General features: G+C 52.6%; 2 protein-coding genes and 2 long non-coding RNA genes across 9 annotated transcripts; 1 reads left to right on the top strand and 3 right to left on the bottom strand.

Annotated features, from left to right (window-relative positions):
- Positions 1–6,691: 6,691 nt before the first annotated feature.
- On the bottom strand, positions 6,692–26,316 carry LOC128102061 (uncharacterized). 2 transcript variants are annotated; one of them, XR_008215309.1, is made up of 4 exons: positions 26,146–26,316; positions 18,399–18,564; positions 11,778–11,929; positions 6,692–8,035 (listed from the first exon to the last, which is right to left on the bottom strand). It is a non-coding gene; the product is annotated as an uncharacterized LOC128102061 (long non-coding RNA). The 2 variants fall into 2 exon arrangements; XR_008215310.1 differs by lacking the exon at positions 6,692–8,035 and having other exon boundaries at positions 10,805–11,929.
- Cd40 (CD40 molecule) lies at positions 20,134–34,408 on the top strand. The gene is made up of 9 exons (XM_052725564.1): positions 20,134–20,236; positions 25,842–25,920; positions 26,211–26,336; positions 26,793–26,939; positions 27,294–27,387; positions 29,509–29,570; positions 31,929–32,018; positions 32,129–32,160; positions 32,977–34,408. The coding sequence occupies exons 1-9, from the start codon at positions 20,186–20,188 to the stop codon at positions 33,142–33,144; spliced, it is 849 nt and encodes a 282-aa protein (XP_052581524.1). The 5' UTR covers positions 20,134–20,185; the 3' UTR covers positions 33,145–34,408.
- On the bottom strand, positions 31,336–32,944 carry LOC128102058 (uncharacterized). Its single transcript, XR_008215308.1, has 3 exons — positions 32,669–32,944; positions 31,810–32,010; positions 31,336–31,452 (listed from the first exon to the last, which is right to left on the bottom strand). It is a non-coding gene; the product is annotated as an uncharacterized LOC128102058 (long non-coding RNA).
- Positions 34,409–73,303: 38,895 nt separating the features above from the next.
- Positions 73,304–197,389, bottom strand: Cdh22 (cadherin 22). 5 transcript variants are annotated; one of them, XM_052723071.1, is made up of 13 exons: positions 197,030–197,387; positions 185,428–185,728; positions 142,125–142,667; positions 132,228–132,522; positions 118,521–118,640; positions 108,357–108,524; positions 105,259–105,452; positions 103,207–103,460; positions 97,393–97,529; positions 86,054–86,175; positions 85,846–85,963; positions 78,572–78,823; positions 73,304–74,485 (listed from the first exon to the last, which is right to left on the bottom strand). In XM_052723071.1, the coding sequence occupies exons 3-13, from the start codon at positions 142,482–142,484 to the stop codon at positions 73,950–73,952; spliced, it is 2,556 nt and encodes an 851-aa protein (XP_052579031.1). In that variant the 5' UTR covers positions 142,485–142,667; positions 185,428–185,728; positions 197,030–197,387; the 3' UTR covers positions 73,304–73,949. The 5 variants fall into 5 exon arrangements, with proteins under 5 accessions (XP_052579031.1, XP_052579033.1, XP_052579030.1 ...); XM_052723073.1 differs by lacking the exon at positions 185,428–185,728 and adding an exon at positions 195,276–195,380; XM_052723070.1 differs by lacking the exon at positions 185,428–185,728.
- Between the last annotated feature and the right edge of the window lie 37,109 nt (positions 197,390–234,498).

Genomic DNA, 234,498 nt, shown 5'->3' on the forward strand with positions numbered 1-234,498 from the left:
CCCCTGTTGTCAGAGCGCCCTGGAACATTGTGTGTATACAGGTACATTTTCTAGTCAAAGGGATTAATCTCTCTTATGTGCAGTTCTCCAAGGGCTAACAGGAGCTAATAGAAGTCAAAGCAGTCCACGGTTCTTAGCACTGGCCTTAGTGGGATTCCTCGACCATGGAGTTGTCTGTCAGAGGGGAGGAGAACCCGTGGGGACTGGGGCAGAAGGAGCAGTAGCCTCACTCAGCTGGCTGCACAGACTACAAGCCTGCCTGCCTGTGCTGCCCTTAGGGTGGCAATGGGGTGACTCCAGGAAGTAACAGATCTCCATCCTTTTGAGTTCCTTGACTCAGGTTTATAGGTAGAATTTACCATTTGTGAAGACAGAAGGTAAGAACACAAGCTATGGGAGCAGAATGGCCCACGTGCATCTCTGCTCTGCAGCTGGGCAAACTTGAGCTGCTTCTTCAACCGTTCCTGAACCTCATCTGTAGACAGGGAGTAAGAGTATCACATGTTACCTTCAGCTGAAATAAGTACAAAAATGCCATGGCACGTGTGCATCATATGTATAGCTCTCCGAATCAGGCCTGGCTCATAATGGATTTGTTAACTCACGGATATCACCTCATATCGCTTCCTGTTATGACACTGTAGTTTGTGGCTTCCCGTAGATCTGTTTGGGCTGTGTTTTTGGACCACTGCTAGAAAGCAAAGGTCCTTAGGTTTCCGTGGCTTACTCTGATCACAGGTGCATAACTCTCACCTGTGGCTGATTCCTTGAATCCTGTTCCCCCCAGAACATTGGAGAAGGGGTGGAGGGGACTTCACTGCAGTGATGTGAAGCTCCTGGTTAGCCCCAACAAAGTGAATAGCCCCTTGAAGCAAAGCTTTGCAAGCAAAGTGGCTGAGACTAGGCCCTGTCTACTTGGCAAACTCTGTTGTAGGTTGAAAGGGCTGGGGTAGGAGGACTGCTGGTTGGTCACCTTTAAGTGCCTCGCGACCAGTGAGGAAGAGTCTGGTGTCTGCTCATATCCCTGTTAGTATGGCTTTGTATGACTGTGGTAGTCAGGATAATGGCTGCCAAAGATGCCCGTGTCCTCATTTCTGGAATTTGTGAGTCTATCTCTCTACATGGTACCAAGGATGATGCCATTGCTTTTGATATGGGAGATATCCCTGGGTTGTCTGGTCATGTCATTGCACAGGTTTTTATAAAGGGAGGTGGCCAGCAGAGTTACAGAAGGAAGCATGCTACAGAAGTAGAGGAGAGACAGGGGCAGAAGAAAGAGATGGAAGGAGATGGAGAGGGGATAAAGGGAGGTGTGATGGTTTATATGTGAAATGTCTCTCCCAAGTCATGTGTGTGAACACTGGGTCCCCAGCTGGAGGTGCTGTATGGGAAAGTTATGGAGACTTTTGGGAGAAAGGGGCTGGATGGAGGTGGGGAGTTATCCCTGATCCTTCAAGTACTAATTGACCAAAATCTGAAAAGCAGAAGCCTCACACTCTGACTGCAGCCTTTATGAGGGAAGAACTCCCACTGAGGTGCGCCTGGTCTGGCTCCAGAGTGTTAGCACCTAGCCTTAACCCACCTTTTGTTTTTCTTGGTGCCCTCTCTCTATGTGAATCTTGCCTGAGAGTTTCCCAAGGGTACAAAGCCTATGCAAACTTGGTTGGGAAAATTCCAGCACACTGTGGTATTCATTAATCCGGACTTTGCATTTGGCATTGTCCCTTTTGAAGCTTAGTCAGGATGTTTTGGGGATATGGAAATCAGCTTGCTAAAAGTGTAAATTTGGAGAGCAATAAAAATGCCCCTGACTAAGGGGGGGTGTCTCGGTCCGTGAGAGGCTGAGTCCCCCTGCAGCTGGAAAGGCTAAGACATCCTTAAAGTGCACTCTGTCTTCTTCCCATGGACCTGCGTGACCCCACACCCATTCAACAACAATCATGCATTCTCTACTGTGACGGACTGAAATCCCCGGTAACTGTGACCCAAAATAAACCCCTCCTTCTGCCAGGTGCTTCTCTCAAGCATTTGCTGGGGGCAGGGGGAGGAAGAGAGAGGGGAGGGTTATTGGTTGGTCCTGGGAAGCAAGCAGCTTCTAGAAGCTAAAAGAGGCAAAGAGATAGATGTTCCCACAAACCTCACTGGAAGAAACACAGCCCTTCTGATTTTTTCCCTCTTTTTAAGATTTATTTTTATTTTATGTGCATTGGTGTCTTGCATGCATGTGTGTCTGAGTGAGGGTATCAAGCCTCCTGGAACCAGACTTACAGACAGTTGTGACCTGCCATGTGGGAGTTGGAAATTGAACCTGAGTCCTCTGGAAGAGCAGTTAGTGCTCTTAACTGCTGAGCAATCTCTCCAGCCCCTGATTTTTTTTTTTAACTTTAAACTATTATTTGCAGAAAACATGATATATTTTTTCCTGTATTAACATGACTTGCTTCTTCCCCTTTAATAATTAAATATTTAATTGAAATTGATTTTGATATGCCAGAGGTGAGTCTAATTATAATTAGATTTCCTCTCTTCTCTCCTTAAGCTATTTAACACCAAATAACACTTCAAATAATTTTTGTGTATGTTCATTTTTTATTTTTTTTGGTGGGGGTGTGGGTTTTGAGACAGGGTTTCTTTGTGTCGCCTTGGCAGTCCTGGAACTTGCTCTGTAGACCAGGTTAGCCTCGAACTCACAGATATCCACCTGCCTCTGCCTCCTGAGTGCTGGGATTAAAGGTGTGTGCACCATCATCACTCAGCGGTGTTTTTTTTTTTTTTTTTTTTTTGGTTTTTCGAGACAGGGTTTCTCTGTGTAGCTTTGCGCCTTTCTTGGATCTCACTCTGTAGACCAGGCTGGCCTCGAACTCACAGAGATCCGCCTGGCTCTGCCGTGTGTTTGTTTTTGAGACACCATTTTCTGTACTCTTGATTGGCCTTGAATTCACCATGATGTAGATGGACAAAGTTTTCCTGTGTCCCTCAGCTGCTTGGTCCCAAATAAACATATAGAGGTTTATATTAATTACAAACTGTTTGGTCTATGGCTCAGGCTTATTACTAACCAGCTCTTTTATTTTAAATTAACCCATTTCTATTCATTTATGTATTGCCATTTGTCTCATGGCTTTAGCTGTGTTCCACTACATCTTGTTCCTCTGGCTGCTCTCACTGTCTTCTTCGACTCCACCTTTCTTCTCCCTATATCTTTTCTTGGATTTCCCACCTGGCTATAACCTATCTTGTCACAGGCCAGAGCAGCTTCTTTATTAACCAATGGTAGCAACACATATTCACAGCATACAGACAGACCATCCCACAGCACCATGGAGCCAAGGATGGCTTTGAACTCCTGATCCTCCTGCCTCTACTTCCCAGGTGCCAGGATTATAGATGTACACCACCATGCCTTGCTCACCCTGAACCAATTTTATCTTTCTTCTTTATCATATATTTTATTCTATAAAGAAGATTAAGTTCAGGGCTATCCACTGTTAACACTAATATCTATGCTTTGATGGAATGTGTTTAGTCTGTCTGTAGAGCCATATGAAATGTACTTGTGAAACATTTAAAAAGAATTACCTTTAATAAGAATCTATGCTACTCAGATGACCAAGTTAATCCATTCAATTCCCTGCCATCAGAAATTCTCAAAAGATCCAGCTCCCCATCCCCATTTGTCTCTGTACTGGGACATGTAAAGAGAGTATTATCAGGCCAGGTGGTGGCGGCGGTGGTGTACACCTTTAATCCAAGCACTCGGGAGGCAGAGGCAGGCAGATCTCTTGAGTGTGAGGTCAGCCTGGACTACAGAGCAAGTTCCAAGACAAACAAGGCTACACAAAGAAATCCTATCTTGAAAACCTGAGAAGAGAGAGAGAGAGCAAGAGGGGGGGTAATAATCAGACAGAAAGGTAAAGAACAATGACAGAGAGCAAGAAGACAGGGTAGCTGGCCAGTGGCTCCCTATTTCTGAAAGATTCTGATTTGGGGAGCCTGAGGTAGAATCTGAGAATGCCTTCATGTGTATACGTGTTGGTGTGTGTGGTATATGTATGTGTGTGCATGTGTATACAAACCCATGCTTGTGTGTGTGTGGCCAAAAGTCAATGTTGAGTATCTATCATTGCCCACCTTATATATATATTTTTAATACAAGTCTCTCACTGGAATTGGAGCTTGCCAATTAGACTGGCTGGCCACCAAGTCCCAGGGACCCTCTTGTCTCTGCCTCCATGTGCTGGAATCACTGGTGTGCACTGTCATGGTAGGTTTTCATGTGAGGTTGGGGATCTGAACTCGATCCTCATGCTTGAACAGCAAACACTTTAACCACGGAGCTATCTCCTTGCCCCCAAACCCTTTCATTCTGAGACAGGGTCTCCCTGTGTAAACCAAGCCTTGGACCCGAGATCCTGCCTCAGCCTCTCAAGTGCTGGGATTACAGGCATGCATCATCCTTCTGCATTTTAATTTTAAAGAGCTCTCCCACGTTTGCAAGTCACTGGACTGGGTAATTAAAATTGCAAAGATAACACACCTAAAAGCCATTCACCACATGTCACCACCTCTCTGGGTCCTTTGCAGATAACCCAAACCAATTACGTTAAATGTCCCCTTGGAAGCCTTCCTCTGGATAACTGGCTAACTCAGTAGAGATGGAATCTGAAGATGGACATCTCAGGTTCAAAACCCAGTGGTGAAAGTACCATTTCCTTCTTATTCATAGTTCCTGGGACTCAGGAAAGGCTGGCCCAATGGTTCTAGCTCAGAATTAGTGGCTGCCTCAGTGACAGAGGCGAATAGAGCATCTGTGGGTTAGGTAGGTCTTTCTTCACATACCCCTGGAATGTCTCCATGTTCATTATCCATGTGCCCAGCCTGGGCTTCATGGCACCTTAGGGCAGTTTTGCTGTTTACACACAGTTCAGGACTCCAAGAGAGCAGTTGAAAGAAGCCAGGCAGGAGCTACATTGCTTTCTGGGACAAACATTGAGTAATCATACAGGCCTGGGCAGCTTCAAGCAAGAAAAACATAAATTCTACCTCAGAATGGGAGGAATGTCAAGACTCCATTCTGGGATGAGCACATGGCCTTGGGGAAGAGTTGTAACTATCTTTGAGAAACCCCATCTACACAGTTGAATCACCTCTCAGCCCCATAGCTAATGGACCTGCGTCTTTCCCTGAAATCTTTCTCAGATCTCTCCATGTCTCTGAATCCCAGTCATCACCTAGTCTATGCTGTTGGCATCCCTGGCTTGACCCACTCTACCTGTGTGTGCGTGTGTGTGCGTGTGTGTCTTCTATCTCTCTCTCTATATAATTTTATTCATTATTTTTGAGACAGGGTCTTACCTTGTACCTATGGCTGGCCTAGAACTTACTATTTAGTTTAGGGTGGCCTTGAAGTTACAGAGATCCCCCTGTCTCTGCATCCCAAGTGCTAGGATTAAAGGCACGCACTACCACACCAGCTGGGATATTTTTGCAAGATGAATCTGTCCCCAGTGTTCTAAGATAAACATAAAGCTGTCTTCAAGGTGCTCTGAGATGGGTCCCCTTTCTGCCTTCCTGCTTATTCGAGGCCACTGTCTTCTCTGCTTTCAATTTGCAACCACAGCGGCGGTCCTGTTGGGCCCAACACACAGCATGTTCTGTGTGCCTCAAGGTCTTTGTGTCTCATTCTGTTCCCTCAGCCCCAGTCCTACTAATTTCTCCATCTGTCCACTCGTTAACGAAGTCCAGCTAATTCTAAAGGTTTTAGTCTGACCTCACTTCTTGCGCTCTGTGTAGAGAGGCAGTGTAACAGCGTAGCTAGGAGAGCAGACTGTTGCTCAGTACCTGGGTTCAGACCTTGGCTCTCCCATTCACTACTGTGTGACCTTGGGTACAATACCTTAACCTCTTCATGTTTAAAACTGGCAAAACAGAGTGCCCGACACATAATACTCAATGGGTAATTTGCAGCCCGTTACCTGATGGTACCACTTCATCTGTGACTTTGGGCCCACCTCTGAGGACACAGGGCTGCTAAATAGAAAGCAAGGGCCCTTGGCATGGGGTTTGTGACCGTGAATGTCTTTATTGACTGGAAGTAAGCCTTCCTCTTGATTGTGAATGGCTGTTCTGTTTCCAACAGAAGTTAGACATGTTGTCTATTTCATTGTGAGACTAGGGACTGATGGACCCTACTCGGGTAGACATGCCAGGCAAGGGCTCTACTACTGAGCTACATCCTCAGTTCTCTTTGGACTTCTGACTTTGAGACAGGGTCTCACTAAATTGCCCAGGCTGTTTTTGAACTCACTTTGTAGCTCTGATTGACTTTGAACTTTTGATCCTCCTGCCTCAGCCTCGTAAGTGGCAGGGATGACAGCCTGTGCCACTAGGCCTGGCTGCTGTGGGTATCTTCTTTCTTGTATTACTGTTCACACTTGTCCATACTCCTTGATGATGGAGGACTTGCCACTAGATCTGTTATTTAATTAAGTAATGAACAAACACAGAGTACTGTGCCACATGCTTCTTGTCAATATTTTGATGATTGTATGTCTACATAATTGTTTTTCTTCATGACAGCATCATGTTATGATGCTCGAATCCACTGGGAGCAATCAGGGACTTAGACTCAATTCAAATTTAGATTAAATAAATTTATTCTTACTGCTAGCAGAGGGATGGCAGCCTTGGAGCCAAACAGCACGCTGTGCAGAGAAGGGTTAAGGTGAGGTCTTAAGGCAGACATCAGTAAGGTGTGCATTACAAATATCCACGGACTCCACAGCTGGGCAACTTCTGACTTCCCTTAGCTGTTTCTGACTTTCCCGATATACAGTAATAAAAAGACCATTCCATCCCTTTCCCATAGCGCTAAGCAGGTGTTACAGAAGCAAAGGCAGCTGTTGATACCTCACGGCCCACTATCCTATCCTTATCTCACCTGCAGGCCACTAGGATCTCCCAGGCATCCCAGAGCAAAAGGTCAAAGGCCCTTACGGCATGCCTGGCTCCATATTAAGTTTCTTTAGCCACCACAGGGGCCTGTGTAAATTCTTACTCAGGTCTGAGCACTCTAATGAGTGGGATAGAGCAGTTCATTTCTGGGCAGGCAATAACACAGTGCCATCAGGTTAGGACTGGCTGTCACGTCCCCACAATGTCTTATTCCTTGGAAAATATATTTCTGAGAAGAGTCCGTTGACTTCTGCAGACAGTCAGAGGAGGCCACAGCACACAAACACTTAGCAACTTGGATATAAAGAAAGCCATTGATGGTTGGAGAAAGGAATGCTCTTGGAGTATAGAAAGAGCGAGGGGGCTCTTTGAATCAGGAACTTTGCTGAACACTTTATATATACCCTTACTTGGTACTCTTTAACTACCTGAAACATAGATACTGCAATCCCACTTTATGGATGAGAAGGTTGAGTCTCAGAGAAGCAGATAATTACCCCAGGGCATAAGGTACTCTACTTGTGGTGGGGTCCTTGCTCTTAATACTTCCAGTATCAACAGTGACTCTTCCTTCCATTTTACAGATATGCAAACTGAGGATCAAAGATGTAAATTCATTCCATTTCCTCCCACACATATTGTTAAGTGTCACAGTCAGGATTCGAACCCATGTCTTTGAGTCTTCAAAGCCCCTTGTTCTATTGTACCTTGAGTTTATGAAAGTACTGTGGAAATGCAGTCTGGGTGAATTGATGGTTGGCCATGTGTATGGCTCCAGCAAGTGTGGCCACGCCACACGCCATCCCTCGGGCTTAGGTGATTTGGAAAGAAACTACTTTTTTTTTTTCCTGTGGAGTCACAGGCGGTGCAGGGAGCATCCTGGCTGACGGGAAATACACACTAGCATACGGAGAACTCCATTAGCCCCCATTGTTTAGACGAGAGAGTCAAAAGTAGGAAGTGGGGGATAAAAGAATTCACAAGTAGGAAGCTCTCTGTTGGGCTCCTGCTGAAACAGAAAGAAGCATTATTTCACAACCATTAGTGACGAACTCCGCCAGGATGAAAGTAGTCTTGTGACCTGTGAATGTAACGGATGAAAATGAGGTGATGTGATGTTTTATAACGATAGCGGATCTGAGAAGCCGGGAATTATCTCAGCATGAATACTACGAGGAAGAGGGAACAATGGGAGCCATCTGGAAGCAAATCTCTATTCAGCTGTATTTATAGCAGTATTCATCTTGTCTTTCAGTTCAGAGGTCACCAAGGCGCTTGTCTCACCTTGCTGCGTATGAAAATACAGCGCTTGTCACAGTCCCCACTGCTTCCTTCCGGGGAACCTGTCACATACAAAAGAGAGAGCGGCAGAGCCCTCCAAAGAAGGGAATGAATAGCTCCGGCTGAGACAGCAAAGAGGAGGCAAGAGAGCAGGGAAGAAAAGAGCTAAGACATTTTGTCCACCGCCGCCCAACCTCTTTCTCTAGCCTGGAGCTGTCACAGAAGGTGGTACATACTAGCTATACGCGGCTGCTTACCCTTTTGTTAAAAGCAAAATCTATCTGGGCTGGGGTGCTACCATTGGTAAAGCACTAGCCTTCCCCGTGCAGGAACTTCAGTTCAGTCCCCAGAACACACCTGAAAAAGCTGGCCGTGAGAGCACATGCTTGGAATCCCAGCGCCAGGGAGGCAGAGCCAGGCGGGTCCCTGGGGCTTGCTGGCCAGCCAGCCCCACCAATCAGGTGAGCCTCAGACCAATGAGAGACCCTGTCTCAAGGGAGCTAGATTGGTTTCCTAAGGATGACACCAAATGCTGTCTTCTGTCCTTTTCATATGGGCACACACACAGACACACACACACACATACACATAAACACACACAGACACATACACAGACAGACACATAGACACACACACACAGACATACAGACACAGACACATAGACACATACACAGACACACACAGATACACATACACATAGACACATACACAGACACACATACACAGACACACACAGACACACACACATACACACAGACACATACACATAAACACAGACACAGACACATAGACACATACACAGACACACAGACACAGACACACACACATACACACAGACACATACACATAAACACACACAGACACATAGACACAGACACATAGACACATACACAGATACACATACACATAGACACACACACACACACACACACACACACACACACACACACCAACACACAGAGACATCCACTTCCTCAATTGTAATGTCCACATTCAAGTGTTCACCAGGCACCCGTAGCCAGCAGCTACCATATTGGATGATGCAGATATGGGATGTGTCTGCTACCACAGATGGGCCAATCCACTAATACATCTAGGAATATTCAAACTCCAGGACTACAGAAACCCCATGGCTGGCTGCCATATCCCTGGTCCCTAGAGAGCTGGATGGAGTCTTCTGAAATGGATATAAGAGTACTAAGTGCCCAGTGATCATGGGGGGAACTATCTGAACCCCTGAAATGATTGTTTATTATCAATGGTTTATGTCATTTTTGCTAGATATTATGATGATAAAAGTACACACTCCAGTCTTTCCAGGAACCATGCAAGCACTCTCATTTCACAAGGGAGAAAACAGAGGTTAGGGCGAGACCACACAGACAGTAGCACTGTGGTTTTGGACCCACGATTCTGAGGTCAAAGGTCACAGTGATGACTCTCAGCTCCAGTCTCTCCTGTTCGTGTGTCTTCACCCGTCACTGAAGGATCTTAGCTGCTGTTTTCTTAAACATAGAAGTGAGGCAAAGTTCTGTTCACGCACTCATGTGGGAAGTTGTAGGCGACTTTCTAAACAGTCTTATTAAATAAGAAACACAGAGCCAAATACAGGCGTGAAAGCCGTAGAGATCAGAGTGATAGCCACCAACTAACCTTAGCTCACCACGTCACGTAGCTTCCCAAGAGAACCAGCCTCTTCCTGTCTAACCCGCGCCTTTATTGCCTTGCTGTTCTGCCTTCTCATTGGCTCTTAACCCAACCACCTCACTTCCTTGTCACTGCCTGTCTGTACAGACCTCCAGGTCTCTATGGTTGGTACTGGGATTAAAGGCGTGTGTTACCACCACCTGACTTCTGTTTATGGCTGGCTGTGACTTCTGATCTCCAGGCAAACTTTATTTATTAACCTACAAATAAAATATCACCACATTTCAGCACAAATAAAGTATCACTACAGAAGGTTGTCGCTTGATGGTTTTCTCTAAGATTGAAATGTTCCATCCTGCCAAGAAGCTCCTTAAGAACTCACAATAGCTGCAGGAAGTCCCTGAAACTGACCAGATTCATTAGACGCCCCCTCCCTGCCAGAGTCTGTGGTAAAAGCTGAGAGTGGTTCTCTGAGGAACTGAAGCTCGGCTGTAGAGAAGGCTCTCAGAGGAGAAAAGCCGCAAGACTGAGGCCCAAACAGCTGCCTGGAAGAAGCAGAGCCAGCCGAGCTTCCTGGAAGAGGTTTAGACCCTCTGAGGCACCTGGAAAGACACTCTCCCACCTGTGGAGCTGCCTGCAGGCTGTACAGTGTGCTCCAGGTTCCCAGCTTTGTGAGCTGTCATTCCTGCTGGGGTGGGCTTTGGTGACACAGCTGTCTTTGAGCCATTCATTCCTACTTCTGTAAGTAACCCGTCACCCATATTCCTGTAAGTAACCCCAATAAAACTCATGCATGGTTCACCAAGTTGGACTTTGATGGTATCTGTACTTTGGTCTGTTGGTCAGATAAGTAGACATGTGTATTGCATCTCCCTGGAAAAGGTTTTTTTTTTTTTTTTTTAATAAAGATTTATTTTTAAAAAAAGATTTATTTATTTATTCATTATATATACAGTGTTCTGCCTGTATGTATACCTGAATGCCAGAAGAGGACACCAGATCTTATTATAGATGGCTGTGAGCCACCATGTGGTTGCTGGGAATTGAACTCAGGACTTCTGGAAGAGCAGCCAGTGCTCTTAACCTCTTGAGCTATCTCTCCAGCCCCCTGGGAAAAGTTTTGTCTCACAATAGAGATGATGGCAGAAAGCAGATGGGAAGTTGGGCAAATGAAACATCCAGAGGAAGTGCTTTCAGGTGGGGGCTGATAAGCAGGTCACATCACAGGGAACTGGGGTTTCATCCTGACTGGGAAGATGATGCAGAACCTACTTCTTAGTCATTCTACCTGAGGGGGTGAGGAACTCGGACACTGGCCTATAACTCTGCCAGTGGTGAGAAGCTGTTTCCAGGGGGCACTGAATGATGCTCTTCTATTCTGCTCCCATCCAGAATGATCTGAAGATGCTCTTGAAGCCATTAATGGCCCTCAGAACAAGTGGTCACAGATACTCAAGATATGGCAGAGTGGTGACTGTGGATGGAGGCCCTGAGGGTGGGGGACCTACAAGATGCCACACAGTGGGCTGTTAGACATTCTTCTTTAACAAGTGATGGCTAGCAACCAATACTATTTTACATCCTATAACACGAAACTAAGATGGTTACTGTCTGCCAGAACATGCCTGTGGCAGAGCCCAGAGGCACAATTAGACATCTGAGCTGATTTTTGACACACATGACAGAGGAAAAGGTTAATATCCATTGCATGCAAAGAGCTCATTAGTGCTGGGACTTTGTGGTTCAATACTTTAACATGTGACCCACATTAGCTGCTTAATGAATTGTTGAATGAATTCATGATTGAAGCTGAATGACAGCTGTCTGAAAAAGGATGGTTAGTTCATAGATAAGGAAGATCAAGATAAACATTTGATAAAACAGGAGACACTCACCTTCTCTGGGCCTGGTGGTGCAGGCCTGTGACCCCAGCTCCTCAGGATGATGAGGTCAAGATATTCCTGGGCTCCAGAATGAGTTCCAGGCCAGCTTGAGTAACTGCTTCACTATGGAAAGGAGACTGAGGATACAGCATGAGGCCCAAACCCTACAACCACAAAAAGAAAAAAAATTATTAATAATGGGAAAATATAATTTTGAGAAATGTGAACTGAGGCAGCAATATCTGTTGTACATCAAGTTATCAAATATCAAATGAATGATAACATTTAGTAATGGAGAGAATCCAAGTTTTTTTTGTTTTGTTTTGTTTTTGTTTTTGTTTTGTGTGTCAGGGTTTTTCTGTGTAGCTTTGGAGCCTGTCCTGGAACTCGCTCTGTAGACCAGGCTGCCCTTGAACTCACAGAGATCTGCCTGCCTCCGCCTCTGGAATGCTGGGATTAAAGGTGTGCGCCACCACACCTGACAGTCCAAAGCTTTTTAAATATGAATTTTTCAATTTTTTTCCTTGCAAAGCATTTTGAAAATATTTGTTTGCACTTTATATACATAGAATATTCCTTCTAGAAATCTGTTCTATGGACACCAGAACACAGGTGTCCAAGCATGCATGAGCAAGGACCTGTGTTGCTCAGTGCCCACTGCAGAAGTGGAAACCTGGAGTCCACAGCAGAGCAGTTGAATCAGCTGAGACAAGTTCACCACACAGAGAATGACACAGTTATTTCAACCAGGAGCTGCAGATCTGTGTCTACTGACTTGGAACCATTTCTGTGACATGTTATTTAGTGGGAAGTGGTTTCAGAAAATGATAGCTTAATTTCTTAGGAAAAGAACAAACACATTCTTTAACATGTAGAGTGATAACTAGTGGGATGTCATGAAGAGGGGGAGATTAGAGATAGAGAAAAAACTGTGGGGCTGGAGAGATGGCTCAGTGGTTATAAGCACATACTGCTTGTACAAGACCCAAGTTTGGTTTCCAGCACCCAGCCACCAGGTCAAGGTGCTCACAACTCCAGCTCCAGAGGATCTGGTGCCCTCTTCTGGTCTCCACAGGCACTTGCGCATGAGCACATACCATATACAGACACACATAATCAAAAATAAATCATATAAAAATAAAAATATCATGGGAATAATGTTCACAGCATGACAATATAGGAAAATATAAAGCAGGAATGCATGCTTCCCCTAGGAGAGAGAACTCTAAAGACACCAACAGGCTAGGACTGAAATGTGAATACAAATGTACAAATGAAAATATTGATTTAATTTTGGGATAGGACAATAGATTATTTTTGGTCTGCAACATTTCATACACATGAGAAGTGTCTATTTAATATAATATCTTTAGTGAACGACTATGTTCTGCAGGGGCATTGGAGAATCAAAATACATGATTCTGGACTGGATACCCCACAGCCACATAAAAATCTAGATGAGGCAGTGCGTGTCTGTAAGTCTAGAACTGAGTGTTCACCTATAAAATATTACTGTATAAGAAGACTCAGAATCACGTATCTTGGGTGTCTTCCTGAATTGCTCTGGACACTCTGTTTTGTTATTACATTTATGTATTTATTTAGTATTTATGTGTTTATTTATTGCGTATGCTCAAGCAAGAGTACCGCTGCATGTGTGCCCTTTAGAAGCAACTTTCGGGAGTTGGTTCTCTCTTTCTTCCACTGTGTGGGTTGAACTCACGTCAGGAATGGCAGCAGGCACCTTTACCCACTGAACCATCTTGCCAGCCCTGTACCTTATTTTTTCTGAGACAGGCTTTCTCACTGAACCGAGATAGAGCTTGTTGATTTGGCTAGACTGGCCAGCAAGCCCCAGGAAGTTTCCTCCTCCAGTTCCCCAGCGCTGGGATTACAGCCACACACTGCCTCACTTGTACGGTTATTTGTTTTGTTTGTTTCTTTGATTATTTTGAGACAGGCTCTAGCTGTGTAGCCCTGGCTAGCCTGGAACCCACAGAGGTGTGCTTGCCTCTATCTCCCCAGTGATACGATTATAGATACATGCCACCATGCCTGGCTTTCACTTGGCTTTTCACATGTATGTTGGGGATCTGAACTCAAGTCCTCATGCTTTGGGGACAAGTATATCACTGACTGATCCATCTTTCCAGCCACACCTCAGGGTTTTATGTTCTGAACTCCTTGTGACATCCCATGAGTCACTAGTTTCTGTTGGTACACAGAGGAAGGGGACCAAGCGTGGGTATGAAGAGCAGGAGGTGGGATCATGGGACTGTCTTGGGGACTGGCTAGCATAGGGATGGCTGTAAGGACTTCTCCCTTCATATTCCACCTCCTAAGGTCATGGCCTGAGTCTGGTTCTTCCTGCCCAGCGTCCTTCCAATAACGTTATCTTCTAAGTTTATGAGTTCTGTCTTCTACATGAGGGCAGTGTGGGGAGGAGGGGGCTGCGCAGTGGAAGGAAGTCCCTTTTAGATGAGGGTCTCAAAATAAGCCTCCCTTGGAGGCCCATCCGTCTGTCTGTCTTAGATCTAACTAGGGAAGAGGAGGGGGCAGATAATGGGTAGGGGAGGGACACAGATAGAGATCCGAGGCCGGAGCAAGGACTGCTGATGACTGGAGGTTCCTAGTGAGTGGGCATCAGAGGGGGAGGCCAGCAGAAGCCAAGCCGTAGAAGACCTTGAGATCACAGCGGGAGATCCTGAGTCACCTCTTCTACCAACACATCCACCTCTCATTCCAGACACCACAGTCCATGGAGGCTGCTGCCATCAAGGGCTGAGTTCTCCATGTCAGGGAGTCAGAATCAGCCAGGCCAATAAGGCGTTTTACCTGGATCCTGACAACGCTTTGTCAAAGCAGCCTTTTGTTTGGTTCTGGGGTTTTCCAGATTTCTCATCGTGTTCTTTCCTAAGTGTCTTAGTTCCTTTTGACAAATCCCAGCTCAGCTCTTCTGAGTTATAAGGAAATATCTGGGGGACACAGTTAGGTCTGGGAATCCCAGCCAGAGAACCCGGTGGGGGTGGGCAGCCATGCAGCCAGTGTGGGGCCCAAGTGGGTAAGTCCTGATGGATTCCTTCAGACTTGTTACTTAACAGTCTTGAATTTACTCAATAAGTGCTTGATCAGCACTCGGCATGGGCCTGCGCTCTGGATGGGCATCTGGATGGGCAATAGAAGATGACTGTGTTGAATAGTTTTATGTCAACTTGACACAAGCTAAAGTCATTTGAGAGGAGGGAACCTCAAATGTGAAATGCCTCCTGTGATGTGGAGCCCATCCCCTATGGTGGGACACCTTGCTCAGCCTTGATGCAGGTGGGAGGAGCTTGGTCCTGCCTCAGCTTGATATGCCAGGCTTTGCTGACACCCCATGGGAGGTCTTACCCTCTCTGGATGGGGGGAGGGGTGGGCAGAGGTGGGTGAGGAACAGGAGGAAGGGAGGGAGGGGGAACTGAGTTTGATATGTAAAATAAAATCATATGATGGGGCTGTAGGCAGGCCTGCAGGGCATTTTCTTAGTGACTGATTGGGGAGGGCCCAGCTCATTGTGAGTGGTGCCATCCCTGGGCTGCTGGTCCTGGGTTCTGTAAGGAAGCAGGCTGAGCAGGCCATGATGAGCAAGCCAGTAAGCAGCACCCCTCCATGGCCTCTGCATCAGCTCCTGTCTCCAGGCTCCTTCCCTGTGTGAGTTCCTGTCCTGACTTCCTTCAGTGATGAACAGTGATGTGGAAGTGTGAGCCAAATAAACCCTTTCTTCCCCAAGTTGCTTTGGTCATGGTGTTTCATCACAGCAGCAGAAACCCTAATAAGACAATGACTAAGACACTGATTCCCCTTCTGTCTAGGAATCAAGTCAGATGTGAGGAATGGCCATTACAAAGTTTACGGAGTGAAGGTTCTGCTAGGAATCCGCAAGCAAGGCCAACAGGTTCTGGGTTGTGGGGAGCCAGACCTCCCCAGTGGTTTTACTAAAAGAGGCGGGCTGACACTACATCCACAACCCCAGTTGCCCACTTTACTAATCCCGGGCAGGGGGAAGGAAGGTCTTACGTTCTGTTGATGACTGCAGGATGTACAATAGAGAAGAGCGGGAGTGAAGGAGGCTCAAAGCACCTTGTGGAGATTGAAGACGACCATAGGAAGGGCATGTGGGATGCTGTCTCTCATGAGGTCTTCCTGGCAGTGGACAGTGCCTATCTGGGCAGAAAGCATTGGAAAGAGAGAGGACATGGCAGAGCACTGCCCCGATAAAATGTCCCTGTGGGCCAAGTGAACACCACAGTAGCCAGGCGGGAGCACCTTTCTGAGGACTCATTCTAGTAGACTGACTTCTGGGCACTGCAGTCTCCAGGTGGCATCAGGGTATGAGATGATTGCTAAAATCTGAGCTGGGTGTCCATCAGAGAACTGTCCATGGGGAAAATCATGAGAATTACTCCATGTCCCTCAGGAAGCCACCACTTGGCCACTGCAGACAGGGCGGGTCAAGCATCGTGGAGAGGCACTTTGCAGAGGCCAGACACTCCACCCGGGCTATCTGCCCTCTCCTGATCCCCGCTTCCCATTTCAACCCTGGGATGGTGCTGGGGTGCATCTCCCAGCCAGTCCTTTCTCCTTCCCTGTTTTTTATGTCTAGCTGACAAGATTCTTCCTGGCTCAAGTCAATCCTTGGATGAGCAGGGAGGATGAGATGAGATTTAAATTGAGTTTGCGAATAAAACATCAAAGGATGAGGGTTTTAACAACAGAAAGTGATCCGAAAGGAACGCAATCTGCCCAAAATGTCATTAAGGGACAGAAAAGGGAAAGTCAGCTGAGCATGGCTGGAGGCAGAGATTAGGGCGAGCGCTTCATTATCATGCCCCATGGAGTCGAGCCGCCTCCACACGCTGGTTCCACAAATAAACAGAATAATTGAAGAACAGCATGGTGGGGCTGAGTTTCACTTGGGCAAAGTAGGTTGTGGGGCTAGGAAAGAGAGCTTGGGGAGGTGGGTGTGCTCACCTCAGAGGCTTCGAGTTCCCAGAGGAGGTGCACTGAACTCCAGCATTGAAACGTGAGATGAAAGCAGGTAAGGGGGAGGTAGTGTCAGGTGGAGGTGACAGTGTGGGACAACCAGGGAAGTGGAAGCCAAGGGATGTGTATCCCTGTAAACTAAAAAGTGATGGTCCTTGGGAGCCTGCTGAGAACCTTGGGGAACATAATCAGATATGCATACTAGCTGGGATATTTTTAATTAATTAGTTTTTGAGACAGGGTTTCACTGTGTAGCTCTGGGTGTTCTAGAACTCACTATGTAGACCAGAGAATCCAGAAACCCACCTGCCTCTCCCTCCTGAGGACAGAGATTAAAGGCGTGCGCCACTATGGCTAATATTCTTTTCTGTTTAAAATAAAACTCTACTGTAATGAACTTGCCCATAAAAAACATCATGTAGTGAGATTAGCCAGGCCCAAAGTCTACACATCTCCACGAACATCTATACAGTTAGAAGAGCCATTCTGAAGCTCTGCAGCTTCACACTGGCTTCTATACTTTCACTATTAATTATATTTTTATGAACTTATCCACCACAAAATACCCTGACAAATGCATGAGGTAAAACTTGAAAAAACAATTAGCTTTATATCCCTTTTCATCACACACACACACACACACACATACACACACACACACACACACACACACGTACATGTAAGGACAGTATACTATGTAGGAAAAGGAAGAAGAAAGGGTACGTATTAGGTAATAAGGAGGGGCAGAATACAGGTAAAAGACACCATGAGTAGAGCTGGGTCTTTGGACAGCAGATGCTGCCAATTCTGACCTCCACGCATGCCCCTCGGTCATTCACCTGCCCCGCACCCCCTGCTCCTCACAAAGGCCATTTTCTCCCAAATCCTGGATCACTGTTCTTTCCAGCACCCTTTGCCCCACCTCTGCTGCTGGACTCTTCCCTCGGTGGGATGCTGGCAATCGCCACCTCCCCTGGAAGCATCTCACTAGCCCCCTCCTTCCTCGCTCTCCTCTCAGCCCAACACGGTTCTGTTCCTTCCCTAGGCCTCACCGCCAGCATCTCCTAGGGATGTGTGTAAAGTGAAATATCTTCCCTTTATCTTGTCTGGTCTGCGCCCCATGGGGCAACACAAAGGCTACTATTTATTCTTTCACACATTAATTTAAGATGCTTTAATTGCTGCTATGATATGTTTTATATAATATAATTAATGTTTTAATTCTGTGTACTGGCTTCCCTGAGGCAGTTTTGTGAAGGGCCCAATTTTGGAATCAAGCAAATAAGAAATAAGCAATAGCTGAAGTTATCTAGTAATGCCCCCACTCTCAGGAATGAAAACTAGGCTTGTTTTCCAAAGGGGATGAAAAAAGGAAAAGACAGTTTAATGCTCTCTTCCTACTGGGTGTCTTTGTGTGTCTTTAATGGAGACCTCTGGGTCCTGATTTGAGTGTCTCTGGCCTTTTTATGTATGACCACCATCTTTCTACCCAGGGGGCCACTGCGGTGTGAGGTCAGTATTGAGACCTCCAGAGGTGTGTCCCTCTTTGCCATCTTCCTTGTGATGGGGGCTGTTTCCGGGTGAGAAGTGACAACCTGTTCACATACTCACTATGAGCCCCTGAGTTAGAACAGTGGCGGAGGTGACCGAAGACAGGATGGATTCCAGAGGAAGAAGACGACAGAGCAGTGGAACCTGGCCTCCCAGCATGCGGCTTCTCGGTCATTCACCTGGCCTGTGCTCCTCACAAAGGCAACTTCTTCTGGGACTCCTAAGTCTGGGATGAAGAGAGATGAAGCTGTTACTTGTAGCAATGGCCCTGTGGTGGTCTGATTGAGAATGGCGCCCACAGCTCATATGTTTGAATGCTTGGTTCCCAGTTAGTGGAACTGTTTTGGAAGATTAGGAGGTGTGGCCTTGTTGGAGGGGGTGTGTCACTCGAGAGTAGGCCTTGAGGTTTCAAAAGCCCATGCCAGGCCCAGACTCCCACCCCTGGCACCTGCTGCCTGCGGATCAGGGTGTAAAGCTCTCAGTTACTGCTCCAATGCCATGCCTGTCTGCTTCCCACCATGATGATCACGGAATAACCCTCTAAAACTGTAGGCAAGCCCCCAATTAAAGGCTATCTTTTGTAGGAGTTGCCATGGTTATGATCTCTTCACAGCAATAGAACAGCAAGACAGGTCCCAAGGTTGGGGTTAATGTACCATACCTTCCTTCCCCATCCCATCCTTTTTCTTTTCAGCCTGACCTCTCAGCATGGCCTGGATGTTCAGAGTCTGGAGCATCAACATCCCAAGCACCACCTAGTTCAAGTTCCTGGGAAGGGAATGAACTCAGTGCATCAGGCCCAAAGCTTGGACCAGAACCCAGGACACCGTGGCTGCAGAGAAGAATGTTAACACTGGTTCAAAAATGGGGTCGGTAGTGGAGGGTGTGGGGTGAAGACACTACTTACGGAGCCTGGCGACCTAAGTTTGAGGTACGGATCTCACAGGAGACAACTAACTCCCCTAAGTTGTCCTCTGACCCCCCATATACTCCATGGGGTGGGGGAAACGAAGAGGAGGAGAGAATATGAAGAAGAGTGGGTAGTGTTGGGGAGAGGATCAGAGTTCAGAACCTTGCTCCCGACCATCCCCCCCCCCAAAGTTAATGGAGGAATAGAGAGAGCCTCTAGTCCGCTAACATTTCCCAAGGGATCCCGGGATCCCACGAAAGGCTGGTCCACCCAGTAAATACCTGTCTCCTGACTCCGGATGGAGCTGGGATGGGATAGAAGTCGCTGGTGGAGACACATGGGTGGCACGCATGGATGGGAGGGTAGGACTCTGCCCCTACACGTGGGAATTTCCTTCGCAAAAAATAGGAACTGAGTAGGGAAAACTCATTTTCTTGAATCACTTCCTGGCTCTCCAACTGTGGTCTTTCCCGTTTTTTGGCTTTGCGGTGATGCTGGGGACTTCCTTAGACCTCTCTGTCCCCACTGGGGACGCTTTCGGTTCTGCGGAGATTTCCCGGAGGTATTGGGGGAACCCTGGGTATCCAGTGGCGCCCCCCAACCCCCCAGTCCCTACAGGAATCCTTCTCCCCTCTACTTCTTGCAAGCAGGAGGGTCCCTAGCCCTGCTATAGGTGGCTCTTGGGGTCCCGGGATGTAGAGAACGGGCTCCCCTTGGGACCACGCCTCCTGCCGCCTAGGTGCCCGGCCCTTAAACTCCCGGGGGAATCAGACTCTTGGGAAGGTCCTGGGGAATTCCCTGCCCAGCTACTAGCCCGAAGTCCTCGCGATTGGTGCCTGAAGACCCCGCCCCTTTCCTGGGCGGGGCCCTTGGCAGGGACTTTGGAGCTACTAGAGGCACCACCCTAATCAGTGATCTGGCCGCTCGAACCCCCGCGATGGTGACTTTGCCTCGGCAGTGTGTGCTCTGGGGCTGCTTGTTGACAGCGGTGAGTGGCTTCTGTCCCTGTCCTAAAGGATTTGAGAGCGGGAGATGGAAAGAGGAGACAAGACGTCGGGGAGATCTTCCTAGCTGATTTGGAGGGGAAGGTGGGAAGCGGTGAATAGGGCGGGCAAGATCTCTCTGATCTTGACTATAAAATAAGGTGGGTGGGCTGTTCCTCTCCCCAGTCCACAGGGGGAGCTTAGGGAGGGTATGCTTACACAGCGGTGTTTGGACGACTTTATCTAATCCAAGCCTGGGCTCAGGAGCTGGCCACAGAGATTGGAAAGGGTTTTGGAGTGCACAGGAAGACAGCCTGGCTAGGCTTGGCCACAGAGATTGGAAAGGGTTTTGGAGTGCACAGGAAGACAGCCTGGCTAGGCTTGGAAGGAGCAAGTCTGGCCTGTTTCCTGTCACTTTCCCGTTGTGGAGAGACACCATCAGTGGTTATTTTCTCCCTGCTAGCTGGGGCCACTTTCTTCCAGGGCATCTTGTAGGAACAAGACCCTGGGTACTTTCTTGGAGAGGTAATTTAACACCCACCACACCCCTACCATAGCCAAGCTAATCTAGGAGGAACCCCCAAGTTGGTGCCTCTGCTTCTTGAACTTAAGACGGCATAAGAGATACCCAAAGAGAGGAATAGCCGTGGAACCCAAGAAAGAGTGAAGAGATCAGCCTCGGTTTCTCCAGGCACGAGAATGGCTCAGACCCAACCAAGCACATCTCCGGGATTTTCAAAGCTACCACTCGATTCACTTTTGGTTTAAATGTATTTCTGCAGTTCCTCATTCTGGAGGCTGGGAATCCCCTGACTACCTGAGTCTCATCCCCGCCCCTCTGGCTGGGCTCCCCATGTTTTCAAGTGCTGTAGAGTCTTGTTGGTTGGAGACAAGGATTTAGGTATTTAAGCTGACTTTGAATCACCCACGTGGGCAGGTGTCATGTTACAGGTGTGGCTTTCTGCAGCAGGGACAGTTAGTGTTGTGTAAGCACACACTATCAACCAGCTGGATTGAGAGAATCTCAGGTACCCCAGGTTGACCTCAAACTCCCTATGTAGTTGAGGATGACTTTTAATTCCTTTCTTTTTTCCCTTGCTTTTTTGTTTGTGTGGTTTGTATGTGTGTATACATTATTGTGGGTACATGTGTGTTCTTGCATGTGGTGGCCTGAAGCTGATATCGTGAGTCATTCTTGGACACTCTCTACCTTACTCATTCAGGCAGGGTCTCAATCAAACCCAGAGCTCCCCATATGGCAGGTCTCACTAGCCAGCTTGCTTTGGGGATCCCCCGTCTTTGCTTTGCAAGGCTGGAATTACAGAGAGGCCTCTACAAAGACCTGGCATTTACATGTGTTTCTGGAGATCGGAACTCTGATCCACACATTTATGTGGCGAGCACTTAGTGGCTGAGCCGTCTCTCCTGTCCTTGGATTTCTCTGTAATGCTGGGACTACAGGCGTGCATCACCATGACCAGTTTTTTTTTTTGGTTTTTCGAGACAGGGTTCATGACCAGTTTTATGTGGTACTTAGAATGGAACCTAGGGCTCCACGGATTCTGGGCAGTCATTGTACCAACTGAGCTACATCCCCAGCCAAGGGCTGTGGATCCTGACCTGTGGCCTGGGCAAGGATAACTGTGGGGGTCGGCAGCAGAAGAGAGAAAAATGAGGAAGCTGCTTTACAAGCTTTCATTTTCACTCTGTGGTTCTCAACCTCTGGGTCTCGACTCTTTGTGGGGGTGTCGAACAACCCTTTCACAGGGGTCGCCGAAGGCCACCCGAAAGCACAGATATTTACATTATGATTCATAATAGTATCAAAATTACAGTTATGAAGTAGCTAGGAAAATAATTTTATGTTTGGGGGTCACCAAACATGAGGAACTGTATTAAAGGGTCACTGGTCTAAGCAATGGCTTTTAGGGAGACAGGATGCAGGAGGAGGGTAGAGTGGGAGGGAAGTGGATGAGGGCCTTGTGGGAGGAATGGAGGAAGAAACAGAGGTGTGATGAAGGGTAGTCTGGACCACCCAAGGACAAAGTCTGCCCTTGTGAGCCCCATCTGGGCTCCAGGTAGGTGCTGGGCCCTGACAGAAACAGCAAGTGCTATTTAGCAAGGTCTTTCTGTGCATGGGACTGGGAGAGAGATTGCATACAGCCCCCGTTGGATCTCTCCCGCCTCTTCTGTTGCGCAGATGACCAAAATGAGGTTCAGAAAGGGGGAGAGTTTTGCCCAAAGTCTCTCAACATGGGTACGAATCTATATCTACCTGACTTCTGAACTTGCCACTCCCATGGTGAAGGGTCCTCAAGCTGGGGCCCTGAGAACTTTGTGGGGGAAGAACCGGTGCTTTGGGGAATGGAAACTGGGGCTGGCGAGCCATCAGAGGAAAGGTGTCCTTTTCACCTGCTCGAAGATGCCATCAAGGACTTTCACTGCTCTAGAAATAGGGTGGGAAGTCCGATGAGGTGTCCTGGGGACGCACTGTTGCGGGAGGAGCTTTCAGATGGATTTCATCAAGTGATTTGCTCAGATACCCAGGTTGAATTAGAGCTATCCGTTAGCCAAATCCTGGATAGTCAGTCAGTTGCCAGGGTACAGGGCACCCACGCAGACACTCATCTGCATGTACTGATGAGAACTGCCGTTTTGTGGGCACCTACCGTGGTAGACTACCAGGCCATGTACATGTGTTCTTTCACGTTCTCAACCCAACCTTCGGGGCAGGTGCTATTAATTCCATTTTAAAGACGATGAAACAGGGCTAGAGAGACAGTTTAGTGGGCACATGCTGCCAAGTTCAGTTCTTGGTGCCCACAGTGGACTGGCACACGAATACAATAATAAAAACAAATCTTTAAGGATGAGGAAATGCAGCCTCAGAAAAGCAAAGTAGTTTGTGTTGCAGAGTGATTTGTCTCATCCTCAAATGTGGGCTCCCCCCAATCCTAGCTATCCTGGTACTCACTTTGTAGACCAGGCTGGCCTCGAACTCACAGTGATCCTCCTGCCTCTACCTCCTGAGTGCTGGGATTAAAGGCATGTGCCACCACCGCCTGGCCCTTGGGTATTTCTAAAATGTAGCCTGACTTTAAGGAACACACGTGCAGGCTGGAGGGATGGCTCAGCAGTTCAGAGCATGTGCAGCCCTCGAGGAGGCCTGGGGTTAGGTTCCCAGCACCCACACTGGGCAGCTCGCAACCACCTGCAGCTCTAGCTCCAAGGAGCATCTGGCTCCCTCTTCTGACCTCTGAGGGCACCTGCCCTCACACACACACATATCCACATACAGACACACATATCTACCTATAATCAATAAAATAAATCTTATGGCTAGGAGAAGAGCACTTGTTGCTGTTGCAGAGGACCCAGGTTCAGTTTCCTGGCACCTACATGGTGGCTCACAACCATCCTTGGCACCAGTTCCAGAGAATCCTCTTAGGACCAGTGTCCTCTTCTGACCTTCAAGGGCACCAGGCACGCATCGGTGCAGGCAAAACACTCGTACAAACGAAATAAAATCAATAAACCTAAACATTTTTTTTAAAGTCTTAAAAAACAAAACAAACAAACAAAAAAGCCAGTTGGCAGTGGCACATGCCTTTAATCCCAGCACTCGGGAGGCAGAGCCAGGCGGATCTCTGTGAGTTCGAGGCCAGCCTGGTCTACAGAGCATGATCCAGGACAGGCTCCAAAACTACACAGAGAAGCCCTGTCTCGAAAAACGAAAAAAAAAAAAAAAAAAAAACCCAACCAACCAATCAACAAAAAAAAACCCTCACATAAATCCTCAAGTGTCACCTGGGGCGGCAGCTCGGTGACTGAAGCACCTGCCGTGCCAGCCTGAGCACCCGAGTTCACCCCGGAACCCGTGTGAGGCAGTGTGTGGTAGAAGTCTGCAATCCTAATGTTCCTAAGGTGAAAGGAGAGCCCCTGACGTTTTCAGGCCAGCTAGCTGGGCATGTACAGCTGAGAACAACCAAGAGACCCTGTTTGAAACAGATGGAAGGTGAGGATTGACATCAACGTTGTGCCCTGACCTTCACACACTTGAACGGTGGGCAGGTGTATGCTCCAAGTCTCAAACAGGGCAGTGCGTGTGCACACACACTAAAACACAGACTCCTGTTACAGTGCTTTTAAAAAAAACTTTCACACTTTAAAAATTAATTTTTATTACACTTATGAATGTTATGTATGTATGCATGTATGTGTGTATGAATGCCACAGGGCATGTGTGGAGGTCACAGGGTGATTTATGGAAACCAGTCTTTCCTACCAAGTGGTTCTTAGGGACTGAATCAGGTCATCAGCCTCGCAGTAAGTGCCTTGACCTGCTGAGCCATCTTGCTGTCCTGTCCTTATTTTTTCAAGGATCAAGACTTTGGCGTTAATGCCTTTCCTTCCTTCCTTCCTTTTTTGTTTGTTTGTTTGTTTGTTTTTGAGACAGGGTTTATTGGTGTCGCCCTGGCTGTCCTGGAACTTGCTTTATAGACCAGGTTGGCCTTGAACTCACAGAGATCTGCCTGCCTCTGCCTTCTAAGTGCTTAGTTTAAAGGCATGCGCCACCACACAAAGCTAGTTAATGCCTTTCAAAGACTACAGAGTGAGTTCCAGGACAGCCAGGGCTACACAGGAAAACCCTGTCTCGAAAAACTAAAACAAAACAAAACAAAACAAAAAAACAAAAACCAGGCCCAGGGCGGGGGTTCTCAGGGAGTTCAGCTCCGAGCTGAGGTTTACTAACCTTGTTAGGAGTCTGCTGAGTGTATTTTTAGGGTTTCTTTTAATTTATAGGAAGTGATACTGGCTATTCTCTCGAGGCAACAATAGATTTCCAGTTAAGAGAAGTGTGTCTGACTTAGCAAGACTCAACCACTAGCATGGGTGGCACCCAGATGTAGAAATGGACAGAGTGAAACCGTGAGTGGAGATAGAGGTGCTGAGAACTTTGGATTCTGTGCCTGTGGGACTCTAAGGTGTAGCCTGACTTTAAGGAACACACGTACAGGCTGGAGGGATGGCTCAGCAGTTCAGAGCATGTGCAGCCCTCGCAGAGGCCTGGGGTTAGGTTCCCAGCACCCACACTGGGCAGCTCGCAACCACCTGCAGCTCTAGCTCCAAGGAGCATCTGGCTCCCTCTTCTGACCTCTGAGGGCACCTGCCCTCACACAGTGTCTCAGCCTCGTGGCTGCACAGTGTGGCCCTCTGCAGAATGATTCTTACCCTTGCAGCATGGAGCTGGGGACAGAAACCATGGTGGCACTCAGAAGGGGCTGAGGCCAGCTGGAACCAGCAGCCTCCCACTCTAGAGGAAGTGCTTGAGTTCTCCCTTCCTGCTGGGTCTTCAGGAGCACTGAGGGAGGAGTCAAGTGGATCTATCTGGGTTAGAGAGTTCTGAGTCCTTGCTTTGTAAGATGGCCGGATGACTCTCTGGATGCTTTTTATAACCACACCACTTGGCAGTATAGTAAAAATCAAATATACCTCATACTGTGGGGGCTTTCTTTTCTGCTTCGGAGTTCCACATCTGCTATAGTATGTCTTGGCTAACTTTCAACCTGCCTATCAAAGATCCCTTCCAGTTACATACTTTGTTTTTAGGTCCATCTAGGACAATGCAACACATGCAGAGACAAACAGTACTTCTTCAATGGCCAGTGCTGCGATTTGTGCCAGCCGGGTGAGGTGACAGTCCCTCCAGCCCCATACCAAGACCCTTCCCTCTTAATTTGCTGGCAGATGCAGACCCCATGTATGAACTGTGAACTCAAGGCTAAAAAGGACTCACTCCACCCCCTTCCTTGATGCCAGGCTGCCCCAGGCTGCCCCGTGTCTTCCATCTTTCCCACTCACGTGGGTCTGAGATATCCATTCCCAAGCTCCACTCCCCCAGGCCCTGGCTCACCGGGTAGTGACAGGATTGGCGCGAGCTGCCTCATGTCTTCCTGTTTTGTTTTGTTTTTTTTTCAGGAATGAGACTGGTGAACCACTGCACGGCTCTCACCAAGACCCAATGCCTTCTGTGTAACTCAGGCGAATACATGAACACGTGGAACAGAGAGTCGCGGTGTTACCAGCATACACACTGTGAATCCAGTGCGTGGGGCTGCGTGGGGCTGCGTGGGGCTGCGTGGGGCTGCGTGGGGCTGCGTGGGGCTGCGTGGGGCTGCGTGGGGCTGCGTGGGGCTGCGTGGGGCTGCGTGGGGCTGCGTGGGGCTGCGTGGGGCTGCGTGGGGCTGCGTGGGGCTGCGTGGGGCTGCGTGGGGCTGCGTGGGGCTGCGTGGGGCTGCGTGGGGCTGCGTGGGGCGGTGCACTTGAGAACTGGGTTGATATTCCTTAACAATGACATCCCTCCGATTTCAGTAGCCAGGGTCTGTCCTGGTGGGTGGGAGTCTGGGTTGAGTTTGGGCTGTTGAATAAGTTAGTTAGGTGGTCGTCATCTATCCTAGGAAGTCAGCGTAAGAAAACTGGAGATGGTGTGGGAAGTGGGAAGGGCTCTTGGCGAGCGAGGCCGAGGGGGTTTTCCCATTCTTCCTTCTCATCTCTGCTCAGATGAAGGGCTTCAGGTTGAGAAGGAGGGCACCTCAGATACAGACACTGTTTGTGCCTGTAAGGAAGGTCTGCACTGCACTAGCAAGGAGTGTAGGAGATGTGTTCTGCACACGTCCTGTGGCCCTGGCTTTGGAGTTAAGCAGATGGGTAAGTGGCCCGCCCGCCCCGGGAAACAGCTGTGGGTGGGAGAGAAGAGCCGGGACTGAGCAGTCGGCCTTTGGTTCCCCAGAAGCTGAGGGGATAGAGACTCCCGCCTGGACTGGCATCTTCCCTCTGGTTAACAGGAAATGGGATCTTTTGCATTCTGGCTGTGGTTATGGGCAACTTCCTGGGGAAGGGGAAGGAGACTCCTGCGGGGTTGCAGTCTTAAGGGGCCTCCACTGCACTGAGACAGGGAGCAGGCAGGTGCTCTCTCCTGCCCTGCTTGTCTGCTGGTTCCCTTGGGAGTCAGACACCGTGACCCACTGAGATCGTTGATACATCCTCCCCACATGCTCCCAGCCACAGGGACTGCTGATACTGTGTGTGAACCCTGCCCAGCCGGCTTCTTCTCCAACGAGTCATCCACTTTTGAAAAGTGTCGTCCTTGGACAAGGTATAAATAAGGGTTGCCTCTCCTTAACCAAAAGTAGTGTGGGTCCTGTTGCAGTCTGTTCAGTCACCTGCCGTTCAGTCCCCTCCCCTGTGGCCATACTCACTCACTTGTGACTGTGACCTCGTGGCTGACCTAAGGGACATTTTTTTCTTGTCTACTCTTGCTTGGTTAATAGAATCTGTCGATCCCCCTATCTTCTCTAGGCACCATGACACCCCCTTTCTCCCCTTTTCTGTTCCTTGTCAGTTCTTCCACTTTCTCGGTGTGTGTGTGCGCGCACGTGTGTACGTGTATCCACTCCTGTGTGTGCATATGTATGTGTGCACACCTATATGTGCGTGTGTGTGCGATATCAACTTGGGGTGTTGTTCTCAGGCACTGTCCACCTTTTTCTTTTGTTTTGAGGCAGTCTCAACTGGAACTTGCCAAGCAGACTAGGCTGCCCGGCCAGAGTCCCAGGGACCCTTCTGTCTCCTCCCCAGCACTGGGATTACAACCACAGGCCACCAAGCCTGGCTTTGTTTATTTTCATGTGGGCTCTAGGGATCAGACTCACCTTGCCGCCGGGCAGTGCTCTCCCGACGACGGAGTTATCTAGCGTCCCGCCCTCCTTGACTCTTGATTGTTTTTCTGGGGCTTTGTCTCGGCTCTCTTCTCCCCAGTCACGTTCCCCACCTCTCCTGGGCTGTCTTATCTACATCTATGGCTCCGTCTTCCCCTGGATCTGTCATTTGGGCCCCTAGCCAAACCCTGAGCCCCAGGTGAAAGGCAGGTTCTGGCTCCAGGCAGTCACATAGTGAGCCGCCCACCCTTGCCTTCACCTCCACTTCAGTCAGGTCTGGTATGAGCCTCTTGGGAATCTACCTCATTACTCTCTAGTGTGGCCACTCGGGCCTCATCCCTGTGGTGTGGTGACGGCTTCGCCTCTTCACAGGCTCCCTGTCCCTGGTGCCTCCCTTGGCTGATTCTGCATCATATTGCCATTGTGAGCTTCCGTGGCCCCTTTGGGATCACGGTACTTAGTGATTTAAGGCACTCCAGGCTCTCTGCTGCCTTTGGGAGGAAGCCCCGATGCTTTGGTGTTTGGCTGGGGTCCACCTCATTTCCCTAACTCCTCCCTCATACCTTGCACCCTGCACTTGCACCCCTGAGCTTTGCTTCAAAGTCTCCTGCCTAGGAGAACCCTTAAATACATGCCCAATTAACAACTCAGGCTGTTTCCTCAGTACTCCTTCCCAGAGATCCTGCTGGTAAACAAGCAAACACATTGATACACACACACGATACACACACACACACACACACACACACACACACACACACACACACACGACATTTTTTTGTTTGTTTGTTTTTTTGAGACAAGGTTTTGTTTTTGTTTTTGTTTTGTGTGTCAGGGTTTTTCTGTGTAGCTTTGGTGCCTGTCCTGGATCTCGCTCTGTAGACCAGGCTGGCCTCGAACTCACAGAGATCCGCCTGGCTCTGACTCGCGAGTGCTGGGATTAAAGGTGTGTGCCACCGCGGCCCATCCTAAACTAGAGCTTCTTAACAGGGACCAGTTTTGCTCTCTGTGGGACACTGGCCATATCTAGTCATCTTTCAGATGCCATAATTGGTTAGGGGACTGTTTCTGGCATTTAGCTGGTGGAGACAGAGGGAAACTTAGGACACTTCCCAGCACAAAATACCTGCGGGTATCAAGATTGAGATGCTCCACCAGAGACCAAACTCATCACTTCCCATTCCTGCCTGACGGTCCTGCCTTTGAACAATGCCCTCTCTGTTTTAGTCCTCATCACAAAGCCTGGATCTCATCCACACTCCTAGTTATCCCTCCTTCAGCGTGGGTAGCACCCTTTTCTTTCCCTCGTGTGTTCCCCTCCTTCCCATAATGACCAGCTCAGGCTGCTGCGCTGTCAGAGTCTCATGCTTAGTGAATTTGGACTTGTCAGTTGCTGGGCGACTCCCCTGGGCTTGGAAGTCGTGTGGTTGGGGAGCCCTGTTCTCTCTCTCTCTCCATATATATATATATACATGTTCTCTCCCTCCTTCCCTCCCTCCCTCCCTCTCGGCACGTGTATGTGAATGCCCATACATGTGTACACATGTGTCTTTGTACAGCTGTGAGGCCAAAAAGATGGCGGTACTCCAGGAAGGGACGAATCAGACTGATGCTGTCTGTGGTAAGTTCAGGGGAGAATGAGTCAGGCCAGTTGTTTGGGAAGGGAGCTGAAAGGGGAGACCGAGTCACATAGGAACACTGGGGTAGGAGTGAGAGCAAGAGGCAGCTCCTGTCTTGAGAGCTGGATGAATCACATTCCCGGTGTGAGCCTCAGTTTCTTCAACTGTGAAATGGGTTGACAGCAGCGCACCCCCTTACTTGTGTGGTGTGAGTGTCTGGCATGGAATTTTACCATTTGGAAACTGCTGTTCTGCTGCCCCTCGACTGAGATACGGGTGCACTGTGACACTGTCACCTGTTAGCCTCGGGTTGGATGCTAGGATGGGAAGCTTGACCAGCTGCATGCATCACAACCGCAGATAACAACAGGGTCTGGGCTGTCACTGAATGTGAAGAAAGAGATGGGTAAAGTCTGGTGAGGGGGCCTTTTAGCACAGCCACTTAGGAAGCTGAGGAAAGAATTTTGCAAGTTCAAAGCTAGCCTGAGCAGCTTGGGAAGACAATGTCTCAACACAGAAAGTAGAAAGAGGGTTACTGAAATGGCTCAGGAAGGTAAACTCTTGTCCTGAAAGCCTGACGACTCAGGTTTCCACACTTGTTTAGCTATGTGAGGTCCTGGGTTAGACCCCCACACTAGTCTAGCATATGTGAGGTCCTGGGTTAGACCCCCACACTAGTCTAGCATGTGTGAGGTCCTGCGTTAGACCCCCACACTAGTCTAGCTGTGTGAGGTCCTGGGTTTGATCCCCAGTGCCAAAAAGGAAAATAAAAATAAAATTGCAGTCTCTTTGCTTTTTCTCAAAATTGACTTTGTTCTCTTGGAAAGATGTGACTGGAATGGAATGGGAAAAGCACTTGAGCTCACATGTAACATGTAAGCAAACTATTGTAAAAGGACAATAAGCAAGAGGAAAAAAACATTTTGAAATGATATTAGAAAAAATAAAAAACAAATGTTAAAGAAAAAAACCCTGCGATTAACAAAAGAGCAAATTTTAAAATCAAGTAGGAGATGGCCTTGCCTATTGGTTGTAGTGTTAAGGCAACTGCACGTAGTTAAAAGGGAGGCTGACTTTGTGGGGGTAACTTACAAGTGAAGGGAGAGGTTACAGGGTCTGGGAAAGGTGTAGTGCAGTCCAGCAGTGTTCTCTGGAAAACTCTGCTCAATCTACCTCCAGCGTCCAGGATCCAGGAACCAAGAGAGCCAGCCCATCCGGATCTCGGGTCTTAAGGGCTCCTGTCACCTTTTAGGTGTGACAGTTACCGAAGCCTCACTGGGGGTAGTCCTTCCAGGTCAAAGCTGGAACAGCTACCCACTACACTTGCCAGATGCGTGACCCTGCGTGTGTCATTCTAATTTTGGCTCTGGTTCCAATACAAGTTTAAAAGCCAGGTAGCCGCCTATGGGCCAGTGTTCTGTTGGTGTTTGCCTCCCTACCTCTCAGGTGGGTGTGGTGGTACAGACCTACAGTCTCAGCACTCGGGGGGCTGAGGCAATGAGAACCCCAAGTTCAAGGCCAGCCTGAGTCACTTAGTGAGACCCTGTCTCAAAGAGGACTTAACCTTGATGATTGGGTTTGTTTGCGTCTCCTTAATTTTTGTGGGGAAGTGGTTGCACCCCTTGCTTCTGAGGCCACCTGCCTGTTGGTCTTTTTTCTTTGTCACTTAGAATAGCGATTTAGACAAGAGATACTTTATTTCCCTCCTCCACACTTGCACAATGCAGACACTGGAGGTGAACAGCCGCAGCCTAGGGAAGAGAGCAGGGAGTGTGAGAAACAGGCGGGCGGGCGGGCGGGCTTTCCCTACACCACACAGCTGCTGAGTGCCAGGTGGGAAGTTGGCTCACTGGGGCTGATCCTCCCAACTGGAATCTCCCATGGCTAGAGAGATGGTTTAAAGGGTAAGCGTGTTTATTGTGCAAGCATGAACCACATGTGATTGTGACCCCAATGCTATGGGGGGGACTGAGAAGGAGAGAATTGCTGTAGCTTCTGGGCTGCCGGACTAGCTCCAGGCTCAGTGAGAGACTCTGTCTCAGTAGAAGGTGACATGTGACAGAGTAGGGTACCAGCATCCTTCTCTGGCCTCTGAATGTGTGCACAGATGCACAGACGTGCACATATACCAGACCCACATACACTATATCCCCCCCCCCCGCCCCAATATGGAATCTCTCAATTCATAAACATTGGCAAATATCACAAAGCATTTAAAAAGGTCCCCTAATGCAACATTACCCACAATGCTTCTGCTTGAAAGCTCTGACATCACAAGGTCCAGATGCTAGAGGATGCAGCTGCTTTGGACAAGGAGTGGGAGCATCTGCCAGTGGCCCCACTCAGGACTGTTTCTCCAGGTTTGCAGCCCCGGATGCGAGCCCTCCTGGTCATCCCCCTCATGGTGGTCATCCTCATCGCCGTCTTCGTGCCGGTGTATTTCTGTATCAGTGAGTGCCCAAGTGGGAGAGAAAGGGAGGAGGGCTCAGCTGTGCAGAACCAGCTGGTGGTTGATCCTGACCTGCCCTCCCAATGTCCCACCCCTCCTTTTTCTTTCTAGAAAAGGTGATCAAGGAACCAGAGGATAATAAGGTAAGCCATCCTTGAGGGAGAGACGCTGGGAAGAGTGGGCAGGTAGGGAAGCTCATGGTGCAGGGAGACAGACGACTACTCAGTGGGCAAAGTGCTTGCTCCATAAGCACAGGAACCCGAATCAGGATCCAATACCTATGAAAAAAGCCTGTAACACCAGTGCTGGCAGATGCACTACAGAGCTTGCTAGCCGGCCGATCATGAGGTTCCCAGAGAAACCCTGACTCAGTAAATAAGGTGGAGAGTGACATCGACCTCTGGCCTCCATTAGTGCATATATGGGCACGTGCACGTACACCCAGTGCCACACTCCATGTGTACATATGCGTGCTTGAGCGCACACACACACACACACACACACACACACACACACACACACACACACACACACACAGGAAAACAGGCTAAGGGTTTGTCCCTGGGACCAGTAAGGTGACAGTCGGCTACTCTTACCCCTACCCAGCCCTGAATCAGGGTCTTTATTCCATCCTCCAACCTAATCACTTACCCACTGGGAGGAGCTGGGCACCATGGGCAGAGTAACCCTGGCCGTGCTTCCCTCCGGCATTGAACTTAGGGAAGTCCCGCCTTTTTTAGGGGCCAGTAGGTGGAACCAGAGGGTCAGCTTCTTCCGCTAGCTGGTTCTGACTCTGGAAGTTCCTTGCCAAATTTCATGTTTCCAGCAGGGGGCAGAAGGTATCCAAGAAATCAGCTTTGATACCCCTCCCCCCCAACACAAAATAAGGGGAAGGGACTTGGAGGCAGAATAGCCCTGTGGCTAGGGGTGACCTTGGATCTCACACCCTGACTCCCCAGGCCCCACCCACGGATGAATGGAAAGGTCCTGTGGAGATAGACACTGCTCCAGTGCAGGAGACCCTGCATGGGTGTCAGCCTGTCGCACAGGAGGATGGCAAGGAGAGCCGCATCTCAGTGCAGGAGAGGCAGCTGACGGGCAGCATGGACGTGAAGCACCTGGTCTGAGATCCTGGAGCTGTTGCAGGGGCAACGGCAAGGGCCTGGCTCAGATGGCTGCTGATGTTTGAGGTTTGAGAGGAGCGAAGACGCAGCCCGCTGCAGTGAACTCTCGTGCCTGGCCCGCCGCTGCCGCCGCCGCCGCCGCCGCCGCCGCCGCCGTCGTATCCCTCGACTTGGCTTCTGAAGATGGAGGGAAAGCTCGGGCATCAAGGGTCCACAGTGATATCCACAGAGTGCAGCAGTTGCAGGACCCGGAGTGTATCGTGGCAGCTTTCACTACTGTAAGGAGGCATGGACTCCAGAGTCTGTGGCTTTGTGGCTTGTGCTGTTAGAAGGCACCTGATTGCCCATCCGCAGGGACTGGCTAAATAAATCTGTAATATATTTATATAACAGGATCTCAGAAATGCTAGTAGGTGGGACAAAAAAAAAAAAACAACAACAAAAAACCAAACAACAACAACAGAAACAGGCAGTGGAATGATGGGTGGAGAAATGGCTTTTAAAAACATGCCCAGGCAGGTAAGAGGGCTTTTGTAGATAAAGGCTCTTGCCACCAAAGTCTGATTACCTGATTTGAATCCCTGGGACTACATGGTAAAAGGAGATAATCAAATTCAGAGGGCTGACATTTGACCTCCACATGCACTCTGTGCTACATGTTCATGCATGCATGCATGTGTGTGTACGTGCATACCCTAAGATGGGTGTGGTGGTTCATGCCTGTAATCCCAGCACTCAGGAGGAAGAGGCAGGAAGACCAGGAGTTCAAGGCCAGTCTTGAATACATAGTGTATTCAAGGCTACATGATACTATCTCAAAAACAAACATGTGCTGGGTGGTGGTGACACACGCCTTTAATCCCATCAATAGAGACTCAGAGGCAGGTGGATGTCTGTGAGTTCAAGGCCAGCCTGGTCTACAGAGTGAGTTCCAGGACACCCAGGGCTATACATAGAAACCGTGTCTCGAAAAAATTAAAACCAAAACTAAACAAATAAACACTAAAGAACAACAACTCCTCCCAACAAGCAGAATGAAGCACACAAAGCCCTCACACGCCCTTAAGCAGTATCTACATACTATATGGTGGTATGTAAGTGGGCTGTACATTATACTTGAGTACAGTATGTATAGATAGGGAAGGAAAGCTATGATACTGTGAATGGGACACATTACACGTGTGGGCGAAACAAAGATTCCAGATGAAGCACTGAAAACCCCGACTGCAAGAGTGGGTCTGGAGAGGTGGCTCAGTGGTTAGGAGCAACAGCTCCTGCAGAGGGCCTTGCCTTGGTCTCCAGCACCCACATAGAGGCTCACAAGCCATCCAGTTTCAGGGCATCTGATGCCCTCTTCCGACATCTACGGACACTGAACATATGTGATACACATACATGCCACACAGGCAAAACACTTGTACACATAACATAAATGAACTAATTTTTTTTTTAAGAGTGATGAGTCTGGGGGCAGGTTTGTGTGTATGTGTGTTAGGTTTCCCATAATGTTTCTTTATTTTTCCAAGAGGACAGTAGATTCATTCAATGCTTACATAATTAAAAAAAAAACATCAAATGTGTACAACGGAGACTAATGGTAGACATGCCAGGCCATGAGATATTTGATTTGCTATTAGACTACAAGAACTAGGGTGTTTTCTGAGCTCAGGTAGGAGTGTCCCCAGATTGCCAGGTGGTGGTGGTGCAAGTCTTTAATCCCAGCACTTGGGAGGCAGAGGCAGGCGGATCTCTGTGAGTTTGAAGCCAGCCTAATCTACAGAGGGAGTTCCAGGACAGCCAGGGCTACACAGAGAAACCCAGCCTCAGGGGAAAAAAAAAAAAAAGTGTCCCCAGACTGCTGTGCCTCCAGGGAATTTGCCTGTGTGCTCACATTCAGCACATTCAGTGAATTTGCAAGGCTTCAGGTTCACAGAAGCAGCCTTCCAGGGCACGCAGGGTCTGTATCCTTCCCGTTTTACAGGGGCGGGAATGGGTTCAGAGAGGGGGAGCTATTTGCCAACGGTGCCACAGTGGTGTGCAGTGGTGTGCAGTGGCCCATGAGCCCTCACTCTCGATTCCAAGCTGCTCCGAGATCTGCCTCTCTGCCTACCAGAACCTAGCCACCCTGGACAACAGTTTCCAGGGAGACCCTTAGGTCCCCACTTCCTTCTGATCTTCCCAATGCTTCCTAGTCAGATGGCGCCCTCTCCTGCCCCACGACAGCATCTCAGGATAAAAATAGACCATCCTGTTCTCTTTTCCTGCTGTGCCAACTGAGGAGGAGCCTAGCCAGGAGGAGCAGCAGATGGAGTGGGAGCCGAGGAGGCTGGGGGACAAGGGGAGGGGGGGCGAGGAAGAGCCATGCCCAGGAAGCGCCTCAGAAAGACTCCTGCAGATTCTCATTGAGGTTTAACTCATGGGTCTCAGACAGTTGTGGATCCCCCTGGAGTTCCCACTACTTGGAGGGTGGGGATGGCAATGGCTGGTCCTGATGGAGGCTGGGGATGGGGGGTGCCGCTGAAAGCCAAGAGAAGGACACCTGGCTTTGGCAGTCTTCCCGGAAGAGCTTCCAGGACCATTTGGAGGCACCAGGTGGAAGCTCCAGTTTAGAAAGCAGATGGGGGAGGGGAACTCTGGGACCTAATCCTCTTTCCCTGCCTAGAGCTCAAATGTTAGTGGCACTGACCATGGTGGTGGTGTGGTGTGTGTGTGTGTGTGTGTGTGTGTGTGTGTGTGTGTGTGTGTGTGTGTGTGTGCACACACACGTGTGTTGGATAGAGGCAAAAGACCCATCTGCCACCTGTTATCCAAGTAACCTTGGGTGAGTCACTGCCACTCCTTCACTTTCCAGTTTCTTTTCCTGATGGAGGACAGCTGCCACATCCTTATGGCAGGTGATGGTTGCTCTCCTCTAGGTTAGAGGTTCTTGCATTTGAGGGGACACAGTGACCAACTGTGAGGTTTGCAGAGCGACAGATTGCTGGGCCCTACCTCCCATGTTTCTGGTTCAGATCTGGGACTAAGATTAAGAATTTGCATTTCTAGCAAGTTCCCCAGGTGGTCCTGATGCTACAGGATCAGAGAACATACTTGGAGAACAGCTGCCCTTGGCACTCACACTGCTGACTAGGCAGTGGGTTTCCTGTTGGCTTCGGGATCGATGCCTGGGGCTTCCCCTGTCCTGAATACTTGCCTGCTGTGGCTGTAGGCCAGGCTGGGGACAGCTGGGAGAGTTAGTGTCTGGGAGCACATACTCTCAGTCCAACCGAGTTGAGACAGGGTCTTATATGGCCCAGGCTGGCCTGAAACTCATCACATAGCAGAGGATGGATTTGGACTTCTGATCATCCGGTGCTGGGTTTATATGCATGTACCACCACGTCCAATTTAATGTACTTCTACGGTCTGAACCCTGGGCTTTATGTGTGTCAGGGAAGTACTACGTCAGCTGAGCTGCATCCCAGCCCCAAGGGGTGTCTCCGCTGCTTCCTGTGTGCTGCTTTCTAGGTTTGATTCCTCTCTACTGCTCCCTGGCTCCACGCTCTGACACCACTACCCGCCTCCATTCCTGTCTCTGGTCCGCTTCTGGAAGTTTCCTCTGAAAGTCTGCAGAACCAAGCATTGGAATGTAGCTTTTGTATCTCCTAGCATCCCTCCCAGAGGGAAGAGGTGAGCAAACTCTGGTTCTAACACAGCTTGGCCACGAGCTGTCTGCAATACCGGGGGTTCCTCTGCAGTGTGGACGTCTGTCACATATCCCTGATGAAAGACTGGTTCCCTAAGGGTCCTGCTCAGCCTGAATATTGTAGGGAGGACCAGCCTCTTCGCTTGTGTTAGGGTTGCTCCTCCTGTGGCTGATGGAGGGGTGGCTGTGAGGCTGGCAGTGGCCAGCAGGTGGCGGCAAGGTACCATCCTAAAGTCCTTGGTTGCTGCTTGGCAGTCCTGGGCGGACGCTGGCTCTGCTTTGAACTGGCTCTGCACCGGACCCATGCTTTGGAGACGAGGTCTGTCCCCTGCTGCATTCACTCGGCAGTTTCAGACTGACCTCTCAGTGGGAGGTGTGGTCTCTTACTGCACCCATTTCACAGACGGGGCTTAGAGGTCAAACAACTTGTTAGAGCTGAGATCTGGGTCTAAGTTCACTCCCATTCTGACAGTGCGTGCCTGGGGCAGATGGAGTCTGAGCTGGGCAACCAACCAGTAGGGAGGTGGAGCTGGAGACTAGAGAGGATGAGGCTACTTGGGTCAGGATCCCTCCTCTGGGGCAAACTCTATTGGCTCTTCCCAGAGCATCCCAGGAGGAGGAATGAGAGTTATGTGTGTTTCCCAACACGCAAATGCAGCTAATTCCATAATTAAAAAGATCTTGGTAATTGCCAAAGAAATCATGACACAGAGGGTGTGGGATGGAAAGACTGGGAATCTCACTGTGTACAGTCGTGTGTGTGTGTGTGTGTGTGTGTGTGTGTGTGTGTGTGTGAAGTCTAATAGGAACCTGAGCCAGGTCAGGTAGAATGTTCTGAGCATGTTGTCTCCATCCTCTGCTATCCAGGAGGTTGGATGGAACCCTGAGGGCTTAGTCTGTACTGGTGCATGGCGACCTGGGCCCAAGGCTTAGGTACCACTTTTGGGCGGGCTGACTAGGCACAATGGACCCCGAGGTGGGCAATCTGCAGGCGTGTGCATGCAGATACCCTCTTGCAGACTCAGGCCTTGCAGTGGTTCCTCGGGCAGCAGAAGTTATTAAAGGCTGTGCCCCGGAGGATTGCTCTCCCCTGGAGTCAGTCGGGCATAGAAAATTACAAACCCATCTTCAGGGGTGGGGAGATGCAGTTTTAATTTCAAACGAGGGGTGGGGAATCATGCTGCAGTTTGGGGTGGGGAGGCAGTTCCTGAAGGAGACTTCCCTGAGACTATGGGTGTGGTAAAATAGGGGTTCTAGAAAGATCAACCAGTAGATTCTGCCCCAGGGCCAGTGGGCTGGGGGCCATCCTTTCTCCCCATGCTCTCTTCTCTGTCACCAGGCCTCCTGCCTGCCTCCCTCCCCCCTCTGCATACTGGCCCTGCGGGGGGCTTTGGCACTCAGCCCACCCCCTGCCTCCTCCTCACCCCAGGCCTCCCTCCCACTCCCTCCTGGGACTGTCTGGTCCTCTGCTCCATCCTTCCCACTTCCTGCCCACCTCCTTCATCTCCAGCTCCTCTGCCTCACCCGGGTTCTCTTTCGAACAAGTGTTATTGTTTTGGCTAATTATAAAAGTCGTACTCCCGCATCACACCCCCATCCAAGCAATAAACAGGGCCAGGAAAACAGGGCCACCTGTAAGCCTCCCACCATCCTGCCAATCATAAGGTATGGGCCTTTCAGAATTGCTTTTTGTGCCAGAAATAGTTTTTAAACTCGAGATATTATTATATGCACTGTTTTGTAAGCAGCCTTCTTTGCTTGGTGGGATACACCAGCCGTCTCTCCATGCCCATAAACATATAGATCGACAGCATGTTTTAATTGCATGGCAGGGCTCCTGACTCCCCGGGGAACCCCCATGTTGCTGGGCACATGAAGGTTGCAAGACACACTTCTCTCCTCTCCTGGTCCCCCTCTGGAGCCTCCTGGGTGCGTTTTCATTCTCTCTCTCTCTCTCTCCTCCTGTCTTCCATTTCCATCCATCCCCTCTACTCCTCTCCTGCCTCCATCCCTGACATCTCTGGCCCTGGTTGTTTCCTTCAACAAGCCCTCTGCACCCCACCGAGGGCCGAGGGGGTCGGCTGTGTTTAACACCCGCTCCCCTGTGTCAGACGTGTGCTGTCTCATTAGCTAGCCTGTCCCCCCAAGTGAGGCAGGCAGGAGCCACTGTAGCAGCAAGAGGTCTAATTGAATGTAACTAATTATTCACTCCCTTAAATGGGCCTGGGAGGGACGGAATTACTCATTCTGAACTGGGGAGACAGGGAACTGGCCGGCCGGCAAACAAATCCTGGGGCCTGCCGAGAGGGCTCTCCTTGGAATACTAATTAGGGCAGGAGTGATGAAGGAAGGGCAGGCAGAGAAGCCCCTTCCCGGCTCTGTCTCCAGGAGGATTTCGGGGGTCTGGAGGGGAAGGGATTCCAGTATGGAGGACCCCAGGAAAGGGTTAATGTGTGTGTGGATAGCCTGGGCTGGGCGCAGGCAAAAGCTGCTGTTTGAAGTGTGTGGCACTGGGGGTGTTGCTGGTACCAGGGGACCCAGCTGACTCTGAGGAGGATGCCTCTCTAGTCCCCATCACTGCCAAGTGCAGGCTCTATGCTGAAGGTCCGAAGTCTGCCATACTGGAGAGCTCCGTCATCTAGAGGAAGACCCTGGTTCATTCCATTAGGACCGAGCTGGGGCTCAGTTCTGACTGGCTGCAGCTCCTGGCCCTAGAGTGATCTAGCCTCTCTGGGTGAAGACTTGATCACCCCATTGGGATCTCTGCTCCAACGTCATGGGACTCACGGAATCCATTCTCTCATCTAACACATTCCACATGACCTCAGGCTCTGGCCTGACTTGGGACTGTGAGGAGCAGAGAAGGAGCCTCATGCAGTCAGGGAGGTGGGGCCTCAAACCTGAGGGGCTCTGGACTGCACTGGAAGTCCCTGGGGACTGCATAGATATGGAAGAGAGATGAATCAGGCTTTTGGGGGAGGGTTACAGAATAGAGAGAGGGTGGGGGAGTGCTGGGTGTGATAGGATCAGTAACCATGATTCTAGAAACCAGTTCTGTTCCAGGAACATCTCTCACATTACCTCATTCAGTCTTACCAGCCATCCTTTGGCTATGTGTGGTCATTCTAGCAGGAGAGTAAGGTCAGTTCAGAGAGGTTGAGCAAGTGGCCCCAGGCCACACAGAAGAAGAGCGTGTCTGTATACCGTTTCTGAGCTTCAGTGGAGGCCTAGTTTCTCCGTTCTTCTTCTGATGGCGCTCCATGTCTGTGATTGGGCCTGACATCTCTTCCGTAGCAGGTGTTAACGTGAGCGTGCTACTGTTCTGTGTGTGCACGCTTGTCAGATGGCCGCCTGTGTGCCTGTGTGTGCGCGTGCATGTGGGTTTGTGTGCACGGGTTTCCTCCTGAGAGGAGCTGGCTGTCCACAGATCCCCTGTTCTAGTGCAATGGGATGCCTCCTGTTCACCATCTAGAGAAAGGAAGAGCTCCAGTGCCCACTCAGCTGGTGGCTCCCTCTCCTTGTAGCTAGGGGCGAGGGAGGGGCAGGAAGGTATGTCCTGCCAGCCAAGTGACAAAAACCCTGGGTTAGTTGGTAACAGAGGTGTCCACTGCCCTCCGAGCTTTAGGGCAGGGGAGCCTCTCTTTTCCTGGCTTTCCAGCTGCTCCCCCACCCCCACCCCGCCCCCGTGCAGGTGGCAGACAGAGATGGACTGTAGCCTCATCACTTCACCCCCGCCCCATCAAGTGTGGGGGGTGTCATGGGAGCTTCACACAGGGGCAGCAGATTTATGAGTCCGGTGTTGATTCTGTCACCTTGCTAGCCAATCCATCTTTCTGGAGCCAGGGATAAAATGAAATTATCATGAAATAAATCCATGCAGATGATGGAGAGACAGGCAGGTGGGGCAGCAGAGGGTTGGCAGCAGAGGATGCTGGGATCTAGGTGGGAAGTCACACCTGCCACTCCTCTGGAGTCCAGAGAAGGAGCTTGGCTGTAACCTTCCCTCAGAGGTCTGTGTCTGGGCCTTCAATTCTCCCTGGAGCCCTGGAGTCAATGGGGCTGTAATCTCAAGGGCTCAACATAGGACCCTTGCACTGTGATAGAGTCCCGAGTCACCTGTGTGTCCCGGCAGAGCTCTTGAACCAGGGGAAGGGAAGTTAGGGAGGGGACAGGGTCAGGACCAGGCTCCTGGGTGATGTTCATCTGTAACCATCTCCTAAAATCATGGCCATCAGCTAATCAGTGATCAATGGCCTCTGGGGGAGTGTGGGGGTGGGGCGGGGGGCGGAGTGTGGTCCTTGGAGAGCCCCAGCTGGGTTTAGTGTTAATTCTTCAATTTCTGGGAATGAGGAAGCGCCAGGGACAGAACCATCATGTGGTGCAGAGAGCACGGGCAGGTGTGTAACAACCAAGCACCAGTCTCAGGGCAGGATACAGGCTGTGTAAAGGTCGAAGCCCTGCACCTCCTCCTGTAGATCCCTGGAGACTGGCTTTTGGCTACTGAGTCAGAGATAAGTCCAGAGCCAAAGCCCTCATTTGCCAAGCCCAGAACACCAAGTCTGCCTGCCTGACCTTCTACCCACCAGTTTCTAGGGGGCCCCTTCTGCCGGGCACAAAGCTGAGAGCTGGTTGGGATGGATCATTCACCTTCCCAAGCAAGGCCAAGCCTAGCTGCAGAGAAGTGGCAAGGTATCCCAGGCTCTCAAGCTCTGCAGGATCACTGGGTGGGGACAGTCCTCCACCCCCCGAAGTTGCTGGCCTCAGGACCCTGACGTTCTCCCTCTCCAGGAAGTCTCTGTGGCTTTGGGGACTGTTAGGGACCAGGTCATCAGCACCCACCGCTGTTGAATGCTGAGTCGGGAGGTATCTGACTGCAGCCCCCGGCTCTCTTGGTTGGGGTGGGAGCCAGGCACGGAAGCTCTGGAAATGAGATTGTCTGTGTTATCTGCTCTCGTCCAGGCCCAGGGCCTTGGGCATCAACCAGCTCATCCAAGGAGAAGAGGGAGGGGCAGAGGCCAGAAGCCCTGGCTATGGTTTAGCAGGTGCTAGAGTGTGTGTGTGTGTGTGTGTGTGTGTGTGTGTGTGTGTGCGTGTGTGTGCTTGTATTTGAATGTTTGTGTGTATCTGTGTATGTATGTATATTTTTGTATGTCTGTGTATGTGTATATGGTTGTCTGTCTGTCTGTGTGCATGTATATATGTTTGTATATGTATGTATATGTGTGTGTGTGTATGTGTGCTTTTTCTGAGTATGTGTGTATGTTTGTGTGTGTCTATGCATTTATGTCTGTGTGCCTGTCTGTGTGTGCATGTCCCTGGGTAGTGCGTGAAATCTTGTCTTCAGGAGTGTGTGTGTCTCCTGGTGAGTGTGTGTGTCCTTTACTGGAGCATGCACAGAAGTTCCCAGCTTGCTGCTTCTGTGTGTTGATATGTCTCTTTAGTGAGTCTCTTACATTGCTGGAATTGCCTGAGTGTGTGTGTTTCTTGAGCAGGCATGTGTACATGTATGCCTCTACACACTCCTGATGGATTTGTATGCTTATGCGCTCCCACCTAGAGGCCCACGGCACAGACACACCTGGTGGGCGGGATGACCATGTTCCTAGTCCCAGGGGAGAACTGGGTGGGTCTGGGCATGTTCCAGAGGAACCAGCCCCGCAGGGAACAAAGGGGTAATCAGCAGAGAGGGCACAAGAGCTTCTGATTGAGGAAGGAATTAGCTAGAAGCCTCACGGGGCCCTGTGGGGAGCCGGGGTCGCCTGTGGGCCCTGGCATCCTGATTAGGAGGCATCAGGTGTGGAGGGGCTTACCTGCACCTCAGGGGTGCAGCAGCCCAGAGCTCAGGAGGCAGAGGGGAAGTCGAAGGAGGGGACTTGAGGGGAAGGACGTGGCAGGGTACAGAGTGAACATCTACCAATCCTAAGTGGGGGGGTTCTCCCACCTGTGGCACAATCCCCCCAGCACCTTGGAGACGCTGCTACTATCAGGGGCCAGACTCCCAGTGAGGGGCCAAAAGATGGGTGGCGGCTTTGTGAAGGCCACACATCTGTAGCCCCCAGCCTGCTGACCTCAGCCTTCCTCTGGACCCTGCCGCTCCCTAGGCCTCCTTCCCCACCACCAGTGGGCAGAAGTCAGAGGGTCTGGGTAGAGTAGAAGGAAAGGGAACAGACCCACCCAGCCAACACAGCAGATTGACAGGGGGTGAACCACCTGTCGGTGGAGATAAACAAGGAGTAGCTTACTGATCAAGGGCTTCCTTGCCGGGTAGAGGCTGGAGTCCATTCCCTCCATCCTTAGCAAGAGGGCTTGAGTCAGAGCTGCAGGTTTGAATCCCAGCTCTACCAATGACTGCTGTGTGACTTTTAGCCACTCACTAGGCTTCTCTGTGCTTGCATGGCGATGAACAGCTCTTGGTTAGGTCCAGCCTTGTCTGTTAAGGAAGCGGTCGGGAGGTGTCTTGGAGGGTCAGAGAAGAGACACCAGAGAGAAAGTGGTTGTTTGTCTCTCTGGCTGAGGCCGGAAGGGTGTAGTGGGACTTCAGGGGACCCTCCAGAGAGGACCAGACTCCCTCTTTCTTTTTAGATTTATTTGTTTTACTTTTATGCGGATGGGTGTTTTGCTTACATGTATGCACGTGTGTCATGTGCATGCATTGCCCTTGGAAGTCAGAAGAGGGTGTAGGATCCCCTGGAACTGGAGTTACAGATGGTTGTGAGGCATCACGTGGGTGCTGGGAACCCAACCCTGGTTCTCTGCAGGATCAGCCAGTGCTCTTAACCACGGAGCCACCTCTCCAGTCCCCATACCTCTGTCTCTTATCACATACCACACTGTCCTCTCCTTCCCCCTCTGCCCGCCCCTCCCCATCCTCTGCCCCTCTCTCTCCTGCAGCCTTTAGTTGGCCCCCATTGCCTGTGGCCAGAGAAGCCCCTGGAGGCCACAGAAACTTCAGGTGGCATATCTGAGCTCCCTGGGGGACTTGACTGTTTTCTCTCAGAGGACAGTGTGGTGCAGGGCTGGCCTGTCTTTCACACTTCAAGAAAAGTGGGTCAGGCCAAGCTCAGGGTCACTAGCAGAGTAACTGTGGACTCAACAACACAGATTCGTTTCAAAACTCAGTTTTTCTGGTTGCCTTCCTCTGCCCTCTGTCCCTCCACGCCACAGCTGGAGGCGCCTTCAGTCCCTCAGCCCCCCGCCCCCTTGCTTCTCACCTGGGATTCCAGCTGGCCCCAAGGCTTGAACACTACCTGCCCTTCCCAGAGCATCTCTGTGGACCCAGCCTTCCAGAGCCCTTTTCCTGTTTCAGCAGGGTCTGGCTGCCTCCAAATCCTGTTGCCTCTGGCTCCTGAGAGGTGGGTTTACTGGCCAGCACCCTCACACCTGACTCCAGCAGTGGCCTTCTCCTCCTCCTCATTATTTTTCTTTTTTGTTTTGTTTTGTTTTTGGAGACAGGGTTTCTCTGTGTAGCCCTAGCTGTCCTGGAACTCACTCTATAGACCAGGGTGGCCTCAAACTCACAGAGATCCGCCTGCCTCTGCCTTCTGAGTGCTGAGATTAAAGGTGTGTGTCACCATCGTCTGGTGGCCTTCTTCTTTTTAAAAATTTTATTTATTTATTTGTTATCATGTGTGTGCATGCACGCATACATGTGGAGGTCAGAGGGCAACCCTGTGAAGTCTGTTCACTTTCCACCCTTACGTACATTCAGGCACCTCTCCACTGGCCCCCTGGCCATCTTCTCGACCCCTTTGTGCAGGTATCCGACAGGTATCTTGGCACTAAATGTCCTAATGTGTGCCTTGTGCTCCCCTGCTTCTGCTCCGTCTTCGATGATGCCCACTTCTTCCTTCCTGGCTCCCCATCCAACCTTCCCGCTGTCTGTCCAGCTTTTCTCAAAGCCCCTTTGACACGAACTCTTATCATCATCACGTTGGTCTGAGCCGGCCTGTACCATGCAGGGTTCCTGCCTCCTCCTCGCTTGGCCTCACTGTGGCCAGAGGGGTTTTTAAAGGCCTTAATAAGATTATGTCACCCTACAGCTTAAAACCCTCAAAGGGCCTTCCCTGGGGCTTACAGCCAATCTGAGCCTCTTTGTTCCAGTATACAAGGCCCTAAGTGACTGGTGTTTTCTTTCATCCCATGGGACTGTTCCGGTGACCACTCTGCTCTTGCCACGGCCCCAGTGTCCCCTGAGCACAGAGAGCTCGGCTCCATCTTGTTCCTGAAAGCAGGACTCCTTGCTGGCGATCTGGGCACACACTGCCCTTCCCCTCCTCCAGCTGCATGATGGACAGTTCTCTCAAAGTCCTACCTGACCACCCAGGAGGTGTCGCCTCTCCCGGACGCCCTCCCAGCTCTGTATGGAGCATGGCATTGTCCTTCTTTGCTTTTTGATGTCTCTGTAATTAGAAATGCCGTGTAAGTGGGAATGTCAGTCTCTCATTCATCGCTGTGTCCTCTGTGCCAAGGACGGTGTCGGGGCCAGAGGACGTCTTGATGGAGTAGCTGTGTATAGAAGGGTGAGCTGTGTTTACTTTTCCACCCCTGTGTGTGTGTGGCAGGTGTTGGGAAAGAGCCCTGTTTTATTTAGTGATGCATTTGTTTCCATTGAGGAATAAAGCAAGCCAGGCTTTGCTGATAGACTTCTGTAGTGCCCGCACGTGGGAAGCGGAGATGAGAGAATCAAGAGTCCAAAACCAGCCTGGGCAGAAAATCAAGGCTTTTCTACTCCCCTCTCCAGAGAGAGAGAGAGAGAGAGAGAGAGAGAGAGAGAGAGAGAGAGAGAGAGAGAGAGAGAAAGAGAGAGAGAAAAAGAGAGAGAGAGAGAAAGAGGACTAGGGTTTGATTCCCAGCATCAACATGGTGGCTCACAACTGTCTGTAACTCCAGTTCCAAGCAATCTGACACCTTCTTCTGGCTTCTGCAGGCACTGTACACACGTAGTACAAAGACATACATGTAGGCAACATATTTATACACATAAAAATAAAGAAATCTTAGGAAAAAAAACTCATATCCAGGCTGGGCAGTGGTGGCGCACGCCTTTAATCCCAGCATTTAGGAGGCAGAGACAGGCGGATCTCTGTGAGTTCGAGGCCAGCCTGGGCTACAGAGAAAGTTCCGGGACAGTCAGGGCTACACAGAGAAACCCTGTCTCAAAAAAACCAAAAACAAACAAACAAAAAACAAAAGCAAACAAACAAAAAAACCAAACACCCTCACATCCAGAACATATAAAGAGTTTTTATAACTTGACAATCAAAAACTGGAAAAAAAAAAAAGAGAGAGAATTTGATGGCCACTTCTGTAACGAAGACACACAAACTTCCAATAAGAACATGAAAAGACCATGCAATCAGAGCCACAAGGCGCCTCTTCCAAGAGTAAGTGCAGACCACTTCACTAAAATGGTCAAAATTAAAAAGGCAGACAATAGCAAGTGTTGGTAGATTAGGGGAGAAATTGAAATGCATGTGTGTGGGTGGTAGGGTTATCAAATAGTTTAGCTATCTTGAGAAAGGTTTGGCAGTTTCTCAGAGAGTTAAACATGAGTGTTTAGCTTATGACCTGGCAATTCTCCCCTAACCAAAAATAAAAAATAAAAACCTATATCCATATAAGAATGTTATTTGGAAAAAGTGGAAGAATGGTGGCCATTTTATTTCTTTCTTTTAAAGAGACTTATTTAGTTTTATTTTACGTGAATAGGTGTGGGGAGCTGAGGAAGCCTTGAGTGAATGTGTAAAGAGTAGACGAAATCCTGAGTTAATGTGTGCTGTTTACACGGGCCTGACCATGTCAAGGACTAATGTGTCAGACCCATGGGAAATTGGCAAACCTCTTCGTGCCCCTCCCCGCCCCGCCCCCAGGTCACACTCGGAGGGATGGCAAAGCCTTCGTCTGGTCCTAGTGCAAATGTTGGCAGTGTGTGCAAAAACTAGCATGCACAGTTTCCTCCTGCTGCGTTTTTACGACTGAGGCTGCCCTGCTGCTGACTCCTCTTCCTGGAACTAGCCAATGCCTCCCCTCTGTGCTGTACACAATAAAGAAGCTGAGGTTCATCAGAGCAAGCACAGCTCACCAGATCCCACCTTCTCTGTATGTGTGTCTGTCCTTTCCTCATTCCCTGGCTGTCCCAGTCAGGTTTCGTGACTAAGCCATGCTGGATGAGGTAGATAGGTGTTTTGCTTGCATGCGTGTGCACCATGTGTGAGCAGTGCCTGTGGAGACCAGTAGAGGGCACCAGATCCCTTGCAACTGGAGATTGTTACGAATCAGCATGTGGGTGCTGGGAATTGAACCAGAGTCCCCTGGAAGAGCAGCCAGTGCTCCTAACCGCTGAGCCATCTCTCCAGCCATGGCTTTTTTTCTCTACCCCACAGCATGGGGACACAGATCTCTGGCAAGTGTCTGGGTTGGTGGCTTACAGGTACCTGGTTTTCTGTTTAACTACAGCTTCCTGGCTGACTCTGAACAGCCTCAGGATCTTCCAGCTGCCCCTGCCTGGAATGTTCCTCCTCCTTTCCCTCCCTGGTTTTATCCTGCTCAGTCAATGCGGGTGGGATCGGCTGGGGAGGTGCCCTGTGCCACACATGGGCTGACACGGGCACTTTGCAACAGAGGATGAGGCAGGGTAGATGTGATCTGAGCTCTTGCCTGGGGGACAACCTGAGGGTGGCCAGAGGAGAACCGAGCAAATGAGCCTGGAGAGGAGGCCTGGACTGTGAGAACATAGCAGGAGAGCCTGGAGAAACATGCCCAGAAAGAGACTCTCCTGCCGCTGGGTAGTTAGCTAGAGGAGGAGGGCCCAGTGAGGAGGAGTCAGAAGCGGGTGTGGCCTAGGATGTGGGCAGCTAGAGGAGAGAGACTCTGGTGGCGGGGACCCAAGGACTGCAGGTATTTCCTGCCCTGGGACATCTCTTACCGCAGTCACCCGTTTTCCAGCCACTGATCCCCCTTCCCTGATTGTCCAGTTCACCTGCTTCTTCACTTCCCTGTAGCAGAAGTGATATTGCCTTGGTGCCTTCACCGCTGCGTTCCCATCCGCCAGAGCAGCGCCTGGCTCATGTAGACGCTGGATAAACACTTATCGAATGCATGGATTTACCTGCCTGTCTCTTGTGCTTAACTGAGTTATTTAAAGTCAGGCCCGGCAGCTTCATCCCTGTGCCCCTGGGCCTAGTGCGCGCTCCGCTAGAACATGCTCTTTACACTTAAAGGATGAGCGTACAAAGGTTTACTGAAGTCAGCCGGAGAGAACACAGGACAGGGCACGGCATTTCAGGAGATCTACAGGGCAAGCCAAGGAGGCAAATCTACAAATTCCACACACGTTTTCAGACAGTAGGAAGAGGGGTGCCTGGCTGACAAAGGTCTTGGGGCCTTGGAGTCACAGGCCTGGGTGTGGGGACAAGACTGTCCAGGAAGAGAGACGGGCGGGGAGACCAGGAGGCCCCTAGAGGGTCAGGGACCCCACTCTGGTTTTCAGACCTTTCGATCCACCCGCTGGTGACGACTGTCGGGCTGCTCCACCAATGAGGTGGGGTTGCAGCTGGGGAAGGGGTGGGATGGGACAGATGGCGGGAGACAGGGAAACCCCCATGTTCTCCTCCATCTGCTGTATTTAATTGACTTCCCGTGGAAAGGGGGGGAAAACCAGTTGCAAGGATGAAATTGCTAATTAAAAGACCCTCTGATTAGATAGACAAATATTTACCAATTACGCCTGACCCTGTCTGTCCCTCTTATGTCTGAAAACCTCCCCATCAGCAACATGGCTGCATCACATCCAGCTGGCAGTCCTTCCACCAATTGCTCTCCAGGGACTCCGCGTGGCTGCCTGCGAGTGAGCAAGACGGTGGGAGAGAGGCCAAGGCGGATGGACAGACGGACGCTCAGCAAACACGCGTGACGTCAGGCTCATGCCAGCCCGGAAGGGTTTCCGTGGACAGTTGTTCAGGTTGTGTGTGGCACGAAGGGACATGAATTCCTTTGCAGACCTGGGGTCGCTGGACCCGAAAAGGGTTTTTTTTTTTTCTTTTCTTTGTCCAATAGGGCGGTAGCCGGGTGCGCCAAACGCACGGGGTTACCGCAGGTGCCCAGAGGGGGCTTCTGACTCACCTCGAATGGGCGCCAGTGGCTCCCATGTAATGAGAGAGGAAACATGACGACCCGGGGGGTTGGCAACATTCACCTAGCGCCAGAGTCAGGACGAGTCACACATGCCTCCTGCCCTTCACGGCCCCTGCCCAGCTGGAAGGGGCTCAGCCGGGTCAGCCCTGCCCTTCGTGCCTGCCTTTCTTCATCTAGATAATTTCTGGGGGAACATGGGAGAACACGGGAGACAAGAGACACACCAGCAATGTCTAAGTCCTACTTACCATGTCCTTCCTGTGTGACTTTGAGCAAGTCCCCTGCCTCCTTGCCTAGGCTTGCTCTCGGTAACCGCTCTCCAGGGCTATCACAACAATAAATGAGTTAGTGTGTGTGACTCAGGCCTGACACAGAGCAAGCATCAGTGTGCGTTAATGCCTGTGTGTGCATGCACGTATGTGCATCCATGTTTATACATGAACATGCATGAGTGTGAATGGGAGCCTGTGTGAATGTATGTGTATGCATATGTGCATTTGTGTGTATGAGCATGTGTGTATCAGTGTGTGTATTTGAACCTGTATGTGAGTGTGCATATGAGTGTGAGTAGGGCACATGGGTATGAGGGTGTGTACCCATGTGTATGACTGGAAATGTGCAGTTGTGTGCTTATGTGTGTATAGGAATGTAGGTGGGAGTACCTAGGTGTGTGTGTGTGTGTGTGTGTGTGCCTGTGTGTGTGCATGTGTGTGCATGGGGCATGTGCATGCATGTGTATACAAGTGCACAGGCATATGTGGTTGTATAAATGTGGATGTGAGTTCATGAGTATGTATGTTTGTGAGTATGTATATGTGCAATGTATGAACGCATGTGTATGCACACATGCATGTGTGTATTAGTGTATGAGTGTGAATCTGTTTTTGCATGTTTTTATGAGTGTGCATGCATCTATGTTTACATGTATATGCTTGTGAACTCTATTGCTCTGTTTGTATGTCTACACATGTGTGTTTGCCCATGCAAATAGCATCTCATTTAAATCTCCCAGAAGCAGGCACGATTGCTATGCCCACTTTACAGAGGAGGATATTGAGTGAGTGAAGCATGCGCTGCATTTTCAGCCAACATGGACGCAGTCCAGGCCTGGCTGTCTGACCTCTGGAACGCCGTCACCCTGCTGTTCTGCCAATCAGGCTTTGGGGTTCTCTGGGTTGCCCCCACCCCCTACCATGTGCCCAGGAACTTCTTGGCTGCCTGTCCCCTCCTGGGCTCATACTACGGAAGCCCCACGAAGCGCCTTCTACTCTAGAGGGATATATATTATCTAAATTTGATAAGACAACTTAATTTCACTCCGTGTCTGTTACCGGCGATAAAACCAGCAGACTTTTATGACCCAGCGTCCTCAGCAAGATTGTCAGGAACTTATTATACAAGGTCTAACTGGATTTCTCTCTGCAGATGGCGGGGAGCCGCGGGCTGGAACGCTGAGATGTGGCCGCACACTGGGGGGAGAGATGCAAAGTGCTTGCAGGGAGATAAGGGCCTCAGCTCCCTGGGATCCAGGATCAGAACCGCCTTTCCCTTTCCCGCCCTCAGGGTGGTTTGGGGAGGATTTGCCCGGTGAGGAGGTGGGGGTGGGGTGGGCTCAATGCTGGATCCTCTGAGCCCTGGGGAGGAATGCGGAGCTGTTGAAGCTTGGGGTTCAGTTGCTCCCCTGGAGTTAGCGAGGTAGCTGGGGTGGGGGTGGGGCAACCTGTGTGTAAGACCAATGGGTGCATTGGGAGAGGGAGAAAAGACAGGTAGAAGACAGCAGGCTGGTCTTCATGGATCCCCCTACACGGGGTCCTTGCTGCTCCAAAAGTCTGGTTGTGTTTCAGCACCCACCAAGGTCAGTCCCCAACCCTGGTCTCGGTGTTCACATCCAGACTGACATGACCGTGACATTTAGGCTCAAAGACACTGGGAATTCACTGCTCGGCACCCCACATTCCAGGCATCCTGCCATCTCTCAGCCTTGGACACACTGAGAGCTGATGACTGGCTTGGGACTTTTGTTGTTTTTGAGTCTGGGTCTCACTGTGCAGCCCAGCCTTGCCTGGAGCTCGCCATCCTCCTGCCTCAGCCTCCTGAATGCTGCGATTCTAGGCATGTGCTGTGGTGCTGACTCAGTAGTTTCAACAGTACTGAATACAGGTCTGAAGAATCCGGGACGTGGAGACCACACCAGCGCTTGCTTCAAGTTCAGAGTCCACGGGCAGATGTTTCTCAGGGCGGGCTTTGGCGTGAGCTTGGAACAGCTCTGGATGCAGACATCTCCTGAAACTAGACTCTAGCCCTCTGGACTGAACACCTCAGTTGTGGCTACCAGGAGGTCAGAGGACACACCCTCAGATACAGAAGGTCACCGTCAGATGTGTGGCCACCCTCAGATGGAGAAGCACACCCTGCTCCAAGGCTGGCTTCCACCCAGTCCAAGGACGACTTCCTCACCCCAGTCTGGGAGTCAGGTTGGTTAACCCTTGCCTGCCAGTCCTCGTCCATCAACCCGTGACTCTGGGCCCCTTCCCTAGACCAGGAAGGCAGTGAGATGCTGTTGAGAAACGTCTTGTGTCATTCCGAGCTGTGAAACCAGAGACGCAGCGACATGCACCGGGGCTTATGGTGACCGTCTCAGCCGCCTGCCCGTTCACTGCCCAAGACACTGTCAAACACCCACAGCTGTGTAGTCCGGTCACCGTCAACACCCACGGCTGTGTAGTCCGGTCACCGTCAACACCCACGGCTGTGTAGTCCGGTCACCGTCGACACCCACGGCTGTGTAGTCCGGTCACCGTCGACACCCACGGCTGTGTTGTCCGGTCACCATCTCCCTGAACCCCATTCACCCCACTGAGGCGGCTCCTTCCTTCATTAAGGAAGTCTCATCTTGTCTTCTCATTTGCTCTTGTCTCCGCCCATCTGTGTCCCTCCTTCTTGGGGTCTGAGGAAAGAGTGACACTGGCCATCCTCTGAGTGCCCCAGATGGCCTGCCAAGGTCCCAGTGAACCTTCTCTACCTCCTTTCAAGCTAAAACTTGTGGCGCGCGTGTATGTGTGTGTGTGTGTGTGTGTGTGTGTGTGTGTCTTTTTCGAGACAGTTTCTCTATGTTGCCCTGGCTGTCCTGGAACTCGCTTTATAGACCAGGCTGGCCTCGAACTCAGAGATCTGCCTGCCTCTGCCTCCCGAGTGCTGGATTAAAGGCCCGTGCTACCACACCCTGGCTCAAGCTAACTTTTTGTCTTGTGCACTCTGCAGACAGGAAGAGGGAGTACAGGAAGGTGAAGTCACTCATCCAAGGACACACAGCCCAGAAGGGCAGAAGATGTTCTCCGCCAGGATCTACAGGGAGGTCTGGGTTTGGGCTCCGAGAAGCCACTGCCTGTGTCGAAGACCGAGGCAGGCATTGCTGTGGACGTTCCATGCTGTCAGAATGAATTACTTCCAGTAGATTGGAAGGTGGAGGTGCGGGCGAGGAATGGAGGGCATGGTGGTGAGATCAAAGACGCTGGGTGCCAGGGCCAGTCACTGGGGGATGTGAACATCACCTGGCCTTTGCCAGGAGACAGTGATGAATGTGCTGGGCTCCAGCCTTGGTTGAAGGGCAAACCGAGACAGGGCCCCTGGAAGCATGTAGGTGGGCATTGGGGAGAGTCAGAAATCACTGCTAGGGTGGAGGAGGAGCCAGGCTGGGGATGACCCTGGCCTGGGTGAAGGCCAGGACATTTGCAGGGCCTCTGAATGCTCACACTCTAATGACCTGGCTCGGTTTGCAGGACATGGTGCAGGCTGGAACCAGCCTGTCACCTGGTCCCCAATTCTGTAGGTTCCCTGGGCCAGAGTTTGGAGCTGAATAAGAACCTGAGAGCAGTGGGGGTGGTGGTGGGGGTGGGGGTGGTGGTGACAGTTCTGAACGTTTGAGTCAGACTCCATTCTTCCTTAGCTGTGTGACCTCAGACAGATCGCTTGGTCTCTCTGAGCCTGAGGTTAGTGGAAACAGGAGCAGAGATGATGGTCCAAGGGACTGTGGAGTTCGTGGTAAGTTGTGACTCTGGAAATAATGGTGCCTGACACTAGAAAGGTGTAACCATGTCTGCACCCCAGTGTCCTGGGTGTCATGTCCAGAGGGGTGGATACTGAAAGCTTTCCAAGTCCCCAGTTGAGAGTGAGTAAGACCTTTTCTTTATTTACTTTGTGTGTGTGTGTGTGTGTGTGTGTGTGTGTGTGTGTGTGTGTGTGTGCATGTGGGAGCCAGAAAACATCTTCTAGGAATTAGTTTTCTCTTTCTACCAAGTGGGACCTGGGGCTTGAACTTGGGTCTTTAGGCTTAAGCAGCAAGCCCCTTTACTGCTGAGCCATATCACTCACCCTGATTTTATTTTTAATAGAGAAACAAGCCATACAACCCTCAAAGGATTTTCCTTCTTGGCTCTTAAAAAAATCTAACATCTTCATTTCCATGCCCCCTTTTAAGCTAATTTGTGGAAAATTAAATCGGGGAACTCACAGCGGCTGGCATTTTAATTGGCTCATGTCTGGCTTCTTTCTCGGATCCTCTGATTAGCTGAGCTGCCTCCATTAAACGCTCTGTGCTCCACTTAGCCTGGTTTCTGGTCCCTCCCCAGGCCTGGACAGCAGGGCCACCAACCCCTGCTGGCTCCCTCCCTGTCCCTGCAGCTTCCAGGGGCCCAAGCAGAATTTTTGACCCGTGCTGCCTGGGAACTGGATTCCCCTGGGTCTGAGTGTCTAGAGTGCTGTGCTTCCTGCGGCACCCATCTCCACGATGGGGTTCTCACAAGGTGGGAAGAAAGGTCTCCCCATTGTCTCTCAGCTATGAATTTCCTAATGCATCCACCAGCCACGGGCTCTGGTTTAGAACTTCTAATTAGAAGTTTCTTAATTAGTGACTGATGTGGGAGGGCCCAGCCCATTGAGGGTGGTGCCACCCTGGGCTGCTGGTCCTGGGTTCTATAAGAAAGCAGGCTGAGCAAACCATGGTGAGCAAGCCAGTAAGCAGCTCCCCTCATGGGCTCTTGCATCAGCTCCTGCCTCCAGATTCCTTTCCTGCTTGAGTTCCTGTCCTGACTTCCTTTGATGATGAATAGTGATGTGGAAGTGTAAGCCTTTCCTCCCCACCTAGCAAAAAAAAAAAAAAAAAAAGAAAGCCAGTGGGGTTCATGTGAGCATGAAGAGATCCCCAGAACCTAGTACAAAAGGAAAGCCTGCATGGTGTCAGGAACAGGAGGACCCCTGGGGCTCACTGGCTAGCCGGCCACAAGCTCCAGATCCCAGTGAGAGAACTTGTCTGAAAACACACAGGTTGGTGAGGCTTTGGAGATGGCTCAGTGGATAAAGGGCTGGCAGAGCAAGTGTAAGGGTCAAAGTTCAGCTCCTTAGATGTGAAGTAAAAGCCGGGCCTTCTTCCACTCATGACCCTCACTGCTGTGGACACAGCAGGCCTCTCCACCTGGGATTCACGAGGTGCCTGTAATCCCAGCACTTGAAAGACAAAGACAGGAGGGCCAGCGGATCCCCTGACTCTGGGCTCAGGTAAGAGACACAGCATCAATAAAGTGAAGGTTGATGGAGAAAGACATCCCAAATCAACTTTGGGCCTCCATATGTGTGTGCACTGCCACATATGTGCACCCACATACGTGAAAACATGCACACGTTTACTACACACACACACACACACACACACACACACTAAAAAACACGAAACTGTAAGTTGGATGACTTCTGAGAAGGGACACCCAAGGTTGGCCTCTGCCCCGCCCCCCCCATACACACACACACACACACACACACACACACACACACACACACACACATACACACACACACACAGAGTCAGGAACATTCTTCTTGCTCCAGGCTTTTCATAGCTGAGCAATGTTTCCAGTGTGCCCACTTCCTATGAGATGCTACCTGTAGGGTCTTGTTTTAACCTCACTGACAATCCAGGAGGAAGACACTGTCATCTTTCCATTTGTAGATGAAGAAACTGAGGCTCCAAGAGGCACAAGTAACTCTCCCAAGGCCACACAACTAGATAGAGCCTGAATTAGATTCCAGGTGATCTCTCCTGCAAAGCTTCCTCAACTCAGCCTGTTTCCTAGTCACAGACCCCCTTCCCCTCGCCCTGGAGTCTTCGTCCCCCGGGACTCAGGCAATAGGCACCCACTTCCTTCTACCCCGGTAGCCTGCCTTGCGTGTGAGGGCCCAGCAGGTGAAGACTGAGCAGGTGAGGGCCAGCAGCACCCCAGAGCTCCCTCCTCCGCCCTGTGGGGGGGCCTCAATCAGCGCTAATCAGGCATTGCTAATTATCCTGTCCGTGGGGAGGTGAGTGTGTGTGCGCGCGTGTGTGAGCCATGAGTGAACAGCGGCAGCAGGCGTGGGTGGGGACCAGGTCTTCCAGCCCTGGCTCAGCTCTGTAGGACCCAGGGCTGCTGCCTTGTCCATTTTGTGCCCCTCACTACGGTGGACTCAGCAGGCCTTTCCACCTGGGACGTGCAAGGGAAAAAGCCTCGCACTCTGGAAGTTAGGGTCACAGTTTCCGGGCTCAGCCAGTGGTCTGGTTTCTCGCGTGGTTGCCAGGTTACAATGTACTTGACTCCCTTTTTTTCTCACCTCTTAAATGCAGGAAGTCGGATTGAGAAGTACTTAGAACAGTCACGGTAAGGGTGGCATTTGGCAATGGAACAGGTCCTGGTATACAGTAAATGCTCAGTAAAGGCATCTTAGGAGGGCCCCTTGTGTTTATAGTATCTCATTTAATTCTCAGAACTGTAAAAATGAGGGAGGCATTGTGACAGATGGGGAAATTGAGGCTCATGTGTCCAGTGCACGCTCCTACCTCTTGGTTCTTCCTATCTCAGCTTGCTCCAAGTGTGTTACCAACATGCACACATCATCGCTGCCATTTAGGGATCTGAGCACTATTGATTGGATTCCCACTCTCAGGACTCCCTTCTGGAGAGTCTTCTCCACCTCCTGTGGTAGCTTGGGAGGATATAAAGGAGCCCCAACTAATGGCAATCCTTGGGGTCTGGGTGCCTAATGACCCCTTTCTCATAAATCTCGCATGTAAATATCTTTCATAATTACATTGAAAGCTATCAAACTATCTAATTTAATTTCTTTGCGAAAATAAATAGCTAACGTGGCCCTAGGTACCGCATAAATCCCCCAGGCGGAACTGGCCGAGATTACAGCAGGACAGGCCTGACTGGCCACAGCTCACACTTAATAAGCACATATTTATTGGGCTGGCCTCCCCCCTAGAAGAGACAGGAATCTGCTGACTCAGTGGTAAGGATGTAGAAGAAAGTGATGTGGCCACCGTGCTAATGTGGGGAGGAGGGGAGGGAGGGGAGGGAGACTGTGACAGGCAATTAATTATCCATCTGCGTACATCCATAACTTGATTTTATTAAGCAAATATGCAAATACACATTTTGATGGACTGCCTTTGCCTGGCCCACCTCCCCAGTGACTATTATCTGGGGGTCTAGCCCCTGGGGAGGCCGGTCTATGAAGCCCAGTCGGGCTGGGCCAGATTCGCTGTCTTCTTTGCTCGCTGTGGCTCTCGTACCCCCGCCCCCCTCAGATCCAGTGTCTTTACTGTGTTCTGCTTACTCAGGCAGGGCCAGTGCTTGGGACCTGCCTGACGCTACACCTCAGCACCCTTGACCTGCCAGGGCTCAGCGTCAGGCTCCCTTCTCTTGGGCTGGATTCTGGCTGCTCCTCCAGCTTGGTCTCCTGTCTCTCTTGCCCTTGGCTGGTATGCCTCAGCCACACTAGACCTCAGCCAGGCTCCCCGCATCTCAGGTCCTTGTTCCAACTGTTGAGACTTTTGTGTTCTCTTAGCCGGCTCTCTCCCTCACTTGCCTGCCTTCCTGTTCGTTTTTTTCCTCCCACCCTCTTATCCAGTTTCTCTCTTCTTTCCGGTCTCTTTCATCTTCTCCCTTTTCTCTCTCTTTCAAAACTGCATTTGTTTATTTATTTGTGTGCACTCACGCCACAGTGCACATAGAGGTCAGAGGACAACCTGTGGGCCATGGTTTTCTCCTTCTGTCGCGTGAGTCCTGGGAATCGAACTCAGGTTGACCATCTGTCAGCGAGTGACCTTGACCTTCTGAGCCATTTCAACAGTTCCCTTCGTTTTTGAGACACTGTAGCCCAGGCTGCCCTAGAACTCACGATGTAGCCCCAGGCTGACTTCAAACTCACGGCAATCCTCCTGTCTCAGTCTTCCAAGTGCTGAGGTTACAGGTGTGAGCACCCAGGTCTGGCTTGACCAGCACTTCCTTTCCTTCCAACTTTAAAATCAGTGTCGCCCACCCACCCACCCTCCGGTGAACACACCCCCTCTGCTTTGTGGTCATCCGGCTCCGCTGTTCATCACTCCAATGACTCTGACCACTTATTTTTACTTATGAGTCTTTCAGGCCTATTTTCTCTCCCTTTACAGCATAACTTTCCAGGATGAACAGCTTTGCGCCACTTACTGCGGCCTCTCCCAGCACCGGACACAACACCCACAGCAGGCAAATCCACGTCACGTGACTCCAGCCCCTGTCTTCTGTTCCATGCCCTACCCTACTCAAGCTAGTCCTCAAGACCCTAGATCTTACTGCACACAACCTCCCATGGCTCCCTAGTTCTTTAGGACAGTATTACTGTCTCCAGCTCCTTAGTTCTTTGGGATAACATCTACTTCTCTTCATGTGCACTTTTTTTTTTTTTTTTTTTTTTTGGTTTTTCGAGACAGGGTTTCTCTGTGTAGCTTTGCGCCTTTCCTGGATCTCGCTCTGTAGAACAGGCTGGCCTCGAACTCACAGAGATCCGCCTGGCTCTGCCTCCCGAGTGCTGGGATTAAAGGCGTGCGCCACCGCCGCCCGGCCTCATGTGCACTTTTACTGCCCAGTCTCTGTTCTCCTCTAAAGCCTCCCCCATTGTCCCAGCTCCTTTGTGCCCGGGCACTCTCAGCCTTCACAGAAAAGTGCTTGTGAGTCTTGCATAGACTGTTCTGCTCACCTCATTCCCTTTGCTTGGCTTGTCCTACCTTGTCTTCCGTGTCTCCAGTCAGGCCTCACCTCCTCCAGGGAGCCTGCCTGCCTAACCTGTGCCTTCCTTCACTGTGGGCTGTGGTGCTCTGGCTCGCAAGCCCCCGGAGGGTCCTGCTTTCCTTCCGGATGGGGAGCGGCAGGGCTGGCAGCCCTCCTGGCTGGGGTCGGGTCAGATTCTGGGTGGCGAACATCCCAGGGCTGCCCGCCTGCCCTTCTCTGCCACTTTGATTGAGGTGGTCCTAGTGGGGTAGCGGATTCTGGGACTCTCCTCTGGGCAGACCCCTTCTGGAGCATGAGCTGCTTGGCATCTTGGACCCAGTGAAGACAGTCCAGCGATCCAGAAGGAGCCCTGGGAAGCAGCCTGAGATTGGGTTATAGGAGGGCCGTGGCTTCCCCTGCCTGCTTGTTGTTCATTCACTATGAAGGCAGCTGCTGCCATGTCCTGAGCTCCCCTGTAGAGAGGCCCAAGTGGGGAGATCCAGGCTCACAACGCCTTCGTGGCTGTGCATCAGAACGGCTTCTATGTTCAGCGTCTCACTTCACCCCTCTTTGAGGTTGGTGTTGTTTAATAAGTGCAGACATCTGAATCCAGAGAGGTTAAGTTATTTGCCCAAAGTTGAACAGCTAGAAGTGGTTCAAGCTGCCAATTCAGGCATGCCAGGTTTTGGTCAGCTGAGAAGGCAATGGAGAAAGTCACCTGTCAAGAGGCTTGGGAGGGCATGGTTTAACCCGGAAGACTGAGCTGCCAGGGGTGTCCAGGAAAGCTGCCCACGACCCTCTCTCTCCTCCTGTCTTTAATGGAGAGGGCGGGAGTAGCAGCTGGAGCCAGCAGGGAGAGCTGCCCATTAGCCCTAATTAGCAGCCCGTCTGGAAAAGCGCTTGGGCTGAAATCAAGACGCTGTCAGTGGGTCCCAGCTGGGTTGTAGCTGAGTGGCAGCTGCAACATTTCCAGAGTCTGAGCCTGAAGCGCCAACCAGGGAGGCCTTGAGGCCTGCTTCACCTGGGCCTAGCAGCTAGGGAGGGTGACTGGTTCCTCCCCAGCCTGGCAGTAAGCACTGAGGTCCCAAGTCACCCAAACAAGCAGAGCTCACATGCCTTGGTTACCCCCAAGGGTCCTCCCGCAGCCTGGGGAGACTGTACCTCCTGACCCATTTTGTAGAAGATACAGGAACCAAAGAGCTTAAGGGGTGTTGTGTCCAAGACTCACAGGATGTGCCAGGACTGGGGGACCCTGTGAGACACTGAGCTGGGTTCAAGGCAGGGAGTAGGAAGGAGGAGGCCCGGTGAGATCCTGAATAAGGCTGATGAGTCTCACAAAGATGGGGGGTGGGGGTGGGTGGGTGGGGCGGGGGGGGGCAGAGCCCGGAGATACCAGCAGGACGTAGGCCTCCTGATACTTTCCCTGCACAGCCAGACAAGCTCTGTGGCAGAGGTGGGCTGGGCAGGAGGCCGACAGGGTGAGCAGGAACTCTAGGTGTCAGGAAGGACCCCCTTTACCTTTCCATCTCTCTTGCTTTCTTAAAGCACTCAGGGCAAATTGAGATTTACAATCAAACTAAAGAGAAAAACAGTCACCACCCCCTTAAAGCTGCTTTCTGAGAAATTGATGGTTGCGATCTGTGCAGCCCACTCTGTGGGTTGCTGAGGTCATGGATGGGATGAGGGTGAGAGGGTGGACCGTGACCATCGATGCCGTTGTCCATAATGATAACAGACGAGGCGCTGGGAGCTGAGATGCGCTAGGCCCTTGCTGGGCACTTTGCAGAGATTAGCTTGTTAACCCTTGCAATTAACCTTGCCAGGTGGGTGCAGAGCTGTCCTGTTCTCTATGTGCTGAAGCAGGACCAGCAGTGAAGAGTCTTTGCTGGGGGTTTCAGGGGTGGGGGTAGAATTTCAAGACTTAAAGTCAGAACCTGTGAGCCGATCACCAAGCAGTGAGGGATGTGGCCCGCTTGGAGTTCTCCACTTTCATCTCAGATAACGGCTCACATCTCTGCCTAGGAAGCTTCTAGAACACCTAGGAGAGAGAGAGCAGTGGCTAGGGAAGGGCAGCCACTTGGAAGGAGACTGGCCTTACAAGGAGGGAACCATCATTGCGACCTTGTTACCTGTGGCAGTCCCAGGGGCTTATGGGAAGTTCCACGATCTGAGGCCTTCTCATCTTCCTAGACCCAGACTAGTGGTGGGCAAAGTCTCTCCCAAGGGCCAGCCCTCACCCGTTCTATCCATAAAGTTTTGCTAGAACACAGTCACAGCCCCTCATGCCTTGCTGTTCTGTGGTTATGGCTGTGTTCACACACAGTGACATGGATGGATGGTGGATACCAGTTGCCTGGCCCTCAGAGCCCCAAATATTTACTTTGGGTCCTGTGTAGGAAAAACTTGTTGATCCTGTTCAAGATAAAGTGGTCCTTGCCATTCGGATGCCAGAATTCTCCAGCATCAGGGTTTGGCGCATCCTTTGAGATCGTCCGTCCAACTGAGTCACAGGGAAGAGAAGATGTTCACTCAAGGACACACAGCCACCAGACTGGCTCAGTGGGTAGAGGGTTTGCCATGCAATCATGAGGACGTGAGTTCAGTCCACACACCTGTGACCTCAGTGCTGCGGAAGCAGAGGCGGGAAGGACCCGGGGCTCACAGGCATGAGACCTGCAAGATGGCTCAGTGGGGAAAGGTAGCTGTCTCCAAACCTGATGACCTGAGTTTGATCCCTGGAACCCACGTGGTGGCAGGAGAGAACCAACCCCTGAAAGTTGTCCTTTGACCTCCACATGTATGGTGTGGCAATGCCCCACCCCCAACAAAATAAATAGGTAAATCATTTTAAAGTAAGCCGGAGAATGATGGAAGAAGATGGCCAACATCTCTTGCCTGTACAAGTACACACACACACACACACACACACACACACACACACACACACACACTCTCTCTCTCTCTCTCTCTCTCTCTCTCTCTCTCTCACACACACACACACACACACACACACACACACACACACACACACACACAGAATAAAGAAGGGGATGGAATCCAAAAACAATCCTCCGCTCTTGGGCAGCAGGGATGCACTGGCCAGGCGTGTTAGCCCTGGGGACACCTGACCATTGTCTCCCTGTGAGGGCCTCCGCAGATGTGTTTTGCACACCACAAGGGTTCAGGTGAAAGCCTATGGCAGGCTTCCCTGCCAGCCAAGCATTAATGACTGTGCTTTACCTGCGTGTGCTGACATCATCGTGGACGCCTCTTCGAACCAATTTCCACACTTACGGGCTGCTGTAAGCTTTGCTTTCAAAATAAAATTAGGATAAAAAGAAGTCTGCTGGAAGAAGAAAAACACGAGTAAGTAACAGCCCAAGTGCTGCTCGCAGATGACAGACGTCATAACTATGGTGTCTGAGTGGCTGAGCCCGGCACCATGGATCGATTCGATCACATTGCAGAGCTAAGGCTCCAGGCAGAACGTGGTCGTAGAGCTAGGGCTGCAATGATGGGGGTGTGGGCTGGCAAAGGCGAGGCTCAGGGCCTCACCTGCCTTAAGAGTCACTTTTTATTTTTGGGCAATGGGCCCAAAATAAAGGTTCCAAAGCCCCGCCTTTATTCCCGCCATTTTCACACTGAAGTCACATCCCTGAGGCGTGGGGCTTCTCTGAGGTGGCCAGCTGACTTGCAGAGGTCAGAGGTTATATATGTCCGATATGGGGCTTGCTCCCTGACACCAGGTGGTCACCCCCTCTGCAGGGCAGCTGCTCCTATTCTGAGCTGCCTGGGAGCAGTGCCATCCATGGCTGAGATGGATTCAGGGACCATGGACAGTGCCCACGGGAGCCAAACCTGGCGTGAGGCCACCCTGCTGTGAGGTTCAGGCCACTTCCCGTATGTCCCTTACTGTCCTCCCTCAGCTCTTTGTGACTGGGGTGACTCCCACAATGGACGTGGGTCAGAGGGTTCCACTGAGTGAGGGACACACAGTGGCTATTGGATGAATGTCAAAATAAATCCATGGCGAGGGGGACCTGCTGTGGGTGCTGGGTGGGAAGCTCAGCCAGGGGCCTTGGCTGGGCTGGTTCCCCTGACATCGGCAGACTACATTGATGGCAGCAATTGATTCCACAGTGACCATGCAGTGGCTGACTTGGTGGGGTGTGTGTGTGTGTATGTGTGTGTGTGTGTGTGTGTGTGTGTGTGTGTGTGTGTGTATGCGTGTGCAAATCAGTTAATAGCTTCCCCTCTAGGACCTGGAGACAGTTTAGAAAATTGTATTTGGGCTGGAGAGAAGGAGAAGAAGAAGAAGTGATTCTGCATCTGCTGCCTCCATTGTGCTCAACTGCAAAGGGCCAAGTGGCTGAAGCCGTCAAGCCCAGAACACCAGGGGAGGGTTAGCAGCGGGTGCCTCTTCCTTCTGAAGGGGGTGTAGTTCAGGGTCTGCAGCCTTGGGGTTGAATCCCTGGTGTCATAGACTGGTAGAACCACTGCCACCAGGTAATGTTTTCTTACTTGCAAACGTCATCTATGTGCGTCCCCCGCTCCCCCAGGTGCCCACACATGCGTGCACACACCCACTGTGTATCTACGAAGACTCTCTAGCCAGGCTCTGGGTCAGGCTCCGAGGACCAGGTGGTGGGTAGGACAGCAAAGAACTTCCTGCCTTTCAAAGACCATCACCCTCACTCCTTCCTCCTCTCCTTAGATGCTTCCAGAGCCCTGTGTGTGCAGCCACCATGGTAGTGCAGGGCTAGCCACAGACAGTGTCTCTGTGCGTGGAGCATCAGTGGGGATGCTGAGCCAGGCTTTGGGGCCAGACGCCATGGAGCACCTGTAAATACAGGGGAGCATTGTGAGGAGACTGTGGTGGTGGTCACTTACGTGTCCTCTAAACCATCCCTAGTGAGTTACAGCAGAGCAGTGGAGCTAAGCATGATGGGAACACAGAAATATGCTTCCGAGGTCCCATGTGTACATCATGTGATCGATCCCCAAGGCTACTGGTGCTGGGCATAAGTTGTGCTCTGCTGACATCGCTATGGACTTTGGGGGACTAGGGACCCTTAGTGGCTTCTGCAGTTTGGACCCTTTCAGGCAGATGGACCTTGGGTAACCCCTTGGCCCATCCTATGACTCAAGAGTGGTGGCCCCACAGCCTAGCCCAATGGCAAGGATGGCTCCCTGCCGGGGACCAATTGATCCCCTTCCCTGGGGATTTTGCTCTGAGGCCAGACTGTCATTTTTTCACCACAAAACCCTCTTTCTTGTAATTACCGAGAATTACTCATAAGGAGCGTGTGCACGTGCTCCTATTGATTGCCACCCTGAGAAGATCAGGAATCATTTCAAGTAGATTAAACGAACTTTCTTTTGCCTTTTGGGAAGTTGGACTCAGAGTTATTTAAGGAGATTAATCAACTCTTAAGAGCTCCAGACAGCCGCCCTACCTCTTGAGCAAGCCGGGGACATGTCATCGTCCTCTGCCTTCAAATCGCCCTTCCCTCACTCCCTCCCACCTCTTCTGAACTCCCACCCTATCAGCAGCCTCTAGGATGCCCTTCTGGAGAGCAGGCAGGCAACACCTCTGCCTGCCATCGGCTTCCTTGGGCAGCCCCGTCACCCAGTTCGCAGGCTGGGCACCACCTCAGAGAGGGCTGGGTCACTGCAAAGAGGCTTTCCATCCAAACCCTTCTCTCCACAGCTGTCACATAGGCGGACACTGTTTGCTCAGAGGCATCAGTGGGTTCTCAATGCATTTGGCCACATGGATTCCGTACATGCCACCCCCTGTCACCCACCATTCTCAACTCCAAGATTCAGAGCAACTCCTCAGCCTCCTGCCCAGGAAGCCTGTGCTCTGCATTTCCTGGGAGTGCTGGTCCCACCTAGGGAAAGGTGGGCAGGGGTGGGGTGGGGTGGGGGAGGGAGGACAAAAGGCTGAGCATGGTCCCATGAGGGCTCAGCATCTACCCCCTCCCCAACCCATCAGGGAATGTTCAGAGATTCTCAAGCCAGGTGGAGTTAGTCTCAAACCACTGAGCAACTTGCTTCATCTCTGAGATCCGAATCCATCAGTGGACAAAGGTGACTCGTGACAGGCCAGGGACTCCTTTAACTCCTCCTGAGGAAAAACCCCCTTTCCTGAGTCTGCATCTCCACCTTGGGTCTCCCTCATTCCTGCTCCTCTCAGGTGAATGTAGACAGGCTGGTTGGTCAGAGCTCCTGGGTCTCGAGAGTGGGGGGGTCTCTGGGGTTCTCAGGTCCTGTAGTCTGGGGACATGACAGACAGACGTTGGAGGCCCCGGTTGCCGCCCCCCACTTCCACTGCCTCTGTTCCCTTCCAGAGAAAAGCTAGAAGTCGAATGGGTCCCGAGGTGGAATAGTTTCCAAATGTCAGTGCAGTCTGTGGCACATTACAGCTAAATGCGATCATCTCGGCGCCTGCTCTGAATGTCAGTGCGCGGTGACGGTGACAAACAGCAGGACTGACAGGTGGGCCACAGCCCTCTCTCCTGGGAAATCAGCAGGCTGGCCGGGAGGCGGGGCTCCCTCCAGCTCTGCAGGAGGGAACATTGGTTCAGGTGGAGACCCACAGTGGGCCTCAGGGTTCTGTGTGCTAATGTGACCTGTGCTCTGGCGTCCTGCGGTCTTTTCCTCCTCTTTCTCACCACTGAGTTCTGGGGTCCATAAAGCTAAGACACCTCAGGATAGACACCTTGGGAAGGACCAGGCAGGTGCTGTGTGAGTGTACTGTCTGTCTCAGGATGTGACTGTGCACCTGGGATTTTACACGTGCTGGAGGTCCTGTGGGATGGTATGTACACATTCTCACTAGCCCTCTGTCCCTCCATAAGGCTGGGGGTGGGTGCGGTCTCTGCAGCTATACGTGATCTGACATGGGCATCCTTCCCTGTCTCTGTGTGCACGGCTTCCTGCCTTCTCTGTGTCATTGCCTGTGAGTGTGGTGCATGATTGTGTGTGTATACACTCTCAGGACACCTGTGTGTGTGCATGAATGAGTACACGTCTTAGGTTCAGACATGCATGCCATGTTTGGCTTATGGGTGCTGGGGATCAAGCCCAGGGCTTTATGTATGCTAGACAAGCACTCTTCTACTGAACTACATCCCCAGGCATTAAAAATTCTTTAAAAATACTTATTTTAGTAACGTATTTGCGGGTGTGCATGTACATGTGCATATGTGTGCACAGGTGCCTACAGAGTCAGGAAGGGGACATGTAACTCCTTGGAGCGGGAATGTGATATATGTGGTGTGTGCATGTGTGTGAGGTATGTGGTATGTGTGTGTGTGTTCACTAACAGCTATTAGTGAACTATCCACTATGAGTGTGTCTGTGTGATGTTTGTGTGCATGTGTGTGCATGTTGTGTGTATGTTGTGTATGTGTTTGTATAGTGTGTATATATGTGGTATGTGTGTGGTGTATATGTATATGATATATATATATATATATTATGTGGTGTGTGTGTGGTGCTATATGGTGTGTATGTGTATGGTGTGTGTATTATGTGGTATATGTGGTATGTGTGGTATATGTGCATGTGATATGTTTCTGTTTGTGTGTATGTGACCTATGTGTGTGTGGTATATGGAGTATGTGAATGTGGTATGTATGTGGTGTGTGATGTATATGTGTGTGGTTTGTGTGGTATATGTGTGTGATGTGGTGTGTGTATGTGTGATGTATATATGTGTGTTATATATATGTGGGGTATGTGTGTATGTGTGTGGTATAAGGTATATATGTGTGTAGTGTGTGTTGTATGATGTATATGTGTGTGGTTAGCGTATGTGTTTCAGGTGTGTCCAAGAATGTGAAGGAAGAGGCCCAGGAAGAGGCCCAGTCAGCAAGCTAGCCCTGAAGCCTGGGCCAGCTCCTCTCATAGTCCTGGATTCCAGGCCACTAAACCTCCACGACAGGGCCATGAGGACTTCCTTTTCTTCAGCCACTGGCTTTGTTAGGCCAGCCTAGTGAAAGTGTCCAGGGGCCAAGAAGCGTGCCTTGCCCTCAGCTCACTTCTCACCTGGAAGACCCATTCCACAGGGGTCTGTGCTACGGAGGCCGCCACACCTAGATGGCAGTTCCTAACTCCCTGACTGGAGGCTTTGGTGCCTCTGCTTCCTCCTGGAGACTTCAGATGGTGGGGTCATCCCTCTCTGGGCTCCACAGTAGCCAGGCTAACTTTCTCTCAGGGCGCCAGGCAAGCCCTGACTTGTCTTCCAAGGCAAGCATGTCTTCCTGCTCACTTTCCTCCTCCCCCAGAATGCTCTCCTGCAAGCAGCCAGTGCCTCTGAGAGTCTCACGTGGAATGCGGAGCCCCAGGGCTTCAGACTCTGAAAGAGGAAACCCGTGTCACCCACCCTTCCCCACACGCCACCCTTCCGCACACGCCACCCTTCCGCACACGCCACCCTTCCACACACGCCACCCTTCCCCACACGCCACCCTTCCCCCACATGCCACCCTTCCCCACACGCCACCCTTCCCCACACGCCACCCTTCCCCACACACCAAGCCTCCTCATCTGCGTCCTGATTGCTGCTATTGCTTTTCACTTACTATGCCAGCAAAGAGAAGCTGGTGTCCAAATATCTCTTCTCCCTCCACCTGACCCTGGAGTCCCTGAAAGCTGAGCTCCAGCACTCAACTTTCAAGTCCCGTGTTCTTGGCCAGCAGCCCCTCAAACTTAACTCAACCAAACTAAGCTGACTTTGTCTGACCCACGTGGGAGCTCGTCCTGGGTTCCCCGCCCTTGTCACTCAGCCTTTGACCTCCTCTTCTGGCGGTCCCCACATCCAATCAACTGCAAATTCCTCCGGGTCTTCCAAAGGTTTCTCAGACTCAACACGTGGCTCTGAGATCATTGTGTCAGCCTCCCGTGGCTGTTTGGGACAGACTACCAAAACAACAGCGACTTCAGCAAGTTGGAGGTTGATTTTTCTCTGGTGTTAACCACGTCTGGAGATGGGAAGGCTGGTCTGAGGTTCGGAAGAACCAAGTCTCCTTCCGTCTGGCTAATCACAGTGTGTGCTCTTTGTCCTCGTGAACCAAAGTGGCTGCTGGAGCTTTGGTCCTGCCAACTGTGCTCAGTCGGCAGAAAGGAGGGAGGAGCAGACAAAAAGAGGCCAAAAGCATGGGTCAGCAGTCTGTAGACAATGGTCAGAAGTCGCCACCTGCCAATTTTGCATAGATTGTATTGGTTGTGACTCTGCCTGTGGGAAATATGGCTGTGATGGAGGCTGGGGAGTAATGATCTTGGTTAATAGATATTCATGTGACTGGCTAAAAATTAAGGATTTTTTCTGATTAAGGAAGAGGGCAAGGCTGTTAGGTCCTCTCACCCTCCCTGCACACACCTCCTTCTAATTTTCCCTGGACACAGTAGCAGTGATCTTTCTAAAAGTGCACATTTGTGTACCATCAGTAGATTCCACAAAGGGGGACATGCGGCTCCGGTGTAATGTGAATCTCAGAGAAACGAGGAGCAAATGTTTCTGCCTGAGACTGTCCCAAGTACAATGTGTAGATACCAAGCCTAGACAAGCCATTTGTGTTTGCCAGGGCTCACTGGTGCCTGCCATTGTCAACACACAGGCATGCACGCATCCGTGCACACGCCTTTCAACGCCCCACCCCCACCCCATCCTTTGTAAAAGGCTCCTGACCAGACCTTGGCAGCCTGTGCAGGCATTTGCTTCCCAAACAAGCACTCACTAGCCCACAGACTTTGAACCTTTCCCCATCTGGGATGCATCTGGGAAGCCTGTGTTCCCAGAAGGCCCATGGCAACTGAACCTCTGTGTTCCTGGGGTCATGGTAGGGGTGAGGAGTTACTGAGGAGTGGATTGGTGTAGAGCCACACGGCAAATAAGGGCAAGGTGAGAGTTGCTTCTTGAGCCTCAGGACTCCTTCTACAGTGCTCTCTGTAATCCATGGGGATCCAGAGCTGGGATCTCGGTCTCTGTCGTCTATCCCATGTGAGACCCAGGCACCCCCAGCACACATCGGGTTAAGCCAGCCCTAGAGTGAGGAGCTGGTGAGCCTGTGGAGCCCTTCCTGACAATGAAGCTAATGAGCCCCTCCTTGCTGCTTTCTCTCACACAATAACATTTAATCATCATTTGCACAGCGGATGAGGCGGCCGCGGCAGATGCAGTTCTGCGTGAGTGGTGATTCTTGTGTGTGGGCGCCATTCCTGCTGTCCCAGGCACACCTGACAATCTGGGCCTGGGGCAGGCTACGCTCGGGGGTGGGGTGGGGTGGGGGGCTGGGAGCACCCATGTGCCAGGGATCTGCCTCTGTGGTGTATGGCACGTGGGCCACGGAGGCACGTGTCTGCCCGCGGCACACTCGCCTGGGAGCAGGAGCTGAGGGTCTTAGCTATGGATGAACTGTGGCCACCTCTGAAAGTGCACGTGGGCAGAGGAGCTTGCGTATGTGAGGATGAGGTGTCTGAAAGTGAGGGACATGCAACAGGGTGGCAGAGACTCATGGTATGTGGGACTGGGTGTGTAGGTGCCTAGTGTCCTGAGTACCCGGAGGACATGTATGTGATCAGGTGCATGTATGACACATGCATGATGCTCACTGCATACATCAATACAACAACTGACACTGTGAGGTGGCTTGTGCAGCCTGTGACTGACTTCCCAAACCTGCACATGCTTTCTTGTGCACACAGACAAGTGGACACAGGTATTCTGAGTGTCACATGGAGCTATCCATTCACGTGACAACATACACATGCCTTGGAGTGGGAGCTTATGGAGGTGACACATATGTGCATGGGTGTGGCCTGAACGGGAAAATATATTCACCCACTGAAGAGAACCGGTGACATATACATGCACACATGCATGAGAATGTTTGTGGATACATTGCATGCCTTGTACGCAAACATAGATGCACACATGAATGCTTGCCTTCATTGCATACATAACATGCTGGTCTGTGATTGCATTTGCAGACCGACAGGATATCCTCTGTGTGCTCAGCGGTGCACATGCATCTCTGCATGGCAGACACAGGCGGAAACATGTCTTAGGTTGTGCCGTGTGAGCGCATCCTGTGCCGGCATTCTCCTGCAACCACTGGAGCGTGAACTCCCACTTCAACCCAGGGCTGACAGGGCCACATTTGCAAAATGCTCAGAGGCTAGTGACAGAGCTGGCTGGAGCACGCTGGCTGGCAGGAGGTAAGTGGAGCTGCTGATTCGTGACCCGGGCGTGGGCGGTGATGACGGCTGGCTGACGGATGCGGGTGCCCAGCCGCCCCCTGTGACAGCAGCCGGCTCTTTGAGTTGCCTGAGTCAGGGAGGCAGGCATTGGATCTTGACCCGTGCCGCTCAGGCTGCCTTCCTCTCTCTCTCTGCTTTGTGTCCACGGCCACGTGAGGACACATTAGTATAGACCAGAGATTCAGACCAGTGGTGGATGGTGGTGGACCAGCCTACACCGCCTCCATCTTGTTCCCAGACCCGTCCTCTTCCTGGAGTGTCATCTTCTGTCCTTGGCTGCTTCTCTGTCCTCTCTGTGTCCCACCTCGTCTGGTTCCTGTGCAGAGCTATGGCTGGGTGGGCGTGGGTGGGTGTTTGTAACAGTCCCAGGCCCACACTGTCTCCTTCCTTCCTTCCTTCCTTCCTTCCTTCCTTCCTTCCTTCCTTCCTTCCTTTCCTTTTTTTTTTTTTTTTGTTCTTTTGAGACAAGTTCCCATATAGCGCAGTCTGGTCTTGAACTTATTGTGTAGCCAAGAATGACCTTGAACTTCTGATCCCCTGCCTCTACCTCCTGAGTGTGCCTGTGCCCCCACGTCTGGTTCATGCAGTGTTGGGGATAGAACTTAGAACTTGGTGCATGCCAGGTGAACACCCTATTGACTCAACTACATGTGCTGCCCGGGCTTTGTGCACTTGAGCAAAGGTCTCTGCATCTGTGAACTTGGGGTTCCTTGTATCAGCTTTGTAAAACAGGGGCTCAAAAGAGCCACACTTTTTTTTTTTTTGTATTTTTTTTTTTTTTTTTGGTTTTTCGAGACAGGGTTTCTCTGTGTAGCTTTGCGCCTTTCCTGGTACTCGCTTTGGAGACCAGGCTGGCCTCGAACTCACAGAGATCCACCTGGCTCTGCCTCCCAAGTGCTGGGGAGCCACACTTTTAAATGGAACAGGCCACAGGTATGTGAAGAGGTAGACACGGAACAGAATTAGTCTCATATGGTGCTGCTTAATTAGTCAGGCATGCAGCAAGTGCTACATAAGTGTGCTGCCGTCACCATGGCCAGTACATCACTGTCACTCAGCCTGATTTTTCACTGGAGACCTCCCGTCTTCTCTCACGGTGATGCTGGTGACAAGGTGGATGGTAACACGAGGGGATTTTTGTTTGTCTTTCGTTTTCCTAGTGGCCTTGTGCAGAGGGCAGACATTATGAACAGAAGGCCTTCATCTCTGAGCTCCCAGGCAGAACTGGCTGTGCCTTTTTGGTGCCTGGCGCTTGATTGGTGGCACTATTCTCTGCCTAAAACAGGCAGACAGTTTGGGACTCCTGGGGGCCTTGTGAGACCAACCATTGAAGGCTATGTACCCCATGAGATCTTTTACAGTCACCCCAGCTCATCAGAGACACTAAGAGGGTGTGAGTGGGCACTGTTTAGAACCTGGGAAGGGACCGAACACATGGATGCCTTAGTGTCTCGGGGAAGCAAGAACTAGGCAGCAGATGGGATAAAGGGAACTGGGGCAGGTGGGAGCCTTTCCTTGTAGCCCCACCCCAGAGCCAGCAGAAATTGCCAGAGGCTTGAGGACCACAGACTGGGTAGGTTGGCAGTGGTACGTGGGTGGTGACATTCAGAGAGGCCAGCACATGCTGAGGGTTGACAGTGTGCCTTGCCCCAGGGCTGCGGACTGGGTGGCATCACACCAGAGCACCCATCGTTAAGCATGACCATCTCCACTTCTTTTAACCTGTTCGACTTGGACCGAGGAGTCATCTTCTCTTTGCGTCTCGGTTTCCTTGTCTATAAACCGAGGTTACCCATTGGTTACGAGCTAACTCTGGGCAAGTGTTCAATGCTGGATATTAAGATGGCGTTCTGACCTCACCATCACCTCGTGGAGTCGCTGTTCGAACAACTTGTGCGCTTGCTCTGATGGGTAAGAGAATGGAGGTGCAGAGGGAATGAACAGGTTGTTCAAAGTCACACAGCAGACAAAGTAGCCTTTCCACTCTGTGACCTTCCCAGGTCATGGGGAGAGTTTGGGCCGTGACATTGTATCCTTCTGAATGGGTCATCTCCCTGCTTGGGGGGATCGGAATCAGTCAAGGCAACCGTGTGTGTGTGTGTGTGTGTGTGTGTGTGTGTGTGTGTGTGTGTGTGTGTGTGTGTGTATACAGAACAGGCTTGGGGTGAGCCCTGCCTTGCCCCAGCTCTTAATAGCTGGGTGACCTTGAAAGTCACCTTGTTCGCCCCAGCCTCAGTTTTCCTCTTGGCAAGGGACATGACAATGAGCAGCCTCAGAGCTGTCTCTGGGCTCTGTGAGAGCTGGGACCGCAAATGCTCATTTGCTGTATTAACTACAGGAGTTGGGGGCTGAGGGTCCCTTGTAGCAAGAATGTGACTCCCACATCCCCTACCTCACTCACCACCCATGTCCCTGCCATCAGTCACCACAGTGGTCCTCAGAACATGGATCGATGTCTATAGAGCTATGATTGTAAGACAATAGTGGCCTCCTGAACTCCCTCTCAGTCCCCTAGGTGAATCAATGGTTGCACGTGGGCCTGGTGTGAATCCCAGCTCTTGCAGGCTGGGCCTCCTTCACCAAGGTTCAAGGTGAGCAAAGCCACAGGTTCCTTAGTCCAGCCTTCAAGATCTTTCCACAGCCTTCCCCGACTCAGCCTCCTCCTCCTGGTGAGCCAGCTCAGGGAACCACCTGCTTTGCTGGAAGCAGCCTCGTGCTGCCACCTACCCAACCCAGCCTTTGCAGATGCTGTCGTGCCTCTTGGGAGGCCCCCCGCTTGCCTGGCCACCTCATCCATCTCACACTCATGCTTCAAGACCCAGCAGGCGCCAGGAATTATCTACTCTCTCTCCCGTACTCCTGGGGCTTCACTGTTCAGTCTCCTTCATCAAAGGTGTTATCGCAAGCGGCCTCTGTCTTTTCCTCTCGGGTCTTGAGCTACAGGAAGGCAGGAACTACTTACCAGGGCCAGCGAGATGGCTTACGGGGTGAAAGAACTTGGCCACCTGAACTGGGTCCTGGAACCCACCATGGAATGAGAGAACCAACTCCTGAAAATTGTCTTCTTTCCATGTGGGATGTGGTACACACACACACACACACACACACACACACACACACACACACACACTAATGTACCCCTAATAAAATAACAATAATGATAACGATGATGATAATAATAATAAAACTACCTATCTGTGTAACTTTGGGCATGTTGTTGTTGTGAGCCTGTTTCCTGGTCTCTGAATTAGGGTGGGGTGTGTGGTGGCATTCAGGGCACACCAGCTACCTCTAGATCACCGCTGTGGACCTTTTTGGCATGGAGAGAAGGAGCGGGAGTTCCCTGGGAGGGTGACAAGGTAAGCAAGAAACATTTACTGAGTACCCCTTACATGTCAGGGAGGCGCTGAGATCGGAGCTCGGCATCCACTACCTCCTTTTCAGCATCCACGACCCCCAGCAGACGGCCTGGATGAAGGGTTGCCAGATATCAGGAGCTGGAATCCATGCCAGGCCCATGGGTAATCACTGAGTTACCCCAGAGGGGCTGGGAAGGAGGACAGAAGACAGCCATTATCTTATAAACAGGGTCTCATGTAGCCCAGGCTGCCTCAAACTCATGAAGCAGCTGGGGGTGTCTTTGAACTTCTGATCCTCTCGCTTTTCCCTCCCAAGTGCTGCTGGGATTACGGGTCTGGGCCACTGCACCCAGGCCAGGAGAACCTTAAGTTGGAGGGAAAGACCCCAGCTCCCGCAACAAACAGATAACATCACCACTGTGCACAGCCTTTTCTCTCCGCCCAAGCTCATCTTGTTTTAGCATCCTTGCCAGGGGGCTCATGCTGATGTAGCCCAAGGAGCAGGACGATTCTGCAGTTGCTAGGCACATCTGTTTCCCCTCAGAGGAGGACCAGGGGCTGACAGCTGGGACCAATTCCTCTTCCCTTGGAGATGTTGGGAGGAGGCAGAGGGTGAGGGAGTGAGCTCAGACACACGGGCCTCCAGCAACCACACGGATAAGGATAGTAACAAAGGCGAGCATTTATTGAACACCTACTCTGTGCCAGGCACTGCCCAATGACTTGACACCTGAACCCTTTCCATCCTCTCAAATCTTCGAGGTAGGTGCTGTTATTAACCTCATTTGACAGATGAGGAAACTGGGGCCCAGAGAAATGAGGTGACTTGTCCAGGCAGCTGGCCAGTGCCAGAGGCTCCGCCACTCACTGTCTGCGAGTCCCCGGGCAGGTCACAACCACTTCTCTGGGGGGCTTTCCTATCTTGGCACCTTTGGAACGCCACCTCATAGTTTCTACAGCAATGCAGTCGGTCTCTGGGTAGCTCCCAGCACACAGTAGGTGCTTAGTAAATGACCAGCCCTTCCTTCATCTTTACTTGAATGCCAGAAAGCCTTGGGGTGGGCACGGCAGCAGCGCCCTCCTCCGCTTTCTCTTCCCAGGTCCTTTCCCAGCACGGGGGTTCTCCCTCCGCGGTCCCTTCCAACCCCAGGGCTGCGCAGGCCGGGTTCCCCTCCCTTCTCCTGACGTTGGTCACCATCCCGCACCCCTGAGTCCTCGCAAGCTTCACCCCTTGGGGGCGCGTCGCGGCGCGGGAGCCATGCAGGTCCCCTCCCGTCGGGCCGCGCTGCCGGACTGGCCCGGTTGGGGCTAGGAGGCCGGGGCCTCGTCGTCGCCACGGTGGCCGGCGTAGAGCGCGGCCAGCGGTCGGAAGCGCGGGCCCCAGGCGCGGAGAAAAGCGAAGTCCTGCTCGGAGCCGGTGGAGCCGCTGTGCAGCGAGCTGAGCGAGGCAGCGGGCGAGCCCGCGCCCTCGAACGCGTAGGTCTGGAAGGCGTCGTAGGGCGGCACCGACAGGTCCGCGTCCGCCAGCGCCACCTTGCGGCTGATGAAGTCCCTGAACACCGAGAAGTCCGGCTCCGGGCTCGACGGGCCCCGAGGCAGCGAGTGGCGCTCGGAGGAGGAAGCAGCCTGTGGGGGACTGGCCGCTCCCCCGCCCGCGTCGCCACCCTTGAGCTCCCCGAAATCGTAGAGGCTCCGCAGCGCTGACATGTCGTAGGCCTCGGTGTCCTGCTCGCCGCCGCCCTCGTCGTTGTATTTGATCACGTTGTCCCGCATGTCCTCATCCACGTCCGAGCTCAGGTGGCTCTTGTGGTGACGCCTGAGGGTGAGGATTAGCAGAGCCAGCACTACGGGGTGGGGTGGGGTGGGGGGAGGGAACAGGGAGACAGAGTGAGGGCTGAGCTCAGCACAGGACACTGCCTGGCCTCCCTCCATCCCCCAATCCGACAGCAGAGCTTCATCATCCCTAAAAGTTCCCTAGGTTTCCCCTTTCTTTCTTTCTTTCTTTTTCTTTCTTTCTTTCTTTCTTTCTTTCTTTCTTTCTTTCTTTCTTTCTTTCTTTCTTTCTTTCTTTCTTTCTTCTTTCTTTCTTTCTTCTTTCTTTCTTTTCTTTCCTTCCTTCCTTCCTTCCTTCCTTCCTTCCTTCCTTCCTTCTTTCTTTCTTTCTTTCTTTCTTTCTTTCTTTTTCTTTCTTCCTTTCTTTCTTTCTTTCTTTCTTTCTTTCTTTCTTTCTTTCTTTCTTTCTTTCTTTCCTTCCTTCCTTCCTTCCTTCCTTCCTTCCTTCCTTCCTTCCTTCTTTCTTTCTTTCTTTCTTTCTTTCTTTCTTTCTTTCTTTCTTTCTGTTTCCTGTTTCTTATATGGTGAGAACTGAGCTGCCCCTCCAGGTAGGTGGTGAGCTATTCATCTCAGGAGGTATGCAAATTTTTATTTATAGGACTAGAGGGACAGGGGTTGCCCAGCAGAGCTGTGGATTTACACCCGATTTGAGGGCCAGCCATCCTCGGCTCTAGACACTGTAAGGTTGAAGGCACCTGTCTTCTGTCCTTGCCCGCCTCTGTCCACCCCAGAATTCTCTGCTTCCCATTCAGTGTCTCCGTCAGGACCCCCAGGGTTCTCTCCCCAAGGGCTCTAGCCAGGTCCAGTGACCCAGCTCCAGGCCCTGTGGAAGGAAGGTCTCGTCCTTGTCTCCTAGTTCTCAGTGTGGCCGCCCCACCAGCAGCAGCTGCAGGGAATTCTTGTCAGCGGGGTCCTCAGTGGGTTCTAGATCTGCTTCTGAGGTCTTCCCTTTTTCTCATCTCAACTAAAGAAGGACGGCCTACCACAGCCCAGGTCCGCCAAGTTAACCCCAATAAATGTCCTCTGGGACCTGAAAATGTCCCCCTGGCTTAGTGCCTGGTATGGTACAAGAATTGGATGTGTGCTTGCTAAGTGAATGAATGAATGAACGAATGAACATGGAGTTGCCTGCAGACCTGACTGTGAGAGGGAGTGAATAACTGATTCTCTACGCTTCTTGTCTTCCTTCATCTGGCCTCCAAGACTTCACATTCCTCTTCTCTTTCTCCCACCGTGTTTGTCCTCCAAACAGCCCCCACCCCTGCTTCCCCAGCTCCCTAGCAGTCTTCCCAGGACCTGTTCCTCCATAACTCTCCCTCACTTGGCACTGTCCTGCAGGCCTGTGGCTTTAACTTCCCTCTAACAACTCCAGTATCTCTGGCCCCAGCCTGGACCTCTCCCCTGAAATCCAGATTCAATCAATTGCCAGTCCTCTTGGCTGACCAAGAGAATCTCAAACTCCGCACACCCAAAGTTGAAAGAAATAATCTCTTTCCCACTAACCCCTCTCCCTGCACCAGGGCTCAGGGAACGTGATCGTAAAGGGGGAGGAGAGCATGTAGGAGCTGGAGGGCAGGAGGTGTGCAGAGCTGTCTTCTGGACTTGGCTGTCACATTCACAACAGCTGTGCACAAGATCAAGCCAGTCCACATTCCAGCAAGGACAGGGGAGGGGCCAGCAAGGTCCCACCCTTAGCCTTAAAGCTGGCTGGAGCTGAGAGAGGAAGAGTCATTTTTCCTCAGGGGTCTGGTCCCTAGCAGGCTGCCCAGGCCCCAGTGGATGGCCACACATGCAGGCGGCACTCACGGGACTCAGTGGGCTCTTATAGAGGAGACACAAAGAGGACCTGAGGGCGGGAAGGGGACATGTAGGGGAGGTCTGGGGGGTTGTGGGTGGATACAACCCAGATACATTGTACATATGTATGAAATAAAGAAAAAAATTAATTTGGTTTATTTTGTGTGTATGGGTGCTTTGCTTGCCTGTATGTCTGTGCAGTATGTGTGTAGTGCTGGTCGATGCCAGAAGAGGGGTCAGATCCCCTGCACGTGCAGCTACAGACGGTTTGTGAGCTGCCATGTGGGTGCTGAGAATGGAACCCAGGGTCCTCTGGAAGAGCAGTCAGTGCTCTTAACTGCTGAGCCATCTCTTCAGCCCCAAGAATGAATTAAAAACAAAACAAAACAAATCTCTTAGCCAGGTGGTGGTGGCACATGCCTTTAATCCCAGCACTCGGGAGGCAGAGACAGGTGGATCTCTGTGAGTTTGAGGCCAGCCTAGGCTACAGAGTGAGATCCAGGACAGGCTCCAAAGATACACAGAGAAACCCTGTCTCAAAAAACAAAAACAAAACAAAACAAAAAACTCAAAAACAAACAAACAAAAAACCTCTTGCTCAGTAATGAACCCTATTGTGGAAACAGTCAGCACCTTAGAGGGATTCACTGGATGGATTTGTAAATAAATGATAATGGATAGATGGATGGAAACATGCATGGACAGACACATGCTAAGCACTGTGGCAGGGTTTAGAATTTTCTTGCAGCCCCAGACAGATGCAGCCAGGCCTGTGGCCAGAGCCAGCTGTGAGGGCCACAGCACAGGGTACGAGCTCACCACCTAACATGGTAGCTTACCACAGGGGAGGGAGCGGGGGCTGGAGACAGGCCTTGAGGGAGGGCTGGAGGGAAGGACGGTGTCAAGAGAGAAGTGGAGAAGATGGATGGACAACGTTTGGAGCTGGAGACCCGGAGCTGTGGAGGGGATGCCCACGAGAGCAGATGGCAGGGATTGTGGGCGGCGGCGACAGATGTGCCAGACCTGATCAGAGATTCCGCCCGTCACCTTTAGAGCACTGATGTGCACTTTCTTCGTTTGTGGGCAATTAGGCAGAAATTTGTTTGCACTGCTTCGGAAAATGAAACCGCTGTAAAGTGCACCCACTGGAAAAAGGATTTCTGAGCCGTGGGCTGTGGTGGGGAGGGAGGGGCTGCACTCCTGGCTAGGCAGGGTCTGTCCAGAGCCTCTGCAGGGATCTGAAGGGGCAGAGTAGGTCACTGGAGGGTGGGCAGCACAAGGGGGTTGTCATCTGGGGGACCGGGCAGGGCTGGAGAGCACGGTCCGCAGAGAACTCCCAGCTTGGGCTGTTCTGTCTACAGTCTGCACTTGGGTGGCTGTTCACATCTCTTCTTACCAGGAATACTGGGGTTCAAGTGGCTTCCAGTACCAGTGTCCCCAGTGTCTAAAGATGTTCCAAGTGCCCTAAGGTGCTGTTCCCAGTTTTATTCCATGGCAGGTGGCAGAGTTAGAGGTGGAGACACAGACTAAGGAGACCTAACCTGTGTCACCTTAGCCAAGGCACATAACCTCTGTGAACCTCAGTTTCTTCATCTGAGAAATGGGTTGATACACCTGGCCATGCAGCCATGCTTCTCTTTATGGAAAACTAAGAAGGGCACTAGACAAGAGAATTTTAGAAATATGCTTGGTTCCCGACCTCTTTGAAGCAAGGTTCCATGTCCAATAGGTTTGTCTCGAACTCCCTGTATAGTCAAAGATGACTAACTTCTGATACTCTTGTCTCTTGACTTCTGAGGTGTTGAGATCACAGCCCTGCATTATCATCCTCGATTTATGCAGTACCAGGGATTGAACCCAGGGCTTCATGTATGCTGGGCAAGCACTCTACCAATTAGACCACACCTCAGCTCCCTGTTTCTTTTTATTGATAAGGGGTGTCATTCTGTAGTCCAGGTTGGTCTGGAACTTACAACATAGCCCAGTCTGGCCTCTAACTTACAGCAATCCTCCTGCCTCAACTTTCCAAGTGCTGAGATTATAGGAATGAGCCACTGGCCTGGGCTGTACATGTGGTTTTAAACACTAGGGAGTCTTGAGCTGTGTGAGGGGCACTGCATAAACTCTGTCCCAAGTAGGCCACCATCTGCACTTCAGAGACTTCCCACAGGAGGTAGAGGTCAGAGATGGTTCTAGCCAGCCTATCTTTATGTAGGGGAGACCGAGGCTCCTTTCCCAGGCTGTGGTCTATCTGGGCAGGATACCCGGGTCCAACAATGGTGGGATGCTCTTGGACTCACCGACCAGAATGAGGACACAGACCAAGAGAGCGATTAGCGCGCCGGGGCTGAGGGAGGCAGCCACGACAAAGGCCGTGGTGTTGCAGGACTGGATGGTGCCGGAGCTGTCACAGCCGCAGATGCGGATGGTGAGGGTGCCCGTGCTGCTCAGTGTGGGTGGCCCGCTGTCCACAACAAGGATGGGAAGGAGGAACACATCCTGCTCTTGCCGGTTGAAGCCCACGTGCTGTGTGTGCACGGCAGCTGTGTTATCTGCTCGGAAGAAATGATCAGTGTGTGACTCAGGGCTGGGCCAGACCCCGGTGCAGCCACATCCTGATGCCACCTTGAGATCTGCCTCTTCACACCCCAAACTGCCACCTCTCCAAGGATCCTATCCCCTTAAATCTCCAATTCTGCCCCAGCTGCTGAAAATCCTCTAGCTCACAGAGCCCATGGGTGTCCTCAGCTGTCCCTGGATTCGGTTCCCAGCTGTCTTAAGTGTATTTTCATCAATTCTAAGATTTTTTTGCTCCCAACTGTGCCAAGGTACTATTCCCAGCTAATCCGAGATTCTGTCCCCAGCTGGACCAAGGTCCTGGCCTTGGCTATGCCAATTTTTTTCCCCATTGATCTCAACAGCTTGCCTTGTTTCAGATTCTACTCCCATTTCAAATACACTCTGCTTTCAGGAGTCCCCTGGTCTTTGGTTGTGGTTTGCTGGACCTTGACAAATCCAAGGTCATCAGAGGTGGCTGGCAACCCTGGCTGTCACGTGCCTGTGGCTGAGGGGTCTTTCTGCCCTCCATGTTACTCAGAAGTTCTGGAGCGTGGGGTCTCATTAAGAAGCCGAGCTTCCAGGGTTGGGGCACAGCCTTCATAACCAGATGAGGGGACCGTAGAGCCTCAGTCTCCCTACCCAAAGTTTTCCTTTTTACACAGGTGATCAGAGGGAGGGTTGAACTACACAGTGGTGCCTATTGCCCAGCCTCATCTTGCTGTAGACCAGGAAGAACTGGCCAAGGGCAGATGGTCTTGTAGCATAGGCTGAGTGGCAGGTGGCACCCACTTCCTCTCCTTTTCTTGCCTCCTCCACATCTGTCCCACATGTGCCAGGCAGTATTGACCCTTGCTTTCTGGGGGCACCTCTCAGTCCTGCACAGTGTGGGGGTCTGAAGGGCTCAGAGCCCCAGAATTGACACTCCATCTCTGTTGCTGACCTACCGCTTGCCTGCCAGGCCCAGCTCTCCTTAACCTTGTTGTCAGTGTGGGTTCTCACTGGAGACCTTGGGAGCCCAGTGTTGTGGGTCCCAGGTAGCTCTAGGAAACCTATGCTTGTGTGGAGAGGCAAATTAAGATCTTCCTGGGGCTAGTTTGGAAGGAAATCTGAGCCCAGGGCAGAGCCAGTTTCCCCCCTGCCGCTCTTTCTCGATAGTTCCTGCTTCCTAATAGTTTCCCAAGTCTGGTCTTCTTTACCATGGACACAATGATGAGGAAAGAGCCCTTGGAAAGACTGATTCATGACCTTGGACACACATAGGAGGTGGGCAGAGGTCCAGATGTGACAAGATGGACCATGAGGCTCAGTGTCTTATTCTACCCACTGTTATGCACGTTTGAACATTTTCGTGCAAACGTTAATAACACTGTATGCATCATGCGCTAGCTCGCTCGGTCCTCAATGCCCTCATCAGTAAACAGAACCAGAGTCTCACCTAGTGGTGAGGATGGAATAGAATCGTTCCCAGCACACAACAATTCCTCATAAATGCTGGTTAATAGTTCTCCCACGTGCCGCACCCCACACCTGCTCCCTGTCTGGATGTCCCTGCCTTGCTCTGCAAGTCTCCACTTCTGGGACATCCTCTCTGCCTTCTTGCTTGGGAAAATTCCTCATCCATCATGTTTCAGCTAGATATCACCTCTTCTCATGGCCTCCTTTCTCCACTTCCCTGGGAAGGAGGGATTTACGGCTCCAACGCCATGCTTTGATGACTCGGGCCCATGCACAGTTCTGTTTTGGCACTGGTCACCTTGTAAGAAGCAAATATGTGCCTGTTTCTCCACTCCTGGCCAGCCGGAGCCTGGCCCTATGCCAGTCTCAGGGAACAAAGTTTGAAGGGACCACACTCTTGGGCTAAGTGGCGGCCGTGGGTCTGCTCCTCAAGTTCTGGCTTGGCCTCAGGAGCCTCCTGTGAAAGGTTGAGGCAGGCTAAGAAAACACTGTGTCCTGCCAGGAAAGAAAGGAGGTTCAAGTGTAGAGGGCAGAGAAGAGGATGCGGATGGGGCTGCATCAGCACCAGCTGGATGCTTCTCAGATATCAGCCTGTGGGCATTTGAAACACACAGTCAGCTCTTCTAACCATGGCTGGAGCAGGGTCTCCCCTGGTGGATGTGGAAACTAAGGCTCAGCAAGAAGTGGCATGGTGGCTCAGGAGATAATGGAACTCACACCAAGCTTGATGACCTCGGTTCCACCCCTAGGACCCACATGATGGACGGAGAGAACCCACTCACACAAGTTATCCTGTGACCTCTTAAGGTCATGTGGCATGCCTCCCCCATCCCACTCAGGACACAAAATTGATAAATGTCATTAAAAAACTTTTAAAGAAGTGACTATGGGGTTGGAGCGATGGCTCAACTGCTGGGAGTACATATATTGCTCTTGTGGAGGGCAGGGGTTCCTGGCACCCATATTGGGTACCTCACAATGGCTGTAACTCCAGCTCCAGGGGATCTCATGCCTCTGACCTCCACCAGCACTTGCATTCATGTACACGCACACACACACACACACACACACACACACACACACACACACACACACACACACCACTTTAAAATGAGAGTAGTGGCTTGTTTCTTCATCATCCATCTGTCTATCCATCCATCCTTTATCTATTCATTCATCCACTCATCCATTCATCCATCACCCATCTATAGACCCACCCATCAATTCATCCACCCTCCATCATCCATCTATAGATCTATCTACCCATTCATTCTCTAGCTCTCATGTATATACATCTGCCTTCCACTTTCCATCATCCACCCATTGTCCATCCATCTACCCATCTATTCTCTAGACTTCATACATACATCCACTTCCCATCATCCATCACCCTCTACTATCCATCCACAGATCTATATACCCATCAATTTGCTAGTTTTCATACATTTGTCCAACTTCCAGCATCCATCCATTCATCCTCTATCTAGTCACCATCTTCCATCTACGATCTCTCTGCCCTCCAGCACTCACCCACCCACCATTCATTTATTCATCCACCCTCTGTGCTCCACCTTCCCATCCACTTTTCATCATTTACCTGTCCACTCATTCATGCAGCCTCCATCTACCCACGTATTCCTCCTTATCCATCCATCCTCCTTCCGCCATCAATTGCCTGTTCACCCATTCATGCATCCTCTATCTACCCATGTATTCCTCCCTATCCATCCATCCTCCTTCCGCCATCCATCAACTTCCACTTGTTCATTCATCTTCCCTCATTTTCCACCTACTAATCCATTTCCTTCCTTCTTTCCCTCCCTCCCTCCCTCCTTCCCTTTCCTCTTTCTCTTCCTCTCTCTTCCTTCTGCAGCTCTTCATTAAGGGCTGCCAGCCAGGCTGCCTGCTGGCTGCCGAGGGGAAACAATGGAGAGCTAAATCAGCTGTTGCCTGGATCCAGAGAGCTTAGCTGCTAATGTAAGAGACAAACACTAACTGAAAGAGCCCACAGCTCTGTCTAGGATTGCAAACCATGGGAGGACTGGGAAGGGCCAGTGGAGGAGGACATGTGAGAGGACCCGACCGTGCCTGGGAGCTCAGGGGGAAGTGATAGAATCCAAGTGCAAGTTCATCCCGGGTGGGCAGGTCCAGAAACGAGAAGAGCCCAGTGCTGGTGCTGAGGCTAGAGCATAGCCTGTGGCTGGAGGGAGGCAGAAGCCCATCCAGGGAAGTTTAGCAGGCCAGTTTTCGTAAGGAACTTGAGCTATTTTCTGAGAAGCAACAGGAGGCCATTGATTCGTGGGCTTTAAACTCAAGAAGTGACCCAGGGATATATCATCCATTCATTTCACAGCAAATCTGAACTGAGCACTCTCTATATGTCAGGATTATTCTAGCCCCTGGAGACATGGCTGTGAATAAGAACGACGTGGTTTCTGTCCTGGCTTGAACCTGCCCGGTAGCCAAGGACACTTATAATGGAAAATACAGGCATTGACATGGACTACAGGTCGGAAGCGTTGGTGTGTTTTGTGTGAGACAATAGCGGTAGTGGCAGCAGAGAGAAGTGGACAGATTTGAGAAATGAGCGGCTGGCCCTGGCCCAGCCTCCAATTGCCAAGCAAGACAGAGACGCAGTCTCAGGGTTGCTCTCTCCCACTATGCAGCCAGATGTTTTGAGCACTCAGAGCCTGGCCATACCTCCACCGGGTGGAAGGGGACTCCTGGGGGATTGTCCTGACCCCATCCGGCTGCCTTCCTCTGGGAAGCCACTGACCACCCCAGGCCCGCCCCACCCTTCTAGAAGGGACTCGTGCCCGGGAGTAGCATCCATCCATCTGGCCCGACATCCATCAGCGTCAATCCCTGGCTGCAAAAGCAATATTTATAAATCACATTTCCAAACTGGCTACACATTTGTACAAAGAAGCAGATGGGTCGGGGTAGCCGCTTGTCACCTAAGATATTTATATGTCGAGGAGGTGGGGGGGGGTTGGCATGGTGAGGGAAGGGGCTGAAGGACTGGAGGAAGAGACTTTTCACGGCTGCTCTGACCTCATCAGGCTAAGGTTACCCTGTCCCCAGAGCTTACACTACCTCTACACAACTCCAAAAGGGGGCTCGGAGGTCCCTAAACGAGGAGAAACAGCAGGGATGGAGGCTCAGGCCCCAGAGCTGGGAGGACCCTTGAACTTGGAGAGGCAGGTACAGGACTGACTGTGTCTGTGGGCACCAGCTCAGGGTACCAAGGGAGGGATGTGTGGGCTAAACTGTACTGGTTGTTGAACTACTTCCAAAAAGATTTAAATAGCCATGGCTCTGAGCTGCAGTTCCTCCTACAGCCTTAGCTTTTCTCACAGCCATGCCCCTGCCCTCGGTAGAGGGGCTAATGCCAGACACAGTCGGGGCTCCAGGGTCCAGGGTCATCATTGCCTGGGGTCAGTTGTTAGAGTGGAGGCACTGGATAGTAAAGATTCTTAACATGGCCCTAAGGCTTCTCCCTGTAGGGGTAGGGTCTGAAACACTTGGGAGTGAGCCCAGGCCTGTTCCAGGACCAGAAGGAACCAACATGGTCTGACCCCACCCCCACCCCATGCCTCTTGACTTATCCCTTTCTGGTCCTGTTTTCCACTTATTTGAAACTTGCTACTTCTGCCACCAGACAGTGTTCACTCCGGTTATCTGAGTGGCTCGCTCCCTGGTTGCTTTTAGTTTCTATTGATTTGTGTATGTGTAAGTGCATGTGTGTGTGGTGTATACTGCGTGAGCGTGTACCTGCGGTGTACCTGCCTGTGTGTGAGAGGCAGAGGTCAGTGTCATGTGTCTCCCTCGATCTTTTTTCACCTTAGTTTTTGAGGCGGGGTGTTGTTGGCCTGGAACTCACAGATTAGACTAGGCTAGCTGGGGGCAAGTTCCCAGGATCCTCCTGTCCTTGCCTCCCAATGACAGGGTTGTAGAAACATGTTACCGTGCCCAGCTTACATGGGTACTAGGGATTTGAACTGAGGTCGCCTACTGAGCGGTCTCCCCACCCATTTCATTTGCCCACGCATTATAGGTCCCTTCAGAGAGGCCTCCCAGACGATCTTTCGTTTTCAGCTTCATGCCACACATTTTATTGAACACCTACAAGGTACCAGCATTGCCCTGAGCACCCAAAGGCCTACGACGAACAGAGAAAGGCCCAGCCTCTTGAGAAACAAGGCTATGTGGTCCCTCCTTCCCTGGTCACTCATCATGTCTGACATATTATTGATTTGTTTAATTTCTGTCTTGCTTCAATAGAATATGAACTCCACGAGGGCGGAGATTCTCTTCCATCTGTCATTGTATTTCCAGGGCCCAGAGCAGAGCTTGCCAAGTAGGAACTATACCTCAGTGGTGCTTAAGAGACTGAAAGTAGCCGGGCGGTGGTGGCGCACGCCTTTAATCCCAGCACTCGGGAGGCAGAGCCAGGCGGATCTCTGTGAGTTCGAGGCCAGCCTGGTCTACAGAGCGAGATCCAGGAAAGGCGCAAAGCTACACAGAGAAACCCTGTCTCGAAAAAAACCAAAAAAAAAAAAAAAAAAAAAAAAAAAAAAAAAAAAAAAAAGAGACTGAAAGTAGAAAGTGAGAGTTCGGGGTCTGCAGTCTACCCTGGTAGCCCTCCTCCCTCGCGGGTACTCGACCACTTGAGGTGGTGTGTATTAGCCCCATTTTCAGGTAACGAAACTGAGGCTTAGAGAGGGCTAGATAGTTGCCAGGAAGTCATGGAGAGCCTTAGCTGAGCGTGGGCTGCCTCCTGGGGTTCTCACTCCTGTCCGTTGACATCTGCCTCCCTCAGCTTTGTTTATAAGATTTCAATGTCAATTTGATGAGGACCATGAGGGACGGAGTGGGGTATCATGAAAGACTCAGCTCAGGCAGGTGGGCAATTTGCTTCTGCAGGGGGAAAACGGAGTCAAGGAACATCTTTACTGTATAGAGACAGGTGTGTGTGTGTGTGTGTGTGTGTGTGTGTGTGTGTGTGTGTGTGTGTGTGTGTGTGTGTGTATCCCATGGGTGTGGATATGAAACCCTCAAGTATAAATGTGAACTGAACCAGAAAGGCTCAGTAAGCATGGACCCTGAAGGACTCTGCAGAACTCTGGGAAGGGACTTCTCCTTCTGAGACAACTGAAATGTGGAGGGATGGGAAAATCGCCCTCCACTGTGCCTGTGAGGATGCCACAGGGGACTTGAGTTGGGGACACTTTGAACCACATGTGTACAATGCTGCCTTCCTCTGTCACTTGGCTCAGGGACTGTCCTCCAATGCCTACCCTACTGCTCCTCTGGATGCTCTTTTAGGGTCGTTTCAACTGACATTCTCTGCTCTTGGGATGCATCTCTTCACTCTGCCAACCCACACCCTGGTTCCTCAGGGCTTGGCCAGTGGCTGGGTGTCAGCAGTGACCTGGCTCATACTCTGTGATCTTAGACCCAGCTCTGGCTCTCATGGAGTCTTAGTTTCTACAGAGGAGGAAGGTAATATGCCAGCCCCCTCTGTCACCCTGAGGGTGGTGGCTTACAGGTAGCTCACCTTGGATGTCCAGCAGAGAAAAATGAGGGTTGCTGGGTGCTTCTGGTACCAGGCGGAAATAGAAGCGGTGACCGCCCTGGGGCTCATCTCTGTCCACTACACTGATGGTCTGGATAAGCTGTAGGGTGGGGAGGGGCAAGTTACATAATGAAGTGGAGTAGGGGCCTCTGGCATGACAGTAACCCTGATCCCCAGTCCCTCTGGGTACCTGGCCTGGCTTGGCATCCTCACACACAGCTGCCTCGTAGGGTGTAGCCAGCTCTGGGGGATTGTCATTCACATCCAGGATTCGGATCCGTAGGGAGGCTCGTGATAGCTGAGCATGATTGTCTGGAAGAAGAGTGAAGAGGAGGGCAAGCTTGAGGGATGAGATTAGACAACTGCCTACTTCTGGAAGATTGGGCAGTGGGGTCACACTGACAGACACTGCGTGATCCAAATGGGGACGAGGACCAGCACAGGGACATCTGGGATTGAGCAATCATACCATGATCCCTATCCCAATCTCCTAAACATCTCCACCACCCTCTGCCACCACCATCTCCACCATTCCCATCCCCACCACCAGTCCATCACCATCCTCTCCATTATCCATCTCTCCACCATGCCCATCTCCACACCTATCCCATCTCCACCACCATCCCCTCCACCATCCATCTCTCCACCATGCCCATCTCCACCACACCCACCCCATCTCCACCACCATCCTCCACCAGGCCCATCTCCATCACACCCATCTCTACCATCACTATATCACCATGACCATTTCCACTATTGCCACTCCATCTCTGTCATTACCATCACCATAACCATCTTTACCATCCTCCTCTCCATCTCCACCATAGTCTTCACCATATCCACCATCCCCATCCCCATTATTAATATTAGCATCAACCCCACTGCCATTACCACCACAACCTCTGTGGCCATGAACAACAGCACTGCTCGTCACTATCACCATCACCACTAGGGGCACCACCACAATCTGGGTCATCACTACTGTTACTGCCACCACCACCATTACCGTATCACTAATGCTACTAAGCCACCACCACGACTACTGGCAACACTGTCTTCCCTGACTCTAGCAGGTAATGGATAGTAGCATCCTCACCACTGTCTCCATCATCCCAGTAGATCCCTATCACCACGTCCATTAGCTCCACCCTCATTATCCCCCCCCCCCCGTCACCCTAAGTACTGAGACCATCACCCTCATGGCCCTGTCCCTCTACCGTCACATCACCAATATTCTAACTTCTGTCATCAGCTGCGCTAGCACCATCTCCAGAGTAGCCACAACCATGACCAGCCCATTAATACCACTGTCACCTCCACCACAATCACCAGTGGCACCCTCAGACAAGCCTCTGCCTCCAACGCCATGTCCCCTCCACTACTCTCTCTGCCCTGTCACCTAGAGAGCACTGAATGCTCCCAGAGCACACATGCCCATCATCCCGCTGCCCTTGTAGATGCCTACTACCATTTGTGTCCCCGGACCATGAAGGAGAAACCGAAATACGTGGGCATGTTTAGACGATGGGTCAGCTGGTGACTGAACCCCCAAATGACTGCTCTCAGCACACCTGCAGGGCCAGATGAGTCCGAGGAGGCAAATTTGGCCAGCAAACAGGATGCCTATAAAGTCAAGCCCCTGTCTTACTTAGCTCTGGGTCTCCGTCTTAGGGCAAAGAGTAGCTTGCCCCTCACAGTCGAGCAAATGAATGGAATATGAAGGGATGGCAAAGAGGCCTGAGTTTCAGGCATGGTTGAACCTCTGACCCAGACCTTGAGCTTAGGCAAGACCCTGACATCAGTTTCTATACCTGCAGAGTGGGCAGGACGTGGTGGTTAAGACTGAGCCCACCTCTGCCGCTTAGGAGCTTTGTGATCTCAACCAAGTGACTTGATTTCTCTATGCTTGTTTTCTCGCTTGCTTGCAGAACAGATCTGCTAAGCGTTAACAGCTACAGAGTGCTTGGAACTGTGCACACAGCACAGAAGACTGGCACACAGGTATCTAGTAAGTAACCAGACATCTGAGAGCTGGCTGCCTCAGCCTGGCCTCTCTGAGCAGTTCCCTGAACACTTCCCGCTACCTGAGTGCTATTGTTAACCCATCCTCAGCTAGCCTGCTCACCACCAACCTTGCCTACCTGCTACTCACTGCAGGTGCACCCCCCAGGAGAGGAAATGGAACCCCAGTTCTAAGCAGATGCTTGGATGATGGGAGTCTCCAGCTGGGTTGGCAGGGAGCTATTTTGGGGGCAGTTTGGGAGATCCCAGGCAGCCAGGCACCCCATGAGTTTTGGAGGGAGTGGACCCATCTGCTCTGAACTCAGAGACCGCTGGATGCTGAGGCAGCTGCTGGAGAGGTGACGGAACTGGAGGTGGGAAGGCAGGTGGGCACCTCTGGGGAAGCCAGGGAGGGAGGAAGACTCCTACATTAGCACTGCTGACCCCCTTCTGGAGTTCCCCTCAGCCAGGCCATGTTATCTCCTCAGTTTATCCAGATCTGCCACCTCAGCAATTAGAGGGGTTCTTCCGGGACTGAGGGAGGGGAGTCGTGACTGGGGATGCCGAGTGAGCCGTTATTTTTAAGAACATGTTGCCAGAGAACCTCCACAGACAGATGGGGTGCTTCTGGAGGGTGGGTGGGGGAGGGGGAGGCAGGCGGGTGTCTGCTTCCCAGCTGACGGTGGAGCTAATGAGGGCCTGAGTATCCTCTCTGGTAGGCTGCCTCTGTAGTAGGGGTGTGGGGCCAGAGGAGAAGTGGGAAAGACCTGGGAGCATGGCAGCCCTCTCATGAAGGGCAGACACCTTTTACCCAGGTTCTACTACCGGGAGTCCCTTGTCACAGTGTGGCTGTGGGTTACACCTGGCCTTCTCTTTCAACATGTCACACATAGGTCACTAGGAGAGCCTTGCCTAAGTGAGGGTCTCAGATCTAAGAGGTGGGCAGCTACTTGAGAGGTGTGCCTCCAAGTTGCCCAGGTTGCTACCTGTAATGTTTGTTCCAGGGAATGGGGGCTGGTCTGGAATCACCATTGCTCCTGACTGGCCCCCATGCCCTCAACATTAGACAATGTTCTCAACCCGGGAAAGTCACTCGGGAAGCCTTAAAAAACACCAGTGCTGAAAGGTTGGCATGGCCCAAGGAGGTTCATTGTGTACCCAGCTCCAAACTCTGCCTTGGGGCGAGGTCTCTGGCCTGGTCAGTTCGCGTCACTCGTAACTAATGATAACCATAAGGCCTGCCTGTAGCACTTTCCAGGGGTCTGTGGCAAAGCAAAGCGCTCAGCAGTGTTTAACTTTGACCTCTTTCCAGTTTACAGCATCCTTTCCTGTCTATGACATCACGTGGGTTTCCATACAACCCATGAAAACGTGATATCAAACCTGTTTTGTAGATGGGGAAACTGAGGGGAGGGCCAGGAACATCCCTGGAGTTGTTCCCAAGCCTCCCAACTCTAAGTGTGTGGTCCAGATGCAATGTCTGGCTCTCCTGCTGCCTGGGTCTTTTCGATCCAATGGCAGCTGCTCAGACTCGGGCACAGCAGACCTCACCCAGTGCCCAGTGGCAGGTGCCCCCTCCAGGGGCCAGGTCCCCCACGGCCCTCCCCCCCATTGCCATCTCAGTTCAGCTGACTGACATGCAAATTAGTTTAATTATTTCTTCTTCTAAAATAAATTATATTTTGCAGTAGCTGCAATATGTTGTGTCAGGCAAAATTACATTCAATATTTTTAAACTAATTGATGCAGCCTTGAGGAAGGCTGATTGACAGCCCAGAGCTGAGCGGGCCTGCAGCCTTAACCGATTCCTAAATTAAAATTAAACGTGCTCTGGCCTGGTGCCTCCTTCTCGGTTGGCTCGGGCAAGCATCTGGGGAGGTGGCAGGTGGAGCCCCAGGGGTCGGAAGAGGCTGGGAAGGAAGGTTCCGGGAGAGTCGCTGCTGGGCAGTCTCTCACCATCCTGGTGCCCTGAGGTTCCCTAAGCACAGCAGCTGGGATGAGATTGGACATTTTGGAACGGAGGCTTGTGGTTTTTGCTGACAACTGTGGAACGGGAGTCTCCTTTGTACCAAGGACACAGGAACGAACAAGAACAACATGGTCCTTTGGTGTAGGGGTAGAGACAGACACCACTCCAGACTGTGACAAGAATTGAAAGGCTCAGGGACTGAGAATGCGCAGCAAGAAGTCCTGCCCCAGTGGGTGTGGGGACTTTTCCCATGGAGCAAGTGACATTTCTACCCAGATGCAACTGGGAAGTAACCAGGGGAAGGGGAAGGTGGGAGGGAGATTGCTCTGGGGAGACTGATGGGCATATGCAAAGGCCCTGGGGTCAGAGTGTGTGGGAGGCTTCAGATCTCTTACAAGGAAGAGAGTCACTCATGGGGCATTTAGACCCAACTGAGCAGGAAGCAGAGATGGATGGGGCCAGGGGGAAGGGAAGAGGACACAGGCGTGGCCTAGTGAGCAGAAGGATGTGTCACCTTCCCCCGAGAAAGGCAGAAGACACACATCAAGCCCCTGTCATGGGTCTGTGCCTCCCCGCTTTATCCTGTCAACTGTGGACTGAGGTAGGAACTTGAGTCAATGCTGTTTTGTGGATGAGAAAACAGGCTCAGAGAGGTGACGCCTCCTCCCTGGGGTCTCATGGCAGAACTGACAGAGCTGGTCTGGATGAGGGGACCTGGTTTCAGAGGGAGAGTTTCTAGCTAACAGAGTCTTTTAATTCCTCAGATGCCAGAACCCTTCTAAGCCCCAAAGGCCCTGCCTCCTCCAGGCAGCTCTCCTTGACTGCCCTCAGCCCAAGCCCCGTACTCTCTCCTACAAGGTCTCGTGGCATGAGTTAGACGGCCAGCCCCCCCTGGCCTTGACTCTCCTTCCATTTATCTTCCTCCCTCTGCCCTGGGTCTGCCCTTCAGTTCCTTCCTGATGGCTTGATGCTTGCCCTCACCACCTTGTGCACATACATGGCTTCCTGGGATGCTCGCTAGCATGGCTTTTACTGGGTACCGTGTGCGTGTGCGTGCGTGTGTGTCTGACTGTCTGTCTGAGTGCAGGTGCATGTGTGAACGTTTACTTGGAGGCCTGAGAGCAACATCAGGTGCCATTCTCAGGAATGAATGCCATCTACCTCTTTGGGGCCAGGGTCTCTCACTGGGGCTTGCTGATTAGTCTGTGCTGGCTAGCCAGTGAATCCCAGGGGTTCCCCTGTCTCTTCCACCTCAGCTCTGAGGTTACAAGAATTTCCCACCATGCCTAGCACTTTTATATGGGTTCTGGGGATTGGACTCAGGTCTGTGCTCTCAAAGCAAGTGCCTTACGGAGCCCACACCCCATTTTTGCCGCCCTCATTCATCTGTGTAAGTAGAAATTTTGTTTAATGCTGCATGCCGTAATAGATGATTAATAAAGTTGTATGCGGTGAGGCATCTCCCTGTCTGTGGCATCCACGCCTATGGACTGCTCAGAAAAGACTCTGAGAAGGCTGCACCCCTCCACGGACCCATGGAAGGAGCAGGAAAACCGATATCACATCAGCAAAATTAGTGGGTCGGATGCTGTGACTCTCCTTGGCACCACAGAGAAAGAGGAGTCCAGAGAGAGCAACAAGGCAAGGCTTTGAGAGCGGGAAGTGGAGAGGGACCCAGGGGAGAGATCATCCTTGCACTCACTTAGTGTGGTGGACAGGGGAGGGGAGCAGAGTGGAGGGACCCTCTCCCTGACAGCCCCCGGCCCAGCCCTACCCTCCTCCCCAGGGAATTAGATTGCATCCCTACCCTAGGCTCTGATTAGAGCCAGCCAGCTGGGCAGAAAGATTGATCTTCCCAATTACCCACAGCCCAGGCAGGCATGGGAGGAGGAGGAGGGTGGGGAGCAGAAGAGGATCCAGCAAAGGCTGTGGAGACAGCCTGGAGTGGCCTCCTGGCACTTCTTGCCCTGTTCCCATGTCCCTTTTGTGGGAACAGGAGGCTCAGGAACCCTTCTCTGCCTCTCTCAAGGACTTTGGTCATGTGCTTGGCTCCAATGTGCAGAGTATGGGCTGTGCCTTTGTTGTGGGACTGACTCCTCTGAGTGGAGGGATGCAGTGAAGCCGTGAAAACAGTATCTCTGGGATCTGGGCCCTGGGAGAAGCTTTCCTTCCCTTGGGGCAGAGTGGGCTATCTTATTGAGACTCTGTAGACATCACGGTCTCTGGCCCTGTATCTGCTAAGAGCTCAGGATCCCGGAGGCACCACTCAGCTCAGTAATGGTTTACATACCTCTGAGGACAGGAAGTTAGTGCCTCTCAAAGCAGACCCTACCATCCAGCCAGGTGGCCCACCTTGGCTCCACAGTCACTGGCCCTGTCTTGACACCCCACATGAAGTTAGCATGAGTTATCTTATTAGCTCCAGTGTAGCTGGAGAATTTCTCTCCAGCTCCCACCAAGTTCTGCCAGTCCCACAGCCGCTCAGACCCAACCAAGTAAACACAGAGACTTACATTGTTTAAACTATTTGGACTAATCTCTGCACTCCAAGCTGTTCTGTGCCCTTCTGCCTACCCTCCTCCAGGCCAAGGAAACCATGAACACCCTACATCTGATCATAGTACTCTTCTCCTCAGAGACCTGCTCTAGCTCCCTATTACCCCAGCATCTGGCCGCATAGGGGACATTCAAGAACCTTCCTACAGGGTCTTGCCTCTGCACTCCCGCCTCAGCTCCCTGCTCTAGCCATGAGCATCTCTGTTCTCAGAGGGGTTGCTAAACTGCTCAGCTGTAGCTCAGGGAGATAAAAATCTCAGCTCTTCAAAAGCCTTCCTCTACCAGAGACCCACCTTGGAGTCCCTTCTGTCCCTCAGTGGTGAGCCAGTCCCTCCCTGTCCCTCAGATCTCTCCAAAGGACCTAGTCTACACGCCAGCTTCTTGGTGCTCTCCCGCCCCCGACCGGCCCTCCCCTGCCCCCCCTTCCTGGGAACAGTCACCACCAAACCTGTTCAGCAAGGGATCCATCATGGGTAGCTGGGTGGACACAGGGGAGGACTCCCTGGAGGAAGCCTTGGAGGCCACTATGACCTCTCCTCCCTCCACAGTGCTCCAAGGAGCACAGGACAGAGAGTCAGGAAGTCAGCCGCTCCTTCCTGGGCTTCCATTTCCTTGTGTGAAATGGAGTATGGTGGAACTGGGCCATCATCTCTAACATCCCCATGCCTCAGATTCCTCCATGGCTACGAATGATACTTGCTAAGTGTCTGTCAGGCACCTTACCAGAACCGGACAAATATGATTCCCAAACCCCGGGGGTGGGGGTTGTTTTATATGTGATGCCGACCAATGCTTTTAAATAAACAGAGGCCACTACCTTCTGCAGCCTCTGTCCCTCTGCCCTCCAACAGGGCAGGAAGTCACCGCCAGCTTCAAGAAGGGAACACAGGGAGAGCAGAGGAGCAACCTGCCAGCTCACAGAGCCGAGGACCACACAAAGGGAACCTTTTCTCACCTCAACGTCCCATTCTCCCAATTGCGTGTATAGGCCTTCCTGCCCTCGTGTTGACCTACACCCGCCCAGTACCTGGCCACAGTGCAGACCAGAGCCTGCCCTTGAAGGGGCCTCAGTTTGCTGACAGTCATCAGTCTCCAGATCTGTACACAAACTCATCTGTGTGAAGGAAAACTCGGGGTGCTGTGAGATGTGACTTGGCCCAGGGTGACCCTTGTGGGAAAATTCCAACTGATTTGGGCAACTCCTTGTCATGGACAGTCAGCCACCTTCCTTACTGGCCAGGCATGGGCTGGTGACCCTGGTGGAGCCTGCTGCGTGCATCCTCACCTCCAGCCCCCTCTACCCCATCCTTGGCTCTCCAAGTCCCCCCCAAGACTATCCCTTTACAACTGCCCTTTCCACCGAAGGATCCAGACACAAATTGTACTTTAAATTCAATATTGGTCATTAATATTTCATGATTACAAAACGTTAAAGATAATGTCAGTGGAAGGCGCGTCTGCATGGGCAGGATGGATGACTCAGAGGTTCGGGAGAGAGGAGCCAGCATACTAAGTGGGCCCAAGCCTTTGAGGTAATCCAGCGTGACAGGCGGCTGCTCTGGCTGAGGGCGACATCCTCCGAGGGGCCCACAGAGCGCTGCAGCGTGTATAAATATTTCCCCTCTGATCCTCACCCCCTCTTGTTTGTTCCGCCTGGGAGCAGGTGGGGCTGTGGGACCCCTGGCTCATCCCCTTTGCTTCTGAGGGAGCCAGGCAGACACCTCAGCAGGAGGACACAGGGCCTGGGGGTGGAGCCAGTGGGGCCTAGGCAGACTTCTGGTGTGGAGGATTGGGTCACCCTGGGCTAGCATGGACTCGCTCTGTGGTTTGGGGCCTTAGTCTCCTCATTTGTGAAATAGATATGGTAACTATCTTCATTAGAGATGGCTCGAAGGTGGTGTGGTGTGGGTAGGGGTTATTTGCCACAGATTGTGCACGTGCATGTGTGTGTGTGTGTGTGCGCGCGCGCGTGCGCATGCCCGCGTGCTCGTGTGTCTTGTTGGAGGTTGACATCAATGTCTTCTCTACAACTCTCTGCTTATATGTCAAGGCAGGGTCCCTCACTTGAACCCAGAGTTGGCCATTTTGGCTAGTCTAGCTGACCAGCTCGCCCTGGAGATTCCTTGTCTCTTCCTCGTGAGCAACTGGGATTACGCATGGACTGCCATACCTGCCTGGCATTTATGTTGGCGCTGGAGATTTGAACTCTGGTCCTCGTGATTGCAAGGCAAGCACTCTTCCCATGGAGCCATCTCCCTAGCTTCCTACTTTACTTTTGATTACATATGTGTGTGTGTGTGTGTGTGTGTGTGTGCACATGCCACAGTGCACAAGTGTAGTCAGAGGACAATTTGCAGGAGTCGATTCTCACCTCCTACCATGTGGGTCTCAGGGATTGAACTCAGGTTGTCAAGCTTAAAGGCACGTGTCTTACCCACTGAGGCACCTTGCCGGCCCTTTGGTTTTGAAACAGGATCTGCTGTTGAACCTAGGGTTTGCCGTCTAGATTGGCTGGCCAGTAACTCCAGGAATTTGCCTGCCTCCACCCCCTGGTGCTGGGACTATGTCATCATGTTCGTCTCTATGTAGAAACTGGGGGTCTGAGCTCAGCAGGAGCTTTGTACACTGGACCAACTCCCCAGCCCCAGACCAAGGGAATATGACCAGGGCACAACACAGGGAGAGCTCAGCTCTGCACCAGGCCAGGCCAGACTGGGAATTTGCATAAAGGATTTCACCTGAGTCTGTTTCCTCATCTCCACACTGGGGCCAGCTGTAGAACCAGCACTCCTTAGACGTGGAGATCCGGTGACGTCATCACTGTAAAGGGCCCAGACTCCCCCAGTGGGAGAGAAGCCAAGTGCACAGTCCAGGCGGTTAGGGAAGCAGTGAATGCAGGGCTTGCTAACACTGACTGATTTCTCTGCACTAAGAAGTGAAGCGTTCCCTTTATTAGTTAGTATAGAGGTGAGGAGTGGGCAGGTGCTGTGGATTGAAGCTCAGAGGGGCATCTCAAGCCTGACTGGGAGCCGACTTCTCCCAGAGTCTCGCCCCCACCCCATGGTCAGCTGGGTGGGATGTAGTGAGGGCAGAGAGGGAAGTCGGACAGCTACAGGCGCCTGATGAGCACGTGCCAGGGAGACCCAAGGTGAGAGCGCTGGGCTGAACCCAAGGAGGGACTTGCTAGTGGCCGGATGTCAGACAGGTGACAATCCCTGGGCCAAGGAGGAGGCACCTCTGTCTGTCAGTCAGGCCTCTGCCTTCCCTGTGCACAGAGCCTCAGTGACAGCTGCCTTGGAGCAGGCGAGGGAGGCTCAGAAGGTGGAGGAACTCCCCCCACCCCCAGTCCAGCGCTAGGTCCTCTCCAGCCACCTTTGTTCTCTCTTCCAAGCGGAGGAGGAGTGGATTCAAAGGCTCCCAGACGCCGCCCGCCGCCGCACTGAGGGCTGAGCTCGCTTTGTGTTTGCCTTTAAACTGCAGTTGAAAGAGACGAAGAGGACTTCAGCCTAGGGACTTCCTCGGCCCTGCCACGGGCCAGCGGGGCCTCCGAAGTGGGAGGAGGAAGGGAAGGCGGGCACAGAGAGAGGGGAGGCCAGCAGGAGGGCTTCGGGATAGGGGTAGGTCGGCTTGAGCTGCCCTAAGGCTGAGACTCAGCGATCTCCTGCATCACTCAAGATGCTTTCTAGCGGTTTGCTGACGAGGCCTGCAGAGGTGACAGGCGACACTGGAGAGCGAAGCTGAGGAGACCTGGCAGGCACTGGCTGGCTCTGCCCACTCCTGGTGCTCCATGAGTTCCTTCCCTCTGCTTCCCACTTCCACAGCCTTACTTATGCAGACTCCTATATTTCAGGATCATCCTTTCCTTCCCCGGCTCAACCCCCACCCACCCAGTGGCTCCAAACTAGGCCCCTACTTCCAGAAACTTCTCCCCAGCAGAGCCAAATTCCTTTAGTGGTTTTTTTTTTTTTTTTTTTTTTTTTTTTTTTTTTTTGTGTGTGTGTGTGTGTGTGTGTGTGTGTGGTTTTTTGAGACAGGGTTTCTCTGTGTAGCTTTGTGCCTTTCCTGGAACTCACTCTGTAGCCCAGGCTGGCTTCGAACTCACAAATATCCACCTGCCTCTGCCTCCCCAGTGCTGGGATTAAAGGCGTGTGCCACCACCAACAGGCTCCTTTAGTGTTTTTGACATCTGTACCCATAAGCCTTTGACCTTGCTCTATCAGCACCCTGCCTCTGGGGCTGCAGCATTCCCGTGTGCTTCCTGGCCCAGGCTGGGCTATCACCCCTCCCCCCAACACCACTGCATCTGACCAAGCTCCCTACTTCCTCTCAACCCCTGTCTACTCCAGACAGCGTCCCTCTAATGCTCAAAGCCCTCTCCATTCCAACCTTAGGATGAGTAAGTAAAGTCCAGTCCCTCCCTGCCAGTGGTGGACCACTCTGCCTCGCTCCAACTACTTTGGCTTATCGCAATTCCTCTAACATTCCGGGCAGCTATCACCCACTTAGGAAGGAGCCTTTACCCAGTCTATTCCCCCGGCCTGAACTGTCTCCCCTCGATAAGGGCAAGGTGTCCTGATCGTCCTGAGGTCTTTGTGAACAGATCTTCCCAGAGTAGCCTTTGCCCCAGAGAAACACTGCCACCTCTCTTTATTCCCCTTGGCTTATGGCTCCTTTGTACCATGTCACCTTTTTCAGTTTGTGGCTGGCCTCCTATGAGGACAGGTAGTGTCCCTTCTTTCTGAGACCCTGGACTGGAGCTTGGCCTGTAGCAGAGGTTCAGTAAAGGAAGGAAGAAAGTTGCCTCTATACTAGCCCTTTCTTGTGGGGCTTAGAGGGCTCTACTAGACCTTCCTTCCTGGAGATCTGATTCTGCCCACATCTCTACTCAAGTAGCCTCAACCCCTGGCTCCTCCCCCATGAGTCTTGACTGACAGTTCAGCCTTTGCTCTGACCCGGCCACTGCCTATTCACGTTTGCTCCTCCACTCACAGGGCCCAACTCACCTGCTTCCATGGCCAGCACGGTAATGTTGTGCCAGCCGGCGGTTTCGCGGTCCAGCCCCTTGCCAGTCACTATGGCGCCAGTGTCTGCATCAATGTTGAAGATCTGCTCCAAATCCGAGTCACGGTCAATGGCATACCTGAGTGGGGGACAGGGTTGGGCTGATCAAATGTGCCCCAGTGTCAGGAGCCTGAGCCCATGATTTCCCTACTCCACCCTACTCCAAGAGAGGGACCACCCCCTAGAGACACAGAGCTTATCATCTCCCTGGAGCTGGTGATTGCTGGATCTCAGGGGTCAGTGGAGAGGGCTGAAGACCACATCCCCAGGACAGAGTCACAGATGTCTCTCTCTTTGCTTTCCTAAAAAGGAGGCCTCAGAAATGGGCTTCGCAGCGAGAGGGAGACAAGGGGGCTTTAGGGTTAGCAGAGGTGCCTGCGAACTGACTGTTCAGGGAAAATCAAAGGCTATAAAATGGCTGGGCTGGAGGTGGGGAGAGCGATTTAGGACCAGGAGTTGGGGTTCTGAGAATTTTGTGCAGGAGAGGGGGTAGAGGCAGGTTAGGATGCTTCTGGAGGCCAGGTGGTCCCCAGACCCAGGGCAGCTGAGCCTGGCCTGGGAGGGTGGGACTGTGGCTGCCCCTGCTCCTCCTGCCTGAACAGCACACTTGCTAATCTGCAGCTTTTCAGTTGCCGCGTGAAAAGGCCCTTTGTTCCGCCTTCTTCCCCGGCCTTTGTGCTTCGGCTCCAGGCCTGAAAGGCCCGTGTCCAACACATGTCTCAGGCGGCAGAGGCCCAGAGAGGCCCCGCCAGCGCCCGCCGCCACTTTCTGCACTGATAACACAGGCGGGGTGCCGTGGCTACGCACAGACAAAGGCCTGGCATGCAGGCAAAGGCGCATTGTGCAGCCAGGACAAAGCAGCCAGGCAGGGAGGAAAGCTCTGGCCTCTGCTCTTCCCTCAATCCTAGAGAGGGAAACTGAGGCCTGGGGGAAGCGATACCTGCAGGGTTCAAAGCCTTGAGAGACAGCCTTTGGAGAGGCCTGGGCTGCATGCAGGATCAAACCTCTTAGGACCTCAGTTTCCCCATCTCTCCCACAGGGATAATAGCAACGGTAAGGGTCTGAGCACACCATGCTGGCATTTCCTGTCACTCGTTCACCCTACGTGACCTTGAACCAGTCTTCCACCTCCTTAGGCTGTTTATATATCTAATTCAGAGCCACCTGGCACCCTGGTACGGATTGGGTGAAGTCGGGGGGAAGTGATTTCCTATTTGCTGTTGGGAGTGGGGTGAAGGTATGTGGCAGACTCGAGGGATTTGCCATGGGCAGAGTGGAATTTTTAAAGTGTGTGTGTGTGTGTGTCTCCATGTGTTCATGTATTCATTTGGGTGTGCCTGTGCTCATGAGGACCATGAGCAGTATCCTCTGTCACTCTTTACCTTTCTCCCTTATGACAAACTTTATACCTGGAGCTTGCTGCTTCGCCGTGCTGGTGTGCATGGTCACACATGTCTTTTTACATGGGTGTTGAGGATTTGAACTCAGGCCCTCAGGCTTTTTCAACAAGTGCTCTTACCCACTGAGCCATCTCCCCACCCCCCCAGGCATCATCTCTTCCTGCCTTGGATTGCTGAGTGTACCTCCTCTTGCCCCTGGCTAGCCAGGGGTGCTACTTGGAAGTTCAGACTCCAGCTGACCCCCTTTTCCTGGCATGCATCGGACAGCTCTGAGATTACACTTTCCAGCCGTCCCCAGCTTGGACCTTCATGACCTGAACATCAAGCAAATGCCTTCTCTGGGCTGTTCAGGGTTGTAAGAGAACAGGACCCTGCCAGACACCACGCTCTTTGCTCATCACCCCCAACTTACATCACCGAAGCTCCCAGGATAAACTCAGCTGAGTGTGGTTGTGTTGTGCACAGGACACTGTTCTACTAGCTAGGTCATGATTCCCAGCCTTGAGCACATCTTCTCAGGGGGCCTGTCTTTATTTACATTAAGATGCCATGTGGATCCTCTATGACCCTCCCAACTAGGGGTGCATAATTTCTCTGCTGTAGAGTTAGACTCTGCACCCAGAGGTGGGACTCCAGAGCCAGAGTTCTTTGGGGCTTGTTGAACTTACCAAAGAAAGTCTCAATGCCTGGAGCCTTGGGTCCCCTTGGCCCCCAGCCTGACCCTGCCAGGTATTTGCATGGGAAGGAGGTGGAACAAGACTCATCTAGGTGCTTGCTCAGTTGAAAGGAATCCTGGAGGGCCACGCTCATTTGCAGGTGGAGGGGTGGAGGTAAGGGTGCTGAGGGAGACAGGACTGAGGAGAGGTTATTTCATATTTGCTGTTGGGGGTGGGGTGGGGTGAAGACATGTGGCAAACTGCAGAGGGATGTGCAATGGGTAGAGTGGAGTTTTAAAAGTGTACATGCCAGGTGGTGGTGGCGCACGCCTTTAATCCCAGCACTTGGGAGGCAGAGCCAGGCAGATCTCTGTGAGTTCCAGGCCAGCCTGGTCTACAGAGTGAGATCCAGGATGGGCACCAAAACTACATGGAGAAACCCTGTCTCGAAAAACAAACAAACAAAAAAATGGGTTTTTCCAACAACCCATTTAGCTATGGACTCACCAATGGAGTAATCCTTTGATGAAGTCAGCGCCCCTAAGATCCAATGCCTCTCCTCCCTCTCCTGTTCTCCTCTTCCCCATTTCTCTTCCTCCTCTTCTTCCCCATTCTTTTCACCCTTCTCTCCGCCCCTCTAGTCTTTTTTTTTCCTTAGAGGGGATGGCAGAGGCTGGAGCCTAAGAATAGGCAGCTGTACCCAAGGCCACAGGTGGGGACACTGTAGGGACCATTAGCCAGTTAAGACCTAGGGGACTGGCCTCAACCCTGGCTGTCTGGCTTCTAGCCTTGGGAGCCAGTGAGTGAGTGGGAGAGAAGGGCTCCCTGTGGGGCAAGAACTGCCTGGCAGGCAAGGGAAGGGGGAAGCGGGCACACCTTATGTGCATGTGCACAGCCATGTGTCCTGTCTGAGCTGTGGGCAGGAATGCATGTCTGTGGTGTGACTGTGAGTGGGCATGTGTGTGGGACACTATGCTGAAGTTGGAACAGCAAAGACTTGAGCATCCTTGGCTCCACCCTGGTCTGTGACCAGGCCCTCTGTCCCCAGACAGGTCACTTCCCTCCTTGCAGCCACACTCAGCACACTGTGCCAGGCGCTCTCCCGGGAACTTATTTCATTTCTCCATTCTAGCGGCACATTGGCTCCCTGTTCGCCTGCCTCAGGACCCTTGCTCTTCCTGCTCCTTGGAATGCCCTCCCCACATGTCCACACTCTGGCTACGTCATCCTGCCTTCTGTTCACCTCCCCCCACCAGGAGTCTGACCACTCAGTGCAAAGTGACCCCCTGTGACCTCAAATCCCGCGGACCCTCTTAGTGCATCCTCTCCATAGCCTGTATCAACACTTAATAACTGCTGATATGGACGGGAGCCCGTCTTAGCGCATGCAACAGTGACTCTTAGGTGGCCTGCAGACCCTTCTCGGCTGCACACGGTCCAGCACTGGCCTTGCTTCTTCGGGTCTGTGCCCCACAGTCAGGGAGCTCTGCCTTGGAACTGCCCTTGGTTGAGTCCCGGCATGTCCCCAGGCCTGGCTCTGAGTTGTGCAAGGGAAGCCGAGCGAATGTTTGCGGTGCTAAATTGGAGCTGTCTCAAGCTCCCTGCAGGCTCTTCCACATCTGAGGAGCACCAGGGAAGGGGCCAGGCACAGGGAGATGAAGGAGGGTGAGTCGTTGGTTTCAAAGTCTGTCCCTTCAGCAGGGATGAAAGAAGAGGAGAGGGAGTGGAAACGGAGAGGAGGGAGCTGCAGACAGGAACATGACCCGACAGACGGCCCCTCATCCTGCCCCACCCCGTGATGCTTGCAGAAGCCAACCTGCTCGGGTCTCCAGTTTTCTGAGAAACCCGGGTGACACTGTCCTCTCGGAAGAAGGCTGGGGCCAGCCAGAGGCCAAACAGTATCTAAAGGCTGTGCCTGACGGCGGGAGACAAAGGGCTGTGGCCACATGCTAGGCTTCAGCCTGGAAGGTGAGCTCCTATCCCACCTGGGAGGCCCTGGTGCCTTACCCCTTTCTGTAAACTATTGCCTCAGGCTCCTGACATCTGCACAAACCTTCCTCTACCCGGAATGGAGCCCAGCTCAGGTCCATTCCTGCCAGTTCCAAGAATTCTTCCCATGTCCCCGAGGCTTTCTCTCAGTCTGACAGACTATGGCAGCTAAGTGAGATGGGATCTTTGTATCTTGTTGGCTAGGGCTGGTACAGGCTGGGCCCTGCACAATTCTAAGAGGCCTGTCAAGACAGATTATGGCAGAGTGTCTGGAACTGCACACCACAATCTTTAAACTCCCTTCTCCTCAGTCCCCGCAGAGCTCAGCTTGGCCCATTAACTGTGTAGCAGGGAGTTGGGGAAGAACCTCTTCCATGTCCATCTGACACCAGCTAATCCTCCCACCCGGCCCTTTCTCGGCGTCCACGTCTACCACAACTGCCGTCCCCTCTCTTCTGTCTGAGTTTTCCAACCAGGGCCTCTCTAAAGTCCGCAGTTCACAAGTCCCCGCAGCGTCCCCCATCACTGCCCTGCCTCTGCCTCAGACAGGTCTGAGCCTGGCTCTTGATCGACCCACCCTCTCTCTAGAGTCCCTCTTGTCCTCGCTGCCTGGCAGGTCCCTCAGCCTTCTCTTTCCAGGCTCTTCACCGGGTTCCTCTCTTTCAGGGCTGGTCTCCTCGTCTCTTTTCTCTGTCTTGTTTCGGGTCTACTTCATTCTCTACTGTTCAGGGAGTGTGCAGGGGTGCTGGGCCTGTGAGCTGGTAGAGGTTTCCATCCTCTGGGTACTGGTTCAGTGAGGGCAAACAAGGATTGGTAATCGCGGACATCAGGAAATCACAAGTTAGGAAGTGAGCTGTGTGGAGGAGGAATATGGAGGGGAGTGGGAGGGGCTGGGGCAGGGTGGCATGGGGTGGCATTGGGGGCAGGGGCCAAGGAAGGCTTTTAGAGAGGGATACTGTTGAGCAAAGGGAGAGAGAGGCTAGAGATCTGGTCCCAGGGGCAGCCACAGCATAGGCCCTGAGAAGGGGCTGAGAGGAGCTGGAACCCACAGAGTCAAGAGGAGGGGAGCATGTGGGGGGAAGGCCTGGAGGTTTCTGGGACGTTCAGGGTCAGGTTGAGGGTCAAGGTGAAGTCTGACTGAATTCAAGAGGAGGGTGAGGAGCAGAGGAGGCCAGGGTTAGCTCCACACTGGAGCAAGACCTGGCTGTCTCCTGTTGAGGACAGAGGCTGGGAGGGCTAGCCAGGCGACATGCCGGCTTGAGCCAGGCTGTGACCACAGCTGGGGAGTTCAGGGCGAGAACTCTGGCTACATTTTGAGGTCGAGACTTATAGATGGATGAGAGACAGACAGACGGAGAGAGGGGCGTGGTGGTGGAGGAGAGAACACATGTGGCCGAAAGGGCAGAGAAGCCTTGTAGAAGGGATGCCTTAAGAAAACAGGGGCCTGTTTTGCTTGGTTTTGCTCCTTCTGAACGTGGTGAGGGGTTGTCCACTGAGGCCTGGGGTGGGCTGGTGAGGGAGGAACCGGGACTCTGGCACGCTGGGCACTGGCTCCCCATTTTTGTCCCTGTCTTGCCCGGAACTGCCCTTTTTTTTTTTCTTCCTGGGCTCTCTGGCTCCTAGGATCCCCCCTCCCCTCTGCCTTCAGTCTGCTGGGGTTGTGCATGTCAGGACAGCAGGCAGCAGGCGTGGCCCCGGGCGGGGGTCTCACCGGACGGGCCGGTTGGCGGCGTCGGGGTCCCGCGCCGTCACCACGCCGACCAGGGAGCCCACCTGCGCGTCCTCCTGCACCTCCAGGAGGCCGGAGGGTGGCCGGAACTCGGGGGGCTCGTCCACGTCAGTCACGGCCACGCGCACGATTGCTTGGTCTCGGAATGTGCCCAGGTCCGCGAAGCGGGGGTCCACAAACTTGTTGAGGGCTTCCAGCACCACCGTGTGCACCTGCTGCGACTCGAAGTCCAGGCGCTGGGGGAGGCAGAGAAGGCCGGTCAGTGACGGGCCTGGGGGCTGATGGCATCGTCAAGAAGGGGCACACAAATGGTCACAGTTGGCTCAGCCCACCATAGAGTTGGCCGTCAGAGGCCCAGACCAGCCCTTTCCGGTGTAAAGGGGGCTCCTAGGGGACTGTTTTTGCCTGGAAACACACAGGCACCACTTTAAAAGGCCCCAATCCCCAGGTTGCTTGCATCCCCACTCAGTATGTTTTCATCAGTCACTCCATTTAATAGCCACCTGTAGGACCAATATGGCAGCGATCTCCTTTTACCCATGAGGAAATTGGGATCAGAAGGGCACAGCGACACCCTGAGCAGGTGGCCCCTGGAACAGCCAAGAATCAAAGCCAGGCTGTTGGGGCTCCCGAAGCCAGGAGAGAGAAACGGGCACAAAGATCTGCAGGCCTCAGCCCTGGGTTCCAGCCCTGGCTGTCTGCAGCCAGCCATGAGCTGACTGTGGACAATCAGATGGACCCTTTTGGCTTTGAGGGAGTGAATGAAGTTCCCTAAGGGGAGAGCACCTTGACTGAGCTTGGCTCTAGCCTTCCGAAACAGATGAAATCAAGGGCAAAGCTTTAGTTACTATGGTCACGTGATATGGGGGGCGGGGCTTTCTGGAGTCCCTAAGCCTATGTCTGCCTGGCATATGGGGTCCCTTACCTAACAGCACAGATTACCTTTTTTCCCTGTCCTGTTGCCCGAGCAATTGGGATGCAGCTGGGCGCTGCCCTAGGAATGAACGATGGCATCTACAGCCAGGCCATTCATCAGGCGGGGCTCTGCCAGGCTCTGGAGCCATGGCTGACTCCACAGACACCTCAGGCGCCTACTGGAGCCACCACACTGCAGATCATGGGGATGAGGCATCCCTGAGGAAGAGAGAAAACTAGCTTGCTGGGGTGAATTCTGACGCTTTGGACTGCTAGGAAACTATGGAGTGCTGTGGGCTGCTCTGGGCCTCTGATTTCCCATCTATGACACGGGACAGTCTCATAGCTGGGGCACATGGGGATCAAAAGACTGAAAATTGATTAGATTCTGCAGCTAGAGCCCTGAGCTTGTGTTCCTATAGGGCTGTCCCAGTTGAGTGACCTTGGCAGGGTACTGAACCCCTTGCTTGGGGCACACAGAGGCCTGCAACAATGTGTGGACTCAGGCAGGGGACTTGGGCAGGGGACTCGAGCCTTCCACCGGGGAGCACGACCGAGGGCGTAGTCCTCAAGGCCTGGCACCCTGAGTCGTCACAGTTATGGCCAAGTCCTGGAAGACAGGTCCCTGCTTTGTTCTGAGACCTCCTTCCCCATCCTCTCAGAAGCACTGGGTCTGCCAGGCTGAGCTTTCCAAGTCATCCACGGGAAAGCACAATGGCTGGATGCAGTGGGGGAAAGGCTTGGGTTCGAATCTCAACACTGTCTCTTCCAGATGTGGAAGCCCCTTTCTCTTTCTCGACCTTTCTCACTAGTCAATATGCGGATGACCTTCCTTTCAGACAGAAACATGGGGATTAAAGGAAATGACCTGGGAAGGGCCAGGGCTGTGCTGAAGTAGGCCATGACGATGTTTAGGAGCATGGGCTCAAATCTGAATCCACAAACAGCTGCGCAACCTTGGGTAGGATCACTTATCCTCTCTCAATGAGACATCGAGCCCTCAGCCCCGGAGGTGGGGGAAGTGAGAGCCCCTCGCTCGAGAGACCCTCGCTCCAGAGCCCCTCGCTGCCACGGCTGGCCCAGGCACACGCCTTCCCACCCTGCCCAAGGCAGCCTCACCTTCTGAACTACTATGATGGCCTCCTGAGTGTCGCTGTCCGTGGTGACCTTGAACGCATCTCCTCCACTGCCGCTTTCTTCTCTCAGGTGGTAAGTCATGTCTGTGTTCTCGCCCACATCTGAGTCCTCGGCCTTCACTCGGCCCACAGCCGTGCCGATGGGTGCTGACTCCTGTATGCTGAACTGGTACATCTCTGTGGGGGACATGCCAGGAGGTTGACCCTGGTTTCTGCCAGCGCTGGGGAGAGGAGGAGGGGCCTGGGTATGCCTGGGAGATTTGTATCTGCAGGGGTGCTGCCCTGGCCAGGTGGGGATTTCAGACTGCAATGGGCCTGTCTTCTGAAGGGCAGAGGCCATGTGATTGGAAGTCTTTCATTCCACCCCCAGGGTTCTTGGTTGACACTATGGGGACATCCCTGTCATCCTTGAGGCCTGTTTCTCCACCTGCCTGGCAAGGGGGACAGAAGAAGTTTATCATGAGGGTTGAGGCTCTGGAGCTGGTTTTGACCTGTACCTCTGAGCTTCAGTTCCCTCATCTGTGAAATGGGAAGAACACATTCCTCAAGCAGTGGTTACTATGACAATGCAGATGTCGCTACCTGTGAGATGTGAGGAACTGTGCCCTGGACCACATGGAAATGACTGGCTGTGGCATCTCACACAGACAGCATCATGTCACCTCCTAGAAGCGCCTCTGATGACCCAGACAGTGTATGGTAGAAGAGGACAGAGCCTCACTGATAAAGGGGTGAGGGGATGAGCCCAAAGCAGCAGACAGCTGGGAAAACACGTTCTAGAGGAGATGACAGGTGTGAACACCCTGAAGCGGGCACTCTCTGGCAAAGATGGCCTGGTGACTGAAGGGGGACAGATGACACACTAGTAGCATCCTCCTATCTGACCAGAACCAAGGTCAAGGTAAGAGTGGTTTGCTGAATGAGGGGTCAGCCCAGGTGACATTTGGGAGTTTGCCGTTGGTGCCTTGAATGCCCGGGAGACCTTGTGTGCAGTGGCTGCCTCTTTCTCATGCCCACACAGCAGCCTTGAGAGGATCCTTGCTCTGATAGCTCCCCGCTGCCCTTGGGGTAGACATGGGAAGTCCCTCAGCCCTGCAGCCAGCCCGTCACAAACCTGCTGTGGTTCCTCCCTTCTGGATGGCCCAGAAGGCACAACTCAGGGCTTGCCTGTACCGGCTCTCCCCTTCTCTCCTCACTTTGCCCTTTGGGGACCCTTCCTATATCTTCAGCTGCTTCTGCCCGCCCCTCCCGGGGTGCCCAAGAACATCCTAGCAGGTACTACTGCCCACCTCTCAAACTCTCTCTCCTCAAGGCCGAACGTGAGCTGTGGGAGACGAGGGTCGTGGTGCTCATTCACCAGGCGCAGGGGGCTGTCTCGTGGGTGGGCTGTGTTAAGGAGTGGTGAGCGACTAAATAAAAGCCAGCAGAAGTTACAAGTGGGCAGTCTCCAGGAGCTCCTAGATTAAAGAGTCTAACTACACTCAGTGTTGGTGGGGACGTGGTACAAAGGATAAGCACATTTCTTCATGAGGAAACACTTCTTAGCAATACTAGAGAAGTGTTTGCAGAAGGGCACTCGGAGACACAGGCAACTAGGTTCCAAGTTCACAACAGCTCCATCTAGAAACAAGCCAAGTATTCAGCAGGACAGATACGTGGGAATACTATACAGCAAAGAAAAGGAACAGTTAGAAGAAAGAGCCTGAGAATAGGAGTGTGATTTTGAAAGTCAAAGGCACACAGCAGTGTATATCACATGGTTTCACTTATTTGAGGTTCACAAAGGGGCGGGAGTAGACTATGGTGCTTGGTAGAGAGGAGGGCAGAGTCTCAGAAAAGCACAGAAATGATGGTGACAGGCAGAGTGGTGGCTGGTGCTGGTGGAGAAGGAAGATGCTGTGGCTGAGAAAGGCACACAGGGGATTCTGGGTCCTGCTGGTGGGGCCAAGTGCCAGCTTTGGGCTTTTCTATTTTTTGCCCTTCTGTCCTCTATAGTTACAGAAAAGAAATGAGGGAGGGAGAGAAGAGAAGAAGGAAGAAAGGGAGGGGAGGAGGGGGGAGGGAGATAGAAGAAAGAGGAGGGAGAGAGGAATGCGTCAAGCAGCCTTTCTGGCTGGGCCTCCTCTCTGCTCTGACCCTCATGTAGAGCCTGCTGCCCCGAGCCTAGTACTGTTTATTGGCTGGCCTGGAGCTTTCCCTTCTGGAACAGGAGTGCTGGGGCCTGTCTGCTTCTGGCCCCCTGTCTGTAGCCTGTGCTGGGGCCTGCCTGCCCCTGGCCCCCTGTCTGTAGCCTGTGCTGGGGCCTGCCTGCCCCTGCCCCCTGTCTGTAGCCTGTGCTGGGGCACACCCTGTGCTGAACGGCTGAGGTGGTAGGCTGCTTGAGCTCAGCTAAGGGATTGTGTTCGCTTATCTTATGGGGGTCAGTCCCCTGTGGCGGGGCCTAATATGAGAGCAGTGGACCTCGGGTAATGACTCGCCTGATAGGAATCAGCTGGCTCCCGGCGGCATTTAGTCTCTGCCAGCTGCAGCTGCAGCTTCCCTGTGGTGGCTGGGCCTGAGCCGGGACAGCCCTGCTAGTCAGGCTAATAGGCAGGTGGGGGCCAGATCCAGAGAAGCTGCCTATCCTGACTTGTGCCAGAAGAGGCAAGCCTCCCAATTCATCGGCACAGACTGCTAGCCTCCAGGCTCCAGGAGGAGGGAGACCTTGACCTCAGATCAGCTTTCCTGGGCTTAAGTATGGGTGTCCCTCTGCCTGGGTGCAGTGGTTGCCCCCTTCTATCTAGACCCCGGTGAGCCTTCAACACCTCTTTACAAGCTTGGGTCGGGGATCTAGCAGTAGCTAGGGGGCCCTGAAGGGCCAGCAAGAGGGCAAATGAATGGCCAGAGGGTGAGCAGGGCTTCTCAGGTGGGGAGGCTACAGCAGTTTTTCTGTCTGCAAAACCAGATTGGCAAGGGTTTCCCTCTGTGGGAAGCAGGCTTGGAGGAGCACCCAGGTGACGGTCCCCCTTCAGGCAGGAAGCTCTAAGGGAAGCTGGACCAGCAGGCTCTCAGGCAGACAGACATACACATAACCCCACTTACTCTGTGGGAAGCGGGGCGGGTTGTCATTGACGTCAGTAACCACGATGGTGACTGTAGTAGAGCCCGAGAGGCCACCCAGCTGGCCTGCCATGTCTGTGGCTTGGATAACCACCTCATAGCGTTCCTGGCTCTCACGGTCGAGGTCAGGTACAGCTGTCCGGATCACACCTGTGGGTGAGGGAGAATGGGGCCATGGTGGCAGACTCTGGCAGGGCTCAGCCATGCTGGGCTGTGTACCAAGGGTCAAGGGAGAGCCATGGGTGCAAAAGACACACGTGGCATGGTGGTTTGAACGAGAACGGCTCCCAAAGATTATATATTTTCATGTTCGGCCCACAGTTGGTGGAACTGTTGGGGAAGCATTGAGGGGTGTGGCCTTGTTGGAGGAGGCGTGGCCTTGTTGGAGGAGGCGTGGCCTTGTTGTTGGAGGAGGCGTGTTACTGGGGGTGGGCTTTGAGGTTAGTGCTGCCTCTGCTTGTCAATCAGGTAAGCTTCTCAGCTACTGCTTCAGTACCATGACTGCCTGCCTGCTGCCATGGTTCTTACCGTGATGGTCATGGATTTTTAACCATTTGGAGCTGTGAGCCCCCAGTTCAATGCTCGTGGTGGAGATTGTTTGACAGGGTCTCTCTGTGTAGACCTGGCTAGTCTGGAACTCACTGTGTAGACCAGGCTGGCCTCTGCCTCCTGAGTGCTGGGATTAAAGGTGTGCACCCACCATGCCCGGTTAAATGCTTTCTTTCATAGGCTGCCTTGGTCATGATGTTTTGTCACAGTAATAGAAAAGTAAATTAAGACGTTTGGCCATTGGGACCCACAGAGCTCATCAGCCAGAGCACACTTGCACACAGACACCTCACACATATTCCCACAGGGCACAATCACGGACAGACAGGTGAGTTCTCTGCACCCCCTCTCTCTCTCTCTCTCTCTCTCTCTCTCTCTCTCTCTCTCTCTCACACACACACACACACACACACACACACACACACACACACACACGCGCGCGCGCGCGCTATGCGCGCGCGCGTGCCTCTACACACCTACAGACTAACACTCTGCCACACATGTGCACAAACTTCCACATACAGAAGACCATTTGCTTTGCTGAGAGGAGACCTGTGGACCAGATCTGCCCCTGGGAATCTGCCCCGAGTAGCCAGTCCTACCATGGGTCTGTTTCCCCCAGGATCAGGTATCTGCCTGGCTTGTTGGTGACCTATAGAACTTGGTACCAAGCAACTTCTCAGGGTGTTTAACATATAGGCAACAATCACTGAGGGTCATGCTCCATTCATGCACAGGTGCATGCCTCACACATATGGACTGCAGTCACACACATCTGTTCACGTGCACCCCTGCCCATCCCCCAGCCCTCTCCAATACCCCAAGCCTGGGTTCTCTGTCCAGGCCACAGAGAAGGGCTGGGACCATCTTCCAAGCTGCCCATGGTAGCCGAAATGGTAATGCTGAAGGCTAACTCTGTAGAGAAGATGGCCAGGCCTCATTTCCTGTCAGTGTAAGAAACCTGGTCAGGAGGGGGAATTGATGAGGCATTCAGAGCCTCTCCTGACACCCCCTCCCACCTGCCAAGCACAGGTGGTGACAGGTGGCGCCTGGGCCTAAGCACCAGGTGGAGTCATGCACCAGCAGCCCCAGGATGCGCCCCATAAAACCTGTGCTCCAACTCCTGATGTCCCCAAGTCCCTGGATTCCAGTAAAGGTGATGGGACAGGAGGAGAGGCTGTGGGGTGGTGTGTGTGTTTGTGTGTGCATTGTGTGCGTGGTGTGTATTGTGTGCCCAGAGTAGGCAGTACTCGGGGTGGTCCACTTTTGTAATTGTGGGGGGGAGAGGAAGGAAAGAACATGAGGGAAAGAAGGAAGAGAGGAAGGGAGGGGGGAGAGAGAGAGAGACAGACAGACAGACAGAGAGACAGAGAGACACACAGAGAGAGACAGACAGAGAGACACAGAGAGAGACACACACAGAGAAACAGAGAGAGAGACACAGAAAGAGAGAGAGACAGAGAGAGACACACACACACAGACACACACACACACACACACACACACACACACACACAGAGAGAGAGAGAGAGAGAGAGAGAGAGAGAGAGAGAGAGAGAGAGAAGCCATGGACCCTGAGAAAGAGACAGAGACCTGGAGGAAGGGACAGCAGAAGAGACTAGGGAAGAGAGACATTTGGGGAGGGGAGACCTCTTGAGACAGAAAAGGAGAGAAGAGAAGCAGGGAAAGTGCCCTGTCCAGAGAGAAGAGAGGAGAGGGAAGAGATAAGGGCATCACTTGTCGGAGCCAAAGCAAGTGGCTAAGGCCAGCTCTGGGAGTAAGGACAAACGGCAGACAGGCATAGTGGCCTCCAAGCTTACAGGTGAGGTCCAAGGCAGGAAAGCAAGGAAGAAAGCTAACTCTGCTGTTGTTTTTTGAGAGAGGGTCTCATGTACCTCAGGTTGGCCTTGAACTCCTGATCCTCCTGCCTCCACCTCCCAAGTGTTGGACTACAGCTATGTGCCACCATGTCTGGCAGGGAGCTGAGAAGCCAGACACTTTACATCTAGGGATATACTGAATGACAGTCTGGTAGCAGGATTTAGGGCCACCATGTATCTCAAAGCTCTTCATCCCCAGCTCTGAGTGGAAACTGGAGCAGAAGTCTGGCTCTACCTGAGCAGGTGAGGTGGGAGGCCTCATGTAGCTAGCTTCTCTGTTGTCCCCACTCCAGAGAGACTGGGGACATAATATCTCATAGAGCATGTGGTTCAGGAGCCTCTGGGCTCCTGGAGTGGGAAACAGGGGCCATGTGGCCTCTGGACACTGTCTGGAGTCACACACCATGTGAAGTTGCTATGGAGATAGTCTCTGATAAAACACAACCCAGTTTCCACAACCTTGGATAATTCCTGCTCACTGAATATGGCCTTGGGCATGTGGTGTGCTCTGGCTTAGGGACAAGTCAGAGGAGTGTAAAGTCTTGAGTGCTGGGGTCTTTTCTCTGGGAATCCAAAGGCCCCTGCATGCTGAAGCAACCCAGAATGTAAGGGACTTGGTGAGAGGTCTAGGTCTGCCAGCTGAGTCAGCCCTCAGCTGCCCGACACTCAAGGGCTATTCCACGAATGACCCCCAAGAAAGAGCTGCTCAGCTAGCCCACACAACTGTGACAGAGAATAAACCATCGAGCCACAAAGCTTGGCTTATCTTGGTACAGCCTTAGGTAACTGATAGAGAAATCCGATTAGCTGAGCCGTTCCTGAGCTAATTCATGTAGCTGTGTCTAACTGAGGGTCAGTTTGGCTGAGAGGTCCAAGATGACCTCAGCCTCCCTCCTCCGTCTGCGGGGACACATGAGCTCCCTCTCCCTCCAGGAAGCTGGCATCCTTCTGTGAGCTCTCGGGGCTGTGTTCTAGAACAGAAGTTGAAGGCTGCGGGGTGGCTCAGGGGGTAAAGGAGCCCACCCGTGAGCCTGGTGACCTGGGTTCTGTTCCCACATGGTAGAAAGAGAACCAAGTATCACATACACACACACTACCCTCTACATGTGTGCTTACACACGTGTGCACATACACAATGAAGACACAAATAAATGTTAAAAAAAGGTAAAGACCTCTTAAGAACGGATCGTGGAATCTACATAACATATTTCTATCATTTTCTGTTGGGCCAAAGTAAACCGCCAGATTCAAGGGTGCAGAAGTGGACTCCACATCTCAATAGTTAGCAGGGATAGTGGGGAGAGAGGAGGCGTGAGGGGGCAAACAAGGCACACCACAGCGAGCCCTCTGTATCTGCATTAGCAGATTTTAAATTCGCAGGTTCATCCTCGGACACAGCCAACTATATATGGAAAACAGGAAGGAGATGACTGCGTCTGCGCCGCACGCATAGCGCTCTCCCCTCAATGCCATTCCCCGAACAAGAGAGTGAGACACCGATTTCCTACATCTGCTTCATGTGCAGTGCCATCAGCCCTCCAGGGATGACTTAGGGTACATGAAAGGATGCGTGAGGTGACATGCCAGCACCACGCCACCTTATGCTCCAACAGCCTTGCAGTCTTGGAGTCAAGCCCTGTCAGATGCCAAGAGATGGATGTCCTCAGTGGCAGTGCGCAGGGAGGAGGGCGTATGGAGGTACAAAGTTCCCAGATCGGGCCATGATCTTATCCATTCATTTATTCATTTATTCACTTACGCTCGCGGAGGATTGTGATATGCTGGGAACACTCAGCATTGGACATGAGGAGTGTAAAAAGGATCAACTTGGGCCAGATAGACACAGGTGTGGTTATTCTTTCCACTGTTTACACACCCTGACTTTGGGCAAGTTCTTGGGTCTGTCTGAGTCTGTTCCCCATTCCGTAAAATGAAGCTATCCACTGTGATAGCTTCTTGCCAGGATCCAGAATTACGTAGGAGGCAGGTCTCTGGGTACACCTGTGGAGGATTATCTTGATTATGTTAGTTGAGCTAGGAAAACCCATCTTAATGATGGGTGGGACCATTCCTGGACTGCAGAGGGAGAGGAGGAGCACAAGCTTGCTTTCATCCTTCTCCGGTTACAGACCGAGGATGCAATGTGACCAGCCACTTCAAGCTCCTGCTGCCTCAATTTCCTGTGGCGATGGACTGTGAATAGAAATGAACCCTTTCTGGCACTTTTCATCTCCTTTCCTTTCCTTTCCTTTCCTTTCCTTCCCTTTCCTTTCCTTTCCTTTCCTCTTCCTTCCTTCCTTCCTTCCTTCCTTCCTTCCTTCCTTCCTTCCTTCCTCCCTCCCTCCCTCCCTCCCTCTCTCTCTCTCCCTCTCTCTCTCTCTTCTCTCTCTCTCTTTCTTCTGTCTGTCTTTCTTTCTTTCTTTCTTTCTTTCTTTCTTTCTTTCTTTCTTTCTTTCTTTCTTTCTTTCTTTCTGGCATTTTATCATAGCAAGAGATGACGATACTTGCTCTGGGGGTTGCTGAGGCATAGATGAGACCATGTCTCACTTTTTAAAAATTATTTGTGTGTGTGTGTGTGTGTGTGTGTGTGTGTGTTTGAATGAGATGTTCTTCATAAGTCTCAGGCATTTGATTACTTGGTCCCCAGTTGGTGGCTGTTTGGGGAGGAATTAGGAGGTGTGTCACAAACGGTGGACTTCGAGATTGAGTGTGCTCTCTTTACTTTCTGACTGTGATATGAAATGTTAGTTCTCAGCTGTTCCTGCAGCCATGCCTCCTCTCGGCCATTGTGGAGCCTATCCGTCTGGAACCATTAGCCCAAATAAACCTTCGTGAGTTGCCTTGGTCATGGTGTTTTATCACAGTAACTAAGGAGTGTGCTTGAGGGGTGCGGGCATACACATGCCACAGTGCACCTGTTGAGGGCAGAGGACAACTGAGTGTCCATTCTTGCCTTCCATCTTGCTTAAGACAGGGTCGCTCATTCACTGCTTTGTACCCCAAGCTTCTGGGAGTTCTCCTGTCTCTGCCTCTTACCTCACTATGGGACTGCTGAGGTCACACACACACACACACACACACACACACACACACACACACACACACACACACACCTGGCTTTCCATGGTTCTAGGAATCTGAACTCAGGTCCTCAAGCTTGCATGGCGAACACTTTACCCATGGAGCCATCTCTTCAGCCCCAGGTCTCACGTTTTAGAGACTTCCCACACATCTTTTTCTTTGCATCCTGGGTTGGACACCCCCATGGACAAGCCCCAGGCAAAGGTGCAGCTGATCTTGTGTCAACGTAAGGATATCTACAGTCTTGGGATGAAGTGCTCAGTTAGCACTTGGACTGCCTGAGTGGCCTTCTCTGCCTCCTGCCTGTCCCCCTCACCCCGATGGCTGTTTCCAGTTTCTCTGTCAGAGCAGAAATCTATGAGGGTAGAAGAGGAGCCAGGTTCACCACCCTGACCCCAGGATCCAACGCACAACAGATGCGTAGCAAGTCCGAGTTTTGTCCCCTCTAGGCCCAGTGGCCGTCCCTGGCACAGGTGTGAATTTTCAGCCAAGATCATGACAGGGGCTGGCAATTATAACTGGCCACGGCTGCCCAGTGCCCCCAGTCCCAGCTGTTGTCTTCACCAACCCTCTATCTCCTCCAGATGCTGCAGAGGGGGCTCTGGAGCCTGTGTGACGCCTCATTAGCCTCCAAATGCCATCCCTGTCGCCCCTGTGGGGGGGCTGGCTGGCAGGCCTGGCCTTTAAAACACACAAGTTAATTCCTCCTCTGGCACTTGGCCCCGTGGCGCGGCCCCTCCTCCTCCCTTCCTCACACCTTCCCCTCAGGCCTCGTTGCGGCTCTGCTCCCTGCTAGCTGCGCAGTGAGAACAGACTGTACCTCGCAGCAGCAGCTAAATATAGCCCCGCATCGGCAGAATATTCCTGGCTGGGGAACGGGCTGGGGCTGGCAGTGGTGCCAGGGTGACTCTGGCGGTGACGCTGGGGTACAGAGGGAAGACCCAATGCATCCTGGGAAATGCCAGCGTGGACCCTTTCAGACCCAGAAGTTGAGATTCAAACAAGGATTCCACTGGGACTCTTCCACCCGGCTTGAAATGAGCCCCCTTCCTGGCTTCCAATAAACTGTTTCTGTTTTACTGGACCTTTGGATTCTCACCTGTCACACCCCTTCTGAGCTTGGGGGTTGCCCCTAAGAAAGAGGAAGCCTCTTCACTCTCATTATGCTCTAACCTGTCACCTACCTGTCCTTGCCACCTCCCAAGATTCAGTCCTGGCCCTCCTAAACCCCCAGCCTCCCCCCTGCAAACAAACATAATCTTACTCTTGCCTTTGACTACATAGCTTAGGCTGGCCTCAAACTCATAGAGATCCGTGCACCAAGGCCTGTGTTGAACACAATGGACACTCCTTGTCCTTATGACCTTACTGCTTATCCCTAGACATCCCCATGACCCTCGCCTCATCTGGTTCTGGGCTCCAATTCTGACATCTCCATCTTATCCTTTACACTCCTTGCTGGAAGTCATTGCTGCCCGACACGCAGCTTCGGTCAGTGCACTTATTTTCTGCATTTCTTTCTCTGCTAGAAACCCCAGAAATGCAATCTTGGATGACCCTGCTGCTGTCTCCCCAGTGCCTAGTGCACAGCCAGGCCTGTAGTGATCACTCCATCAGTATCGGAATGAACCAAAGAGGTCTCACCCCACATTCCCACAAGCTCATGAGTACGGGGTGAGGGGTGTGCACTAGAGCTGAAGACGCTGAAGAGAGAGAAAGGGGGTGCAGTGGGTTCCTACAAGGGGCAGACATCATGTAGGATGGAGCCCCTGATTCCTCCCTTACCCTACCTACTCTCCTATCGTCACAGGAGACTTCAGAAGCCTCGACCATTTTCAGAGCTTCATGTCCATAATTTAGATGAACAGCTGAAACTTCTAGAAGTTTTTTTTCTTCTCTTCCCTCATAACTTTGGCACAGTTAAAGCTGAATTATCATCTTAAAATACTTGTATATTTTTATATGTATGAATGCTTGCCCATGAGTATGTGCACCATGTGCATGCAGTCCCTGTGGAGGCCAGAAGAGGGCGTCAGATCCCCTGGAACTGGAGTTATAGATAGTTATAAGTGTCCATCTGGTGCTGGGAACTGAACTTGGATCCTCTGGAAGATAAGCCAGTGCTCTTAATTGCTGCATCGTCTCTCCAGTCCCTAAGGTTGGGTTCTTTAGTTCTGCTCCAGACCCTGGGACACATTGGTCAGTCCCTCTACTGAAGATGGCTCTTAACTCACTTCATCCTGTTTCCATGGGAGGCAGCCCTGACCTTCACGACTATGGGAGAGTAGGTTAAGGGAGGATTCGGGGCTCCAGGCTGCCTAGTGTCTGCCCCTTGTAGGAACTCACTGCACCCTTTCTCTTCAGTATCTTTTTTTTTTTTTTTTTTTTTTTAATAATTTATTTTATGTGCATTGGCCTGCATGTACATCTATGTGAGGGTGTCAGACACTGGAGTTATTATAGACAGTTGTGAGCTGCCATGTGGGTGCTGGGAATTGAACCCCGAGTCCTCTGGAAGAGCAGTCGGTGCTCTTAACCACTGAGCCACCTCTCCAGCCCTCTCTTCAGTATCTTAACACACACTCGCTCCCAATCCTTCATCAACTCCGGCCTTCCAACTAGCCAGGTGTTAAGGGGTCCGAGTAGGTGTTGGGCAAATACCAGCTTCTGACTTTTGTCTTTGGGGGCTCTGTGCTGGACACCTGGGCTCTGGCGCGTCTCTGCCTCTAATTCCTGTCTCCGAGCCAAGCTCACTTGCTGCCACCCAAGGGATCTTGTTAAAATGAAAACCTGTACATGTCACTTCTCTGCTCAGAAGTCATCAATGAACCCACAGTGTCGGTGAGAAGGAGGGGCCCCGGGCATGGCAATCTAGGGGAGGGGGAGTGTAATCTGGTACCTCTAGGCATTATCTGTTGAGATTCCAAATGCATGTGTCCTGTGACCCAGCATTTCTACTTCCTGAAAATTACCCTGCAGATACACTCACACCGGCAGAAAATGATGCATGTGTGAGGTTATTTGTGGAAGCACTGTTCATTGTAGCAAATGATTGGAAAGAGGGTACGTGTCCATCAGGAGGGGATGAGTGAAATAAATTTCAGTATATCCATAACAGACATTAAATAAAAGAATGAGGGCGCTCTTTGTGGACTGATACGGAACCATCTTCAAGATGTATTGTTAAGCAAAAGCAGGAAGCTATGTGTACGGCGTGTTTATAACTACCTTCCATGCAAAGCAAAGAAGATAAACACATGCCCTGTTTCCTTGCACATGCATAGCACAGCTCTGCAAATATCCACAAGAAAATTACATTGGTTGCCTTGGGGACACAGGCAAGGTGGCTTGGGGACCAGATGAGGTGAAGGATTGCTGCTAAATACTCATTTGAACTTTTTGAATTTTGAACCCTGAGATGTTCTATCTATTTTCAAAATGACTTAATGTTTTTCAAGTGGAGGAGTCTGAGATTGCCCAGGCTGCACACACCAGCCGCTCACTACCTGTGGAGCTGCAGCAGCTGGGGCCAGGGAGTGGGGCACTTTCTCCTTAGCGTTTCTTCAATGTTGGAATGTTTTCCTGAAATGTACTGCTTTTACAAGGAGGTAAGAATAATGAAGATGTTATGTGTAAGAGAACACAATTAAACTGAGCTCATAGACTAGATTCCTCCCTCTCCTCCCCAAGCCAAACAAAACAAACACGTGAACAAAAGCCAAAGCCAGATCCATCACACACACCCACACACGCTGCCCTTAGAATCAACTTGAGCTCCTGAGCCCTGCCAGCCTGGACACGTTGTCTGCCCACGTCCCCATCCCTAGCTTTTACCTGTACCATGCCCTCTCCCTGGGTGCCTTCCCTCACCTCTCCATCTGATGCTTTGTTGTTGGATACTTCGAATCCTAATTGTCCCAGTAAATGCCTATTCCACCCCTACAGTCCCACAGGCCACACATGGCATCTGGTAACTGCCCTGAGGCTGATCTGTCATCTTCCTCCTATCCCGGGACAGTGAAATGTCCTGTTGGAATCAATGTCAGCAGCTCTCCCTGGCTGTGTGACCTCAGCTTAGTCATCTGCCTCTCTGAGCCTCTGTCATCACTGGCATTCTCCCAGGGACCTCAGAGGCTCATCACCGTCTAAGCTCAGAGTGGACGGTGGGTGCCGCGCTGTCGTTTGGTGGTACATGCATGTGTGAGGGGTAAATAAGGAAGTGTCACTTCATCTTTCCGTCACATCATCAGCTGCCGTGGGAGCAGAGCTTAACACACACTTAAAGGAGCTCCTCCAAGAACTCACTTGTTACCCCATAACACACCTGGGTCGGTTTAATCCCAAGGACAAGGCGGCCAAGTTCAGACACGTGAGGTCCTTATAGGGTATAGACAGCTGCGCTTCCTGTCTTTCCTTTTCCCTCCTGTTCTTACAGGAGACCCCACCCACTTTCCCATTCTCTCTCCTCTTCTTGTGTGGCTGCCCATCCTCCCACATCCCCAGAGTCTCCTGGAACCCAAGATGCCTGCCTACACATGCTCTGTGCTTCCTCAGAGTTGCTGGGTCAGCAGGTGTGATGATCTGCCATGGGCTCCACCTCTCTGGCCAAGCCCCCTGCCCCAGCCCCATCCCTCACCTGTCTTGGGGTCCACTGTGAAGTGATGCTCGCCGTCTAGCACACTGTACACCAGCCGGGCGCTGCTGCCGTAAGTGGGGTCATCCGCATCGGAGGCCATCACCTGCATCACAGACGTGCCTGGGCCCGGGGGACCAAGCAAGACAATGGTCATACAGCGGTCACCTGGAACTTTGTGGCCCTGTCCCCTCCCCACCCTAGGGAAACCATGAGGGGCGACCCTTTGGGGATCTATTGGAGGTCATTGGCCAGCCACTTCACAGCCCTGTCCTCACACGAAGGCCCAACCTACTTCCTGACCCCATGGCCTTCCTAGGGACACAAGTGACCATGGAGTCATATCTGGATTTAAGTACCCCTTGGTTCCCAGATGTAGGACTAGCAAGGGAATCTCAGTTTCTCCTCCAAAATGGGCAGAATGCCAGTCCTTGGCCCGCAGGGCAAACGAGAGGGTGGATTTGTTATTCCCAGTACTGTGCAGCTAAGGGCAGTCCCTCAAAGGCAGAGGCAGGGGGGACAGTCATTATCTACATAGTTATGAGGCACAGTCAGAGCTGGGACTAGAAAGCAGGCCCCTGGGGGCTTTTAGTCACTCCAGCCCCTCTGGCTTCGTTTTGGACTCTGTCACCTGTCTTCCTTCTCTCTGCAGCCGCAGAGAGGGCAGAAGCACAGGCAGCTCGCTGGACCTCAGAGGCTGGCCCCCGGGCAGGAGGATGGCAGTGGCCAGCTTCCCTTTGGAAAGTGGTTAGCCGTAGGCCATGATGCCCCCTTGCCCCTCCCCCTGGTGCCCAGACAGCACCGCCCCCCTCAAGCCACACACACTTTTCCTCATGCTCTGCACGTAGGCTGCTGGGGAGAGCATAAATTGGATAAAAGTCCATCAAACAGCGGCAATTAAGTTATTGATTTTCGACGCTGCCTCATTAAACTGGGAGCTTCTCCCGGCCTGTCCCAGAGATGGCTCTAATTTGACATCATGTTCAATTTGACGAAAGCAGGGCTTGGGACGTGAGGCTGGACCAGTGGGGGAGGGGCATGGAAAGACCATGGGAACCTTTCCAGAAAAAAAAAGGGATGGGGGGAGGTGGAAGATCTAGAGAGAGTTTTGGGGGCTCAGGACATGAACCAACGAGGACATGATGGAAACCCTACATCTGGGTGATGTTCTCAGCTGGATGCCCTGCTAGGGGCCTGGTTGAGACCCTCCTGAGGCTGAGTTGGGCTCTCTGGGCCAGCAGGCAGCCTGCTGGGAGGTGAGGCCAGTTCACTGCTTGGCTAATGAAGGAGTCTGGAAGTGCTAGTACAGCAATTCTGCTGAGCCCAGCCCGTTGCCCGCCTCTCCCGCCTCCAGCCCGGGGCCCTCCATCATTCCAGACAGACACATGTATTTATTTTTCACTCCTTTGCATTTCTCATTTTCCTCTCTGGGTCCCCCTCCCAGCCAAAGCCTCCTGAGTGGGCCCTGCAATGCGCCTCTCTTTGTCGGCTACAGTTCCATGCCAACCACATCTGAGTTGCCCAAAGAGAGAGCACAAGCCCTTCCCTGTGTTGATAACGACCACGGGTTGCCAACTCAGGGCCAAGGGCACAGCCATGGTTACAGAGGAGGGAAGTAACGACTTCCTGTTGAGCACCTACCGCATACCTGGAGTCACAAGCCTCTTACACCATCTAAGTCCGTATGGCATCTCAGAGATGCACGGTGGACCTCCGATGTTACAGGTGAGGAAATGGGCCAGACAGGAAAGATTTGTCTGCATGTGCAGAGAGAGGACATGGTGGGATTTGAACACATGACTACACTATCAAAGCCCTTTTGGGTACTAGTGTCAGCACAGGCACAGTGACTTTGGGGAAAGTGGTCTGGTGTGCTGAGCCATAACCACTGATGGACCTTGATGTGAGACATGCCATGAACTCCTTTGTGCCTCAACACCCTCCCAAGCTCCTGAGATCATGTTGGGAATACAAATCATTTTGTTTCAGAACCAAGAACAGCACCCAGCAGAGGTAAGAACTGCAGGACTACAGGTGGCAGTCTCAGGAGGCCCCCCTCAGGTGTGTACAGTGGTGCAGCCAGGCCTCCCTCACCGAGGCACTGGAGTGGGGGGGGGTGCACCAAGTGTCAGGCTCGAGATGGGTGCTCGATAAATAGGGCTGTTGTAACTGTTACGAGGCAGAGTCTCCCTGTCTCTTCCCTGCCGGTTCCTTCCATCCCACAGACAAGTCACAATGCTGGGCTGAGTGACTCCCTGGGGATATGGCTGAGCTCACTCTCTCTCTCCCTGACTGCATCCCAGGGACTCCCTCGGGGATGCTGGAATCATTTCCCCAATCCGGGATTCTTTATGGTAGCCATTACAGTTAATGCCAACACATGAGGATGGTGAAGGGTCAGTGATTCACCACGGCTCCCCCAGGCCCTAAAGAAATGGCTTTCTTAGACCACACCTCCCTTTCCACCAGTCAGAAGCCCCCCCCCCCCAGAATTAGCAGAAAGAAGGGTGCCAGGCTGGAGGCAGCAGTAAGATCACCTTGGGGTTGTCCCCAAGGTCAGTTGGCCATAGCTTCTGCCAAGCAGCTTGCCATGACCATCACGCTTCCATTTTTTCAACCTCATGTTAACTCTGTGACACAGATGCAGGGGTGAGTGGGGAACAAATCTCGCTTCCTGGCCTTTGTGTAAGCGCTCACACCGCGGCCCAACATCAAGTCACCAACGTGGTGTCAAATGGCCCTCAGAATTTCTAAAAGTCAGTGTGTAGCTCTCATGAGTGGAAACGCATGGTCAGAATTATTACTCAACAGCAGTGATGGTGTTACACATACAGAATAATTGCTTCATACCACCTACTGTGCTGTGAGCCCTTTATGTACACCATCAAATGAAAACCACACAAAAGCCTTGTGGTTAGACCTGTGAAGATCTCCAGGGCCAGATCACTGACATCAGTGATCCTAGCATTCAAGGGGCCAAGACCGGAAGTTACCCTAAGCTTGAGACCAGGCTAGGCTACAAAATGAGGTCCTATCTCAAGAAACAAACACACAGACAGTCCACTTCTCGGATGAGGAAGCTGAGGCTGTTGGGTGGTAGACCTCTTTATCTCTTAGTATCTCCGTTTCCCCACTTGAGAGGCAGGAATCAAGAGCGCTTTCTGCCCTGTTGGGATCCTGTCAACACAGTCCCGTGTTCAGCACCAAGGACAGCGCAATCCACGTTCAAGGGGACTGCGTGTTGGTGAGGCAGGATTTAAATGAAGGGTGGATCTGACGTCAAAGCTCATGTATTCTGCCATCCAAATAGAAGGAAGGGATTGACAGAAGTTGAGATAAATAGGTAAATGAAAGAGGGAAGATTCTGGGAAAGTATAAGGAAGGGGAGAAGAGAGGAACACAGGAGAGGAAATCCTTAATCCAGGTTTTTCAAGTCAACCTGTCCTAGATGGGCCGGGCTGGAGAGAGAGAGAGAGAGAGAGAGAGAGAGAGAGAGAGAGAGAGAGAGAGAGAGAGAGAGAGAGAGAGAGAGAGAGAGAGAGATGGGAAGGCTGCTGTCCAAGGTGCCTTGGTCCTCCTGCTTGAGAGCTGCTTAAGAGCCTAAGTCAAGACAGCACTAGGAGAGGCCACCTGCCTGATTCTTGGATAAACGGGATCTCAGGGCTCACGTATCCATGCAGAATGTTAAATATGGGAAGTCTGGTCCCTAGAGAGCACAGATTCCGATGGTGCTCAGTCTGGCCGCACATTCGAATCCTCTGGGAGCTTTAAAATAAAACTGACGCTGAGCCTCGTCCCTGACCAATTAAATAGAACTCTGCGGGTGGAGCCCAGGCAAGGGCATTTTTTTTATTAGCTCCCTGCAAGGCTCAGAATGGATGCACTGTGGATCTGGCCCCTAACTGAACCAGTAAAGAAACTGAGTAACAGAAGGGCTCAATGACATCCTGAGGTACACAGTAGGGAGCGATTCCAACCTAGACCTTCCTGGCCAGGATGTCACCCTCCAGACACACTGCACCTGCACTGAAGGTGACATCAGAAAGGACAGCAAGCCTGCCTTGTGCCCCTACGTCCTTAAAGACCCTCCCAGCTGAGGTCAACCAGAGAAGTGGCACCTTCTAAGGGATGATGTCCCTCACACTTCCAGGGAATGTAGGTAGGCTCTGGCATCACAGTTCTGGGTTACATCCCAGTGTGTCTTCACCCTTACATGCCAAGCAAGTCCTCCCTCTGTTTGGCCTGTTTCCCTCTGTGTAATCTGAGACTCTGGGGTTTAGAGGTGATGGATTTAAGAGGCCAGTGGGCCGAATGTGTAGTGTGTGCTTCATTTTCTGTTCTCTGGATAGCCAGGAGGCACTTAGAGCTATGTTCTTGGCCCTGAGTAGGAGACTCCTGGATATCAACACCAGAGAGAGGGGACTCGCCTGTGATTCATCTCTGATTTATCCCGATAGCTCTGATGTTATCCATCCCATCTAGTCTCCTAATACAGGCTGTCCATGGGATACAGGAGGCCCCAGCAGGCTCCTGGAGAAGGTGATGCTATGTGGGGTGGAGCTGGAAGGCAGCAGAGATAAACTCTCACTCCAGTCCTTCCCTAGGTCCCACATGTGGCCGCAGGAACCCCACCCAGAGGTTCCCCATCTGTAAAGAGTCCATAATATTTTATCCCTCATGCATCCAAGGCTGTGGAGACCCCTTAATGAGATTAAAGAGATTAAGTGCTTTGGCAAAGCTCAGAGTCCTCCCCTGGCTGAGGCAACCAAGTGTCATTATTATGAAGATGTTTCTAATTGTCATCTCACAGCTTCTTTTTACCTCCTCTGCTACCCTGCTGGGCCTGGGGATACCCTGGGCTCACATTTAGCTTCTCCAACATTTATAAAAACAGAATCCCACCCCCTGCTGCTGCCAGCACCGTGTGGAACGCTTTCTATTAAAATTTAAAAACCACTTGTCGAGTCCCTGGGAACACTCAGGTTACGCAGGAAGCAAGCCCCCTTTCCAACTCCGGCCCCCCTGCCTCCTCTCAGCTCCCTCTCGGATCATCACTTATAATGTGGGCTGGCTGGGCTGGTCTTGACCTTGCTTCTAGCTGCCCAGCTGGGGCGCCCTAATGTAGATGAACGATCCACAGGGGACGCGGGGGATTTGGCTGCAAGGGAAGAGGAGGTTGCAGGACGGAGGAGGCCAGTTCAGAGACCAGCAACAGGGGAGGTGACACAGGAGAGGAGGGGCGGGAAAGTGGGTCAGGGTGGAGAGAAGAGGGACGGATACTTAGGGACAGAAAGTGGAGCACAGAAACGCTGGAGTCACAGAAAGAGAGGAACTGGAATAGAGGGGGCACTATGCAGGAAACGGGGGCAGCGTGGTGTGAAGTGAGGGACGGAAGGGTGAGGTCTAGCCTTGAGAGGTGAGAGACCCGTTTACAATTTTTGGACTTGTTTCCCTCACCCTAACTTCCCTTGTGGATCCCAGTCCCAGTCTTGTCCGTGTAGGCAAACCCTGTGTGTGTGTCTGATACGTTCCCCGCAAAGGACTTTCCTGATACCCCACATTAAAGCCCACAAGGTCTTCTGACCTCTCGGCACTCAGTGAGGCCATCGTCATGGAGTCCAGCGACCTTGTTTGTTTGGGATACTGATAATGTGATATCTACGACAACAGTCTGGCCAGTGGCAGGAGGCAAATGGGGTGGATGGGGGAAGGCAGGGGGTGACAGAGAATGTCTTCTTTTACCTCTACCCATTTTATGTTGTGAGACAAGAAATAAAGGTTCTCTCGGAACCTGGAGCTCACCAATTCGTCTAGACTAGCTGACTAGCAAGCCACAGGGACACGTCTGTCTCTACAGTCCCCAGGACTTGGGAGGTACAACACTGCTTCTGGGTTTTCCATGACTGGCGGGGATCCGAACTCAGGTCCCCATGCTTGCATTGTGAGCACTTTACCCACGGAGCCGTCTCCTCCTGTAACTCACCTACACTCATCCCCCTCACAACCTGCAAGACCCCTGTGCATTAGACCCCTGAGGGAAGAATGGCTTTATCAGCTTTGCACTGGGTGCCATGTTAGCCCAGGACCCAGCAAAGGAGCAGTGCGCATGCTTGAATGGGTTGTTTTCATTTTACTTATTTAGCTTTAGTTTTGAATTTTATTCATTTTATTATGTGTGTGTGGTGTGTGTTGGGGGGATCCATGTGTGCCATGGCATGTGTGCATGTGGAGACCGAAGGACAACCTTGTGGAGCTGGTCTTCTCCTTCTGCCTTTACATGGATCCCAGAGCTAAAGCTTGGGTCATCAGGCCTCCATAGCAAGCGCCTTACCTGCTGGGCTGTCTTGCCAGCCTTTGAGTAGCTTTTTGGTGGGATAGACAAGGTGTGCATGGGCACGCTCCTCTCTGTCCAGATTACCTGCGGTCCCTGGGAGTCGACTTCGAAGAGCTGGGGCCTCCTCTCTGCCACCTGTCCCCACCAGAAACCTCCCGCTCCATTGCCCTCCAGCGGGGGAGTAAGAGCTAGTGCTGTTGCTAGGCAAGAAGATGTGGTACATATAGATCTTCCTGGACTTTAATTAAAAACATCTTTAGAAGTCGTCTCTGCCGAGGCCAGCGATTGATTCCTGGTGTGGGCCCGAGGGTTGCTGAGCCACACTCTCTCTGGCTGCAGATGGGACAGTCGGAAACTACCTGCTTACTGCTTGCTGCCTCCTGCAAATGATACTCTTGGGATCCATCCTGTCTCTTCCCTTCCTCTTTTCCTCTCGGTTGCCACCCCCTCAGGCCCCAGATTTGGGAGATAGGCCGCATGGCCTTATGCTTTTATTTCTACTCTGCTCTTGGGCCTCGGGTTCCTTGGGTACAAAACGGGGGTGTCAGCACTCGGGGGAGAGCCCATGGAGGATGAAGTGAGATTGGGGATGTGAGAGAGATTTCAAGCTGTAAAGTACTGGGCAAGGAAGGGCCATGTCTGTTCCCCTGAAGAAAGCCATGGATGCTGAGCCCAGAAACAAAGAGTTCTGGTTCCAAGTTCTGTCTCCGGCCTGACTGTGGCGCCTCAGACAAGTTACTTTATCTCTCATTGCATTTACTTCCTCGTCAGCAGAATGAAGACAGTAACACCTGCCCTGCTTATTCCCGGGATTGGAGGATAAAGGCGAATCACTTTGTGAAAGCAGTGTTAGCCGATAGCTGTTATTTACTGAATATCCCAAGAAGTGCTGGTTGTACTGCAAAACAGCCTCCTTCCACCCATTAGAGATGCAGCTCACAGGGGACCTGGAGCCCAGGGAATGGGACTGTGGCAGAGGTCTGCAATGTCCACACTTGGTTGAACCCCAATCCTATGGTCCAGCCACACCAGTACTGTGTGATGTACACCATGGCTCCCGCCCTACCCTCACAGCAGACATCACTAATCTATTGTGGCATTCCTTTCTGCTGAGCCCAGATGAAACCTTCAGACTCTCCAGTCACTACCAATTGATCGAGGTAGTTGCAGGAGACGAAACTGACTCGTCCCTAGGCTGAGGTTGGGATGGTGTTGTTTATGTGTAGTGTGTGATATGGGTACCGGGATCCAAAGTGTCTGCTCGTTTTCTATCTGCGGGTCTCAATACAGAGTAATTCCAGCAAACATTAGCTACGTCCTTGTCCTTGGATGACTCATTGCAGGCTCTCAGAGTCAAGTACGCTGGACGCCATGCATGTAGTGGGTGCTAATAAACACCGGTGGGTTTCATTGTTCTTTGCATTTCCTGCAGGGCCGAGAATAAAGCAGTGGCTAATAAACACCGATTGGATCTAGGCGTTTTCTTTCTTTCTTTCTCTCCCCCTCCACCCCAGACAGGGTTTCTCTGTGTAGCCCTGGCTGTCCTGGAACTCTCTCTGTAGATCAAGCTGGCCTTGAACTCAGATCTGTTTGCCTCTGCCTCCGACTGCTAAGACTAAAGGTGTGTGCCACCACCACCTGGCTGAGGCTCTGTGTTTTCAATGGTGCCAAGTGTAGTATCTTGCATACAGTTGGTATCAATGACTGAAGAAGCGGAGCTGGGCCTGCAAGCCCAGGAAGAGGAAGATACATGAATCCTCTCACTGTATCTGAGCCAGGTTGTGACACCCCTACAACCTGGGCCTCCTACATTGAAAGATCACAGAGGTAAGCCTGATGCCTCAGAGGAAGACCCTGGGCCCCTCCATTGAAAGATCACAGAGGTAAGCCTAATGCCCCAGAGGAAGACCCTGGACCCCCTCCATTGAAAGATCACAGAGGTAAGCCTGATGCCCCAGAGGAAGACCCTGGACCCCCTCCATTGAAAGATCGCAGAGGTAAGTGCTTCCTGACTCACTGTTTGCCAACTTCCTGAAGTCCCAAGCTTTCATCCCTTCCTCTGCTGATGCGTCTTCAGGGGATTCTCCATTACAGACTCAGAGCCAGGTGTCCCTCATGCATCTCTACCTAGGTTTACGGTGGACACCCTAGTCCTAACCTGCCAGAGAGTGAGCGCTGTTCCAGCTTGTTCCCCCTTCCGAGGTAGCTCCAATCCTGAGCTGCTCCGAGCTCCTGCCTCTCTCCCCAGCATCCAGTCCTGCACTGACCCCCATGGGCTCTGCCTCTGAAACACCAGCATTCTTCTTCCTCACCATCCTTGCCATGACCTCTCACCTGCCCAGCCAGAGCCTTTGATAACCTCCCTCTCCATCCTTGCCTCTGTGGTCTATTAACAAATAGCCAGATCATTCTTTTAAAATATGCACTGGGTCGTGTCACATCTCTGTCCCCATCTCGCTCAGCTGCCACTGAAAACCTTCCAGCAGCCACAAAGTCCTATGTACTTCATCTTATGACCCTTTTTCTGAGGTACCCAAGCACTGTCCGCCGCCTCCCCATCTCTTCTTCCAGGAATCCTTGAACACAATGTGTCCCAGGGTCTTTGCACCCATAGCGCCCTGTGCCTACAATGTCCTTTGAATGTGGTGGCGGTTCAAGCGAGGTACTCAACCCAGCAGCAGTTCCTGGGAATTTGTTTTCATTTCTAACAGTCAGGCTTGCTGGATGGGAAACCCTGGGGTGTGGCTGGGGTGGAGCTCCGCAGCAGAGTGCTTACCTAGCGTGCATGAGCTGAGTTTGATCCCCAGCACTGCAAAGAGAGAAGAAAGAAAGGAGCCCTGGGGGGATAGATGTGGCAGCCTGTGTTAACTAGCTCTCTAGGTAATTAGGGTACACACCAGAGGTGAAAAACCCTGCTCCATCCATGCAGTTCCCTTCCTTCAGTGCATGATTCAACACTCTCATAAAAAGAGAGTTTCCGGGGCTGGGGAGCTGGCTCTGTGGCTGAGGCGCCTGCTGGGCAAATGTGAGGACCTGAGTTCTAATCCCCAGACCTATGTAAAGCTGGATGAGACAGTGCACACTTGTAATCCCTGTGCTCCCATAGTGAGATGGGGAATGGAGGCAGGAGACTCATCAGAAGCTCACAAACCAGTTAGCCTGGCCATACAGTGGCAAACAAAAGACAAGCTGGATGGCAAAGACCAGCACTGGAGGATGCCCTCTGACCTGCGCCCATGCTCTCTGTCACACACAGAGCACACTCACACCCTCGAACATGCACACACGTACATAGACACCCCAGCATACATCTGAAAAGGAGAAGAATTTCTACCAAATTCTAGCCAGTCCTGTTCCCGTCACTCCCTTACCCACTGTGTGACCTTCTGGCGATCCTCAGTGCAAGACACAGTGCCTGGCATGTGCCTGTGGTGTGAAGGACCCCTGGCCCCAATGCTCAGCAGGTAACTCTGACCTCAGGAGGAGGACAGGGGCTTGCTCAAGGTCACGGGGTATCAGGCCTGCCAACTGCTGAGGACTTGCTTCGCGGCACTGGCCCCAGCGTGGGCTGGCATGCCCCTCCTCAGAAGCGTGGTTCACTGGCCCCCGGCGCACTTCCCTTCTCTTTTAAGCTCTGAGTGGTTTAATTTGCGAGCACAGCTGCCTTTCATGTCACAAGCTGCGTCCCTGCTCCCTCTGATCTCAGAAGCTGCCCGATCCACTGCTGCCACTTGTCGGCCCCGCCCTGCTCAGCCCGGATCAGGAGGCTCAGTTAATTGTGACTGATTTTCAAAGCCGCCTGGAGTCTCCGTGAGCACCCAGTGCCCAGATCCACTTCTTCAAAAAGTTACTCAAATAAATCAACTAATTTAATTTCTGTCTTTCCCCGCCCCCTCCTCGGTTCCCCAGCTTGTCCAGGGTGAGTCACCCTTTCTTCTGAGTGCTATGTGAGTTCAGGCTGGGACTCAGGCCAGTGCCTCCTACACTCTGTGGGACCTGAGATGCACTCTTGTCCTTTTCCCGAGTTCAGTCTCCCCGTCTGTGAAGCAAGACCCTCCCCTCTCCGACAGCTTGGAAGCCCAAGGCAGGGATCAGTTGCAGTACTCACTGGCTACAGAACCCAACGTACCTTCTCTTCCCTCTGGGTCCTGGGGCTCCCGTCTGTTCAGCGGGATGCTGACACAGACCTGGCATGCTAATTAGTCAGGTGAGAGTGAGGTGGGGACGACAGAGCCAGCGTGGCAAATGTGGCCTGCTTCTTCTGCCTGCCTCAGGCCCAGACCTTCTCTGCAGTACGGCAGACAGGACTCTCCTAAGGCTCCCCTGAAAGTCACTTAGCTGTATAGCATCAGCTCTCTCCAGCTTTCTGGTCTTTTCTGTGCCTGAGCGTGCAAGTCAGAGAGATGGCTGAGCAGGTGTAAGTACAGGGCAGGCAAGCCTGGTGACCTGAATTTAAGTCCTGGACCAACATAAAAGCAGGATGTGATAGCAGACAGCTGGAACCCAAGCACTTCTACAGCAAGATGGGAGACGAGGACAGGAGAGCCGGCCGGCATCTCAGGGCCAGCTAGCCGGGAGTACACAGCACAGCAGTAGAAACAGGAGACGGCCTGCCTCAAGGCAAGGGGGAAGGCTGAGCCAGTAAAGGTGCGGTAGATGATAAAGATGCTTGTCATCGGGTCTGCCCACCTGAGCTCAATCCTTAGAACCACAGTGAAAGGAAAGAACAAACTCCCCAAATGATGACCTCCACACATACCCATGGCTTACATGCACCTGCACATGATATATATATATATATATATATATATATAGATAGATAGATAGATAGATAGATAGATAGATAGATAGATAGATAGATATACATAGATATATATAAAAGTTTTTAACAAAAAAACAAACCACAAGTCAGTTTTGGGAAAAGGTAGACAAGACCATGTCCTCTTGGGGCCTACAATTTAACAGGGAGGGCTGCTGGGCCTGGGGAGTCAGGGATTTGAGCTGCTGCCTCTGGCTTGCTGGTGACCTTGGACATGCCACCGCTCCCTGAGCCCCAGTTTCTCCATTTCCACAGTTCATGTCCAAGCTCTTGGCAACTCTGGAAGGTCCTGGATCTTTGCCACTGCCAGCCTCCTGGGTATTTTCCCAGCCCAGAGCTCCCCGGTGAATCGGTTTATTCGACTGGCAGTTTAAGCGTCTTTGCTGTGCTTCTGGACGAGTCCTTCCATCCGAGCACACCAGAAACCAAACTCCCACTTTCCTTTCATCTCCCAGAGCTGTTCTTCCAGCTCAGGAAATGGAAATTCCATCAAGTTCACCAGTCAGGTCAAAATCCCAAATGTAAGCCTCGAGTTCTCCCTCTTACATCCAATCCATTAGCAAACGCCTTCAGCCTAGCTTTCAAAACACATCCACCAGCGACCTCATTTCATCTCTTCTAATGCCACCTTGAGTGGAGCCACCGCCAGGCCTCATCTTGATAACTGCAGCATCCCCATTTAGAGCAACCGGCTCCTGGCTTTGCCCTCCCCACGCCTGTCACTTCTCCCTGGGACAGTCACGAGATCATGTTAAAAGTAAGCCAGACTCTGTCGTTCTTCAGAAGGGGACCCATCATGGCCTGCCTAGCATGTGCAGAATCAAAGGTCCAGCCGTAACTATTATGTAGATGGCTGCGTGATACTCAGGGAACATGACCCCAGGGCCTTTGCACATTCTGCTCTCTGTGCTCATCTCTCACAATGCCCATCTTCTCACTTCACTGCTTCAGCATCACCTCTGGGAGGCTTCACTGTACCAGTCATTCTTCTGCTTATTAGTGTCTGTCATCTCTAGCCAGAACATGCTATTTGTGAATATATGGACTCTTGTCTGTCTATACATAGCTATGTCTCCCATGCCATGGCAAGCACATAGTAGGTACTCAACAAATTTCTTTTAAATGAATACTATATGTCAACAAATACATGGACGGTCATAGGAATGCACGGGTTTTGATACGTCACTCAGTTAGCAAGCATGTACACATCACACACACACACACGTACCTGTGTATATACAGAGCTCACTCCTCTTCTGCTCTATTTTCCCACTATTTCTTGGTGCCCCCCCCCTCACATTTTCTCTGGTCCACATTCTCCTTTGAATACCAGTGATCTGCTTATTGAGCCAAATTTGGCCCAACCTGGATACACTGGGCTGATAAGGCCCTCCCGCAAATACCTAAGTGTTTCAGCTTCTGATGTGCAGCCAAAGGGTAGGAGAGCCAGAGAAAGGTCAAGCTAGCTTGCATCTCCAGGAGACGATAGCCTAGGACCTAGGATGCTGCTCTCTGCCTGCCTGCCTTGCAGACCTCTTTGGCTAATATGCTGAGGAAGGGGTGGCAGCTTGGGACCCACAACCCCTGACTCAGTCAGTGTCCACTAGAGACTTAGGAGCCTGGGCTAAGTGGAACCTTGGTGTTCAGAGGGCTGTCTGAGACCCCACCCATGAGCGGGTGGGGCAGAGGCATGCTGTGTTTAGTCTGGGCACACTGCTCCATTCAGATGTGTTCTGAACAGGGTTGTCTCACATCTACAGGCAGTAGTGTGTCTTCTTTTGTTATCCACACAGGTTGGGTGTGTGTAGTGCCCCTGGGTATTCGCAGCCACACTCAGCAAAGAATAATTGATTCTCTCGGTGCCTCATGTGGGCTTGAGTACCCAGGCAGCAGGGCCTCTAAGCTGGGGCATCCCAGTCAAATGAATGAAGCTGTCCCAAACTACACCCAGATGTGTCCCTAGCTACACCTAGATGATGCCCTAGCAAGGTGACACCTGCGGAGGTTACCCCTGTGTTCATGGTGGTGGCTGAGCTTGTCCAGTAGCTTGCTTTGCTTGAGGGCTGTTTCCTGTGCCTGTGTTGGGTGGCTATGTGCAGGTGTGAGACTGTGTTGAGATCTGTGCTGGCCTGGCTGTTGCCATTTTAGGCTGGAGAAAATGCAGCAGTTGTGCAGGGGCTGCGTCTGTGTGCAGCTGAACTCTGAGGGAGAGCTGCGACCATGTCAAACACGGCTGGCACATGGGGTTGTGTCTCTGAGCATACAGTGTGCACGTGCCTAGCTGAGCTTGCATGCACAACTGGGTTTGGGTGTGCAGCTGTATCTGAGCATTCAGCTGTCACTGAGTCCACAGACAGGCCGTGTCCACATGGGGGCCTGGGTGTACGGGTGCAGCTGAGGTCAAGTGTTGGCTTTTCCAGCTATGTCACTGGGAATGTGCCCTGCTCCTGTCTGTCCTCTGTGCCCTGGGGACAGCCACTCTGTCTCCCCTGTCCCTCCCAATCAGCTCATGCTTGGAGCATCCCCGCCCCAGGCCTCACCCATCCCCCCAGCCCACCTGTAGGGGACAGCTCAGCCACACTGCCAATGTAGGGGCCGTGTAGGAAGCGTGGCTCACTGTCGTTGATGTCCTGCACTTTGATGATGAACTCCGATTCGGGCTCCAGCAGGCGGTTGGTGGCGCGATCCCTGGCTTGAGCCCGGAGTGTGTAGAAGGTTTTCTGCTCCCGGTCCAGGCGCTCGGTGGCATGGATGTCACCTGTCAGCTCATCAATCAGGAAGATGGTCCCCGCACCCTCGCCAGAGATGGTGTACTTGATGGTGCCATCACCTTCATCAGAATCAGAGTGGATCTGAGGAGGTAGGAGGAAGGCAGGGTGGGTACTGGGGAAGGTGGAGGCTCTTCTCTGACACTGGCCCCCCCAGAGTCCCATGGGGGCCTGTTCCTAAGCACATCTCTCCTTCAACTGAACACAGAGGGGCACAGGCACAGCTTTACATCCTCCATGAACTCTTCACCTGGGATTCACCCTACCCTGACTGCACCCCACAATCTACCTTCCCTAGGCCCCCAAAACCATCAGCTTTAGATGATAACCACTACCCCACCCTACCCCTGCTCAAAACACTCCCATAGTTCCTGTTGCCTTTAAAATGAAGTCTGGGACAGCAGCTTGCTTAGCCCTGCAGCTCTAACTGTGTGCTCATGTATATGCCCGTGTGTGTGTGTGTGTGTGTGTGTGTGTGTGTGTGTGTGTGTGTGTGTGTGTGCGTGTGCATGTGCACATGTCAAGGCTTGTGGAAGAAGATGTCAGAAGACATCCTTAGGTGTCATCCACGGTGGTTTTACTTTATTTTTGAGACCATGGCTGACCAGCAAGCCCCAGGGATCTCTTTGTTCTAGCCCCCCAACTCTGGGATTACAAGCACAGGCCACCTTCATTGGCTCTTTTCTTTTTTTTTTGGTTTTTCGAGACAGGGTTTCTCTGTGTAGCTTTGCGCCTTTCCTGGAACTCACTTGGTAGCCCAGGCTGGCCTCGAGCTCACAGAGATCCGCCTGGCTCTGCCTCCCGAGTGCTGGGATTAAAGGCGTGCGCCACCACCGCCCGGCTATTGGCTCTTTTCAAATGTGGGTTCCGAGGAATCACATTCATGTCCTCATGCTTGCTCGCAAGACAAGCACTTTACCCTCTGAGCCACGCTCTAGTCCCGGAGCTCATGTCTTGAACACTCGTCCTTGCTTTTCTGCCTAGTGAAAATCCATCGGCCGGGCAAGGCTCTGCTCACTTGCCACCTGGCCTGGGAAGCTTTGCTGGGTCCCCCTCCAGGGTCTCTGAGTGCATCAAGCCATCATCATCATCATCATCATCATCATCATCATCATCATCACCATCATCGTCATCGCGTTCAGCCTTGCAGGATCACTGTTCGTGCGCTCTTCAGACCTCCAGGTGCACGTAAATGACACAGGCAGCTTTTACAGTGTGGCCCTGGCTCACCCGTTCTGGGGTGGGGCTTCCCAGTTCACAAACCCTGAGCTGCTCAGTGACCCACTTTGCACATTAGTCTCCCCTGGCTTCATTACGGGTCTCTGGAAATGGAAGGTGGGCCCGTGACTTGTCATTTTGTGGGGACCGGGAGTGGGAGCGGGGGGATGAGATTGCAGAGACACCTGTGCCCATCAGGCATTGTGCAGGGTAAGGAGCACATTTATCTAGATTAGAACCCTAGATAAGAACAAAAAAAAGATGAGAACAAACCCCATTCCAGCAAGTTTTGCTTTTCCCCCCCGTTTTCCTAGGGAGACCAGACCACTGGGAAGCCACCTGGCTTCCTGCGCTGTGCTCCCTGCGCTGTGCTCCCTCCCTGTGCTTCCCCACTCCATTCTAAAGCCTCTCAGAGGTCTCCAGAGGAAGGCAGAGACCGGCCTTGACTCCAGCATTATCTCCTGTGTGTCTTACATAAATCACTGTGCCTCTCTGAGCCTGCCACTGCATCTGTAGCATGGCTTGTCCTCCCAAAGGAGCTGGGTGGACAGTGCCCTAAGGCCCTCGCCAGCTGCCCAGCACCAGCAGCACAGGAGGCAGGATGCTGCCCGAGGACCAGGGCTGGAACCAGGTCCCACTGAGCGATGCATGTCCCCCATGACTACTGCGTCACCAAAAGGTCCAAAAGGCTGGGAGATGGGAGCAGAGAGGGACTATTTAGGGAAGGTATGGAGGCTTTTTGCTTTTTTAGCAACCACTGCAAATATACCTGTTGGTACTAGCTAAAACTTAGCCCTGCCTGAGACACATTAAGTATCTGACACACAGAAGCCATGATTACATTACACTAAGCATTCACTATTTATAACCGGGATTTTCCTCTGGTACTGCGAGGCACCAGACCCTGGGCTGTTTCCACTGCACTGGCATCTCTTGGGGTAGGAACCAGCAAGAGCCTGTTCTCTTGCAAACAGAAACACCTAAGGCTTCATCCTCCAATGCACAAATCTCCAAGCAGCCCTGAGCAGAAGAAAACCCATCTGGATTTTAGCTGCTGCTCCTCTCCAAGCCTCCGTGGAGATGGAGCATAAAGGAGACAGTCCCTACAGCACTTTTGAGGCCCAGCTGTGGCAGACTTCAGCCCCCTCATCCTCAGAACAGGTGCCAGAAAACTCATCAAGAGGAGGGCCCACCCAGCCACGCAGGAGGAGCCGGGGTGTAAATTCTGTGGTAGAACTTCGTGTCTGAAAGGTGGATCATAGAAGTGCCATTTGGAAGATTGAATGGCCCATAAACATTTTCATATTTCATTAGCCGATTAATGGGCATCTCTCTCTTTTTGGCGACTCTGCTGATTCTCAGCAGAAATTGTCGGGAGTAAATGGAGGCGTCTGGTGGAACCTTTCCGGGTCCCCGTCCTGTTATAGATTGCCCCAATTAATGCCCGTCCTGGGCTCCTTCTTCCTGTCCAGTTACTGTTAATAGATTTCTCATAAGTGGCTGGATTGTAAAAACCTCATAACTCAGTTTAATGCCCCCAATAAAATTATCTCAGATGTCGGCCCTGAATCATTGGCAGCTCCTGGGATGAGGGGGATCTGTTTCTGTTTGTATGTACTCTTTTATGACCTTTCCTTGGGGAGATACAGTGGGAAAAAGGGGGTATGACCTCTCTTAGGGTGCCTCTGTCCACTTCCCTTTTGACTCGGCATCTGCTTATTTGACCAGCAAACACTTGAGAGCAGCGTGATAGAAGAGATGAGACTGTGGGAGAATCATCTTCAATGGTGTCTGTCAGAGCCCCGTAAAAACGGCTATTGCATGTCTCGGATGAGGAGACAGTGCACACAGACAGATGTGATCTCGGTCACGTGGCCCAATGTGGAAGCTAAGCTTGGTGTTGGAGCTATGGTGGGTTCATTTTGCCCTTCTGAGTCCTGATTCCCCATCTGAGGCATTCAAGCCTCTTTACTTGGCACAGTAAAGATTACACAAACACTCGGGTCTGGAGAGATGGCTCAGTGGTTAAGAGTATTGGCTGCTCCTCCCAAGGACCGAGGCTCAATTCCCAGTAACCACATGGCAGCCCACAACTGTAACTCTAGTTCCAATGGCTCCAACTCCCTCACACAGACATACATTTGGGCCAAATACCAATACACACAAAAATTAAGTGAATAAAGGAAAAAAGATTCAATGAACACATGTTGGCAATGACCCAAGCCCCTGGCCATGGTGGCCTCCTTCCCTCTCTGTATCCTGGAGCTCTGTGATGTACAAGGTCTCAGATCCCTTGACGTTTTACTTTTCTTCTTTCTTTCTTTTTTTATTTTTTATTTTGAGATATGGTCTCAGGTAGCCCAGGTTAGCCTCAAACTCACTAAGTACCTGAGGATGACCTTGAACTCACGATCTTCCTGTTTCTCCCACTCCCCAAACCCAGTGTTGGTATAATAGCCCAGCATCCTGGTATTTTCCCTTGGACCTCCTCCCCACTCCCAATGAGGAGTGGGGAGGAGCGAGTGGAGCCCAGCATTGATGTCATCAATGTTCTGTGAAGTGTGACCTAGCCCTCACATTGGGGACCAGTAGCTGTTCCCCGGGGACTACAGGGTCAGACTGCCAATCAGCCCAGAGGGGGAGGAGCTAAGAGCTCAGAGCTGTGGAGCTGGGCAGGGCTACATCCTGGCTCAGCCCTAGAAGACACTTCAATCCCCAAGATTCAAGATCCATTGCAGCTGGGGGTGGAGGTATGCCGCTCTCATTTATAGAGCGCCTACTGTACTGCTCCTGCTGCAGGCTCTCAGCACACAGCATGCAGATGTCTTTGCATGCTCCAAGTGAAGACACCAAGGTGGGCCCGGGTCCACTGAACTCATGAGTGCTGATCTGTCTTCCAGCAGCCTCAGGAAGGTCAATCAGTCAGCTCACAATGTCCCCGGTAGAGGATGGGGGGCAAGGGGAGGAGCCACTGGCTGGGTCTCCGACGCCGGTCTTTGCCCTGCAGTTCTCCCTGAGTCTCAGTTCTACCATTTGGAAAAAGACCTAAAATCACACATCGGAAAGGATGATGGGTGTGAAGTCAGGAGCAGCGCACACCAACTCCAGCTTTGCCTCCAGCCTGCTACTGACTGGCCCGGTGAGTGGCGGCCCTTTTCAGAGCCTCAGCTTTCTCATCTGCAGCCACATGGGACTGCCATTGCTATCAACAGGTCCTGCAGATTCATAAGATAACATAAGCAAGCTCACAGCACACAATAGGTTCTTTTTTTTTTTTCCTTTTTGGTTTTTGAAGACAGGGTTTCTCTGTGTAGTTTTGGTGCCTGTCCTGGATCTCGCTCTGTAGACCAGGCTGGCCTCGAACTCACAGAGATCCGCCTGGCTCTGCCTCATGAGTACTGGGATTAAAGGCATGCGCCACCAGCCGCCCGGCCACAATAGGTTCTTACTGTGGATCAACATCCCTTTCCTGTCTCTGAACTCAGGAAGGACTGGGGGAGGGTTGTCTAACTCACCCTCCCCACCTTCCTACACAGGGATCAACCACAGATATCGCTACTCATTGGAGGCCTAGAGGCCATCATCTTCCAGTGCCTTTTCAGTCCAAAGCACCTCCAGGAAGCCCTATCAGACATGGCCCACGTGGTGGAAGAGCCCAGGCCCTCCTCCATGCACAGACTTCTCCCTGCCACACTCCCCCCCGCAGCTCTTCAGTGTTGTGCTTGGGTGTCCCAGGCACTGTGGCCTGGGGCACTGGAGAGGTTGATTTGCTGGGCCTGAGCTCCTCAGGCTGGCTGTGCGCTAAGACACTAATGGTGCCTGCGGAGAAAATGTGGGAGCTGAGTGTGCACGCTTGTGAGTGAGTGTGTATGCTTCAGTGCACACTCAGTGTGAGATCAAAATTTCCTGGAGGGCACAGCGGAGAGTTCATTCTCTTTTTCACAGTGGTGCCCAACACAGGGCTTGATAGGAAACACATTGAACATGTGACTAAGGACATTCACTGTCTCTAGAATTTCCTACCTGCCCGGGATTTCTGGATCCGTCTGCCTTCTCTTCCATATTCCTATCAAGGTGCCACATTCGAGCCTGAAGTTCAAGAGTCACCCACTTCCAAGGGGAAGAAGAGAGTTTTCTCACCTCTCAGTCTCAGGTGGAGGATAGTTACAGGCCTCTTAGGGTGCTCTAAGCACACAATACCAAAGACTTCAGCATGACCTCTGCCTGCTACATCCTCCTCCCACAAACTCCCCAGTACATTCTATTCTCTCCTATTATACAGACAGGCAAACTGAGGCCCAGAGAAGGTGTGCATCCTACCTGAAGCTACACAGCTCACAGCGGGCAGTTACAAAGCCAGTGTGACACGATGTCCCTGTTCTTACTACCACACCCAGAGTGGCCTGTTTCTGAGGAGGAACCCCCACGCCACCTCATCCCCAACCCCTAGCCCTCTATCATAAACAACAAAAACATGAGCACGATGGTGCCTCGTCCCAGGGGGCTGCAAATGGGATTTACGGGGCCATTAATTACTTCCTCCTAATTAATTCAAAATTAAATGCGAGCAGAGGTAGGGTTTCCTTATTAAAGACAATTAAACGGACAGCGAGGCTATGCAAACAGAACGAGTCTAGGATTTAAACAGAAAGCAAATCAAATAAAGAGCCTCCCGCTCGCCCCCCCCCCACGAATGCAAGGGGTCTGCTCACGCAGGCACAACTCGTAAACCAAGAGTTCATCAATTTTCTTTAAATATTAGCAACTTAATTAAATCCACTCTCCTCCCTACTCTAATCCTGCCGTATATCTAAAATAGATCTCACCGCCCACAGGAGTTGGTCATAAGTGCTGACCCCATAATTCTGTCTTTTTTTTTTTTAAATGTAAAATCCTACAAAATCCACATTCGACTGACAGGAGCCTCGGGGGAAATTACAGTTCAGAAAGGGGATTAGTCAAAGTACCCAGATTTTATGGAAATGCTGGGAGGTTGCTTTGGGGGGGCGTGTTTGAGAAGGTGAGAGGAGGTGGCTGGGATGCCCACCGGGCAGGGCTGTGCAGGGAGCTGTTGGGGGGGCCTCAGAGACAAGCTAATGACTGCAGGGCCTGGTGGTTCCTGTGGGTGCTGACAGGAGCCTGGCGGTGAGTGATGGAGAAGGCGGTTGTGAAATCGGCTACCGTTGGGCACACGGGGTTCACTGCCTGCCTCTGTTGCTAAGCTACCTTTAGAATTCGACAAGGACTGATGCTCAGAGTGACTCCCTGGGGTGGGGGACCAGAAAGCAGCGATTTCACTGGAACCATGGAGAAGTCCTTTCTCCTGGCAGATCGAGGGGTGTGGCATGACGGGAACGCACACACACGTGTGTGCACACACTCGGGTACTGTATGCGTGGGTTTGGCTGGCTAGGGACAGGTGGCTCAAAAAAAAAAAAAAAAAAAAAAACCACCCAAAAAAACCCAAGCTCACATTCTCAGGATTGACAGCTTCCCTCCAATGAGTGATGGGAAGCTAAGATGTGCTTGGGACCGAACGCAGGGGTTACTAGAACTTGGGTATTTGAATCTGGTTCCAGTCCGCTCACTGGTCACTCACTGGTCTCTCCTTGTTCCCCGCACAGCACCTTCGGGAGGTGGCCTTGGCAGCAATGGGGCTGAGCTCTATGCAAAGGGCATGGAGGAGACTGGCAACCCACAGCGGTGATGGAGACCTGTCCAGTGGATGGGCCAGCACAGTGCTGTATCACAGCAGATGCTTAACATGAATTCTAGACTTGAAGTGGTGTCTGGATACCTGTGGCTTGCCTGATCCTATATCTGTGTTGTCATTTGGTCTTGGTACAAATTTCTCCATCCCCAGGCCTCAGTTTCCCCCTTTTTACAATGAAAGGATTTATTAGGGACCCCTTTTGACAACAAATTGTGGTTCAAGGTGACGGCATGAGGTTTACTCATGCTGTTGAGACCCCAAAAAAAACTGGCCACGCAAAGACGCAAACAGCCAGTTAGTGGCTCCACTTCCTATTTAACTGGCTCCATTTCCTGGTTTTAGAGTCTGAGTGGCTGGCTGGGTGCCCCTTGCAGAGAATCCAGCTCTTGGGCCATTGACTACCTGGGCCAGTCACCCTATCTGGCTTTAAGCTGACATTTGAGTCCTCTGGGGCCTCTTTGAGGACCTCAGGCATGTCCAAGTTTTTGTCTAAGCCTTCCAGGTCTGGACCCTCAGCCTCGGGCTAGCTTTGTCTCCCTGGGGCATTAGAAACTACAACAACAGCTTGGTGAGGTGTTTGCCACGCAGCATAAGGTTCTGAGCTTGATCCCAGAATTCGAATAAAAAGCCAGGCATGGTACTATGCTCTTGTAATCCCAGCTCAGGGGAAGCAGAGACAGGCGCATCTCCAGGGCTCACTAATCAGCCAGCCCAGGCTCCTTCATAAGTTCCAGACCAGTGAAAGACCCTGTAACAAAGGAGGCAGACAGTTTCAAAGTGTGACAGCCAAAGTTGTCCTCTGGCCTTCCAACACTCAAGAAGCTGCAGGGGCAGGCCCTAGCAGATGCCCCTGTCCACTCCAGGTCTCTTGCCCTCTCTGCCCTTCGTTTCTCTATCTACAAAAAGAGAAACGCTTTTTACCTTACACGTGGGCGATTAAATACTTTATATGAGGGTAATAAAGAGGAACCAAGACAAACAAGCCCTGGGCTAAGTGCTTTGTGGGTTCCGTTTTCTTTCTTAATCAAGAACCTGGGCACAGGGGCTCTAAGATCTTGTGTACAGATGAAGAGAGAGGTCTGGGTGTGTGTAAAGATTGGGGTTCAAGGCTATGTGGGGAGCAGGTTAGCCAGAATAAGCTTCCAGAGCTTGCATTCTTAGCTACCAGACCCCCAAGTACTTGCTCCTCCTCTGCTGGCCTGACAAGGAGTTGGCAGTCTCTGCTCTGCCACTAAGCTGCTGGGCCATCCTAAGCAAGGCCTGCGTCTGCCTAAGTGCTGTCTGTCGGATCCAGGCTTTGCTCAACCGTGGGGACCTCCTTCAGCCCATGCATGGAGGGTGGCGGTTGAGCGGAACTCCTGTGTCAGGATCCAGCGTTTCCTACACACAAACCCACAGGTTTACACGCATTTTTCCTGCCACTGTTGGGGCTAGTCTCCGAGCCTCAGATCTGCGCCGGCCAGATCTCAGGTTCAGGTAGCACACATGTGCTCTTGAGGTGGAGTCCCACTGCCAACCAAAATGTGCTGGCAAGCTGATGGCCTGAACAAAACCCAGAGAACCAGTCCCAGGTACCACCTTCATCCGATGCTTTGTCCATGACCATCTCTGCTTCACCGGCTCCACTTTTGGCAAATCTCCAAACAAACCATGATCTCCAGGCTTCTGAGTCTACACAGGTTGCAGCCTCCTTTCATCAGCTTGGTGAGCTCCTACTCCTACGCTAAAACCCAGCTCAGGTTTTTTTTTTTTTTTTTTTCCACCATGAAGCCAGCCAACAATCCCATTTAATCGGTGCCTACTGGCTTCCAGGGCTGGTTTGTGAAGATTTTTACACCTCAGGGTGTGTGTGATGTGTAAAATCTTAGAGAGCCGTAGATAGCAGGAGTTGGATCATGCTACTATGTCCCCAGTGGCACACCCAGGCCTCATGAGGAGCAGGCATGGAAAGGATGGACACCAGTCCTCACTTCCTTACAGCCCCAGAGCCCCAGTCTTCAGCCAGGTTGACCAGCATTTGCTCAGAGTTTGAGAAGGCAGCTTTCATTCATTCTTTTTCTTTCACTCACTTATTCACAGAACGGTGTGTGACCATCATTGGTACCAGACACTGGGGACTTCATGGTGAGCAAACTGCTTTGTTGAGAGGCATGCGTCAGTTGTACAAGCAAGCCAACACATGTAGAAGGAGAGATAAAGGGACCTTAGGGGTGAGTGCACAGGTGTGTGTGTGTGTGTGTGTGTGTGTGTGTGTGTGTGTGTTTGTGTGTGTGCCCGTGTCCTAGCCTGGTGTAGTCAGGGAGGGCTTCTCTGAGAAAGCAGCATTTGAATTGAGATGTGTAGTGAGTGTCAGGTACCTGGTAGGAGGAGGAAGGAGCAGGGAGGAGAGGAGACAGCTTGTGTAGAGGGGCAAGGGACACCAGGAGAGTGACAGTGTGATGGAGGCACAGCCACACAGGACTCCAGCTCTGCAGAGAGCAGGTTCAAATTCAGGTGTGACCCCAGGTAAGTTACTGAGGTCCAGGAAAGTGGTACGGTACACCTGGACATGATCAGATCTGTGAACTAACTGGATGCCCCACAGTACCAGGGCATGAGCTGGGCTCCCCTCACTGTATCTAAAGTGGAAAGGTAGGGGGCTGTGGAGGGAGCATGGGGCAGGAGATAGCTGGAAGCGAGAGGGGACAGGGACTACCAATGGGTGTCCCCAGAGTTGGGGCTGGACAGTGGGCCCCACTTTACCTTGCCCACGTACAGGGGTTCTGTCCCTGTGTACTCCTCGACCACGAAGAATTGGTTCCACACCCAGCCACGCTTCACTCGGCCTGCGCCCAGCTGGTTGTCCTGCTGAGTCCCCGGTGACGAGGAGGATGGGCCAGGGGTGCTTGCGGCCCACAGGTGCCCCAGGAGCGGCAGCAGCAGCAGCAGCAGCAGCACAGGAGATAGCGCAGCCCCTGCCCGGAGCACCCCGTCGGGCTGTGGCCTCATTCTTGGCAGCGCGGGCCAGGCCCCGGAGCATGGATGGGAGGCACCGCAGCGCTGCTGCGTCACATGGTGACCTGAGCCGCGGGGATGCTGGGCTGGACTGGGAGGGGGCGCGGCCGCACCGGGGCATGGACACCTGGTCCTGGCCCGCGCCCCCCTCACTGAGGCCCTTGGCCCAGTCAACAGGCAGCACAGGTGCTGCTCCCGAGTAGGGCTTGTGCCATGGTCTCTGTGTCCAGACGATGTGGTCAGTGGGGGCCAAAGGACCTTGAAGTTCTTCTGGGACTAGGCATCATCCAGATCCATTGGGAACCTGTGGGATAAGAGAGGAAACATGGGATAGGGTTCTGTCTGAGGGCAGGCTGCAACCGTCTTCACTGGTCTTGCTGTAACTAACTAAACACCTGGGTGTCTAGCCCTTGTAAGAACACACGTGATAGGGACATTGATGGCCCACCAGGTAGTAGGCCAGCTGGCCCCCAAGCCCTAACCTTTTCCTAAGACCCCTGCTCCCCATCCCTCAACTCCTCCAGCTGCTGCTCCAGCCCTCAGGCCCCCAAGCAGACTCAGTGGTGGCCTGCCTCGTTCTGCTGCTGAGTTCTCTAGCACAGTGGGATCCTCTGGAGTCCCCACAGAGGCAGCTTCTAGAAGGGCTCCCAGAGCTGGAAGCTCCAGGCCTCCAGAGTGCGGCCTGGGGCTGTTCCTTAGTTCTCCCCAGCAGCAGGAGACCCAGGGGAAGCCTGTCGGCAGCTGCCACCTCCATAGCCCTTGTGGGAAGGGATTCCTAGAGTCCTAGAGGGTCTTGCTTGGAGCACCCCAAGTGACTCTGGGTAGACACATCCCCTGAGCTGGTGTCTCCACTCCCCCCCCGCTCAGCCTTCCCGTCTCCTTCCCACCCTACCCCCCAGCACAGGCTGGCTGTAGATCCATCATCTAGTCTTCCCTCTGATTCTGCTCTCAGCAAGGGAGGATCTGAGACACTCACGCCTACTGGAGCCATAATGAGGAATAATGGCCTAATGTGGGCGTTTGTGGGACGGCCAGGCTTCTACCAGGAATTTCAGGTACAGAGAAGAATTTCAGGTACAGTTCAGCTCTGTTCAAGAACTTCCTTCTACTGGCCTCAGCTCTGAGCCAGGCTGAGTCTAGCTGCTAGGAACCAAGGTAGATAAGCCCATAGTCCAGTGTGGGCAGGAGAAAAGAGTATCCCACAACACGTGGGGCATGTGGCCAGTGTTGGGAGAAGACAGACAGAAGACTGAGGGGTGTGAATGTTTGGAAGGGAGAGCAATCAGGGCAACTTCATGGAGGAAGAGGCCCCTGAGCAGCTGGGAAGGAAGGGGTGGTGTTTTGAGTGCAAGCTAGTTTACAAGGGGTACAGTAACAGTGCGGAGGGCGTGGCTGGGCAGCGGGCAGGGGTGGGGCCATCTGGAGGATGAGGAAGCACTCTAATGGTTGGGATGGGAAATGTGAACCACCTCCTTTGAACAATGGAGAGTCTCGTGCTATCATGTGACATGAATTGCAGCCCTGGGAGCTGGGGTGACAGATGTGACTCCCCAAGTTCTCAGCGCTGGGGTCTCCAGGGTGAGTTGAAGGGTTGCAGATGATAGCCCTAGGTGAACAGCCACAGTGCACAGGAACACAGGGAACATGCTGTCCCCTCTGCCCCTCTAGGCCCTTCCCAGATCCAACCCAGATCTAGGCCCTGTGGCTCCTCTGCAAGCAACTCCCTCCATAGACCCTGCCCACCCATTCTGTGCCCTGTGTATGACTTTCACCACCCAGGTGTCCCCGCTGTCTCTGCTACGCTATTGCCTTGGGGAACCTGGCTCCGATTCCTCCTCAATGATGGCCTGGCTGGTCGTAATGAGGCTGGAGTTATGGGTGAGGAGGGGGTGCCCTCCGAAGATTTCATTTCCTGGAGCTTATGAGTTCCCTGCATGTGCCTGCCTGGGGAACTGTTCCCCTGGCTCCAACGGGCAGTTGCAGGGCTGCATGGTGCTGCAGCAATGTGTGTGGGGGGGAGGGGGCAGGGATGTGTGGTGCTGCAGCAATGTGTGTGGGGGGGAGGGGGCAGGGGTGTGTGGAGTTGGGGACTGGAGATTACAGGGAGGCTGGGGCCACTTGGTGGGTGTGGGCCGGGGGAAGCTCTCCCAGCGCTTGCAGGCACTGGGCTGCCCCTGGCTCTCTCTCCTCCTTCTTTCATTTCTTTGTTTATAACACCTCCCGTAATGGGGAGCAGCACCCTGGGAGTCAATCACTCGTTCATTGATCAAGTAGTACTGTCGAACACAATCTAGGAGACAGAAAAGAATCTCATTCATTCATTCTCTCACTCATTCAGTACACTTTTAACATCTGTGTGAGGCAGCAGGATGGAACCAGTTACTAGGAGAGAGGAACACGGCTTCTGGTTGTTCCTTTACTCTCTCCATAAATATTTACCAGCACTTCCCTGATACCAGCTCCCTCGTGGGGCGCTGGGGACACAGCGATAAACAGAGACCAGGCCTTCAGGGAACTGACCGTCGGGTATGTGGGGAGGGGAGCAGAGCATAAAGGACTCAATCCACAGCCTCATTTCGAGTATTAAGAGTAGGGATGGAAAGAAGGTAAAACATGGCGGAAAGGCTGGAAGGAGTGGAGAATTATGGGTAGGGGTGGGGGTGGGGTCTCAGAGGAGGGATTGAGAATGGCTGAGACTAGAAGGGTGAGGGGAAGCCAGACACAGAGCAGCGATATGTGCCAAGGTCCTGAGGCTGGAGTGGGCAGAGGTTCACCTGAAGCCCAGTCGCTAGGGGGTTTTGTGTATGTGGAACTGGGCACGAGGTGGGGGTGTGCACTTGGCGGGACCCTGCTGAAGCCTGCACTCAGACTCCTACTTCAGAGTTGAGTTCTGAAGTGCTACCCGAAGGTTGCACGAGACTACCCAGGCCAGAGCAAACCTTGAACCCGGGACTTGGACTCTCCTTGGTACAAAGGGAGTGGGAAAGGGCACCCCTTCAGCGGGATGACACCCCCACCGGGTGCACATGGTAGGAGGAAGCTGACCCTTTGTGCACACTCACCCCAGGACCCTGCCTTCCATCCTCCCTTCCTCTGACCTGGCCCTTTGTACCTCAGCCTCCAGGCCCTCCCTCCAGCAACTGGCCAGCTTCCCTGGCTGCCTGCCAGCTCCTTGCACTCAGCACAGTCTGCCAGGGCCGCAGCAGCCAGACCTCCTCCCTCCTGCCCTGTTTCAGCTTTGCCCGAGGGCCCCGACAGGACCCTGCCCTGGCATTCTGTCTGACCAGGAGGACAGCAGTGGAGGCTCCATCCCACTCTCCTTGGACTCTGTGTGAGCCTCTGGCCACGTCGGTGGCCTTCCCCTGGCCATGGAGCTCAACTTCCTGCACGAAGCTGTTTAACCCCAAGGGAGATTAAGAAACTGAGTCCTGGCCCAGGCTCCGTGGATGCTGGCCTTGCCTTACCTGCTCTTCAGCCTGGCCTGTGCAGTGCATCCGTCCATTCAGGGTGCATGCGCATACACACCGGTTTCACACCGGGCACCCTCATATGTCACAAAGGTCATGAGACTCTGCTAGTCACTGATCTGGGCTCAGCAGAAATAAACAGACACCTTGCTTTGTGAAGAGGAAAGACAGGCGTGAGCAGTGGACATGTCTGACATGTTTGGTTTTGTTTTTGAGGGCCGCTGTGGGGGTTGGGGACTTAAAGGAGGGCTCCGGTCATTGTGAAGAATTAAAACAGAGACTGGGATCAGTTCCTTAGGAGACAGTGTAAGTGAGCGACCCCAAAATCCTTGTTTCTGGCTTGCCCTTCACCCTTCACGGCACCTTCATCACATCCTTGGACTTCCCAACCTCTAGGACCATGGACGGAAACATACTGTTGTAAGGTTTTTGTTTGTTTGTTTTGAGACATGTCTCACCCTGTAGCTCTGGCTAGCCAGGAACTCACTATGTAGACCAGGCTGGCCTCAAACTAACAGATCTACCAGTCTCTGCCTCCTGAGTGCTGGGATCAAAGTCCTGTGTCACTGCGCCTGGCTACCTCTTTTATTTATAACCTATTCAGTCTCCAATATTCTGTTATAATAACAGAAAACTGTATTAGATGATGGTCAAGTGTTACAGAGAAAACAAGGCAGGGTAACAGGGCTGGGGAAGTATTTATGCATTCTGTGTCATCTATCCATCTATTTATCTGTCATCTATCAACTTATCAATCATTTTGAATGATAATTTGTACAGAGTGCGCTGGGGAAGGCCTTGCCATTTGGATGCTACTTGAAAAGAGGTCTGTTCAGGCAGAGAGGGGATGCCATAAAACTACTGTGAGTATGCTGGCCCGAGGTAGAGAGGCAAGAGCACAGGCCCTGGAGACCAAGCCTGTTGGAAGTGAGAGACTATCGGGGAGCCTGGTGTGGTAACATGGGCAGCAGGTGGGGACAAAGGGCATGGAGGTAGGGGTGCCGAAACTGTGGGATCTCTCCAGTTTTTACTGGGAGACGGGACCCTAGGTAGGTTTGAGCACAAGAGTATGGCTGGCACACACTGACACAGACACACACACGTGTGCACATGAGAGTGTAAGCGGGTGCTGAGAAGCATGGCTTGACAGTGGGAGGTATTGACAGGTCTGAAAGGGGGGTGCATGTGGCCTGCACGGCACAGTGAGGTTTCCTCTGGTGGAGCTGAAGAGACTGTGAGAAGAGAGGTACGAGGAAAGGGGGAGGCTCATGAGGCCGCCTCACAGTCGCATCTGGATGCAGCGTGTCAGCATGTTGGTTGGACAGCTGGCAGCCTATGGAAAGCAGCGCTGTGCTGCACTGGGGTCAGGTGCCCAGGGTTGAGCTCCAGCTGTAGGGTGAGCTTGAGTTTCGCACAAGGAATTCAGGTGAGTCAAGGAGCAGGCAGCGTAGCTAGAGAGGAAGGACCAGCAAGGACACAAGGGGTTGTGGTCTGCCTCCGGGTTGCCATAGGGAAACCACTGTCCAAAGGGGAGAGCTGTCCACCCATCCGTCTGTCCATCCAGCTGTCCATCCATCCATCCGTCCATCCATCCATCCATCCATCCATCCATCCATCCATCCATCCATCCATCTATCCTTTCATTCATTCAGTCAGCCATTCATTCATTCATCTACTCATTTAACTATTCATCCATCCACTCATCCATCCAATCTATCTATCTAGTTACCCACTCACCCATCCATCATCCATCCATCCATCCATTCAGCCATATGTACATTAATCATCCATCTATCCATTCTTCCCCAAACTCTCTGAACACCCCCTAACAAGCCAGACAGGGAGCTCAAGATTCCTGGAACGATGGTGACATAAAGATACACTCCTTCCCTTAAGAAGTCCCCATCTGGGTGCTCGAGCACTCTCCCAGCATTTTCCTTGCACTGGGGAAATGTTCCGCTTCCCATTTATCTCTTCAGCAGTATGTACTGAGTGTTGACTGTGAGCCAAGCCCTGTGGGTTAGACACCCCGGGATGAGAGGCAGAGAGCATTTAGAAGAAATAAAAAGCAAGTACAGCAAAGCATGGAGATCAGGCCACGGGGAGCGGAGGATTCAGGCGTGGGTGGGAGGGGAGGCAAGAAGTCACAGAGAGAAAGAGACCGGGCAGAGGAGCCTGAGGACAGGAGCAGGGGCCGTGGACATGGCAGCCTGGCTGGGCCTTGCGGTGACTAGAAAGGGTGGTGAGGAGTAAAACGCCGCCGCAGCTGGCTGGGAAGCGCTGGCTGGACTTCTGTCCTTCCTTGTTTCTGTTTGTTTCAACACCCACTCTTACGGGGGGCCTTGTGTGAGCGGCCTCTGCTCTGTGAGCAGTGACTAGTGTACACCAGTAAGAGCCCCCTTCCTCCTCCCCACCGGTAATTGGTTTACGGAGTGTCCTATAACACAATTCTGGTCAATAAAATATAAAGGGCTATCTTCTGGGAAGCTTCTTGGAAAATATTTCTATTAGTTAAAGGGGATGCCTTAAGGAGAAAGTTTTTGTTTTCTGAGTGTGAGGAGGTGATGACTGGAGCCACAGCAGCCATTTGGGAATGGTAAAGAGAGCTATTCCAACTTGGAAAGTTCTCCTAAGAAAAGAGGGACAAATTTGTGCCTAATGGTGTTGTGGAACCACTACGTTAACCTGCCCTGGTTTGGGGTCCAGGTCTAGTGCTTGCTTCCTCTAGATTCTCATTCTCCCTTCCCCAGAACACCCTTAGATCGGTCTAGTTGAGTCTACCTAGACATCTTAGACTTGCTGTCCATTGTGAGGACAAGCTTCTAAGCACCAGAGACCACACTCATTTCCAGAGTGAAGCACACATTGGGGCCTGGGAGGGACTCAGGAGAGGCTTGCTCCAGAGTTCAGCCACCGCCTGGGAGAAGGTGACCTTCCCTAGCACAAAAGAGCTCTGACTCGGCTGTCCTCAGCTCTGCCTCTACTCTGGGCATAACCATTGCTACTATGCTATTTCTGTCCATCCGCATTCTGCCGTAGTGGCCGGCACGTCCTGTCTGGATTCCTCAGGACCCTGGCACTGCCACTGCCGAGGCGAGAGTGCCAGTTCTCCTTTGTCATCTGGCTGTCTCCCTGGGGACAGACAAGGGCTTTTCCTGCCTGTTTGACGTTTGTCTCCCAGTCGACGATTCTCCCAGGAGCCAGGAGCGGTCTGGGCACAGTGACTTCCAGACAGGACAAAGTAGAAGAGACTTAATGTGCAGCCTGGGGCTTGTCACATCAGACTGCTCCTCCAGACTCCCGGTCATCTCCCAGCCGCGGCCGGAGGAGTAGGGTCAAACCCTTAGCACCCCTGAGGCCACCTGACCAGGCTGGGGCCTGACTTCTGGCTGTTGCTGCACTTGGAGGGGCCTGGGTACCCCACTGTTTCTCTGAGCCTCACTGTTCTTGTCTGCAACTGGGGGTGGCTGTGCTGACCTTAGGCGGACCAGGTTGGATGCGGAGGTTGATGCTGGAGAGAAAGCTGGTGTTGATCAGTAGTGTTGGAGGGCCAGCAACACCTGCTTCTGCTCACCTGCTGACTTCCCTCGGGCTCCTATTACACACCAAGTATCCTGGCTGGAAAAGAGGCTCGGAGAGGACTGTCCAGACATAAGTGTCCACACACTTATTCATCAATTCGCTCACACATTGTGTGAACAATTGCTAGCCAGGCCCACATGTGACGGATGTTGGGGGTCCTGTGCCAAGGGGAGTGGAGACAGGATTTGGTTGACACAGTGGAAGGCAGCTGCCTGAGCCCTAGGGAGGGGCTGGTGTTTGGGGCAGGGGGATGGTCACTCATTCATTCCCTTGTTCCTTCCCCTGGCATGGCAGACTCACTAGTGTCCTCTCTCCATGCCCTCCTGGCTCCCAGGGCTGCCAGTGGGCACTTTGCCTGCCAGGCTGGCACCTGTCTGCCCTATCCAAGTCCCAAGGGCACTATGCCTGCTGGATCCTGGACCTGGAGCACATAGTGTCCAGCTGCAGCCTGCTCCCTGGGGGACATTATTTCCACCAGCTTAGTTCTCATCCTTGGGGAGGATGGGTCCCAGTGCCCTCAGCAGGAGCAGTGAGGCATGGAGGGTGCTGGGCCGGCCATCCTGTGCCTGCCTCCCTCTTGGAACCCCGGGTAGAAGGCAATGCAGTGCTGTAAACAAGAAGCCAGCTGGTACAGCCCTCAGGAAGCTTGCTAGACACGGAGCATGAGCTTGGGCAGCGCTAGATACGTGTGTTGCCAGAGCAGGGTCGCATCCCCAGCACTGGAGCTGCTGTGGGATCAGGGTCTTCCTGGACTTCTCAGCTTGGAAGCCAGATGTACCCAGTGAGGAAAGATGGGAGATAGGGAGGTGAGACCAGAGCTGGATCCCTCACCTTCCGTCACAACATACCTCACATGTGCAAAGGCCGCCCAGGGTCTCAGACACCTCATCTAAGCAGCGGAGCATGCTCTGGGGCACCATCAATGAGTTCAAAACCTCCCCGGCCTCTTTCTGTGGAGTCAAGCTGGGTTCATCTGTCTCCATGTAGGTCACAGGCTTTGTCTGCTCCTTGGGAGGTGGCCACTGCTTTTTCAGGTAAGGAAACTGAAGCACAGAGAGGTTGTGTGACTTGCCCAGGTCACACCCTGACTTGCTGTGGAGCCTAGATTTGAACTCTGATCTGTTGCATCTAAAGCTCAGACTGTTGGCCACTACACATGTGGCCACCCCCTCAGGACCCAGGCTTACATTCTCTACACATCATCACTGCCTGGTGCCCATCTCTAGGTACAGATATGCTGGCTATGCTCTGGATCTGAAATTCCTGCTAGGTGCTCACGCATGGAAGGCTCCAACCCCAGTGAGGAGGTGGCCAGAGGTGGGGGCCTTGGGGGATGATTGGACCGAGTGCTCTGACCTCATTAGTGACCAACCATTGCTAGATTAACTCAGCGGGCTGTGGGGAAAAGGCAGGTCACTGGGTCTTTGAAGGACATTGTTATGGAATATTTGTGTACACTATAAAGATGCGTCTCTGCCTAAAGCACCTTCTGATTGGTTTAATAAAGAGCTGTGCAGCCAATAGCTAGGCAGGGGAGGGATAGGCGGAATTTCCGGGAAAGAGAGAGGAAGAGGAGAGGAAATCTAGGCGCGTGGAGATGCCAGGATTTGCAGAGGGAGTTGGACATACAGTACAGAGGAGAGGTGACCGAGGCATGAGGCAAAAACATAGACTAACAAATACAAGTTAATTAAGTTATAAGGGCTAGTTGGGGAAAAGCCTAAGCTAAGGTCAAGCTTTCATAATTAGTAATAAATCTCCATGTTACTGGGGAGCTGGTGGTCCCACAAAGGAAAGTCTGACTACATTTGAGAAAGCTTGCTGCAGGACAGACTTTCCTTCTGTCTGCCTGGTTGTTTCCTTATTACTGCATAGTGAGTAGCTTTGGTTCACCACCCTTTCCCTGCCGTGACACTCTGAACCAGTCTACCATGGCCAAAAAAGCCTTTGAGACCCTGAGGCAGACCTTTGCTCCTGACAGCAGACCTTCCTAAGTGTTCCGTCACATCCGTCACGGCAGCAGGATGCACTGACCAATAGCAGCTAACCTGACATTGCTGTTTAGGATGCTCATGTGCTACGGGATGGTCCTTCTGTATACTGTGCATATGTATTTCTCTCATTGGTCGATAATAAAGTTGTTTTGGCCTATGGCAAGACAGGATAAGGTTGGGTGGAAGAATCAAACTAGAGCTCAGAGGAAGAGGGGCGGGGTTGAGATCGACGCTGCAGCCGCCCAAGAAGCAGGATGCTGGAGGACCCGTAAGCCACGGACCATGTGGCAATAAATAGATTAATAGGAATGAGTTAATTTAAATGTAGGAACTAGTTAATTATAAGCCTGAGCCATTGGCCAAACATTTATAATTAATATAAGCTTCTGTGTGGTAATTTGGGAAGCAGCTGCTGGGTATTTGGGAGTTGCTGGTGGGACAGAAACTCCCCTCCAACCACACTCATGCCTCAGGGCCTTTGCTCCTATCTTTAAGGCTGGGCATGCCCTTCCGTCTTGCCCAGGGAGACTGTCCCTCAATCAATCCCTCTGTCTCCTCCTAGCCTAGGGAGCTCACAGTCTCCTGAGGCCAGGGCTCAGGGACTGGCTTTATCTGGGTTTCAGCACTGGCTTGCTGGCTGTGGAGACCTCAGGGGTTGTCCTCTACCCCCCATTCCCACTTTATTGCAGGGTTCCGGACATTTGAGGGCTTGAGAAAGGGGGCACGGCTGCTTGGCTGCATGGTCCAGGGTAAGAAGGACAGGAAAAGGCAGGGCTGTTGCTGCTCAACCTCCTTCCCCAGACTGCAGGGCTGCAGTCTCCTTTCCCTCTGCCTCTTCCATTGATGGACTCATGAAATATTAACTGAGCAGCTACTACATGCCAGACCCCTACTGGAGGCTGAGGAGCCCGTTGAGCTGGGTCTGTGTCCCATGACTGCCTCCCATCCTGTGTATGTACATGCATGCATTCACTCATGTACTGATTACACACACACACACACACACACACACAATTGGGTTAACCTCTGTACAGATAAAACACAGGCACCCCCACATATATACAACGAACACAACCTCACCGTGGGTGGACGAACTGGTTACAGAATGGTCCCCTGGGAAGGACTAAGAGGCACAACTCTCCGGGGCCCGTGAGATGCACTCAGGGACAGTCTAAAGAACATTCCGGGCCAAGGTGGCGAGCTGAAAGTTCGTGGCCAGGTTGCAATAAAAATTAACTACCCTAGTTTGATGAGGTGATGCAGACCTATAATCCTAGTGTGTGGAAGGTGGAGGCAGGAGGAGAGGGAGTTCAAGGTCATCCTCAGTTACTTAGTGAGTTTGGGGCTAACCTGGGCTACAGAACACTGTCTTAAAAAATTAAATAACCAGCCACAGTGAAGAGGGGATACGGGGCTTGGGATTTGGGCTGGAGAGCCAGAAGGTGGGAAATCGTCCTGCGTAGAGGGACGTGAGTGAGCTTGTGTTTAAAGAGGCAGCTGTGGCTGTGAGTCGAGGAACAGTGTGGAAGGCAGAGGTGGTGGGGTCTGGGGAAGACAGCGGAGGTGGCTCAGACCTGGGAGGCCGCTGTGGGGTGAGAAACTGACAGCTCTGAAATATTTAGGAAGCAGAGCAGAGCAGACTCCATGATGGATTGACCTGAGGGGAGGTGGGAGGAGGCAGATCGAGGACGGCTTCCCGGTTTTATTTTTCTGTTTTCGCTGACGTTTATTGATCACCTACTAAGAGCCAGGCACATCCTGCACCTCACAAGCACCACCTTCTCTGTTCCTCATGTGGCCCTATAAACTCAGTCACCGTCCTCACGGCCTCCTCTCACTGTGGGAAGGAGGCTATGGGAACCAGGACCCAGGTCCTGGGGGAAACAACCTCCGCAGGTCATGGCTGCAGAAAGGGAAGACTGAGCAGGCCGGCAGCATGAGTCAGTGTCGATTATGCCGGGCCACACTCACGGAGCCTCTCCTTCGTGCCAGGCACCGAGTCACCCAATTAGCTAATAATAAGAGGTGACAGCTCAACGCAGGACAGGCCACATCCGCCCTCTCGCTGCATTCTCTAAACAGCTCTCTTTCAAATTTCTATTACAGGAAGGAGGGCCAGTGGCTCAGAGAGGCTGAGGACTTGCTCAAGGTCACACAGCTAGTTAGTGGTAGATCTGCAATTCCCACAGGCTGTGGCCTTCAAAGACGGATAAAGATGGGCAAGAGGGGATGCTGCAATGGCTGCTGGGAAGGGCACACTTGACTTTGGACCGTACTCTTCTCTGGCAGTGAGTTACCCAAGCCTGTGTCCAGACTCCATGTCAGCCAGGAGCCCTGTGGGTACGGAACTGTACACAGGCATGCGCAGGCATGCGTGCGCGCACACACACACACAGCACTTCCTGGGGCTGACTGCTGCTCACCTGCCAGGGCCAGTGTGCTCACCCTCTGTCCCAGGTGTCGGGGTTATACCTGCCTCGAGCCCCGCCCCCGCCCTGCCCACATGCGGTGCCGCAGGCAGAGCCTCGCTGTACATCATGTTGACAGTAGAAATTACATCCCGGCTGCTGTTTTACACCGCGCCCTGTCAGAACTCACCGCAGCCCAGTGATCAGGACAAATTGAATACCATCCTGGCCGTGTCAATATTTATTCCATTTTACAAACGTGGCTGGATGGGGGGCAGGGACCCGCTGAGGTGCCAGCCGCAAGGCCCCAGGAGGCTGTCCCCCCTCACAGTGGATCACGGCTCCCTTTTCTCTCCCCCTCCCCCCTTCTGGATTTTCCATAATCGGTTAAAATTGAATTTCAGTCTCGATGCTGAAAACGGCACAAATCATTAACACATGCTGTAACTAATAATTACAAAATGGAAAAATGGATTCCCGCCTTCGATCAAAACTCTGCAAGTCACCCCCTCCCCAGAAGCCCTGCCCTCTGTCCTCTGAGACCTAGCAACAGGTTCCCCTGCCCGGCCTTTGAGAACAGCCCCTTGATTTGCTTGTGTGGGACCACTTCACGAGCATTCCTGCACAACTGGCAGTTTTGTTGCTTTACACTCTTTTGAGCTCCTACTGTATGCACTCTTTGGGTCTTCCCCTCTACATTGCTCTGATCTTTTCCACTCATGTATAGTGCAGCCTCTCCCTGCTCCGGCCCTCTGCGGTCTTCCTGTCTCCCTCTTCTCCCTCATTTCCTTCCTGCTCTCCCTTCCGGCTTGCCTATTCCTCCCACACACACACACACCTTTTTCTCTCCCCCTGTCTTACTTTCTTGGCTGTCTGTACCCTGTCTGCTACTCTGAGGGCTCTGCACACTCTTGCTGAGCATACACTTGGTCCCAGCTCCTCCATGCCACTAGGGTCCTGACAGCTCCTCTTGGGTGCTCTCTCCTTTCCGAAGCTGCTGGAGTAGGGTAGCTACAGTCAGAGCAGGGTCCCCGGGACACAGAGAGGTCCCCGTTCAAGAAGCTTCACTCAAGATGAACTTGTCTCCCAGACTGCAAGAGAACCTGAAGGACCCTGCAGTCAAATTCAGAAGGGAGCCGGGCGGCAGACAGGAGCCTAACCCCTCCTGCCTTAGCTCTGCCATTCAAGGTCTCAACCACTGTCCGCTGTGGACCTTGCGTGGGGTCTCACCAAGCCAAGGCAAAGGAAAGGTGTAAGTGGAGGGGGACTAGGAATCATGGAGGGAGTACCTGGATACCCCAGGGATTCATGTGACACATTCCTGTCAGCCTGCCTCCCGGTCTCAGAAGCTGCATGATGAGGCTCGTATTCAGGGTAGTTAATTTTTACTGTAACCCAAGCCGATGACATTAAGGCATCTATGCCTTTGCGGTATAGGAGAAAGCTCCCTGGCCAGGAAGGTGGGGTAGGTAGGACTGGAGCTTGGCTCTGATACCGCCATGCTGGGTGACCTTGGACCAGTCTCTGCCTTCTCTGGACTTTTTACAATAGAAGGTCATAATTGGTTCCCAGGATTTATCTCAGGACCATGGTGGCCACATATCGAGAGCTTATTCGGAATCCAGGCCCCCACCCCGCCCTGGAGCATCTGATACAGTGACTGTGACAATCACATTGTTAAAGGGCACAGAGTACTTCCAGAACTTTCCACAGGCTAAGAAGACATGAACATTGGATGAATTCAAAGTAAAAGCGTGTACTTTCTGCCTACTGGGCTGAGGCCTCCACAGGGCTTCCGGTGCTATCCAAGTCACCAGGGAGTTGATGGTCACCTCTAGAAACTGGGGCACAGAGAGGTGGAGTCACTTGACTGGGGTGATGGCTAGCCAGGAAGCGGGCAAGCCAGGACCTGGGGGAGGAAGTCTGGTCACACAACCTGGCTGCTCTGGGAAGGTTCTGTAGCAGCTCTTGGCACAGAGCAGCCAGCCCTGGGCAGGGAATTGGGCATCAAGTACCCAGTGCATGCGTGACTCTGAACCAAGGGTACATGCTTCCTCCTGTAACCAGGGCAAGGGCTTACGGTTGATTAATTTGCCTACTTATTTTTTGTGTGTACATGTTTATTTGTACACATAAATGGTTATATGCATGGGGGTGCACATGCGTGTGTGCGTCTGTGCGTGTGCATGCACGCTCAAGTGCACACAGAGGCCCGAGGTTGATGTCCAGTGTCATCCTCATCTGCCTTTTCTACTTTATTCTTTTAGCTTTCCTTGTATGTGTGTGGCTGTTTTGCTCACACACGTGTCTGTGTACCATTCGGTGCCTGTGGAGGACAGAAGAGAACATTGGGTCTCTTAGAGCTAGGGTTACAGATGGTCGTGAGCTGTCATGTGGGTGCTGGGGACTCCACCAGGGTCCTCTGCAAGAGCACCCAGTGCTCTTAACTGCTGAGCCATTGCTCCAGCACCTTAATTCTTTTGAGACAGGGCCTCTCAGAAAACTGGAGACTGGGGATTGACCAGAGTGCTTGGCCATTAAGCCCAGAGACCCTCTTGCCTCTGCTTTCCCAGTGCTGGGATTGCATGCACACACCACTGTGCCTGGCCTCCCCTGTGGGTGCTGGAGATACAAAGAAAGGCAGGTCCTCAGAGCTGTGGGGCAAGTGCTGCTCAGCCACCTCCTTGGCCCTTTAGGTATTTTTTTGAGATGGTATCTCTATAGACCAGGCTGGCCTCAAACTCACAATATAGACAAAAATGACCTTCAACTTCTGATCCTCCTGCCTCTGCCTCCCGAGTGCTGGGATCAAAGGCAAGAGTCACCACGCCTAATTTACTATTATGGTTTTGGGAACTGGCACACAATTTGACAAGCATTTTTCTCTAGTTACTGAGGCATGGGATGAAGAGCTGTGCCCAATACTCTAGTGTGGGCCCAGTTCCTGAGTCAGAATTTAGCTCCCCAGTCCACTTTCTCTACACCTTTGCTCTGTCCCAGCCTGGACTGCACCCCTAACCCTCTGGGACTCACTCTTCCATTCTGCAAAGTGGCAGAGCTGGATGAGGGAGCTGGCAGTCACAAACCCAGATTCTGTGGCTACCTTTCCTCTTGGGACAGTGTTCCCACCTGCAAAAAAAGTTTCCACAGTCCTACTCCACCACACACACACACACACACACACACACACACACACACACACACACACACACAAGATGGGCGTCAGCTGCCTGAAAAGGGGCCCTGAGGTTGAGCACTCTGTGTGCCAGTTGATAACAGCCGGTCCAATGGAGGCCTCTGGGCATCTGATGCCAGGCCAGGCCTGGCTTCTGAATCTGCCAGACACTGAATCGCCCACCCCATGAACAGCCTGGGGTCAGATGTTCATTGTGGCTGCAGTATTTCCCCATCAAGGCCTCAGTACCCACTGTCTGCAGCTGTGACTCACGGCGCATTCCACCGAATCAAATCTGCCGCAAACCCAGGACCTGACCTCAGCTCTAGAGATGACGGCAGGCAGGACGCAGCCTGAGCCGGGGCTTAGTCAGTCAGGCCCTACCAGTAGCAGAGGAGGGAGCCCCAGGCCTGCCCCTGCTGAGCTCACAGCAGGATCAGCGCCCCAGATCTCTCTCAAAGCCGGGCCGCCACCACTGGCCTCGCGGCGGCTCATCTCCCGCAGCTCCCTGAGGTCCCTGCGATTATGCCACTGAACATTCCGCTTTCATCTTGTCAACCTCGCAGTAAATTACAGGCCCGGGGAGGCGTGGGTCTCCTCCTTAAACAAGATTCAATTCCACTTAGCTGCCCCCCTTCCCGCCCCCCACGTGGCTTCCCCCCCAGCCTGCTCAGGATTTATAGCCTTTCCTTGCAGGCAGCTGGTAACCATGGCAGGCTCCTTGGGGAGGCTGCAGGCTGGTGCCTCCGCAGCCCCAGGCTTCAGTTCGGCCACCCGCCTCCTCAGCAGGGAGAGGAAAGGCCAGGAGTATGGGCTTCTAGAAACTTAGGGGTGGGATAGCAGCAACACTAGCCACAATGAGTACTTTTTTTTTTTTTTAACCAGTCTTCCCCAGCACCACGGCACACACGGACACCATCGCTGACCCACTGCGCCAGCCAGCGCGTCCTGTCTTCCTGCTCACTATTGGCACAGATGCCACCCTTGTCCCCAGTACATTTATGAACACCTGGGCGTTGGACTGTGAGGTCCACTTAGAAAAGCAGTTGGCTCTGGGGCTGCAGTTGCTGTATCGGGGCGCCCGTATCTGGGGCTGCAGTTGCTGCATCGGGGCGCCCGTCTCTGGGGCTGCAGTTGCTGCATCGGGGCGCCCGTCTCTGGGGCTGCAGTTGCTGCATCGGGGCGCCCGTCTCTGGGGCTGCAGTTGCTGCATCGGGGCGCCCGTCTCTGGGGCTGCAGTTGCTGCATCGGGGCGCCCGTCTCTGGGGCTGCAGTTGCTGCATCGGGGCGCCCGTCTCTGGGGCTGCAGTTGCGGCATCGGGGCGCCCGTCTCTGGGGCTGCAGTTGCTGCATCGGGGCGCCCGTCTCTGGGGCTGCAGTTGCTGTATCGGGGCACCGGTCTCTGGGGCTGCAGTTGCTGTATCGGGGCGCCCGTCTCTGGGGCTGCAGTTGCTGTATCGGGGCGCCCGTCTCTTCCAAAATTAGTTACTGCAGTCTTGGGTCAGGCCAGCCATTGTAGATCGGGGCCCCCCTTCCACATTCCTCCAGCGACCACATCACTCCCTTGGCGGTGAGAGCATTTTCTCTAATGATTAGCACAGCTACCTAATGATGGACCAGGCTCAGCTGCCCCTTGCTGACACTATTTCAGCATCAAGTTCCTCTGCCTTCCGGGTAAGCACTGCCTTGTTCAATCCAGGTCTTTCCCACTTGGTTCCAGGGCCTTCTCCATCTCCCCTCGCTCTCCCTACCCCTCACCACCACCCCTTCCCTTTCACTGAATCCCAGAATATCAGAATTGGAAACCTCTCGCTGCTCTCACTTTCCTGATGGAGAGGCTCAGGGTGAGGTGACAATGGATTTGGATCTGCCAACGAAGAGCCTCCGAAAGCCGGCCATCCATTGGCTTGACACCATTGCTCTGAGCATCTTACATGAGAAGCCTCTTAATTCTCACACGGAACCCCGAGGCAGTTCCTGCTCCTATGGCCGTGGATATGAAGCACTCAGAGGTCAAATGACTTAGCCAAGGTCACAACAGTCTGATGTTCGAGCCATGCTTCTACCTGGGGGTCCACGGTCCATGCCACTCTGCTCCGCATGCCAGGGAGAAGCAAGAATGGATGCCATGCCAGAAAACATGGCCCATCTCTTTTCTCCTGGGGCCTGGTCTGAGTTAAGTGCTCCCTCACCCAGACTCTGCCCACAAGGTACTGTCCCCTCCCATCCACACTCTTGGGGACTTCCAAGATTATAACTTTCTATTCTCCAGCAGTTCTGGACCTCTGGAGGGCAGGGCCAGGATCCAGTCCGTCTCTCAAATGGAGTCTAACCCAGGCATCAGCTCAATCCAGCCTGCTCACATACAAGCTCCTGTGGGCTTCTGAATGAGGTGACATTTGAACTGTCATGGAAGATTATGTAGGAGCTCGGCGTAGAGAGCTGTGGGAAGGGAATCACGGCAGAGAAAATAGCTTGTGTGAACTCTTGGGGAGGATGTATCAGCCCAGGGAAGGCTGAAGGGGACATAAGGCTAGACTGAGCACCTTGGTTTCATCACAGAACTGGGAACCCTCTCATTGACCTGCATGTGTCCCAAACAGACAAGCAAGGGCACGGGCATGGGGGGATGGGGGGTGCCACTACCGGGTGTCATGGCTGCAGGTTGGATGCCTGAGGCTGCAGGATGCAATCCAGTTGGGCCCAGTGGCCCTCCAGACTGTGAGCCAGGTCCCATCTGGAGTGACAGATAGACAATGCCAGTGCCAGGCCTGAGGGGTGTTCCTCCATTTCCTCCCCTGACAAGCGATGAAGCTGGCAGATAAGGATTCTTCTCCTCTAATCTCCCAGCTCAGGCTGGAACAGGAAAGCAAGCCGAGCCTGGCACTCCGTTCACGGCTTAATCCTCTTCTTCCTGCGTTTAAAGCTGTGGATGGCAGTCACGGGTGTTGGTAGCCATCTCCGGAGGATGCTGTTGATGGCAAGCCAGCTCACACACAGGGCTGCCTGAGATGCTTGGGGAGCCCCCAAATCTGCTCACTGGTATAGAGAAGGCAGGAACAGGGCTGGTGGGATCCGTGTGGGAGTCACACCTGGGCTGTGCTGGGACCCCAGCTTTGTTCCTGCCAACTGTGTGACTTAAGGAAAGTCACTTCCCCTCTCTGAGCTTCGGTGTTCTTCTGTGTAAAATGGGGAAAATAAATCCTCCAAGACTTTTTTCTTTTAAAGCTTGAGGAGACGGCAAATACAAAAGTAATTCTCTGGAAAGTCAAGTGCTGGAACCAGGTGGGCTGTGATTATTGTTTTCCACAGGCAAGAGAGGATCAGAGTCTGAGAGTGAAAGGGGATCAGAGCGGCTGCTGGGAGGGGGGTTCACCTCCAGTTCTGAGCCCCTGGAGGGCCCCCTGTGAGTCCCCACTCAGGAGTCCCCCACCTACCCCCTGGCAACATGACCGCGTCTTACAGGTAACACCTGCCCACCTGTAGCCTCTGTCTCCGTAGCCCACGTGTCTCCACCTGGGCCCGTATGCCCTCTTGTCTGACCGTCACCTCCTCTTAGTTTTGTAGCAAAGCCCTCCCCGCCTGAACCGAGGCTTCTGAGAAGCCAGCTGGACACTCTGGGACCTTCTTTTCCCTGTGGCTACCTGAGAAGATGGTGGATCCCTTCTGGAACACACAGTGAAACCTTGACCCTGACCCCAGTACAAGGCTCTCTAGATTTCTTTACATTTTATTTATTTATTTATTGTGTGTGTGGGGGCACATGTGCACTCATGCCCATGTGTGTGCACGCACACAGACACAGACACACACACAGACACAGATACACACACACACACACACACACACACACACACACACACACTATATATATATATATATATATATATATATATATATATATATATATATATATATATATAAATATAATGTGGAGGTCTGAGGACAACTTGAGGGAACTGGCTCCCTCCTCCCACCGTATGGATTCCAGGGATCAAAACCAGGTTGTCAGGCTTGGCTGTGTGCACCTCTACCCACTGAGACAACTCGCTGGCCTCCTAGTACGAGATTTGAAGAGATGGGACCATATGGAACCTGTAAGTGGTGTTCTGTCTGCCCTCGCGATCGGACCGATGGATCTGTGTGATGTCCAGCTTAGCAGATGTGATGGCTGTCCTCACCGTCAACTTGACTAGACTCTAGAATCACCTGGGAGACACACCTACGAAGGAGGTTCAACACCCGCTATCAATATGGGTGACACTACTTCCAGTGTTCTGGGGTCCCAGACTGAATTAAAAAGGAAAAAAGGAAAGCCAGATGAACACCGGCAATCCCTACTCTCTGTCTCCTGATTCTCAGAGAAGTGATCAAGCAGCTGCCTCATGTGCCAGACCCCACAGAGTCACCACCCGGAAGCCCCACCTACCATGATGGACTGTGTCTCCTCAAACTATGAGCCAAAATAGACCCATCTACCCAGAAGTTGCTTTGGGTCAGGTATTTGGTCGCAGCTATGGGAAAAATAATGGATACAGTCCCGGGTTGTCTGAAACCGAGTGCTTCGGGGTCATTCTGGCTAGGTCGCACGTGTCCCATCCCCCTCCACGATGCCCTGAGCTACACTGAGATCTGGTGGCAAGGAAAGCCATCACTAGAAGTGGCCCCTTTACCTCGACCCAGACCAGATGCCAGAGAAATATCTTCCCCTTCCATCTCCCGGCAAGTTCCTGCTGGCTAGCAGAAAGGCCCCAGAAACTTCTGGTTGACAACAACTAAGCACACATCTCCCTATACCAACCTCTTCCCTCGGCTGGAGAACTCTGCGGGTTGGCGAGAACCCTGTCTCCTGGCCTCATATCCCATGCTCTTTTCAACCCGTTGCAACCAGGTGCTTACTCTCAACAAGTTGAGGTCATTAATGACCGCCATGCCACCCAGTCCGATAACTGTCCCCAGTCTTCACGTTCCTCGTCTACAGTGGTATCTGAAATCTTACTGAACAGCTGGCACCCTTTGCCTCTCCCATGATGCCTCTGGCTCTCCTTTGCAACCATAGCCTCTTCAGTGCCCAGTGAAACACTTCACTCCTTCCTGGGGGAGCCTATCCATGCAGATGGCCTCAGTTACCCTCAACACCATGATGGTTGCCAACCTTAGTGTTCTTGGTCCCAACTCTGAAGTTTAAATGTAAGATCCATGCCCACCTCACTCAGCTGCCTCTGCTAAGCCTCAACCCTAGCAAGCCCAAAGTGGTGTCCAGTGGTCTGAGCCGGAAGGCTGGCTGGGAGCTCTACTTGACAGGAGCCCTCACTTTCTCTCCCGAACGTTCTTCTACCTGACCACCTGGCACGTCTCTGCCTCCTGCTTCAGTTCCAACTGAATTCCCAGGGACTTAGGGTTATGGCTTCACAGTGGACAGGGGCAGCGTTTAGCAAGGAGGGAATCAGAAAAGCAGAGCTGTGGTGGGAGTGAGCATGCGGGTGGGCTATGCCTGACACGTTCCTGGGACGTGACTACAGAGACGTATCACAGGCAGGTGCAAGGGACAGTCTGGAAAGAACTCCAAGGACAAGGCTGGGGACATAAATCAGAGCATCTTCAGCTTGCAGGTGACATTTAATGCCGAGGGGATGCCGAGGTCGCGGAGGAGAGCAGAGCAGGCTCAGGGCCTGCCACATAAGAGAGGAAACAGAGAGGGGAGGAAGCAGGGGGCCGAAGGTCACCTAAAACACTGCATCATGGAGTTGACCAGAGGGCAGACGGCAAAGCTGCTGAGAGGCGGGGGAAACTGAGGCTCAGCAGCGCTGTAAATGTCCTGGAGAAGAGTGACATCTGTCTTCCCTGCGGACAGTGTATCCGGAGAGGTGAGGGTGTCATGTTTGGTCTGTTGTGCCCTCTGTTCAACTCATTCCGCATTGTTCTCTGACATGTCTGGTTATCTTCAACTACGTGTTGACCACTGTATTTTAATTTTTATCTTAAGAGAGAACCTGTAGCCCGCCATGGTGACATTTATCTTTTTCAAAAAGCATTCGCATTTGACTGTGGGTTCCACTTTAAACTGAAGCCCTGGCTTCCCTGGACGGCTGAACGGCTTCTGTGAGTCTTAGCTACTTCCTTCTGCTTCACCTGTACCCCAAAAGCAAAGCCCTGGAGAGTCCCAGTGGATCTGGGGAGGGTCTGCAGCCGACTGCCTCCTCATTCAGACCATGAACTTGGACTTCCGTTCCCTTAAGCTGTGAGATCATTAAAAACCGAATTCACATTTCCTGGGATCAGCCAATGTCCTGAGGGCGAACGCCGCTTCTCTGTTCTCTAACATCGCGGCTTTCTGTTTTCCCTTCAGTTTTGACCTAATAATTCCTGGTAATTCCTTACAAAGGGCTCACTTGTCAGCTCTTTGATGCTTTAATAAGATGCCTTTTGTCTTTTATCCAACATTCTTAGCTCTTTTTGGCTGAAGGGTTTGTCCCCAAACCTCGGTGCTCTGTTTCTAAACACCGAGATGGCTAATCTCTAAGGCTTGGGCACAACATGTGGCATATTTTAATGGCTTCATAAATATTTGTTGGACTAGAGATTTAGCTCAATCGGGAGAGCACTTGCCTAGCTTGCTGGAAGCCCTGGGTTTGATCCTTAGCACTGTATACATGAGACATAGGGATACATATCTGTGATCCCTGCAGCACTCTGGAGGTAGAGGCAGGAGGATCAGGAGATCAAGGTCATCCTCAGCCACATAATGAGTTCAAGGCCAGCCTGGGGTACATGAACCCTTATCTTAAAAACAAGAAAACTCGAAGGTCCTTCACAGGTTCACATGTTTGCACACTTGGTCCCCAACTGGTAGGAGTTAGGAAAGCTCTGTGACCTTTAGGAGAGGCTGGAGCAGGCAGAAATAGGTCCGGGGGTGGGGCTGACCTTGAGGGTTATAGTTCAGCCTGGACTAAATGAGACCCTGTCTCAAAAAATAAATAAAATAACTATTTGTTGATTGAACGGAGGAGGACATGAAGTTAGATTGGCGGCGTCCTGACTCTTTTAAGGGCATTTCTCATCATGCTCAGGCCAGGTTTCCAACAGAGCTGGGAGTGGTGAGAGGCAGGCCTGTGAGCCGAGAGGGGAGGGGAGGGGCAGGCAGAGGTAGCAGGAAGGACTAGGGAGCGCGCAGATGGAGCTGCATCTTGGCAGATGAGCCATTCCCTGGGTTGGAAGGGCGTCTCACAGGAAGTGGACCGCGTAAGCCAAAGCCTGCACCGAGGCTAGTTATGTGGGAGGGAGGCAGAAGCTAAAAGTGAGCAGAAAAGCTGGGACCATCCAGGAAAAGGGGCCTGGGGGCCTCGGTGTACACAGAAGCAGAGCCCAGGCAAGGCAGCTCCCTGCTGCCGCTGGCAGGAGGGAGGAGGAAGCAGCCTGTTGGAATGCAGGCACGGTAATTGCTACAGAGGAGCGTTCCCTTCCGTTTGAAAAGCTTTCTGCTCTGCGTTTTCTTTGGTCCCAGTTTCAAAGGAATTTTAATTGCAAAGAAAATTTTGTCATCTCCCTGGGGGGAGAGGGCTCCGCAGCTTCGAACAGTCCGTGCCTGATGCGGCTGCTTCTCCAAACCGGAGGTTTTCACGCTTTGGCTACGTGGAAGCTGTCTGGTGATTGGTCCCATGGAGGGAGGGGGGCGAGGAAGGCCTCCCCGCTCCTTTCCAGGACTGGGCAAACTGAGTTTGAAGCCTGGGGTGGCCTGGACCAGGTCCTCCATGAGGCCTTCAGTGCCAACCTAAGCATGAGCCCTGGGGTACCTGTGCCAGGCCCCCTTTGTCCTCTGCCTGGCACATTTGTTTAATCATGTTAATAAGCCCAGGGAAGGTGGCCTCCATCCACTCATTTTAGAGCAGGCTCCACATGGCGGCCCATTGAAAGCAGGGTCTTAAAAAGTTCAACATGAGCCGGTCGGTGGTGGCCCACGCCTTTAATCCCAGCACTCAGGAGGCAGAGGCAGGCGGATCTCTGTGAGTTCAAGGCCAGCCTGGTCTTCAAAGCGAGTTCCAGGAAAGGCGCAAAGCTACACAGAGAAACCCTGTCTTGAAAAACCAAAAAAAAAAAAAAAAAAAAAAAAAAAAAAAAAAAAAGTTCCACATGAATTTAGCATGCCATCCAGCCATTCCACTCCAAAGGATCTACAGCAGAGACAAGAGAGAGTAAGGCCACAGGAAGACACAGCAGCCCGGCTTGGCCACAGTGGAAACATACCATGCCTCTGCGATGGGGGCAGGCTTGTGTGGCAAATGTGATCTGTCCCCATGAAGGGGCCCTCTGAGAGCCAACATGGCAACATCTCTAACACACTCAGCTCCCCATGGGAACTGGGAAGAAAAGCCAAAAGCCAGGACAAAGCCGTGCCGATTGAAAGCCCTCCTTTCTAGAAATGTCCAGGAAGGTAACTCCCCTGAGACAGCAAGCGCATTCGTGTTGTTTGGGCCTGGTAATGGGGGTGGGGCTGATGTGATGGGCAGGGTAAAGAGACAGCCTGATGGATGGCGGTGGCAGGTGCCGGAGAGTCATTTACTGGACATCATTACGTGTGCACTTACAATGGGTGAATTTTATAGTATGTAAATTACACTCAGTAAAGCTGTCAGGGGAAAATGGCCCTGCTTCTTTCAGAATCAAAGACAGAATGTCTACAAGGCCCTACAAGGTCTGCCCCTTGACCTTTGTGACCACAGCCCCGCCTCTTCTCTCCTCCCTCCTTTTGCCGGCTTGCTGACTCTGTTCTCACCTGAAGACCTTGGCATTGTCCATCCCTCTGGCTCGATGCTCTTCCCCCAATATCTGCAGTCTGCCAATGCACCCTGCCTTGAACACCCTTGTCCAAATGTCGCCTTTTAGAGAAGTAACCCAGACACTCTAAGAAGAGCAGGTCCTCTCTCTCCAAGCCTCCATCAATAATCCTGCTCTTTTCTGTATCTCATGCAGTCCTGATCATCTTCTGGCCCATCCTATATTCCCATATTTACTGTGCTTTTAAGTGTGTGTGTGTGTGTGTGTGTGTGTGTGTGTGTGTGTGTGTGTGTGTGATGTGTACACAAGCAGGTGTCCAAGGAAGCCAGAAGAGGACCTCAGATCCTTCAGAGCTGGAGTTGCAGGTCATTGTGAGCCACCTGATGGGGGTGCTGGGAACTGAACTCTGGTCCTCTGGAAGAGAGGGGGCCATCTCTGCAGCCCCTTTCCTGTGCTCTGTATCTGCCTTGCCCCTCCTCCATGGTACACTGTGTCACTGGGATAAGAATCCTTGCTTGTTTTTTCACTCACATGCTCTTAGGACATAGATGAGTCCCTGCCACAGACAGGTGACCAACGAGTATTTGAATTCATGGGAGACTCTACAACAGCCGAGCTCCCTATGCCAGAGGCTGAACACAGGGGCCCTGGCTGGAAGAGTGGTTTATCTCTAGAGGAACTGCCTGTTAGGAGGGGGACTACGGCATGGTAAAAACCAAAGCTGGGATGCCAGACCCCATCACTTAGAAACCAGGGTCGGCTAAATGTTACCAGGGACGCTCTGAAAGCAGGGGTAGGAAATCCTCTTGAAAAGCGACATCTGGGGATATGGGGACTGGAGTGAGTGAAGAAGGAAGGCAGATCTCTGTGAGTTTGAGGCCAGCCTGGTCTACAGAGCAAATTCCAGGACAGCCAGGGCTGCACCGAGAAACCCTGTCTTGACAAATATGCAAGCAAACAAATAAACAATAGAGAGGAAGGAAGGGGTTCAGGCAGAGGGAACAGCATATGCAAAGGCCAGAGGCAAGAGAGAAGTAGCATCTCGTTTAGAGAGATGTACAATACCTGTTCCAGTTGACACAAACAGGGCATGGGAGAGAGATGTCACTGGTGGGGCAAGCGGTGCCAGGCTACGGAGGACCTCAGCGCATTGCAACGCGTCACATCAGCGTAGCAAGGCACCAGTGGAAAGGTGTTGGCTGCACGCAGGCAAGTGGCTCCGATGGCACCTCTGCGGGCCCTGAGCAGGGGTATCGGGGCTTTAGTGGCACACTGGTGATCCCTGGAGAGCCTCAACAGGGGAGTGACAGTGATTAGATTTACCTTTTAAAGGACCACTCTAGCTGTCAAAGAAGAGCCCTTAGAAGGGGCCGGAGTTGATCCAAGAAGACTGGGTGGGAGACTGTTAAGTCAGCCAGGCTGGGAGAACTGACAGTCACTGTGATGGATCTGATGTGGGAGGCTGGAGTAAGGAGGGATTCTGGGTAACAGCACAACCACGGCCAGCACAGTGAGCAGAGCCCACGTGCTCAGAAGGGCTGCTACAGGAGCTGGACAGGGCTGTGTCCTTCAAGCCACCCACCTAGAGCACACTGGGAGGAAGGGCCATTGTCTCTACTTTTATTTTTTAAGAGCCTGATTTTATTTTTGATTATGAGTGTCTGTGTATGGGGTTATGTGCACACGTGTGCAGGAGCCCAAAGAGGTCAGAGGCATTGGATCCCCCTGGAGCTGGGATTACAGAGGTTATGAGCTGGGACCCAAACTCAGTTCCTCTGCAAGAGCAATGCATGCTCTTGACTTCTAAGCCACCCCCAGCTCCTGTCCCCTCCACTTTACAATGAAGAAAGTGGAGCCCCAGGCTTGAGTGATGATCATGGGAGACAGAAAGAGTCCCTCTCAGGAGCCTGCACTGGGCTGGGGAGCCCGTGTTCAGTTGGGGAGGTGCAGGCATCTCAGATGATCGGATAGAGAGGTAAGTGGTCAGTGAAACTCAGGAAATCACGGCCAGCAGGAAGGGGTTTGTGGACCCCCACAGACATTGCCCAACCGCAGCTGAGATGGCTTGGGGCCAGTATGAGGGAGGACTGAAATCTCCAGCCCAAGATTAAAGGGTGGTCAATTCCCAAAACAGGCTATTAGAAAGATGCCTGCTGAGCTCTGGCTCTCAACTTTCCTCATGCTTCGACTCTTTAGCACAGTTCCTCATGTTGTGGTGACCCCCCGACCATGAAATTATCTTCGTTGCTACTTCATAACTGTAATTCTGCTACTGACTGCTACGAATCGTAATGTAAACATCTGATATACGATCCAGGGTTGAGACTCACAGGCTGAGAACCACTGCTATAGAAGACTCAGAAAGCCCAGACAGGGAGGCTGGTGAGTGAACACAGGGCTGTGAACAGAGGTCACCTCTAGCCAGGTCAGGGAGGCGCCCATTCTCGAATTCTTTCTCTCTGTAGAGAGAGTGACAATGTGTTATGTGCGGTACACGGGCCACGTGTGTCTGGGCACTCTGAACATACTAGGGAGAGAATCACAAGTTGGCAGAACTTCAAGTCATTTTTATTTGTTTTCCTCTATACTTATTTGTGTGTTTTTTAAGTAATAAATGTTGAGCAGATTAAGGGCTGGTAGAGGATGAGATGGTGAAGAGGCCAGAGGAGTGGGCAAAACGAGGAAGGAAGCAGGCGGGAGGGGAGCGGGAGGGGGAGGCATGCCAAGCAGGTCCCAGGTGAGGGGAGAAAAGATCTGAGGTGAGGACAGAGCCTTCCTGGATAGCAAGAGGGAGGCTGGTGACCTTGGGAGGGTTGTGATGGGGGTGGGGCGGACAGCAGATGGCAGTGGGCTGACTGAGCAGTGAGTGGGAGAGAGAAACACGACAACTTGGTAATCCAAGCTTTGTGGGAAGGAGGGAGAGAGGGGATGTAGCTGCAGAGGACTTTGGGGCCTGGAGGGAGGAGGGAGAGGAGTGTTCAGTGTGCCGGAGACTGGGGTGGGAGGCACTGGCCAAGGACACAAGTGGTAAGCAGGGGCAGAGGGAGGATGGGAAGGGGTTCAGGATGCTGGGGGCTAGGATGCTGGGAGCAAGGATGCTGGGGGCTAGGATGCTGGGGGCTAGGATGCTGGGAGCTAGGATGCTGGGGGCTAGGATGCTGGCAACAGGGTTCCTGAGCCTCTCTGGAGACCATCTTCCAGATCTCCCCTCTTGGGGTTGGCTTTTGGGGGACAGTGACCAGCTTTGCTTCTTTAGATGACTTCTGACTCAGCCCATGTTTCTAGGCCCTTCTTTCAATTCCTTGGGCCACAGATGCGGCCCAGGTGGCTGGCTACCTGATGCTGCAGATTGGTTCATAGACTATGACCTTCAGTGTCCTCCACATACACGACCCAGCTTGTTTTCCTAGAGGCTCTTGTCTTAAACTCTCTGGAGTGGAAGAAGAGGCTGTGCTGGGCTGAGGGTCGCCAAGGACTGGACCAGATACCATCCTGTCTCCTACGCCTTTCAGCAGGAAGTAGACCCTGCAGCTTCTCTGAGCCTCAGAGTTCATTCTCCTCAGAAACCTGCGGAAACGGACTGGGCGTGCAGCTCAGCTGGTAGAGTTACCGAGTACGCAAAGCCCTCGGTTTGATCCCCAGGACTGCGTAAACCCAGCGGTGGCTCACACCTGTAATCGGTACTAGAGGCGTGGAAACGGGCAAAATCGGGAGTTCAGGGTCCCCCCCAATTACGTATATAGTAAGTTTGAGGTTAGTGTGGGCTACATGAGACCCAGTCTCAAAATCAGTCAGTCAGGCCAGTGAGCTGGCTCAGTGGGTAAAGATGCCTGCTACCGAGCCTGAGGCCCTGTGTCCCGGACACACATGGTGGAAGCAGAGAACCAACTTCTGCAAGTCCTCCTCTGACCTCCACACAAATGCCTTGGCGTCTGTGCCGCCCCCACCCCTACTGTGTGTGTGTGCGCAGACAGACCCACAGACACACACACACACACACACACACACACACAGACACACACACACAGACCCACAGACACACACACACAGACCCCCTCCCACAGACACACACACACACACAGACCCACACACACAGAGACATATACACACACACACACATATACACACACATACACAGACCCACAGACCCACAGACACACACACAGACACACACACACACACAGACCCACAGACACACACACACACACGTGCACACACAGGACAATACACAAAGCCATGTCCCTGAGCCTGGAGAAAGTGACATGTGTTGGCAACTGGAACACAAATGACAGTCACAGACAACGATCCCCAAAGTACCGTGGAAGAGAAGGGGAAGGAAAACATACCCTTGTAGGTGGGGTGGTGGGTGGACAGAGGATGACGCCTAGTCCCCACGAGGACTGCATCGCCACGGCCGAGAGGGAAGAGTTAAACACGTCAACACAGATAGCTTTCAAAACATCGTTGGAAGAAAAAAAGCAAATTGCACGGTGCTACACCCAGGATGAATGCATTTACATTAAGAAACATAAAACAATGCTACTTATATGCTGTGGGTGCACGGAACGCGTGCTGAAGTCTAAAAATGGTACAGGATGACACACAAGCTTGTCACAGCCCCAGCTCCTGGGGAAGCAGAGACAAGGCCAGACTGGGAGGTGATGAAGAAGGGGCCAAGTTGCTTCTAGCCTCCCACTCCTCGGAGTTCACAAGCCCCGCCCCCTTCCTTCCTTTCCTTCTATGATGTTTTGAGACAGGGTCTTGCTACACAGCCTGGAACTCACAAGGATCCTTCCGTCTCTGTTGTTCCAAGTGCTACAATTGTAACTATGTGCCACCACACCTGTTAGAGTTTTGTATTACTTTTTTTGGGGGCGGGGGAGGGGGGACAAGGTTTCCTTGTGTAGCTTTGGAGCCTTTCCTGGAACTCACTCTGTAGCCCAGGCTGGCCTCGAACTCACAGAGATCTGCCTGCCTCTGTCTCCCGAGTGCTGAGATTAAAGGCGTGCGCCACCATCACCCAGCAGTTTTGCATTTCTTATACGGTTTTAAAAAGATATAGCATTCATTTATTTGAGTGTGCACATGTGTGTGTGCACACAGGTGCATGCATGGCTGACATGTGGAATTCAGAGGGTAATTTTCAAGGGTCAGTTCTCTCCTTCCAGAACGTGAATCCCAGAAACTGGAGGCGGGTCGTCGGGTTTGGTGACAAGTGCCTTTACCCACTAAGCCATCTTGCCAGGCCCGTTTCTCTCCATTTTGAGGGACAGAGTATAATTTCTGACTAGGGAGGAATCTGGGGCACAGGGAGGCAAACTTGATTGCCCAGACAACACTGAAGTCCTGGGGACAAGCTGAGACTCACACCTGGGGCTGTCCCTTTCCTTATCTGGGCTGCCCTATTGCCCAAGCTTGGAGGGAAAAGGTCTTCTAAGCTGTCTAGGGTCCCCTCACCCCCTTGTCTCTAGGATTACGGTGGCCAGAGAGCCCTTCTCCGAGCTGCGTCATGAGATTACAGTCCTTAAGCAGAAGTCCCACGGTCCTCCTCATCTGGCCCCAAGCATCTCTGCTGCATGGCTAGGGGGCTGCTGTATGGTCGGGGGAGGGCTGCTGTATGGTCGGAGGGGCTGCTGTATGGTGGGGGGGCTGCTGCACGGCTAGGGGGCTGCTGTATGGTCGGAGGGGCTGCTGTATGGTGGGGGGGCTGCTGCATGGCTAGGGGGCTGCTGCATGGTCAGGGGGCTGCTGTATGGTCGGAGGGGCTGCTGCATGGTGGGGGGGGCTATTGCATGGTCAGGGGGCTGCTGTATGGTGGGGGGGGGGCTGCTGTATGGTCGGGGGGCTGCCTTCTCTATCAGGACTCTCACACATTCTTGTGGAAGCTGTGTGGTTCTTTGGAAGGCTGCTTTCGAGAGATGGAGAGTTGGGTCTCAGCCCTGTCACTTACCCTGCCAGTCTGCAGATTTCTGGGAGCAGAGGGTCCATGGTGAGCTCTCCCCACCCCCTCTCTCCTCAGCTTGGCTCTGCTTCCTGCTCCCTTCTTTTTCAAACTTCCCTGACAGTAAGCCAGAACCCAGGTCACCCCAGGCAGGGTTTGACTCACTCTCGATCCCTGAGCCAATTACAGTGCCTGACATGAAGCAGGTGTTCAGGCTAGCTTGTGACTTCTGATCTGTGGTGGTAGATTTGCCAATGCTGACCAAAGTCTAGGTGGGTGACATACTCACCCAGGAGAAAGGGTGGTACCTGGGGTCAGATCTTTGGGGGAGATCATCTGTTATTGTTTTCTTCTGTGGGGGAGATCATCTGTTATTGTTTTCTTCTGTTTTGTTTGGAGACAGGATCTGGTTGTGTAGCCAGGGCTAGCTTAGAATCTGCCGTGCAGAATAGATTGGCCTCGAACTTCTGGGGATCGTCCTGGCTCTGTTTCCTGAGTCCTGGGGTTATAGGCCTGCACCACCAGGCCAAGCTCCTGAGGCCATCTTCAACTCTACCGTGAAGATAGTAGGCAGCCACTGAAGATCGCATAAAGGGGTGACACATTGCCAAACTTGACGACTTAAGTTCGACCCTCTGAACCCCCATGGTAGAAGGAGAGAGCACACTCCCTCAGATTGTCCTCTGACCTCTGGACACAAGTATACCCCCACACATAAATGCATAAACAAACAAATAAATAAATAAATAAATGATTTTTAACACACCACGTGGAGTTGGGCTTTGAGACAGCCCCAAAGCAAGGAGATTGTGAGTAGGAACACAGTGAACAGTTTGGGTGACAGACAGGGTTCTGAGATCACTCTGGTCTTCCCAGCTATCTGGGAAGCTAGAGGAGGTCAGGGAACAGCAGGGTCCTTTTAAAATTTAAATGGTGATGCTACGTAGCACAGGCTGACCTTAAACCTCTGGCTGCCCTTCTACCTCAGGCTGCCTGGTGCTGATATGACAGGTATGTGCCACCATACCCGATGGGTCACTAGGGTTTCTAGGCATCAGAAGAAACTATGTGTAGAAGAATATATTTTTGCAGCCAGACAGTGGTGGCACACGCCTTTAATCCCAGCACTCAAGAGGCAGAGGCAGGTGGATCTCTGTGAGTTCGAGGCCAGCCTGGGCTACAGAGTGAGTTCCAGGAGAGCCAGAGCTGTTATATAAAGAAACCCTGTCTTGAAAAACCAAAAACCAAAGAATAGGTTTTTGTAGCCAGGTGTGGTGGAGCATGCCTTTAATCCTAGGGCTTTGGAGGTATAGACAGGTGGATCTACATAATAGAGAGACTCTGTCTCAAAAAAATAAATAATAAATAAAATAAAATAATAAAATATTTAAAAAGAATATGTTTTGTAAGGAAAATAAAGATTCCCTTCGCCCAGCTGGCTGCTGTCACTGTGACAGCCTTTCGGCTTCGACATCCTGCACCTTTGTATTCAGACAGCGTCGACACTGGTCTCCAGTAAATTCCTAGCTCACCCAAGTCACTTGGCAGAAACAAGTTTTTATGTCAACTCACAAACCGACCCATGTAAGCCCTCCGACAAACAGGGCGTGTTATTGCAAAGGCAAGTAGCCAACGAGGGACGGTCAACGTCCCTTTCTCTTATTTGACACATCTGCAGACCTACACTTGGCATTCAAGATAAGACCACGCATGCCTGGAACTGCCCTCTCTCAAGGGAGAAGCAGGGAAGGCGGGTGGACTATTGTCAGGATGAGAGGGGAGGGGACCACTTATGATCAAATAGCGTTTTCTCACTGCTGCCCTGGGCTGGGCACAGGTATTAACTCCTCTGCCCATCTCTGATGTGGGTGCTGCGCTGCAGATGCCTTCTGCAGATGAGGAAGTGCAAACCAAGGAACAGAGGAACCTTTGCAAGATGCCGAAGCCCACAGGGCTGGCTTTAGACCTTCTCCAGCACCAGGGTCAACTGGCCTCTCTGGTCATTGAATTCCGTGAATACCAACGTATTCCTTTTATCCCCAGAGATACTGTACACAGATGATTTAGTGATGCTGCTTCATTTATTCATGCAAAATTACGTTACTGAGAGCCTACTCTGCCCTTGGCAAAGAGGAAGGAGAAGGCCATGGAGAGGTGAGGGAAGGACACAGAAATGGGCCTTGGCAAAAACCAAGGCTTTGCCCAGGAGCAGATGATCCGCTGGGTGGCGAGTGGCACCGGGCACAGAGGGGTCTACAAACACTGGGTGGGGTGGGGGCGGGGCGGGAGTGCAGCAGAGCGGGGAAGGAGTCTCACTTTCTTATTTATTACCTCTGGGCTCTCCAATGCACGACTACCAAGCACAGGCGACAAAATAAAAAGGGAAGGAAGAAATGCCAGCTACCGCCCGAATAAAATCGGGGCAAATAGAATAAAACCTGACAGCCAAGTATAAATAAATATTCGTAAAAGAGTTAAAGGACAGATTAAAATAAAAACACCACATGCAATTCTTACCCCTTGACAAATGCAGTGCGAATTGGCTTCTTTTAATCAAATGTTTGGCAGGTGTATGAATTATTTATAATTCAATATCGGGTGGTTAAATGGAAAATGGAAGATGTTCCCGTGGTCTTCTCAGAGCTTATCCACCTCCCCTAGTGAGTTTCCCCACCCAGGGGAAGGGAGTCGGGAGTGGGCGGGAGCTGGGGAGGCCACCCCTCCCCCACACCAGGTGTGGGGCTGAGCCTGGAATCCCCGCCCACTGCTGGGCATCCCCCGTTTGTCAATCCACTCTCCTGTCACAGGCCCTGCAACTCAGGTCTCACTCGGGAGGGAGGCCCTTCCGTGTTGCAGGCAGGAGTGGGGGGCACCTGGCCGGGTGCAAGAGAGCTGGGGTGAGAGATGTGGAGACTGGTTGTGAGGGTTGTTCCGGCTTGGCCATGTGCTCCAGCCTAACTTTGCCCTTTCCAGGGCCCTCCGCCCTCAAGTGAGCTTCTCCATCGCTCTCCTTTGCTTCTCCAAGTCACGTTCTGTTCAGAGTGCAATGCAGCATCTCATCACACCAGGCCACCGTAAGAAGCACCGATAAAAAGTGAGGCTCAGAGGGAAGCCGGGTGTCTCTCCAGGTGATCTGGGGGCACCAAACTCCCGTGTGATCTGGCCTCCTTACCTAACCTCTCTGATCCTCCACTTTATCATCTACACATACTGGGCTAGTGACAGCATTCCCTTGGGAACTAGGATCCAGGGGTTGGAGTCACTGGGTCTGCCTTCTACAGCAGCCACACACTGCAGTTAATACCACAGCTACAAGATATTCCCCCCATTTGACAGATAAAAAGACCGAGGCCCGGAGGGGTGGAGGGGAGCCTGTGAGCAACTGGGAACTCAGACCTCTAGAAGCATGACAGATTAGGCGGACTGGCTTGAGCCTGCTCCTGCCCCTGCCCTGGTAAACACCCATACCGGATTCTGACCTGCTTCCCTCCCTACACCCAGAGTCCTAGGGAGTCACTTCACACAGAGTCAGAGTTGTGGGATGGTCTGCCCTGTGTCCTGCCTCTGTCTGTCACAAGCGCACACACAGACATGCACAAGCACCTCCCCAAGCAAAGGCGAACACGCCAGTGTTGACGGACTCCCAGGAATGAGCTCTCGCCGCTCACAAACGGCTGTCGGAAAGGTAGGAGAATGAAGGCAATTAGTCCCTTTAATGCCGATTTCAGACTAATCTTTCACACTTAAGAAAATTGTTCCAATGATTTTCTTATTTTCAGGGGAGCTCGTTAAGTAAGAATTAGAAAAAATAGATACGGGAGGAGAGATAAGAAAATGGATTTTGTAATGACAAGCTGCCTAAGCACGCTGAGAGGGGGCTAGCTAGGCCAGGATGGAGTGATGGATCCGGTCCCCCTTGGTGTGTGACAGTCGGTGCTCCAGGACCCTGGTGGGGGGAGGGGGAAGATCCTGAGGATGGAGATATAGGACCTGCAGCCTCAGCTGGGCCTCTGTGGAGTGGGTGATCCATGCACTCTGGTTGTGGGTGACGTGTTTCACACCCAGACCACCTCCCAGCTTCCTATGCCCAAGTTCTGCAGGAAGCTGGGCCCTTACCATCTACACAGATAAGTCCTTGCCAGGCTTGGAGCCTAGTGCAGAGAATTCTGGCTTGGCACCTACTGAGTCTTCTGGGAAGCTTTATTGAATGCCTACTGTATACACATTGCTCTACTGGGGCTTTCCATCCATTAGACCTACTGGCTACACAGTCTCAGTGAAAAGGCAAGCAAAGACACAAAGCCCACCTCCAGTCAGCCTCATTGGCTACTCCATGTGTCACCTGTTTCCCCTGGTGGATGCCTCTACTGGGGTGGCTGTTAAGTACCTTGGATGTCACACTTTGGTTGTGTGACTTGCCAAGGTCATGGGACTGTAAGCTGCAATCTGAAACTGGAACCTGTAGCTTCTGTCTCTCTGCTACCTCTGTGCAGTGAGTCCTGTGAGAGGAGACTAACTGGGGACAAACAGGGGCCAGATGGCACCGTGTGTCCTCTGCAGAAACAGAGCATGTCTGATGGGAAGGAGGGCCCATGGTGTGGGTATCCACCTCAGGACCACACAGGCCACTTCCCCACCTCCTTACCCTGTCCCGTTCCTGTCTTCCTACCTTTTCCTGGATTGCACCTTCCTCCACCAGAACACTCTACCAGCCCTGACTACACAAGAGTCTTCAGATTTCTCCTCCACCACAGAACCTAGGTGAGAACCTCGGTCTTCACTGTAGCAGCAATGCATTCTGGGAAGTGCCTTCTGGGAAGCTCATCTTTGTGTGCCCTCTGACTACCCTGTCTATGGACCAGGTCAGTGACATTTACAGAGGTACCTGGTGTTTGGTTCTGACAAAGAGGAAGTTCTCCCGAGAGGCTGAAGGTGAGACATGGCATTTCTCCTCTGGTCACTGACTAAGTGACACACACAAGTCACTGGCCATAGCTCCAACTACAATGCAAACCTCTGCTGGGCAGACATTGTTCTGACCTCTGTGGTCCTCAATCATGGAGGATTTTACCACCCTCAGAACATCTGCCCCATGTAGAGACAGTGCCTCTGGTGATACCTGGGACTCTGCTGCTGGCACCCAGTGAGAAGAGGCCAGAGATGCTGCCAGATGCCCTGAAGCACAGGGAAAGCCCCCAGCACCAAACTGTCCAACCCAATCATCAGTAGGACCAAGGCTGAGAAGGCTTGCTCTAGAGTAGACTGGTGTCCCCTTAAATACTCGAAGCTGGGTTTAGGATCTGGATCTTCTGGGATTAAAGGACAAGTGGGGCCATGGACCTCCAAGACAAAGATCCAGGTCGGATGCCTTTTTTTTTTTTCAGTCAACAAACATGTGTCTGGCTCCTGCTAAGTGCCTGAAGCATCCTTAGCTGGACAGCACATCTTCCATCCCCACAGCAGGCTTTAGGCTGGGTGGCCTGAGACACATCTCTTCTTCCTGAGTCTCAGTTTCCAGAACTATTAAATGGGCATGACCCCATCTCTCACCCAGAATCACTTCCAGGCCTTCAGTCATTTCCACATCAGATACAGCTGTCTCTGCTTGGTAAACCAGAGTGTGGTCTGAATGACTCTCCTTCCAGGAGAGGGCTCGGCAGGTGGGGGGACAGTTGTTTTTTTTTCTTTTTTACAGAGAAAAAAGAGATGGGGGTGGGGGTGGGTGGCTTAGTAGATAAACTGCTTGCCATACAAACATGAAGATCTGGGTTCAAAACCCAGCAGCTGAGACAAAAGCCAGGCATGGTGGTATGGGTCACACACCCCAGCACTGGGGAAGTGGAGTCAGGAGGGTCTCTGGGACTCACTAGCGAGCCTAGCCTACTCAGACAGCTCCAGTTCAGGGAGAGACCATGTCTCAAAAAAGCAAGCTGAACAGCACCAGAGGAACAACACCCCACAAGGTTGACCTGTGGCCTTTACAAGTCTACACACGTGTGTGCACACCCTCACACACATGCACATACACATAGAGCAGAGAGACAAGCCAAGACTTCATCAAGTATTGGCTGCATGCTTCTCACAGGCTTCTCCCACTAACTGTGCAATGCAAGCATTTTCTTACTCAAAGCAAAAATGGGGAAACTGAGGCAGAAAGGAAAGAGCCATGCTCCAGTTGGTTTGAACTCGGCTCTCCTCTGTTTTCACCTCCAGACCTTTCTAAGACGGTTCGGGGCCTGGCTCCGGGGTGGGGAGTCGAGGTCAGAGCCGGACTGGGCCTGGCCCTCCGGCCTTACTCCCCAGCGTCCCTCGGGGATCCCCGTCGCACCCCATTAGCACTGCTTTAAAAAGCGCGGGGCCGACCGGGGCGCGTTATTGCCCACATAAATCAGGCGGCTCCCGAGTACCGAACACCTTTAAACAAACAGCTGATGGGAGTGAAGTTCCGGGATCGTTATTAATAGCTTTTCATTTCGGTGGCCGCTGTGCTGTGACATGCCTTCCCAGCAGAAGCCCCGCGCAGCCAGCCCCCATCGGCTGATCCCCGGAGTCCGCCAGTCAGAATGAATGACTGTACCTTTGTGTTAATTGTGGAGCCCAGCCGCAAGCAGAATGCTAATGGGGCCAAGCGGGAGGGGGCGGGGGGCTAGGCCTGCCTGGCTGCCTGGCTGGGAAGGACCCCACCTCTGGCCCCTCCTCCACAGCCAGCGGCGGGCTCTTACTCAAACACTCAAATAAGCTCTACCCTCCTCTGCTCAACAAAGCCCCATGGCTCCCAAGGCCTGGAGCCAAGTCTCCACTCATCCCTCTGCTCTGGAAGCCCTTGGCTCTCATCCTGTCTGTGGCTCGGGCCTCTCGCTGGCATTCCTACACCAGGAGCCCAGTGTTGTTTAAAGCCCTATTTAGATACTGGTTCACTCAGTCGAGGCTTTATTCAACAAATATTCACTGAGTCCTCTGAGGGACCTGGGAGGAAACAGGAAGCTGCAAGACATGCCCCTGTGCTCATGGAGTCTAAGATCAAGCAGGAAACACAAGTGTCTGTCAGCCCTGGAGCCATAGCCCAGGTTAGCTCTTTCCTACCTGCCTGACCTTGCACCAGTAGCCCTTCAGCGCCTAAGTGTTCTCTGCCGTAGGAGGGAAGCCCTCGCGGGAATCACGGAGCCGACACTGTATGTAAAACACTTAGCGTGCTCTGGATCACTATGGAGCATTTAGTAACTGTCAGCTCTTGCCATCATTAACTCGGGACTCACGTGCAGGGAGACTAGGAAAGAAATGAGCAGGAGGTGGTGTCGAACAGTGGGCCAGTCCGGGGGCCTAGGAAGAGTTCCCCCAGGAGGTGACATTTTCTCAGACTAGGGGTAGGATGTTTGGGGAGGTAGAGGGCACCGAGTGAAGAAAACAGCACCCGTTAAAGGCCAGGGCAGGTGGACTGCATCTGGCTACGAGCTAAGAGGAGCAGGCAAGCTTAGTGATGGGCGGGAAGGCCAAGCTGGGGCGGGAGAGGACGGAATCAGGGCAGGTGGGGAGGGCAGCACACAGGAGCCCATGAGTCTTGTTAAATTTTAAATTCCATCCTAAGGACAGCATGGGCAGCCGTTGAAGGCTATCCTTCCCCACCTACCGGGGGCTCACAGTATGACTCAGAAAGAGGCAGGGAAGACTTAAGGCTACGGTCCAGGTGGATACCCACAGTGGCCTGGGGGCAGCAACTGTCCGCTGTGCTGTGTCTGTGAACACACAGGAGGCAGAATCCTCGAGACACGATCAAAAGGATCTAGGCAGAGAGGAGGGACAGAGGCTGCTCATGAAGATGACCTCTTCATTGATTTGGGAGACAGAAGGAAAGCTGTCGTCTGAAGGACTGGGGACCATGCCCTCAGCCACTGTGGCGGCTGGAGGCCTCTGAACCCCTACAATTGCTGCTTCCCTTCTCTAGAATACCACCCAGATCTGGTTTGAGGAATTTTTTTTATTACTTACTCCAGGCTCCACAGTCCCCTCCAGTACATGAAACCCACCCAGAGTGGCCTCTCTCTCCCTGTGTGCATACCTCCCTGTGTCCTTACCTTGGGAACTTTCTGGTCTCCACCTCCACCCCCTTTTCCTGCTTCCTCTGCTCTCTGCTCGGCTGCCTCCAAACCCGGGGGCTCCAGCACCACTCTCTCTCCTCAGTCTACACCTGCCCCCTGCACATGCAACCACAGAGGTTCAACATGCACCCACACGCGTGTATCCGGTCTCTTCCCAAAGCCCCCAACAGTAGAGCCACCTGTCCGTCCAATGCAGAGGTGTAAAACATGTTCAAAATGACAGTTGTCGCCATGCCCAACACACAAATGACTCACATGTTAACACTGCCTCTCTTCCATTCTCTCTTCGGTAACCAGGGACTCCCTTATCCCAGCTGCATCTGCCGAAGCCCTGGGAGCCATCCTGATTTTGCTCCATCTCACACGGCATCCTACCCGTCAGTGAATCCTGCTCCTCTTAAAATAGAGCCGGAATCTGACCAATCTCACCACCGCGGTTGTGAGCAGCCAGGCCGCGAGGATTGTCATCTCTCACCTGGGCTAGTGCAACAGCCTCCTGACTGGCCTCCCTGCCCTTGTCCCCCAGCGCGCTCTCAGCTGAGGTGTTAAAACACAATATTCCTTCCCCAGAAGGTCCTTTGGCTTCGTGTACTACTCAGAGTCAAATGGCTCCGGAGAGCCAACAATCTCTTCCTACATCCTTCTCTATTCCTGTCACAGCAGGCTCTGGCTGGTCTCCAAACCTACCAGCTATGATACTGCCTCAGGGCCTTTGCACTTGCTGGTTTCCTGGCCTGCAATACCAACCTCCCTTATGTCTTCCTGGCTCCCACTCTCCTAGCCTTTAGGAGTCTGCTTAAATGGTTGACCCTAGATCCCTGCAGTAAAACAGCTCCACCCCTCCCAAGCTGTCCCCTTACAATGCATGTCCTCTTCTACCCATCCAAGAGAACAGCAAGCCAGAAGTAAGTGCTCTGCCTACTGACTCAGGAAGGCCCTGTGGTCCTCGATGCTGCATGCTGACCCCACATGGAGGGCAGTGTCCCTAACACTGGTATTCAGCTCTTAAGTGACTAGGGAGTCTTTGGCTGTCACAGCCTGACTGCTTGTCTGTCTCCCCAGAAGACAGTGGGGCCACACTCCTCTAGTGTTCCAGAGTGCGTCATGTGTTCAGATAAATACATAAGTGAAGAACAGTGAGTTCAAACCCAACCCCTGAAGCCTTTCCTGTCTCTTTTCAGAGCCCCAAACCCCCAAAGCCAGAGGGTCAGGGTTGGGTCTGGAAGCTGAGCTGGAAGGATCCAGGAGTCCGTTTTGGAATTAAAGTTTGGATTGGGGAGGTGGTTTTTGCTGTTGTTGTTGTTTGGTTTGGGCTTTTGTTTGATTGATTGGTTTTTGTTCTCTCTCTCTGTTTCTTTTTCTTTCTTTCTTTCTTTCTTTCTTTCTTTCTTTCTTTCTTTCTTTCTTTCTTTCTTTCTTTCTTTCTTTTTTGGCTATAGATTGAACCCAGGGCAGGCCCTCGACCATTGAGCGACATCCCAGTCCTCTGGATTGGGATCTCTGTTTAAGTTACTAAAAAAAAAAAAAAAAAAAAGTTTCTGTTAGGGAAATCTGCGGACTGGGATCTGGGGTTGAACTCAGAGTGGGGAGCAGGTGGCAGGAATTTGAGGTCAGAGTTCACAGTTTCTGGCCGGGCTGAGTGTTCAAGGGCAACAAAGGCATGCTTAGCATCAGCTGGTTGGGAGACTTTGTCAGGAACAGGAACTCTGGTGGGAAGGGGGACAAAGGGCTCGACTGGAGGACATGGACTGGGATTACAAAGCCTCTCTGCAGGACACTGGGACAGGGCTCACGTTTTACAGCCACGTGCTGGCACAGAGGACGTCTGCCAGGGTGAGTTGGCCACCTTGGTGATACTTGTCTGGACACTTCTTGCTTGTAGGGAGGGAGGACACTGTTGTCAGAGTGGGTGGCCCTAATCAACCCACAGTGGCCTACTCCAGTGTCAAGGAAAAGCCGAGAATTCCCGTATTCTCCAAAGGTTAGTCAAGGGCTCATCTAATGGGCCCAGGGCTATGGCATGAGGGTCTTGGAGGCCATCTGTCCTTGGACCCCTGTGGATTCATCTCCCCTCCATTATCCCTGGCCCTGGCAGAACATGGGGCTCTGAGGAGAGAGCCAGTCCTGGGAGCTGAGACTGAAGCCAAGCAGGGGAGGGATGCTGAGAGAAAGAGGGGGACCCCCAGTCTGGGTAGGGCCCAAGAGGCTGTGGGGTGAGGACCTGCAGGGTGCCAGGGAGATGTCAGAGGTAGCCTCTGCCCTCTGGCAGGTGTAGTTCAAGAGGCCCATATTCTCACAACCACAGCTGCCTGTATCCACACAGCTCCAGCCCGGTCCAGCCTCACAACTCCTCGTTTCTTCTTTTCTTTGTGTTGAGACAGGGTCTCATGGAGCCCGGGTGAGACAGGGTCTCATGGAGCCCGGGTGAGACAGGGTCTCATGGAGCCCGGGTGAGACAGGGTCTCATGGAGCCCGGACTGGTCATGAACTCACTATGTCTTGGAGGATGACCTTGAACGTCTGATCCTCCTGCCTCTACCTCCCAAATGCTGGGATCAGATGCCTGTCATCGGGCCCAAGAGGAGGGCACTATTATCATCACTGAGAAGCCACAGAGGTTCAAAGAGCGTGGGAAAGTCACCAAGGTTCCCTCAAGTCTGAGTGGCAGGGTAGCCCTGAGCTGGCTAGGGTTTCAGGTCAGGCACTCACAGTCAGGGTCCCCTGCCTTCCCCTCCATGTGCACGCATGATCTCAGCCAACCTCTCAAACCGTCTGCTGGATAGGTGCGATGATTACCATCCTTGATGAAACAGCCACATCCCAGAGAGGTCAAGTGTCTCTCCACACCTCCAGGTCTGCCCAACATCAAGGCCACTTGTGCTTCTCTGCGTGACAGCTGGGGTGCACGTCTGTACAGCTACCGGTGCCCACTCTCACAGCTGCATCTGATTGTCACAAACAGGCAAAGATTTCCGTTTCTCCACTTCAGCCCCAGGACTAGTTGAACCAGGTCATTTCTTATTAATTCCATTTATTTATGTGTGTGTGTGTTCATGCACACATGTGAACTGGGTCATTTCTTATTAATTCCATTTATCTATCTATCTATCTATCTATCTATCTATCTATCTATCTATCTATCTATGTGTGTGGTGTGTTCATGCACACATGTGTCCTGTTAGTCCTTGAGGATGGATGTCTGTAAGTCTACCTGATCCTTACATCCTGGGGACCACCTGGTGCCTGGCTCAGAGCAGGTAGGAAGTCAGTAACTATTGAGTAAGAGTGAATGGTTGAGGATAGAAGAGTAGCAAGGCCCTTGGCTGGCAGTGCCACTCTCAAGACTCCGGGGAGGGAAGCCAGCTTCTTGCTGTCCCCTAGTTTTGCATTTTGAGGACCGCCCCACCCCCAGTCCTAGCCAGTGCCCGCCACCCCAGCCACCCACACAGTCTGCAGACTCAGAGAGCACCTTGGACACAGACCAGACATTTTTTTTTTTTAATGCTTTTATCCTCTGTGAAGCATCCACAGGGAGCTGTCTGTCGGCCCTGCCTTCCTGCATGCTCCCAGACACTTCTCATTCTTCAGTCCACCCCACAACCTTCTGCGCACCCGTGTTCACCACATGTGCACTCTGAACGTCCATTTCCTCCCCCACGCCAGCTCCTTGAGGGACCCCTGCCTCTCACTCAGCCAGGCACCTTCCTCCAGGAAGTCCGGACTAGGGACCCCAGGTCTCAGCTCCTGCTTTGGTGATGCAGGGAGGAGAGAGATGACTTAACACTCTTTCAGATCTATTCGTTATCTTCTGAAGTTAGAAACACACTTGTATGAACAGCTCTGCAGGCCTCAGTCTATTTACCTGGAAAGTGGGAAGAAAGGTGGGAAGACACACGCAAAATCAGGGGCGGCTCTGGACCTGATGTCTGCCCTTCCCAATACAACACTTCCAACGCGCGCCAAAACTCAAGGCTGCTCCCCCATGCGCCTCTTTCCTGAGTGGCCCTGGCTATGTCCCTTTCCTCCCTTGGACCTTGAGTTGCAAAAAGAGAAGGGCACTCCATCTTCAAGTTCTAGTTCAGTTTGGGGCTGGCGGGGGCGAGGGTCCTGAGCCCTGACGATTCTACGCTGTAGCGGGGAAGCCAAGCTTCCTCCAGCCCCAAGACCGGAGCCTCACAGAGGAGCTTGGAAGGGACGGGACTTCCGGGTGGGGAGGAGGGTGTGGAGGGAGGAGCTGTCCTAGCCTGAGTGTGAGAGACGAGTTAACAGCTCAATTGTTATTTCAATTACACGGATTATTTGAAAACAATGTTATGAGTTTCATCACTGACAACCCCGGGAAATGGCTGCTATGGCAACCGGGAAAAAGAATGGCGCTGGCCAACCAATCCAAAGTTCTGTCTGCAGTCCCCGTTTGTTCAAACTCTCCTCTGTGGCCCCTCCCACCCTCCACTTGGGGGAAAAGCTTGAAAAACAGGAAGGAAAGGGCAAATGGAAGGACTCTGCCGAAGGGGAAACTGAGGCGGTGAGAAGGGAGAATAAGATCACCTCTGGGGAGATTTGGGAGGTGCTCAGTAGGTAAGAATACTTGCCACGCAAGCACAACGACCTGAGTTTGAATCTGAAGCTCCCCGTAAAAAGCCAGGCATGGCTACCAGGTCCTGGGACCCAGCACTGGGGGAGGAAGGGTAGAGACAGTGTCTCCCAAAGGCTCTGCTGACCAGGCAGCTAGCCCAGTCAGAGTTGCTGGTTCAATGGCAGACCCTTGTCTCAAGGAAGTAAAGAGGAGATCAATAGAACACATCCAGTGTCTGACTTGGCCTCCACATCTGCACACAAGGGTGCACACATCTGCACACTCACATGATTGCAAAACACACATACACACACTGGCACACTGGAGTCCCCCTGGGCAAAGACATTGGCCCACTGTACAGCAGGGAGAACAGGGCTCTCAGCACCCTTTGATTGACAGGGGAGCTGCCAGGACCCCTCTCCTAACCCTGCTCACTGCCCGGTGAGTTCCCTGAGGCCCCCTTCTCTCAGGACACACAGGCCGCCACCCTGGAGCTCCCTCTTGCTTCTGTCTCAGGGCCAGCTGTGCAGGCACCTTCTCCAGCCCAGCCTTTCCCAGATGGACGCACGTAGGCTCCCAAAAAGAGCCCTTGACTTAGAGACTACCCTTGCTTCCCCATCAGAAGTGCCCATGTGATGTCTGCTCCGCTGAAACCTGCTGCCTCACCGGAGCTCTGTGCTCCTACCCTCTACTCAGTGGATCCGACCCCCCGCCATTTTATCAGCGAACCCATAGAGAGGCACCGGGAACCATGCTAAGCACTGTACAAATATCAACACCCCCCCCCAACTTGGTGATCAGAGACTGGTTATCAAGTCCTCTTACAGATGGAGAAACTGAGGCAGCCATATGACTTGTGCAGATCCTGGCACTCAGGAGGACCAGGCTACTCCAGAACTCCTGCTCTTGGCCGTTCTAATTCCTCCAGACAGAAAACAGGCCTGGTGTGGGCGGGTCTGATGGCGGGATGACTTATGAGACAGAACCTACCGGCTTCACCTTCCTCTCTCAGGACACCTCCCACTAGCTCTTGCCTTGAAACTCACACACCTCTCTCCACAGTGGCTCAGCAGGGGAGACCTGGACAGACATGAACACAGCAGGCCTCCGCGGGGGAGCTGTGATGTTTCAGAGATAACTGCTGCCAGGAGCTCTGCTCTTCTGGAAGGCTGGAAGGCTTGCAGTGGCATCCTCATTAAGGTGGCGCCCAGTGCCCGTGTGAGAGATGAACGCCATGTACTCATCACCTCGTTCACCTGTGGGAACGCCAGCAACGCCGTCGTAAAGACGAGGAAACTGAGGCCCGGGGAGTCGAAGAGATTTGCCCAGTGTCAGCCAGTCCACATGTTGCCTGTCAAGAGAGATGATCCGGGTACCACCAGGACACGAAGGATAGAAAGGACACTCCCATGGAGTAGCTGGAGGGGTTCAGTAGACGGAAGGCAACCTTGGTGCTATGCTAGCTGGGGCAAGTGTGTCTGGCTCAGCAGGTGAAGAACTATGTCAGGAGACAAAATGGGGCCTTGAGTGTCAAGCGAAGGGTCTAGAGCTTCAGATAGTCATCACTCCTATCCTTCCGCCCTTCCTCCCGTTCTCTCTCCCGTGCTCCCTCTCTCCCGTGCTCCCCCTCCCTCTCCACTCCCTGTCCTCCCTTCCTCCCAAGCTCCCTCCATCAATGGCCTCCCTCCTGTGCAGTAGAGCAATTTCCCCAAACATTTTCTCTAATTTGTGACTGTTTTCCTAACCCCGAAACAGCAAGTCCAGGATTCTCCAGCCTGTGAGCCAAGCCCAGTGGAGCTGCCAGCCCGGCTGGTACCTGCCATCAACCCAGTCTGCTTTCTAGCCTGCAAGTTCCTGTTCCTAAAGCCATGAGGCAGTGGGCAGGTGGTGCAAGGGACTCATGGGCCCAGGTCCAGGGCTTTTTTCCCAAGGCCTGCAGAGTGGATGCAGAGACCCTGGAGTGGTGGTGGAGCTGGCACCTCCACCGGCTGGCTGTCACACATCGAGGACATCAAGTACTACCATTTATGGAGGGAGAGTGCCACCAGGCTCCAGAAGGGGCCAGGGCTGAGCTCAGGGATGAGTCTGTGGAGAGAATGGGCTATGAGAATTTACAAGGGGTGTGTGTGTCTGTGTGTGTGTGTGTGTGTGTGTGTGTGTGTGTGTGTGTGTGTGTGCAGGAATTCCCTCTTGGGAACTTGGGCTCACAGCAGGAAGGGAACATCAGAAGCTAAGCAAAGTAGCCAGGTGCTTATTAGGGCAAGAGGGCTAACACCATGATCCAGGGCCCATGGTAACAGGGGCTCAGGGACAGAATCTGGGGCTCGGTAGGGGCTGGCACACTTGTGAAGTACAGCCTAGATTCTGCTCTGGACAGTGAGAGGCCTATGTCCGAAAGACAGCTTTCTCCAGGAACCAGTGGGAGCTCTGCCAGAGACTCAGTTGGAGGCTGAGGTTTGTGAGAACAGGACTTATGAGGGGACAGGAAAGGACACAGGCTCTGCAGGATGGAGGTGAGGCCTCTCACAAATGAGGGATGCCTTGGGGACAAATGTTGGCTGTGGAGGCTTGGGGCTGAGGGAAGCCCTTGTTCTGGGGTTCTTCTGAGAGTCATTGCACCCTGCTGCTCCTGTCCTGATACTAGGTACCCCACTTCCACCCACCCTCACTTCACCACAGACTTATCTTCTTGCTCTACAGGCACCCCCATCCTGCAACTCCATCACCCCCACACACCTTTCTCCGAGGTCACCTCCAGAGTGCTCCACTGCCCCACCCCCCCTAAACATCCCAGTCTGTTCTCCTCTTTGCTCAACCACTCCTACAGTTTTGAGGACCCCCTTACAGCCAAACACAGGCAGACAGTGTGGTGATCAATGTGGCAGTCCTCCTTCTAGCTAGCCTGATTCCCTCCAGCTTCAAATGCAGCCAGTTTCCTGTGCCCTGTCCTGGGAACCGTTCCTCATTTCTCAACCAGCTGAGCCCAGTAAGCCTCTTCATCCAGACGCCATTATGAAGCGCCTACTCTGTGCCTATAATTGGGGCTAATAGAGCCCCAATGGGAGGAGCTATCAGATGTGGGATGAGATAGATACCAGCTACGGCATCGAGGAGACACTGCCAGCTTAGGCAGATGTGTGTGTACGAGTGTGCGTGTGTCTACACACACTCACAGACTCCAAGGAAAACAAACAGCAAATTTGTGTAGTATTAGCAGCTAACACTTTGGGAACACAGCTCACCTCTGGGCCACAGTCCACAGAGCCCTTCACAGCAATGAGGACATGAAATCCTCCAGGTTAAGGGGTCCGCTGTCTTTCACTGTCTTTTCTAATCTCTGTCTTTATCGACAGGCATCTCCAAGCGCTTGTGTCAAGATTTCACCCAAGCCGGGCACATAGTAGGCTTATAAGAAATGCATCGTGAATGGATGGGTAAGTCGGTGTATTCACTGATGGGAGGCAGCAGACCGTGAGAAGATGTAAAGCAAGGCAGAGGGATGTGGGTGGGTGGATGGTGAGCGTGGGTGCACAGTGGTTGGGTGGGTGGACGGTGAGCGTGGGTGCACAGCAGTGGGTGGGTGGACGGTGAGCGTGGGTGCACAGTGACTGGGTGGGTGGATGGTGAGCGTGGGTGCACAGTGAGTGGGTGGACAGCAGTGGGTGGGCAGCAGTGGGTTAGCTGGGCAGAGGCAGCAGGTGGGCAATGGGCAGCTCAGCATTTGAATGGAGGTGGGTGGGTGGGTGATGGGTTGGAAAATGACCAAAGGATGGATGGCATTAGGTGGGGTGCTGGGTGGCTGAAAAATGTCAGCAAAATCTCAGTTTTCCTGAGAGCCTCTCAAGCATAGACTCTTCTGATTTGATTAATGAGCCCTAATTCTCTTACACACACACACACACACACACACACACACACACACACACACACACACACACACACACGATACCCAGGCTTGCCATGTTGTTCGTTTTCTCTCCTTTCTCTACAGCATCTCCTGTAGCCAAGCTGTTCCGGGTCCCGGTGACCACCTGGAGCTTTTCCCTGGGTCCCTTGCTCCTCACCTCATTCAATCCTCCCTCTCTGTCTTCTGGGTGATTCTGGTGCCCTGTTCTCTGTGTCCTCTTTCCTTTAAGTTCCTCCCAAAATCCAGCCGGCCCCCTGCCGTACCTCCCCATCACCGCATTCCTCAGTCTGGAGCACCACAGCTGAGGAACCTTCCCTCCAACTCCTCACTCGCTCTCTCCTCTCCTTTATGTCCTCTGTGCTCTGGCCAGCTTGACCACTAGCTCGCAACCAGACATCGCCAAGCCACTTCACTTAGCTCTCCCTCCTGAAAGCCTCTCCAACCACAGCAGTACCAGGACTCAATACACAGCTCCAGGGCTGTCCCCCATGATCAGTGTCCAGTGAGCCACTTGTTGAGATGTGCTTATGACACATCTACTGTGTAGTGTGTGTGTGTGTGTGTGTGTGTGTGTGTGTGTGTGTGTGTGTAAAACAGGTGCAAGTAGTACAGTATCAGTGTTCAAGGCTTCTAGAACCTTCCCCCTGGGCGAATGCTCCAGTCCTCCCCACAAATCTCAGAGGTCAGGTCAGAAGCCCAAAGGCTAGTGACATGTCTCAGGTCCCTAGGCTGGTAATTGGCAGTCTGGCTCCCGTGCCCTCAACAGGACCTTGTGATTGATGACACAGTGTCCTGGGAGTGGACAGGCTCTTCCCCCCCCACCCCCGTCCCCTTTGGCCATGCAGTGGCAGCCCCTCTGCCCACTCTCTTTGTTTATTTTTTGCTCTGAGACAAGGTTTCACCATGTAGTCCAGGCTGGCTTTGAACTCACTATGTAGCCAAGGATGACCTTGAACTTCTGATCCTCCTGCCTCTACCTCTGGAGTGCTGGAATTACAGGTGTACACTACCATCTCGAATTTTATCTGGAGCTAGGGATCAAATCCAGGGATTCACACATGCCGGGCACTCTGCCGACTGAGTCACATCCCTTGTTCCACCTTGTTACCCTCAAGCTCGTTCGGAAGAGGGGCCTGTGAATAAACAGACTTGACACCAGACCAAAGAGGGCACTGCAGCCCCCTTTTTCTGGGGTAAGTCCCCATCTACACAGTGAGTTGCTGATCGCTCCCTAAGGTCTTTCCACTCCAAATGCATAAACCCACACACAGCTGCTTATGTGGCCCAGGCTACATCTCCCCATTCTTGAATCTCTAATGTACATCAGTTCATGATCTCTGCAGGCCCCACCCTGAAGCCACAGTCCTCTCTCTGGACACCCGAATCTGCTCAGCTTGTCACCTGTCCATCATCTTGTCTGCCTGCTGACCTGGATCCACCTGCCTCTGCTACCTATCCATCAGCCTGCCTCAGCCTGTCCACCTCATGTCCCCGTCTGCCTGGTGTCTGCCACTCTGCCCATCAAACACACAGCCTACCTCCCAACCCTGGTCCCCCATTCTCAGTGACAACAAAGGAGAAGTGTGGCCTTTGCGGTCACCACTCACTGAGCTGGCCACGTCTTAAAATCACAACCTGCCTTTCCAGAGTCCCAGTGGTTCCCCAGTACCTGGCACCCTCCTCATTCCCCAGAGGCCTCCAGCCTTGCTGGGTCTAAAGGCTTCTACTTAAGGAATCAGGTCAGTGCCATGTACCTCCTGCCAAAAATGTCCAAGCAGTCTCCAAGGAAATCACTGGACACGAGCGTGAAGATGTGTGTACAAGGATGCTCACAGCAGAATTGTTTGTAATAGCGCAAGGTTGGGAGCAACCCAAGTGTCCAACCGCGGGGGCTGGTCGAGTGAATTATGGACAGCCACACAATGGCAGGCTGGGCAGCTATTAAAAAATGGTGATGTGGATGTCTATTCATTGAAATGGCAAGACGCTCACAGTACACTACCCAGCAACAAGGCAGGCTACAGAGGCACATGTGCAAAGCACGATGCCGTTTTTATTTTGATTTTCAATCTATGTCAACAAGAACACGCATCAAAATGGTGACCAAGGGGTAGTGGGATCATGGCTAATTAAAAATGTTTTCATGGCTAAAAAGACACACAGCTGCATTTGTGTACACTTACACCCACATGAATAAACTCTTCCCAGGAGCTAAGCCACATGCTCTGCCCTGTGTCTATACCTCCTCCATCCTCGCAGGAGGCAGGTTAACTGAAGGGATTTCCTGGATGAGGAAACAGAGGGTCCTACAGATGAGCGGTGGTGGGCCTTAGCTGTAAACTCAGCTCTCCTGGGCTCCAGAGTCAGTGTTCTTAGTCAGCAAGTTATTGTGTTTCTCATTTTGTTTACCTGCAACTCGTGTATTTGGAAAAAAAAAAAAAAAAAAACTAGCATCTACGAATGGTATTTGGCCCAGAGACCAAAAGTGGCCCTGGTTGAGAAACACCGACATGAACAGCTCGGTTGGGAGAGTGCTTGCCTAGCATGCATGAAGCCCTGAGTTCGATCCCCAATACTACATAAACCAGTCATGGTGACTCATGCTCACAATAGCAGGACTCCAGGCATGGCAACTCATATTGTGATCCCAGCACTCAGGAGGATTAGAAGGTCAAGGTCATCCTCAACTACAAAGTGAATTTGAGATCAGAGGCACATGAGACTGTCTCAAAACAGACAGACAGAACCAACCAAACAACCCAAGGCCAGAAAGATGGCTCAGCAAATAGAGGCACTTGCCTCTCAAGCCTGCTGACCTGAGTTCCATCCCCAGAACCAGCGTAAAGATAGAAGAAGAGAATTGACTCCACAAAGTTGTCCTCTGCCCTCTACAAGCATGCCATGGCACGTGTGCCCACACGTACACAGCACATCACACACACACACACACACACACACACTAATAATAACAATGAAATTTAAAAGAATGACAAAATCTACATGTTCTAATGAAAAACATGATAGGAACGAACAAGACCAGGAGAGGGGGCTGGTGAACTACACACTGGGCAGCTGCCCTTGGCCTCAGAGCTGTGGCTGTCTGCCTAGGGAGGAGCCATAGGTATGCTGGCTCCCACACTGTGTGGCTCTAAGCCCCTCCCCAAGCCCACACTCGATTCAGCAGTGCTGGCTGTGTGCCACATGCTGAGCTCCACACCCAGGAGACAGAAGGAAATGTCCACACTGGCCCCCACGGAGTCTCCCCCAGGGCTGGGCCCCCAGCCTCTGCGCTGCTCTTTGTACTGCAGAGTTCTCGGCGGCGGCGGGGTGGCCGGGCTGGGGACATCCTGTGGGTGGGAGGTGGTTTGGCAATGTCATCAGTGTCAGCCTTCACCCACTGGGTGCCAGTAATGGCCTTTGACTAGAGGCATTTCTAGGCATCACCCGATGTCCTTTGGGAACCAAAAGTGGCCCTGGCTGGGAAACATACGCGACACGCTGAGAACAGTAATGAGGCAGCCGGTGTGAAAATCTAAGCGCTGCTTCTAGGGTTTGAGACGGGGGTGTGGGGGTGTGGGGGTGTGGGGGTGTGGGGGTGTGGGGGTGTGGGGGTGTGTGGGGTGGGTGGTCTCCTGGTGGTCCCACAGGGCTCCCCAGGCAGCACCTGGTCCTGAGAATTAAGAGCCCCACAAGACCTCTTCATGCTTTAGACGAGCCATGGAGCAAACCCCTTCATTCTCGGGACCTCACAGACAAGCTTCCAGCCTCACAAGGAAGCCCAGACGTTTCAGCACTGTCCCCTGGGTGTCCCCACCTGCAGGTCCCATCAACTTCTCACGTGCATCTGTCCCTAGTTGATCCCCAGCACTTCTGTAGCCCTTGCCTCATATTTCTTATCTCCATGGCCCGACAGCCTCGGGAGCCAGAAATGGGCGTCCCTACACCCTCTGCATTCATCCAGCCCTCTCAGGTCCTGCGTGGAGCCCTCAGAGCAGGGCCAGCAATGGCAACCCTGGCCCTGCTTCCCAACCTACCCACTGTCCCCCCAGCTGGGGCTGAGGCTTCTCCAGGCAAATGACACCAGGTGCTTCCCTTGCTGAAAACCCTCAGGGTCCCCACTGCTCAAAGACGCCATGCCATTACTTTCCTGCCTCCTGTGGCTCTCCAGCCCTACGGGACCACTTCTGCAGCCCCATAGGTGGCTTCTCTGTGATCCCCCCCCCCCCACGCTCCCAGGCACCACCCTCCAGGCGTTCACTTCAGGCAGCTGGGCTTTCTGCTTCCCACCCCCTGTTCTCCCTCCTCTCAGGGGACCTCCACAACCCTGAGCCTGAAGCCTGCCTTCCTCTCCAGTGCTCCCCTCATTTTCGCTCCTCGGAGGACCATTATTCAATCCTGCAGGGTCCTGTTTATGCCTCACTCTTTCTGAGTCTCTGCTGCTCACCCATAGCTCTAACCATGATGATGGGAATTGCTTAATTGTCTGTTGGGCACCCTGGACCACAGGCCTCCTGCTGGCTCAGACTAACAGTGGTGTCTCCCACACTCAACACAAAGCCTAGCACATATACATGCTTAGCAGACACATGTTTACATGTATTTTTTCCAACTGGATTGTGAATGGACGGATGGCCGCACAGACAGGTGTATGAGTGGACACAGGAAAATGATGCTACTTGGGTTGGGTCATGGGGGCTTCAGAAGCTCTTCGGACAGGGCGTTCTGAGGAAGGGCAGATCTGGCCTTGTGCAGGACTGTCGGGTTGGAGGCACAGTGGGAGATAAAGGAGGATGCAGACGGATTACAAGGACCTTGAATGTCACTGTGCAGAGTCTGGACTTAATTCAGTAGGCGATGGGGAGCCATGGAGGGGTTTTAATCAAGCAAGTGACGCGATCCCACCTGTGCTGGAGAACAGATCGCTCTGACTGCAGCAAGGACTGAGGGAGGAGCAGACTGGAGGCCTGGAGGCTGGCGAGGAGGTTGCCACCACAGTGTAGACTGTTCAAAGCCAGGACGCCCCAGTCCGAGTTGGAATCATGGGATGGGCCGAAGGAGAGAAGGCAGAAACTAGGACAAAATGAATCTGAAAATCTAGAATCTTCCTTTGCCCCTGGCTGCTTAGCCAGCCAATTTCCACTAACCCAGAAGCCTAGGAGGAATCTGAGGTCAGAGGGAGCCTGATTCTAGCCCCCAGGTAGCTAAGCAATTGTGCCAAAGCAGGGAGAGTCCATTATCAACAGAGAAGTATTACCATAATGATGATTTGTTTATGGGTATCCCAAGCACCCAGAGCAGTGCTAAGGGAACTGGTTTGTGCATTTTTTTCCCCACAACAACCCAACAGAGAGGTGAAGTAACTTTTCCAAAGCCACACAGCCCCCAAGTCACAAACCCAGGTTGCAGCAACAGAGTCAAACAGCAAGCAGACAGCCAAACAGTAGACTGGCGGGTCTGAAGAGCCCTCAAAGTGACAGCAGGTAAAGGCAGGGCCTGGAGGAAAAGAGCAACTCCAGGCTCTGGAACCTTCTGTGCTCAGACCCAGACCCACAGATTTGGGAAGGTGGAGTCCCCTGCAAGAGACCCTAGCTAAGGAGTAGGTACTGTGCGCATCCTTAGCAGTAATTAAGCAGGAGCTTCTGAGGACGAAGCAGCGGCCTAGGCCCAGGCCCCAAGAGCATCGCGGTCGGAAGCCCTTTTGCAATTTAGAGAAGAGCGTGCCTTCTCCAGGCAGATGCAGTTGCCTTTAGGGCGCCTTACTTGTTGAGTGGAGCTTAAAATAGATTTCAGACCCTCCTCTCCTCCTGAACCGAGTGTCCTCGAGACAGTCAACAACCTGCCCAACCGCACAAGACAGCTACACTTCCGGCCTCCCTGTTCCATACCCCTGCCTCTCCCTCCCATATACATGGACTGGAGCCATTGTGCAAATGTGACTTTCCTGTTTGTCGTCTCCCACTCCCCGAGAGACAAAGTCTGATGACACCCATGGTTCTGATGACAACGTGAAGATCAGAGCCTGTCCTGACTAGGGCAGAAGGCAGAGTGGGGTGGGGATGGCAAGTATCTGGGATGTCTTTAGAGACATCGGGGGAAAAAAAAAAACTCATGGCTCTAGGAAGAAGAGGCCTCCCTGGCAAGCGTTCCATCTCAAGGATGCTCTGAGGAGCCAAAGCTAGTGGAGAGAACCCCCCTGTGTGTGTGTGTGGGGGGGGGCGGGCATTAGGGAAATAAGGTTTTGGTTCCTGATCCTGGACTGAGGTCCTGGTCCCCTCCCAGCCAAATGTGACTGATGCTGCCTGTCCTGACTCACCAGGGAGGGAGGGTACAGTCCTAACTGGAGTCTCAGCCTAGCCTCTCCTCAGGGTCCTCTTCCTCTGTTAGTAGCTCCTACCCCCTCCCAGGCCACCCAGCATGGGTTCAGTTACATAAACAGGAATTATTCCTTCCCACTCCACACACACACCTGAGGCTGCATTTCCAATGGTTTTTCCTGATGGAAGAAAGGGGGAGAAAACTCAGACAAAAGAGGAAATTCAATTGGCCAACTCCTCTATTTGGTGTGGTAAATAAACTATTCCAAACTTTGCTGTGTTGAAGGTCCCTGTCCAAGCTCTAGCCAGTCCCTCACAGGGAGCCACAGAACCCTGCAAATGAGGGTCACAAAGAACCCAGGGGGCAGAGGCTGAAGTCCCGCCTCTGTGCAAATTGTAGACTGTCAGGGAAGCAACCAAGACCATAGCCACCTTAAACACACACACACACACACACACACACACACACACACACACACACACACACGTTACACACATGGACCCAGGGTCACAACAGTTTACCATTTCTGTTTCTCTGTCCAAGTCGTTTAATGGCTTTCTTCCTCTAGGAGCCCAGGGATCTACCTCAAACACCTCACGCTGCATGGAAGTGAGTGTCTTCCTGCTTTGCCCACAGCCTGAGGACAAGAAACTGATCCCTTTTCCCTCAGACTCACCCAACATAGAATTGATGAGTCCTGGATATCAAGGTACCTGGGTCCCCATTCTGCCTCTTGATAGTGCTTGCTTTGTGACCTCGAGCCTGCTTCCGATACTTTAAGCTGGGAAGGAGGGAAGCCCAGGTAAATAGAACCCCTGACATGATGACCCAGAGGCACGTGCCTTAGGCCGAGAGAGACCTAGCTTGCTTGGCAAAGCACCTGCTGAGAGGTACTGGCTCTGGTAATGAAACACAGAGACACTCCCCCTCCTCCCCCTGCCCCATCCCAAGCAGTGACTTTCAGGAGCACTGGAAAAGGCAAGACACCCAGCTGGAGTAGAGGCTGGCTTGGGGAGGAAGGTGTCTCCTGACCTGGCAGAGAGAAACTGAGGCAGGTTGGGTGAAAGGAGGTGGACACACTAAGGATGAGATGGACCAAGTCTCCATATTCCAACAAGAGTCAGAGTGGGCACAGGTGGGCAAGCGTGGGGGATACACCTAGGGACAGAGCACGTAACAGACAGGCTTTCAGGACAGTAGGGAAAGAAGCGGGTGGGAGCGAGCACCCGGTTCCAGCAGCACCCAGCAGAGGCAGTAGCCAAAGGGAGCAAACAAGCCACTGGCCAGGCTGGGCACTCCGGCCCTGGTAAAGCAAGACTGGAACGCACACCCTCTGGCAACGCCGGCGTTCAGGGAGAGTGGGAGAGACAGCAGGGGGTTCCCAGCAGCGCGAGTGTGGGAAGCTTCAGCCACGGCTGGCTTCAGCCGACCGGCGCTCCTGTGCCCGCCAGCAGGGGGTGCCCCTGCGGCTTGGGGAGACCTCGGGGGACTCCGGTTTCTGTCTGCGCTCTGTCCACGGCACCCCACAGGGTAGTCTCCCGCAACTCCCCAGCTGGGGCAGGGACCCGATCAGGTCGCAGCGGGAGTGGTGAGGTCAGGTCCCCAGGCAAAGGCAACATGGGTAGGGACAGTGTCCACCGAGGGTCCCGCAGCCCTCACGGTCACACAGTTCACACCTCCCGGCTTCACACCCCGGGCCTCGAGGGTCAGTCCCGAGTGGCGCTCGCTTTGGACGTGAGCTTGTGAAGCCCGGTCTTTCTCCGTGGCGGGGACAGAGTCCCCGGAGTCGCGTGCGGAGGAAGAGGGCATAGCTGCCCCTCGATCTCCGCACGTCATCCGACGGCCAAGGGGCGCAGGGGTCACGTCGGCAGGGCCGCCAGGGTCCCCATAGCCTGTCCGGCTCACCCCACCCCAGGGTGGCCGCAGCCGCGCGTGTCTCGGCGGCCCGACCCGCACACGCACCCGCGCGGCGCACACGCTCCCGCCGCGCCGATCGCCGAGCCTCCGGGAGGGGCCGCGAGCCCACAAGCCCAGCCCGGTTAGCGCGGGGTGGGCGGCGGGGACGCCGGGGTCCCGGCCGGTTTCTAGACTGGGTTCGCTATCCCCGCACCCCTCCCGGAGCGCCAGCCCTGCACCCCCGGGCGCCGCCACCCCCCCACCCCCCGGCCTGCGGGGCATCCCCGAGCTCTGGGCGCAGGGACCGCGACTCCGGGGCCGGGAGGTGGCCGGGCTGGGCTCCGCGCCGGGGAAAGTTTGGACGTGGGAAAGTCCCCGTCGCCCCGCCGGGGAGGGGGCGCGGGATGGGCGCGCTTGGGCCGTTACCCCGGAGCCCGCGCCGCGCCCGCCTCTCCCCGGCCCGTGCGCCCTCCCGGCCCGCAGCCTCCCCCGGCGGCGATCGGCTGGCCTCCCGCGGGCGCCGCGCGCTCTTACCTCGGGGAGCGGCCGGGCTGCTCCCTGGTCCCCGCGCCTCGGGACGCCAGCGATCCGCGGGATCCCGGCCAGGTCCGGCCCCGGCGTCCGCCTGGAGGAGCCGAGGGAGAGCGGGAGCGAGAGGGGGAGCCGCGGCGGCGAGTGCGCGCGTGTGTGGAGGAGCGAGAGAGCGAGGGAGTGTGCGTGTCTGACTAGGGGGGAAGTGTGCAAGGGACGGATCCCTTCCTTCCTCCCGCAGCCTCTGGTGGAGACTCGGAGAATGCAGCGCCCGCCGGGCAGGAGCGCTGCGCAGCGCCGAGCCGAGCCGCAGGCGGCCGCCGGGCCGGACCCCGCAGCCAGCCTTGGAGCCCGGCCCCCCACTCCGACCGCGCCCCTCCCTCGCCCGTGGGGTCCGGAGGCTCGGTCTCCCCTGCTGCCGGCCGCGGGAAAGCCCCCGGGGGAGTGCTCCTCCTCCTCCCAGCCCAGATCCGCGCGGAGGGAGCGCCCCCAGGAGGGGAGCACGCTCCCTCCCTGCCTGGCGGCTCAGCTGCCCCGAGGCACCGGTGGCAGACTAGACCCTGTCCCCATTACTCCCTTGGCCAGAGACTTAGCTGCATCTAACCTACACACACACACACACACACACACACACACACACACACACACACACACACACTGAAAGCCTGGCTTCAAAAGAAGGGGGTGCAGGGGAAGGTAGGGGCGGGCCTCTCAAGTGGCCACCCCTGGCTGGCTGCCCAGAAAGGCCCTTTGCACAGACTGAGGCTTCAGAAACAATCACTGTGCATTGAGGTGGACAGAACCCCTGCTCTGGGGCTGGGAGTCTGCTGGCAGGTGGGAGGTCAGTTGTCCTGGGAAGAGCCATGCTGGACATCCCTCTTTAGGAGAAAGCCCTGGGAGTCCTGCCCCCAACCACCACCACCACCACCACCACCACCCCAAAAAGAGAGAGAGAATAGGCAACCAAGACAGTCCAGCCTAAACTTAGTGTCCTCTCTCCAGTCTAATAAAATCCTCCCACTGTCCAGAACCGCCTGGGAAATCGGCTTTTCCGTTCTTGCCCGAATTCAGCTAGCCCACTGCCCCGTGTCTTTTCTGCTTGGGCTGCTTTCTTTCTCTTGGCTGCACGGGTGCCAGTTGGTGGCTGAAGTCTATCCTGCAGCTGTATGTCTTTGCCACCCCGTCCCTAAGAGGCACCCTGGCCTGCAAAACAGACCCTCAAGTTTAAGTGGTGGCAGCACCCTCCAAGCCCCTGACTCCTGTGGGTCTCCAGGGAGCCACACATCAGCTCGCCCTGGCCTGCTCACCACCAGGCACTCTAATTTCTACCCCTAGCTCTCCTCCCTGGTGACCAGCTTCTCCTCTGGGTGGTGGCTGCATTTCTACTTCTTTCTGCTAAACTCCATCACTCTTATTTATTTTGAGATTTATTCTCTACCCCGACAGCCGGTTCCCCCCCTAAGTCCTTCTCTCGGCTCATTCCCTTCATTGATCTCCCAAGCCTCGCTTTTGTGGAGCCCCTTCTCCCGGTCCCTCTCCTCCCCCCTCTCTATTCTTAGCTCCTACTCTTTCATGCTTTCAGAGACCGGAGGCTGGCCCTTCCAGATGCATTTCTTCACTTTCGGCTTTCTCCCTCTCTCAGACTCACTGTTGCAGGTGTGGCTCCTCCTTTCTTGTCCCCCCAGGCCTGCGGGTGTGCTGACCTCTCAGGAGTCTGACCTAATTACATGCCACAGGTGATTTGGGCCTGGGCTGCTGAAGCTTCCCCCTTTGACTGCATGATGTGGGGCGCTCCACAAAGTCTCCTCTTCCCATAACTCTATTAAAACCTCACCTCTTACTCTTCCAACATGTAGACTCCCCATTTCAGGCTGCCTCCCTCCCTGACCTTTGACTCCTCCTTCCACAAACCTCCTCTGGGCACATTCCAGGCACTGTCCTGGACTCTGGGGACACAAGGGAGTCACCATCCTCACAACTGTCATGATTTGCTTTTACAACATCAGTCCTATTTCACAAATGAGGAAACTGAGGCAACACATTTCGGAATATCAGAAATAGAGAGGCAGCAAATGGTGAGAGCAGATTCATGCATTCTGTCTGGGTCCTCTACCCTTGTTCTCCAGTCTGGGGTGGATAAACCAAGACTCCTGCTGACTGCAGTATGTGCAAGTGCAGCAAGAGGCAGTGTGGTGTGATAGAAGAAGAACCGCCTCATGAGAACCTTGGGATGTAGGAGGCATGCCCAGCATTGAGGCCTGGATCAGATGATCATAACAATAGCGGTGAGCAGCCTTGTGCTGCAGGTTAATTTTCACATAGATTATTTCACTTGATTTACACAGCCATGGCACATTTACACACAGGGAAACTGGGGCAAAGAGAAGCCACGAAACTTGCTGAGAGTCACAGAGCTTGTGGAAAAGCTGGGCTTCGATCCTCCATGGGCCTCTGAGCTGAACTGGTATGGCATGTTGCTTCCAGGCTGGCAGTGGGCCTCGCGCATCTCGGGTGACCACAAACAGGTCGTGAAGGGCATGGAGGGATGCATTAGGGATTATTCTGGGAGGAGCTTGTGACAGTCCATCAGAAGAGTGGGCTTGATTCACGGACGGCGTTTGCAGCAGCCATTTGTGACCCTGGCCTTCGCCCTCTTTTGAACCCAGGTTTCCTCCACCTCCACCCCGTGACATTTGGGCCCATCCCCCTTTGTCACCGTGCCGTCCTGTGTCCTGTGCATGGCAGCCTGCCTAGCAGTGTCTCTAATATCTGCCCACTAAATCCTGTGGCACCGCCCCTTTCTCCTAGTTGTGACAACGATAAAACCATGTTCAGATGCTGCCAAATGTCTCCTGAAGGGCAAGGTCGGCCTTAGTTGACCATCAGGGCTCCAGTGTGAGGGTCTGCTCCAGGGTGCTGTGCCTTAGAGTGGGCGTCACAAAGTGGGTATGTATGTATGTGTTTATATGTGTGTATGTGCATGTGAACGTCCGTGTATGTATATATGAGTATGTGTTTATATGTGTGTATGTCTGTGTATGTCTATATGAACGTGTGTGTATATGTGTGTGTATGTATGTATATGTATGTGTGTGTGTGTGTGTGTGTGTGTGTGTGTGTGTGTGTGTGCACGCATGCTTTCAGGTCCATGCTCTTCCTCTCCCTGGTTCTTCCTCTCCCTTCTACAATTGCTCACACCACAGCCAGGCCCCACAGGGCTCACCTGCCTCTCTGTTCTCCCCACCCACAGCCCTGGAGTGGCTTTCTGTCCTGCCTGTGTCTGCCTGTTGCCTTGGCATATACATTCTCCTGCTCTGACGCCCTCCATCCTGGCTGTCTCTTCCCATCCAGCAGTGTTTCTCTGCTGCTTTCTGAATGTGTGTCCTCACTTGTCCTCTCTACCTGTCCCCACGTCCCCCCACCCTGTCTCCGTCTTTGGCTGTCTGCTTCTCCCTAGTGTTCTCTCTCTCTCTCTCTCTCTCTCTCTCTCTCTCTCACTTCTTCCTCCTTCTAGTCCTCTCTATCCTGTTCCTCTCTCTCTCTCTCTCTCTCTCTCTCTCTCTCTCTCTCTCTCTCTCTCTGTGTCTTTCTGTCTTTGTCACTCTGACACCCTGCTCTCAAGTCCCCATGGTCCCCCGCCCTCCCGTGTCACTGGACTCTCTGACCTCATCCTGGCCCCTTCCTATCTTCCCATCCTCCTCCTTCACTTCTCTCCTCCTCTCCCTTCCACGCTTCCTTCCCTCCTCCCCTCCCTCCTCCCTCCCTCCTGGACTCCCCGTTCACTTCTCCTCCCTCCCTCTCTGTCCCTGGGAGCTGGAAGTTAAAAGCTCTTCCGAACTTGCTCTGCAGTCGCTGTTCCCAGCTCCTTTCATCTCGCCAGCACATTTGTAAAACGGCGCAGACTGAAGGGCCGTGACATGAACAACCAAAGAAATGTCAACGCCAGGATGGGGCCCGCCAGCCCACAACGGGGGGCGGGGGAGCCATGGGGCACACCCCACTGACTCCTGGGAGGGATCCTTGACCCAGGTAGGGTGGAGGGCCCCCCACCATGGCTCTAGTGCCCTGTGCCTCCGGGCTCAGCACAGGGTGGGGCGAGGGGCAGGCAAGGTAGAGGAAGAAGAGGCCTTAGGGCTGCCAGCTGGACCGAGGCAAGGCTAGGCTGGCAGTTGGCATTTGGGAGCCCTGGGGAGCAGAGCTGGGTGGGTTTGTTGCCCCCAACACCTCTTGCTGTTCAAAGTCACCAACCCAAAGTCAGAGTGTCTGGGTTCAAATCCTACCTGTCACCCTGAGCAAGTGGCTTTAATCCTGTTCCTCAGAGGAAAAGCAGGGATGGCAGGGTTAGCAATGCCTATGTCAGAAGGCTGGGGGGAAGGTTAAGTGAAGGAACCCATGTAGGACACTTAGAGCAGGTGTTTGCTGTAACTAACAAGAACAATAGAAATGGATCTGCTGGATAGCATGCTGAGTCCCCTACTGCAGAAGGGGAAACCGAGGCTTAGAGAAGGCGATGACCTAAGAGAGGAACAGGGATTAAAGCCTGGCTCCCTCCTTTTCTTCCCTCCTGGGGTTTGTGGGCACAGGGTTGGGACTTGCACTCTACCTGGCCAAGTTATCTGTTTGGTTCCCTGCTATGTCCTGTGGAGGGGATCATAGGAGATGTTCAATAAACATTTGCGAATAGATGAATAAAAATGTTGGAACGCATCCAGGCTAGACAGTTGAAAGGCATTTTGTTTGCAAGTGTGTGAGGGGCAGGCGTGGGGAACAGTGGAACTTGAAAAAGAGCCTGGACCTTGCGCTGGGCCATTCTAGAGCAGGAGATTTTGCCTGAATCCATAACCTCCATCTGGCTTAAGAGCCGGCAGCACCCTGGACAGCAGACATGGTGACAGCCGGGAACCCACCTGCCTTGGAGCTGTCCAGAGATGGTTCCAGCCCATTTGGCAGTCTTGCAGCTTCAGCCTTAAGCTAGGCTCTGGCCTTCCGCGCACCCTCCCCACCATGCTTGCTATGTCCCTCTTCTCGCTCCCTCTGGTCCCAGATCCAAAGTCAGGAGTCCCACTGGGTAAGGAGCCCCCTCCTGCCTCCTCTCTTCACTGCCTTCAGCCCTGAGGCTGACACAGCAGGCGGCTGTGTGGAGATGAGAGGAAGGGTCCCCAAGGCCTTCCTGAACGTCCCTAAAGATCCAGCAGACTGGAACAGGGCCCGAGCACCTGGAGCGTCCCTCTTGACCCCCTCCTTGAAGGTTGAGACAGCCCTGACACCCACACTCCCCCAAAACACACACTTCAAACACTCCTCTCAACCTGAATTATTCACCTGCCTCTCCCCAGGGCTGCTGCAGAGCGCCCAGCCCAGGTGCTGAGCAGGAAAAAAAAAATCAGGGAGGCCCATTAAATTTAAACACCATTGAGGATTGTCAGATATGAGGTTCTATTCCTGGCCTGGAAAAAGAGCAGCTATTGAAGGGGTGGGGATTGGTGAGGGGACAGTGGGGAGAGACCACCATGGGATGACTCACTAAACAGTAGGAAGGCTGGGCCAGGATGCCAGAGAACCAGGATGCCAGAGATTCCCACGCTGCTGGTCCTCATGTGTGAAGGGTGTAGTGTCTCTCTCCCTCACCTGCTCTGGTAAGCCGGAACACCCATCTAAAAATAGCTCCTTGCAGTTACCCGAAAGCCCACCATTCCCGATTCAGCACTCGGGGAGGAGCAGGGCATTGCTTCTCCAGCTGCCTGTGTTGCTACTGGCTTCCTTCCTGCATCTCCCATCCTGGAAACGCCAAGCTATTTCAGGCTTTTATCCTAACTCTGATCTTTTACAGTGTTCTTACCACTTGGAACTCTGTTGGGACTCAGCCTTGCTGGAAAACTCCTATTTATCTCTCAAAACCCTACTCCAGTGGATGGCATGGAGCTTGCACTTCACCAGCCTGGGACACCTGGCCCTGGCTGCCTCCCTTGTGGACCCCGAAATGGATACCAGGATCCTCGATGGTCAGACCTCATGCAGCCATCACCATCTGCGATCACAGCTACTTGAGAACAGGTGGTTGGAAGCAGAGGGAGGAGCTGGGGATGCGGAGAAGTGCTCCACCCCCAGTCCTGGCTGTGGTCCCAGTTCACTGTGCTTTGGGCAGGTCCCTGGCTTGCTCTTAGCCTTGATTTTCTACCATGTGAAAAGAAGGGGTGTTGCAGGAGACAAGGAGGGTGACTGATCATTTCATGATGAGCACCGCCCCCCAGTTATTAGCACTCAGGAGGCTTTGGCCCCCTGTGTGATTTCTCGCGCCATCTCTACATGAATGCTGCTTCAGGCTTGAAGTAGCTGGTTTATGCTGGTTTATCCAAGCCAACTGTTACACACACACACACACACACACACACACACACACACACACACACACGGAATTTTTTTTTTTTTTTTTTTTTTTTTTTTTTTTTTTGGTTTTTCGAGACAGGGTTTCTCTGTGTAGCTTTGCGCCTTTCCTGGAACTCGCTTTGGAGACCAGGCTGGCCTCGAACTCACAGAGATCCGCCTGGCTCTGCCTCCCGAGTGCTGGGATTAAAGGCGTGCGCCACCACCGCCCGGCACACACGGAATTTTACAAGCCAGTTTTGCAAGCCCTTGAAAGTGGCCCGTTGGGTGTATTTATCCCACGAAACTGACAAACACCAATTGAGGCTTGCCCTCAGACTCCTCCAGAGTCAGCGCCTCAGCCTGGACTTCCCAGCCCAGCTCCAGTCCTTGCCCCTGTGGACCCTGCTAGAGAGACTGCCACGAAACTGACAAACACCAATTGAGGCTTGCCCTCAGACTCCTCCAGAGCCAGCGCCTCAGCCTGGACTTCCCAGCCCAGCTCCAGTCCTTGCCCCTGTGGACCCTGCTAGAGAGACTGCCCTTCCTGCCTTCAGTCCCTGAGCTCCCTCCCTGCTCAAATGCAGCCCACTCTGGACTCCTCGCTTCCCCTACACTCATCTTCCCTGTCTGGGATGCTCACCTCGAGTGACCATAGTCCAGTTGTGTCAGTATGCACTCAGGAGTGGACCGATGAGAGTGGACACCTAACCCTAGTCTGGGCTCACACAGCCATTGCCTGCTGTTGGTATTTCTGCCCAGTGGTACCTTGGTAGAGAGGTCCATCCCGCTTCCCTCTGGCCGCACCATCGAGGCCTGTTTATTTAACTCGGGTGCTCCCCTCACTTGGTGATACTTTCATTTCTCTCTTTCTCATCCGATTTATCTCTCTACAGAATGGGAGCGGTTTGAGGACAGGGATCTCTCCTGTCCTGCCCACTCCTGCAGCCTCACCTACAGCCCTGCCTAGCAGAGCAGCTGCTTCCTTATTTCACGGAGCAGATGGCTGTGTGACCTTAGGCAAGTCATACCCCTCTCTGGGTTTCTGTTTTCTGAGCTTCCTACTTGGAGGAGGCACTGTGGACTGCAGGCTCCTGCTCTGCTCCGGAGCTGCCTCAGAGAAGAGCCCAGGCCCAGGAGCCTGGTCTTGTCTCTGCCTCTAACTCAATGTGTTACCCCAGACAAGTCCCCAGCCACCATCCGCCAGTACCCATGCCTTGGTTTTTGCCTCCTTCTCACATTCGGGCGAAACAAGAGCTTGAGCTCAGGTGGTGTGTCATTTCGGTCTCTGGACCATGTCTTCCACCCTTCCCATCCCACCTCCATCTCGTTAGCTCATTCATTCATTCATTCCTTCACTCAACTAACACTTACTGATCATCTATGTGTCAGACATCGAGGACTTCCTTTCCAGTAGGGAAGCCAGTGAGCAAGATAAATTAGTAAAATAAATAGCATGTCAGAGAAATTTAAGGCAGGAAAAGGGCCCCGGGAGAAATGTAGAGGGCTGTCAGTTTTTAGGAAGGAGGAGCAGGCAAATAGCTCCCTGAGAAGATGATCCAGGCAGAGAGATACAAAGGAGGCAGTGGCTTTGGTGAGAAAGAGCCTTCTAGGCAGAGGAAATAGCCGGCCAGGAGTCAGAAGCAGGGGTGGCCTGGTGAGCGTGGTGCCCAGTGGGCCAGTGGGAGATTGGAGGGTGGGAGAGTCAGGTGGTTGCTTCTGTGTCTCCCTCCCTCCTTCCTTCTCTCCAGAGAAAGCTGGTCCCAATGTTGATGACATAGGAGCCTGGAAGGGGGGCTCCCCTGTACCGCCCTCCCTCCCTCAACCCTCCTAGCCTGCGCTGCGGGGGCCTGCAGCTTTGGATCCGCAATTTATCTCCTGGTGCCAGGAGTTTCCTGGAGCCCAGCACTTCCTCCCCACTCAGCCCCGCTCCCCTGAGCGGCAAAGACAGGTGTGAGGAATTAGCTGTGGGGACTAAAGCCGTGACAGGAACCGGCACAAAAGAAGGGGACAGAGTGTAATGTTTATTACGTTTGAAGCAAAGCAAACACGCGGCCTATTTATGTATCTATAGAGAATTAATTGGCGAGCGGCAGCGAGAAGCAGATTATAAATTAGAATCATTTTCGCCAACTGAAACCCATTCATCTTGCTTCAGAATGGGCCTGTCACTGCCTCCTGACTAATTCCTTTTACATTCCATGTTTTTTTTCTTTCTGGCCCCCCGCAGGCTCTCACCTTGAGACCTGAACCCCAGGGGTTACCAGTACCACAGGGAGAAGCCATGGTTGTGTTTTCCCAGGACCCTCGCGCTCTCTGCCACCCCTCTTCTGGAACTGCTTCCCCACAAACTGCTCAGGGTTGAGTCTCTGACACCCCTGTGTCATATTATTGTCCCTTCTCTTCCTATAGCCCCAGCTTGCCCCAGCCTCTCTATGGCCCCAGGCAGAATTTCAGGCCAGGCAGGTGGAGGGGGCAACAGGAGGCTGCCATCCTGGGGATGCTGGGGGCACTGGCGGCGGCTGCCTGCCTTTGATTCTGGGCTCAGAGCAGGGAGACTCCACGGGAATCAAAGAGAAGCCACGTGGCTGGGGTCCTGGCAGGCCTGGCTCTAGCTCCTCTCACCCGGAGCCCACGGAGATGAAAGGCCAGGGCAGGTGCCAGTCTTTGTCAGGCCTGTGAAGGAGGTCATGCCAGTCTTGAGCTATGACCCAGTTAACCCTTTCTTCCCTGCTGCCCACACTGTACCAGTCCTTTGCGTCTGGAGGCTGTCACACACAGGCCCCATCTAAGTAGGGGATAGCAATGCTAAACCTTAATGGCCTAGTGATGAATGGGCTCTGGTGTGAGCCCAGCACAGGCCTGATTTTAGGAAGCATTTCCTGATTACAGGTAGTAGCTCTCTGAACCTCAGTTTCCTTGGTGTAAGATGGAGATACAACGCCTGAACTGATGCTAGCTAAGGCTTGTCAAAACCCTGCAAGAGCACAGTGCATGGTGGTGCTCAACTTTAATCCTGGCCTTCAGGAAGCAGAGGCGGGTGGGTCTCTGTAAGACTGAGGCCAGCCTGGCCTACTAGTGAATCCTTAGGCCAGCCATGTGAGACCCTGTCTCAAGGAAATAAAAAATGAAACAAACCCTACAAGACTTCCATGGTGCTCAGTAAACTGCCAACCCAGCAAATTCTCTTCCCTGCTTCTTCCTCTGGGCCACCGTCAACTATCTCCCTTCCTCGTGATCCCAAAACTAAAGGTCAATTCATCAGGGGCCTCGAGAACCTGCTCCAGTATCAGCTGTTCCGATTGCTCTTCCCATACAGCACTGAGTGTCAATATTCCACATATCTTCCCCGTCCGTGTCCTGTAATGGCTCAAAGATGGGATGAGATGATTGGGTGCAGCATCTCACATCCCGTAAGAGTGTAATAGACACAGATATTACTTGGCATTATTGATTTGGTGCACAGCTGTTAGCTATGAATCCTGGTGGTCAAGCTCGCCCTTCTCCACCTTCCCAACCTTTGGGAAGCTCCAATCATTTCTAGTTTCCTCCCACGATGTCACACCCCTCCACGACGTCACATATCATGTGGCCCCCTGGGGACTCTCTGTGCAGAGCCCCCAGAGTCAGAGCTAGCTCCCACAGGACCTTGTCCCCAGACAGAGCCTTCTGTTGAGAATGTAGACTCTCAGGGCGGCAGACTGGCCTCTTGATGTCTGTTCCTAAGATCCACCACAGGCCAGGGTCCAGTCAAGAGATTAGGAGACTTGGTCCCATCACTGCAGGGCCCAGACCCTAATAAGAACCCCCAGAGAGTTGTTAGGGCCCTCAGAACACATCAAGATGTAAAGGGAAGCAAAAACAAAGATTTGCTACAAAATGCAGAAAGAAAACTGCAAAATGGAAATGAATGTGTGTTAATCAAGTGTCTGCAAACCCCAGCACTGGGCCAACTGGTCAGCAGTGGTCCAGCGCTCCTTTTCCAAACCCACTCACAAAAACAGATGAGGTGGGATCACCACCTGACTGTATGTGGGGTACAGCAGATGAGGACTCCCAAAGCAGGAGTGCTCAGGGCTCCACCTTGGTCTTCAGACTCTCTTGGGCTTCAGCTCTGCTCTCAACTCAGTGACTTGGCACATTCCCTAGGTCTTGAATCTCCATTGTCAGACGGGGAAAACCACTTCCTGGATGCCAGGATGGCCTTGAGAAGGATGGCAGCCTGCTCTGGGATGTCAGGGAGCACTTTAAAACGCTCAGCACAACCTGTTAGCCCTGCTCCTTAAGAAGCTGAGGCATGAGGGTCAGAAGTTTGAGGCCAGCCTGGGCTGCATAGCAAGACCTCGTCTCAGTAAACACATGAGGACTGGAGAGATGATTCAATCGGTAAGGTGCTTGCCTTATGAGCGGGAGGACCTGAGTTCAATCCCCAGAACTCACATAAAAAATCCGAACATGGTGACACATGGTCCTTAGGTACTGGGACTCATTGGCCAGCCAGTTAGCCGACCTAGCCTAATCAATGAGTTCCAGGCCAACGAGAGACACTGTCTCAAAATAAAGGTGGTTGATGACTGAAGAACACTGGAGGTTCTCCACTAGCTTACACACACACACACACACACACACACACACACACACATATGCGCGCACACACACAGAGACAGAGAGACAGAGACAGAGAGTAAATAAGTGACACCCCATCATATGCTGTGGGAATCAGTGAATGGAGAAACTATGTCCCCTAGAGGGGAACTCCAGTCCCAGGAGCCATTCCCCTATAGAAGGTCATCGACAAGCATGACCCTCAAAATGTGTGAGGGCTTGTTACGGGTACCAAAAGCCATGCAGAGTCACCTGTGACCTTTCGCTTGTAAGATGCTGGAGAGAGTCTAGGGTAGGGAAGGAGCTAGCATGGAGGAGGTAGGTTGAGCCTTCAGGAGGTCAAGACAGCACGCAGCCATTTGCCCATCACAGTAGATGCAGACACATGATTCCATCTGACAGCCAGCACAGCCAGCCCTACTGCTGCATGCCAGCTCTGCGTCACCTACTGGGGATTGTTCTCCACAATGGTTGGAGATTTAGAAAGAATTGTTGACTAACCCCAAACATTCTGCTTAAAATCTCAGTGAGGTTTATAAATCTCACTACACTTCTTAGCATGCCTCGTGAAGGACAAATCTGAGGATGGCTATCCCAGCACAGTGCTGGGGGTAGGGTGGGGTTGAAGCAACTGGCACCCATGTGAGTGACAAGCAGGGGAGGCATGGGGGACACACACTGTGCCTGTCCTGGTAGTGCTTAGAATAATAGGCACCGCGCAGCACGAGCTGAGGGTGCGTCTTTGAAGCATGTGATCAAAGGAATGAAACCAACGGGTCTCCACAGCATAATACCATTTGTGTATTGAAAGTGTGATCATAAGAGGGTCTCGGAAAGCTAGATGTGTGTTCAAATTTATAGGGCTGAGGGCACTAAAAAAAAAGAAAAAAGTCAATGCTACTGTATGATGAGTCAAGTAAAACAAATAAGAGACCACCTTCAGAAGGCTCACAGCGTAGGAGGAGAGATGCGCATTTTCAAAGTGCACCCAGGGCTGGTGGGGTGGCTTAGAGGGTGAATGTGCCTGACAACCTGAGCTCCATTCCCAGGGCCCACAGGGAAGAAGGAGATAATAGACTCCTGTATGTCAACTTCTCACCTCCACATCCGCACTGTGGCATGCACACATGCACGGACACACATAAATAAATAATGCAAAACTACATTCACACAAGTCCAGCAGGCTAGCAAGAACACATGCACCCAAAGAATGCCCATGACTTTGCCTTTGGGAACTTCTAGGGTCATTTGGGAGACACAGTGAAACCCCTCCAGGATGATCAGGGCTTTAACACATGCCAGGGACTAGGGGACCACAAAGGAACAAAACAATGCATTCTGCCTAGGGAAACTGCACCTTAAACTCAATGATACGTTATTTGAGTCTCTGCCTGAGCCCCAGCCTCCTATGATGTCCGCATCAGAGAGCAGAGCATCATTTAGCCAAGGGAATGAAGCTGGATGTTAGATGCTTGGGAGAAGCAGCTGGCCAGGGGCCAGTTCAGGCATGGGTACTTCTTGTCTTATCAGCTCCTGGCAGCTGGGACCCCTGCAGCACCAGCTGGGATTAAACTCGCAGGCTGGGCCCCACCATAGGACACCTGACATGGTGCTCTATGCTGGGAGGAGTATGGCCTCCTCCTCTCCATCATCACATCTACTCCTCATCCTCATCCCATCCACCCCACCAACCCACTGCCCCCTCCATCATCCCATCCATCAACCCACTGCCCTCTTCCTCATCCCATCCACCCCACCACTCCACTGCCCTCTCAACCATCCCTTCTATCAATTCACTGCCCCCTCTATCATCCCATCCACCAGCCCAGTGCCTCTCCATCATCCCATCCACCAGCCCAGTGCCTCTCCATCATCCCATCCACCACTCCACTGCCCCCTCCATCATCCCATCCATCAACCCACTGCCCTCTTCCTCATCCCATCCACCCCACCAACGCACCGCCCTTCCAAATCACTCTTGGGCTTGTCTCCTCTCCCATCCCAGCCTTGGCTGCCCTGAGCCCAGCCCTTGCTTTTCTGGATTGTCACCAGTAGTAGATTCTTTTGTCTTCATTCCTCTACAGCCCGTGGCCTGGGGGAGCCTCCTGGACTCAGGTACCCTGCTACACCTGCATAGCTCCTGACCCTTCATGTAGCTTCCTGCTTTTTCTCTGTCTCCCAGAACCCCTGCCCCACCCCTCGCCTTCCAACACCGAGAGCACCGACGTCTTTTGGCTCATTCTGCCCTGTTCTTTTGGGAGATCTTTGCTTCTCCCTCAGCTAACACCTATGCATCCCTCAAAGCCCCTTGAGAGCTCATCTCTTCCAGGAAGCTGGCCTTCCCCACCAGAGACTTCATGTCATACGTCTTCAGTGCTCCACCAACCTTACCAGTCCCTTCTTGTAGCAGGGCTCCCGATGAATGAAAGGCTTTTTACTTCTCTGCTAGGTTTTTATGGTTGAAACAAATGGGCCCTAGGTTCAGGCAGCCTGAGGTGCCATCCTGGTTCTACCAATGGTGAAATTATGGTGGCCTGGTGACCTTATAACAGACAGGGAAAAGCTGTTTGATCTTTCCGTGCCTTGGATTTCTTACCTTCAAAATGGAGATGGAAAAAAGTACCTGAAAAAAATTAAAAGCAAACAATAACAAACAAAAACCCTAAAGAAAAAAAGTACTGTCTTGGCAAGGTTTGAAGTGAAGTGCTTAAGTTGTTAAGTGCCTATCACAAAGTAAGTGTTCAAGAAGTGTTGGTTGTTGCTGAGTGTGGCAGTGCAGGCCTGGGATCCCATCGTTTGAGAGGCAGACAGAGAAGGACTGAAAGTTGAAGGCTAGATCGGGCTACATAGTGAGAGGCTGTCTACAGAAACCAAGGGGCAAAATGGCTCAGTGGGTAAGGGCATTTGTTGTCAAGCCTGATGACCGAGGTCAATCCCTAGGACCCAGATGGTGGGAGGAGAGAACAGACTCTGGAAAGTTGACCTCTGACCTCCACATGTGTGTCATGGCATGCACTCACCTACACACACACACATAAAATACATACATACATACATACATACATACATACACGAAACCTGTATAGTGTCCTGGCATAACACTTAGCCTAGAATTATGTGGGAGGCTCAGCACTGAAAAAAAGAAAGGAAGGGAGGGAAGGAAGGAGGAATGGAGGGAGGAGAGAGAGAGACAGAGAGACAGAGAGACAGAGAGAGATTATTATAATTCATCTTCCTCCAGAAGCTGTAAGTTTCTAGAGGTTGGAGTAGAGTCCAGATTGTTAACTGACCATCTGCTGAGACCCAGCTCCTGTGCACAGACAAGATACACCATGGGTGCCCCCTGAGTGCTCCTTAGGTGCATAGATGCCCCCTAAGTGCTCCTTAGGTGTATGGATGCTCCCCCGAGTGTTCCTTAAGTGCATGGATGCTCCCCCGAGTGCTCCTTAGGTGCATGGATGCTCCCCCGAGTGCTCCTTAGGTGCATGGATGCTCCCCCGAGTGTTCCTTAGGTGCATGGGTGCTCCCCCGAGTGGTCCTTAGGTGCATGGGTGCTCCCCCGGGTGCTCTTAGGTGCATGGGTGCTCCCCCGAGTGTTCCTTAGGTGCATGATGCTCCCCCGGGTGCTCTTAGGTGCATGGGTGCTCCCTCTGGGTGCTCTTAGGTGCATGGATGCCCCCTGAGTGTTCCTTAGGTGTATGGATGCCCTGAGTGCTCCTTAGGTGCATGGGTGCCCCCGAGTGCTCCTTAGGTGCATGGATGCTCCCCCGAGTGCTCCTTAGGTGCATGGGTGCCCCCTGAGTGCTCATTAGGTGCATGGATGCTCCCCCTGGGTGCTCTTAGGTGCATGGATGCTCCGCCTCAGTGCTCTTCAGATGCTTCCCATCGGCCTTTTCAGAGCCTGTGATCTCAGAACTGTCTTACAGTTGATCTGTGCTCTCAACCAGGGACTGGAGAAGTGTCCGCTGGTGACATCTGGCTTCCAGCACAGTCACAACCTTTCCCACACAGCCCTAAGTAGGCTGCCCTGCCTGGGTGGTCCTTGGCCTCATTATCAAAGAACTTTCTTTGGCAGCATTACTAATTAGCAGCGAAAGGCGATTAGTGTCATTAGCAGATTCAAAACATTTGCATGATGGGTTCCTTGCTGGCTTTGAGGTGACCCGGACAGAGGCAGGGGTGGGAGTCCTGGAAAGAGTGGACTTAGAAAGAGATGGTGGGAGAGGGAGGGAGCTGGCAAGAAAGAAGGAAATTTAAAGTGGATGAATTATTTACTGCAGCAAACAATCGCAGACTCACTTATTCTCACTTGGAACATCCCAAACTGTAATCTACGGCATTTTTCACATCTCCCTGGTGTGCCCAGTGATTTTCTTTACCGCTGGATCCAGAGGCCGGGGTAATCTTGGAGGAGATTGGCTTAGTATCGATCACTGCATCCCCTCCCTGAGCTCCAAGCTCCCCCTATCCAGGACACTGTAGCCCCAGCTTGGACCATGTCCCCAGGCTGGGTGCCAGGTGGGAGCTGATGAGGAGCCACGCCTGTCGTGAACACTTGGGCCGCCAGGATGGACCCCCTTGCCCTCAGAGCCACCACAGCCTTTGTTGGTCTGGGCCCAGGGCGGCCACTAAATGAGCCCCTGCTATTTTGTGGTGCCTTTCAGATGCATTATGCCATTACCCTTCCGAGAAGCCTACGGTAGGTGTTATTAATCCCATTTTTCAGATAGCTTCAGTCGCTACTCCTTGCCCGCCACTGCTGGTCCTGGGCCTCTGCTAATACCTTTAATTCATCATCCCACTGGCCCCTCACAACAGTCCTGCTGCTGAGGGACTTGGAGGTGACCTGCTGGCCTGGAGTCACAGCGAGTGGCAGAATTGGCCCTAAACCCTGCTCTTCTTCCTGCCATCATGGGACATATGAGGCTGCCGCTGGGTTGCCAAAGAGCAGCCATAGATAAAGGCTGTGAAGCATATGGACATCCTCCTCCTGATAGGATCATGCTTTACCTACCCAAAGGGACAAGAATGTGTCAGCCACAGCGGCCTTCAGAGAAGAGCTGAGGGACACACCCTCATTCCCCCCCTCCCAGTTCAACTGGAGGATCCCCACTGGGCAGCCAGGACTTCCTGCCCACCCCAAGGGGGTGGGGCCCCAGGAGTCCAGGAAGCTAAGCCTTGGGAATGATAACAGAGGGCAGAACTGGTTTGGCTCCAGCCCCCACTTCTCCAGGGAGCAAGAGGGGGCCACTGTTCTGGACTCTGGCACCTACCTGCTAAATGACCAGTTTTCCAGAAGTCCTGATGCTCCTGGGGCCCGACTTTCCCCACACAGAGTGAAATCTTAGTCTTGGGTCAGGAAGGGAGGTAGGGATGGGTGGGGTGGGGTGTGGTGGGGTGAGGTTCTGTACTTGAACCTCCATTGGTTAAAGTTCAGCTGGTTGTCTCACTGTAGAAGGGAAGACGGTCCCTGACCAGTCTCCCCAGTTCTTCTCCACCTTGCACAATGGCTTCTTGACATGAGGGATCTTGGATGTCACGGTGGTGTTGAAGGGACTTTGGATGTCACGGTGGTGTGTGAGGTACCCAGGATGTCATATAACAACCTACTTATTTTGCAGGTGAGAACTTTGAAACCTATAGATGAGGCAGGGGTCACCAGCAGTCAGAGACAGAACCAAGGTGGTCCAGACCTCCTGATGTCCCTAGTGGCCTCATCCAGGCTGCGGGGACCACTGGATTGTGAAGCTGTTCCACTTGGAGTTGAGGGACCATGACAGTAGCCTGGAGAAGAGACAGGAAGTGGGTCCCACAATAGGTCTGTGGCTCTGGCAATTGGGCACCTTTTTCTGTGGTTGTAACTGTAAATAAGTGCCTCCCAGCACTAAATGTGTTTAACAAGCAGTTGTGAGTGACCCACTCTATAAATGGGCCTTTTAATAATAAATAAGCACTTATTTAACAAGTAATGACAGTTTTAATGCCCTCAGGCTCCTCAGAAACCTGAAGCTCTGCCATCAGTGCTTTAGACTGGCATCTTCTGCTCATCTGTTTTATCTATTTTTAAATTTACTTTCTCTTATTGACTAGCGAAAGCTCTTTGTATATTAAGGCTACTAAGCTTTTATCTGCTTTATCTTCTCCTAAATCCTTATAAATACTTCTCCTTAAGGGTTCAGAAGTTTAAATATTTTAACAGAAAAATCTTTAAAAAAGAAAAACAAACAAAGAAACAAAAAAAAAAAAAAACCCAAAAACCTTGAGCCTTCTGGGTTTTGAGAATTACTTATGAGCCTAATTAATTCTCTGGGAAGTTTGGGTGGGCCAAGACACAGGTTGTGGGTAGGAGTGTGAGCGATGATCAGAAGAGTTCACATACAAGAGCCCTGGCGATGGAACGCAACCGTGGATGATTGTCAATTCCTTGGGGTCTTGGTTCTGTTTGGGCAATGACATGTTTGAAATAGACCTCTAGCTGAATGTCCTGTGATTCCAGAGGACCCTGGAGGGAGTAGCTGAGTGCACTCTGGGATTTATCCTCCTCACACACACACCAGACCTCCAGCAACTTTGCCACCAGGAAGGGCATCTTTTTTATTATTGTGCCCTTAGCATCGCGCAGAAGGCTACTGAGAGAAAGTCTGAACCGCTGTGGTCAGAGCTGGGGGTAGCCTTAGCTCCATGACATGGCCATTGTCAGAAGAATGGAACAGAGCAGATGAGTCAGGGCGCTGCCTGAGTCTGGACGCCAGCTTTTCTTTGCTGGGCTGTGTGACGTTCAGCAAATGACCTCACCTCTCTGAGCACCTCTTTCTTACCCGCAAAACTGGGAAGCCTGTGCAGCCTTGCTGCTTACATGGAACTTGATCTTGATGTTAAGAAAGGTTCTTGTCACACAGTAGGCACCCTCTAGGTGTGAGCCCTCTTGGAGTGTCTCACACATGCTAGGTAGGCGCTGTACCTGAGCTAGCTCCCCGTCCCCTCTTGATGCTTCTCTATTGCTGGCCAGACAGCACTGCATCTTCAAGGTCTCAGCATTCGGGGAGGGGCTTCCCTCGGGAGAAGACCCCGAGACAAGGCTTCAAGGGTAACCTGTTGTTAGGATGGTGATCCCTGAGGTACCTGCAGTGGGCCAAGCAGCCAGCACAAGAAACCTGCTACTACTGCACCCATGGATGAGCCGAACCCTGAGGATTCTGGAAGGCAACATCTCCACTCCCGTGCTCCTGTCCCGTGCAAGGATGCAAGGACGTAAGTGTCCCACTCCTGGACACCTCAACCCCAGCTCCTGAGTCATCACTTACAAGCTGGACATCAGTTCCCAGCCTCTCTCATCTGCCACCTGGACAGGCATCTTACAGGCGCCAGCAGCTGGAAGCCAGCCATGTAGCTGTGCACTGAACTGCTAAGGACATGGACCTCGAGAGGTCGTGCCGCCTTGGAAAGATGGGTTAAACAGTTGTCTCCGGCTGTCCCTGTGGGTTCAAGGAGAGGCTCTGGTGGCAGAGGGGTTACACAAGACTGGCCCTCTGTTCCTCTCTGCTTGGAATTGATAGCTGGTACCAAAGGGCAGAAGTGTCACCTCTCAATAAGATGAAATCTATGTCTCGAGCTCATGGAGACGACAGGAAGATTTATCAAAGTCCTGGCAAAATTAACATTTGGACGGGGGACGCATGGCAAGAGCGGCCTCCAGAGGGGGTCTCTTTGCATCGACTCAGGATGGTTCCTACCAGCAGTAGATGGCAAAGGGCTGGTAGGCTGGCCAGCTGGTCTCGGAGGGGAGGGATGCCCAGACAGACAGATGCTCCGGACATCCAGGACAAAAGAAGACTGGAAGGAGAGACATCACTCGGTGGGAACAGGGAGGCAGCAAGAGACTTGGGGCTCAGTCTTGGCCCTGCCGCTGTGTTCTCATGCTGGGCCTCATCTGAAGGGTGAGAGCATTCCCCATGCCGGTCCCATGTGAGACTCCAGCAACCTTGGGAGGCTGGAAGGAATCTGCCTATGGAAAAGCAGTACTTTCTTCATTGTTGGGGCAGTGTAGGAGCCCAGCAGGTGGAAACTGTTTCCATCTCCATTTACGCTTGAGTCAGAGATGTGAGATCATCTACTCAGGACCCCACAGTGGGCCCTGCGGAGATTTAAATCGGGGGCTGCTGGCAAGGGTGGGGCTTGCCATGGCTTCTTGCTCTGGCTCCAGACCCCACCCCAATCCTGGGCTGCAGCTTCTGTGGCTTCATCTCTCCACTGTGCAACATGTGACATGTGATTGAGGAGCGTGGCTCAGTGCCGGAGCTCAGCATTTGGACATGTCTGATTTGCGTCTTGCCTCAGTCCTATCCCCAACGTGGCACTTTACCTCAAGCTCTTCACAGAAGCCTCAATTGCTTGGTCTGTGAAAGGGGCCTAAGAGTAGTCCCAGTTCCATGATGAAGGTGACTTGGGGACCACACAGAGCCTGGTTCATATGAAAAGGTTCCAGTGGAGTGAGCCCCCTCCACCCACACTGGACCTGTGCCCACTGGACTCACCCAGAATGGTTCTATACTAAAGAGAGGGCCTGCCCCCACCCTAGTAGGGTAACCTAGGCCTGGCAGGTCCAGAGTCCCCACAGAAGCCTCAACTCTGGTAAGGGGGAGTGACAGATTGATTCAGCAAGGACAGGTGTCAGAGGTGGAGGACCTCAGTCACTCACCCTGATGTATCTGAAAACCCAGCCTTGGACTCTGGGGTGGGGTGGGGGGGGAGTTCTCAGTGGGAGAAACAGAATCCTAATGCTAACAGCAGCTCCAGAGCAAGCCTCAGTTTCCCTATCTGCAAAATGGGCACTGGGAAGGCCCTCCATACCTCAAGTCTGTTTGGACACAATTGAGTTTTAAAGACTGGGACTCTAGACACCTTATAGATCTGAAATGGTCAGTGTGGGGCTTTTCTTGACTGGGCCTCAGCATACTCACCTGAAGCCACTGGCCTGGGCTGTAAGAACAGAGGAGCTGGGATGTGGTACTAAACCTAGATAGTGTCCGCCAGAGGAAACCCGAGGAAGAAGGCATGGCTGTATTATCACCATCTGAGACCAGAGAATTCGGGGGTCCAGGCTGGAAAAAGGCTTGAGCAAGGCCACTCTGCAAGTAGGACTGCAGAGAGAGTTGTCACCTAAGGGTCTGGCTTCAGAGACCAAGGCCACTCACACTGGGCCCAGCCTAGATCCTTGGCCGCCCCTCCCCCATCAGGCTGCCCCTCCCTCGCCCTGGAGGAGGAGGCCCAAATCCAATTAGCCTGGGAGCCGACTGCAGAACGCCACCCCTTTAATATTGCCAGAGAAGCTGCAGAGATAAATGGGAAATTAGAATTCTGCTGGGGTCCCCGGGACCGGCCTGCCAGCCTGCCCTGAGCAGAGGCTGCGCACTTCTCCTCTGGACCAGCAGAGCTGTCTTGAGCCCTAATGGAGGGGCTGTCTCTGAGAGGCCTACTCCTGCTAGCCCTCTCCATCCTTCCAGCCTCTTGTCCGTTCCCCACCCGCACCCCGCACGCCCTGGGCCCCTACAGGAGTACCTTCTTCCCTTGGGAGGCCCTTTCCGTCTCTTTCCACAGCTTTCTCTCTTGGGGACCTGAGGGTGGTTGGGGGCTGCTGAAGGTGCCCCAGCCAGAGGGTCAGCCTCACCCAGCTGCTTCCCTCCTCACGTGTCTCCTCTGGTCTTCATGAAACCTAGGACCCTCCCCGACTGATCATGGTCCAGGGCAAGGAGGCGGGGCTGAGGCTGCTGCTGGGTCCTAGGACATCTCCAGTTCCCTTGAGGGTTCTTCACAAGGGTTACTTCTGAGACCCTGGAGCCTGTAGGGATGTGAGCTTCCAGACAGAGCCCCTGTTACCCCAGCACCTCCTCACCACCGTCTGCTGTTCCCTGCCTTGCTCTGGGCTCAGAGCAACGGAGGAGGACTCCACGGGGCCTGGACACCCCAGCCACGACTCTGGAAAGTATGTGGGTTCCTGTGGTCCTGCAGCCCTGCCTGTGTCTCCCCAGCTCCCTCCCTGGGGGACTCACTGATGCTGGGAAAGTTAATCCATTACAGTTTAAAGGCTCCGTTCCTCGCTGGCAGTAAATTACCTGCTTTGCATTTCGCAGCAACAACTTAACGGTATTAATTTATTGTGCTCTGTCTTTAACAAACATCATTATCATATTGCCAGCCAGGATTATGCAAATGGGAGGGACAAGGGAGAAAGAGGCCCATTCTTGTCCCCAAAGTCACCTTGATTTATTAACTTTGGGGCTCTGCAATTGGCCAGAAGAATCTGGAAGACCCAGGTGAACTTGAGGCCAGGAAAATCGAAGAGTTGGGCAAGAGTTTGTGGCCAGTAGGGGCTGTTGGGGAGACCCTCCTGGAGTGGAGAACTGGTTGGGCTGAGAAAGAACCCCATGTCACACTGGATTAGTCCATTCACTCTCTGGGTCTTAGCTTATTCATCTGTAAAATGAGTTGATTAAGGCCCATAACATGTGCTGAGAGTGTGGCTCAGTGGGTAGAGCGCTCACCTTGAATGTGTGACACTCTGAATTCAATCCCAGTACCACATAAAGCAGGTATGGTGGCACACGCCTATGGTTCCATCACTCAGGCAATGCAGGCAGGAGGATCAGAAGTTCAAGGTCACCTTTGGCTATTTAGAGAATTTAAGGATAGCCTATAGTCTGTAAGATCCTGTCTCAATAAACAATCACATGCGAACTTGAGACTCAGCAACCCATTTTAGTGATACACACTGGTAAACCTAGCACTCAGCAACTGGAGACGGCAAGTCTGCTTTGAGTTGGAGGCTAGCCTGGGCTACACAGTAAGACTCTGCCTCATTTTTTTTTTTTTAATTTGTGTGTGTGCGTAGATCTGTGAGTGAACTCATGCCCCAGCGTGCGTGTGGTCAGAGGACAAACTCATGGAGTTGGTTCCCTCCTTCCACCTTTACGTGGGTTCCAGCAGTAGAACTTAGGTCGCCAGACTTGCCCATTGGTTGATCTTACCAGTGCTCAAAAATCAGCCTTTAGAGTCACTGCAAAGAGGGTGTGAGGGGGTCGGAGGAGGGCAGGCTGATAAAGAAAGGAGTCGTGTGACCCTGGGCTGAAGTTGCTCGTGTTAGGCTCCCTGGTTTCTGTGGCTGCTGTCCCCAGGCTGTCTGGACTAGTCTGTTTATGGTGGGCTTGTACAAGGGAGATGAAGAAGCTGGAGCCTTGGAGGAGAGAAACTGAAGGAAGGGACTCCTGCCTGGAGAGCGCCTGCCAGTGAGGGAGAAATTCTCCAATGTTCAGGCTGCAGACAGAAGTGCTGGTTGGTAAGGGGGTGCCAAGCTGCGGGGGGGGGGGGGGAGGATGGGTAGTCCCGTCTGATTGGTTACAAGGCTGGGCACTAGGCTGGGCTGGAGCTATGGGGGGCTTTTCTCCAGGCCTTCCTCTGCACAGCATCTGCAGCTCTTGCTGAGGTTCTGGACTCTAAGCTCCACCCCAGGCTCCAGGTTGGCCTGCCTGGGGGGGTGAGGTGGGCAGCAGAGGCCAGTGACCCAGGCCTCCTCCCAGACCCTGCCCACCTCCGGTCGCTAGCTCTCGGCTTCCGTGGTGAGAGCTGGCTGTCCTCTGGCCACCAGGGCCCCTTCCCCACCACCTGCAGCCTGCCTCTGCCAGGAACTCACTGCAGCTTCTTCCAAGCACCGGTGGGCTCCAGCCCAGGGTTCTGCCCCGGCCATCAGGGCCTTTCCCTGGGCTCTGCAGAGGCGCCAAGGTGGAGGCTGGACAGGGGCCAGCAGAGAGAGAGAGAGCACAACCTGGCCCATGAGACTTGGACCTGATGGACATGGGCTATGTGTAGGACCAGCAGGAGAGGTGGCTTCTTCATCTCTGCCTTGTCTGACCCTGCCTCTGTCCCCAGACTCTATCCCCGTCTAATATCTAGCTACCTGGATACTTGTTTCTCTTGCCTCCCTCACTTGGTCTCATCCACCAGAGAACCAGCCCCGGAGGTAAGGGGTAACGGAGGGGCAGCCATGGGGGGATGGGGTAACAGAGGTGTAGTTATGGAGGGAAGGGGTAACGGAGGGGCAGCCATGGGGGGATGGGGTAACAGAGGTATAGTTATGGAGGGAAGGGGTAACGGAGGGGCAGCCATGGGGGGATGGGGGTAACAGAGGTGTAGTTATGGAGGGAAGGGGTAACGGAGGGGCAGCCATGGAGGGATGGGGTAACAGAGGTGTAGTTATGGAGGGAAGGGGTAACGGAGGGGCAGCCATGGGGGGATGGGGTAACAGAGGTGTAGTTATGGAGGGAAGGGGTAACGGAGGGGCAGCCATGGGGGGATGGGGTAACAGAGGTATAGTTATGGAGGGAAGGGGTAATGGAGGGGCAGCCATGGGGGGATGGGGTAACAGAGGTGTAGTTATGGAGGGAAGGGGTAACGGAGGGGCAGCCATGGAGGGATGGGGTAACAGAGGTGTAGTTATGGAGGGAAGAGGTAACAGGGGCAGCCATGGGGGGATGGGGTAACAGAGGTGTAGTTATGGAGGGAAGGGGTAACAGAGGGGCAGCCATGGGGGGATGGGGTAACAGAGGTGAAGTTATGGAGGGAAGGGGTAACAGAGGGGCAGCCATGGGGGGATGGGGTAACAGAGGTGAAGTTATGGAGGGAAGGGGTAACGGAGGGGCAGCCATGGGGGAATGGGGTAACAGAGGTGTAGTTATGGAGGGAAGAGGTAACAGGGGCAGCCATGGGGGGATGGGGTAACAGAGGTGTAGTTATGGAGGGAAGAGGTAATGGAGGGGCAGCCAGGGGGTAACAGAGTGAAGTTATGGAGGGAAGGGGTAACGGAGGGGCAGCCATGGGGGGATGGGGTAACAGAGGTGTAGTTATGGAGGGAAGAGGTAATGGAGGGGCAGCCATGGGTGGGGAAGCAATTCAATTTCCAGTGTTGGACCTGGCAATTCAGGCTATGTCGTGATAAGAAAGCCATTTCCCATGATGGGCTTCTAATCCAAGCTGCTTTTGCATTCTGAGGCCCCCTCCTGCTGCTGCTGCTGTGTGCTATCTCAGGAAGCGCCCTCAACTCCCAGTGAACCTTGCTGAGCAGTGGATCCATGGCTGGACAAAGGCCAAGGGCCAGGGGACACAGACCCAGGAGGAACAGGAATTGTCGATGACAGCAGATGATCCCTAGGATGGAGCTAGATGTAATTCGTGCTCTCAGAGCGGTAAGCTCCCTGGGGTTTCATGGGAGCACCTGAGATGAGTAGGGATCACCCCATCTTGCAGATGGGGAAAGAGAGTCTGAAACTATGCAGGGCTGTGGTGGGGGAGCTGGGGAAGGAGAGCAGGAAGCTGGCATGAACCAGGAAAGGGGTGGAAGAGGTAATACTCCCTCCTAGGCAAGGGTAGAAGATAGCGGGAATTCTCCCTCACATCGTCTCCTTCCTGTAGCTGGATCCTCCGGAGAGGATGAAAGAGGGGCAGGGATTTCATTCCCAGATGCAGACCACTGGGTGGCATTGGCAGCATCTCGCCGCTGTCTAGGCAGGTGCCCTATAGATGGAGAAGCTAAAGCCGGTACAGAGACACAGAAACCCATCCACGGAAGGAAGGGGTAATGGAGGAGCAGCCATGGGGGAAGGGGTGACGGAGAACTCTCCTTCATGGAGGACAGGTGGCTGTGTGGACCCTGAATCCTAATTGTCTCCCTTTGTTGCTACCCCAACACTGACTCCCACTGTGGAGACACATCGTCCTCCAAGACTGGTAGGGTCCTTTATTCTCCTACCTGGCCCTTGCAGGCCCCAGATGGGAGGTGCAGGCTGTGGGAGGCCCACTGTGACAGCTGGTGGCTGTGCAGGACTGTGGGTGGCAGCGAGTGGGGACTTGCGTTAGCAAGCAAGCTAATCTCATTTGGTTGTTGCAGCCCATACCACCAGGGCTGCATGTTAAGTGGCCAGAGGCAGTGACAGGCCCCAGGCAGGCCGAGGAGAGGAGCTAGCCTCTATATGGAGGGAGGCAACCCGAGCCAGCCTTTGACTTGGAGGAAGGAACACACTGGGCAGCAGAGCCGTGAGTAAGTGAGGGCCCATCCGAGGGAGCATCCGATGCAGCATCTGCGGGGAGATGAACCCTGGTCTCCCAGCTGTGCCCTTTCTCCCCAGCCCTCCTCTGCGGGTGGTCTCAGGTGGGTTGGCAGAAACCTGAGTGTGTGCCCCTGGGCAGGCGGCATCTGGAGAACCATCTCCATCCTGTGTGTTGGCAGAACTACAAGGCAGAGGGACCCACGGTCATGCAGAGGCAGGAGAGGTGCTGGTGGGGAAGGACCTGGGGAGGGCCTGAGAGGCCTTGTCTAGAGACCCCTTCCATCACCCCACTTCTCAGAGTCTATTTGGGGGAGAGAGAGCCAGAGCACACCCCAGGCAATATAAAAAAAAAATGAGGTTGGAAGCTTTGTGAACTAATCTAGAAACATCTTTCACTCAGAGGGGATGGAGAAGAGTGCCAGGGATGCAGTGCTGGGGCCGAAGCGGGCCAGGCTGGGAGCTGGCGCTTTCCGGGCCTCTGGATGTACCCATGCTCCCGGTGTGGCCTCCCATGCAGAGCTGTCCATGCTGAGGGAGATCTGGAGTTAGAGGGAGCCTGGCCCTTGGGCAGAGAGCTGGGAGGCGGCCTGAACTCACATCACAGCAGGGACAGGAGCTGAAGCCAGAGCCCGCGAGGCACTGCAGAGTCACAGCTGTCACCTCGGTCCCTTGATGGCAGCTGCCAAGCCCCTGCAGCCGCTTACCCTTGTGCAAGCTCTTGGCTCAGGTGTAGTTGGTACACATGACGTCTACCCCTTCTGAGGGGCTGGCAGTCACTCATTGAACCGTGCTGTAACTCAGGTTTCCTGCCCCATGCCCAAGTGTCTGCCCCACTGCCCTCCAAGGACAGCCCTGCTTTCACATTGCATCACCCTGAAGGCACCCCTCAAATGCTCGGAACCCCCCAGGGCTCCACCATTGCTGTCTCTTGGCCTGCAGAAAACTGCTCCTTCCACTGATGTGTGATGATGGGCAGTCATTTTTACCTCTCTGAGCCTTGGCTTTTCCGTCTGTGAAGTGGGAATAAACATGCTTTACTGAGAGCCTGAGGGCGTAGCTCAGCTGGTAGAGAGCTTGGCTAGTACGCAGAAAGCCCTGGGCTCAGCCACAGAGGCAACCCCAGCAATCCAGGGGTGGAGGCGACAAGATCAGAAGTTCAAGTCTGTCTTTGGCTACCTATTGAGCTTGAGGTCAGACTGGGATATGTGAGACCCTGTCTCAACAAGAAGAGAGTTGGCGCATGGTGGTGCACGCCTTTAATCCAGCACTCTGCAGGCAGATGAGTATCTGTGAATTTGAGGCCAGCCTGGTCTACATAGTGAGTTCCATGCCAGCCAGGGCTACACACGGAAGCCCTGTCTCAAAAATATATAGACAGATAAGTAGATAGATAGATAGATAGATAGATAGATAGATAGATAGACAGACAGATAAATAGAGATAGATAGATAAGTAGATAGATAGACAGATAAATAAATAGAGATAGATAGAGAGATAGATAAGTAGAGAGATAAGTAGAGATAGATAAGTAGATAGAGAGATAAGTAGAGATAGATAAGTAGATAGATGAGATAGATAATAAATTTTAAAAGATGGAGTGAAAGGAAGAAGACAGACGCACAGGGAATGAATATAGGAATGCCGTAAGAAACAAGATAGAAAGCAAACCCCGTGGAGGTGGTGGAGGTGACTACTCTGCAGCAGGTGCTCAGCCTGTGCAATATCCCCGTGAAAACTCTCAGGGACCATAGACATGGGTCCAGTGAAAGGCATGGGCTAGACGGACGTTTCCACAGCCTGCCTGTGGGGAGCCAGAGAGCCCATCTTTGGCCCTTGTCACTTTCCAGTGTGGCCCCCAAGACCTCAGGGCCTTGATAAGGTCATGTCGAGTGCACAGAGCTCCAAGACCGACTTGTCTAGGTCATTTGATCACCTTCACTATGGGAGTTGGAAGGAAGGTCCCTGAGCTGAGCCTTGGATGTGGGAAGCCGCTGCTGAAGTCGTGTGCAAGGGCCCTGGGGCTCAGGCCATCTGTCAGGACCAGAATCCTCACCCAAACCCCTCCCATGCAGACCTCCCCCACCCCACCTGGCTCAGGTCAGCTCTGACGCTGGTGGGGGTAGGTGGGGGCGGTCATCAGCTGTGTGAGCAGCAGCTCCGCCCCATCCCCAGCCAGCTGGAGCCTGGGTCTGGGATGACAGTTCCGCTGGCAGTTAAAGTCCCCCTGGTTGTCTAATTTAATCACAGCTGTGTGCACGGTGACTCTATAAATAATTTTTAGTGCGACATAACCATTATTTCACTAATTGCTTCATGTGCACCCCTGGCCTGTGAGATAAATTAAAGTTTGCTGAGTCAGCACCTTTGGCCGCGGCGGTTCTGGGGCTTCGGAAAGTTCAGCCCAACAACTAGGCTGTCCCTATGCCAAGTTGAACTCTCAGGAGCATAGACTGGACTCAGCCTGGCTCCCTGAGGGTGGGAGGGGCCAGGAGCCATGAGGAGAAGGAGCTAATGAGGGTTACCCTATACAGTTTTACAAGTTGTATCCTGCACAAGCGTGCTTGGCTGACACCTGGGACATAAGGTACTATATCAGCCCGTGTGTCCTGTCTTGGGTTTGTGAGCTCTGAGGTAGTACAAATGGGATCGCAGCCCCAGGGTTTGACCCTAGCAGGCCACCTGATTGTCAGGTTCCCTCCCTATCAGAGAGACAGAAATGCAGTGTGTCTTGATGACAGTTTGGGGACCTGGGTTCTAGATCAGGGCTGCTGGGTGTCCTCAATCATGTCACTTCCCTTTCTGGGTTCTACCATCTCCACGGTTCACCTTGTGCTAGTCAAGTCTAAGGCTGGGCCTGGAACCTACGTTGGCCTGTGTCCGGACCCTGGGTGCTCTCCTACGCACAGTCCAGAGGCGAGGGATACGGCTTGGTAAAATAGTTCCTGACATCAGATGAGTCTGGGCAGGATGGAGCTCAGCGTTTTCTTCTTAGTCTAACTTTCTAAAAAGCCTGGGCATGAGGAAAATTGGGATGGCACAGCTCCTTCCAAGTGTGTTAGGACACTTGTCCTCCACTTAGGACCCTGGTGCTGGGATCATGGTGGTCTAAGGAGAGCGCCCAGCTCAAGAGCAGCAAGACCTCTTCTTCCCAGCCTGTCCACAGCCCAGGGTGAGCACAGGGTTAACCACTGCCAGCCTGGCACCCAGAATTAAGGCAAGTTAGACCCGAGTCCTCCAGGCTGAGGGCAACCCTGGGCCAACTGCTCAAAGCTGCTTCCTTCAAAGGCAGCTCAGGGCCTGTCTGTCTGTCTGTCCAGTGGTGTCCGGCCCTGCAAGCTCAGAGCATGCTGCTCCTCCAAGTCCCTGTCACCAGCTTGACTTGTCATGGCTGAGGGCAGCAAGCCCAGGACCCCTGCGGGGCTGGCAGGAAAGGCGCTTTCTAAGGAGGAACGGAGTGACAGATGATCCCTGTTACCTGTGTCCTTGGCTCCCTTCGCAGGGCTGTGGCTGGGATAATGCAGTTATGGCCGCCGCTGATTGAATGCTTATGGAGGGGTCAGGCCCTGTCCTGGGGACTTTGCTCATTCCTGGCCTGTGATGTTTGAATCACTACAGGAAGAAAAGCATTCTCCTTCTTTACTGAAATGAGAACCGTGAGACTCAGAGAGGTGCTGTGGCTTCTCCCAGAGACACACGGGTGTTAACTGCAGAGCTGGGATTTGAACACAGGTTTATTTTCTCCACCCCTGACCTGCTGGCCTCATGTTAGCACTGGGTTCTCCACCCTCCCTTTCTGGGCAGGTTGAAGAGGCGGCTCATGAGGGAAACGGTGGGACTAGGGCTGTGTCATCAAGTCTTCCTCCACGTTTGTCGTGACAAAGACACAACACGGGTGTCCGTGTCTCTCCTGCCCCAGACATTGACCTCCAGAGTTTCTCTCTCAAACCTGCCATGTAGAAGGAATCCCCTCACCCCAGGGACCGAGACAAAGGTGCAGGACTAGAGTGTAACCTGCTGGGCACAAGCAGCGAAGGCGGAAGTGGGGCTGGGGACACAGCTCAGTTGGCAGAATTCTTGCCCCGCAGGCATGACTCCCTGGCACCACATAGACAAAGTTTGGTGGCACATGCCTGTAACCCCAGCAGTGGAGGCAGGGGATCAGAAATTCAAGGTCACCTTTGGCCTATATAGTGAGTTCGAGGCTATCCTGGGCTACATGAGACTGTCTCAAAACTAAATAACAACAAACAGGTGGCAGGGTGGCTCTCACGTGAGGTTCCAGAAGGCAGCTCTCTCCTTGACTCGTAGGGAGCTGTGAGATCTGGGCCCCTGAACACCCTGCCCCGGTCTGGGATAGCTGAACTGGTTCATTCTTCTCTCCCTGATCCCATGCTCCAGCTCTCTCCACCATAGCTGCCTTGGGACATCCCCAAGACACGTTGTTAGCCTCTGGCCTCTGCTTCCCTTGTCCCTGGCACACCATTACCACCCGGGAAATGCTGGAAGCCGATGACAGCACTCCGGGCCCAGCTTCTCCAAGGTCCCTGCTTAACATCCAGGAGGCCATGAGGACAGAGGGCAGCCGGGAGCAAGGCAGCTGCTGACATCCACAATCGATGCCCAGATCAGTCATGCAGCCTGCTCACTTTAGTCGTCCCACCTGCCAGCCTAGCTCTGTGGGGACATGGACATCCCTCAGGCTGCCCTCCCCTCCTAGAGCGAGTCTGTTCCCTCTGGTCTCAGCCATGCTTCTGAGCACAGCCCTCAAGGCCTCTCTGTGCGGGCCCATCTCCCCAGCATGCTTTCTCGATCATTCATCTGTACTAAAACCCTTTGCTGACCACCTGTATGTCGGGGAATGTTCCAGACTCTGCAGAGGACGGTATAGGCAAGATCTCTGCTGTCCTGGGAGGATCTGGCAGTGAGCAAACCAAGTTCTTGCAGCAAAGGGAACTTAAAAAAAAAAAAAAGTGAAACCCCACAGATAGGCTTCCAGGGATCAGTGAGGAAAGACAGGAAACAGCTCATCTTTATTTCCCCAACCTCCACGTGAAAAAGAACATCTCTCTTCAGTTACACAAGCTGGGGGCGCAGGATGCAGTATTACAGTGCCCATGACTCTGTCACCTGTGGAAATCAGATATTCCCTGTCACATGGTAGTTGTCGCAGACATTTCGAAAGATCATTGACACTTATCTCTGCTTCAAAATTGTGGCAGTTAATGGAGCTGCTACGTGATCTTTGTGTTTGATGCGTTAGTAAGAAGGTGGTGTGGGACTGTAGCTCATATCTGTTTTGCAAATATTTTGAAGACTGTACTTCAGTACAATCAGCTGCCTTTGCCAATCTGTGTATTGTTTTTCTTTGCTTTTCAAACATTATTCTGAGTTAGGGGGTCATAAGCTGCACCCAGCCCTGCCTCTAATGGGTTACTGTAACCTGTGCCCGCACAGGAGGGTGACAAGCAGGACCAGGTAGAGATGGAGTGCCCAGGACAAGACACCCTCTGGGGAGGGGTATTCTATCAGCTACTCAAAGGTAGCCTCCAAAATGGAAAGCTGCCCAGTCAAGTCACAGTGGGCAAGGGGGAACCACAGGGCCAAGGACCCTAGGCTAAGACAGAGCTGAGAGCCCAGGGCAGCTAGAGTCAAGTTAGTATGGGACAGAGGGCAGAAGATCAGGGAAAGCATGACCTGAGGTCTCACCTGAGTGAGGAGGGCTGCAGCTGAGCAGGCCTGTGCCATCTGATCTGTGGGTTGGAATGACCACTTTGGGGGGGGGGGTAGGGCTCAGTGGGTTAGAGTACTTGCTGTACAAGAGTGAGGACCACAGTTCAAGTCTCTAGCAGTCCCACGAAAAGCCAGGTGTGGTCACACGCGCAGCAGTCCCACGAAAAGCCAGGTGTGGTCACAGGCGCACCTGCGACCAAAAGGAAAAGGATCGCTGGGGCTTGCTGGCTGCCGGCCTAATTCCAGATTCAGAGAGACCTTGTCTCAAAGGAATAAGGTGTGGAGAGTGACAGAGCATGCTGTCCACACACACGTGCACTGCACATCTACTCAAACATACAAAAACAAAGAAGGGCTTGCCTTGGATGTTGACATGGAATGGAGGAGGGGTTGGGCACAGCCAAAAAGGAAGAGGGAGACCAGGAACAAGGTCAGGCATTTGGGAAACATGGTGGTGGCTTGTACCAGACAGGTGTGGGCATTCCTGCCCAAGGAGAACTGGATTCTGAGCTTACACCAGTAGAAGGAGCCCAAGCCCTGCTTGGCCGGGTTCATGCACGTCTCCAGCCGATTTGCTGGGCTCTCAGTCCTCGGCCAGCTTGAGCCTCATTCTTCACCCATGGCAGAGGCTGCCAGCTGCCTGCCTTGGTCCATTTCCCCCTTCCGATGATGAGGACTGCATCCCAAGCTTGTCTGTAATGTAACATGGCCAGTTTAGAGGCCATATCTCCCAGCCTCCTTTGCGGTTAAGAGTTGCCATGGAGATCTAATTAGAAGTCATCGGGTGGGGCTTCCAGGAACAGGCTTTTTATAGGAGGCTGACTCATTCTTTTGCCCCTCTTCTTCCTCTTTCTTCCTGGAACATGGGCAGGATGTTGAAGGCCTCTGTCTCCAAGAGTCCTTTTGGTATATCATGAGTAAAAGTGAAGGGAACCAGGGTACCCTAGACCTAGATACCTCAAAGGGATGAGCCCCCATCTGGACTCCCCTTGGTGGGGACAAAAACCTTTCAGGGCTTGAGCCACTGTAATTGGGTCTTGTCACTAACACTGGGATATAATCTTCACTGGACACAACCACAGATCCTGCTTCTGTAGGACAGTGCCATCTGAATGATGACAGGCCCCTGGGACTTGGTGTGCCCGATGCTGAGTCATCTGTCCTCTTGAGGACTTCTTGGGGGAATCTGGACGCATGCAAGAAAGAACTGGTGGTATAAGGTTGGTGTGTAACCAGTTAGAAGAGAAAGTAGGTGGGCAAGTGAATGAATGGGAAGTGGGACACCTATCTACCTGTCTACTACCCACCTGCCTGCCTACCACCCACCCATCCATCCACCCACCCATATAATCACCCATCCATTTTTCCATCCATCTACCTACTCATCCATTCATCCCCCTACCCACCTACCCATCAATCTCCCATCTGTCTGCTCACCTATCTATGTAACCATATGGCTACCAATCATCCATCCGCTCATCCACCGATCCTCTCACTCACTGGCTCATCTATCCATCTACCCACCCACCCATCTATCCATCTGTGCTGTCTGGTTTTATGTCGACTTGACACTAACTAGAGTCATTTGGGAAGAAGGAGCCTCATTTGAGAAAATGTGCCCACCATATTGGCCTGTGGGCAAGGCTGTAGGCAAGACTATGGTGCATTTTGTCATTGCTGCTGCTGCTGCTGCTGCTGATGATGATGTGGGAGGGCCCAGATCACGGTGGTACCACCCCTGGGTTAGTGGTCCTGGGTACTATAAGAAGGCAGGCTGAGCAAGCCAGGAATTCCTGCCCTGCTTGAATTCCTGAACTGACTTCCTTTGATGATGGATTTTGATGTGGAGGTGTAAGTTGAAATAAACCCTTTCCTCTCCAAGTTGTTTTTAGTCATGGTGTTTTTTATCACAGCAATTGAAACCCTTAGACACCATCCATCTATCCATCTACCTTCCCACCCATGCATCCATGCATCCATCCACTCGTGCATCCATGCATCCACCCATGCATCCATCCATCCACCCATGCATCCATCCATCTATCCATTCACCTACCCATGTATCCACTCATCAACTCACACATCCTCCTATCCTCCCACACATCCACCACCCTTCTATCCATCCACTCTTCCTTCTCCCTCTCTCTCCCCTTTGTTACTGTATGCTAGCCTTATGCTAGGTACTGAGGCCTGAGATATAAGTAACACATCATATTTGATGTTCACTTGTGTTTTACGACAGACATTCCTGGAAGAAGGGAACCATGACTGTCCCCATGCAGAGAAAGTGGGTGCTATGAGACATGAGTACTCAGTCCCTTGAACCTTTGGAGTACTGCCCGCATCGTGTATGTGTGTACTCACTAGCTAAACATTTTTAATTAAAGAAATATATGTACATCTTGTTTGGGTTTTCAGCATTTGCCTTGCAACTGAAAGGATTTCGGGCTCATGAGAACATACAGAGATGAATAGATGTGGTCCTGCTGCCAGGGAGCTGACAGTCTCGTGGGGAAGAGAGAAGAGCAAACAATTCCAGTACAGTGTTGTGGGAGGGGCAGAGAAGCATGGATGCCAGGCTGCTTGACAGTTTCTTAAATGATCTCAATGACTGCTCTGGGCTACTGTCCGCAAGAGATGACCAGATGTTGTCACCTTCATCTAGCCCTGGGTCGGGAATCAAGATGCCTGCCTCTCAAGTGCAATGTGGGTCTCCTCTTCGAGTGCAGGCCCTTGCATGTTTCCATCCCCCAAGTCACTGGCATTGTGACCAAATGCCCAAGTCACGGAGTGACTGGAAAAGCAGCCAGTGGCTGGGCTATGCTAGCATTCAATCTGGCATGCAATCTGTGTCTTCACAGGTGAGCCCCCGCTGGCCTAGAGTGAATGCCCAGGAGACGGCAGGGAAGTCGCTTTTGGTTCCTAATGTCAGCTCAAGCAGTACCCTTCCATAGCCTCAGGCTGGAGAGGGGATGGGGCTGAGGGCAGCAGGGGCTGCCTGCATGCCTGTGCTGAAGAGGAGAACCTGGGCTGTTTGGAGAATACGGTCTTTTCAGAGCAGACCTTTGAAATCGAGCAAGAATAACTTTAAACAATAAGATGCTTCTCTCTCCCCCTCGGCTGTTGCCCAGGCAACGCCAGAGTGCTCAACAACTGTTTAGTTTTTTAAGAAACCAAATCTCCCTCCCTTTGGTCAGCTACCGCCAGGAAGATGAAGAGGCGGCGGAGGCACCCCTCACGGCCCATTGTGTGGGAACCCGGGTCAGCTGCCTGCAGCAGTGACATTTAAATCCGACGTTACATATTATATACGAACCCCAAGCTGCAGTCCTTTGAGGCTAGTGCTCCCAAACTGGGGAGGCTTTAAGCTCCAGCCTAGACTGTGCCTGGGAGTGGGGAGCTCTGGCAGTTTAGGGGCCATTTCCAGACACTGACCTCCACCTGCCAAAGCGGCGGGGAACTGGCGTGGGTGTGGGCAGCCATCTGTCTCTGTGCCTCTGTATTTCCTGGCCTAGGAGAGCCCCATTAGGCCAGAGGCCACTTTGAGGTGGGAGCGTTTAACCCTAGAAGCTCAGGCTTTCAGGGGCCTATTCTCTGTGGGGGCTCTGAGGCCTCTACCAGAAGGGGAGGGAGGCCTTGCAGATCCCCACTTAATAAAGAGAATCCAGTGGCGCGTTCTGAAAGAAAGCTTCTAGATGTCAGGCCCTACAGCCACGAATCCTACCGCTGTCCTTCCATAGAGTAGGGTGTCACTGTGTGCCCATTTTCTGGCTGTAAAAACAGAAGCAAATGACTCAGAGCTGAGCCACCCCAACCACATGGTGGGGTTCACAACATCTCATCCGTACTGCCTCAGGGAGGTTTTGTGATCGACAGCAGACCTTTGCTGAGCTTTGGGCAATGTGCTAGGGGGGCCAGCTCCCCACTTAGTCTCCACCAAAGGAAAACAGTACGGTTGGTAACTCATTCTGGGTTCTGGGTTCCCAGGCAAGTGGAAGGACACAGTTACAGCCCCATTTTGCATATCTATAATGTGGGGACATGCTCAGTCAGCAGATGAACATGAGGAGGACAATAATTACAGTGGCCACTCAAAGCCTGATGTGACAGCTCAGGCCTATAATTCTAGCATTGAAGCTGAGACAGGAGGATTGCTCTGAGTTCAAGTCTAGCTTGGGCTGCAGAATAAGACCTGGGCTCAGACAAACAAACAAAACCCCCAATTTAAAACAGGGATGAGGAGATAGCTTAGCTAGTAAAGAACTTTCAGTGTAAGTATGGGGGCATGGGGACCTGAGTTCAATGCCCCATCTATTTTTATTTTTTTTTTAAGAAAAAAAAATTCAGGTGCAGCACTTGCTTGTAATCCAAGCTGGAGTGTGGGAGGTAAAGGGAGTATGGGGCTGGAGAAGAGGAAGGAGAGGCAGAGAGGGAGATGGACCTGTGGGATTCACGGGCCAGTCAACTTGGCCTGCTGAATGGGTTCCAGGCTAGCAGGGAGACCCTTCAAACACACAACGTGGACAGCTCCTGAGAAATTACCACCAAGTTGTCTGTTGGCCTGCACACAGCACATACATGTGTGCATGCGTGCCCCAAAACACACACACACACACACACACACACACACACACACACACACACACACACACCCAAACAGTGTGGAGTTTGTGCGCTTCAAAGAGTGTACAGTTAATTTCACCATCTTGATGACCCCAGAACACACGTCTTATCAATTCCACTTTCAGATCAGAAGACGAGGTTCAGAAAAGTAGGGGTTTCCTGGTTGGAAATCAATAAACATGGGAACCTGAGAACAGGCCCTGGCACACAGTAGGTTCAGAGTATCCACTGGCTGTCTTTTCCTGGGAGACGGGCTTTTCCCAGGGCTTCTGTCTTCTGGGAAACAAAACACACGAGAGAGTTAAATTTAGAAAAGCTAAGGCAGGTTAGACTAGACCCTTATCCAGCCGGGCAGCAGACTCAGGATGGGAAATTGGCTTCAGCCACAACAAAAACACAGAAGAGAAAGTCTTGACACCTGTGAAATGAGAAAGGCAGCGATGGTGAGAGCCTTGACGGGGAGCCTTACTGTGCATGCGTGCGTGCATGCATACGTTTGCATGTGCATGTGCACGTGTGCGTGTATGTGAGTGTGTGTGTGGTGGGGGGGTGGTGTTGGCAGCTGCAGGGACAGGTCCAGGCTTGGACTGAGTGGAGGAGTGCCTGGACCAGCCAGGTAGCCTTGCCCTGTCTGGGAATCCCTGGAGGGTGCGCCTCCCCAGCGGTGACAGGGCACATGCGCAGTAACAGGCATATAACAGTGCAGAATAACATTTCCTAGCTTATACTTCATTCCTCTCCTTGGGCCCTTCTTCTCACCCAGATGCCATCCTCCAGCACCACCTCCCCTGCAGAAAGTCCCTGTCCCTTCACCCTGCCACCCAGCACGTCTCGATTAGCACTGCTAAATGGCAAGCCCAGAGGTACAGAAGGGAAGGGGCCCGGGTAATGAACTCCCATTGGTTTCCTTCGCAAGATCACTGCCTTAATTTACGAGGCCTGAGTGAGCCTCATTTCCCCAGCGCACGTTGAGTAATTAACTATTAATAAAAGCATTACTGAGTTAACCACGGGGGCATGTTTAATTCATGGGGCAGCCCGGAACAGGATGGTGGCAAGGCTCAGTGGGGGATTCCTCCTAGGGCCGAAAGATAGCAGCAGGGTCCCTGCCTTGCTGGACCTCAGCCCCCTGTGGTGGGCCATTACTGCTGTCCCTAGGCAGAGGGGCCTAATTGGCAGGAGGGCATCAAAACTGCCTGGCATCCCTCCCAGAGGGTGGCAGTGCTGGGGAGAAGATGTGGAGCTCCAGGGGAAAGGGCTCCTTCTTGAGTGGCCAGGGTGAGAGAGTGACCTTGGGCAAGCAGACAAACCTCTCTCAGTCTGTTTTTGTTATTGTTGTTGTTTTTATTTTTGCTTTTTGAAGTCTGGAAACAGGGCTGTAAATAACAACCGTTTCCAGAGCGCAGGCTAACAGTCCAAGACAGCACAGACGGGCAAGTGACAAAGCTTTTGTATGCGAGGCTCTTCAGGACCTGCGAGTGAACACGGCTGGGCTAACAGTGAGGGAGGGAGACACCTGCTCCTTGAGGAGGACAAGATGGACAATCCTGGTCAGAATGCCTTCTGGGTCCATGGGCTTCTCAGAAACAAGCCAGTCAGTCCCCACTCCCTTTCCTGTGCACCTCCAGCTGGCAACAGTGAACTTGATCTCAAAGGCCGGGCACATCCAGGTGCTCACCCACCTCTGCCTTCGTCTTCTGTGTGCTCGGCTTTTATTCTGTCCCAGGGAGCTCCCATGGTGTTCTGAAGGCTAAGTTCAAAAGGCCAGGTCTCAAAATGGCTTTCCTATCCCAGATGGGTCCAGACAACTGGTCATGCCCTTCTCTGTTTTCCACCCTACTACTTATCCCCTTACTCATCATCTATCCATTCACCTGCCAATCTCTGCATCCATCTATACGTATACCTACATACCTATCTATGCATCCATCCATCCATCCATCCATCCATCCATCCATCCATCCATCCATCCACGTACTCATCCATGCATCCATCCATCCATCTACTCATTTCCTTATCCATCCATCCATCCATCCATCCATCCATCCATCCATC

The sequence above is a fragment of the Peromyscus californicus genome, unplaced genomic scaffold (assembly GCF_007827085.1).
Source record: "Peromyscus californicus insignis strain IS unplaced genomic scaffold, ASM782708v3 Scaffold_7__1_contigs__length_154581171, whole genome shotgun sequence".
Taxonomy (NCBI): domain Eukaryota; kingdom Metazoa; phylum Chordata; class Mammalia; order Rodentia; family Cricetidae; genus Peromyscus; species Peromyscus californicus.

What these genes read in the sequence shown, in the direction of transcription:
- Cd40 (XM_052725564.1), top strand. Translation starts at nt 20,186, where the DNA reads ATGGTGACTTTGCCTCGGCAGTGTGTGCTCTGGGGCTGCTTGTTGACA. An exon ending in GGGGCTGCTTGTTGACAGCG is followed by an intron (nt 20,237 to 25,841) that starts GTGAGTGGCTTC and finishes CTTTGTTTTTAG; the next exon opens with GTCCATCTAGGACAATGCAA. An exon ending in AAGTGTCGTCCTTGGACAAG is followed by an intron (nt 27,388 to 29,508) that starts GTATAAATAAGG and finishes GTCTTTGTACAG; the next exon opens with CTGTGAGGCCAAAAAGATGG.
- Cdh22 (XM_052723070.1), bottom strand. Translation starts at nt 142,484, where the DNA reads ATGCCCCGGTGCGGCCGCGCCCCCTCCCAGTCCAGCCCAGCATCCCCG. An exon ending in GGCTGAGCTGTCCCCTACAG is followed by an intron (nt 118,641 to 132,227) that starts GTGGGCTGGGGG and finishes CCCCGGGCCCAG; the next exon opens with GCACGTCTGTGATGCAGGTG. An exon ending in CCCGCCCCGCTTCCCACAGA is followed by an intron (nt 105,453 to 108,356) that starts GTAAGTGGGGTT and finishes TGTCCCCCACAG; the next exon opens with AGATGTACCAGTTCAGCATA.